Source organism: Typopeltis vanoorti, chromosome 6 (assembly GCF_054136105.1).
Source record: "Typopeltis vanoorti isolate ZY-2024b chromosome 6, IOZ_Tvanoo_1.0, whole genome shotgun sequence".
Lineage (NCBI taxonomy): Eukaryota > Metazoa > Arthropoda > Arachnida > Uropygi > Thelyphonidae > Typopeltis > Typopeltis vanoorti.
The window spans coordinates 110,578,130-110,834,175 of NC_143554.1; the positions used below are offsets into that span (position 1 = coordinate 110,578,130).

Sequence of the window (256,046 nt, forward strand, 5' to 3'; positions counted from 1 at the left end):
TCTAGTTGCTGACCAGCGGAACTTTTTCTAATTCTTAGAGAGGTTCTCGAAATTCTCAATTAGTCGATCCTTTTATTCTCCCTCTGGAGAATAAAATAAAAAGTTTTTTTCCTGTTTCTCTTTCGTAAATATCTTTATGTTTTATTATATAACCGATTTCTACTAAATTTCGAATATGGCTACTTCGTTGTTGATTAAAGTCCCCTGAGAATTTCCGCCCACTCGAACTAAAAGAAAAGTGAAGGTTAACAGAAGGAATCGCTTCTGCTATGCACACCTTCACAGCAGACCAGATTAATGTCATTATTTCTTACGTTACTTAGGTTTACTGATAATGTCGGTGCAACCCGACTAAAATTTAAAGGCGGGGGTTTAAAATTCTGGAGACAGATCTTATCGTTCAACCAATTTTATTCGTTGACTGTTTTTCCTAATTTCATTTTAAAAAATGAGTATATCTAAAAAAAATCTCATATGTAAAAATGTGAATCAGGTAGCTGTGTAGTATAGAACCGGATTTCCGGTGATATTTTTTATTCCACAGTCCTCCGATAGAAAAATGAAACCGAAGATTTGTGTACAAAAATGGCTGAGTCACCGGTCAGTAGTAGACCATCAAACTAGAGTATGCGAAGTCCAAGAAATTAGTCAAGATGATTCTTGGGAGCTTTTATAAGAAACGTTACCTCTCAAAATTCCCCTGTATATAGGTTTAAAAATGTACTAATCTTTTTTTAAAAAAAAAGTTAGTACATTTTTGAATTTGAATTACTATTTGAATTTCCTTTATCAATAGGTAGTAGAAGACAATAATAAGAGGCAAATTTCACAACGTTACGTATTTTTACCATTACATATTTAAAATTGTTATATATTATTATTCTATAAAATCTATTCGTATTTTTTACGAATATATGTCCACAGTGAAAAGGTGGGGAGAGGGGTGAGCAGGTAATTAAGGTAAATAAAACCTCCCAAGGCTAAGGAACTTTTTTTTTTCAAGTAACATTATCGCTGAAGCCAACCTAATGAAAAGCAGAAGGTTGGCAGAAACTTAAGAGCGGTTACTTTAACTTAAAAGCTGCCGGACATTATGTTTTCATTTTTAAAAGTGTAAATTCTCTTTTGAAATTCGAGCAATATAATAATAACCAAACATCCGCTAATGAAAGCGCAATTAAAAATAATGCTAATCAAGTAACTTATTCTAAGATGCAGCCATTTTCCTGCTTTTTCGGTAGTTGAGCATTTTTTTTTTTCTTTTTTCATATAATATCATTTTTAGATCTTACAGACAATGTAACACCACTTTGCGACAATGCACTGGGATCGTAGCTATAATTGCTCCAGACGAGACATGCCCTTCGGTTAGGATATCCTGGGTTTGTACCGTCTAGGAACGCGAGAGATCTTTTCAAAGATTTTTCAATTAACAGTCATAATACACTGACCTCATGGCCTTAATTGCCTCTTCCGTAATTCCAAGCAGTATCAATGTCTCCAATCAGGTCAACGTGCTGAAATTGTGAGCCAGAACTATTCTACCAACACCGCCGATTACTACACTGACTCGATTAAACCACTGACTGAGTACTTCATGCATCCTATTGAAAATACTAGCAGCACCCTGCTGCTGGGTGCTGCTTTATAAATGCACGTTACAGCTCCAGTTTGCGATTTTCTAATTGGCATAACACGAATTGATTGTGAGTAGTGCCAGACTAGAATAAATGAATTCGTGAGGCTTCTTCAAACTAACACGAGGCACTCATATTTTCAGTCGGAGATCCGGAACTGATGTTTCCAAGTTGATTATTGTTTCTTAGTAGAGAATTTGTTCCTTCAAACTCCAATGCCAAGAAATAACGAGAGAGAAATTAACAGAAGTAGCTGAAGTATACATTTTTTTAGAAGAATGAAACTTTAACTGCAGAAAGCACAACAAGAATATAAAAAAAAAACCACATGAATTATATTCTGAAGTAATAGCATTCCTGTGTTGCAAATTTATCAATATGATTAATTACAAGTTACAAGATCAGTTACAAGCTTGGCAACTGTTACATATTCAGAGATGCTGCTTTTAATTTTTCACAAAGGGTGATTTTTTTGATGACAACAGTATTTCTGACAAGCAGTCATGTTAAAACCTAACATATCGTCAGTCCGCGACTTACAAGGTTCCGTTGCGACGTAAGTCGAAAAGGTCGTAAGTCGGAAATCACTAAAGGCTAATTCTATATTTAAATTAACTAATAAAAAAAAGAGTCTGTGCATATTGCTAACCTAGTAATAGAATGAAAATGACCCTCTATAGTGAAAAACATTTGTCTAAGAACTGACGGGATTGCCGTCGTAAGTGGAGGATTGACTGTACTTGTATTAATTAATTCCTTTAACAATATGCAAGATGATTATTTAGAAATTTTGCTGTCGACGCTGAAAACTTTTAAAAATGAATTTTACGAAATGTTTAAAGTTGAGAGTAAATTATGTTACTTTACAGCATTGGAAAATATCGAAATAAAAATTCAATGCCTAAGTCATAGATATTATTATTTGACTTGTTTGTATGCGACCCAAGCTTGTTCTCCTGTGAAATAGTCGTAATAGAATCCGTAGTGGTGATGGCTAAAAAGGTGAGATGCTTCGGGTAGTCTAGAAAATGACTGGTAATTGATTTCATTTTATTACCTTGGATAACAAGCTACACAAGCTGCGTAGATCCGGGCTAATTTCCAAACTACAAGGTAAATATTGTGAAATAAGAATAGAGATCATTAAAATAAGATATCAAAAATAGAGATTAATTGAAGGAACCAGAATTTATTTGCAATATTTTATTAAAAATAAATAAATAAATCACCAAGAAGTCAGAAACCTGACATATTTCATATTTTGACCATTATATTAGTTTTGTACAGAAACTTATTTCTGTGGAGCCTGTGTAGCTCAGATGGATGTGGCGTTTGCACACCACGGCGCTTGGCCGCATGAAGGAAGACTTGGTTTCGAGTCTAGTCGCCGACTAGAGGAAATTTTTCTAAGCCTTTTTTCGACCGGTTTCCGAGTTAGTCGATCTTTGGCATGGGCAAGCGGGTTTTTCCTCCCAGAAACTCGGGTTTTTCGTCCCGTAAACTCAAGAAAATCGACCGTAGAACCCACATTATTTCAGACATTAAATATATTGTGTGAGAGTTAGGGGCCATGAGATGGCGGCACATTTGAGCCGTCTCTCTTCACTGTGTACTGCTTAATTAGTGATAGCCTTGGGCCATCTATCTCTGATTGGGTACCAGTGGAGATTGAACTGCCCACTCAGTCTCCAAAAGTTAGATAGGGATAAATGGCCTCGCCTACTTCCCGTGTACGGGAATAAAAAGGCGTTAGCTGATTTTTGACTTATTTCTGTGATCCCTAGGAAATAACAAATTTTAAAAAATTTTTAAAAATCAGCTAACGCTTTTTATCCCCGTATAGGCAGTAGGCGAGGCCGGTTTTTAGCCCTATCTAACTTTTGGAGACTGAGTGAGCAGTTCATTCTCCACTGGTACCCAATCAGAGATAGCTGGCCCAAGGCTATCACAATTTAAGCGGCTTGCAGTGAAGAGAATGGCTCAACAAGTGCCGCCATCTCGTGGTCCCTAACCCTAAGACTAGTATTTAATGTCTGAAATAATGTGGGTTCTACGGTCGATTTTCTTGAGTTTACGGGACGAAAAACCCGAGTTTCCGGGAGAAAAAACCCGCTTGCTCGTGCCAAAAAGCGACTAACTTGGGAACCTGTCGAAAAAAGGCTTGGAAAAATTTCCTGTAGTCGCCTACTAGACTGGAAACCAAGTCTTCCTTCATGCGGCCAAGCGCCGTGGTGTGCAAACGCCACATCCACTGAGTTACACAGGCTCCAAGAAAAAGAAAGCAAGAAAAAAAAAATGAATACGCTAACGTGTTTATAAAAGATGCTGTTTAGTCCTATCTACCTTTTAAAGACTGGGGGAATTCAAAACCTTTAAATTAACTGTTAAAATTATCAATGGAAACGGTGATTAAGCATAGCAAACAATTGATAGATTGATAGATTGATAGATTGATAGTGTTAGCAGTTTATGAACTGAAAGGAACAGCAGCATTTGTCATTCGGAAAACTGAATACATTTTCATGTTAGAAGTTTAATGGAATATTAACAGCACTGAGAAAGGATTAAAACTAATTTTAATACTTCTAATATTTCGTATCCGTCATAGAGACATCTTCGGGGATTACAAAAAATCTCTGATAATTAAACTTTAATTATCAGAGATCCCTCTTTACATCCCAGGCCACCTGCAAATGCCCATAGAGGGCGCACCACCTAGATAGGACTTTAGTTTCACTTTGTATTGTATTTTTGTGTGTGTTGTTACAAAAAGTTTTGTAATAATAATAAAATAGAGGGCGTTCCATTAAGATCATAATGTATCCATAAGAACAGCAATTAGCAATAATAATGACCATTTACGATACAAAACGAATGCTAAAATGAGATTCTGAAAGAATGAGAAACCAAATTACTTAATTTCTTCTGTAGTAAACAAGGCAGTTTAGTTTTATTTTTCAGAAGAGTATGATTTGTGTTCCGTATATAAAGTTTGAATTCAATGGAACTGGTTAAAATAGGGAAGTAAGTCTGTTAAGTACTGCCATCTATAAACAACAGCTATGAAAGAAAATTCTGAAGTGGCACCATAATAAATTTTATAGGTGACTATTTCTTTCACAACTTTCTGAATATTTCTTCCTGCTGTCTTCTCTGACAAACGACCTATATTTTCTTCCTACATAGTGGAATTAGAAATGAGTAAAAACGATTTTGCAAGTACTTAATGGACTGCTATATTACGGGCTAATATTCTTGGCAACGTAAACTACCCCGTAATATAATGAAATATGTATTATTGTACTAATAATATAATTAATTAATATTTCTTGTTTTTGGAATTTAGAACAAGTTGGCGTGTTATATTTTTAGTACGCAATTAGCAAGAGATGAGTGCAGAGTGATTTGATTGAATCATTATGTCTACTATATATTTGATCACAAAAGAAACGAAGAAATTATGAAAGAATTAAATCAAGAATCAGTCATTTAAAAAAAATTACCAAAAACAAGCCTTAAAGTGCAAGCCATTAGGAAAAAGAAAACCAGGGCGTCCTCTTAAAAGATTCAACGATGACTTCTAAGCCGGAACAGGCCACACTAGGCCTAAATCCTTGATATGCATGATGATGATGATTATGTCTATATTTTCGCAGTGATTTGATGGCAATGTTTACAGAAGATTTGAAATCTGCGAATTGTCCTTAAGCATTGTCATCCAATGATTAAAAATAAAATACAAATTCCCCGTCCCTCTATCCATTTGCGCCGATCTCCCAGGGCTTTCATTATTCTCGTTGGATCTTAATATTAAGATACGCTATTTAACGACTTACAAATATTTAAAAACATTGTTCAAAAAACCTAGGGAAGAGCAGGGAATAATGTGACTTTTAAGATTATTAGAAAAGTACATTTTTTATACCTAAGCAAGCATTCAAATTTTTCGATACACTATATATTACCGACAAAGATCACATCTACAGAATGAAAGTGTTTTCTAATAAATTTTGACTAGGATTTAACATGCGTCAATAGAAATGAGCATAGCTTTAATGAACATTCACAGAAATATTGATATTAATTTGCAATGTCATTAATAAACTTGGACAGTTGAAAAACAGAAAGCTGAAATTCATTATTGAAATTCAAATATCAAATGAATATTTTATTTTAGTAAATCAAACCCCCACCCACCGAATTTGTTGTGACTGTCTCATTTTTAAGATGTTGAAGATTTGTAATTATAAATAAATATTTTATTGTATTTGAAATTATAACAAATATTCTTTATAATTCACCATTATGATGAATACTTTCGCACTTTTTTTTTTTATTCTATTCTCTTTCTAGTCCCGTTAACTTCTTTCCAAGCAGTGTATACAAGTAGTACATGTGTGTGTGTACTATTTTGTTCATTTCTACTCTAGCACGATTTCCACACTCCGAGCCAGAGAACTGATCTCTCGTTTATGCATCCACAACAGGTAATAATAAGAGAACAAAAAAGTGTTTGTTACATTTTTCTCATATGGTGGTGGGTTAATTTTCGAATAATTAAGTGTTATTAGGTATTTAAATGCCACAGTCCGAAACCTTGAAATGTAATTAGTACAGTCCACGTGAAAATAAAATAAGTGATGTATACGAGGTAATTTTTTTTAGCTATCATGAAGGGTAAATGCCAACGTAAAGCAGCACCAGAAGGTGTACCGCTTTACATTAGCATTGCATTTTACATCTCATTTCCTGAAATTACAAGCGACTGGTGCAGGCTTCTTTGAAATATCTGCTTGCTAATTTTATAATGCTATTTTCGAATGCATTTGTTAATGAGAGAGAATTATAATTTAATAATTATAATACTTAGCATCATAGGTATTTTGTTAAGTATTATAATTATTAAATTATAATTATCTATCATTAACAAACAGGTGTTCGATGAGGGTTGCAATCAGGACTCTGTTCAAACCACTCAAGTTCTTCAACGCTCATCTCATTAAACTATTCCTGCATAGATCTTGCTTTGTGGACGGGTGCATTGTTGTGTTGATACAGGAAAGGGCCTTCATTGAACTATTGCCATAAAATTGAAAGGACAGAACTGTACTTTCAACTTGACTTTATGACCTACCAGGTAGCGATTGTACCTTTGTTGCTCCTAGGCTTTTCACTTCGCAGTAACCACCTTTGATCGGGGAAACTGCAGCAGGGTAGAAATATTTCGAACTGAGTTGTTACAAAGGTCCTATAATAGTGTCACGTCGAAAGCTTTTCATGTACGGCTCATTTTACTCTTCATGTTTGTCTACGGAGATTGCAAAACCGTATGCGTCCTTTTATATCTGTGTGAGCCATGGATGTGATGTATAGGGACATATCTGCCACGAAGGGATGTCCGAAAATTTTTGATCGGATAGTGTAGCTCTCTTTGCACATGTCGACGGCTGAAATTCATCTCCGAACAATTTCAGTTGTATCGTAAGCAATTATAACAGTCTGGTTTCGCGGTGTATATTTGTTCTTATACTTATACTAGCAGTGCAAGGATTAGTCATAGACGCATGGCTAATTGATGAATAGTTTCATTCTCTTCGGTCTTAGCTAAGTTCGTAACAAGTCGATGAATGGTGCTTTTATTGCCATAACGATTCAAAATTATAATAATAATAATTATTCTCCCTTCTGGCTGGATGGAAAATGAAATCTGTGATGTTTTAATGATGTACGTTAGAACTGTCGCGAATAGCTAAGACTCTATCTGTGAATGGATACCCCACCAACATTTTAAACAAATTTCTATTCAAAGACAACCTCCAACAACGTGTAACTGATTCCCAATATGTGTTCGAAGCAGTGATTCCATATATTAGTTCATTATCCACAAAATTACCGAGAATGTTAAAAGCTCATAACATCAGAGTGGTTTTTAAACCAACTACTACGATCAGACAGGTCTTAAGATCACCTAAAGATGAAGTCCCATTCTTCAAACATCCTGGAGTATATAATTCCGTGCACGTATGGCCTATCTTACATTGGACAGACCTCTCGAAGTCTTGAAATAAGACAGAAAGAACATGTGGGAGACGTAAATCACAACAGAATTATCACATCAGGTTTAGCTCACCATTTTGCGACATTCAATCACGTTATAGACTGGAAAAACAGTTCGATGCCTTACATCGAGGATGACTACTGACACAGAACTTTCAAAGAATCAGCAGTGGTGCTATGCATAGGCAGCAATTCAAATAGAAATCAGAGTGTTACTCTTAAAGACATACGGAAAAATCTCATCAACTCTCTCAGCTTAACAGAACTACAATTCGCGAAAAACCACACAACACGTGGTCATGTGCCGGATTCTGACTAATGCATGTGCACTTCCAAACGCGAATTATCAAATGTAACGGCCTAACAGGTACTAACACTTCTGTATTCATGTAACTTGGTGCATTTGTATTACACCAGTACAGCCTTGATAATGCTAGACAGTAGCTAGTGAAACTAGTTGGCAATTTGTATTCTATTCATTAAATCGCATGGGCTCTTATTAATACATTAGACCAAATATGAACAATTTAACTTCACAGATGAAACATAAAGTACGGTGCTATGAAAAGGACAAATAAAAAAGCTAAGTTACTAAATCATCTTACATTTCTGAAGAGATGCAGAGATTTTGCTATCATCCCGAATTTCTTAGTAATTAAAGGACATATCAAATCTGCAACGGCCAAAAGAATTTACTACAAGACTTCGTTGGCACTTATCAGAGAAAGGATACAACACATCTGGGATGTTTATTAAAAATTTATGGAGATATTTCAATTTTGACTATTTCTTGGCCATTTGGACCATTTCTTGAGGGGAAAATTAGGCTAAACAGAATTCTGTCTACATTATAATTGCGATAACAAAGTGTCACTCTATAGGAAGGCGATTAGGAAACACTGTCTTAAGATTGTCTAGTATAATTTCCTTTGTTCGTTTATGACGTCTTCACTTATTTTCTTACTTGTAGGCATATGTTTGCTTTCCTAAGTTTATCATGAAAATGGTCCAATTCAAATCAAAATTGAATACACTCGGCAAATTTTAGTGAAGATCCTAAATATCAAATTTCACTAAATTCCATTGTCAGGGTGAAACTGTTAATATCAATTCGAATCGTTTAGTGAAATTTTGTCAATAAGACATTCGATTATAATAACTCAAATTAAACACGGACATACTTGTAGATCTTAAATCCCAAATTTTATTAAATTATGTTAACGAAATATAGAATTTCAAAATATTTTGTCATTATTTCCCTGTAAATGATCAGACTATATAACGCGTTTTTGTGCTAATTCCATATAATGCATTTCAATAAAATCCGTTCAGCTGAAGGTCTAGAATAACTCGCATAAGGGATAAAGGAATTCAATAGGTTCTTATGTATTTTCCCGAATGGCTGCTAAAATAAATAAATAAATAAAAATAAATATGACATCCTGATATCCTAGTATAATCTATCAAGACGATGTTATCTTAGCAGTTAGAAGAACTAACACTTGCCCTTTGGTTAGAAGACTTGGTTCGAATACCGTCTAAGATGCAAGAAACTTCGTGAAGGCTTTTCAACTGAGTAAGCTGGTTTTATATGGAGGTGGTTTGGTTTTTCATACCATTCAAACAGGTAGACTGGATGGAGAACGCAAGCAATTGACACTATAAGTTGCACAGTAATATTAGCGTCCAGACTGTCTCGACATTCTTTAAATTTAAACCGCTTGAAAAAACAGCAAGTCTGGAATACTTTTCCGATGTAAATACCATCGGCTATTTCCCAAAGTTTAATACAGAATTTTAATTGTGCATATTCTTTTCAAGGCTAGAGAAAACAGAATACAGTAAAAAGTATAGTCAAAGGTTCTTTATTATTATTACGTGACACCCTCCAAGTACTCATCGTGAGAAGGCACCCCCCCCCCCCGACACACACACAATCTTACCGTCTCCCTTATTACTTCATCGAGCCATATAGCAATTAACAGCATATAATTATAACCGGTATGCTGTCAATAATAAGTGATTAAATTTTGGTACGATTTGATTTCAGATACTGAATCGTATTTCCAAATTCAGAAGCTAGCTTTGGTTATAATTAACTCTTTACATTCTAGTAATATTCTTATTGCTAAAACCTACATTTATTAAAATAATAAAAGAAAAACTTAGGCCTAAAAAAAGCCTCCAACTGCAGTTGTTTGAAGATTACGAGTACCTTGACGTTACCATGTTAACTGCAGAGAGTTTTGAGCATCAGATTTTCTTCGGTCATGGAGTATTCCGTAATTGATAATTTTCTGAAGGGGCACGCCTTTATATTTGACCAACGGCCAACAAATCATCGCATAATAGTCTCAGTTGTCGGTAAAGGCATAACGCTTATAAGTAAGGATGACGAATACGCCCATCTCGTGTTATGATTATATATTTTACGGCTCCTGTTTTCTGATCTGTGCCAACTCTAATACACACTGTGATTATACACGAAAACCATCACCTTCATGTGTCTGCGACTTCCGTGCGGTTCATCATAAGATGACAGCTTTTGAGATGCAGTTGGCAACAGCAATTTGTTTTGGTAAAGTTTGCAGCTTTCTGTGCTACACCTGTGAGGCAGTACCAGAATACGAAATGATATAGACCAGGGCGTGGGTATCATGCTAAAAGGATTAGACTTGTTTATTATCAAGTTTCAGTGAATGCTTCAAGGGAATTTTCTTAGTTTTGTGGTCTTGTTCAAAGAAATTGCACTTCGAGCATACATTGTACGAGCAATCATATTGGGATACTAGAAATAAGCGCAGAATTGGACTTCAAATATTATTTTTTAACCCTTCCACCATTTTTTTTTGCAACATTTAGATCCCCTCTCTCTCTCTTTCTCTCTATCACATCACATAAAAGATGATACCGTATATAAACTTAAAAAAAAAAAAAAATGCTTTTATAATTTTCAGAAACTTGAAAATTATAAAAGCATTGACGAATGCTGACTGGTCCAATAGTGCACTCAGGATTTAATTTTTTTTTTTGAGGGGGGGAGGAGTTCAGTAGACGATTTGAGAATGCACACTACGCGTCGCGATACGATCTATGACAGCATCTGCAATGATCGTTAATTCATAAGTAGTATAGAAATAGAACACACGACGACACAACATAAATAAAAAAATGAATTTTAATTAGGAAAAGAATTTTGGAAAATTTTCTTTCTTTCCTTTTTCTTGGGGGGGGGGGGGCAGGGTACTTCTTGGCCCTCCCTCTGGGTGCGCCACTGAACTGATCAACCTATAGACAGTCAGCAAAGGTTGGTCGAGCCTCTGCTACTAATGGCTCAGCAAAAAGTTAAGCAAGTTCGATGCTGTTGGCACACTCTCCCTCAACGAGTGTTGAGGGAGAGTGTGATGCCGAAAATGGTGAGTGTTTTTTGAGTATATCAGTGATGAGGTGATGAATGCAACATCATTTTCTAATTGTCCCCCAAAATATTCAAATTGTCCCACGTTGAGAAACACTGCCTTGCAGTTTGCTACATTAAATTGGCATCCATTTTCCCTAGCCCTGTCCTCCAAACTATCGAAATCATCCTGCAAAATTTTGACATCATGTGCATTCACAATTGCTCTACCCAACTTTGCATCATCAGCAAATAAATGAACTTCCTCTCAGACCCTTTCCTATATCATTAATGAACAAATTAAATAGCAGTGGTTCAAGAACAGAACCCTGCTGTACACCACTAGTAACAGGCCTTCTTTTGGACACCACTCCTGAATAAACTACTCTCTGATATCTCTCCATCAACTACCCTCCTATCAATCTCACAAACCCTATATCCATCCCTATGTGCTGAAGTTTACTGATTAGAATTCCATGTGGTATCCTGTCAAAGGCCTTAGCAAAGTCCAGCAGTATCATTGTAAAACCCTTATCCAGTTCAGCCGTCACTGTATTATAAAACGTGAGCAAGTTACTGAGGCATGATCTACCCTTCACAAAACCAGCTGTCCTCCATACAGTATCCAATTTTCATCTATCCATTTCTGTATTTTGCTCTTGACTAATATATCCAAAACCTTGACAACGATTCCTGATACTGATCGGTCGGTTCCTGATATGTTGCAGTCTTGGAGATTCCAAGACTGCAACAGCAGTCTTGGAATTCCCTTTATGCGATGTAACTATCTTTCCCTCTTTCTGAAAATAAAAAAATGTATAATTGATTTTAGCATATTATGAAAGTTATATTTCAATAATTAATAGTAATAACATTACTATTAATTATTGAAAAATATGAGTTAATCAAATACTCATATTTGGATAACTGTATCTCAAATGTGAGAGATTAATACGGGATCATTCTTGTTCAGATTTGGCTGGTGCATAAAGTCTTCATAAGATTATTTGAATTACCTAAATTTATTCAAAGTTCACTGAATAAATTTAAAGGAACTGCGGTGAAAAAGAACCATTTAATATGAGGATCAGCAGCTACCATGATCACCTCACATTCCACGTGTTTGAAAAAGGATGTTTTCCATCTATTGTTCACATCTCATTTTAGCAGATCGACTAGTTTGATGAGCAAGAAATTTAGTATATACTAATAAGAGACCAGGGATGCATTCTATCATTCATAAGGGAAAGGAGGATTCGAGTTCAGTACATGAGAGGAAAGCAGTGGCGAATTCTCCATGCTTGCTGCGCAAGCTCATTAATTGAGAAAGAATTAATATTTATTTGTTAATAAATGCATGCATTTATAAGCATTCCATTTAGGCTTTTATTTTTGTAGACAGAAGACGTCTCAAGCTTGCGCGGCAATAATTGAACTTTGTGTTGCGTATCGAAGGCCGACGCTAGTCAAGCTACCTTGGCTTGCTCGGTTGTGGGAGCATCCAGGTCCTCGCTTCAGCACTGTGATTTCATGCGCGTGCATAGCCATTTCCGCTCCCTTCACGTCATCTCACCCTGTTGCTTAAACACGGGCCATATGCAGTAAAAGTAGCTCTAGTCAGTGAGCTTCAGCCAGCCTTTACAAGTGTTTGTGTTGCTTGTGAAAATTAAGTTACAACCAACTTTTTAAGACGATGTTATTGACCAGTTCATAAAGAAGAACCGCAGGGTAGAATTTGTATTCAAGTAGCTAAATTGAAAAAGATAGAATATCATTTGTAAAATAAATGTTGTATTTGTATAATTAAATGTACATAAATTTCTAAATTCAGATAACCCTCGTATAACGCGGTACTTATACAACGCAGTTCCTATATAACGCGGTCTAAAATTGTAAGTAACCCTTTATCTTTTCATGTTTTTCACCGCGCGACTTAAAAATCAAATTTTATCTTCGTTAAATTTGTGTCTGCCTGTACCCTGCATGTAATTATAAGTAACGAATTTATATTAAGGGAAATACCCTTTAGCACGCATGTACCTCAATTGTTTACCGTATAAAACGTTTATTGTTGAAAATTGTCCTCGTTTTTGCCAGGAAAGTGCATTAAAAACCAAGCTGAGCACTTTATTTTCTGGTGAGTTACATACAATATGTAATGTTTGCTTTTTTGTGTAAAAAATTATTTTTATAGTAATGGCCACAAACTGCAACGAAAGGGAAAAACCAACATTGAAAATAAAATTAATTTCTCTCGAAAAAAAATATTCAAATTCTTGGATCGGTTGAAAAATGGAGAAAAACAAGGAGTTTTTGCAGGGACTTTGAATTTAAATGAATCAACAATTCGAACAATCAAACAAAATTAACATAAAATCCGAGAAAGTGTTGATTGCTAGGTTAACGATAAGCGCGAAGCGCGTTGCTCGTGTACGCGATATTCTAATGGAAAAATGGAGATATCTCTAATGATTTCGATAGAAGATTGCACCTCAAAAGAAAATTCCAATGGATGGAAATCTTATTAAACAAAAAACTCTCAAAGTTTATAAACATATATAGTGCAGACCAGGTGTTCAATGCTGATGAATCCGGGTTATATCGGAAAAAAGTGCAAAAACGCAGCTATATTTCGAAAAAATGAAAGATCAGCTCCTGGATTCAAAGTTTCCAAAGATAGAATTACTCTACTGCTTTGTAGTAATGCATCAGGTGATTACACGACAAAACCAGTGTTTATTAACCAATCCTCAAATCCTCGTGCTACGAAAGATTAAAATATGCACTATTTTATTTTTCCTAAACCATTTATGCATTATGTGCAATGAAGTTCAAGTACAATTTGTAATTTTTATACTATGTATTTGTTTCATAGTTTATATGTTTTCTTAACTTACATGAATTACCTGAATTAAATAAAAAAATATTTTTGTTGGATATGTTGTTTATATAATCTTAAAAAAAAAAAAACGATTTCGGAACCTAACCCTACTTTTTTTTTCTATGTGATCTTACTCGCATAGCGCGCTTTATATAACGCGGCATTTCTGCGGAACCTAACATTCGCGTTATACGAGGGTTACCTGTACATAGTTTTAAATGGTCAGTAATTCATTATTCCGCTAATCAGACTTCAATCAAATTCTCATTATCTGAATAAGAAGGAAAGGCTGAAAGTTCATTAGATATAATCAATTCAGAAACACTTTTGACATATTATTATTATTATTTCTGACACCTCTAAGGAGTCCGAAGACTCTTCGCGGGAGGGCACCTACAACTGTCTCATATGGAATAGTTATTGGACTATGGCTTTTTTAATTTTATTTAATCTAAATAAGACTTATTATATATCGATCTGCTGCTTTTGTATTGATATAGCTATCGGACGATAAACATTTATTTGTTATAAGAAAATGACTTTCAACGTGCGTTAAATCAATCTTTTTTTTTTCTCAAGAGAAATTACTTTGCATTACCAGCCTAATTAACTTACTGATTTAATGCTTATTAATGGTTTCCATGCCACTGCATTAGTTCTGATGATGGCGTTGCACGAGAGAAGTATTAGCTATTAAATCTTTAATAAATCCGAAGGATTTTTTTTTTATTATTATTAAACAATGTTTCCATCCAGGCAGGTATTCAGGCAATGACAATCAAGGAAAAGAAGGAGTAGCCATAGTATTCAACACAAAATACGAGGCTAATCTTCTTGAATGGCAGTCAGTCTCAAGTAGAGTAATGTGGGCAAATATGAGAATGGGGAACTGGACAATGAGACTTATTTGTGCCTATGTCTCACAGAAGGTCCTACTAAGGTAGAAGTGGAGGAATTTTTTGACGCTTTAGAAAAAGCAACTGACACAATGAAAAAGGAAAAGTTGGTCCTTGTTGGGGATCTAAATAGCAGAGTAGTAAATGATTGTGAGACATACAAAAATATTTTGGGAAAATTTGGAGAAAAGAGCAAAGCTAATAATAATAGCAAATATCTGTTGGATTTCTGCTCAGGACATGGACTGGTTATTACTAACACCATGTTCCAACATAAAAATGTGCACAAATTCACATGGAGAGAAGAGGCTAGGAATAAGAAAAGTGTCATTGACTATGTTATTGTTGATAGTGATGTTTTCTCCCTGGTGCAGGACACCAGAGTCTACAGAGGATTTGAAACTGGAAGTGATCACTATTTAGTCTTGAGCAGGATAAAATTGAATTTCATATTGAAAAGAATAACATGTAAGAAAGTTTTAAAGCGAATAAAAGTTGAGCAGCTCTCAGATGCGAACTGTAGATAGACTAAAATACAGAAAGATTATTGAAAAGAAAATGAAAGAGTTTGAGAACAGGAATCAAACCTTGGAGATTCAGTGGCAAACTCTGAAGGAAACATTGATTGATTCTGCCAGAGAGTCATGCGGTGAGGTTGTGTGCAAGGATAAAAAAATCAGAACTCCCTGGTGGACACAGGAAGTTAAAGAGGCAGTGAAGGAAAAGAAGAAAGCATATCAAAAGTTCCTGGCAAATAAGTCAGCTTTTACTCTTACAGAATACAGAGACAAATGTAAGAAAGCTAAACAGTGTGTAAAACTAGCTAAACAAAAGTCATGGGAGGACTTTGGCAAGAATATAGAAAATAAATATCAAGAAGGTGGCAAAATATTCTGGAGATTGTTGAAGAAGCTTAGGAATGGAGGAAAGAGTGCTGTAAAAGGAGTTAGAGATGATAAAGGTGAAATGAAAACAGGAGAAAAAGATATCCTTGAAGTATGGAGTAATTACTTTGAAAAACTGCTAAATGAAACAAGCAGTGATGACAGCACAGTGATAAAAAACACTGACCAGGCATGCAATCAGGAATACATATCCATACTTGAAGTAGAAAAAGCCATCAAAGGCTTGAAATGTGGAAAGGCAGCAGGAGTAGATGATATTCGACCAAAAATGTTGAAGTATGGTGGTATAAGAGTCTTACAGTGGCTGCACTGCATAGTTCAGAAAGCCTGGACAGAGGGACGAATTCCCGATGATTGGAGTAGAACTCTCATAGTACCCATATATATAAAGGGAAATAAAACTGAATGTGAGAATTACAGAGGTATTTCCCTACTGAGTGTTCCTGGCAAGATCTATGCAAGTATACTTGAGAAACGGTTAAGAAGAATTGAGGAAGAAAAGCTTAGTGAAGAACAAGCTGGATTCAGATCAAATAGAGGCTGTCAGGATCAGATCTTCACTTTACGACAAATAGTCGAGAAAGCATGGGAATATAACAAAGTTCTGTATTTAAGGTTTGTAGATTTGGAAAAGGCATATGACAAGGTGCCAAGAGAGAAGCTATTCAATACGCTGCAGTTATATGGTGTCAATGGGGCATTATATCAAGCAATACTTAGCCTTTATTTGAGTTGTAAGTCAGCAGTTAGAATTGAAGGAAGTACAGGAAGATGGTTTAATGTTAAATCTGGTGTGAGACAAGGATGTACATTATCCATTATCTATATGGATCACATTATGAAGGAAAGTGGTATTAAACCTGACATCAAAATTGGAGATGTTAATGTCAGCTCTTTGCTTTATGAAGATGATGTTATACTTCTAAATAAATCCGCTACAAGTCTGCAAGATTCTCTGACTAAATTGAATAGCTGTTGTAATAGATATGAAGATGATGTTATACTTCTAAATAAATCCGCTACAAGTCTGCAAGATTCTCTGACTAAATTGAATAGCTGTTGTAATAGATATGTTATGAAGGTCAGCAATAAAAAGGCAAAGACAATGAAAATAGGCAGAATCATTGAAAATGTCAACTGTGTTGTGAATGGAGAACCTGTGGAACAAGTAAAACATTTCAGCTACTTAGGCACAATTTTTACTGAAGATGGTAAATTAAATATAGAAATAGACAACAGAATCAGCAAAGCTGGTATGGTGGGAAGTCAACTGAATAAATTCGTATGGAATAAGAGAGAAATTAGTCAGAACACTAAATTAGCTGTATACAAGATAGTGTTCAAACCAGTTTTAACTTATGGATCTGAGAGCTGGGTCAGAAGTAAAATACTTGACCAAAGACTAGAGACCGCAGATATGAGAGTCCTGAGAAAGATTAGAGGCGTGAACAGATGGCATCAATGGCAATATCATATTAAAAATGAGGATATTAGGAAAGAACTTGACATTGTCAGCATCCAGGAATGCATTAGCAGAGCTAATCTCAGGTGGTATGGTCACTTAAATAGAATGGGAGAGGAAAGATTAGCAAAACAAGTGTTCTCTGCCAGGTTGGCAGGAAAACGACCCAGAGGAAGACCAAGATATAGGTGGATTGATATGGTACAAAGTGCCTTAGATGATATAAATATAAGATGTGATAATGTTGGAGTCTTGACAAGTAACAGACTGATTTGGAGGAAAATTGTAGATAGGAAGTTAGTAATGATGTAATTTTTTCATGTAGTACTGTCATATCCTGTACACCCTTTGAGGGTACATAGCAGGAATTTGATGATGATGATGATGTTTCCATCCATTTTATTTCATTAAAATAATGTTATAACATGTATGTTTAAAATAAAGTGTAATGTCTTGTGTTGGATGTTTCTGGAAGCTTATGATATTGAACAATGAATCGCACTAAACCCTTTGTTTGATTAGATAGAGAAGTGGGGGGGGGGATGAGGTTTGCAAAATACCCCATGTCCATCATCCTCACTGTGAAATTTAGCAACAGGAGCGCAATGATCTAAAGCTGCTTCTCCTGGTAATGATTTGGACGATTTGAGGCCCAAATCCATATCTAAAAGAATGAACACCAATGGATATGCATTGGGACTGTTTTACAGAATAGACCTGTGTCTCTCAACACAACAATATACTATGCCACACTGCAGGTGTGATATAATTTGAGGAAAATTATGAAAATCTTGATTGATCTGCAGAGAATCAGAGTTTTCATCCATTTGAGCATCTTTGGGATAAACTGGTACAGTAGGTCAGACTGATACAGTGGACTGGAGGTCATGTTGGAGGAATGATGGTTCAGAATACTTTATTCATATTATCACTAACTGATAGAGAGAACAGTGCATACCTAGGATGAAAATTATGATCAGTTTAAAGTTCTCTGAAACATAGAGCTGTCCAATATTTGATTTAATATTGTGTGTGCATATTAAAAATGTATATACAGGGTGTTCGGGATAAATTTGACAGTTTCGTAAGGAAAAAGAAAATCTTCTTTGTATCTATTAAATTTAATGAATTGACAAAAAAACATTACAGGCAGAGTTAATTACAATACTATCAACAAGATTTACTCAAAATAACCACCATCAGCATCGATCACAGCTTCAATTCTGCTTCGGAACCTCGAACAAGCTGATGCTACAGTCTCCCTGGGAAGGGCCGCAAAAACTGTTTTAATTTTATCCATTAACTGGGCTTTTGTATTACTGGAAGTGCGATTGGTGTCTTTTTCAACTGCGCCCCATACAAAATAATCCATGGAGTTAAGGTCTGGGGAGTTTGGAGGCCAAACATTTGGACTGGTGAAGTCGTAGAAATTTTCAGACAACCATTTTTGACTTTTCCCAGAGGTGTGGCAAGGGGCCGAATCCTGCTGCCATACATACGGCCTACCATTGTTATCCAGGGCTTGACTACAGTTAGCAACTCCACGAACAAAGCCCGAATTCCAATGCCAGGGTTCTTCAACACCTGTTCCTGCAGATTTGCGAGGAATTCTGCTGTACGAACGCAATCAGATCGTCTGCTAGGGATCTTTCTTCTTGCTACATCCTCGTAGTCACCATTGCAAGTCTCTAGTTCATGCCTGATTGTTTTTACTGTATTCAGGGAGCATTGGGCAGCAGTCGTAATATCCTTATTTTGATGGCGGGCACGAATCATCATGATACAAGTTATTCTCTTCCATGATTCAGGTGGGTTCCAGCTATCCATCCTTTCTGACATCTTGTATATGAATGAAGAAGGGTCCAAACTTTTAAATGAAGAGAAGTGTGTGTTAATACATGTAACTTACGGAAAAATATAATTAATTATAAATATGTCAAATTTATCCCGAACACCCTGTATATATATTTTTTATTTAATGTTAAGTTGTATTTCTAATCTGAAGTTCTATATTTTTGAAGAAAATGATTATGCTTGGGAGCATGACATCATTTCAGACATATCAATCCAACAGACTTCAAATATTGATAGTTGCATCTGTAGTGTTTCCCCCCTCCCCACATATGCACCTTCAATGCTAAATGATTGAATAATCATTTTAGCATAATCAGTCAAGGCAAATTCTTTTCTTTTCTTTGACAGCTTGTTAATTGTGAATATGCATGTGAGATCAAAACACCAAAATTCTAGAAGGGGGGGGGGGAACCATACACAATTCATCCTTAGTCAAAAAAGTGTGTTATAAATTACTTATAAAAACCTCACAAAATGAGGGCAATCAAAGTGCATCACTGCTATCATTAATACATTGCCTGTTCTTGCAGTGCATTCATTAACTTTGTAGATTACATTAATGTCTATTGCATAACATTTCTTTACTATATGTAGGAAAATTTGCCTGGAGCAGGATAAGAACAGCTTGAAAATGTGGGTAACTACTATTGTGCTGTAACTGGTTGACTGAATTAGCATCCATCATGTTTTATCTGTCAATTGCATATGTATTCAAGGCCAGTCTGCTAGTTATACATGAAGAAACAAAAATTTCTCTTGAAGAAACAATCCAGCCATCTTCATTTGAGAATAAATCCAGCTTCAGGTGAAAAACCCTGAGTAAAAAAGTTTTACCTTTAATGGAATTCAAACTCAAATCTTTCCAACTATGGAGATGCACATTCTTCCACCTGCACTATGGAGTACTCAAAAAACTTTCTTTGAGAAAAGCATATTTGTCAAAGATTACTTTTTTCCATATGTTACAAAGCCTATTACAGTAAATTTTAAAAATGTGCTAATTACAGTAACCATGTATATTTTATAAGTATGCATAAGTTGAATCTGAAATGTTGAAGAATCTTAGACTGGCTAATAAATAGCTGTATGCATCTCATAGAGCAGTGTTTCCCAGCTTTTTCCTACAATGGAACACTTCACAAATCCTGAAATTTTCATGGAATACCTTGGTTATTTTGTAATGTATTAATATTTAATTATGCCATAATCATAAAGAGTATTAGGACACTTATGTATACAGTGTGACATGTTGACAAATATAAAATTACATTTAAATCAGTTATCAATCACTGGACTAATGAAATCTTGTAGCATATTGTAGTTTCCTCAGGCCAACATCATTAAATTAAAAATAAATAAATTAATGTGCTGATTTTCATTGACATATCCCATTCTGATCACCAAAAATGTATAATATTATTATAAGTACTTACGAGTGAATGCAGACTTTTTCTCCTGTGTGCTGGTAGTTTTCCCCTACTTTTGTACATCCTGGAGATCACTTTGTAGGCTGGAGGTGGATGAATTACCATCACCAATATCTTCAATAAGAGATTTCTTAACACCAAAATTAAACAAAGTCCCTTGTCTCTAATTCACATTAAAAGTTAAATCTGTAGGCCTATTACTTTTAAAAAATCATGGCACTACGGTTTCGAAACAAGCACTTTCATCCTACAATACGAACTTGTGAAGAAAGTATTTAGTGTTACTTTCAATATTTAGTATTATCTTCAATTTCAGTGGAAAAATTTTCTTTATACTTCCTTGCTGATTGGTCACTAACATTTGCAACCCAGATGTTATTTCATTCCGTTTTGAGAACAGAGGATATGTCGCCCATTGTTGTAATCGGCTTGCAGGCAATTTTTATGACAGATCATAAACAGCAGTATTCCCTTTCCTGAATTACTTCCATGTTTAAAAATACACAGCTTGGTAATTGACATCATGAACACTTATTCACTTTCCGCAGAACACAATTTGGGAAACCCTATCACAGAGAATGCTAATACAGTATGTTAGGGTTCAAAATTTGCAGCATTTGGAGGAGAAGGAGAAGAGAGTACCTAAAATGATTGTGTGTAATTGCCATTGTGCATTAGCAGATTCTTTAAAACAAGAGTTCAGGTACTAGAAAATTATGCACTGAATTTCAGTCTCGGTAAATATGGCCTCGGCCTTAGTTACTTTGGCCATAATTGAAAACAACCCAACCATGGACATCCAAATGGATCTACTGTGTATAGTTCAGAGTTCACCATGACTGCACAGCAGACTACTGGAGAGCTGTAGTATGGAGTGATGAATCATGATACATGCTACTGAAACTAGATGAATATGGTGGGGTATGGCAACTGCCCATCTGTGAAGTGTAATTCTTTTGGACATATAATTGGGTATAAAGTTACATGTGTATGTGTTTGTTTAAGAATATTTAGTAAAAAGTATACAGAAGTGGCATCTTTAGGCTTGGCTAAAGGTAAGACAATGGTGTAATTGGGTGTTCATAAAAATGGAGTTTCTGAAATACTATTTCTCTGGTATCATTTTTTCAACAGTGTGTGTGTGTGCATATATACAGGGTGTTCGGGATAAATTTGACAGTTTCGTAAGGAAAAAGAAAATCTTCTTTGTATCTATTAAATTTAATGAATTGACAAAAAACATTACAGGCAGAGTTAATTACAATACTATCAACAAGATTTACTCAAAATAACCACCATTAGCATCGATCACAGCTTCAATTCTGCTTCGGAACCTCGAACAAGCTGATGCTACAGTCTCCCTAGGAAGGGCAGCAAAAACTGTTTTAATTTTATCCATTAACTGGGCTTTTGTATTACTGGAAGTGCGATTGGTGTCTTTTTCAACTGCGCCCCATACAAAATAATCCATGGGGTTAAGGTCTGGGGAGTTTGGAGGCCAAACATTTGGACTGGTGAAGTCGTAGAAATTTTCAGACAACCATTTTTGACTTTTCCCAGAGGTGTGGCAAGGGGCCGAATCCTGCTGCCATACATACGGCCTACCATTGCCTACCCTTGTTATCCAGGGCTTGACTACAGTTAGCAACTCCACGAACAAAGCCCGAATTCCAATGCCAGGGTTCTTCAACACCTGTTCCTGCAGATTTGCGAGGAATTCTGCTGAACGAACGCAATCAGATCGTCTGCTAGGGATCTTTCTTCTTGCTACATCCTCGTAGTCACCATTGCAAGTCTCTAGTTCATGCCTGATTGTTTTTACTGTATTCAGGGAGCATTGGGCAGCAGTCGTAATATCCTTATTTTGATGGCGGGCACGAATCATCATGATACAAGTTATTCTCTTCCATGATTCAGGTGGGTTCCAGCTATCCATCCTTTCTGACATCTTGTATATGAATGAAGAAGGGTCCAAACTTTTAAATGAAGAGAAGTGTGTGTTAATACATGTAACTTACGGAAAAATATAATTAATTATAAATATGTCAAATTTATCCCGAACACCCTGTATATATATAACATTTTATTAGCAGGTGATAATCAGTACTTGGCTCAATATTCTATGAGAATATTAAGCCAAGAATATTCTCATAAAAAAAGAGTTGCCTCATTTAAGTATATTTTTTTTAAAGGCACTGCACTGCCCATGCACTGCTGATATCCTTCTCATCTAGCAAACAACATCATGTGACTAAACCTAGCATATTCCTCAACTGGTCAGAATTTCTGCTTTTGTAGAAATTTTGACCAATGTGCTAATTTTCACAAATTTTCAGCATGTAACCTTTTCTGAATGGAACATATATAAACTTATTCACTTCCTAAGCATGTACAGCATGATCACTGTTACCAACCAGAGGCTGAATAGTACGTTTTTAACACTTTCATTGCCAAGCTGAAAATTGGAATTTCGTGTGGTAGCCAATTTTTTTAATTTTTTTTATTTAGTTAGCGACGTCCACGCGATAATGCATGATCGGCCATTTGGTGGGAACTCGCATCGCGCGATTGGCAATGAACATGTTAACTAAAATTCCATATGACACTATAATCATATATATATATATATATATAAACACTCTTTGACCTTGAGTTAATTCACATGCTGATTGAGGATGTTGTCTTGTAAGAGCTCAATAAATTTGGTTTCATTCTTCTCGTGAAATTTAACCACTACCCATCAATGTTTGGATAATTAAAGTCACCCACGACGATTAGTCATTTTGCACCTATCATGTTTATTTAATAATGTATTTCACTGTCACTAGCAACTGATACTCTATCTCATAGATGGCGAACCGATGGCATGCATGCCAGAGGTGGCATGTCCAAGAATTTTGCTGGCACGTCAACGATTTACAGGCAATATTCCTTTATACACTTATAGATTATTAAACCTTTTTTTTTTAATTGTTACAAGTTAAATTTTGTTTTACACTAGAGAGCAGCTATGAAGACGAGCATATGACTGATGCAGTATTAACAAAATATCGCATGACCCAAAGACAAAGGCAACCTACAATTATTGAGTTGAAATGCTAATTCTCTTCAACCGAATTCCATAACATTTGAAACTGTCGTAACAACATTCACTATATATTTCTTAGTTTTAACACATTCACGATAGGGTGTCATTTATCATTCTGACGGAACTTCTCATTACCAACGAGCTCAACTCACACAAAGTTTCTACCCTTAGTTGAATTTTATTGATGCTTGTTTGCGTTTGAGCTGGCATGGGAACTCACACATGTATTATATGGCATATTTCAATTCGTAGTAGAATTTTATTTGAAGTTAGCCTTTATGATCTGTCATAATGACATCAAGAATGTCAAATGCAATAAAACAAACACTTACTTCATGTAATTGAAAAATTGGACAAGAGTTTTTAGTTGGATACTGCGTTTCCGGTGCAACATATGGTTTTGCTTAAGTCTATACAGCATACTTTCTGTGAGAGTGGACATGTGATTCATTAGTTAGTGCTGTTTTTAATTCCAGCTGTCTGTAATTGCACTATTTGTTGAAAAATATATTACACAGATTGTAATACATTTTTCGTGTGCGAGGTATATGGAATGGAGGAAGTGTATTTTTAAGGACATATTGCAGTCAAGTTTGTGATACAGAGACAAGTCCTCAACCAGTTCCTAGTAGTTTTCTGCCTTGACATTTCTGAGGAAGTTAGTTGATACCAAACGAAACACGTCCCAAGCTTTTTTTCTCATCACCCTTTAGCAGGTTGTCAAACATTTCGTCAATGAAAAGCTCTTGGATCTGAGGAAGCACAGAAGTTGCTTCTTCCAAATTCTTTCATATCTTCTCTCATGCTGTATTTATTATAAGATAAACCATTTGTTCCTACAAAAACTATAATCTCTTTTACTAGACATTTTATAGAAACGTCTGTGTGTGTGTGTGTGTGTGGTAGACATAATAATATTTTTCAATTGCATTCATTAAATTTTTCATTTTAGCATCCAGAAAACTATAAGTAATCAAATGATCATCAATCGCATGTTTTAGGATTGAATCTCCATACTATATTATCATAAAAAAATCTGAATTTCAGTTAACAGATATGAAAATTTCTTTAATCGCTAAATAAAAATAAGTGAATGACGACGAAATTATACTGTACATTTTTATTTACATAAACTTTCATTTATTTACAATGAAAATATACAAAATTTACATTTGCAAAAATTCTGCTAACTCTTTTTGTTCATCTTCTTCATTTGCTTTTCTTTTTTTTATATTTCCAGCTTGTAAGATATAATCGAGAGTATATCTATTATGATCGCATCTAAATAAAATAAAACTATTACTGATTACTGCAATTTGATATTAATCTGAATAACTAAAAAAAATATTAAATATAATGATAACAATCAGTGGTAAAAAAAGTTTGCTTATAACCAATGTTTCCTCTAATTTTTTGCTGTGAGTGTGCGCAGAAATTTGCGTGTGTGCAAAATTTGCCTTCTTTTGAAAAGTATGTGCACACCCATACGAGTCACCATACTGATCATTTAAGCAAAAAAGTTAAAAGATTTTAGTTCACTCTTTACCTTCTGGTGTCAATGGGATGTCAGTCAGGTCACCCCAACTCCCCACTGTGTTCTCACACAAGGCAGTAGCCTCAACAGTAAACAGTCAGAAATCACGATTCACAAGCCTTGGGCAGGACTCGATCTGGGGACTTCGCGCATGCAAGGCCAACACGATATCGACTGTACTAGATAGGATTCTAAGTGTGTGTATTATTACCATCACCAAGTAAGTTGTGTGACATCAATCACAGAACTAACATAAATATTTTATATGTATTTAATATTGATCTGATTAGAAGTAAGAAATAAAGTAAAAAAAAAAGATAACACTAGTGACTGATTGCCTTTAATTAAATTTTCTAACTTTGCAAATAACTCTAAACATACATAATAAAATATTCCCATTACTAATTCTCACCTTGTTAAACATTCATAATAAGTCCATTACTAATTCTTATCTTGTTTAGTTCTAGCTTCTATCTCTTTATTTTTTCTCTCTTCTGTCTTTGGCATTCACCCACTCTTTATACACACTATCTAAATTAATTGAATTTCCATATAATTGGTAACTTTTCACTCTCATTAGCATATCCAAATGACATTCTCCTAAACGGTTTCTAAGTTGGTTTTTTATTTGATTCATTAGACTAAAACCTCACTCACAGTCTGCACTAGATGCAAGGAAGGTTCCTCCAATATCCATCAACTTTGCCAAATCACAAAACTGCTCATTTTGAAGAGCAAATACAACCATTTGTGTAAATTTGATATCATTTTGCATTTAATTTTTTCTTGTACAGAAAATTTGAAATCATTAAACTGACTAATTATTTCTGTAGTATCATCCAGAAAATCATGATATTTAAGACAAAGGGCATTAACATGTTCGTTAGCAAATGAGAAATCACAATGTGAAGTAGAGGAGATATCAAACAGTGACCATTTTTGTATCTCATTCTCAGGGAATCTGTTCTCTAAATATGCACATAAACAATTTATAAAATTTAACAGGGGCCTAGTATCTACTGGTTCGGTCTTTTCTTGTTTAAGTAAAGCATTTACTATTATTATTATTCATTATTATTATTATTCGTGACACCTCCAAGGAGTCCGAAGACTCATCGCGGGAGGACACCTACAACTGTCTCAACCACTACACCGAACCTCTACTACGAATCATCTCCATCAACGCCATCTACCGCCCCCCTCCTCCACTACCATAACTAGTATTTTTGTCTGTAAATTGCGTGTGTTCTGAAGGGCCGATTTGTCTGTATGCGGGATGAAAAACCCGAGTTTCCGGGAGGAAAAAACCCTGCTACCTCCGTATGAGGTCGACTAACTCACCTTCGATTGAAATCGTCCAGATAAAGATTCCTCCCGTCGCGACGAGAATCGAACTTAGGCCTATTCCAATCGAAGGGCGCAATGTGCCGTTGTTCTTCCAATTGCGCTACGGAGGCGCTAAATTTTGTTAATCCTGATTTTGTTAATCTTCCCTCTGGCAAAATGATGACTGTCTAGTGGTGTAAGGTTACTCCTTTGTAAGATTTTGCACAGGGAAGCCATTTCTTCAAAAACATCACTTAAAACATTAACAGATACTTTGAATGTCACGTTAGTTAATTTATTGTGACAATAATTAACCACAGGATCATTTGATTTGTCTTTTTCAAAATATGTGATCAGTCTCTCATGGTTTCTTATTATTGCCTGTAATGCAAAATGTCTGGATAGCCATCACACTTCATTGAGTGGTCTGAAGGCAATAGCTTCATTTTCAGACTTCTCGACAATTTCTTTAAATTCATGTCTTTTCAGTGTGGAACGAGAAAAGAGTGTGTACACTGTTCACATTAATGTATCAATATCTCTGATTAGTTTAATTTCCTGCCACGTATCACAGATCCCCAGATCCTCACGGTGAGCTATACAGTGTTGCTGGACAAGATGTGGAACCTCTAATTTAAGTTTTGCAGCGACACCATTAACTTTGCCCAGCATCACTGCGGCTCCATCAGAGGTAAACATCACCATTTTTTGGAGATCAAGTTTCTTTTCTTGATAAAACTGTTTAATAGCTAACACAATGGAGGAGGCATCACATGCCTGCAACTGAATTATTCCGCCTAAATATGTTTTATATTCATTACAATCTTTAGGTCTAAACTTAAAATAAAGAATGAGACATTTGTAAACAGTTATATCAGTGCTTTCATCAATAGTTAACGTGTGGAAAATTGCAGATGCAATTTGCTCAAACATGTCATTTTCAACAATTAAATTGAATGTTTCCAGCAATTCAAATGCATAATTTTTGCTTCGCCAGCTGTCTGGGAGTTGAAAATACTTTTCCATATGTTCATTAATATGTTGAACTGAAAGTAAAGAGTTATTCATCTTAACAACTAATAAGACACTGTCAAAAAGAACTTTAATCTGCTCTGGGTTTGATCGTTTTCTCTCTCGGTCATCTGAACTTTCACATAGCATACGCAGTACTTCTGTAGCTGGCAATGAACAATTTTGTTGCCTAAGTTTGTGTACACCATCCAGATGTATTTTACTTGTCAAATGGCATTTCAAAAAGTTCAACTTCCAAGTGACATCAAACTTCTTCCCATTAGCAAAATCCCCAGCAACCTTTGCATCACAACAATAAATACAAACAACACCAATTGTAGCATCATACATAAATATTTCACGCAGCTGAATGTTTATCAACTCATGAGCTTTTGGTGTAGCAATTTTCACTATTTCATCCAGCCATTCACTTTTAAAGCAGCTAGCAGTTCGTTTTCACTTAACACCTTTTGCATCCTTTGAATTTGACATGGTGCATCAGTTTATTTGCAATTTTGTTATTTGAAGAATGTTTTTTTATTGTTTTTTTAAATTTACAAATGTACACTATTCACTGAATAACTTGGCAAAGCAAAAGCTGAACCAACACTAAAAATTGCCGAGGGCAACACAAGAGCTAAGAGATATGCCTAGAGGCTAGATTTAATTAACTTGGTTGTATCTCAATGCATGTACACGAATGTTATTATTCAGTCTACTATTTTAAAATTCCTTTTAAAAATTAAAGAATTTTGAAATGCTAAAATATTTTTAATTGTACTCTAATTTAAGTTTTTAAAAGTATTTAATTATTTTTATTAAAATTATGAAACCATTGTTTTAATTCGTCATGATCTTGAACTAATTTGATCAGCCAATCACATTTGGGAATTTTCCACGAGTCAGGCCTGAGATGTAAACAAACCGTGCGCCATTCTATATGCTACTTAAAAATTACACATTTAAGCTACATCTCTTTCACTTTGGCATCAAATCACTAGCCTCAGTTAATAATTTATTAGTTTTGTGCAACTTTGAGAATGTATTAAAAAATGCGAGGTTATAGGCTTGAGCGTTGCCAGGTTACTGTATTTTTTAAAGAATTTATAGGTTAATGTTTAGGTGGAACATCTTTAATTAATAAATTTTAATTTTATCTTGAAAATCTAGTGTGTGCATATTTTTTGCTTTGTGTGCTAGTTGTAAAACGTGTGCATGCGCACATCTTACAGGGAACATTGCTTATAACATATATTTTTCAATGTGGAAGCATGATACAGTCCTGGATATTCAAACAAGACCTTAGTAATAACTCAGAATTCTAAAAACAAGACATTTTATAAAACTGATGCACTGAGAACAATGCTGTCTAACCTGTAAATTAATTAAGAATTAAATCCCTAAAATGACTGCTTTATCTTCCTGATTTTTCATTTGGAAACAGCAGACTGAAAACTTTGCTAATAAACCATGCTACCAGCCAAGACGTCAAGGTTATCATAGATGTGAAGTTGTGAAGTGCATATTAAAATTGTAATACCATTGATATTACATTAAAATATATGATGGATACGAAGCGTATGAGGATGTGTATTTGATCCATAATGGCTGGTAAGGTGGTTAAGATACAAAATGTTTTTTATTTTCAAAAGGTTTTACCACGAAATTAGTGTTAATCAACTTTTTTTAATATTAGAGTTTAAGGATCAAAGTTGTATAACTGAGAGGAAACCTCCACATAGCCTTTAAAGGAATGCGGAAAACCGACCACGGATTCTGACCTAATGTCCAATCCTCACCTTCTCGTGGTGCACCCTGTTGTTATCTACTTGGATACTGAACGAACGAGGATGGGCTGGCAATTTGGGATTTAGCCGACCAAATTGTATTCTTATTGGTTAAACCAAAATACAAAATGATGGTACAACAAGACAAAATTTCATGATGGCTGGGGCATTACCCGGTTAAACAAGACTCCCGTTGTTTTCGAGAGAGAGGCATGTGGTGAGGTTGTCTGCAAGGATAGAAAAATCAAAACTCCATGGTGGACATGGGAAGTTAAAAAGACAGTGAAGGGAAAAGAAGAAAGCATATCAAAAGTTCCTGGTAAATAAGTCAGCTTATTTGCCAGGAACTTTTGAGATATTCTGGAGGTTGTTGAAGAAGCTTAGAAATGGAGGAAAGAGTGCTGTAAAAGGAGTTAGAGATGATAAAGGTTACATGAAAACAGGAGAAAAAGATATCCTTGAAGTATTGAGTAATTACTTCGAAAAATTGCTAAATGAAACAAGCAGTGATAGCACAGTGGTAAAAAACACTCAACAGGCATACTGTCAGGAATACATATCCATACTTGAAGTAGAAAAAGCCATCAAAGGCTTAAAATGTGGAAAGGCAACAGGAGTAGATGGTGTTCGACCAGAAATGCTGTAGTATGGTGGTACAAAATTTTTACAGTGGCAGTACTGTATAGTTCAGAAAGCCTGGACAGAGAGACAAATTCCTGATGATTGGAGTAGAGCTCTAATAGTACCCATATATAAAAAAAGAAATGAAACCGAATGTGAGAATTACAGAGGTATTTCCATACTGAGTGTTCCTGGCAAGATCTCTGCAAATATACTTGAGAAACAGTTGAGAAGAATTGTGGAAGAATCCAGCTTGTTCTTCACCAAGCTTTTCTTCCACAATTCTTCTCAACCGTTTCTCAAGTATATGCATAAATCTTACCAGGAACACTTAGTAGGGAAATACCTCTGTAATTCTCACATTCAGTTTTATTTCCCTTTTTATATATGGGTACTATGAGAGCTCTACTTCAATCATCGGGAATTCGTCCCTCTGTCCATGCCTTCTGAACTATGCAGTGCAGCCACTGAAAAACTTTTATACCTCCATACTTGAGCATTTCTGGTTGAATATCATCTACTCCTGCTGCCTTTCCACATTTCAAGCCTTTGATGGCTTTTTCTACTTCAAGTATGGATATGTATTCCTGACTGCATGCCTGGTCAGTGTTTTTTACCACTGTGCTGTCATCACTGCTTGTTTCATTTAGCAGTTTTTCAAAGTAATTACTCCATACTTCAAGGATATCTTTTTCTCCTGTTTTCATGTCGCCTTTATCATCTCTAACTCCTTTTACAGCACTCTTTCCTCCATTTTTAAGCTTCTTCAACAACCTCCAGAATATCTTACCACATTCTTTCCTAATATCATCATTTTTAATATGATATTGCCATTGATGCCATCTGTTCATGCTTCTAATCTTTCTCAGGACTCTCATATCTGTTGTCTCTAGTCTTTAGTCAAGTGTTTTATTTCTAATCCAGCTCTCAGATCCGTAAGCTAAAATTGGTTTGAAAATTGTCTTGTATACAGCTAATTTAGTATTTTGACAAATTTCTCTCTTATTCCATATAAATGTATTCAGCTGACTTCATACCATACCAGCTTTGTTGATTCTGTTGTCTATTTCCATATTTAATTTACCATCTTAACTAAAAATTGTGAAGTAGCTGAAATGTTTTACTTGTTCTATATGTTCTCCATTCGTGATGCAGCTGTTATTTTCAATGTTTCTGCCTATTTTCATTATCTTTCTCTTGTTATTGCTGATTTTCATACCAAATTTATTACAACATTTATTCAGTTTGGTCAGGGAATCTTGCAAATGTGTACTGGATTTATTTATTTTTATAACATCATCTGCATAAAGTAAAGAGCTGAGATTAATATCTCCAATTTTGATATCAGGTTTGATACTGCTTTCATTCATAATGTGATGCATATAGATATATATAATGAATAACAGAGGGGATAATGTACATCCCTGTCTGACACCAAATTCAACATTAAACGGTCTTCCTGTACTTTGTTCAATTCCAACTGCTGACTGACAACTCAAAGACTAAGCACTGCTTGATATAATGTCCCACTAACACCATATAACTGTAGCATTTTGAACAGCTTTTCTCTTAGCACCTTGTCCTATGCCTTTTGCAGGTCTACACAACTTTAATACAGATCTTTGTTATATTCCCATGTTTTCTAAACTATTTGTAAACTGAAAATCTGATCCTTACAGTCTCTATCTGGCCTGAATCCAGCTTGTTTTTCACCAAGTTTCTCTTCCGCAATCCTCTCAACCGTTTTTTCAAGTACACTTGCATAAATCTTACAAGGAACACTCAGTAGGGTAAGACCTCTGTATTTCTCACATTCAGTATTATTTCCCTTTATATATATGGGTACTATGAGAGCTCTACTCCAATCATCTGGAATTCGTCCCTCTGTCCAGTCTTTCTGAACTATGCAGTGCAGCCACTGAAAAACTTTTATATCTCCATACTTGAGCATTTCTGGTTGAATATCATCTACTCTTACTGACTTTCCACATTTCAGGCTTTGGTTGGCTTTTTCTACTTAAAGTATGGATATCTATTCCTAATTGCATGCCTATTGAGTGTTTTTTACCACTGTGCTGTCACCACTTGTTTCATTTAGCAATTTTTCGAAGTAATTAGTTCATACATCAAGGATATCTATTTCTCCAGTTTTCATGTCACCTTTGTCATCTCTAATTCATTTAACAGCATTCTTTCCTCCATTTCTGAGCTTTTACAACAGCCTCCAGAATATTTTGTCATCACCTTCCTGATATTTATTTTCTATGTTCTTAACTAAATCTTCCCATGACTTGTTTAGCTAGTTTAACACACAACTTTCTTACATTTGTGTCTGTATTCTCTAAAAGCACAAGCTGACTTACTTGCCAGGAACTTTTGATATGCTTTCTTCTTCTCCTTCACTGCCTGTTTAACTTCCTGTGTCCACCATGAAGTTCTGATTTTTCTATTCTTGCAGACAACCTCACTACATGTTTCTCTGGCTGAATCAATCAATGTTTTCTTACAGGCTTGCCACTGAATCTCCAAGGTCTGGTTCCTGTTCTCAAACTCTTTCATTTTTTCTTGAATAATGTTTGTATATTTTAGTCTACAGTTCACATCTGAGAGCTGTTTAACTTTTATTCACTTTAAAACTTTCTTACATGTTCTTCTTTCCTATATGAAATTCATTTTTATCTTCCTCAAGACTAAAAATGGTGATCACTTCCAATTTCAAATCCTCTGGACACTCTAGTGTCCTGCACCTGGGAGAAAACATCACTATCAACAATGAAATAGTCAATGAGACTTTTCTTATTCCTTGCCTCTTTTCTCCATGTGAATTTATGCACATTTTTATGTTGGAACATGGTTGTTAGTAATAACCAGTCCATGCTCTCAGCAGAAATCCAACAGGTATTTGCCATTATTATTAGCTTTGCTCTTTTCTCCAAATTTTCCCAAAATATTTCTATATATCTGATAATCATTTCCTACTCTGATATTTAGGTCTCCAACAATCATCAACTTTTCCTTTTTCATTGTTTCAGATTCTTTCTCTAAAGTCTCAAAAATTCCTCCACTTCTACTGCACAAATAATCTCATTGTCCAGTTACCTATTCTGATATTTGCCCACATTGCTCTACTTCATATTGCCTACCATTCAAGAAAATTATCCTTGTATTTAGTATTGAATACTATAGCTGCTAATACTATATTAAAAAGAATGGGCGAGGAAAGATTGACAAAACAAGTGTTCTCTGCGAGGTTGACAGGAAAACGACCCAGAGGAAGACCAAGATATAGGTGGATTGATATGGTACAAAGTGCCTTACACGATAGAAATATAAGATCTGATAACTTGACAAGTAACAGACTGATTTCAAGGAAAATTGTAGATAGGAAGTTAGTAATGATGTAAATTTTTCATGTAGTACTATATCCTGTCCCCCCCCCCCTTGAGGGTACATGGCAAGAATATGATGATGATGATACTATAGCTGCTCCTTCTTTTCTCTGTTATTGTCTGAATATAACATTTTGTATTTCTTGCTTAGAAAGATCTCACTAGTTTTTGTCTTTTTTTTTTTTTTTTGTTTCAGTCACCTCTATTATGTCGATCTGATATTTATCCAATTCTACTAGTTCCACTTCTTTGCCCATTCAGGCTTCTTAGTACCGATCTTGAACTCTTGTGGTTTTAAGTTGGGATGTGTTTCAGGATTTTTTCCAGTAGCTGACTTTTTGCTGTTCGCCCTGGTTCCCTGGTGAAAACAACAGTGGCCTTGTTTAACTGGGCAATGCCCTAGCAGGCATGAAATTCTGTCATGTTGTACCATCATTTTACATAGTGGTTTAAGCCAATAACAATACAATTTGGTTGGCTATATCCCAAATTGTCAGTCCCTCTTTATTCATTCAGTATTCAGGTAGATATCTAACAGGGTACACCACACGAAAGTGAGGATTGGATGGACATTACGTCAAAAGCCCTGGTCATTCTCTGCATTCCTTTGAAGGCTATGTGGAGGTATCTTTGATCCTTAAGCATCCCATTAATATGTTATAATCAATATCAGACATTGGTTTTTATTGCATCAGTTCAGATATTTTATCATCTCGCTTGCCTCCTTAAATTTACATACATAATTGTTAAATTCTATGTACTGAATTTTAGTGAGTTGCCAATTGACTTTATAGATTTCACTGGTTTTGTTAAAAGATAGTTTAGATTTATGTGCTTGTTTTTTTTCTCCACATCTCTGATATGTTCTTTTTTGACGGATTTCTCCAAACAATCCATTTGATCATGAAAAATGCTGCAATTACAAGAGATTTTTATATCCTGATCTCTCCATAGGTGGATGAGGTTGTTTTGACGATGTTAACATCATGGATACTTTTGTAATGGTTGGAAGGCAACTTTTAAGTTATATTATTTCAGGATTTTTGCTATTTTGTCTATAACGTTTTTCATGCAATGAAAGAAAATGACACCTTTGTAGTCATTTGGTTGTTGTCTTGAAGTATGAGATGGTTCATTTAAGATGCTGTTGATAGTTTGATGTTTTCTAACTATTTTTAAGGAGAATGTCCTTAATATAAGTTACATTTTTTATAATCATCCCTGGATATAATAACAGCTCTTTCCATGAGGGTTTTGATGATGCCTCTCTCCTCATTGTCAGGTGGTGGGAACTAGCATGTAGATACTGGCCTGCGTATTAAACTTCTTTCTTCAAAAGTAAGACTGCTATATCTATTTTCTTCCTAGATATTCTCATTTCAGTTGAGAATATCTAGGAAGAAAATAGATATCCTTTTCTACTTGTGATGTGAACTGGATTTTTTGGTTTAAACTGTTATGGAAGTCAATGAAGTTATTATGCAGAGTTTCTTCTGAGCTTGGCCAAATGATGAAAACATCATCTACATATCTTAAGCATAATCTTGGTTTATCTCTCAATGGTTTTCAAATCTTTCCACATATAAATTAACTAAGTATGGAGAAATTGCTAAGCTCATGCTATTCAAGCTGTCCAAAGTAGAGGTCCCGAAATTTGAAGAAACTGCTCTCTAGACAGTGTTTGAAAAGTTTAACAGCATAAGGTGGAATGATGTCTTCCACGTTTGTCTCTTCCCTTTTTTTTTTTTTTTAATTTTGTTGATGAAATCATTGGAGTTTTTTTATATACAATGATGTTTTTTTCCTACATGTAGAGTTAGTAGAGTGGACAGATATTTACAAAGATAACATGTTGGAAAATAGTTGACATCTCACTATAAGTCTAAGTGGAAAGTCTTCCCTGTGAATTTTAGGTGTGCGCATGTGTGCATGCACATATGGAATAACCAGATGTTTTAATATAATTTTATTTCTTTGTTTTCTTTAGGCTTGTTACAGAGATCTCTTATTATATCATTGGTCTTATTATGAATACACCAAGTTGGATTATTATCTGTCTGTAACTGTTGACATCATTAAGAAGTTCATTCATTCATCTTGTTTATAATCATTCAAATCAAAAATTACAGCATATCCTTTGTTAATTTTTAACATTAGAATGTTTTAATTTCTTCTATGGTCTTTCAATGCACTGTTATTCAGCAGTGGTATTGAATAAAGTAGAACTGCTGTTATACAAATGATGTCAGCTAAATCTCTTGGAATTTGGTATAGGATTTTTTCAATATTTGGCATAATATACACTTTGAGAACGTGTTTGGGGGATATTGCAAAGTTGAATCCTTTGACTAATATACTCTGCTCTGTTTGGGAAAGGGCATGTAATGAAAAATTAATCACTATTTTTTCTGCTGACAAATATTGTTTGTTGGTTAACTTTACTCTTCAAGAGATTAGTTGTTGTTGTTTTTTACCATGAACTTTTGTTTATCAGCCGAGTTTTCTGTTTTAATTAAAGTTAGTCTGCCAATAAATCTGTTATCTGCTATATATTCTCAAAAAGTTGAAGTATGAAACTGTGTCAGCTGGACACATGCAAATGTTTACAAAGGAATAATAATGAATATCAAGCATGTAGGGGAAAAAAAAAGACTGGGCTACTGTAAGAAGATTATGTAGTTTCAAAAAGCTTGATTTCTATTTACCACATCAGTGATTTGTCAATTGTTTGTGTGCTACTGTAAACTGTTTAAAAAATGTCAGACATGCATGGATGTCATTACCTATTACCTACTGCTGTTGAACTCTGGAACAACTGAAGTAAATCCTATGGGCTGGTTTAGAATTATGACTGAAGCAAAGACGATGTGAGGCAAGTGTATTATGTTTATTTATTGCACATGTTCTCTAGCAGGTATGTCTGCTTTGTAGAATGACAAGCCTGAGTTTTGGGAAGAAAATGCCACCTCTCTATGGCTAATTTGCCTTCACTTGAAAAGCATTAGTCAAAAATTCACCAATTCACCACAGGATCACCAATTGTACTAAAATTGGTGATCCTGTGGACCACCAATTTTAGTACAATATTCAGGTTAGAGTAAGAGTTCAGTGTTATGAGAAGGTACCATGGAACAAGACTTCATGGTATTTTAACTGACATTCTGAACAAATACTGACACTTAGGTATTTCTATGGAGCTGATACCTTAGTTTTCAGGATTATCAGCTAGGATTTTGAAATGGCTAGTTTCCAAACTGGCACAGCCTGGCTTGGCTGTCCCACAGACAACTTTTGGAATGAGCTGAAATGATGAATTAGGCCAAAGACAGTGTATGCCTCACTTTGAGTGCCAGAAATTCAAACTTCTTGTATACTCATGAATGAGGTAAAAGTTTATAATTTTGAGCAATATAATCCTACTGATGTGTCATGCTGTTCTGATATAACACCTCTGCTGTTCTAATTTGAAATATCTTTTATTTTTTTTATTTAAAGAATCTCTAATGAATGTAGCATATTATGTTTGGAAAAAGTTTGGCAACTTACTTGTAAATGTTACATTTATGCACATCATTTAAAAATTCCCTATTAAAATGAAATTTGATTGTTTCACAACTTACATTTTTCCTAAGGCCTCATAATGTCGAGTGAGATTTTTTTGTAGAGTTATTAGTGTTGGCATTACTACTGATGACCTGTCCTTTAACTTAGGTCCATGGTTAGTAAACAAGTGCTGGATCCATGTAAGGTAGAATTCTATATGGCGAGTTTTTTCTAGCTGTGAACCTAGAAATCCAAGCAGTTTCTCCACATAAAGCTGAGGTAAGAGAGTGGACAGAAGCTCCACTAAAAAAAAATTAAAAATAAATATAAATAAATAATGTAATATGTTCTTTCTTCTCTAAATTATACATAAGACAGAATATGCTACTTTACCAAGGTAGTGAAGGTGATGGAAAAATAGGATGCTTTAGCATGTTCATGTCAGGCTATGTTTTGCACGTGTCTCACACCTGGCAGGAGCTCGCTTGACTGTAACATGTCCCTTCCACTTTGGGTAGGCAGGCACATTTTTACACATTCAGCAATATATATATATATATATATATATATATATATATATATATATATATATATATATATATATGGCAAGCCAATTTCAAGTTTTATGGTAGAATTTTGGTGTAAAACTAATATTTGTCTTTATAGTATACCTATACCTTTAGAAATTTAAAAATACAAACAATTATAGAATTTCTCTTAATTATCAGTGATTATAGAGCTGAAAAGCAATTCCCTTCTAATGTAACTTGTTGTTTCTTTGAAAGCACACATAACAACAAATCATTGCATGTCCAACATATGACAAACTGGAAGTAGAAGGTGATTTGTGTCATCCTACTCCATGAGCAAGTACCGAACAATACAATTTGAATCATGCCTGACGTGAACATGTAGATCTTGAAGATGATAGAAAAAAATCTCATGTTTAATATTAAGCATTCCTGACTTATCTGTGTATTGTAGCTGAATGATCATAGTTTAGGTTAATACATATCACTGCATTATGTTGCATATCTCATATTCAATAAAATATTGACTTACATGATGAATACAAACAGATAAACAAACAAAAACATAGAACACTGGGTTTTTATGCTCTAATGCCAGTAAAGAAAAATTCAGATATTATAATATCTTTCACTATAAACTACATAGCCTTTAGTAAGCTTAGCATTTCTTCATTAATTTCCTTCTACATGACTGGAGAAATGTAAGATAGTGGTAAACAAGACAAATTAGAAAATAAAGCAAACGAAACTGAAACAAACGGGTGCTGAAAGAGTAGAAGTTGATAAGATGAATTTTGAAGAATCATATGTGAACATTAAGATTTAATGTCATCATTGAACTGTGCTTTGAGATGTATGTTGCATAAACTGACCTATTTATTATAAGATTTAACTTGAAAATAACTCTCAAAAGGAGACTGAATTATACCAATGATGCATGATTATACATCACTTAAAGTTACATTTTAATGGGTAACTCAGCATAACTGTCTACATGCTGGAGTAAAGAAAAGTTGTACCAATTAAGACAACTGTATTACAGTTTAAAATGGGATAAGGTAAAACTGGTCCTTAATTTCTTCATAGAAATGACAACTGCATAGAGCTTCTGTAAACCAGATATACATGCTTCTGGTTTTCAGCTTGAATTGAAACTGAATAAATAACATTCTCCATAGTAGATTCACTAAAAGCAAATCTACTGGACTACTAGATTCACTTTTATGAGGTATTACAAAAGAAAGGTTGTCCGTGTGGTTAGCCTAGTGGCTTTGCACTTCGGAACCATATGCTTGTGGAAAGGTGTCCTGGGGTCGATGACAATGTGAGGAGCTTAAGGATCTTCCTCAGCCATAGCCAAGTTAGCTGGTCTTGGGCATAGACAGCAGGGTTTTTCTGCCAGCTTATCTGGGGTTTTTCATCCTGCAAACAGGCAAACTAGTCCAGTGAACCCACATGGATTACAGTCAGGAATACTGACCCAGTCATAGGCCTGATTCGTCAGCTATGCCAGTTCCAGAGCCCAGATAAAATTTGGGAAGAATGAGATGATGTTATATAAATAATACATTCCTGTAAAGGGAACTCACGGCAGCTGTATCATTATTAAATTAAAGCAACGTTATCAATATTAATTAAAGCAACGTTATCCAACGAAAAGGTTTGTAATCACACTACATGAAAGAGAATTACATGAAAAATTTGAAGTGTTAAATGCAAATACAGACACTCATAATTTAATAGATTAAATTATTTAAGGAATTTACAAAGTATACAGGAATATTAATTAAAAGAAACTTTAATAAATACCTCCTATATTTTGGCAATGTCATATTGCCATCTTCATGGGAACATACAACTATGACACACAGGAACTACAAAAAGCAAATGAGGCAGAAGAGAGAAAACTACTGTTGTTCCTATGGTCCTAAAGGTGACCCCTAGTGGGCTATATTGGGTTGTCTTGGCTGTTGGACTGAATTTCTCAAGATGTAAGCTTCCCAAATTTGGGGCAATCTCATGCACTCAAGGATGTGGTTTAGTTCAGTGTTTAGGCATTGTCATCTGAACAGATTAATTTTGCTCTGTTATATAGTGTTTTTATAACCCCATATTGTTGTGAAAATAAATTTTCTAATAATTTTTTTTTTGGGGGGGGGGATTGCTGTAGAATGTATCTGCCTGTATGGGTGGGTTTTCTGTAAACAGAGAAAACCAAGGATCCATCAGGCGAGTGATTAGAGTGTCTAGGAAAGGGAGACTGTTGTTTTCCTCTTTTTCCAAGGTGAACTGGATTCTGTTCATTGGTTGTTTAAGTGTGTTAAGAAGGAGTGGAATGTATCTGAGCCATATGGCCAAATAGCAAACATATCATAAATGTGGCGAAGTCAAACAGTGGGTTTTTGTGGGGCCTAGTTTAAGACTTTCTCTTCAAAAGTCTCCATAAAGAAGTTGGGGAGAGTGGTTTCACCAGTACAGCCACTCTGGGCTTGCAGACCATATGAAAGATTGTTCATGTTTGAAAAGACTGTTTCTTTAGCTTTCACGAGATATAACCCTGAAGACCTTTCGCGTACCCCCGGGGGTACGCGAAAGGTCTTCAGGGGTACGTGACAATTTTCGGCTATGCATCACTAACGCATGGAATCAATACATTTCTCAACAAATAGTGCAATTAGAGACAACTGGGATAAAAATGGCACTAACTAATGAATCACATCTTCCCCCCAACAGAAACTGCTGTATAGACTCGAACAAAACCATATGTTGCCATGCAACATATAGTGAATGTGTTTCAGATATTATGGAATTCCATGAACAATCTTTCATTAAATTTGCTGCAGTGTATTAACCTCCCTACCGGCTGAGGTGGATGAAAAATCCAGCCCACCATTGCATTCTGATTGGATCAAAACTTCATCGGCATTGTACCTTTCATCATGCCATTACTTCCCTCCGCCGTTAATCCCTTTACGGCTATTTAAAGCCATTCGTGGATTAACTGTTAATGCCTGACTAACAGTTTGTGTCACCTGTCTTTACATACACTGTTTTACTTGGAATTTTCTTTACTGTCCTAAAATATTTGACTTTTTTGCCTCTAAAATGATTTATTGTGTTTCTTCCCAAAAATTGAAACGAATTTCACATGTGCGAAAATAATCAATCTTGAAATGACCATCGATCAGCCTTTGCAATGAATCTATTTAGTAGTAGCAAATTTTTCTGTATTATAAATTTATTCTTCAAATCACTGCAATGGAACAGTTGCACTGGTTGTTCCAATATAGAAACAACTTTTTTCGCGAATTTTCAGATGTTTGCATTGAACATATTATGTCACATATTTATATTTTTAAATAGTATTTATTGAAATAAATATGACTGTTTGCTTTCTTTCCTAGCAAAATACCGTATGGATTATCACATTTCAGTTCTAGAAACAAATTTTTTTTTTTTTGTTTTATGAACAACAAACGATGTTATACTGCATAACTCAATTTCTGATTGTGAATCTTTTTAGTATCGAAAATTTATATCCAATGATGTACATTTTTTTTTTTTTGTAGGATGCACATTTCTATAATATCCAGTGCGTTACCACCGTAGATATGTTGAAAATATAATATGAAGGCTATCATATACAGAATAATTCAAAATTCATGCTCATTTTGAAGATTTGCTAATGCTTACCGCCCCCCCCCATCCTTATCCTCTCCTGGAATTCAATTACATAACCACAAGTGGAGGAATTTTTTGATGCTTTAGAAAAAGCAACTGACACAATGAAAAAGGAAAAGTTGGTCCTTGTTGGGGATCTAAATAGCAGAGTATGAAATGCTTGTCATACATACAAAAATATTTTGGGAAAATTTGAAGAAAAGAGCAAAGCTAATAATAATGGCAAATACCTGTTGGATTCCTGCTCAGGACATGGACTGGTTATTACTAACAACCATGTTCCAACATAAAAATGTGCACAAATTCACATGGAGAGAAGAGGCAAGGAATAAGAAAAGTCTCATTGACTATGTTATTATTGATAGCGATGTTTTCTCCCTGGTGCAGGACACCAGAGTGTACAGAGGATTTGAAATTGGAGGCGATCACTATTTAGTCTTGAGCAGGATAAAATTGAATTTCATATTGAAAAGAATAACATGTAAGAAAGTTTTAAAGCGAATAAAAGTTGAGCAGCTCTCAGATGTGAACTGTAGACTAAAATACACAAAGATTATTGAAAAAAAAATGAAAGAGTTTGAGAACAGAAATCAAACCTTGGAGATTCAGTGGAAGCCTTGAAGAAAACCCTGCTTGATTCAGATAGTGAGGCATGTGGTGAGATTGTCTGCAAGGATAGAAAACTCAGAACTCCATGATGGACACAGGAAGTTAAAGATGTAGTGAAGGAAAAGAAGAAAGCATATCAAAAGTTCCTGTCAAATAAGTCAGCTTGTGCTCTTAGAGAAAACAGAGACAAATGCAAGAATGCTAAACACTGTGTAAAACTAGCTAAAGAAAAGTCATGGGAGGACTATGGCAAGAATATAGAAAATAAATATCAAGAAGGTGGCAAAATATTCTGGAGGTTGTTGAAGAAGCTTAAAAATGGAGGAAAGAGTGCTGTAAAAGGAGTTAGAGATGATAAAGGTGACATGAAAACTGGAGAAAAAGATATCCTTGAAGTATGGAGTAATTATTTTGAAAAACTGTTAAATGAAACAAGCAGTGATGACAGCACAGTGGTAAAAAACATTGACCAGGCATGCAGTCAGGAATACATATCCATACTTGAAGTAGAAAAAGCCATCAAAGGCTTGAAATGTGGAAAGGCAGCAGGAGTAGATGATATTCGACCAGAAATGCTGAAGTATGGTGGTATAAAAGTCTTACAGTGGCTGCACTGCATAGTTCAGAAAGCCTGGACAGAGAGACGAATTCCCGATGATTGGAGTAGAGCTCTCATAGTACCCATATATAAAAAGGGAAATAAAACTGAATGTGAGAATTACAGAGGTATTTCCCTACTGAGTGTTCCTGGGAAGATCTATGCAAGTATACATGAGAAATGGTTGAGAAGAATTGTGGAAGAAAAGCTTGGTGAAGAACAAGCTGGATTCAGGCCAAATAGAGGCTGTCAGGATCAGATCTTCACTTTACGACAAATAGTCGAGAAAACATGGGAATATAACAGAGATCTGTATTTAAGTTTCGTCGATTTAGAAAAGGCATATGACAAGGTGCCAAGAGAGAAGCTATTCAATACGTTACAGTTATATGGTGTCAATGGGGCATTATATCAAGCAATACTTAGTCTTTATTTGAGTGTAAGTCAGCATTTAGAATTGAAGGAAATACAGGAAGATGGTTTAATGTTAAATCTGGTGTGAGACAAGGATGTACATTATCCCCTCTGTTATTCATTATCTATATGGATCACATTATGAAGGAAAGTGGTATTAAACATGATATCAAAATTGGAGATGTTAATGTCAGCTCTTTGCTTTATGCGGATGATGTTATACTTCTAAATAAATCCGCTACAAGTCTGCAAGATTCTCTGACTAAATTGAATAGCTGTTGTAATAGATATGGTATGAAGGTCAGCAATAAAAAGACAAAGACAATGAAAATAGGCAGAATCATTGAAAATGTCAACTGTGTTGTGAATGGAGAACCTGTGGAACAAGCGAAACATTTCAGCCACTTAGGCATGATTTTTACTGAAGATGGTAAATTAAATATAGAAATAGACAACAGAATCAGCAAAGCTGGTATGTTAGGAAGTCAACTGAATAAATTCATTTGGAATAAGAGAGAAATTAGTCGGAACACTAAATTAGCTGTATACAAGACAGTGTTCAAACCAGTTTTAACTTATGGATCTGAGAGCTGGGTCAGAAGTAAAACACTTGACCAAAGACTAGAGACTGCAGATATGAGAGTCCTGAGAAAGATTAGAGGCATGAACAGATGGCATCAATGGCAATATCATATTAAAAACGAGGATATTAGGAAAGAACTTGACATTGTCAGCATCCAGGAATGCGTTAGCAGAGCTAATCTCAGGTGGTATGGTCACTTAAACAGAATGGGCGAAGAAAGATTAGCAAAAGAAGTGTTCTCTGCCAGGTTGACAGGAAAACGACCCAGAGGAAGACCAAGATATAGGTGGATTGATACAGTACAATGTGCCTTAGACGAGAGAAATATAAGATCTGATAATGTTGGAGTCTTGACAAGTAACAGACTGATTTGGAGGAAAATTGTAGATAGGAAGTTAGTAATGATGTAATTTTTTTCATGTAGTACTGTCATATCCTGTACACCCCTTGAGGGTACATGGCAGGAATTTGATGATGATGATGAACCACTCTACCAGTCTAAATTTCTTCAGTTTCGAAAACATTTCCAGGCAGTATTCAAAATCTATTACTTCATTTTACCATTTTGACAAAAGAAATAAGACAATAATATTGTTGTACCCTGAAGCTTCTAATTCTGTACTATTTCTTTGCAATCTAAAACCAGCTGTTCTACTGTCTGCTGAAATGATTTGAAATTTTAGAAATACTATGCTATATTTTCACCACATAAAATTGTTTATATGCATGCCACACACAAAAAAAAGTTCATTAGTATTATTTTAGTTTCTTTATCTTAAAATAATCTAAATATTTTTACTTCTACTTATGCTTCTGGTTGCTATTTCTGAAGTAATCTATGTCTTACAAATACTTGTAGTAATCCTCTTAGCTGGAGGGAAAGGTAAAGGCTTAGATTACTCTCAGTGCTATTGAGGAAGAAAATTGAAAACGCTTAGCTAGAAAGGACACTAAAGTGCCTCAAGGTATAGTGCGAGATACATCAAGAATGTCGTGTTTCATTTTCAATTGTTGATTAGCAGACATCCTAACATAGAAAAAAATACAGACATTTTTTTCAGGCTGATACAGTATTTATGCTGAAATAAGTTCTTAATTTATAATGATCAGTTTCATTTTTATTATCGAAAAAATATAAATTATTTCATATAATTATCTTGAAAAAGAGGACTTGAATTATTTTTAAAGAAAAGGAGCATATACTTCACATAATCTTATTTTTTGGGGAGGGAAGGAAGGTTATATTGAAGACTTATTCAATTTGCAGATATTTCAGAGAATTTATTTTATTCGCAAGACAACTGTTATGAATGTAAATCACTTGGGGAACATGTCCATTCATTTTAGTGTAAATAGTAGCAAAGGTTTAGCTACTTCAATAATGCCACGTATCTAAACTAGAAGAAAATGTCGTTATATCTGCTGATGTTAGAAGTCTTACATAAATAATTTTTCTGGCATGAATTCTCTATCAGTATAATGTAATCAATCTACAGATTTTTGCCCTCTTGTATTCTACCATCTTATGTGCAGTGATTTCTTTGGGAAGGTCAAAGCCAGATAACAGGAATTAGACTTCCATATTGCCTTTAAGGAATGTGAGACAGGACTAGGGGCTTCTGACCCATCCTCACCTTTACATGGTGTAGCTCATCAGTAGGTATTAATTGGGTAGTGAATAAATGACTATGAGCTGGCAATTCTTTCTGGACATCATTCTAATTTAAATTGGAATGATGTAACAGGGCATCTGAGCTCTCTCACTAAAGAAGCATTCATATTTAAAACTACTTCTTTGAACTAGGCATGTGATCCCTTCAAAAGAAGGTAACGTTCAGTTTTGAAACCACATTGTGTGAGCACTGACTTGTGAGATTTACAGTAATATATATAATAATTGTGACAATCCACGTCAATTAGTTTGCTGCTGCAAGTATAGAAAGGTCATACTGCACCAAACCAAAGGTAGCAGCAGATAATAATAAACTCAAGATAATAATAAACAGTAATAAAGAGATAAATTAGTAAATAACCTGTTATGTAAAATACAAAAAGCAAATTAAAAAAAATTACATCATTACTAACTTCCTATCTATAATTTTTCCCCAAATCAGTCTGTTACCTGTTAAGACTCCAATATTATTAGATCTTATATTTCTGTCTTCTAAGACACTTTTTACTATATCAATCCAAGTATATCTTGGTCTTCCTCTGGATTTTTTTTCCTGCCAACCTGGCAGAGAACACTTGTTTTGCTAATCTTTCTTCTCCCATTCTGTTTAAGTGACCATACCACCTGAGATTAGCTCTGCTAATGCATTCCTGGATGCTGACAACATCAAGTTCTTTCCTAATATCCTCATTTTTAATATGATATTGCCATTGATGCCATCTGTTCATGCCCCTAATCTTTCTCAGGACTCTCATATCTGCAGTCTCAAGTCTTTGGTCAAGTGTTTTACTTCTAACCCAACTCTCAGATCCATAAGTTAAAATTGATTTGAACACTGTCTTGTATACAGCTAATTTAGCGATTTGGTTAATTTCTATCTTATTCCATATAAATTTATTCAGTTGACTTCCTACCATACTGGCTTTGTCAACAAAGCTAGTATGGTTAGGAAGCCAGTATTGATATTTTCAATGTTTCTGCCTATTTTCATTGTCTTTGTCTTTTTAATGCTGACCTTCATACCATATCTATTACAACAGTTATTCAATTTAGTCAGGGAATCTTGCAGACTTGTAGTGGATTTATTTAGAAGTATAACATCATCTGCATAAAGCAAAGAACTGACATTAACATCTCCAATTTTGATATCAGGTTTAATACCACTTTCCTTCATAATGTGATCCATATAGATAAAGAATAACTGAGGGGATAATGTACATCCTTGTCTGACATCAAATTTAACATTAAACCACCTTCCTGCACTTCTCTCAATTCTAACTGCTGACTTACAACTCAAATAAAGACTAAGTATTGCTTGATATAATGCCCCATTGACACCATATAGCTGTAGCGTTTTGAATAGATTCTCTCTTGGCACCTTGTCATATGCCTTTTCCAGATCTACAAAACTTAAATACAGATCAATATCAGCACGGGGGCAATTAGCACCCATGCTGATAACCGATCAGTCCCTATTGCTGAATTCTTATTCAGTTTGTGCACTCTAATACCTCCTCTGCATACACCTGAGTTTCTTCAAAGAGATAGTATTGAACTCAATGTTGCATATACCAGGTTGATAGCTTTTAGCAAAATGAGCACAAATTAGTTGAACAACCTTTTCTGTATCTGTCATCCTCACACCATCTGCATTCAGAAGAGTTATTCTTTCATATTCATTCTTTTTTTTTTTTTTTTACTTGCAGAATATCAATAGAATGCTTGTGGGTTGTGCAGAGCCAATTTCTTTTCATACTTAGACTTAGCTTTTGTGATTCTTCTGGTCTGCACTCATTTCTGTTCATTTCAATGTCAGGGGTTGATGACCAGTAATCCAGCATAGCTGAATATTAAAATTAAGGACCTTTAATTAGTACAACAGTTGTAAAACCTCACAAAGCACAGGATGTGAATTGTGCACAGAAGATACTCTCTTTGACATCCCATGAGCAGTGGAAAAATAGGAGGGAAGCAGATTGTGATATCTACTGCAGAACACGAGCAGGTAGGTATGTGGAAGAAGGTATTGAGTCTATTATTAAGAGGGGGGGGGGTCATTACTGTGAAGAATTCACTCAATTCAAGTGCCAATACAACCTTGTCAATCGTATTGGCACTATCTCACAGAGTGCTGTGTTGTCCATTAAAGTCACTCATGAGAAGTATTGGGCTGAGGCAGTTGAAATACAAGATTATCAAATTCATCTGATTTAACTCATAACTTAATTACCAGTGATAAATAAGTTATGAGTTAAATACTAGTATAGCTACTACTCCATGAGCAGGACTACCTCCAGTTCTGTCCTTATGAATAACAGTGAAGTTCTTTAAGGTGGAGAGGGGGGCCCCCCTCACAAGGTTTTAAATATGTTTCCTGCAGGCAGAAATAGAATGAAATGGGCCACATCTTCTCTAGGTGGTTCTTTCACCACAATAAGGGAACCCTGCATGTAAGGATTGGGGATGGTGGGTAACATGAAATGGAGGACTGTAAGAGTTAAATACACACTGGATTTGATGATAGTTATAACCATTTAACTGAATTACAGATTTGATTGAAAGGTTCTTGTTGTAAACAGAACAGGGACAAACAATCAGAGATCTGTTAAGTAAAGTTTTAATGACTCTCGTCTTCTGAGAGGATGAGCTGAACTAAGTTGTATATATTCACTGTAAAAAGTGAGTTTATGGTACACCCTGCAGGACAAAGGTGAGCTAGATGTTTAAGGAAGAGCAAATTTTAACAATACAGCAATCCCTCGATTAGTGACACTAATGCGTTCCTTAAAACAGGCACATTAATTGAAAACATTAATCGAATTACAGATTTGATTGAAAGGTTCTTGTTGTAAACAGAACAGGGACAAACAATCAGAGATCTGTTAAGTAAAGTTTTAATGACTCTCGTCTTCTGAGAGGATGAGCTGAACTAAGTTGTATATATTCACTGTAAAAAGTGAGTTTATGGTACACCCTGCAGGACAAAGGTGAGCTAGATGTTTAAGGAAGAGCAAATTTTAACAATACAGCAATCCCTCGATTAGTGACACTAATGCGTTCCTTAAAACAGGCACATTAATCAAAAACAAACTAATAGCATTTAATCACCTATGGGAAAAAGTATAATTCATTCCTCAAATTTCTTTTTTGAACCTTAATTTTTTTTATAAAAGAATTAAGGTATGTCTCAGGGCCTAGTTAAAGGAAAACCATGAAGCTGAAAGACAATAAAACATATTCAGAATATAAATTTTATTATTCTACTTCTTAACAAAGAATTCAGCTAACATAGTTTGGTGGGCATTTTGTTTGTTTCTTTTTTTCATATGACCGACGGTATGGCCCTATTGCCTCCTCTACTCTTCTGCAAATTTTACTGCTTCTCTCTTCATCAGGGTCAGCCTTTAAGCATTGCTGCTAAAAACTTCGATTGTATGAAAAATATTTTCAAATTGTTTCTGTGACATCTCTTTTGGCTGACTATCAGTGGTTAAATTTTCTTCATATTCTTCGAGATCTTCCCGCTGTGCATCTAAATTTAGCAGGTCGGAATCACTCAATTCTTCAGAATGAGATTTAATTAACTCTTGGACGTTATCATTGAAGGGGAGAAAGAAATGAAGGATGTACGAATTGGTCGCCAACATGCGAAATCAGGAGCTTTATAGATAAAATTTCCCAACTGTTATACCAGCAAAATAGTTACCACTTTAAAAACTACAATGATTATAAAAGAGAAGTTAATTTTCCGATGTGTATAATAAACAACTCAACCCAGAAGATGGATTGATTACCCTATTATCAGAATGGATTCTCCTTTTTATGACATGTGCAGAAGTGTCGAAGGGTCTCGAATCTGTGAGTGTACTATAGCAGACGACATAATTTTGGCGGTAAAAATTTGGAACATAGTATACATAGTGTACATTGAAGTAGTGTAGTATGCCATTAAAAATAACTTTGTAAAATGTTTTAAATCGGTAACTAAATTATTTCATTCTGGTGAGTGATTTTTTAAAATAGTTAGCCATAAAAATGTAAAGATAGAAAATTTTTAAAATCTGTAAAATTTATTTTTAAGATGTATATAGGCGCACTAATCGAATTTGGGTATCGAAAAAAAATGACGCACTAATCGGGAGTGCATTAAACTGTACACTCCTTTCCCATAATGAATTCAGTCCATGGGTGAAAAGTCTTAATATGTTGTAAAGTGATGAATTTCTTTTCAGGATGAAGCCAGAGAGAAAAATCATCATTCACATAGCGTATCCATTCATCCTCAATCCTCCTTCTCAGTTTAGCATTTCAGATTAAACATCATTTACTCCAACTGCTAGGTTTTTTAATGATGACTTTTGTTACCTAAAATCTAATGATATGCATTCTGACGTTTATGTCATATAAAGTTCTGGTTTTAAGTGAAATATAAATAAACTATTTTTCATTAACAGTAATAATTAATTACTACACTGGATACAAAAACATTAGAAAATACACAGCAAATAGTGTTAAATAATGCTTAAACGAAATAATATATGAGGTGTAATCAAAAAATTTAATATAGCCAAAGCGCTCGATCTATCACAGGGAGAGTGAAGCTGAGAGGAATGGTATGATCTCATTGCCATCTGTCGGTCACGTGATGAGTTTCAAATTTATCAGTTTGATCACTTAGTTGTAAATACAATTTCTGACCTGTGTTTTGCATCATTGTTGCAAAAAATGGAAAACAGTCATCATGATCAAGTGAATAAACATAAAATTTTGTTTCAAACTGGTAAGAGTGCATAAAAAATCATGAAATGTTAGTAGCAGTTTATAAAGATGGTGCTGTCACATGCAAGAATATTTACAAATGGTTTGAATGATTTTGTAGCAGTTCTGAATTGATTGACAACAAAGAAAGACTGGAATGCCCTTTGACTTCAAGCACAAATGAAAATGTTACTATTATTACTATTACTATTATTACGGGCAACTCCAGGGAATCATTAGACTCATCGAGGGAGGTCCCAAATCATATTCATCACAACTATTCGACATTCATACAGTATCTATCATACCTCGCCTTAAACTCATTCACTGTCACAGCATCCACCACAGACTCAGGGAGCGCATTCCACTCATTCACTACTCTAAAAGTAAAGAACCCAGCTCTAACACCTTTACTAACCACACTTTTGCCCAGTTTCCATGGATGTCCCCTAGTCCTCCCACAATCAGCCCTGTTCTCAAAAATATCTTCTGAATTAATTTTATAGAAACCCTTCAGTAATTTGAATGTCTCAATCATATCTCCCATCCTCCACCTATCAACCAATTTTTGCAACCCACAAATCCTCAACCTGTTCTCATACAGTTCATTCCACAGACCTGCTATCATCTTGGTCACTCGCCTCTGGTTCCTCTCCACCTCCTCCCCATCAAGAAGAAACCTAGGTGACCAAATCTGAGCACAGTAGTCGAGATGGGGTCTTATCAAGGCTCGATACAGAGGAACAATAACCTGCTTGTCTCTGCTTGTCAACATATTCTTCAGCAACCAAGTGATTTGATGAGCTGATTTGGCCACTTTTGCAATGTGTCCCCTAAATTTCAATTCCTTATCCACCAACACTCCTAAATCTCGTGCCTCATCAATTTCCTGGAGCACGGTTCCACCAATGCAGTAAACTGCCGCCAATCTTTTCACCCCAAAATGCATAACCTTACATTTTGCCACATTAAATTGACATCCATTCTCCTTAGCCCAGACCTCCAATCTATCCAAATCATCCTGCAAAATTTTGACGTCATCTCCATTCACTATTGCTCTACCCAACTTCGCATCATCCGCAAACAAATGAACTGTTCCTCTAAGATCCTTTCCTACATCATTTATGAACAAATTAAACAGCAGTGGTCCAAGAACAGATCCTTGTGGCACACCACTAGTCTCAGGCCATCTTGTGGACTCTACTCCTGAGTAAACCACTCTCTGATATCTCTCCGTCAACCACCCTCCTATCCATCTCACCAACCCTATGTCCATTCCAAATGCTGCAATTTACTGATTAGAATTCCATGTGGTATCCTGTCAAAGGCCTTAGCAAGGTCCAGTAGAATCACTGTAAACGCATTACCCTTATTCAGTTCAGCCGTCACTGTGTTATAATACGTGAGCAAGTTACTGAGGCATGACCTACCCTTCACAAAACCATGCTGTCCCCGATACAGTATCCCATTTTCTTCTATCCAATCTTGTATTTTCCTCTTGACTATTTTCTCTAAGACCTTGATAATGATTCCTGTTATGCTGATTGGCCGGTAATTTTCAACAGCAGCCTTGGAACCACCTTTGTGCAGTGGAACTATTTTACAAAAATGTTACAAAAGTAGATGAAATGGTTCAATCAAACAGGAAATTAATCATTCAAGAAATTGCTGATGATCACACCTCATTTGGCTCAGTCCAACATTTTGACAAAAGTTTTCAATATGAAATAAGTGAGCACAAAATTTGTTCTATGCATTTTGATGGACAATCAAAAGGAGCAGTTTTTCAGTGATTTTGTTATAATTGCACAGTTGTGTGACTTCAGATCCAAACTTTGTTCAAAACATCATAACAGATCTTGGGTGTACAGTTATTATCCTGAGACCAAGATTTAAAGTTCACAATGGAAAGCACCAACCTCAAATGAAGAAGGTGTGTGTCTAGAAAGAGTTTGTACCTAGAGGCACTACATCAACTTTGAATATTATAAAAGAGTACTGGAATGCTTACAGAAAAACATGTATCAACAAAAGAGCAGAAGTGGGCAAATGGTTTTATGCATGACGATAATGCTCCATGCCACACATCTCTTCTTATTTGACAGTTCTTATCAGACAAAAAAATTATCATGTGTCTGCATCTGTCTGATTTAGCTCAGCAACTTCAGGCTTTTTCCAAAGTTGAAATTGCCAATGAAGGAAAAACATTTATCACCAATACAATGCACCTAAAAGAACTAAAGAAAGAGGACTTCCACAACTGTTTCGTAAAGTGGCTGAAATGTTGGGACAAGAGTATAGCAAGCCAAGGAGACTACTGTGAAATTGGGACTACTTTATATTCATATTTAGAATAATAAACTTTCTTGAATTGTAACATTCACTATAATTTTTGATCCCCTTCATACATAGTTTTGTATTCAAATTAGTTTTTCGAAGTTTAAAGAGTGTGGTGAAAGCAGCTATTCTTGACATGCATGTGCACTATGAAGGATGAACAATTTACATGTACAACACAAACAAAAAACATTTTCTTAAGAATATATCAGCCCAGCAATATATATACTTGTTAATGATCAACAAAAATAAAAGCATAAGAACCATTTGATGCATGCATAACAACATAAATCCATGTTCCAAAAAATTTTGCAAAAGAATCTAAATAAAAGATAAGTGAGTAAACTATGTAGAATAGCAAACTTCTGCAAAACTCTCTAATTTAAAACTGACTACACTGTGTAAATTAGTAAGAGAAAGCAAAACTGAATGCCAAGAACTAATAGTAAGAGGAAAGTTTCACAAAATGTGAACAGTATATCTGCATTATGAAGAAAAAGTACTCTGTATATATAAACATATACACTTATCTTAGATGGTGAATTACGAAAAGTTTAAAGAACATGAATTCTTAAAAGAAATAAATAACTCATGAGTTATATTTAACATCATTTTTGATCTGAAAAGAGTATTCACACATACCATGAGATACAGGAATGCTTTCTATTACTTCTGTAATAAGGGCCAGCTCATTAAGTCGAAAAGCCATCATAAGTGCTTGAGAGTATTCCTTTTCTTTTAATTTACAGCGTATACTATTAGGATTGATGCTTTCATCTAAATCAAAGGGATCAAACACTAATGCATGATCTAGAGAATAGATCAAAAGTCCTTCTGTAGTGGTTGCTGACCATGCTCTACCTTTAAAATAAAAAAAAATAATTATAATAATTAGGCAACAGTCTGTTATTGTATGTATACTGAAGAAAGTTTATGCATATATATATACAGGGTGTTCGGGATAAATTTGACAGTTTCGTAAGGAAAAAGAAAATCTTCTTTGTATCTATTAAATTTAATGAATTGACAAAAAAACATTACAGGCAGAGTTAATTACAATACTATCAACAAGATTTACTCAAAATAACCACCATTAGCATTGATCACAGCTTCAATTCTGCTTCGGAACCTCGAACAAGCTGATGCTACAGTCTCCCTGGGAAGGGCCACAAAAACTGTTTTAATTTTATCCATTAACTGGGCTTTTGTATTACTGGAAGTGCGATTGGTGTCTTTTTCAACTGCGCCCCATACAAAATAATCCATGGGGTTAAGGTCTGGGGAGTTTGGAGGCCAAACATTTGGACTGGTGAAGTCGTAGAAATTTTCAGACAACCATTTTTGACTTTTCCCAGAGGTGTGGCAAGGGGCCGAATCCTGCTGCCATACATACGGCCTACCATTGCCTACCCTTGTTATCCAGGGCTTGACTACAGTTAGCAACTCCACGAACAAAGCCCGAATTCCAATGCCAGGGTTCTTCAACACCTGTTCCTGCAGATTTGCGAGGAATTCTGCTGTACGAACGCAATCAGATCGTCTGCTAGGGATCTTTCTTCTTGCTACATCCTCGTAGTCACCATTGCAAGTCTCTAGTTCATGCCTGATTGTTTTTACTGTATTCAGGGAGCATTGGGCAGCAGTCGTAATATCCTTATTTTGATGGCGGGCACGAATCATCATGATACAAGTTATTCTCTTCCATGATTCAGGTGGGTTCCAGCTATCCATCCTTTCTGACATCTTGTATGTGAATGAAGAAGGGTCCAAACTTCTAAATGAAGAGAAGTGTGTGTTAATACATGTAACTTACGGAAAAATATAATTAATTATAAATATGTCAAATTTATCCCGAACACCCTGTATATATATATATATGTGTGTGTGTGTGTGTGTGTGTGTGTATCAGATAACTTGAAAATGACTGAATGGATACAATCCATATTTATTCAAATTATGAAATAATTTACCTTAAAGAATCTGTGCTCTTAGAATTTCTTGCAGTAGTTTTCTCTATTATTACTTTATTTATTTTTTTTTGTTTATCAGTTTGATTTGCAAGTGGTTCCTCATCTTATGGAGATAGAACAATGTATAATTTTTAATCCATGACACATTGGTCTAAATTATTTTTGATAGAGAAGTAATTTAACAACTTTTCCATTTGGGCCATTAATGGAGTGGTGACAAGCAATATAAACTCTCCCAGTTGTGCCAACTTCTCCAACCCATAGCATAACCTGTTTTCACAAATGGGGCTCTGAAGATCTGGATGAGTATTTTTGCCTTAAATGCATTATCTTCCCTACTTGGAGGAAATACTAATTAGACCACAAGGCAGTAGAGCACTTTCATTGTCTAATTAAACACCACTGTGGTCTGAAGTGGCTGTTGCTATGTTTGGTTCCCTGAGCAAGATTTCCAGTTTCTGCCAAATGATCTTATGTAGCTGGCAACAGCTTCATGGATAAGCCAATTCTGTAGAGGACCCCCCCAAACTTCCCCTATTAAAGGATATAGTAGTAAAACACTTCTACAAGCCCATCATTAGATAGTATATGGGAACGAACCTGATGGCACCTTATCAGGAGCTTCCTGATCAGCTAGAGTTCAGGAATAGTAATAAGCAGGAGAAACTGTCAAGGTCACAAAAGTCAACACAAAAAAATCGATAGCACCACAGATAAAAAAAAAAAACTTCCTCAAAAACAACACCAAAAAATAAACAACAAAAAATAAGAAAAACTAATTTAAAAAAAAACAAAAAAAACATCTAATTCAACAATATTTGTGGTTTTAACAGCAATAAAATCTATGAGCACCACCACTACTTACAGACATCAAAATCAGATGTTATTTTTAAATAGAACCTCAACTGGCATTCTCAACCATAACTATCCATTTCAACTTTCAAAACTACACTCTGAATGACATGTGTTGAATACTACAGCTACTTCCTCTTTTCCTAGATTGTCATTGCCTGAATATAACATTTTGTATTTACTGCTCAGAAAGATCTCACTAGTTTTTGCCTTTTTTGTTTCACAGTTATCCCTATTATGTCGATCTGGTACTTATCTAGTTCTTCAGCTCGTTCCATTTCTATAACAAAAGCGAAACTTACACATCTGTTAAATCTGATATCCCATATCAAAAAATGAAAAATCTTGAATTTTCTCTTTATGATCTGCTTGCTGGCTCAATTTTCTTGCCTCACTCAGTTATATTCATTTGTTTCTCTACTGCTCTCTAAATTCTGATAACCCTCTGAATATTCTTATTAGAGTGAAGGCCTTTACCCTCAAATCCACTAAAAGCTAAGACCACTATCAAACCTCAGTTTCTTCCCAAACAAGTATACCAGGGTCACCCAAGAAAAGAATTCAGCATACTTGCTAGTGGCTAAAAACTAAAACTCCAGCATGCAATTCAGCCTACAAGGCAGCAAGCAACAAATGAAAAAAGACCAACAAATCCAAATCAAAAGCTGAAAGGGCAGAAAATTTGCTTCCTGCTCAAATAGCAGTTCCAATCCATCATTAAAGTTACTGGACACAACTTCTGTCTATCCAATGCTTCCACTTCTCTCTCCTCTCATAATCTATTGCAACATCAGACAAGACTACCCTCCTGGCATCATTCTTCTTCATTATTGGTGATCAAGGCAAAGTACCCACTATTGCCAAGAACTACAATGCGTGCTTGCTCTAGTCTTTCATCAGAAACACATCAAAAGAATCCTGAATAGCTTAGATACCAACAGGTCTTCTGGTTCTGAAGGTATTCCCCACCCCCACTGTACTTAAAACTTGCATTCCAGATTTAACACCATTCTCATCCTGCATCATCCCATCAAAGCTATCAACAAATCTAAATCACACTTTGAAAGGGCCAAATGATGCAAACTCACCTCTTGTTCAAATGGCAGTCATGCCTTTTGGTCACTTGCCAAGGACACTAGGTGCAACTTTTGTACACCCATGTTTCCTCTGCTCTCACATCCAGATGGTACCATAGCACCTCACCTAAACACAAGGCCAACTTACTGGCCTCACCCTTCTGTTTGAATTCCTGCACTCGTGAGCAGGGCAAAGTGCCTCCCACCTTACCGAGAAATGTCCATGTCACCAATACAGACTTCCACCAGAAAGAAATTTGAAGAATCCTTAATAGCCTGAACACAAACAAGGCATCTGATCCAAATAGTATCTGGCCTATTGTGTTAAAAACCTGTGCTCCAGAGCTAACACCTACCCTGTATTGCCTCTTCAATCTAACCTATTCAACTGGCACCTACCCAATCCCATTGTCTTCTGCCAGGAAGAAATCTGAAGAATCCTTAATAGCCTGAACACAAAAAAGGCATGGTTCAATTGGTATCTAGCCTATTTTGTTAAAGTGCTCCAGAGCTACCACCTATCCTGTATCATCTCTTCAATTTAATCTATTCAACTGGCATCTACCCTACAGCAAGGAAACAGGCCCACATTAAGCCCTTTCCAAACAAAGAGGATAAAATTCAGCAAACAAACTGCTGTCCAACTGTTCTCACTTCTGTTCCTCTCTAAAACTATGGGGGGGGGGTAATAAACAGCTACCTTCTGCACCATCTGGAGACTCCTCCAACTAATCAGCGACCAGCAATATGGATTTCATCACTCTCGATCCACAGCCAGTCTTCTAGCCTTCACCACTCACATCTGGACTCAATCCATGGAAAAATTCAGAGAAACTCATGCAGTTGATTTTAACATCTCAAAAGTATTTGATCAGGTTTGGTACAAGGGCCTACTTAGCAAACTGCCATACTATGGTCTGCCTTCCACCTTTGTAACTGGATTGCAAACTTTTTCACTGGTTGCTCACTACAAGTCATGGTTTCCTCTCCTCAGATTTCCCCACCAATGCTGGAGTGCTTCAGGATTCTGTACTTTCATGCCCATTCTTTTCTTCCCGTATATAAATGACCTACTCTTACACACCCACACTTCAGATCTTATCCATGGCTTTTTAGATGATAGCACCTGCATTCCTCCTTTTCATTTGACAAACCTTGTAGTACCCAATCATTAGAATCCTCAAGACCCAACATGATCAATATCCTGAACTCTGATCTCAAGTTATATCTCAATGGGGGCAAGGACAAGCTTGTAGACTTCAGTGCCACCAAATCTAATCCTGTCTTGCAAGAAAGAGCTCACATCCCTTACCCATAACCTTCAATAATAGCCTGAGATTTAAACATGATTCCCTTCTTGGATTGACCTACACCACCTCCACACCTTTCCTGGCACAAATGCATCTCAACCATAGCTTCTGCAGCTGCCAAGAAACTTGGTGTGTGTGTGTGTGTGTGTGTGTGTGTGTGTTCTTCCACTCAAGACTGCTTCATGCCTTTACAGCTGCTAACTCTATATAAATCCTAAATCCACCCCTATCCATAGAATATTGCTCACATATATGGGGGGTGGTGGACCACAATCCTCTCTAAGATTGCTTGATGCTATTCAAAAGAGGGCAATCTGGTTAATTAATGATCACCCCCCCCCCCCCCCCAATAGACATTCAGTGCTGCTGCCTGTTATACAGATTCAATGCTCCATTGGACTGGCCACTATCATTCCTCTACTTTCCTTCAAAATCATAAAAACAAGAGTTACTGCTAACCAACATCCATTTACAGTCTAACTCGAAACTTGCAAAAAAAACTTTTCAGCCTCTACTTTCAGTCCATCTACTTCTGTTCTTTCTCAAAAGAATACAACCTTCAGCAGCTCAAAAAAAAATGTGAAGAGATTCCTACTCCTTTCTTCCTACCTATACACATGGCACTGATATGCTATAGGTCTAGCAACCTTTGGTGTGTGGATAAGATATATACATAAATAAAAAAAACACCTGACTTGCAGTATTGGTAGGTGGCACTGCTTGGCTAGCACTGTCATTGTATGGGGAGTGTTTCCTGCTACACATCAGGTCCCCTGATACAAAGACTAATGCCACAGTCTTCATAAACACTGTTGTTGACCAGATGCATTGCTTCATGCTAGGTATCATGCATAATGTGACATAATGCATCACATCATAAGTCACAGAATCATTCAGGACTAGTTTCAGGAGCATGAAAACTTGACCATATTTATTGATTTGCTCAGTCATTTGATCTTAACCTAATTAAGAATTACAGTATGTGGTGAAATGTTTGTAACAGAATGTGTTAGATTCCAATCTGCAGCAGCTGCAGGATGTAAATGATCTGCATGAGAAAATTTCTGTTATATATTTATGTATTAATTTTATATATTTATTTTATATTAAGTTTTATGAAGATTATCCGTGTAATCAAAAACATCATTATCTTATATTGGCCAAACAAAGTTAAATAGCTGCAGTGCTTTGTAAAATTAATGAGAGCACAATCAAATGAATGTGATAGTCTGACAGAACAATTTTTCCTCATTTAGTATATTTAATAAAGAAATTTATTAAATCTACTAAAGAAAGGATCACTATAAAGTTTCTTTTCACAGAATGTGATATAAAAGAACATTATTTAGAAACAGCAACTTTCTATTTTTCTTGTTTGTATAGTACACTATACAAACAAGAAAAACAGAAAGTTTACTGTGGCAAACTTGGAGGTATTACAGCAACATTTTGCTATAATGGATAGTTTGCTGTAATGAATTTCTTTTTTGCATAGCGTTGGCCAGAAGTTTTCTGCAGTTTGCTAAAGTTAGTGAGTTTGTAATATTTAAAGTTGCTATAGTGAGAATTAGCTGAATAAATGATCTCCTGATTGTGGGAGGCTGTCAAATACCTTCAACTAAAACTAATGAAAATATGACCATTACATGCCTGTTGGAGAAAACTGTACACAAGAAACACGCACTTCTGGCTTGAATGCTCTTGATGCCATGTCACCTTTTTTCACGCCAGGTAAACTGATTACAGCTGTCGAATCTTCACGCTTTTCAATAAGAGCTTTGTTTCCAAACTCGGTCATTTTTCGCCGATTGATAAAATCCTTCAAGCAAAAAATAAATAGGAAAATTTATCTACTTTGAAAAGCAATTAATTTTTTCTTTAGATTAAATACCAGAAATACTCAATTATTGCAAATGAATAAGAAAATCAATTAAGAAATAAAATTTATAAAACATTCTTTATATCATTCTATTATCCAATCAACAGTAATAGTTACAGTGAAACTGAATTAATAGACTCTAATTTCATGAAAATATCATCAAATAACATTTTTTCTTTAGATTAAATACCAGAAATACTCAATTATTGCAAATGAATAAGAAAATCAATTAAGAAATAAAATTTATAAAACATTCTTTATATCATTCTATTATCCAATCAACAGTAATAGCTACAGTGAAACTGAATTAATAGACTCTAATTTCATGAAAATATCATCATTCAAAGTGACAAAAAGATGCTCAGTTCATAAAATATTACGATTAATTCCCAAGTGACTTGTTTCTATATCACTCAGTATTGTATTATCTGAAGATTAACGTTTCTCTTAGGTTTTATTTGCATAAAATGCATTTTTTTTTTCATTATGTAAAGAAATTAAGTGTGAAACAATATCAGAGTTATGACTGTGCCCTCTTCCTATCCCCCCCCCCCCCTGCAAGAAGCTTTCAATGGGTCCATGAAACACTTTCATTGAGACTCCTCTTTACACTCTCATTTCACAACATTTAGAATTTTGGGGGGGATGGAGAGACAGTAGTTTTACCACTTGCACAAAGTATATTTACAACCAATTTATGTTTTCATTATTTAATATATAGATATTAATATTTAATATATAAATGTGGAAACAATTTCATAGTCCAAAATGAACTATGGACTATATTCCATATGGACTATATTCCTATTTTATTATTTATTATTTTATTACTTGTAAAATCACTGGTTTATTGTCACTTATGGTTGTTCTGTACTGAATTGAGTATTTCTGGGAGCTCTTAGGAGCACCATTCTAAATATGAGAACAATATTCAGTGGTTAGTGCAATCTGTGATTTCCACAGAATTAACTATGCTTTAGAAACAAATGTAAGATATGTAAGAGCTAAAAGAATAAAAAAAATCTCGGATAACTAATAAGATGATTTCTCTAATGGAAGAAAGAAGAAAATGGAAAAATAAAGACACCCCAGAAGGGAAAATACAATACAGAACCTTGAATGACAGATTGAGAAGGGAAGCAGAAAGAAGTAGAGAAGATTGGTTTAAAAAACAATGTGAAGAAATGGAAAATTATGAGAGAGTGAGAAGATATGATCTTTTATATGAAAAAGTAAGAGGCATGGATCACAAGAGAAATGGAATTCGAGCTACAGGCATAGAAAATAAGAATGGAGAAATCATAACTGAAGAAGATAAAATCCTAATGAGATGGAAGAAATACATGAAGATCTATGTGACAAGGAAAATAGACCAAATGAGTTGCCATTAGAAGATATAAAGAAGGTAAACGAAGATGATCTAGGCCCAGAGATTTTGAAGACAGAAGTAGAAATGGCCATTAAGGAACTAAAATGTGGAAAGGCAGAAGGAATAGATGAAGTACCTGCAGAATTCCTGAAACAACGTCAGAAGAAAGGACCTAAAGAAATAACCAAAATCATAAATTTAATTTATAACAAAGAGAACTGCCAAAAGATTTTATGACCTTAATATTTATACCTATACCAAAGAAAAGTAATGCAGTGAACTGCAAGGATTTTAGAACAATAAACCTCATTTCCCATACATCAAAAATACTTAAGAGAATCTTAACACGAAGAATTGCATCTAAAGTGGAAGAATTTTTTGGAGAAGATCAGTTTGGTTTCAGGAAGGGTAGAGGAACAAGAGATGTGATTGGACTGTTAAGAATAGTAAGTGAAAGAAGTCTGGAAGTGAATAAAGAAGTTAATATCTGTTATATACATTATGAAAAAGCTTTTGACTTTGTAAATGTGATAAAATGGTGGAAGTAATGGAAAAAATTGGTATAGATTGGAAAGACAGAAGGTTAATTATTTTACTATATATGGGACAAATTGCCATGGTAAGAGACATATATGGTACAACAGAACCAGGTATCATTGGACGAGGAGCAATGGTGTAGCTAGAGCTTTTGCCGGCAGGGGCGGTCCCTGAGTTTGCCACCCCTCTCAATACACACCAAAAATACTACAAAGAGTCAAAATGACGTAGAGGGAAATAAATTAAAACTATATGTTTATTTTTGAAGTAAAACTTTAATTTCAACATTCTAAACTGTTATTTTTCTTGCTTTTCTGTTAGCAAAATCGTCAATGACATTAGCAAAGTCTATTTCATAGTAATGTAATTCTTAATCAATTTTATTTATAAAAACTCCTCTCATAATAACAACACTTACAGCAATTGTGAGGAAAATTCGCAATAGTATTACAATATTTGGAAATGAGTTATCGAGAGTGTTTTTTAGAATTAACTGCACAAGTTCAAAAAGGTTCAAAGTGCCGCCCAGGGCAGACCGTCCCCTCTGCCCTCCCCTAGCTACGCCTCTAATGAGGAGTAAGACAAGGCTGTTCTCTGTCACTAATTTTCTTTAACATGTATTCTGAAGCAATGTTAAAAGGGGCAATGGAGAATTGGAAGAAGAAATAAAGATTGGAGGTAGACAGATATTTGCAATAAGATATGCAGATGACAAGGCATTGCTATCAAATACTGAAACAGGACTACAACATCTGTTGAACAGATTACTGGAATCCTGTATCAATCATGGAATGAAAATTAACATCAGAAAAACAAAGGTAATGAAAATAGCAAGGAAAGAGACAAATATGGATATCAGAATAAATGGGGAAAAATTGAATCAAGCAAAGACATTTAAATATCTAGGAAGTGTTATTAGTTGTGATGGAAGATGTAAAAGTGACAAAAAACGCAAGAATAGCGATGGGAAGACACGTCTTTAATAGAAAATGGAATTTATTCAGAAGTAAAATGGATAGAAAGCTAAAGAAAAGACTAATAAAATGTTGTGTGTGGAGTGTTGCCCTCTATGCAGCTGAAACCTGGACATTGAAGAAAGAAGAAATTAAGATTTTGGAAAGCTTTGAAATGTGGATTTAGAGAAGGATGGAAAAAATCAAAAAGACAGATAAAATAACTAATGAAGAGTTCTTAAAAAGAGTAGAAGAAGAAAGAAGTCTGTTAAGGAGGATAAAAAGAAGCAAGCAAAACTGGATTGGACATATTCTGAGAGGGAATGGAATCATCAGAGATGCCATAGAAGGAAAAAGACCTACAGGAGGAGTAAGGAAAACAATGCTAGATGACATGCTGAATGGAGACAGGTACACAACCTTGAAAGAGAAGGCTCAGAACAGAAGAGAGCGGAAGGAAAGTTTCTGCTACTAAAAGAAAAACATGCTGAATAGCAGAATACTCAAGAAGAAGAAGGAGAGAAGAAACAAATGCCTACAATGAAAGAGAAAACCTAATTATTTGGATGCTATCATCATCAAATTCCTCCCATATACCCTCAAGGGGGGGGTGTACAGGATATGATAGATAATACCACTTTTCTTCATAATGTGATCCATATAGATAAGAATAACAGAGGGGATAATGTAGCTCACACCAGATTTAACATTAAACCATCTTCCTGTACTTCCTTCAATTCTAACTGCTGACTTCAATGAAAAATTAACATCATTACTAACTTCCAATATTCTACAATTTTCCTCCAAATCAATCTGTTACTTGTCAAAACTCCAACATTATCACATCTTATATTTCTATCGTCTAAGGCACTTTGTAGCGAATCAATCCACCTATATCTTGGTCTTCCTCTGGGTCGTTTTCCTGCCGACCTGGCAGAGAACACTTGTTTTACTAATCTTTCCTCTCCCATTCTGTTCAAGTGACCATACCATCTGAGATTAGCTCTGCTAACGCATTCCTGGATGCTGACAATATCAAGTTCTTTCTTAATATCCTCGTTTTTAATATGATATTGCCATTGATGCCATCTGTTCATGCCCTAATCTTTCTCAGGACTCTCATATCTGCAGTCTCAAGTCTTTGGTCAAGTGTTTTACTTCTTACCCAACTCTCAGATCCATAAGTTAAAATAACACTGTCTTGTATACAGCTAATTTAGTGTTCCGACTAATTTCTCTCTTATTCCATATGAATTTATTCAATTCACTTCCTAACATACCAGCTTTGCTGATTCTGTTGTCTATTTCTATATTTAATTTACCATCTTCAGTAAAAATCATGCCTAAGTGGCTGAAATGTTTCGCTTGTTCCACAGGTTCTCCATTCACAACACAGTTGACATTTTCAATGATTCTGCCTATTTTCAATGTCTTGTTCTTTTTATTGCTGACCTTCATACCATACCTATTACAACAGCTATTCAATTTAGTCAGAGAATCTTGCAGACTTGTAGCGGATTTATTTAGAAGTATAACATCATCCGCATAAAGCAAAGAGCTGACATTAACATCTCCAATTTTGATATCATGTTTAATACCACTTTCCTTCATAATGTGATCCATATAGATAATGAATAACAGAGGGGATAATGTACATCCTTGTCTCACACCAGATTTAACATTAAACCATCTTCCTGTACTTCCTTCAATTCTAACTGCTGACTTACACTCAAATAAAGACTAAGTATTGCTTGATATAATGCCCCATTGACACCATATAACTGTAACGTATTGAATAGCTTCTCTCTTGGCACCTTGTCATATGCCTTTTCTAAATCGACGAAACTTAAATGCAGATCTTTGTTATATTCCCATGTTTTCTCGACTATTTGTCGTAAAGTGAAGATCTGATCCTGACAGCCTCTATTTGGCCTGAATCCAGCTTGTTCTTCACCAAGCTTTTCTTCCACAATTCTTCTCAACCGTTTCTCAAGTATAATGGCATAAATCTTACCAGGAATACTCAGTAGGGAAATACCTCTGTAATTCTCACATTCAGTTCTATTTCCCTTTTTATATATGGGTACTATGAGAGCTCTAATCTAATCATCAGGAATTCGTCCCTTTGTCCAGGCTTTCTGAACTATGCAGTGCAGCCACTGTAAGACTCTTATACCACCATACTTCAACCACATTTCAAGCCTTTGATGGCTTTTTCTACTTCAAGTATGGATATGTAATCCTGACTGTATGCCTGGTCAGTGTTTTTTACCACTGTGCTGTCATCACTGCTTGTTTCATTTAGCAGTTTTTCAAAGTAATTACTCCATACTTCAAGGATATCTTTTTCTCCTGTTTTCATGTCACCTTTATCATCTTTAACTCCTTTTACTGCACTCTTTCCTCGATTCCTATGCTTCTTCAACAACCTCCAGAATATTTTGCAACTATTTTGATATTTATTTTCTGTGTTCTTGTCAAAAGTCCTCCCATGACTTTTGTTTAGCTAGTTTTACAAAGTGTTTAGCTTTCTTATATTTGTCTCTGTATTCTCTAAGAACACAAGCTGATTTATTTGCCAGGAACTTTTGATATACTTTCTTATTTATTTTCCTTCACCGCCTCTTAAACTTCCTGTGTCCATCATGCAGTTCTGATTTTTCTATCCTTGCAAACAACCTCACCACATGCCTCTCTGGCTGAATCAACCAGGATTTTCTTCAAGGTTTGTGACTGAATCTCCAAGGTTTGGTTCCTGTTCTCAAACTCTTTCATTTTTAATTCAATCTATGTTTGTGTATTTTAGTCTGCAGTTCACATCTGAGAGCTGCTCACTTTTATTCGCTTTAAAACTTTCTTACATGTCATTCTTTTCAATATGAAATTCAATTTTATCCTGCTCAAGACTAAATAGTGATCACTTTCAATTTCAAATCCTCTGTGCAGTCTGGTGTCCTTCACCAGGGAGAAAACATCACCATCAATAATAACATAATCAATGAGACTTTTCTTATTCCTTGCCTCTTCTCTCAATGTGAATTTGTGCATATTTTTTGTTGGAACATGGTGTTAATAATAACCAGGCCATGTCCTGAGCAGAAATCCAACAGGTGTTTGCCATTAGTATTAGCTTTGCTCTTTTCTCCAAATTTTCCCAAAACATTTTTGTATGTCTGACAATCACTTCCTACTCTGCTATTTAGATCCCCAACAAGGACCAACTTTTCCGTTTTCATTGTTTCAGTTACTTTCTCTAAAGCATCAAAAAATTCCTCTACTTCTACCTTAGTAGAACCTTCTGTGGGACCATAGGCACAAATAAGTCTCATTGTCCAGTTCCCCATTCTGATATTTGCCCACATCACTCTTCTTGAATTGCCTGCCATTCAAGAAGATTAGCCTGGTATTTAGTGTTGCATACTATAGCTACTCCTTCTTTTCCCTGATTGTTATTGCCTGAATATAAAATTTTGTATTTATTGCTCAGAAAGATCTCACCAGTTTTTGTCTTTTTTGTTTCATTCACCCCTATTATGTCAATCTGGTACTTATCTAATTCCTCAGCTAGCTCCATTTCTTTGCTGTTCAGACTTCTTATGTTGATAGTACCGATCTTTAACTCTGGTGATGTTGAGTTGGGGTGTGTTTTCAAATTTGTTCCAGTAACTGACTTTTCGCTGTTTGCCCTGGTTCCCTGGCAAAAACAATGGGGGCCTTGTTTAACTGGGCGACGAACCAGCCGTAATGAAATTTTGTCATGTTGTACCATCATTTTGTATTTTGGTTTAAGCCAATAAGAATACAATTTGGTCAGTTAAATCCCAAATTGCCAGCCCATCCTCGTTCGTTCAGTATCCAGTATAGATACCCAACAGGGTGCACCACAAGAAGGTGAGGAATTGGACATTAGGTCAGAAGCCCTGGTCGGTTCTCTGCATTCCTTTAAAGTCTATGTGGAGGTCTCCTCTCAGTTATATAACTTTGACCTGCTAAGGAAACAATATTTGTGACATGTTTATGTCAAGAGAGAGATTCGAGAGTAGGGTGGTCTTAAGAAGGAAATCTCATCTTGTTTAGAGATTCAGGTGTTGTCAAAAGTAAGATTTTTTTTTTTTTTTTGCAAAAAATAAATAGGGTTGAATTTTACTGAAATTGTAATTAACAAAGCTATCAGAGTCTCAGTGTAGAATGGTTTGGACATCAGAATTTAGGATTGTGTTCTGGACAATTCATGTAGTGCAAGACTTCTCAAAGGAATTGTGCAATGAATTTGTAGTCAACTAGAAAAAATGAGTGGAATAGTGGAATATCAGCATTAGTTATAATGTTAGTTACAAATAAGATGATAAGGACCAATATGCATCACACATAATGTCCATCCAGGCAACAAACTACCAACCCATTGTGCCAGAAGAATGGAGTTATCAATAGTCAACTTCTTCACTACCTAGAGATCCACCAATTAATCAACAACTACTGGTATGGATTATGCCACTCTAGATCCATGGCACATCTCGCCTGCTTCATTCCCCTTCCTCTGGCATATACCATAGAAAGATATGGAGAAACTTATGCTGCTGCTCTTGACAGATCCAGAGCATTTGACTGAGTATGGGATTGAAACCTGCTCAATGCACTATATTCCTTTGGTTTCCTTCCATGGTCTGTAATTAGACAATCAGTTCTCACTGTTCAATCGCTATGCATTATGATAAGTGGCTTCCTCTCTTCACACTTCTCCATCAATATAAAACATCACAAGACTGTTTTATCATCTATACATACCCTGTCTCCTATACTTCAATGGCATTTCACTGAATCCATAGTTTTGCTGTTGATAACATATTCCATAACTCCTACTCATCATGTAATGCTCAAACATCCCAGGTGTTGAGAACTCGTATAACCAGTGTCTTATAAACAGACTTTCACACTTTTTTTTTGTCATACAAAAAAAATCTCAATTCACCTTCTCTTACCATAATAATACACAAATCACACATCCTTTTTAGAGATGAATATCAGACCCACTGAATCTTGTTCTCTTCGTTTTCTCTGAACCAGCCTTCCTCATAAATATATACATATCAATATATACATAAATTCCTCCATACAGTACCAGTGCACTATGTTCTGCAAATTCTCATGTAAGATATTATTTATATGTATATGTATAAAATCAATTCTAAAAGACACTCACTATAGCAGTTCTTTCACTTCATAACATACTTCTTCCTTCTAAATTTGCTATAGTGAGTGGAGGCATGTTCAAAGTGTTTTCCTATTAAATGACTAATCAACACAATATAAGCAGTTTGTTTTGTAATAAATAATCAGTCTCCATAGCTCACTTGTTAACAATGTTCTTTGAGTGGAAAGATCTGAATTGGTTTGAATCCCATCTAGAATGTGGAGAACTTTTATAAGAGCTTTTCAAGTGAGGTGAGTTAGCCAGTTTCATATAAATGTGATAGTTTTTTTTTTTCTACCTGAAAACTTGGGTTTAAAATCTTGCAAGACACCAATCAGCCAGATAATACTCACAATCAACAAAAATATAAACTTTGCAAATAGGATTAGCCACTCTATTATGGTATAATTAAATTTCTATGAAGCCAAGTTACTTGGCCATGCTAGGTCACAGAGCTTAATACAACGAAGAAACATGAGATGATGAGGAGATAATTAATGATATAACTATGATTTCTTTCCCACCCTCACTTCCCTCTTGCAATGTGAAGTTTTAGCATGACAGTTATAGAGATATTTCATTTTGTCTTTCCTTGAACAAAATGCACAGAATTAAACTTGTTTAGTGGTTGGCACAGCTAACAAAATTGCATCATACATTAAAGACAGCCAGTATAAATAAAGAATTAAATAGCATGCCACTATCTGATTTATATTAAATAAAAACTTGTCACAGATAAGTTTACCAGTACTTAGTAAAATTTCATAAATCACTGATGAAAATTAGAAAGTATTTGGCATCAGTAACAGTTTATAGCGTATTTATTTTATCTGATAATTTTGTTCTGATTTCCATCTAACTTCGTTCTTCATCCTCACCTATTTTCTACTTTATTTGATTTTAATACTTATATAAAAATAGAAATTATCTGAAATAACAAAATAAAACTAGCACAACTAATTAACTAACCTTTCCTCCACGTTCTAATATACTTTCATGCTATATTTCATTTTAATTATAAAGCCATACACATTATGCATAATTTTTGATAAAAAACAAATTGAGCATTACAATATTTGTGTCGATTTTACCACTCATATAAGTAAAGAACAAACATATAAATAATTAATTCACGTAATAAATAATGCTATATGCTATAAAAATTGTAAAATTATAATATTTGCATCAGTCTTACCATTTATAGAGTTTAATAAGAAATATAAGAAATAAGTTATTCAGATATATAATTAATGCATATGAATCTGCTATCAACATCACAGCTATTAATTATAGCATTGCATCAAGGGCACAATGGGAAATTTGGGGAAATGCCATCAGTGACCAAAGACCCATAATAACAACACTAAACTTTAAGATTGATCAAGAACAGCAAATCAGGAGTACATGGAACTTTAGAAAAGCCGACTGGACAAGGTTTCCTCAAATCTTGGAGAACCTTTGTGAAGATGAACCTATCTCTGGAAACCTTGATAGAAAATTACAAATCCCCTACTCCACACATCTTGGGTTTGTTGCCAAAGCAACAATCCCAAGAGGCAAATGGAAAAATACCTGGATTCAATAATTACAGAAAGAGACAATATCAACAAAAAAAAAATTTAGAATTAATAAAACTGATGGCCAATAACATAACACACAAAATAGAACAGGAAATTTGGAAGTACAAGCAAGAGAAATGGGTAGAGTTTTGCAGTAACCTGGATCCAAGAAAAGACAGCCAACAATGGAACATTATTAGAATCCTAGACAATAACATCAAAGAAGAGAACCAACAGAAAACAAATTTCATAAATGCTGGGAAAAAAGCTATTAGATCAAGAAATGGCAAACATAGTGCAAAAAAACTATTCAAACAACTCCAAACTTCAGTATAACAGAAAAGACAAGAGTCTCAATAAACTCACAAGTAAGATACCAAAACAAGCAAGAACATACCAATCTAATGATATCCTCTCTGAAGACCTTATGCTAAGTTAACTAAATTCATCACTCAAGAGAACCGCACCTAATAAATCCTGTGGTAGTGTTCTTATCATATGGTCAAACGCCAAAGAACAACTTCTGGACATTCTTAATGCTTCTTGGCAAACATGCAAACTGCCAAAAGAGTGGAAAAAATCAGTTATTGTACCCATCCTAAAACCTGACAGAAATGCCACAGAATGTCAAAGCTATAGACCTATCGCATTAACTAGCATACTCTGTAAAATTACTGAAAGAATCACACACTCCACTCATGCACTGGCTCATCAAAAAATAAGAAAATTAACTACTACCAAACTGCCTATAGAGCCCGTCATTCGATGACAGATCAATTATTCTACTTCTACCAAACAATACTACTCATTTCAGGAAAAACCAACAAAAAAGACAACTGCCATATCCCTTGATATGACTGCTGCTTTTCATCGTGTTTAGATCAAAAAAATAATACAAATAGTACATGATATAAAAAATTAAAGAATCGGAAGAGATTCTAAACAAATCTATGAGAGGATTAGAAAAATGGTCAGATGAACTTAAATTCAAAATCAACCCAGATAAAACAAAACTAAGCACCTTTAGTACAGACAAGAAAAGCAGACATTCCTACAATCTCAAAGTCATGATCAACAAAGTAATACCCTTGATCAAGAATTACATTTTTGCACAACACATCTCTGACACTTCCAACAGGACTCTCTCAAAAAACTAAATATATTGAAAAGGCTTTGCAGAACAAACTAAGGGCACAAAGCCAAAAATTCTCAAAACTACTTACACTACACTAATAAGGCCAATAACGGAATATGCAGCACCTGGTCACCTTCGGCATCATAGGTAAAGGAAAAATTAGACAAAGTACAAGCATCCAAGATTATCATTGGTGCAGTCTCATCCACTAACAACATCAGAGCCCAACAGGAATGTGGGCCTGACCTGCCAGAGAACAGACGGAAATTTGCCACCATAAAATTCATTAATAATATCAGAAGCCACCAAAGCGATCATATCTCCCTAAAAACTTATGAACATTGGAATCAGAAATGCACAGATCATCAACTTTACAATATGATGACACTATCAAGAAGGAAATAGGTCTTGATCATCTAAATGCCCACATAAGCAAAAAACCTCTATTTTCCAGTGCTTTACCTTCAAATACCTCCATAAATCTAAACTTTACCAAACTCTGCACAAAAAAAAAAAAAAAAGGAATCAAAAGAAATGCTCAAAGAAAAATGCCTAAATACTATCATTCATCCTCCAAACAACTTATTTGTTGCAATGATGATTGTCAGACAGCAATATGATTAATGAAGGCACTGGTGCTCTCCTTCTGCTCCCGAAAAGTGAAAAACTTTCAATAAAAGTTGGATCTGGGAGAATTGCTTCGAATTTTATTAGTGAACTTTATGCAATAAATAAAGCACTCAAAGCCTGCTTAAAATTATCATCATCTCTCAACAATCAGAGAGAATTATAATTTACAGTGACTCAAGATCAGCTATGGAGGCAATGAAAAATGGCAATACCAAGCTCACACAAAACATCCATAAACTCTTAAAACCAACTAAAGTGTTTGAGAAAAAGTTGCATTTTACAATGGATTCCTGCTCATGTAGACATGGATTATAATCAAGTAGTTGATAAATTAGCAAAAGAATTCAACCAGAGAATTCAACCAAGAAACTGACATGATAACTCTTGCTGATGCTAACAAACTAGCAAAATCTAAACTAATTCCACTAAAATCAGGGATACAACACCAAATTCCCAAAATCAATGTTGACAGAAAGACCTCCACCACAATAGCAGGACTCCAAACGATTTAGAGGAATGAAGATCAATATGGATGATGGATGATATGAGAACATATAGAAACAGCAATAACTGCCCTAATACTGAACTGATACCCACTCACATTTTTACCTGTTCAGCAATTACAACAGCCTTGCAAGCAATAGACCCTAATCCTGAACAACAGCTCTATACGAACAAAATCATTGACATAGCCAAAGCAGTTCAAGGACATGGAAATATCTAAGATTCTTCAAGGGACAAGACGACAACAACAACATGTATATGGACTTCAACTTGAAAGAAAATTATTAAAAAGAAAGGATAAGAAATATTCATCTTTATCCCATGCCAAACAATGTTTTGAATTTTAAACATAAAAATTTTTAGTATGCACTGTCTTTGATATTGGTTGATTTGTATGTGGAGGATATTGTCCTATGTATACAACTCAGGTTCCCAATTCAAGGTTCACTTGCCAGGCACCTTCCTATTTAGGATACTGATATTTCTGATAGGATTCATCCTCTCACAGGCCAGTCTGTCTTAACTCACTTAAGTTGAAAAGTTCTTTTATTTCAGAAAAATGTTCTGCATGTCAGCAATGAGAAACAAACCAGAATACTAAAAAAAGACACTCAAAACATAAATCATGCCTGTGGCATAAAGGATAGAAAATCTTATCCTTTTTGCCAGATTCCATATAAATGTCTTTTTATTAATGCTTTTGATTAAGGTTCACAACTGACAAGTGGTTCAAACTCTTGGTTCTCCATTTGAGAACCAACACTTATGCTAGATTTATATATATATATATATATATATATATATATTTTTTTTTTTTTTTTTTTTCCCAAAGCAAACTCTTGATTAGCTGCTTTGAACTGTAGGTTCAAAACAGCTATCAGACTGGTAAAAGCCTTAATCAAAAAATAAAAGATGCCCATGAGTGAATAATGACTATATCCACACTTGGAATTTAAACAGAGTAATATCAAAGGTAATTTATAATTAGCAAGTTTGAATATTTTTTCAAAATTTTCAAATGCTGGTAATTAAATCATCATTATTCCACAATCCTTTTTTTTTTAAAATAAGATGTATTATCAAACTAATTCGAATGAGTACTCACATTTATGCCATCAAAAGAAAGATTACATGTAATTTCAAATTTCTTTAAGAGAATACTCTCAGCAATATGATATATGCAGACATATTTTGATCTTCCTGCAGCAAGAAGGCACTCTCCATCAGCTGTATAGCACAGTGTTGTAAAAGCTCTACAGAAAAAAAAAAAAAAAAAAAAAAAGAGAGTAGAAAACTGTATAAGCAATTCTAGAGATATAAAAAATCACAAAAACACATATAAACTAGGTTGAACTGGTCGGAGGTTTTTTTATTTTAAAGTAATAGCCTACCAGTTTCACTGACTTGACTGTTGAGTTCGTCTTGGCATACAAGGTGATAAAACAGCTTAACAAAGATCAAAAACAAATAAGGATAGGAGTTTAAAATATAAATGAATGTAACATGAGTACGGGGTGACATGAGTAACATGGGGTGCTTAAAGGTCAAAGCAGTATAACCGAGAGGGACCTCCACATAGCCATTAAAGGAATGCAGAGAACTGACCAAGGCTTCTGACCTAATGTCCAATCCACACCTTCTTGTGGTCCACCCTGTTGGGTATTTACCTAGATACTGAACGAATGAGGATGGGCTGGCAATTTGGGATTTAGTCGACCAAATTGTATTCTTATTGGCTTAAACCAAAATACAAAACGATACGACAAACTTTCATTCCGGCTGGGGCATTGCCCGGTTAAACAAGCCCCCCCCCCCCCCCGTTGTTTTTGCTAGGGAACCAGGGTGAACAGCGAAAAGTCAGCTACAGTACTGATAGTACTGTAGCTGACTTTTGGTACTATCAACATAAGAAGCCTAAATGGCAAAGAAATGGAGCTAACTGAGGAATTAGATAAGTACCAGATCGACATAATAGGGGTGACTGAAACAAAAAAGACAAAAACGGGTGAGATCTTTCTGAGCAATAAATACAAAATGTTATATTAAGGCAATGACAATCAAGGAAAAGAAGGAGTAGCCATAGTATTCAACACAAAATATGAGGCTAATCTTCTTGAATGGCAGGCAGTCTCAAGAAGAGTGATATGGGCAAATATCAGAATGGGGAACTGGACAATGAAACTTATTTGTGCCTATGGTGCCACAGAAGGCTCCACTAAGGTAGAAGTGGAAGAATTTTTTTGAGGCTCTAGAGAAAGATATTGACACAGTGTCCTTAGGTGGTCTTAACAAGTTGCGGATTCTCTTTATTGGTTTGAAAGCCACGCGGATCTCATAAGGTTTGAGCATTTTAGCAATTTTCTGTGAAACAGACCCAGCAAAAGGAATGGAAATCGACGATCTGTAGTGGGTATCTTGAGTTTGTTGTTGGAAGGGGTTGGAGAAAAGAATCTTATTTATGACACTTTTTGGATAGCCATTGTTTTTTAGAGTTTCGAAGATGAGGTCTGATTCATCTTTAAAAGTTTTGTCATCTCTTGTAATGCAAGATGCTCTCTTTTTTAACATATGTAAAATACTCAATTTTTATAAAATGTGATGTGATGAAGAAAAATGCAGGTAACGGCAATTGGAACAGTTTGCGGTAAACCTTTAAGTCAATATTACCATACCATTGTTTTGTGATTAAGACGTCTAAAAATGGTAATTTTCTTTCTCTTTTGAGTTCTAAGGTAAACTTGATATTTTGATGAAACGAGTTTATTTTAGTTAGGAATTCAAGCAGTTCTGCTTCTGTATGCTTCCATATGATGAAAATATCATCCACATATCTCCACCATACTGATAGTTTTGGATCTAATTGTGACAAGATGTCTTTTTCAAACTTCTCGATAAACAAATCACCATATGCAGGAGATGGAGGACTACCCATCACAACTATTGGGTCTTGCTTGAATCTGTTTCACAGAAAATTGCTAAAATGCTCAAACCTTATGAGATCCGAGTGGCTTTCAAATCAATATAGAGAATCTGCAACTTGTTAAAATACCTAAAGACAAAAATGCTTTCTATAAACATCCTAGAGTTTACAACATTCCATGCTCTTGTAGTTTAAATTATACAGGACAAACATCTAGAAGTCTAGAGATAAGAAAAAAAGAACACATTGGATGTTAATAATAGAAAAGAAATTCTGGCTTAGCTCTCCATTTCTCTAATAAAAACCATAACATCGAATGGGATAAAAGTATTATGCAGTACTTGGAAGATTTTCGTTCTCGCAACATCAAAGAAGCTGCAGTAGTTATCCTTTCAAGAAGTAGCCTGAACAGAAACCAAGGGATGATCCTTGGTGACATATGGAAAAGTCTCATAAGATCGGTCAACACATCAGATTTCAATTTTGATGCCAATTATACATAGTACACGTATAACAATGACTGATAACATACTGGCTCCATGCATTTGATGTAGCGTTTTATTTGATTTTCAATACTATTTAAAACATAAACGAATGTTACATTCGTAATCATCATCAAATTACTGCCATGTACCCTTAAGGAGTGCACAGGATATGATAGTACTATACATGAAAATTTTACATCATTACTAACTTCCTAACTACAATTTTCCTCCAAATCAGTCTGTTACTTGTCAAGACTCCAACATTATCAGCTCTTATATTTCTATCGTCTAAGGCACATTGTACCATATCAATCCACTGATATCTTGGTCTTCCTCTGGGTCGTTTGGTGCCAACCTGGCAGAGAACACCTGTATTGCTAATCTTTCCTCGCCCATTCTGTTAAAGTGACATACCACCTGAGATTAGCTTTGCTAACGCATTCCCGGATGCTGACAATGTCAAGTTCTTTCCTAATATCCTCATTTTTAATATGATATTGTCATTGATGCCATCTGTTCATGCCTCTAATCTTTCTCAGAACTCTCATATCTGAAGTCTCTTCTGACCTAATGTCAAATCCTCACCTTCTCGTGGTGCACCCTCTTGGGAATCTACCTGGATACTGAACGAATGAGGATGGGCTGGCAATTTGGGAATTAGTCGACCAAATTGTATTCTTATTCGCTTAAACCAAAATACAAAACGATGGTACAACATGAAAAAATTTCATGCCAGCTGGGGCGTTGCCCAGTTAAACAAGGGGGGGGGGCCCTGTTGTTTTTGACATGGAATCAGGGTGAGCAGCAAAAAGTCAGCTACTGGAACAAACCCTAAAACACACCCCAACTCAATATCACCAGAGTTGAAGATCAGTACTATCAACATAAGAAGCCTGAATGGCAAAGAAATGGAGCTAGCTGAGGAATTAGATAAGTATCAGATTGACATAATAGGGGTGCATGAAACAAAAAAGAAAAAAAGATCTCAAAAACTGGTGAGATCTTTCTGAGCAATAAATGCAAAATGTTATATTCAGGCAATCACAATCAAGGCTAATCTTCTTGAATGGCAGGCAGTCTCAAGTAGAGTGATATGGGCAAATATCAGAATGGGAAAACAGCCTATGAGACTTATTTATGCCAAAGGCCTCACAGAAGGCTCTACTAAGGCAGAAGTGGAAGAATTTTTTTGAGGCTCTAGAGAAAGCAACTGACACAATGAAAAAGAAAAAGTTGGTCCCTGTTGGGATTCTAAATAGCAGAGTAGAAAGAGATTTAAGACATACAAAAATATTTTGGGAAAATTTGGAGAAAAGAGCTAATAATAATGGCAAATACCTGTTGGATTTCTGCTCAGAACATGGACTGGTTATTACTAACACCATGTTCCAACATAAAAATGTGCACAAATTCACATGGAGAGAAGAGGCAAGGAATAAGAAAAGTCTCATTGACTATGTTATTGTTGATAGTGATGTTTTCTCCCTGGTGCAGGACACCAGAGTGTACAGAGGATTTGAAATTGGAAGTGATCACTATTTAGTCTTGAGCAGGATAAAATTGAATTTCATATTGAAAAGAATAACATGTAAGAAAGTTTTAAAGCGAATAAAAGTTGAGCAGCTCTCAGATGTGAACTGTAGACTAAAATACACAAAGATTATTGAAGAAAAAATGAAAGAGTCTGAGAACAGGAACCAAACTTTGCAGATTCAGTGGCAAATTTTGAAGAAAATCCTGATTGATTCAGCCAGAGAGGCATGTGGTGAGGTTGTCTGCAAGGATAGAAAAATCAGAACTCCATAGTGCACACAGGAAGTTAAAGAGGCAGTGAAGGAAAAGAAGAAAGCATATCAAAAGTTCCTGGCAAATAAGCCACCTTATGGTCTTAGAGAATACAGACACAAATGCAAGAAAGATAAAAGCTATGTAAAACTAGCTAAACAAAAGTCATGGGAGGACTTTGGCAAGAACATAGAAAATAAATATGAAGAAGTGGTAAGATATTCTGGAGGTTGTTGAAGAAGCTCAGAAATGGAGGAAAGAGTGCAGTAAAAGGAATTAGAGATGATAAAGGTGACATGAAAACAGGAGAAAAAGATATCCTTGAAATATGGAGTAATTATTTTGAAAAATTGCTAAATGAAATAAACAGTGATAGCACAGTGGTAAAAAACACTCAACAGGCATACAGTCAGGAATACATATCCATACTTGAAGTAGAAAAAGCCATCAAAGGCTTGAAATGTGGAAAGGCAGCAAGAGTAGATGATATTCAACCAGAAATGCTCAAGTATGGAGGTATAAAAGTTTTTCAGTGGCTGCACTGCATAGTTCAGAAAGCCTGGACAGAGGGATGAATTCCCGATGATTGGAGTAGAGCTATCATAGTGCCCATATATAAAAAGGGAAATAAAACTGAATGTGAGAATTACAGAGGTATTTCCCTACCGAGTGTTCCTGGTAAGATTTATGCATATACTTGAGAAACGGCTGAGAAGAATTGTGGAAGAAAAGCTTGGTGAAGAACAAGCTGGATTCAGGCCAAATAGAGGCTGTAAGGATTAGATCTTCACTTTACGATAAATAGTAGAGAAATCATGGGAATATAACAAAGATCTGTATTTAAGTTTTGTTGATCTTGAAAAGGCATATGACAAGGTGCCAAGAGAGAAGCTATTCAATACGATACAGTTATATGGTGTCAATGGGGCATTATATCAAGTATTACTTAGTCTTTATTTGAGTTGTAAATCAGCAGTTAGGATTGAAGGAAGTACAGGAAGATGGTTTAATGTTAAATCTGGTGTGAGACAAAGGATATACATTATACCCTCTGTTCAAAGCTGTATAACTGAGAGGAGACCTCCACATAGCCTTTAAAGGAATGCGGAGAACCGACCAGGGCTTCTGACCTAATGTCCAATCCTCACCTTCTCGTGGTGCACCCTGTTGGGTATCTGCTTTGATACTGAACGAACGAGGATGGGCTGGCAATTTGGGATTTAGCCGACCAAATTGTATTCTTATTGGTTAAACCAAAATAAAAATGATGATACAACATGACAAAATTTCATGCCGGCTGGGGCGTCGCCCGGTTAAACAAGGCCCCCGTTGTTTTTGCCAGGGAACCAGGGCGAACAGCGAAAAGTCAGCTACTGGAACAAATCTGAAAACAAACCCCAACTCAACATCACCAGAGTTAAAGATCGGTACTATCAACGTAAGAAGCCTGAATGGCAAAGAAATGGAGCTAGCTGAGGAATTAGATAAGTACCAGATCGACATAATAGGGGTGACTGAAACAAAAAAAGACCAAAACTGGTGAGATCTTTCTGAGCAATAAATACAAAATGTTATATTCAGGCAATGACAATCAAGGAAAAGAAGGAGTAGCCATAGTATTCAACACAAAATACGAGGCTAATCTTCTTGAATGGCAGTCAGTCTCAAGTAGAGTAATGTGGGCAAATATGAGAATGGGGAACTGGACAATGAGACTTATTTGTGCCTATGGTCCCACAGAAGGTTCTACTAAGGTAGAAGTGGAGGAATTTTTTGAGGCTTTAGAAAAAGCAACTGACACAATGAAAAAGGAAAAGTTGGTCCTTGTTGGGGATCTAAATAGTAGAGTAGGAAATGATTGTGAGACATACAAAAATATTTTGGGAAAATTTGGAGAAAAGAGCAAAGCTAATAATAATGGCAAATATCTGTTGGATTTCTGCTCAGGACATGGACTGGTTATTACTAACACCATGTTCCAACATAAAAATGTGCACAAATTCACATGGAGAGAAGAGGCTAGGAATAAGAAAAGTCTCATTGACTATGTTATTGTTGATAGTGATGTTTTCTCCCTGGTGCAGGACACCAGAGTGTACAGAGGATTTGAAATTGGAAGTGATCACTATTTAGTCGTGAGCAGGATAAAATTGAATTCCATATTGAAAAGAATAACATGTAAGAAAGTTTTAAAGCGAATAAAAGTTGAGCAGCTCTCAGATGTGAACTGTAGACTAAAATACAGAAATATTATTGAAAAGAAAATGAAAGAGTTTGAGAACAGGAATCAAACCTTGGAGATTCAGTGGCAAACTCTGAAGGAAACATTGATTGATTCTGCCAGAGAGGCATGGGGTGAGGTTGTGTGCAAAGATAAAAAAATCAGAACTCCCTGGTGGACACAGGAAGTTAAAGAGGCAGTGAAGGAAAAGAAGAAAGCATATCAAAAGTTCCTGGCAAATAAGTCAGCTTTTACTCTTACAGAATACAGAGACAAATGTAAGAAAGCTAAACAGTGTGTAAAACTAGCTAAACAAAAGTCATGGGAGGACTTTGGCAAGAATATAGAAAATAAATATCAAGAAGGTGGCAAAATATTCTGGAGGTTGTTGAAGAAGCTTAGGAATGGAGGAAAGAGTGCTGTAAAAGGAATTAGAGATGATAAAGGTGAAATGAAAACAGGAGAAAAAGATATCCTTGAAGTATAGAGTAATTACTTTGAAAAACTGCTAAATGAAACAAACAGTGATGACAGCACAGTGATAAAAAACACTGACCAGGCATGCAGTCAGGAATACATATCCATACTTGAAGTAGAAAAAGCCATCAAAGGCTTGAAATGTGGAAAGGCAGCAGGAGTAGATGATATTCGACCAGAAATGCTGAAGTATGGTGGTATAAGAGTCTTACAGTGGCTGCACTGCATAGTTCAGAAAGCCTGGACAGAGGGACGAATTCCCGATGATTGGAGTAGAGCTCTCATAGTACCCATATATAAAAAGGGAAATAAAACCGAATGTGAGAATTACAGAGGTATTTCCCTACTGAGTGTTCCTGGCAAGATCTATGCAAGTATACTTGAGAAACGGTTGAGAAGAATTGTGGAGGAAAAGCTTGGTGAAGAACAAGCTGGATTCAGGCCAAATAGAGGCTGTCAGGATCAGATCTTCACTTTACGACAAATAGTCGAGAAAGCATGGGAATATAACAAAGATCTGTATTTAAGTTTTGTCGATTTGGAAAAGGCATATGACAGGGTGCCAAGAGAGAAGCTATTCAATACGCTGCAGTTATATGGTGTCAATGGGGCATTATATCAAGCAATACTTAGTCTTTATTTGAGTTGTGAGTCAGCAGTTAGAATTGAAGGAAGTACAGGAAGATGGTTTAATGTTAAATCTGGTGTGAGACAAGGATGTACATTATCCCCTCTGTTATTCATTATCTATATGGATCACATTATGAAGGAATGTGGTATTAAACCTGATATCAAAATTGGAGATGTTAATGTCAGCTCTTTGCTTTATGCGGATGATGTTATACTTCTAAATAAATCTGCTACAAGTCTGCAAGATTCTCTGACTAAATTGAATAGCTGTTGTAATAGATATGGTATGAAGGTCAGCAATAAAAAGACAAAGACAATGAAAATAGGCAGAATCATTGAAAATGTCAACTGTGTTGTGAATGGAGAACCTGTGGAACAAGTAAAACATTTCAGCTACTTAGGCACAATTTTTACTGAAGATGGTAAACTAAATATAGAAATAGACAACAGAATCAGCAAAGCTGGTATGGTGGGAAGTCAGTTGAATAAATTCATATGGAATAAGAAAGAAATTAGTCGGAACACTAAATTAGCTGTATACAAGACTGTGTTCAAACCAATTTTAACTTATGGATCTGAGAGCTGGGTCAGAAGTAAAACACTTGACCAAAGACTAGAGACCGCAGATATGAGAGTCCTAAGAAAGATTAGAGGCGTGAACAGATGGCATCAATGGCAATATCATATTAAAAATGAGGATATTAGGAAAGAACTTGACATTGTCAGCATCCAGGAATGCGTTAGCAGAGCTAATCTCAGATGGTATGGTCACTTAAATAGAATGGGAGAGGAAAGATTAGCAAAACAAGTGTTCTCTGCCAGGTTGGCAGGAAAATGACCCAGAGGAAGACCAAGATATAGGTGGATTGATACAGTACAAAGTGCCTTAGACGATAGAAATATAAGATCTGATAATGTTGGAGTCTTGACAAGTAACAGACTGATTTGGAGGAAAATTGTAGATAGGAAGTTAGTAATATTGTAATTTTTTCATGTAGTACTGTCATATCCTGTACACCCCTTGAGGGTACATGGCAGGAATTTGATGATGATGATGATGATGATATATATATATATGGATCATATTATGAAGGAAAGTGGTATTAAACCTGATATCAAAATTAAAGATGGTAATGTCAGCTCTTTGCTTTATGCAGCCGATGTTATACTTCTAAATAAATCTGCTACAAGTCTGCAAGATTCCCTGACTAAATTGAACAACTGTTGTAATAGATATGGTATGAAGGTAAGCAATAAAAAGACAAAGACAATGAAAATAGACAGAATCGTTTAAAACATCAACTGCATTGTGAATGGAGAACCTGTGGAACAAGTAAAACATTTCAGCTACTTAGGCAAGATTTTTAGTGAAGATGATAAATTAAATATGGAAATAGACAGCAGAATTAACAAAGCTGGTATGGTAGGAAGTCAATTGAATAAATTCATATGGAATAAGAGAGAAATTAGCCAAATCGCTAAATTAACTGTGTATAAGACAGTGTTCAAATCAATTTTCACTTATGGATCTGAGAGTTGGGTTAGAAGTAAAACATTTGACCAAAGACTTGAGACTGCAGATATGAGAGTCCTGAGAAAGAAGAGAGGCATGAACAGATGGCATCAATGACAATATCGTATTAAAAACAAGGATATTAGGAAAGAACTTGACATTATCAGCATCCAGGAATGCGTTAGCAGAGCTAATCTCAGGTAGTATGTCATTTAAATGGAATGTGCGAGGAAAGATTAGCGAAACAAGTGTTCTCCGCCAGGTTGACAGGAAAACGACCCAGAGGAAGACCAAGATATAGATGGATTGATACAGTACAAAGTGCCTTAGATGACAGAAAAATAAGATCTGATAATGTTGGAGTCTTGACAAGTAACAAGCTGATTTGGAGGAAAATTGTAGATAGGAAGTTAGTAATGACATAAATTTTTCATGTAGTACTATCATATCCTGTACACCCCTTGAGGGTACATGGCAGGAATTTGATGATGATGATGACAAAGAATGTAACTTTTGTTTATGTTTTAAATAGTATCGAAATTCAAATAAAACACTACATCAAATGCATGGAGCTGGTATGTTATCAGTCATTGTTATACATGTACTATGTATAATTGGCATCAACACATCAAATTGGCATCTGATGTGTTGACCGATCTTATGAGACTTTTCCATATGTGACCAAGGATCATCCCTTGGTTTCTGTTCAGGCTACTTCTTGAAAGGATAACTACTGCAGCTTCTTTGATGTTGCAAGAACGAAAATCTTCCAAGTACTGCATAATACTTTTATCCCATTCGATGTTATTAGAGAAATGAAGAGCTAAGCCAGAATTTCTTCTCTGTTATTAACACCCAAAATTTCTTTTTTTCTTATCTCTAGATTTCTAGAGATTTGTCCTATATTATGTCGTCAACTCTAGGATGTTTATAGAAAGCATTTTTGTCTTTAGGTAATCTTAACAAGTTGCAGATTCTCTATATTGATTTGAAAGCCACTCTGATCTCATAAGGTTTGAGCATTTTAGTAATTTTCTGCGGAACAGATCCAAGCAAGATTCAATAGATGTCTTGTGATGGGTAGTCCTCCATCTCCCCCATGTGCTGATTTGTTTATGGAGAAGCTTGAAAAAGACATCTTGTCACAATTAGATCCGAAAACATCAGTATGGTGGAGATATGTGGATGATATTTTCATCATATGGAAGCATACAGAAGCAGAACTACTTGAATTCCTAACTAAAATAAACTCGTTTCATCAAAATATCAAGTTTACCTTAGAACTTCGAAAGAGAAAGAAAATTACCATTTTTAGACGTCTTAATCACAAAACAAAGTGATGGTAATATTGATCTAAAGGTTTACCACAAACTGACCCACTGGCAGTTACCGGCATTTTTCTTCATCACATCACATTTCACAAAAATTGAGTATTTTACGTATGTTGAAAAAGAAAGCATCTTGCATCACAAGAGATGACAAAACTTTTAAAGATGAATTAGACTTCATCTTCGAAACTAAAAAACAATGGCTAACCAAAAAATGTCATAAATAAAATTCTTTTCTCCAACCCCTCCCAACAACAAACTCAAGATACCCACTACAGATCTTCAATTTCCATTCCTTTTGCTGGGTCTGTTTCACAGAAAATTGATAAAATGCTCATGCCTTATGATAAAGAGAATCCGTAACTTGTTAAGACCACTAAGGACAAAAATGCTTTCTATAAACATCCTAGAGTTTACAACATTCCCTGCTCTTGTGGTTTAAATTATATAGGACAAACGTCTAGAAGTCTAGACATCAGAAAATAAGAACATATTGGGGATGTTAATAACAACAGAGAAGATATTTTTAGCTTGGCGTTCCATTTTTCTAATACCAATCATAACATCGAATGGGATAAAAGTACTATGCAGTACTTGGAAGATTTTTGTTCCCACAACATCAAAGAAGCTGCATTAGTTATCCATTCATGAAGTGGCCTGAACAGAAATCAAGGGATGATCCTTGGTGACAAATGAAAAAGGTCTCATAAGATTGCTCAATACATCGGAGTTCAATTTTGCTGCCGATTATAAATCGTATATGTACAACAATGCAATGATTGATAAAATACATGCTCCATGCATTTGATGTAGCATTTTATTTGAATTTAGATAATATTTAACATTTGTTTATGTTTCAAACTAATATCCTTAGCTTGTTTTTGATATTTTTTAAGCTCTTTTGTCACCTTGTATGCCCAGACAAAGCCAACAGTCAAGTCGGCGAAACTAGTAGGCTATTACTTTAAAATAAAAAAACCTCTGACCAATTAAACTCAATTTATATGTGTTTTTGTATATAATCAGTGGTCAAAAAGAACATTATCAAAAATCAGTTGCAAATAAAAATTTCCTACAGAGAAATAAAATCCTTGGAATATGCACTACATCATAATAACTTACAAAAGCAAAGAATAGCATCCATACTACGAGCAGGAGTCGTTACTCTCCACACTTAACCATGTGTAATTGTCTGTGAAGCATTGTGTTCTTAAGACAAGTTTGTCTGCTTTGCTGAGGGAAAAACATCATATAAACTGGGGAGAAAAACCCTGCAGTCCATGCCCAAGACCAGCTAACTTGGCTATGTCTGAGAAAGATCCTTAGCTCCTCACATCAGCGATGAGAATTGAACGCAGGACACTCCTTTTCCTTTTCCAAGCATATGGTTGTGTAGCTGCATAACTACTCGGCTAACCATGCAGACAGTTACTTATGATTGGAAAATCAAAAAACCCAAGACCATTTAAGAACTGCTGCCTTCTGGTTTTGTACCATAGTCAACGTAAAGAATGGATGAATGTCGAACTTTTTTTCAAACTGGTTTCACAACGATTTTGTACCATCTGTCAAAACTTTATGTTGTAAATTCTGTGATTTTAAATCCCAGAATTTAGAACAGAAAGCACTTTTATTATTGGATAACTGTCCTGGACATCCTCCGGTAGATGAATTGATTAGTGAGGAAGGAAATTTTACGGCTATGTTTTTGCTTCCAAACAATACTCCAGTATTGCAACCAATGGATCAGAACATAATACAATCCATTAAATTAAAATATCGTAAAGACCTGCTTTTAAATGTCATTTCCCAAAATTATGACATTACCTCATCAATAAAAAATATAAATTTGAAGGATGTAGCATTCTCAGTTGTTGCTGTTTGGGAAGCCGTTGAACCTGAAGCAATTCAAGCGTCATGGAAAAAACTATGGCCTTCTAGAATTTACCAAGATAACTACAGTGATACACAAAAAGAGGAAATTCAAAATGTGCATAATTTGATTAAAAATATAAATCCAGATGGTGAAATTTCATAAACAGATGTTACGAAATGGATTATGGATAGAACTGAAAGTGAATTCGAAATCAAATCAGATGCTGAAATTATAAATATGATGCTACAGAATGAATCAGAAGACGATGATGACAATAAAGAACTCGAAGAAAAAAAGGTAAAACACGAAGAGGCAGTTGATGGTTTTAATATGTGTATAGAATGGGCTAAGCAGAATGATATGCCATTCCACAAAATTTTATTGCTAATGCAGCTCTGAGAAGAAGCATTCGAAAAAAGTTTAGCTTCCAAGAAGCAAAAGAAAATCAGTGGCTTTTTTTACAAAGAAATAAAAAAAACTTTTTTGTGGTATTTTGCAAAACTTTTTTTGTGTTGTGTACAAAAAGTGATATTTTTGTATCTTTTATTAAATACTATGCAATTTTATTAAATCAGAATCCTCAACAATACAGGTAACATATAAACTAAATTTTTTACTAAAACAAACTTGTGTACTGTATTATTTTTTAAGTTTTACATTACAGTACAGTAGCTTTTTTCTATCAGTTACTTCATTTATTTACAGAATTAAATTGATGTACCAATAGAATCTGATTATTTTTGTCTTAAACGCTAGTTATTGTTGTCTCTTGGAGGAAAATTCACTAATCTGAATGAGCACGGTTTTTATTAGTTCGTATTAGCAAGTACCACTGTACATAAAAAATTTTAAAAATAAATTAAGAAATACAGTTTTTAATGGCAGTTTCATGAGACTGAGATTTGGATAAAAAAGAACTTCAGCACTTTGCTTTTTAAAAAAAAAAAGATGTTTGAATTTGTAGGCTCTTCTATTTAAAATCTTAGCATCAACCAAAAAGATCTTGTAATTAGTGTTATTAATTTCATGTTCTGGAAGGCTGGAGTGATGAGTGTTTGAAGAGTTGTGGCATGACATAGAAACAAACCACATATCAGTTTAAATTCCACTTTAGTTTTCAATGTAATGTCCTCTTAGACTAATACACTTGACCCAATGGTACTGTAGATGAAATTAAATTAAAGATGAAAGAAATTACATTCTTGTTTAATCCTTTATCTAGTAAGCAAACAAAGTTTACATGTGGAGTATCTTCTCGACTAGGCTACTTGTATATAGAGGCTAGTGTCTTCACATTAATTGCCTCAGTATCCCATAATGCAAAGCACACATCCTTTCAGGTGTGTGTGTGTGAGCGTAATGATATGCATTGTGATAAGGGCCACTATCCAGACCAGTTTCTACTTTTACCGAGGTCTCATCTCATCAGTGGGAGCCAACCATAATGCACAGCATTATATACACCCAAAAGAATGTGTGCTTTGCATTATATGGGATTATAAGACAATTAATGTGACGTCACTAGCCTCTATAAACAAGTAGCCTAGTCATGGAAGATACTTCAAGTGTAAACTTTGTTTGCTTCCACTTGGATAAAGGATTAAACAAGAATATAATTTTAAGAAAATAATCAACAAGAAAATAATTTAATTTATAACCAAGTGAAAAAACTTTCAACTACTGCAGAAGCCCTTATATACCATCATTATAAACTGATTTTTTTGAGATCTACAGAAAAAAAAAAGAGAGTCTTCTGCTCTACCATAACTTCTTTGTCTGATGAAAATTTCTTCAGCTGAGATGTCTATAGCCTCACCAATCCCACACACTTTAATTCAGCAGTCTTTTAACATCACAGTGTAGATTGCACGAAGGATTTCAAAACAGAGCCTTCTGACCAGTTGGGAAATGAACATCATCATCATCATCTTGTTCACCAATGTACCTCAAACAGAAACCACAGTACCAAAACTGTTTGCACTAGATTCTGTGGCATTATTTGAACACTGAATCAATGACAGCATGTTTCTCCAATTCCCAATACAAATTCTACAGACGGGAAGAAGGCCAAGCAATTGGCTTGCCACTATATCAGCTTTTAGCAGACCTGGCACTAGGGGATTATGAATTCAGACATAAACTGACTATGCTATGTAGATGATATATTTTTCATATGGCCTGGTTTAGCAAAATAAGAGTGTCAGTCATCTTAACAACATTCATTCCTCACATAAAGTTCAGTAAAAGAAAACTAAAACAGGCCAGACCATTTCTTAATAATAGTTATTCATTAATCAATGAATAAGCAAGCCATGATGTAGCTATGCCACATGATGCCAGTCCTAATAAGTCACTCATAGGTGAGGGTTGAGCGAAGGGCTAGCAACCAATCTTCGTAAAAAAGTGCTTTGCTATGGAAACCAGGATCACAGAAATATCTGACCAAAATCTAATACTAAATGAAGACAAACTGTTGAGAATGGCATCCCTTGGCAAAAGCATTTATGGAGAATACAACAGAAAATTCAGACAAGACACAAAAGCCAAAAGAAATATATAAACTTTCGGAGTCAAAAAACAACACGAATTGGATGTTGGAATGTGAGGAGTATGTATGAAACATCAAAAGCAGCCAATATAGCCAAAGAAATGAAAGACTACAAAATTGATATAATGGGAATAAGCGAGACAAGATGAAATAGACAGGGACTGATCCAGTTGAGTTCAGGAGAAACAATAATATATGCTGGAAACAAAGATGAGGATAGCACACAAAAAAAAAGGAAGTAAAGCAAGAGCTGCAATGATAGAATGGGTACCAATTACAGAAAGATGCATAAGAGTAAGATTTAACTCAAGATTCTATAAAGTGTCAATTATAAATGTATATACACCAATGAATAATGTAGATGAAAAAGAAAAATGTGAATTTTATGATATATTACAAAAAACAATAGATGACACAAATCCTAGAGATATAATTTAGTAATGGGGGATCAAAATGCTAAAATAAGAAATGACTGTACCTGTAGAAAAATGATAATGGGAAAAGAACGCATAGGAAATATAAATTGAAATGGAGAGATGTTATTGGATTTCTTCATGGTGAATAAATTAGTAAGAGGAGGATCCATCTTCAAGCCCAGAAACATACATAAATGTAACAATGAAGAACACCAGATGGAAATATGCATAACCAAATTGACCATATAATGATATAAAGAAAAGGGAGAGAATCTCTTTTGAACATGAGATCAATAAGAGGAGCATATGCTTATACAAACTATTTTTTAGTAATAGGAGCAATTAAAATAAGATTAATGAAGACAAAGAAAATAATAGGCAAAAATAGAATGTATAACATAAACAAACTAAAAAATATGGAAACTAAAAGAAAATATGCAGTAGAGGTTAAAAATAGATATGAAATTCTTACTCAGACCAGACAGAATGAACATGAATAATTCAGAAACATAGGAGAAATATGGACAGGTATTAAAAACACATAGCATGAAGCCACAGAAAAAATACTAAGAGCACATAGAAGAAGAAAAGACAAAGAATGGATATCTTCATACACAAAAATCAAAATTGAAGAAAGAAAAGAAATTAAGAAAAAAAATACAAGGTAAGATAACATCAGCTTACAAGAGAAATATAAAGAAATACAAAAAGCGATTAAGAAAAATAAAAGAAATGCAAGTGGGAAGAAGGCCCAGCAATGGGCTTGTCACTATATCAGCTTCTAGCAGACCTGGCACCAGGGGATTATGAATTAAGACCTAAACTGACTCTGCTATGTGGATGATATATTTTTCATATGGCCTGGTTTAGTAAAATAAGACATTATCAGTCATCTTAACAACATTCATTCCTCACATAATCACTGTCTAATTAGATGGTAAAAGATCTCTGGAGGCCTCTGAACAAATTAAACTTAGCTACGCTGTCTACACAGAAAACCGATGGACTTGGGAAGATACCTTCATGCAAAGTCATACAACCATCCATCGCAAAACATTGTTATTATAAAAACTCTATGAGATAGGCATATAACATTTTCAGTAGCACAGAGAAAGGAAGCCAAGTACTTGAATATGTCAGCTTTGCCTCTCCAACAAAATGGGTATAAAAAAAAAACTAAATAAGTCTCCACTAGACAAGTAAATGGACAAAAAAAAATTATGTATATTATTTCTGGGAAAACTCCCATGTTACTCCTCTTTATAAACTATTATAATTACAGCTATTTTGCCTGCTTCAGTTTAGGAGTACCCCTGTTTAAATGTCATTGGCTATTTACTCATGGATTCTTAGGGCATTATGAGCGTAGATGTACTAAAAAGTATATGTAGCCTAAGGGATAGAAAATTGCACATACCTTTTTCTGGGTGTTGTGGCTTTTCCTCAGTCTGCGATGTCGAAAACTGCAGAGTGTGTGTGTGGGGGGGGGGGGGGTAGGCAGTTTGGTAGAATAAGTTAGAAAAACCTGCAGTTTTCGACATCGCAGACTGAGGAAAAGCCACAACACCCAGAAAAAGGTATGTGCAATTTTCTATTCCTTAGGCTACATATACTTTTTAGTACATCTACGCTCATAATGCCCTAAGAATCCATGAGTAAATAGCCAATGACATTTAAACAGGGGTACTCCTAAACTGAAGCAGGCAAAATAGCTGTAATTATAATAATAAAAAAAAAAAAAATTCCTTGTGGCCTTCTCCTCAGGAAACAGGATCTCAAGTCATTTTTGTCTTCCAAACCTAACTATTCAAAAACTCCAAACAAGATCTGTACACATGGAAATGGCTATGTGAGACAAACAAGCTAATAGGGAGAGAATAGGCTCGTCAGAAAACACACACACACACACACACACACACACACACACACACACACACACACACACACACACACACACACACACACACACACACACACAAATAAAATAAATCAGGACTAGCAGAATATACAACATAAAAAAAACTTCAACAAACAGTCTCCACATTGAAGACATAATAATTATATCTAATCTTAAACCATATACAAATGTATCTGTATGCATGGAAATTTTAAAAAACTTTTTTTGTGTCTAAGTCTCAAATTTTAGTGAACTTAAAATTCCTTCAGTTATGTACTGAGTATAGGATATGTGATTTTGTGATGTATCTTGTGCAAGGTATATTACTTTATTAAAATTAAGCTAATAAACCTTATGATATGTGGGTCTTAAGGTTCATTAGCTGTGCTGGTATGATATATTTTTAGTCAATGGCTATTCAGCAATGCTTATATGCGAGATATTGTCAGTATATATTGGGTAGCAATATCTGTGACTTACCACAAATACATTCCAGTTATCTAGTACACAAGCAATACAATTTTTCTTTGGGATTACACTCTAGGTTTCCAGCATTTCATACGTGGCAGTCCCAGAAAAAAATAAAAGTTTTATATTTATTTACATTTGCATAATGTCCAAATATTTCCTTTCAAGAGAAGGAAAGACTGCAAGAGGCTAAAAAAATAAAAAGAAGAATGTCCAAATCACACACTTCAAGATTCCTTTCACCACAAGGATAATGACACATGTGACATTGTGAGATCTGACACTGCTTGCCAGAGAATAGCTAATTTAAATTTCCTGCCTTTAACCTCCTCTGGCTCACAGTGCTTTTGCACCATTTAGTAACATTCATCTGCTGTATCCACTGGATGACCAACTCCAATAACCACTATGTCTTCACCTTCCTCTCCATGAAGCTCAACCATCTGCAATCTAGCTATCCAAATAATGAAGTCATCTTCTTAGGTGACCTTAAAGCTCAAAACTCCAACTGGCTTCCCTGTTTCCATAGCTAAGTGAATGCAAGCATATACCCAACACCACCTATTGACCAAGAGGCATAATCACAAGGTGAAGCTAGAAAAAGAATGTTAATCCTATTTACAGAGTTCAGCCACATGTCAAATTCCACCTAGTGAGTGATTAGAATAAAATAAGATTACAATTATAGCCAAAATTTAAATTAAGTGATTTGAATTAAAATTAAATTTATTTAAATAAAGAAATGACAATCATTATATTTAAAAAAAAAATTAGAATGGGAAGAATGCACTGCTTGCAATTTATGGCAAGCAGTGCATTTGGGAGAGTGACTCTCCCAAATCTTGATCATGAATAGACAGTCATTCCGATTTAAGTTTGGGCAGTGTAAAAGGACTGTATTTAAAAAACACGCCATGTTTTTAAATAAAACATATTTAAGAAATCATTTTATTATTATTATTTAATTGCCACAAGTACAATTAAAAATTAATAAAGGCAATCTACTGAACTGTTAGCATTCATAATAACATATGGTATCCCTATTTTAGAAAAAGTTAAAAAATTATGCATGTAATCAAAAACAATTACATGAAGCTGTCTCACACTGACATCATTTCAAAATTATCATTTTAAAACAACATACTGTCCTTGAAGAAGTTTCTTAGCTGTTACTAGGTCTGTATCTCTTCGTCCACTGCCAAGGTCATTACGTCCTTCGATGCACCCTGTCTGTACAGTGGTTAAGACATTAAAAAATGATATCTGTCCATCAAGTGTAGCAACAGCAAACTCCATACCGTCAGGTCGAAATTCCACTGCTAGTGCTACAATTATTATAAGAAAGTATTATTTCCAAATTATAAAATTCATTTAGGCTTTCTAAATGTTACAAAGTGTGCATATTTTTCTTAATAAAATACAGCATATTCTCATTATACATATTATGTATAATGAGAATATGCTGCATTTTCATTATTTATGAAATAAACTTGAAAAGTAGTGGAAGTGAATTAGCTAACCTTAGCCCACCTGTGATATTAAAATATATGATAGGTACATAAACAGAAACACAAACTACCATACTATATCCCAGAATGATGCATTATAGAATTACCTATTAAACTAACTTTAAATCCCAGTGTGACTTCTGATATATATATAAATAAAATACATTGCTTGGAAAAAAGTCATTGGACACCACAGTGTGAGGAACAAACAGCCATGGCACCCACCTTAATAAGATATAGGACCTCCTTTCACTATGATGACTGCAGCAATCATATGGGACAATCAACTGGAATTTTGGCCCATTTTTTGTGTAGGCATGTGAGGTCTTGGGCTTTTATGGAGCAAATGTCCCTTGACCTTACCTGATGCTCCAGTTCATCCCACAAATGATCTATCAATAGGATTGAGATAATTTATTAATAGGAATAGGACGGAGGCCAGTCAAGTGTGGTGATGTTCATGTTTACAAACCACACACTAACAGCAGCAGCCATATGACACAGTGCATTGTCTTTCTGAGAGAGACAACATTCAGTTTGTAGAAATGCCACAAAGGGAAGACTGCATTGTCTAGAATGTTCATGAGCTCTAGGAGTTCCATGTTCATGACACCACAAACAGAAGTCCAAGGCCAAACCAAGAAAAAACAGATAATATCACTGCACCGCCATCTCTGAATTTCATAGTTGGGATTATGTGTGCTGGTAAGAGGCATTCTCTGGGCATGCCATGCCCACATCCATTCATCTGCTCGATAGAGGAATTTGTCACTCCATAACACAGCTTTCCAAGCTTCGACATCCCACTGTACACACTCTTTGCACCAACTGAAGATGACGCTGCATGTTAGTTGGGGGTAATGTGGGGGGCTTGCATATTGCAGTCCTACCATGGAAACCCATGTTGTGAGTCTCAGATATGAATGCTTTTGTGTAGATTGGTGTTCCAGTCGATTCCCAGAACTCTGCATTCAACACGTCAGCTGATGAATGGTAGTTTTCACATATTATCCTTCATAGCAACCAATGGTTGTGTTCAGTGAATGTGGTGGGTCATCTTTTGCAGGTAGCACTTGCAGTTGACTCCCTGTACTTTCATTTCAGTATGGTATCGCTGATAGGCCTGCAACATCACATCCTATTACAACGCCTCTTTCAAACTCCTCTAGCTCCCTTCTCACAGCTGTTTCACCCAGACACAGTTGCACCGACTTGGGTACATCATGTTCCTTCAATTTATATTGGCTACAAACATGTGACCCATTACATGGCACAATGCACCTTGTCCATGGGTGTGTCTGTTGATGTTTTTCCAAGAAAGAGAGAGAGAGAGAGAGAGAGATTACTTTTTTTTTTAAAATGTAATTTTAGTAATGCTGGAATGGTTAATTCTTTCTCCAGAGTATGCTGTGTTGTCAGTGCACATATTCTCCAGCTAATTTGTTTTGTAGGAGGAAGAACTGAAGAAATTATCTCAGACCTCCAGGGAGTCAAGGACTCATTGAGGGAGGCCATAAATCACCCAAGCCAGCTATCATACCTTCCCTTAAATTCATTCACATTAGATGCACTCACTACCCCTAAGGACAAATTATTCCACTCACTCACTGCTCTCTGGGAGAAAAACCTAGCTCTTACCCCCCCCTTTCTTGACTGCAAATAAATTTAACTTCCATGGATACCCCCATGTTCTTTCTCTCTCCACCTTCCATATAACAAAAAATTTCATCAGTTGATATCCTATAACACCCATTCAAAAGTGTATAGACCTCTATCATATCACCCCTCTTTGTCCTGTTAACTAGAGACTGCAATCCACATACTCACAATTTGTCCTTATAATCTAAATCCCATAATCCAGATATAATCTTTGTAACTCTTCTTTGCACCCTTTCCACAGCTACTTTATCTCCTTGGAACCAAGGAGACCAAATCTGCACACAATAATCCAGGTGTGGTCTTATCAAAGCGTTATAAAGAGGCAAAATGACTTCCTTATCCTTACGTATCAAGGTTTGCTTCAACATCGCAGCTATCCTCTGAGTTGTATTTGCAACTTTTGCTATGTAACCTTTGAACTTAAATTCCTATCCACCAATATGCCAAGATTCCTTGCCTCTTCCGATTCTTGCCTCACCAGGTCAACAATCATCCCTCCCCCCCCCATGAAAAGACTTATGAGATTTATGCATTAAGAAGTGTACAAATTAAAATTTTCATTTACAAGTGTGTAATTTACTTTCTGTCAGAAAGCTGTCTAGGGCTATTAGCTTTGAAAGTAACCTTTCTCCTCCTTATATAAAGAATAAGCAACAGACCCAGATGGTGGGCTCTGCATTAAACTCTCTTTAGACTGTCCTAAATAATAGTTGCACATCTGTATTTAAGAAATTGCAAACAGGTACTTCTGCCAATGAATCATCATCACAGCTACACAACAACATGCTCACTCTGGTGTTCAGGGCAGGAGTGTCCCATTTCCACAAATGCATTAGAAACTGTTGTTCTTATGTACAAGCTTTGTCCTGCAAATCATTCAGTTTTTTTTCTTTTTCTTTGTAAGAAATATGTTGCAATGTAAAGAGCATCTGGAATATGCACAGCCATATAAAAGCAAGCAAAATATTCATGATAGCAAATATTAATAATAATCGATAAATCTAATAGACAATTAAGTATTAGACATTATTCATAACTTATTGTAATGGTATTAAAACACCAAATGAACTAAATTACAAAAAAAAAAAAAAAAAAAAAAAAGATGTTTATAAACTCTAACAGCATCTTCAGAGCACAAAACAATGTGTTACAGTTTATACATGACAATGAGTAATTGAAACAATTCAAACTGTAATGAACAAAATATCTAAAAAGGTCAATAACTTTCTGCCTCCATTCGGCTAGAAGAACACCAATCTTATATTGAATACTTTAAACCTGAAAAGTCTGGACTTGCAGAACATGCCATCTTCACTAGACACAGAGTTCACTGGAGAAAGACAAGAGTTCTTCACAAAAGTCAGTTTCTCATGGAACGCCTTTATAAAGAAGCATGTGAAACTCTACTTCATTCTCCTAACTTAAACAGATCCGACGGCTTGCGTCTATCCCCTTTATGGGAGATAGTACTTTACAAATCAGCTAATCTTTCCTAACTTTTTATTGTATTATTATTTTTTTTTTTTAAAGGAAAGTTATTGACCTTTTTAGTTATCTTACGCCAGCTACTTAGGTGGCGCTTTTTGGAATTGTCAGTTAGTGTTTAATTTTGTGCCTAATTGTACTGAAGATGCCTGTGACACACAGGCGAAAATTATACTATTAAATAATATTTCTACGTGAGTTTTTCCATTATTTATTATGTATAGTTATGTCTACTCAGGGTTTACCTCTTTTAAAACTTAAAAATATCTAAAGTTCTAATTTGGTGTCCTCTAATACCGTAAAAAAAAAAAAAAAATAAATAAATAAAAAAAAAATTAAAAAAAAGGGCATAGTATAGCTGTATAGGAGTTGATCTTAAGCTAACAGTCACCCAAATCTCTGACAAATTAATGCAACCATACTTGTTTAGGTTAGGAGAAAGTTTCATTCCCATTGCTGATGTTACACCGTGATAACTTAAGAATGTGAAAATTTCAGTTATCATGATGTAACAAGAGAAGAAATAAAAACCCTGTATAGATAACTAAGTAAGTAAGCTTGTTCCTAAGCAGATATCATTAAGAGCCTTTGAAAGTAACGAATACAAAAAATAAAAAGAAAGAATAACATGCTTGCATCCAAGTGAAAAATATAGCTGAAATTGTTTGTTGAACTAAAAAAGGAATTTTAATACAGTTGTGATATGATAAAATAAGGTTAAGTAAAGCAAAGAAGATTAGTCATAGGATTTTGTATGTGAGAGGATAGTTTTTACACTTGAAATAAGAGATTAAAGATTCGAGTTAATTCTTAAAAAATTTTGGAAAGGGGATTAATTTAGTATAGATGACATAGAGGTTAGCTTAAACAAAAACCAAAGATCAAGGTCATAATTCCCGAATTAAGACTTCGTCACATGTCAGTCGCATGCACATGGACCGCATGATGTTTTGGCAGAAAAACGCCACTCTAATTGGTCAGTGAAATAGACTCCAGTAAGGGAGGGAAGAAAAGAAATTGAAGAAGGTGCCGGTAGGAGTCATCGTATAAAAGGTTAGGAATCCCCCCCCCCCCCCCCCAAGGAGGCTTTTTTCAGAGAGTTTTCTTTTCACGAGTCTTCATATAGGTCTTACGTGGTTTTCCTGAGTGACGGGTCAGGAGATTTCTCTGTCCGACACAATAAGGAAACAAAGTGTGCGGGATTTCGATTCAGTGTTTCTATTGTAAGAAATGAGGGATGCCGTTTAGTTAAAAAGAGAGAAGATAATGTCAGTGTGCTTCATCATCCAGTGATCGTAACGAGAGAAAGAAAATTCTATAAAGGAGTCAGTGCCTATGTGTTGAATTTCACAGCCATAGAATAGATGATCCTATGTATGTCCTTGATTGAAGAATATAAGGTAAAGATTGTGAAAGCCCATCCTAGTGCCAAAAGAACTTAGGAGTGATAAGTTACAGAAGAGTTCGTCCTAGGAAGGTAAAATATCGGAAAAAGGTAGAGACCAGTGTAGAAGACCCAAGTCAAAAGGTACCGTGAAATCTGGTGTCAATTCAAATCATATGTAACTATAGTCATTGTTCAATTACTGAACAGTTGAAAGGATTCATGAGAATTATACTAGGACTTTAGTAAGGTCAAACTAGAATAAAAACGAGCTTGTTATTATTAATTAATATGTAATTCATGTGCCTAGAGATTTATGCATGTACATTGTATTTTAATTAAGAGAGTCTCAAAGGTCAAAGGTGTGTACTAGCTCAGTGAAAGGATAAAATTTAATCCATATTGTCTTAGTGAGAAAATTAGAGTAACTGATTATATATGTCCTAGAAAACACAGAATTATAGCGTGATCAAACCAGTAAGGGGTTAGACAAAGGATCAACTAGTTCTAGAATTATACATGTTTATATGTATAGAATCTTTATGGTGATATGATCACAATTCTCATGTTGGATCTTAACCTAATAATTGTGTTCAGCTAGTGAAAAATTGTATTATATATTCTTAGTATTGAATTGAGTTTTATTTGATAAAGAATGAATTGTACCATGTTTAAGAGTTCGATAAACTTTTTGTTCATTGATAATACAGTTGTCTGAGATTGCCGCTCAATGCACCACTTGTAACAACGTACGAACCTAATCACGTGGGGGGGATTTGTTAAGTTACGAGATAAAGGTCACGACTGCATATAAGTTTCACACTCAGACATATTTTAGTAATTGCTCCTTGTTTTTGAATCTTATATCATAAACTAAATGTCCTGAAAGGCACAGTATAAAATAAATATTTAGGGACACTAAGGGAAGAAGAAGCTTGAATATTAGTATTTGGGTGATATCTCGTATATAAATAAGATTTGGACAAAGACAAGTAGGGTTTCACATGTAAGGATAGTTGAAAGCCTAATAATCGTAAATTGGGATGCAACACTGACTCTAAAAATAATCTTTCTGACCCGCAACAACTTTTATATAGCACACTGGTTTAACTTCCATCTAATCCTGTTTATCCTATTTTTAGAAAGTCATCACACAAACACAGGAATATATCTACATAAACAAAGGAGCGATTATTCATCCATGGAATGGCAATATCACCAATATATTTTTGCATTTACTCCCATTAAAGACTCCCCTAATTGTTTCCAGACTGTTGATTCCTAAAAATAAACGCAATACACTAATGCTTCATGAAGAAGGCACTTTTTGACATAAACATTGTATCACATTCGCGTTAATAGCCTGGGTGTGCATTCAAAATATATACACCTTTGAGCCTTTTGAAAAGATTTACAGATGGCACAGTGTGTCAAATTCTTAGCATTCTATAGTTTTAAACCACTCAGAAGGCAAGGCAGGGGGGGGGGGGGAGCTCTGAGATAACAGCACCTAGAGGCTGTGAATGGTTATTGTGTCAACCAATCCAATCCAATGTTGTCATTTGTCACAAGTTACTGTTTTTGTTTTCTGAGTAACATCTGTTTTTGCACTACATGAAGTGTGAACTGAAGAGGCAGGCAAGTTTTTATATATAATATAGACAAGTTTTTAATATATAATTTTCGATAAATTATAACTTTTTTGCCCATATTTACAATAGGAAACAGTACTGTAGTCAGAGGAGGTAAGCCTCGTCCTCCTCTTCCACAATTTACACCTTTGAGTAATTCAAATACACCAACCAAATATAGCATTCACTTCATTATTGTTTTCTAATATACAGTATCTTAAAACAACCAATTGTCCCCTACTCGGCACTGATTTGGTTACAATTAATTGATAAACTCAAGTATTCAAAAGATTGATTCAGTCAGAGAGGCATGTGGTGAGGGTTGTCTGCAAGGATAGAAAAATCAGAATTCCATGGTGGACACAAGAAGTTAAAGAGGCAGCGAAGGAAAAGAAGAAAGCACATTGAAAGATGCTGGCAAATAAGTGAGATTGTGCTCTTAGAGAATACGGGGGGGGCTTAAGAGTCAAAACTGACTGCATAACTGAGAGGAGATCTCCACATAGTCTTTAAAGAAATACTGAGAACTGACCAGGGCTTCTCACCTAACGTCCAATCCTCACCTTCTCGTGGTGCACCCTGTTAGGTATCTACCTGGATACACAACTCAACTCAACATCATCAGAGTTCAAGATCAGTATTATCAACAAAGGAAGCCTGAATGTCAAAGAAATAGAGCTGGCAGAGGAATTGGATAAGTACCAGATCACATAATAGGGGTGACTGAAACAATAAAGACAAAAGTTGGTGAGATCTTTCTGAGCAATAAATACAAAATGTTATATTCAGGCAATAACAATCAGGGAAAAGGAGTAGCTATAGTATGCAACACTAAATACGGGGCTAATCTTCTTGAATGGCAGGCAATTTCAAGAAGAGTGATGTGGGCAAATATCAGAATGGGGAACTGGACAATGAGACTTTTGTGCCTATGGTCCCAAAGAAGGTTCTACTAAGGTAGAAGTGGAAGAAGAATTTTTGAGGCTTTAGAGAAAGCAACTGACACAATGAAAAAGGAAAAGTTAGTCCATGTTGGGGATCTAAATAGCAGAGTAGAAAATGATTGTCAGACATCCAAAAATATTTTGTGAAAATTTGAAGAAAAGAGCAAAGCTAATAATAATAGCAAATACCTGTTGGATTTCTGCTCAGGAGATGGAATGGTTATTACTAACACAACATTCCAACATAAAAATGTGCACAAATTCACATGAAGAGAAGAGGCAAGGAATAAGAAAAGTCTCATTGACTATGTTATTGTTGATAGAGTGAACAGAGGATTTGAAATTGGAAGTGATTGCCATTTAGTCTTGAGCAGGTTAAAATTGAATTTCATATTGAAAAGAAAAACATGTAAGAAAGTTTTAAAGTGAAGAAAAGTTGAACACTTCTCAGTTTTTATTTATTTATTTATTATGGCAAAAGGACTACAAAACATCTACAGGTCAATGTCCAATCTGGAAAGCCAATCCAGGGCCTCATCAGAACTGCCATGGTTAGTTCTGATCCTGTTGATAGATGACCAAACCTTCCTAGGAAGAGTAAAAATAGGCTGCAGAGCACAAGGATCTTCTACCAGGAAGCTATTTGTTGGATGACATGTGGAGAGAATACTCGTCAACAATCTTCCTGGTAGAAGAGAGTTTGTCCATGGACCAGAAAGGCTTTCTAGAATTTAGGCAAAGACTAGGTGGATTTATGAGAGTCTGGTGCAGGAGGCAGGAGTGGATTGCTCATCACTTTATTAAATTCTTTAATTGACACTTGTCTTCTCCATATGTTTGGTGGAGCAATGTTAGACAGGATAGGCAGTTATCCTGTCACAAAGAAGTATGTGCACTTCTTTCCCAGACAGGAGCACGGTATTCTACTGCAGAGAATGTGAGAGCTAGTGCAGATGACCTTAGGACTTCTGCACCACAATCCCAGGTTGTTCCAGCAAGCCTGGAAATGATATTGTTTCTCATTTTAATTTTGTTAGACAGGTTGGTGATGTGCCTTTTATAGGTTAGGCTTCTGTCCAGCTTATGTTAAGGTATTTTGGGAGAGGCTTGTGTTCTACCATTTTTCCACAGAAAGAAAGGTTGAGGTGTCAATTTGCCTCTGCAATGTTCAGGTGAAATACCATGGACACAGCATTTGTTGGATTTGGCTTCAAGTACCACTGCTTGAAGTACTTTTCCAGGTTGTTCGGGTCTGTGTTTAAGGTTGATTACAGGTTGGCAAAGGAGGTAGATTGATGTAAGATTACTAGGTCATCGGCATACATATACTTGCTTGAGCTGGTATGTGGTAAGTCATACACGTAGATGTTAAAGAGTAAAGAGGCTAACACAGAGCTCTGTGGGACAGCGTTGTGAAGGAATCTGGGCATACTCTTTTTTCCACCAATATGGACAAGGATCTTTCTGTTGGAGAGAATGGATTCAAAATGCTGGAAAGTTTTTTTGTACCTTATAATATTTCCTAACTTTAGGAGGAGGCCCCTGATCCAGACTATGTCATAGGCTGATGTTAGGTCAATGAAAGTGGCTCGGATTTAAGATGTGAACTGCAGACTAAAATACACAAACATTACTCAAGAAAAAATGAGTTTCAAAACAGGAACCAAAACTTGGAGATTCATTGGCAAATCGTGAAAAAAATATTGATTGATTCAACAAATAAGTCAGCTTGTGCTCTTAGAGAATACAGAGACAAATGTAAGAAAGTGAAACACTGTGCAAAATTAGCTAAACAAAGTCATGGGAAGACTTTGGTAAGAACATAGAAAATAAATATCAAGAAGGCGGCAAAACATTTCCGAGTCTGTTGAAAAAGCTCAGAAATAGAGGAAAGAGTGATGTAAAAGGAATTAGAGATCATAATAGTGACATGAGAACTGGAGGAAAAGATATCCTTGAATACATGGAGTAATTATTTTGAAAAATTGCTAAATGAAAGCATCAGTGACAGCACAGTGGTAAAAAACGCTCAACAGGCATGCAACAAGGGATCCATGTGAAGTAGAAAAAGCCATCAAAAGCCTGACATGTGGAAAGGTAGCTGGAGTAGATGGTATTCTTCCAGAATGCTCAAGTATGGAGGTATAAAAGTCTTACAGTGGCTGCACTGCATAGTTCAGATGGCCTGGACAGAAGAACAAATTTCACATGATTGGAGTAGAGCTCTCATAGTACCCATATATAAAAAGAGAAATAAAACTGAATGGGGTGCTTAACAAGGTCAAAGCTGTATAACTGAGAGGAGACCTCCACATAGCCTTTAAAGGAATGAGGAGAACCGACCAGGGCTTCTGACCTAATGTCCAATCCTCACCTTCTCATGGTGCACCCTGTTGGATATCTACCAGGATACTGAACAAACAAGGATGGGCTGGCAATTTGGGATTCAGCTGACCAAATTGCATTTTTATTGACTTAAACCAATACCAAATGATGGTACAACATGACAAAATTTAATGCCGGCTGGGGCGTCGCCCGGTTAAATAAGGCCCCCGTTGTTTTCGCCAGGGAACCAGCATGAACAGCGAAAAGCAGCTACTGGAACAAATCTGAAAGCACACCCCAACTCAATATCACCAGAGTTAAAGATCAGTACTATCAACATAAGAAGCCTGAATGGCAAAGAAATGGAGCCAGGCTGAGGAATTAGTTAATTACCAGATCGACATAATACGGGTGACTGAAACAAAAAAAGACAAAAACTGGTGAGATCTATTTGAGCAATGAATACAAGATGTTATCCTTTCTTTTAGGATTGCACAGTGATCTGAATGCATTTTTGAAAATTATGGAGACAACTACCGTATTTGAATAAAAACTTTAGTTTAATATAACTAAAATCTACAATTCGACGTTTCGACCTTTATGTCAAGGTCATCTTCTGGAGCGTACAAATATACACAAAAAAACAAGCTATACTACAATCAAACTAGTTCGTTAAAGACACTGACCAACCGCTACCACAATTGTTGGCCTGACCTCTGGTGGAAAAAAATAAAAATAAAAATAAAAAAATTAAAAATAAAATAAAAAATAAAAAATTATACATAAACGCTAGAGTCCTATTATTTGTGTTGTCTACTATATTTTTCCACCAGAGGTCAGGCCAACAATTGTGGTAGCGGGTTGGTCAGTGTCTTTAACGAACCAGTTTGATTGTAGTATAGCTTGTTTCTTGTGTATATTTGTATATAGTAGACAACACAAATAATAAAACTCTAGCGTTGATGTATAATTTTTTATTTTTTTCCACCAGAGGGCAGGCCAACAATTGTGGTAGCAGTTGTTAGTGTCTTTAACGAACCAGTTTGATTGTAGTATAGCTTGTTTCTTGTGTATATTTGTACGCTCCAGAAGATGACCTTGACATAAAGGTCGAAAAGTTGAATTGTAGATTTTAGTTATATTAAACTAAAGTTTTTATTCAAACACAGTAGTTGTCTCCATAATTTTCAAAAATGCGACAAGATGTTATATTCAGGCAATGACAATAATGGAAAAGAAGGAGTAGCCATAGTATTCAACACAAAATACGAGGCTAATCTTCTTGAATGGCAGTCAGTCTCAAGTAGAGTGATGTGGGCAAATATCAGAATGGGAAAACAGCCTATGAGACTTATTTATGCCTATGGTCCCACAGAAGGTTCTACTAAGGTAGAAGTGTAAGAATTTTTTGATGCTTTAGAGAAAGCAACTAATACAATGAAAAAGGAAAAGCTGGTAGTTGTTGGGGATCTAAATAGCAGAGTAGGAAATGATTGTGAGACATACAAAAATATTTTGGGAAAATTTGGAGAAAAGAGCAAAGCTAATAATAACGGCAAATATTTGTTGGATTTCTGCTCAGGACATGGACTGGTTATTACTAACACCATGTTCCAACATAAAAATGTGCACAAATTCACATCGAGAGAAGAGGCAAGGAATAAGAAAAGTCTCATTGACTATGTTATTGCTGAGAGTGAAGTTTTCTCCCTGGTGCAGGACACCAGAGTGTACAGAGTATTTGAAATTGGAAGCAATCACTATTTAGTCTTGAGCAGGATAAAATTGAATTTCATATTGAAAAGAATGACATGTAAGAAAGTTTCAAAGCGAATAAAGGTTCAGCAGCTCTCAGATGTGAACTGTAGACTAAAATACACAAAGATTATTGAAGAAAAAAATGAAAGAGTTTGAGAACAGGAACCAAACTTTGGAGATTCGGTGGCAAACTTTGAAGAAAATCCTGATTGATTTAGCCAGAGAGGCATGTGGTGAGGTTGTCTGCAAGGATAGAAAAATCAGAACTCCATGGTGGACAGAGGAAGTTAAAGAGGCAGTGAAGGGAAAAGAAGAAAGCATATCAAAAGTTCCTGTCAAATAAGTCAGCTTGTGCTCTTAGAGAATACAGAGACAAATGTAAGGAAGCGAAACACTGTGTAAAACTAACTAAACAAAAGTCATGGGAGGTCTTTGCCAAGAACATGGAAAATCAATATCAAGAAGGTGGTAAGATATTCTGGAGGTTGTTGAAGAAGCTTAAAAATGGAGGTAAGAGTGCTGTAAAAGGAATTAGAGATGATAAAGGTGACATGAAAACAGGAGAAAAAGATATCCTTGAAGTATGGAGTAATTACTACAAAAAATTGCTAAATGAAACAAGCAGTGATGAAAGCACAGCATTAAAAAACACTCAACCGGCATACAGGCAGAAATACATATCCATAATTGAAGTAGAAAAAGCCATCAAAGGCTTAAAATGTGGAAAGGCAACTGGAGTAAATGATATTCGACCAGAAATGCTGAAGTATGGTGGTATAAAATTCTTACAGCGACTGTAATGTATAGTTCAGAAAGCCTGGACAGAGAGACAAATTCCTGATGATTGGAGTAGAGCTCTAATAGTGACCATATATAAAAAGGAAAATCAAACTGAATGTGAGAATTACAGAGGTATTTCCCTACTGAGCGTTCCTGGCAAGATCTATGCAAATATACTTGAGAAACGGTTGAGAACAATTGTGGAAGAAAAGCTTGGTGAAGAACAAGCTGGATTCAGGCCAAATAGAGGCTGTCAGGATCAGATCTTCACTTTACGACAAATAGTCGAGAAAGCATGGGAAAATACAAAGATCTGTATTTAAGTTTTGTTGACCTAGAAAAGGCATATGACAAGGTGCTAAGAGAGAAGTTATTCAATACGCTACAGTTATATGGTGTCAATATGGCATTATATCAAGCAATTCTTAGTCTTTATTTGAGTTGTAAATCAGCAGTTAGAATTGAAGGAAGTACAGGAAGATGTTTTAATGTTAAATCTGGTGTGAGACAAGGATGTACATTATCCCGTCTGTTATTCATTATCTATATGGATCATATTATGAAGGAAAGTGGTATTAAACATGATATCAAAATTGGAGATGTTAATGTCAGCTCTTTGCTTTATGCAGACGATGGTATACTTCTAAATAAATCCGCTACAAGTTTGCAAGATTCCCTGACTAAACTGAATAACTGTTGTAATAGGTATGGTATGAAGGTCAGCAATAAAAAGACAAAGACATTGAAAATAGGCAGAATCATTGAAAATGTCAACTGTGAGAGAAATTAGTCGGAACACTAAATTAGCTGTATACAAGACGGTGTTCAAACCAATTTTAACTTATGGATCTGAGAGCTTGGTCAGAAGTAAAACACTTGACCAAAGACTAGAGACTGCATATATGAGAGTCCTGAGAAAGATTAGAGGGGTGAACAGATGGCATCAATGGCAATATCATATTAAAAACGAGGATATTAGGAAAGAACTTGACATTGTCAGCATCCAGGAATGCGTTAGCAGATCTAATCTTAGGTGGTATGGTCACTTAAACAGAATGGGTGAGGAAAGATTAGCAATACAAGTGTTCTCCACCAGGTTGGCAGGAAAACGACTCAGAGGAAGACCAAGAAATAGGTGTGGATTGATACGGTACAAATTGCCTTAGACGATAAAAATATAAGATCTGATAATATTGGAGTCTTAACAAGCAGTAGACTGATTTGGAGGAAAATTGTAGATAGGAAGTTATTAATGATGTAAATTTTTCATGTAGTACTATCATATTCTGTACACCCCTTGAGGGTACAAATCAGAAATTTGATGATGATGATGATAAAACTGAATGTGAGAATTACAGAGGTATTTTTCCCTACTGAGTGTTCCTGGTAAGATTTATGCAAGTATACTTGAGAAATGGTTGAGAAGAATTGTGGAAGAAAAGCTTGGTGAAGAGCAAGCTGGACTCAGGCCAAACAGAGGATGTCAGGATCAGATTTTCACTTTATGAAAAATTGTTGAGAAATCATGGGAATATAATAAAGATCTGTATTTAAGTTTTGTAGATTTGGAGCCAAGAGAAAAGCTATTCAAAATGCAACAGTTATATATTGTCAGTGGGACATTATACAAGCAATTTAGTGTTTATTTGAGTTGTAAGTCAGCAGTTAGAATTAAAGGAAGTACAGAAAGATGATTTTTATGTTAAATCAAGTGTCAGACAAGGATGCACATTATCCCCTGTGTTATTCATTATCTATATGGATCACATTATGAAAGCAAGAAGTATTAAATCTGATATCAAAATTGGAGATGTTAATCTCAGTTCTTTACTTTATGCAGATAATGTTATACTTTTAAATAAATCCAGTACAAGTACAATTGAATAAATGCTGTAATAAATTTGGTATGAAAATCAGAAATAACAAGACAATGAAAATAGACAGAACTACTGAAGATATCAACTGCATCATGAATGGAGAACCTATAGAACAAGTAAAACATTTCAGCTACTTATGCACAGTTTTTAGTTAAGACAGTAAATTAAAAATGGAAATACACAACAGAATCAACAAAGCCAGTATGGTAGGAAGTCAACTGAATAAATTTATATGGAATAAGAGAGAAATTAGTCAAGACAATAAATTAGCTGTATACAAGACAGTGTTCAAATCAATTTTAACTTGTGGATCTGAGAGCAGGGGTTGAAATGAAACTTGACTAGAGACCACAGATATGAGTCCTGAGAAAGATTAGGGGCATGACCAGATGGCAATATCATATTAAAAATGAGGATATTAGGAAAGAACTTGACATTATTAGCATCCAGGAATGTGTTAGGAGAGCTTATCTCACATGGTATGGTCACTTAAACAGAAGCAAACAAGTGTTCTTTGTCAGGTTGGCAGGAAAAAGACCCACAGGTAGAACAAAATATAGGTAGACTGATACAGTAAAAAGTGCCTTAGAAGATAGAAATATAAGATCCGATAATGTTGAAATGTTAATACGTGATTTGGAGGAAAATTGTAGAAAGTCAGTAATGATGTAAGTTTTTCATATAGTACTATCATATCTGTACACCCCCTTGAGAGTATATATGTCAGCAATTTGATGACAAATTATTCAAAGTTATCCTACAATTAATTGCATTAGACCAATTAAGATGAGCACTGATGTGCTGTACACTCTTAAAACTTTCATACATCGATAAAAATGCAATCATATAGTCAAACTGAAGATGAATTTTGTAGCGAGGTTGCATAAGCCACGGCAGCACACCCAACTGAAATGGGCTTGTGACACCACTGGTAAACAATCATATCGTCATCCATAAATAGCCAAAAAGTATGACCTTTACCCCCACATATTAAATTATCAACTCTGATCCACTAAGGATAAACTCTATCCCCTAGAATATCCTGCAGTGTATGAAATTCTTCTCTGTGACTTGGCATACTATGGACAACAGGAAGATCCGTTAACATTTGCCTTGGAGAACATTAGAAATGCATTTGCTACTATTATTAAGGCAAGTCTGGACTGGCAGACAATGCTTTGGACACCCTTTCACACAGGATTAGATGGAAGAAAACCAATGTGCTACATAAAAATCATTACAGGTCAAAAAGATTATTATTTTTAGAGTCAAAAATGACTATGAAGCATTCCCCTAATCTGAATAAGTATGATTGCATTAATTTTCCAAAAATTTGGAAAACTGTTAGCTTAACATCAACTCCTATACAGCTGTCTGTAATACTTCTATTTTATAAATTTAGAGGATACCAAATTAGGACTTTAGAATGTTTGTCCATTACAATTTTAATTGTTTCACTTACTCATTGTTGCGAGTAAACTGTAGCATGTTGTTTTGTGCTCTGAACATGCTAGTTCGAAATCCAGAGAAATATAAGCCAGTTAATAAACATATTTTATAATTTAGTTCACTTGGCATTGTATTACCATTAGAATAAGTTATGTGTTAAAGGCTTAACAACACTCATTTAAGGTCAGGGTGTAATATAAACGTTTACTTATTAAGATTTATGAAAATATTTCAGAAATAAAATTTATAAGAACACATTGAATTAAAAATTATAAAACATATCTACCATCAGTGATTACTGAGATTGTCTCTCGGCAACCTTTACTTTCAAAAACATTCCAAATTCGCACAGTCTTGTCCCATGAAGCACTCACAAGAATACTTTGAGTAGGGCTAAAACTAACAGAACTTACTGGTGATTCATGTCCTGCTAATATCTGTAACAGAATATTAAATTTGCTATATACAGAATGCTGATCAGTCAAATACTGTATTGCACACAAGAAAACAAGCATTTAAAAAAAAAAAAAAAAAATTACAAATCTTTAACTAGATGTATATAATTCTGTCCCTTAATTGAGTATGATTAGATACAATATTCCAGAGTTTTACACCCCGAGGAAGAGAGAGAGAAAGAGAGAAATAATAATAAATAGAAAAATAATAATAAAAAAATGACTATCTTTACTAATAAAATATAACAATAAAGTGTATTCACTAGCGATTGTTTTTCATGCTTTAAAAAAAGTTGTACATTGAAAACTGACTGGTTTTCACCAGTTTTAATTTAAATTAAAAAAAAAAAAACCCTAAAAAGTATTTTTTAAACTTCTAATTATCGCTATAATGTGAAACTTCAAAGGAGTCCAAGAGCTCATCATACTAGGGAACTCCATACCACACAAAGTACTAAAGTTGTTATTTTTTTTTTAAAATTGATCCCATACATGAGAGGTCAAAGGACCAATAAGCAGAGTGTTGCTGCTGTGTAGAGTGCAATTAAGAATGGAGATAGATGCATATTGATGTTTTTCCTGAAGAGTTGCAGGTTGTAGTTGTTTGGCAATACTTCATGAGGAAGGCCATCCTAGAGGAAAAAGATGGATGGAAAGAAACATGAAAAGTGTCCAAGGACATAAATACACAGTGCTGTGTGGGGTGCAAATAAGAGCTGAGATAGAAGCTTATTGAATTTTCATGAAGAATTGCAGGTTGTAGTTGTCTGGGAATAAACACTCATGAGGAAGACTGTTCCAGAGGACAGTTTAAAAGGTTTTGAATAAAAATGTTTAAGAAGAATAAATGGTACAAAGTGGACTGAAAGAAAAAAGACAAGTGATAAAGTAAGGGATGAGTTGAGGTTACACTAATAACATCCTAAATAGGCATACAAAAGACAGTTATAGTGGTGTTTAGGCACATAGCAAGGATGAGGCAAGAAAGACTGCCTTATATCCTTCTTTATGGAAGTGTTTGGGGGGGGGGGGGTGCAACCAAGGCAGGTGAAGACTGAGATGATGACATGAAATCTTGAAGATCCATTCAGACTTCATTCCAACAGATGGCAAGGCTGGCAGAGGGCAGAACCTAATGGAGAAAAAGAATCGATGGAACACTCAACCCATCCTGAACAGACGAGAATAATGATTATGAGAATTCCCAAAGGCATACGACAAGCTCCCAAGAGAAAAGCTGTTCAAAACACTCTTTAATAGATCTTTACTTTATGCAGAGGATGTTATTTTCTTAAATAAATCCAGTACAGGTCTTCAAGATTCTTTAAGTAAACTGAATAACTGCCACAACTGGTTTGTCATGAAAATCTGCAATAAAAGGACAAAAACTATGAAAACAGGCAGAAAAAGTGTAAAATAACAACTGCATTGTGAATAGGGAATGGCTACTTCTTCAAATAAGAAGTAGCCTGAATTCACACAATGCACATAAGGCAAAAATCTTTTTAGATAACTTGTTTTGTAAAAGACTAAGAACTTCCTGGGTTAGAACGTTGGTGAATAGTGAGACTATGCCAAAGCTTACCATTCTGTCTGCTTCGTTAAGTTGGATGTTCTTGATCTTCGAGACAAAATCAGCTGAGTTCTTGATATATGAAAAGGATTTTCCTGTGAGATGTTTTAAGGAGGAAGCGAGATATTTCAAGAGATTGTATGTAGGAGAGCCAATGCCTTCAACTATTGGTCTAAGAGGAGTGTTTTCTTTGTGGATCTTCAGAAAGGCAATATAAATGGGGAATAAGAGGATGAAGAGAGCGGAGTGATAGGCTGATATTCCTAGGTAATTCTAAGTTGGATTTGAGAAGATTATTTGTCTGGTTATGTAGTTCTCTTGTAGGGTCAATTTTGAAGTTCAGAGTAAGTATTACAATCTAATAATTCACAAATATAGCTTCTATCCTAAGTAGGTTTGCGTCTTGTGTTAGTAGATTAGAGGCAGCCTTTTCTATTTTTGTAAGAAAAAGTTCTTTAGGATTAGGAATAGATCTAGGTGAAGCCAGCTGGCAAAGGGAATGCCACTGTCATCCTGAATAGAACCGATTATTAGATTGTAATGCTTACCCTCAAAAATTAGGAATTATTTCCACACTAGCTCATCGGGCGAGATTCTTATTGTCAGAAGAAGAACTTCAACAAGAACTTAGTTACCTCAGAAGGACTTTTTTAAATAATGGTTTACTCTCCTAAAAGTATCTATAATCATCTGGTGTGAGGCACTGTGTGTGTGAACGGCATCATGAGTAAGCCAAAACTGGCATACTCATGATGTACATAATCAATATAGTAATGAAGTGTACATAATCAATATAATAATGAAGTGTACATAATCAACATAGTAATGAAGATAACTCAAACCCAACAGCCTACATCTCCTTACCGTATATAAGTTATCTTTCTACTAAACTGGCGAAAATCCTGAAGAAATTTAATGTTAAAACATATTTCTCCACCTTTCCAAAACTCTGATCTTGCCTCTGTCAACCTAAAGTAAAACACAACCTTCTTCAGTTCCCAGGAGTATACAAAATAATTTGCAGTTGCAGCAAATCATATTATGGCCAGACAGAAAAGTCTATCTCTCTCCACCTAGAACACCAATGTGACATCTCTTATAACAGAGTCCGTGTTAGCGCCCTATCCAGCCATGTTTTATTCTCAGCTAATACCATTGTTGAAGGACGACAATGTCATACAGACTGGAACTTCAAACATCCATAAATGTCCTGATGAATTAGAAAGATGTATCTTGGACCCCAAAGAAATAGCTCTCGATCCTACCCATCTAAACAGCAATCTCAGTTACATTCTACCCGATTAACAGAGTGCTGTAATCCAGTTTTGGCGTACTCATGATGTCATTCACATGCACAGTGCTTCACACCAGAACTTATGCTGGGACTCAATTTCAAACACAACTACTACTTGTTCTAAACTCTGTGTTTATCTGAAGTACATTCTCGTGGAAAGGCTTAGATGTTGGTTATGCATTTTCACTATATAATTTAAGGAAATTACAATGTACTAGGATATACATTAAAATAAATTTTAACATATTTCTATATTTCGGCAACGTCATGTTGCCATTTTCAAGAACTTAAGTACAAGACACGTGCACACAGGCACAACAAAACAGTAAGTGAGGAAGAAGTAGGAATGAAGTAGAAATAAATCCACAAATTAGAAAACTCCACAGGCTCCTTAAGAAGGTCACCTCTTGGCCTGTGGAAATCACTAACAAATTAAAACCATATAACTCCATCCCGTATTTATGGACTCCCAAAAATTCACAAGGAAAATGTGCCATTACATCCCATAGTGGATGGCATTTATTCCCCCACATACAAACTAGCTAAACATTTGGCCAAAGCTCTCTCACACTATACTGGCAACACACCTTCATACATAAAAAAACTCAGCCCACTTCAAAGCCAGCATAGAAAACCTTACACTCAAACACATTGACATAATGGTCAGTTTTGATGTCTCCTCCTTATTTACAAATGTCCCACTCAAAGAATCCTTAGAGCTAATCCAAGCTAAATTTCCTCCCGATATCACACCCTATTTCAGTTCACAATGAACTCAGGCTATTTTGTTTGGCAAGGAAAATTCTACAAACAAATAGAGGGGACAGCCATGGTTCTCCACTCTCCCCACCCTTGGCCAACTTTTATATGGAGACTTTTGAAGAGGAAGCCTTAAACTCTGCCCCACAAAAACCAACCATTTGGCTTTGCTATGTAGATGATGTATTCGCTATTTGGCCACATGGCTCTGATGCACTCCTCTCCTTCTTAACACACTTAAACAACCAACACCCAGAATCAAATTCACCCTGGAAGAGGAAAAAAACAACTGCATTCCTTTCTTAGACACACTAGTCACCTGCCAGCCTGATGGAACCTTGGTTTTCTCAGTATATAGAAAACCCACCCATACAGGCAGATACAGTCACCAACAATCCCCCCCCCCAACAATATGGAGTCATTAAGACACTACACAACAGGGCTAAACTTATCTACTTGAATGACAATGCCCTAACCACAGAACTAAACCACATTCTCAACACTTTCTCATCCAATGGCTACCCCCCCCCAAAAAAAAAATCCAAAAAATATTGGAACCAGTAAACCACAACCTCCTCCTCCCTCCCCCCCTCACAACAAGGATTATTCTAAATCCATCACCATATCCTACATCCGAGGCACCTCGGAAAAAATCACAAAAATCTTAAAAAAACATAACTTAACTTCTTGTTACAGACCATATAAAAAATTGGCATCCCTTATCCGCTCTACTAAAGACCAACCTCCCCCCCCCCCCTAGACCTACCTGGTGTATACCAGGTCCCTTGCAGCTGTAAGCTGTCTTACTTTGGCCAAACAGGCAGGACAGCAAATATCAGAATTTCAGAACACAAGGACTATATCCGTTTTCACCAATACAGCCATTCTGGTCTTGCTGACCATGCACTGGATACCTGCCATAGAATACGGTGGAAGAAAGGCAGGATAATACACCGTAGCAAATACAGATATGAAAGGCTTTTCATGGAATCAGCTTCAGCCCTAAGAAACAATCCAAACCTCAACAAATTTGGCTGCATGAGACTTCCTCAAATTTGGGAAACCTACATTAGAAGACCTACAGCCCAATTGCCCAAGAATACGAACATTGCCTGCTAGAGGGCACCATCAGGATTTTAGGAGAAATAATAGCTTCCTACTTCTTCCTCACTTACTGTTTTGTTGTACCTGCATGCACGTGTCTTGTACTTAAGTTCTTGAAAATGGCAACGTGATGTTGCCGAAATATATTAAAATTTATTTTAATGTATATCCTAGTATGTTGTAATTTCCTTAAATTATATAGTAAAAACATCTAAAGTACAATATATTTTTAAGATGTTGTTTTCTCCATGGTACTGTACTTACCTGACGAAGTCAGCATTTCCGATGAAACTAGTGGTGAAACCTTATTAAATCTCTTATATTTTTTCTCGGTGTTTAAGTCAGTTAATAATTATAAACATATATATATATATATTCCTGATAATGACCTTGAAGTAAAGGTCAAACATTGAGTGTTATTTTATCTCAGTTTAAGTAAAGTAAGAGTTCTAACATGGTACTTGTCTCCATAATCCTACACAGTAAACAGGATTTAATTTTATAGCATATAAAAATTTTTGCAAGTGCAACAAAAGTTTACTTACATCTAACAGATGTCCAGTTTTCATGGACCACACAAAAATTTCAAAAGAATCCTGTGATCCAGCACAAACAATTTCACCACTGGGATCCACACTGAGGCAGAAAAACTGTACAGGGCGTGGAGACGTGAAAGTTCGGAAGTTTCTATACCTATTTATCATAAATATATTATAAAATTAATTATATTAAACAATACAGCAGTCAAAAAACATCTCTGATTACCACTGCCTTCAATGATTTATTAGATGGCTCTTTTAGTAGAAAACACAGTCTTTATCATTATTATCTAAAAAGAAAAGAACACGAGGAGCACAATGCTGTAATAGAACCATAAAAAATAATAAAAGCATATCATTCAAATTTAAAAAATAACTAAATAACAAAAATTATTATAATTTGAATGCAAGCCTTCCTCCCTCATTCCACCCAAAATTCTCAACAAATATTCAAGTCTCAGCTCTCCAACAAGTGTTCCAAGGCAGTTCATGAAAAAAATTCAACATATTAAAAATTACTTGAGATCAAAATTCACCATTGCACTTAGCATATATCACAGTTTGTAACAACTGCAAAAAACCATCAGTAAATCAAAATTCAATTTCGAAAGCATCAAATGCCTCGAACTTTTCTCCTGTTCTAATGGCAATCGAGCCTTCTGGTCAGTAGCCAAAATCACTGATGTAACATTTGGCCACCCATGATTCTACAGTGCTAACAACTAGATGGTACTATTGTGACATCATCCAAAGACAAGGTTGACTTACTGGCATCATACTTCTCTTCCAATTTCTGAATTGATGATCATGACAAAGTACTTGCTGTCCCCCCCCCCTTACATGCACTACCAGAACTACTCACGCCATGCTGCCTCTAATTTGTGACCAGAAAGAAATCAGAAAAACTCTGAATAACTTGGATGTCTGGTCCTGACAGCACATCGCCTATTGTGCTGAAAACTTGTTCTTCAAAATCACCTATTCTGTATTGCATCTTTAATCTTCCCTACTTGACTAGCATCTATTCTACAACACGGAAAAAAACCTGCATTCAGTCCTTTTCAAAGGGTGATAAAAGTCAGCCAATAAATTACATCAAATTTTTCTCACTTCTATTCTTTAAAAAACTATAGAGAAGGTCATCAACAGCCAACTTCTACACTATCTGGAGGTCACTTAATTAGTTAATTAACTAATTAGTGACCAACAATATGGATTCTGCCACTTTCAATCCACAGATGATCTCCTAGCATTTATCGCCCACCCCTGAACTTAAGCCATGGATAGGTTTGTAGAAACTCACATGGTCACACATTTCTAAAGTATTTCAACAGGTTTCGAATGGAGGTCTGCTCAGCAAACTACCATCCTATTGTATGCTTTCAACCTATTGCAGATGGTTCATCAGATTCCTCTCTGGTTATTTATTGTGCATCAAGTTAGATATTTCCTCTTCAAGTATCTCAGGGCTCTTTATTCTCCTCCTTCTCCACTTCTGCTTGCATTCTATCTACACCTGCACATAAATGACCTGCTTTCACTGACTTCAAATCCTATCCATGGCTATGGTGGTGACAGTACACTCCACTCTTCCTTCTCATTCAACAGACCTTGTCCTGTCCAATCATAGCCTCAAGATCCTCCATAATAAATGCTGATCTCCTCACTATTCTTCAATAGAGTGAATATAACCTTATGACCTTCAACACTATTAAACCATAATCCTGTATAATTTCCTGTAAGAAAGATCTCATGTCACTTCCCTTTATTTTTGATAACACTCAGATATCAAAACCTAATCAGATTTTGCTTCTTGGCTGATCTGCATTCTATCTGATATGCACTTCCAGCCTTTCCTGGCACAAGTATATCTTAGCTATAACGTCTGCAGATGCCAAAAATATTTTGTATACTTTTCTGTGCAAGGCATTACTTTTCACCTAAACAACTACCACACTGTATAAACCACAAATATACCCAAACATGGAATTCTGCTCACACATTTGGGGTGGTGCACCCACACCTTAAGTTTTGCTAGTATTGCCTGATGATATTCAGAAGAGTACAATCAGATTACTTGATAACCCTTCTCTCATGAAGTGTCATTCCAGTCCCCCTCTCTCACAGCCATTCAGTCTCTGCCTTATGCTTCTTCTTCTATAGGTATTTTCATGGTCAATGCTTTGTTGAATTTGCTACTATCATTTCTCCCCTTTCTTAAACAATTGGAAGAACAAGAGTAGCTGCTAGTCAACATCCATTTACCATCTCATCCACCTTTAAACTTATCAATCCAACTTCTTCTCCTCTTCCTCCATTCCATCTACCTCTGTCCTCTGGAACACCTTCTTTCACTCAGTCTTCCCCAAAGACTGACTGAATGTCCTTCAGCTATTCAAAAAGATGCCAAACAAATTTCTTTTTATTCTCTTATCGACATTCAGAAATGATGTGCTATAGGTTTTGTAACCTTTCATTTGTGGGTCAGATCTAAAAAAGAAAGAAAGAAAGAAAAGAAAATAGCATGAAAAGAAAACTGAATCACTTATTTTAACTATTAATTATAACCATAAAATTTAACCATTCACCTTTCTCAAATAAGACTTTCATTAATATGTACACATACATACATAACCAAAATCAAACCTGAGAAACTTGTCATACTTTTTTCAGTAAGTTATTTGTGACCAGGGTCACTTAAGAGTCTGAGCCAAATAAATGGAAGAAAACCTCTAAGCGGCCTATAGAGAATTGACTGAGAAGATTTCAGATCGATTGTCCAATCCTCATATTCCTAGTGCACCTTGTTAGTAGGTAAATCCACTTGGATACTGAACGAACAAGAATAATACCAATTTGAGACTTGACTGATCAAATTTTTGTAATGACTGAAACTACTAATTTATATAAATTATGATATAGCATAATCAGCTATTATACCACTGAGGCATGATAGCTGATTATGCATTACAAGATCTTCCCAGACATTTTCATCAGAATGAATGAACAAGTTCTGATGAACTTGTTCCATATACTGGAACGACCTCGACAGAAATGAAGATATGCACCATCAATTAAAAAGCATCAATGGAAGAGTAAAAGCTAACAGAGGAACTGCAGAAATACCATGATGACATAATTGGTCTACTGCAGTAAAAGAAAACTAAAACAAGTCAGACCTTTTTTTAATAATAGTCATTCATTAATTAATGAATAAGCCAGTCATGATGTGGATATGCCACATGATGCCTGGGTAAATAGGTGAGGGTTGAGTGAAGGGCTAGTAACCCATCCTCGTAAAAAAGTGCTTTGCTATGGAAACCAGGATCGCAGAAATATCTGACCAAAATATAATATTAAATGAAGAAAAACTATTTGGAGCCAAAAAAAAACACAAATTGCATGTTGGAATTGAACAGTATGTATGATAAATCAAAAGCAGCCAATATAGCCAAAGAAATGAAAGACTACAAAATTGATATAGTGGGAATAAGCGAGACAAGATGAAATGGACAGGGACTGATCCAGTTGAGTTCAGGAGAAACAATAATATATGCTGGAAACAAAGATGAGGATAGCACACAAAAAAAAAGGAAGTAAAGCAAGAGCTGCAATGATAGAATGGGTACCAATTACAGAAAGATGCATAAGAGTAAGATTTAACTCAAGATTCTATAAAGTGTCAATTATAAATGTATATGCACCAAAGAATAATGCAGATGAAAAAGAAAAATGTGAATTTTATGATATATTACAAAAAACAATAGATGACACAAATCCTAGAGATATAATTTAGTAATGGGGGGTCAAAATGCTAAAATAGGAAATGACTGTACCTGTAGAAAAATGATAATGGGAAAAGAACATATAGGAAATATAAATGAAAATGGAGAGATGTTATTGGATTTCTTCATGGTGAATGAATTAGTAAGAGGAGGATCCATCTTCAAGCACAGAAATATACATAAAGTAACATGGAGAACACCAGATGGAAATATGTATAACCAAATTGACCTTATAATGATACAAAGAAAATGGAGAGGTTCTCTTTTGAACATGAGAATCTGCAAGGAAAGAGCAAGAGAGGTAAATCAGAGTAAGCTGGTGGAGAGGAGTAGAAGATTACTTTGGGAAGAGCTGGACACAGATAGAGAGAAGCACAAAACAGTCAGATGGAACTCTGAGGTCGAGGCCCTATGATTCCAATGGAGTGAAGAAGAAGAAGAAGTAAGTAATCAATGAATCAAAGAAAGGAGGGAGTAGCTAGCATATTAGGTGCTGCTAAACATGAAGATCAAGTTCTTGAATGGTAGGCAGTCCAGTAAAGTGATAGGAGCAAATTTCAAAATGAGAACTGCAGATATTTTAGTATGGTCCCATTGCAGCTACCAGTAAAGGAATTTTTTGAATCATTCATCATAAATAGCAGTTGACATAATGAAAAAATACAAGTTGATTTATCTTGGAAACCAAACAGCACAGCACAGTAGGAAATAAATCTAAGGCATACAGAATTCTGTAATCTGGAAAAACTGGGAAAAGAGTAGGGCTAATAATAAGTAGCTACTGGGTTTCTGCTATGGACTAATTATTACAAGCATCGTGTTCCACCATAAAAATGCACAAAAATTTGATATGGAGGGAACACCTGCAAAAAAAAAAGAAAAGTATTTTTGATTAGACTGTCATTGAAAATGATACATTTAGATTCTGATGAGCAGGATAAAAAATATATATATACATTGCACTGCAAAGGAAAAGGTGCATCTGCTAAAGTTCTAAAAAAATCAAAGTTGAACAACTTCCAAATGTGAACTATAGACTGAAATATAATAATATTATGGGGGGGGGGGTTTGAAGCAGAAAGTTTAAAAACAAAAATCAACTCACAGTAACTAAATAATAAAATCTAAAGAAAGCAATACTTCGGTGAATTTGAGCAGCTTGTCTGCAAAGACTGAAAAATCAGCATTTTACAATGGGTATAGGAAGTTTTAAAAAGAGGTCTATTAAAAGAAGAAGAAATAATAAGGAAAGTGCTAACTAGCAAATCAGCTTGTGCTCTTAGAGATAGATATAGAAAAAAAAATGTAGGAGAGCTAATTTATGTGTAAAAGTAGTTAAACAAAAGTCATATGAAAATCTTGGAAAGAATATAAAAGATAAATATAATAAAAGTGACAAAATGTTTTTTCTATCAACAATTTTCTTCCAAACTGGTTTATTATTATGTGTCAGCTTTCTGATTTGATTAGTTCTTGTTTTTTAATCTTCAAAAGCAGTCCTAGTTTTTGGTACTATTTGAATCTTATTCCTGAAAGACTGAAGGTCTACTACGTCTACTACCCTGCCATTTTTGCTTCAAACATTTGTCTTGCTAATCCTTCATCTCCTATTCTGTTTAATTAGTAATACTATCTTAGATTTAGCTTTGATTACCCAAAGATTAATAATTCTGATAAAATTGTATTGGTCAGCATTATATGAATAAGTGATAGAAGTGATAGATGCTTTTCATCCACTGGTAGACAAAAACTATCATCTATCATTTAGCATCCTGCTTATTGGAGGTAAGAAGGAACTTAAAGGTACCATGTTTAGTAGCACTTTCATGAAACATTATTTAAGAAATAATGAAACAACCTTCTTGACTAAGAAACACTGTTGAAGTGACACATCGTTTTATCCAAAGAGAACACCAAAACCATGCCAATGCTAGATTTTTACTTAACAAATAGCTAGTTGCAGGGGTATAATAAGAACTTGTTATATTCCTATGATTATTAAATAAGCTTTGTTGATATTAACACCTCAACCAGCCATGATGTCTATAGATGTCCAGCAAAATCTGGATACGATTCTGTAACACCTATTGAATAACATGGACAAGAAGTGCAATTTGGTCTCACTATTTCATCCACCATGGCCGGTAGCGAGGTTAAAGCATATATACCAAAGGTAATATTTATTTGATCAGAAGGCCATATATTTCTTTATCTGCATATCTTCATCAATTTTTTTTAAACTTGCTATTAAAACCACAAATGGTATTTTATGAAGTCATAAGAATTATTATAATTTTTTTATTATTTTTATTTATTTATTTTTTAGTTGCAGTTTTTTATAGTTACAAATATCCTTTTCCTCGGTTATAAGATAATGTTACTGGAAATATAACATGGCAAAGCTTATTCTATTACAAACAAATCCAATCTTTGCATTCTACCTTGTAATCAATTGTCATTACCATGGAAGATGGTCTGTAAGTTTGAGACTGAAATATATGGCCTTCTAATCAAATAAATATTACCTCTGCCTTGTGTTTTTGCATAAATATTTCATATAACTATGTGATAAATTTCTCTAAAAGAAAGAATACCAAAGGAAAAACTGTTCAAAACACTACATCTGTATAGTAAATGGAACTGTATTGAATGATATAAAGCTCATAAGCTGAAAATTACCAGTCAGAATTCAAGGTAGAGAGAGAGAGAGAGAGAGAGAGAGAGATGGTCTGAAGTTAAATCACATGTAAATCAAGAACTCTATACAGTTTATAATATATCTATATGGATTACACACAGTCTTTAGCTCAATTGATAATGCTCTTTGGAAAGAGCTAAGTAGAATCCCCTTACAAGTACTTTTCAGTTGAAGGGTGAGCTAGCCAGTCAGTCTCATTTGGAGGTGATGTCAGGTTTTTCTTCTCTTCCTGGAAATTCAGGTTTTTCATCCCATAAGACAGACAACCTAGCCTGAGAACAGAATCAACCTCCTTGTCACAGCCAGGTTATAATAGGCCTATCCAGAGATGAGACAAAACAAGATGATATGAGGTGGACTACATTAAAGCAATATTCTCATAGAATATTGAATATATTCTATGAGTTGAATATATTTAAGTTACATGGGAGAAATCAGCCAAAATATCAAGTAGCAGTACAAGACAATGTTCAAATAAATTTCAACATATACAACTGAGAATTGAATTGGAAATAAAACAGCTGATCAAAGACAGTTGTCCACAGATAATGAGTCCTGAGGAAAATTAATGGGCAGCTACTACAATGACAAAACCATATTCAAGATGAAGATATTAGAAATAAAGCAATATTAAATCTGATGTCAACATACGAGTTAAGTGCTCAGTTTTTTTTTACTTTGCATAGACGATATTAACCAAAACCGGCTGCAAGTTTTCAAGTCTTAAGCCAAATTAAATTTATTACAGAAGTTCTCTAATGAAAATCAGCACAGATTTTCATTAGAGAACTGCTGTAACAAATTTCAATGCTATGGACATGACAAAAGATATGAAAACAGGCAGGAAGACACTAAATTAAATTTGTTACAGAAGTTCTCTAATGCAAATCATCACTAATTTTCATTAGAAAACTGCTGTAACAAATTTCAATGTTATAGACATCACAAAAGATATGAAAACAAGCAGGAAGACACTAGTTAACTGCATTCATAACAGTGAATATATGGAAAAAAGTAAAACATTTGAGATATTGGATAGCATTTTTAATGGAGATGTTAAATTAAACATGCAAAATAGAAAAGAAAATAAATAAGACTAGTTTTGTAAGGAGCCAGTTGAATATATTTAAGTTACGTTGGAGAAATCAGCCAAAATATCAAGTAGCAGTATAAGATAATGCAGTTGTATATGTTCAAATAAATTTCAACATATACAACTGAGAATTGAATTTAAAATAAAACAGCTGAACAAAGACAGTTGTCCACAGATAATGAGAGTCCTGAGGAAAATTAATGAGCAGCTACTACAATGACAAAACCATATTCAAAATGAAGATATTAGAAATAACTTGCCATTATTAATATTCAGAAATGTGTAACCAAAGCTATTTGAAGATGGTTAAGGCTATGAGGCCATTATGCCTGTTAATTGCATTTGTTTTCTTCTGGCCTGTTTTTTAGGAAAAAAAAAAAGAACTCTAATTTTTCAGGGAATTGAAGAGGGCATTGTCACTTAAAGAATATGATTTCTTGTCAACTATAATATACTTTCAAACCCAAAAGACATACCGCTGCAATCTCATATCTTGAGTATAGTTGACCATTTTGCTATTTATATGTGGGAAAATGACACTGAGATTTCTAACATAGAAACAACTCTCAGTATCTCCACTTGTCTGGCTCCTACCAATAAGACCTCAATAAAGGTTGAATCCTGTTTATGTCTAGCAATGATTCTTATCATCATGTATTGTATTATACATGTCCTTTAAAAGAAGTGTGCTGCTCAATATGAGATATGAAAGAAAATCTGATATGAATTAAACTGCTCTCCATATATAAATAGCTTTGTCATGAAGATATATCATGTGCAAACTTTTATTTGTTTATGCTAAAGTAAAAATATAGATGAAATTGAAAGTTTGCATCCATATTTTATTCTATTCTTGAATGAATATGCCATTATATTCTTGTGAATATAATTTCTAGTCAGATATAAGATAGTTACAATCATACACAACTTGCACTTACCTGTTTAAATCAAAGGCTCTCACAGTACCATCCAATGATGAAGATAACATAACTTTGCCATTCTTGGTAAAGACAACTCCTGTGATACCAGATATATGTTCAACAAATGTAACAAAACAGAACCCTGAACTTGTGCTCCAAACCTTCACCTAAAAAAAAAAAAATCTTCATTTAACTATTGATAGCACCACACATTACAGTTAACAGATTACTGCTATAAAACTTTGTTTGAGAATGGGAAATGTAAGTGAACTGTGATGTATGAGATAAAATAAGATGGATACTTACATAAAATAATTAACTATTTATTAGCATATAAAATTTTCACCAATGTTTCATAAGCATTCTCAGTAAGAAAAATCCTAAAAATCTTACTCCAGTCATCAAACTTCTCTTATAAAATGAATGAAGTGAGGTAACTGGAGGTACTTTTTTAGAATTTTACTAGGATCAACCTTAAAGAAAGTTCCCTGGTCATAAGAAATAGTAGAGATCTCATTTAGAAGAAAACTCAAATTTTCAAACTGTAAAATAAACTGATTTTTTGAACAAACACATGTAACTTACAGAGGCTCCAAATTCTGTTTATGTTTATTTTGTAAAACTCATGTAATTTACAAGCACTCTGTAGCACAGTTGGTAATGGAAATGTCCTTTGAATGGAAAGAAAAATCTAAATTTGAATTCCATCTAGGCACGAGTAATTTTTATAAGAACTTTTCAGCTGAAGATGAGTTAGTCAATGTCTCATATGGAAATAGGATATTTCCTCTGGAAACTCAACTTTTTTCATCTTATAAGACAGATGAAACTGTCCAGAGAATACATACAGTTGACAGACAGTACTTCAATAGAACATGAAGGCATTGCTCTATCACTATTACTTAGGTTTCTATGAAGTCAAATTCCTTGGCTGTACTAAGCCATTGGGCTTAACATGTTATGTGTGAGATGAAATGTAATTTATAGAAATAATGCAAAAGGTACACTCCAGGCCAAACTGTCTTTTTGTTAATTTGAAGAAATTAACCCTACAAGCTTGCAGTATTGGAAAATCAGACTCCATGCACATATGAGGCAGGTTCCAAGTTTCCAGCCTGACAAACAAAATTTGCGCTGTGAGTGACAGATAGTACCATTTATGGGAACCTTAGTGTACCAGTTTGAACTCTCTATCTGCATCATTCAGTTGGAGGTACTCGTTTGACTAATACTTGGCATGCTAAGTGGCTGTAATGTTAAAAATTGTGTACTCTGCTGTGATAAAGTTTTTTGCCATAGAAGAGCTTTCTCCAAGTGCTATCAAACAGCAATTGGATGATGTTTATGGGGAAACATTTCCTTCATATTCTATATTCTTCATATACTGTGAAGGAATGGGCTAAACAGTTTCACCTAGGAAGAGAGAGAGAGAGCATTGAAGATGATCCTCATGATGGTCGGCCTGTGGAAGTGATGACTGAGGAAAATGTCTCTCTTGGTGAGGAGGAACTGCTCAATGACAGATGGCTGAAGCTCCAAGAAATCTAAGCAAAGGTTGAGACTTTCTACAGCTGTTTTTCGCATCATTCATGAGAACCTTCAATTGACAAAGGTCAGTGCAAAGTGAGTGCTCCAACTTCTCTCTTCGATTCAGAAGGAGCATCATGTGACCTGTTCCTGAAAGTTTTTAGACTTCGCCAAGGGAATCAGAGAGAAGTGCTGGAATTGCCACTATTATCACTGGGGATGAAACCATAAGCCAAGGTCACTCAGTCCACCAAGAAGATTATGGCAACCATCTTTTGGGACTGCTAGGGAATTCTCTTGATCGACTTTAAGGAAAAGAATACCATTGTTAATGCAGAATATTATGTTTCAGTCCTGCACAAACTGTGTGACAACCATAAAGGAGAATAGACAAGGAATGCTGAGTCATGGTGTTTGCCTGCCTTCACGACAATGCTCCAGTCCATATGGCTATTGTTGCGAAGGCTGCAATGAAGGACTGTGGCTTCCAGGAGATTTAACACCCACCCTGCAGCCCAGATCTAGCATCCAGTGACTACTACCTCTTTTCGAAACTGAAGAAAGACCTTCAAAGAAGAAAATCTGCAGATAACAATGAAGTGAAGGATGCAATTTTAGGCCATTTTGCAGACAAAAGTACAGACTATTTTTTCAAGGGCATAGAAATGTGAATTCAAAAATGTGAAAAGTGTGTTGAAGTAAGGGGAGATTATGTTGAAAAGTGACACAGTTGTTTTCTTTCTATCACCTCTAAAAGTTATTCAGACCAGAAACTTATGGAACCACTTTCGTACTGCACTTCAACTGATGTAATCTGCCAATAAAAGTGGGATTAGAGGAGATAACTAGAGGGGGAGAAAAGTAGAAATTAAGATTTTGTGTCGGCATAATTCATCATAGTGTCACATTACTCATTTCTCATTATGATTTGAAGTATAAAAGTAATTTGTGAGCACTGTGATTCTGGTAATAATATATTTTATGATGAATTCTTCCTCTTAAATCTGGATTTTTAAAAAAATATACAAATTATCTTGTGACAATTTCCATGGTATTCACTTTAAAACATGCACACACCCATATATTTATTCATTCATTTAAAACTGAAACCATTTAATGATATGATACAAAAGTATTATACCTTAGTTAACCAATCATTGAATGAGTTTGCATGTCAAAAGACTTGTGGAAACAGCTGTGTAAACTTGCAGTCAGTTAGCCATACCTTGTTAGAATAAGTGGATAGGATCAGAAAATTATGTAGTTCTTTTATGACCATGCTTCCAAATAATGAAAATATCTTTATCAAAGAAATTTAAGAAAGTTTACTTTGACAGCAAACTGATTTTGCATTGTGACCAAATCATCTATTTCATAAACTAATAAGAACAGAATCACAGTTTCCCCACATAGCCACCAAATTCACCAAATTAGTAGCTCATAGTGTAAGTGATCCCATCTAATAGTTTGTAAATGCACATCCCTGAGTGTCAAAATAACACTGTTCTAATTAATCAGAAAAAGTTAACAGAAATGTTGAATTCATGTTTTTGGGCTTGATGAATTCAACGTTCCTGTTATTGGGAAAAAGAAATTCAAGCAAGAATATAAACAGCTTCTATCTACCTGAGTGACATAGCATGGCAGCATGAAATAAATTGTTGGCATGAAATAAATATGTTAGAGAAGAAAGGGAGTAATGGCAAAAAACAAAAAGTCAAAAGAAAGGGATTTATGTGCCAACTAAGAAAGTTTCCTTATGCAGAATACATGGAAAGTTTCTGCCCGGTCTCTGACATGAAACAACAATTTGAAACAGTCTGTCACACAGTGAAACCTTAATCAGAAGTGATAACAAAAGGTTAACATATAAACTCAAGAAAGGGTCTGTTGTCTTTGAACTATTATAATACAAAGGCAACTCTGATGCTGAAGTTGTATTCTCACAAGCTTGCTGGTTCCCTGAAAACACTCCTCAAATATACATATCAGAACTAATCTTTAAAGGTATGGCATAACTATAAAACAACAAAATTACATAATAACCACAGTAATAAATTTTAATGAAAGTACAGATATTGTGTTTAATACAAAATATCTGTACTTTCCAAATATCAGTATAAAATATCTGTAATTTTGTTGTTTTACATATCAGAACTAATGATGATATACAAGGATGGTCTGAAAAGTTCTCAGCCTCAACCATAGATAGCAACACTATTGGCAAGATTTTTTTTTTCTAAGTTGGTACATCTGTCATAAACATCCATGTGAAATTGCAGGTCATACCATCAAGTATAGGTAATCCTCATATAATGCGGATGTTAGGTTGCCATGTTATATAAACCGCGTTATGCGAGATTCAGATCACATAGAAAAAGTAGGGCTATGTTCCGAAATCCTTTTTTTTTTAATTATATAAACAATAATGGCATATCCAACAAAAATATTTTTTATTTAATTCAGGTAATTCATGCAAGTTACGAAAACATATAAACTATTAAACAAATACATAGTATAAACTTATAAAAATTACAAATTTTACGTAAACTTCATTGCGCATAATGCATAAATGTTTCAGGCAAAATAAAATAAAGTGCATATTTTAATCGTTATCGCTATCTTCAGAAATAACATTTCATAGATGTTCTTTATTTATGAGTGACCAGACGTCATCATCACTTGAAATCTCTTGGATATCATTTGTATAATTCTCATTGCATACTTCAGCTGGTTTAGTTTTCAAGAAGTCAGTAATAAGACCTTGCTTACCACTATGCTGCAATTTTTTATTAAGTTCATAATATGGAGCTAAACAAATATCCAATTGTCTTGTGAATTTTCGAAGTGCTCCATTGAATGATCATTATCTGTAAAATAACTTCCTAACTTTCTTGCCAAGTAAAATCCTTCTGCTAATTTCTTTAAACTGAATTCTTTAATGGATTCATCACAATCAGAATCTTCAGCAGAACTTTCTCTGCTATTTGGTTCGACATCATCTATTAATTGTACCAGTTCTTCCTCATTTAAATCTATTTCCCCATCAATTAATTCACTAATTTCATTGTCAACAATCGCAAAAGCCTACTAAGTAGCCATTACTATAAAAATAATTTTTTTACATAAAAAACATTACATATTGTACATAACTCACCAGAAAATAAAGATCAGCTTAAGATTAACACACTGATGATTTTTAATGTGCTTTACTGGCAGAAAACTAAGACAATTTTCAATAATGAACACTTTATATGGCAAACAACTGACGTACATTAGCTAAAGGGTATTTCCCCTAATACAAATTTGCAAATTTAATGAAGATGAAATTTTATTTTTAAGTCATGTGGTGAAAAATATATGAAAGATAAAGGGTTATTACAATTTGTAGAATGCATTATATCGAAACCGTTTTGTATAAGTACCATGTTATACGAGGGTTACCTATAGTTTGTTTTATACAGTTGTCTGAAGCAAAAGTGTTGTCTGTATCCAGTGAAATTAATAAAATCAAGTATCGTGTGGTTATAAAATTCTTTGTAAAAGAAGGTTTAACACCAAAAGAAATTCATTTAAAGTTCATAAAAGTTTATGGGCACTCTTCTCCTTCGTTTTCGACAATTAAGAAATGGGCTGCTGAGTTTAAATATGGCCGTACCAGCCTTGAAGGTGATCCACGTGAAGAACGTCCAAAAAGTGTAACACCACCAGAAATCATTGATCAAGTGCACGATATGGTATTGGATGACCAAACAAACCTATAGTTTGTTTTATACAGCTGTCTGAAGCAAAAGTGTTGTCTGTATCCAGTGAAATTAATAAAATCAAGTATCGTGTGGTTATAAAATTCTTTGTAAAAGAAGGTTTAACACCAAAAGAAATTCATTTAAAGTTCATAAAAGTTTATGGGCACTCTTCTCCTTCGTTTTCGACAATTAAGAAATGGGCTGCTGAGTTTAAATGTGGCCGTACCAGCCTTGAAGGTGATCCACGTGAAGAACGTCCAAAAAGTGTAACACCACCAGAAATCATTGATCAAGTGCACGATATGGTATTGGATGACCGGCGAGTAAAAGTGTGTAAAACTGCTGAGACTATACGCATTTCAAAAAAATGTGTAGGATATATTTTGCATGAAGAATTGCAAATGAAAAAACTTTGCGCAAGATGGATGCTGCACTTGCTCACAGAAGATCAAAAACGCATAGATGAGACTTGGATTCACCATTACATACTACAATCCAAACAGCAGTCAAAACAGTGGACAGAAGCCAGTTGTCCAGCACCAAAGAAGACAAAGTCGGTTCCATCAGCAGGAAAGGTGTTTTGGGATGCTAAAGGCATTTTGTTTATTAATTATCTTGAAAAGGGTAAAACAATAACTGGGGAATATTATTCCGATCTTTTAACCTGGTTTGCAGAAGAAAAAAAATCATCTTTCATCAGGACAATGCACCTGCCCACAAAGGTGTTTTGGCAATGGGAAAATTAAGAGATCTGCATTATGAATTGTTGGAACATCCACCCTATTCCCCAGATTTGGCTCCCTCTGACTTCTAACTCTTCCTTGCTGGTCAATGTTTTTTCTTCGAATCAAGAGGTGATTGCAGCTGTAGAGGAGTATTTTGCAGATCTTACTGAGAACCACTACAGGGACAGGATAATGGCACTGGAGCATCGCTGGAATAAATGTATTAGTCTTAAGGGAGATTATGTTGAAAAATAAAAATAATTTTGAAATTATAAATTCGTTTTTTCATTGTTAGGCTGAGAACTTTTCAGACACCCTCGTACATATATGTTTATGATGGTTACAAACCTTACTATCATCTCCACCAGTAGCTAGATACTGGCCATCTGGAGAATATGCCACACAATTCAGGTTATTAAAATGACCCTGCTGCTTCATTACAAAAGACTCACTCTGCCATTCCCAGACAATCAGCTGGCCCAATCCTGAACTTCCTAAGGCTATCCAGTCACCAGTAGCATTGAATGCTACAGATGAGATCTCTTGCTCAGCAATCCTAATAAAAGAGGAATAAAACTGTTTAATGTTTATAAAATAATTATGCAATGCAAAATTGTCCATGGTTTCTTAATTAATAGTTACTGGACCTAAAGTGATTATTTTATCTGTAATTAGCATCCAAAAGAACTAATGCTTATTAGCTAATTTGCCCTAACTTAATCTCCTTTCTCTAGCAAAACAAGAAAAATTAAATTTTTATGCAATGGCAATTTGTTTTCTAAAAAATAACGTTCTTGAAGATTAATTCACATTAAGCTCATCCCTACTTTTCTCTGAAGAGCAACCTCAGCAACCCATATTCAGCACTGATGTGCTGTTGATTTTTGTAACATTTTATGTGTGAAATTGATATTAAAAAGTGTCACTCCTGAAGAAATGAATTTTTACTTTTAAAGGCTTTTGAATTCCTGCTGTACAGTTGTAACAATAAACTTATTGTCATGTCCTTTTAGTTAAAATAAAAACAAGGTAAACTATTCAACTCAAGAATTTGTTCATGACTATAATCATACTATTATTATTATGCTAACCGGGTGTCTTCAGTTGTTTCAATTTCACATCTTTCCTAAGGTCAGCACTGCATATGTACATATATGTATATATTTTATATTGATTCCATACATGAGAGGAGGTTAAGAGACCTACAAGCACATCAGTGGCATGTATACAGTGCAGATGAGGACCATGATAGAAGTTTATTGATTTTTTTTTCTTTAATAAAGAACTGCAGGTCGTAGTTGTTTGGGAACAAACACTACATGAGGAAGGATGTTCCAGAAGACGGGGGGATAAAAGAGGAAGATGAGAAGTGGGTTTGGTCTGTTTGTAGTTACACAGTAAAGGGATGAGGGGCAGCAGCTACTTTTGCATTAGCAGATGTAACAGAAAGTGGAGGAATGAAGGTTGCCAATTCACTGGAGCAGTGACCATGTAGAATAGACACAGTGCTGAAACACTGCATCTGTGAGATAGAGACTGAAGTTAATCTGTAAGAGAGGGATCATCAATGAGCCTAAGGGAAGTTTTAGGTGCACCACCCCCAAACATATGAGCAGTATTCTACGCATGGGCAGATTTGGGATTTGTATATAACTAAAAGTTAGTTTAGATGTAAAATAGCTCTTGAATGAAAGAGAATGCCTAGTTTTTTTCATAGTGAGGAGGCCAGCGATGTGATGTGATGTGTTAATGTCAGGAGAGACAGGAGGTAAATGTTAGTACAAGTGAGAGTTCTGATCTTGTCTGGTGATTTATGTATTACTCGGGATAAGGATAAGTGAGTTGAAATCTCTTTTGTAAGAGAAAAGACAAGACTGTGTTTTGATAACACCGAACATAACAAGGTTGTACTTGTTCCTTGAAGGATAGTATGTAGATCAATGTTTAAGGCACTGGTTGTAGATGATCTTGTAGTCTGAGATATCAGAGTGCTGCATGGCTTGTCAAATGAGTACGATGAATGGAGAGTACCATCGTCTGCAAAGCTGTAGATAGAATTAGTAGTGATTGTGAGTAGGTCATTTATGAACAGGAGTAAGAGAGTAGGCTGAATTCAAGGCTCAAGGCTAATAGGATAGAGCCTTGAGGCACTTGAGACTGATTTTTGAAGCTTGAAGAGAAGGAGCCATCAACCATGACTCACAGAAAATGACCAGAGAGAAAGATGGCTACCCAATTACAGAAGGTGGCAAGAAGACCAAAGGATGGCATTTGTCAAGCAAGCCATGATGCCAAACATGATCAAAATCTTTGGAGATGTCGAAGATGACAGCAAATTTCAGTTTATGACTGTTTATTCAATTAAATAACAATTTATGCTAAATAATGAGCTTAATGATCAGCTAATCTCAAAATATGGATATAACTATCCTTAATTTATAATCAATGATTCAGAAGGAAGATCATCAATCAATAGTGTACTTACTGATTAACAAAAGAAATATAATGTAGTTACTATTTTACAAGAAAGATGAAATATCCATTTCTGAACAAGGGTAAAACTTGCTAGTCTGGTTGACTGAGCAGATATATTGCAGGATTGCAATATATCTGCTCAGTCAACCAGAGTCAGTCAATATTGCAGGATTGCAGGCATGAATGATGGTAAATGTCTTTAAATGGTAGACAATTTTTGATGCTTGGTGTGAGATCATTACCACATTTAATGGGGGGCCTGAAGTAGCTTGAAAAAATACCATATTTTGTCTCACGGTACTGAAATGAATGATAAATTTACAAACTTTCATGATTTGTATTAAAAATACTGATATCTGTAAAGAAACCTCTGAAGAAGTGAAGTTTCAAAAGTGATGGTGCAGTCATGACTGAAGGAGCCTACACGACTTAAGGTAGCCTTTTTGGAGATTATGTCTTTTAAACATACAAGATTCCAAAGATTGCTCATGGCAAAGATGGTGTAAACAACTGCTAAGCTCTGTTTGCTTCTTCAGAAGTTTCTTACTATAAACATCAGTTTGTCTTGGTGAGACAAATTGTATTCAATTCAACAACCATCCAAATTCCGATTTTATGCTCCAACTACCATACACAGAGAGGAGTTTGCATCGTTCCACATATTAGAGTGCATAGGTTCAGTCCTGATACTCTGAATTTTTTACTGTAAATAAGAGGAACAGAAATCAACATCACTTTTGATATATGCTTTGAAATCAATGTAATAATATACTAGAAGATTTCTTTAAGAGCTGTAGCATAATAAAAAAAAAAAAAAAACTACTCGATTGCTAGCAAGTATTTAATATAAGAAGAAATATAGAAGGTGTATACAGAATCTCAAATTCAGCTGAAGATAATCATACGATTAATTACTTGAAACAGGAAGTACTCTATATGCTATCATAATATCTAAAAAGTTTTCAAATGACAGCTAAAAATACTAACTTGATAAATGAATTGGTTACATATACTTACGAGAGTGAATGAATAAGATTATAATCTGGCATTTCATGCAATAAAAAGGCACCACAAGAAAATCCAGTAACAAGTATTTTAGATTTTTTATGATAATCAGCTGATGTGAGAGTAACATAACTACTTGCTTTTACCAGATCTTTCAAAAAATGTCTGGAAAAAAATAAATAAATAAAAATATATAATTATAATAAAAATATTCCATTTTTGTTTAAATTTATTACAAAACTCAAAAGTGATAAATAAACCCATTAACCTCATCATTAACTGAACTGCTGCACTGCATTCACTTATTGAGATAAGATGTGGCTACAATGTCCCAAACTTTGGTAGGACTACATGGGCATGTGAAAAATGTAAAAAAGCTTATATGGCTATAATAAAGTGCATCAAAGACAACACAATGTAAATAACAATCACTCAGGTGGAACTCAGAAATGTGATGAAAAAAATCAGGTCTCTCTCTCTCTGCCCAAACTCTGAAAAATCTTATAAAGTCAGCTGGGACAGAGCCAATATACTCTTCTAGTGTAAAATATAAATATCAGCCCTTAGAAACAGTTCTAATGAAAAGCTACAAACTGCCTAAATGATGTCTGAATGAGATGTCCATTTGAGACATAGTGTGTAAAGAATATGATTTCACAATCAATATATGGCTATAATGCAGTGCATCAAAGACAACACAATGTAAATGACAATCACTCAGGTGGAACTTAGAAATTGTCAGGTTAAACTTAGCCTAGTGGCTATGCGCTTCACAACCATATGCCTGGGAAAGGAGTGTCCTGGGTTCGATTCCCGTCATCAATGTGAGGAGCTTAAGGATCTTTCTGTCATCACAGCCAAGTTAGCTGGTTTGGGGTGGACAGCAGGGTTTTTCTCCCCAGTTTATCTGGGGTTTTTCCTCCCGCAAGCAGGCAAACCAGACCCGGGAACACACGCAACTACAGCCATAGAATATACTGGGAGACATAGGGCTAGTCACCTTATCCTCGGGATGGATATGACTTAGAAGGACTTAAGATAGTTCTGTAACAGACCAGTAGGCCTAACACGTAGAAGAGAGAAGATTAGGGATTACTTATTCATTAAAGTATAGTATGCAATTTTATGAGTGAAGTTGATACATTAAAAATGTATCTATGTGTGGTGTGGAAGCTGTTTTGCTAGTATTTAAACTCATGGAGTTAATTTGTTAAAAGTCAGAAAATACAAGTAGGTGCTACCAAAGAAGTTAAAACATAAAAATTCTATCATTTTAGTGTTAAGATGTGGAGAAAATTATGTCAATCTTATTTTGCAAAGTATCTTTACAAAAAAAAAAAAAAAAAAAAAAAAAAAAAAAAAAAAAAGTGTGAGTATAAAGTAGTATTATTTACAATGCATTTCATTATCTCTCTCTCTTTTAAAAGAAAGAAATCCATTTATCTGCCATATTCAGCTGCATTAACAAGAAGCTATCAGAATCACATATCCATCTAGTTAATATAAGATATATACACTATCTACCAATAATTGTCCAGACACTTGAGTAATTTACAAATGATATCAGCAGGCAAAACCTAGTATCAGGTATGTCCACATCTTTGGCTTTGATCACCTCCTGCACCCTTTGAGGGAAGCTTTCTGCCAATGTGCAACAGATATCAGGTGGAATTTGTCTCCATTCCTCCATCAAAGCAGCACTGAGTTTGACGACAAATCGAGGACATGTTGCTCTGGACCTCAATCGCCATTCCAATTCGTCCCACAGGTGTTCGATGGTGTTGAGGTCTGGACTCTGTGCAAACTAGGGCAGTTGTTTAACACCCATTTTTTCATACCATTCCATAAAGCTGCAGCTTTGTGGCATGGGGCATTGTCATCTTGATAGTAACATGGATCATTCCATAAAAACTCCACAGTGTAGGCAGCACCTGATTATCCAGAATACCAGGATACTGAGTTGCTGTCATGGAATCACAAACAACAACCAGTGGTCCCACTCCAAACCAGCTGAATGCACCCCACACCATTACTCCCCCACCACCAAACTTTACTGTGGGTACAACACATTGTAGTGACAAGCATTCACCAGGCTGCCTCCACACCCAAACCCTGCTATCAGAATGGAAACAGGTGAACCTTGATTCTTTGCTCCAGAGTACCTTTTTCCACTGGTCAATTGGCCGGTTCATTCGCTCTTTGCACCAGGCAGATGAACAGCCTTGTTCGTTGCTGTGATGTTCGGCTTGTGCACAGCTGCTCTTCCTTGGAAACATAGTAAATGGAGTTCTTTTCATACAGTATTAATGCCCACCATGGTGTTATTGGCATTCTGGAACTTATCACGAATGGTCTGTGCCAACTGTCACCAGTTTTTGTGTACCATCCATTTTAACACCCTCCTATCCTTGTCGGTCATTTTCAGTGGCCACACTGGACGTTTCCCTGCACTAATGATGCCTCCATTTGTTGATCACATCACCAACTGTTGATTTTTGGATGCACCAGTTGAGCAGCAACAGCACATATGGACATGCCACCAATGTGACAGCCAGTGATGAAACCTCTCTCTCGAAGTCGCTGAGTTCATGTCATGTTGCCATACCACCTGTATTCAACTGTTACAATGAAATACTGCTTGCTAGTATCTATCTATCTATCTATATCTACAGGGTGTTCGGGATAAATTTGACATATTTATAATTAATTATATTTTTCCGTAAGTTACATGTATTAACACACACTTCTCTTCATTTAAAAGTTTGGACCCTTCTTCATTCACATACAAGATGTCAGAAAGGATGGATAGCTGGAACCCACCTGAATCATGGAAGAGAATAACTTGTATCATGATGATTCGTGCCCGCCATCAAAATAAGGATATTACGACTGCTGCCCAATGCTCCCTGAATACAGTAAAAACAATCAGGCATGAACTAGAGACTTGCAATGGTGACTACGAGGATGTAGCAAGAAGAAAGATCCCTAGCAGACGATCTGATTGCGTTCGTACAGCAGAATTCCTCGCAAATCTGCAGGAACAGGTGTTGAAGAACCCTGGCATTGGAATTCGGGCTTTGTTCGTGGAGTTGCTAACTGTAGTCAAGCCCTGGATAACAAGGGTAGCCAATGGTAGGCCGTATGTATGGCAGCAGGATTCGGCCCCTTGCCACACCTCTGGGAAAAGTCAAAAATGGTTGTCTGAAAATTTCTACGACTTCACCAGTCCAAATGTTTGGCCTCCAAACTCCCCAGACCTTAACTCCATGGATTATTTTGTATGGGGCGCAGTTGAAAAAGACACCAATCGCACTTCCAGTAATACAAAAGCCCAGTTAATGGATAAAATTAAAACAGTTTTTGCGGCCCTTCCCAGGGAGACTGTAGCATCAGCTTGTTCGAGGTTCCGAAGCAGAATTGAAGCTGTGATCGATGCTAATGGTGGTTATTTTGAGTAAATCTTGTTGATAGTATTGTAATTAACTCTGCCTGTAATGTTTTTTTGTCAATTCATTAAATTTAATAGATACAAAGAAGATTTTCTTTTTCCTTACGAAACTGTCAAATTTATCCCGAACACCCTGTATATAAATTGTGACACTAATGACACAGCAGCAATTCATTTCAATTGAAACATCTCTGCTGTGAAATACAGAGGTATAAGACAGGGTGACACAATATTTCCAAAATTATTCAAAGCGTACCTAGAAGAAATATTCAAACTTCTCAATTGGGAAGGGAAAGGTCTGAAGATAAATGGAAGATATTTAAGCCATTTATGCTTTGCAGATGGCATACTTATCTTTACTTCAACTGCACATGAATTACAGACTTGCATCCATGAACTCCAAATGGCTAGCAAAACAGCTGGCCTAAAGATAAACCTAAAGAAGACCCAAGTTATGTTCAATAGCCATGTCCAACCAAAAATAATAAAAATCCATAATGATGAAATTAAACAATAGATCATTACATATACTTAGGACAACAGATATCAATGGATCAAAATATCATGGATGAAATTAAAAGATGCACGATGCTTGGTTGGAAAGCATTTGGAAAATTACATTCAATATTCAAAAGCCAACTATCATTATGCCTGAAGAGAAAAGTTTTTAACCAATGTATTCTTCTTATATTGACATATAGCTGTGAAACATGGACACTAAATGCAAAGAAAATTCAATAATTAAGAACATAATTTAGTATGGAAAGAAGTATACTTGGTATCACAAAACTGGATCGCAAAAGGAATACCTGGATAAGAAATCAAACCAAAGTCTCTGACATCACAGGAAGAGTGAAACATCTGAAGTGGCAATGGACTGGGCATGTTGCTCGAAGACAAGATCAACGATGAACAAAAGAAGTACTGGATTGGATTCCACGAGAGGCAAGACGACCATGACACTGACCTAAATCACAGTGGATCGATGATATCATTAGATTTGAAGGAGTGACATGGGAAAGGAGAGCCATGAACAGACAGTTTTGGAGTAATCTTGGAAAGGCCTTCATCCAGCAGTGGATCAACAATGGCTGATGATGATAAGAAGTAGGGCAGTATAAACGTAGGAGTAAGTCTGACTCTATAGTCATTTGACTTGTACAATGTGGGTCTTAGTTTGCCTGTACATGCCTTGCTTGTAAAGTGCTTCTATAGAAATTGAGAAAATGCTGTACATATGCTAAAAGCTTTTGTAAAAGGTCCAATGACACCAAATGCAGTACAATGGATTGATATGAAGAGACAGACTGAAATTCTGCAAATGACTGAAGATGCAGCAACTGAAGCTGCTGAGAAGTCAAATGAGAATGCTCTAGGTTTACATGCCATCTACCATACACAATGGTATGGAGAACTTTGCATAAAGTATTGCAATGCTACCCATATAAAATCATTCACAGTCAAGAATTGCAAACAAACGGGAGATGACAATGTCTGAGAAGCATTTGCGTTGCCACTTCCGACACACATGGAGGTAGACAAGGATTGGTCTGGGAACATCCTATTGTTTTAATGCCAATCCTCTGAGTGATGAAGTGCATTTACATGTTTGTGGAAGTAAACATTCAAAACTGCAGCATGTCAACTACAGAGAATTCCTGTGCATTTCAACAAGCTCCCTTACATCTGCTAAAGGTCACAATACGAATGAGATGTATGGTCAAATTTGTTATTGGGACGTTTTTCTTCAAAGAAATCAATCAGGTCACAGGTCCAAAAAAAAAAAAAAAAAAATTGAACAGAGTAACATTAACATTTTGCAGAGGACAGAGTAATGAGACATTTTCTATGACGTAACCACTGCATTCACCAAACCTTAACCCCCTGTGGATTTTAGCTTTGGGGATTACCTCAAAAGCATGGTGTATTGGGGCAAAATTTTTCACCTAGAAGATTTAAAAGACAAAATTGCACATCATGAAAAACCTTTCAACAGTATGGCAGTATCAGCTATTGGTTCTTTACAAAGGCCAGCACACTGAACATCGCCTCTATTGATCATCCATATCTCTTTGACAGCTTCTTATAGTATGTTAGTTCTATATGATATGTTCTTTTTTGTATCACATTATTTTATGAAATGAGCAAAATAAGTATTCGAATAACTTCATTTATCCTCGACTCTGAATCACTTCACAATCACATACCATCTGGTTCATATTAATGTAATTTTCTTTTTTCTTCCACTCACAGCACTATATTTCCCCTATTGGAAATTTTTGAACTAATTTTTTTTAATTGTCAAAATCTCTTCCCCATGATCTGGTTACTAGACAAAATACCTAAATGAAGTACCCTCAAGTTTGAAATATATTTTGTTCTAGTTTAATTTGAAACATATTGTATTTTTAAAGCCTATGAAATAATTATATTTTTTCATATTGAATATTATATTTAATTAGCACAATTTCATATATTGCATGTTTTCTCTGGATACGTTAACTGTGTTAATCAAGGGATTATATATATATATATATTTATTTTTTTAAAAAAAGAATCGAATAACTAGAACCGAGATTTAAGTAAAAAGGTTTTAATATAAAAACACGACTAGTTTCGGCTTGTAACAGCCTTCATCAGGTGATATTATAAAAGAAAGAAAAAACACTGAAGCTTAAATAAACTATGTACATCATAGAGAGTCTCTATACATAACTGACATTAAATCGTTGTGGTTGTATTTAAAGCTGTTCTTTCGTTTGTTGTATTGTTGGGAAAGTACATGCTAGTAGCATCTTGTGAACGCCAGTACATGATTACAGCTGAATGACTATCTGGGAGGTTGTAGCTAAAGTTATTATTTATATGAAAAGGATTGAAGATGATTTCCCCTGATTCCACAATTTTTCTCTCTAGTTCATCATTGCAACGGAAGATGTTAGTAGATTTTTCCCAGCAGACTCTGTGACTCTGGCTTTCATCATTAGGATTAGCTGAGAAAAGGATATGACTTGATAATGCACTGGCTCGCTGTCTCTTGTAAGTAATGTCCCTCGTGTTCTTCCATACGCAATTCAACAGATTGGTCTGTCTTCCCAAAATAAGGAATATCACAATCACACAATATTTTATATATACCAAGGTATTTGAGATGATGATGACGAGGTTTTGGGTGGCTTATTAAGAAACAGATCTTTGGAAGTGAAGTGAACAAGGTTCTGATTATTGTATTTTCTTAGAACTTTTGCTAATTTATGTGAGACTGTACTTATGTAACGAATAGATATATTGCCTTTGAATCTATTTGTTTCTTCTGAACGATGTCTAGGAGGATTAAGAAGGAATCTTTCAACGATTCTCTTGGAATATCCATTAACTTTGAAAGAAGTTTTGAGATGGTTTATTTCTGTAAGAAGTTCATTTGGGTCATCCAGAAGAGAATGGGCTCTATGTCCCAAGGTGGAAATCATTCCAAGCTTACGAGGAGGGAAGCGATGGAACTGACTATGCAGATATTTGTTGGTATGTGTGGACTTTCTATATATCGATATTTTGAGTTTACCAGAAGAGTGGGTCAGTTTGATATCAAGAAAAGGCAGGGAATTATCCGTTTCAAGCTTGGCAGTAAACTTAATACTATAATGTCGGCTATTGAGATGTTCGAGGAAAACCATAAGGGAATCATGTCCATGGCTCTAAATAATGAAGACATCATCTACATAGTGTTTCCAAACTTTAGGTGTTAAAATAAAGGAAGAGATAGCCTTGGTTTCAAAATCCTCTAAGTAGATATTTGCAAGTACAGTGTTTTTATATTAAAACCTTTTTACTTAAATCTCGGTTCTAATCATTGAATTCTTTTTTAAAAAATATGTATGTTAACTGAGTGGCAAGAACATAGAAAATAAATATCAAGAAGGTGGTAAGATATTCTGGAGGTTGTTGAAGAAGCTTAGAAATGGAGGAAAGAGAACTGTAAAAGGAGTTAGAAATGATAAAGGTCACATGAAAACAGGAGAAAAAGATATCCTTGAGGTATGGAGTAATTACTTTGAAAAATTGCTAAATGAAACAAGCAGTGACAGTACAGTGGTAAAAAACACTCAACAGGCATACAGTCAGGAATACATATCCATACTTGAAGTAGAAAAAGCCATCAAAGGCTTGAAATGTGCAAAGGCAGCAGGAGTAGATGATATTCAACCAGAAATGCTCAAGTATGAGCATTTCTGGTTGAATATCATCTACTCAGTGGCTGCACTGCATAGTTCAGAAGGCATGGACAGAGGGACGAATTCCTGATAATTGGAGTAGAGCTCTCATAGTACTCATATATAAAAAGGGAAATAAAACTGAATGTGAGAATTACAGAGGTATTTCTCTACTGAGTGTTCCTGGCAAGATCTATGCAAGTATACTTGAGAAACGGTTGAGAAGAATTAGTGAAGATGGTAAATTAAATATGGAAATAGACAACAGAATCAACAAAGCTGGTATGGTAGGAAGTCAATTGAATAAATTCATATGGAATAAGAGAGAAATTAGTCGGAACACTAAATTAGCTGTATACAAGACAGTGTTCAAACCAGTTTTAACTTATGGATCTGAGAGCTGGGTCAGAAGTAAAACACTTGACCAAAGACTAGAGACCGCAGATATGAGAGTCCTGAGAAAGATTAGAGGTGTGAACAGATGGCATCAATGGCAATATCATATTAAAAACGAGGATATTAGGAAAGAACTTGACATTGTCGGCATCCAGGAATGCATTAACAGAGCTAATCTCAGGTGGTATGGTCACTTAAACAGAATGGGCGAGGAAAGATTAGCAAAACAAGTGTTCTCTGCTATGTTGGCAGGAAAATGACCCAGAGGAAGACCAAGATATTGGTGGATTGATACGGTACAATGTGCCTTAGACGATAGAAATATAAGATCTGATAATGATAATATTGGAGTCTTGACAAGTAATAGACTGATTTGAAGAAAAATTGTAGATAGGAAGTTAGTAATGGTGTAAATTTTTCATGTAGCACTATCACATCCTGTACACCCCTTGAGGGTACATGTCAGGAATTTGATGATGATATATATATATATATATATATATATATATATGAATCACCTCATACAGGAGGAAGAGGACCCCAATATTTCTTAGAGGAGATACAAAACTTCTAGAACATCTGCACTGTGTGTGTGAACAAGTAGTTAAAGAGTAAGAAGAAACCTGATATGTTTTTTTGGGCAGGACTCAAAAAACTCAGTTCTTGAGTTTACTCCCAAGAACTGAGACAAATGAAATAAGAGATGAAAAGGTGTTATAAAAGTTAATCATGCTCTAGATGGGAATCAAACATAGGACTTTCCAACCAAAGGATATCATATACTAATGAATGCACTACAGAAGTACTGAAAGTTTGCCAGATATTTTTCTTTTTTAACAACTGAACACTTATAGTTAACTATCACATTTTTACAATAAATGTGTTTTACAGTTAAAAGTATTATTCCAAAAATAAAAATAAAAAAAAATAAAAACTGATGCATATATTTTGTTCTTTTTTATTTAAAATAAATGTAAGGAAACAAACCTCATTAAACATTAAATGTTTGTCTCAAGATGTTTAGGTAATCTATAAATTACTTTTACATCTTATTTTTTAATTTTCATAAATGAGCTTTCAAAAACTAAGCTTCTGCTTTATAATCTTTTTTTATTATATATATATATATATTAATCCAACAAACAAGAGATTGTAAAACCTACAGCCCATCAGTACCATGTGTGCTGGCAACTAGTTAAGACAAAAGAAGGAACCTATTGATTTGTTTCTTAAACAGAGAGAGAGAGGAGAGGTTGTGGTACTTGGAGAAAATAATGTGAGGAGGAAGCCTGTTCAGGAGGATAGAAATGAGCGGAATGAAAGAATGACAAGAAGTTCGTTTTGTAAGTCTGAAGGTGAACTGTGAATGGATGTTGACCAGCAATTGCATGTTCATAGAAAAGAAGAAAACAATGATTAGATATAAATAAATGAGATAACAGGATTCAACTCTTATATGTTTAATCAGAATAAAGAAAATTACAATGACTTGTTTCATTGACTAATGTCAGACATCTTCAAGAATTTTTAACTAGAGGAAACTAAATGACAAAAGCTCTGAAGATTCACAAAGACAATTTAAACATGACAATACAGTTACACATGTGAAACATTTAGCATATCTGCTGGTTGCAATTGTAGATGATTACTGGTGTGGAAAAGGTCTTATATGCTACATGAGCAAATGAGAAACTTGCAGATGTCATGCAAGATAAGGCAATGGTTCCTATTTAGAGCCATGTGAGCATATACCTCACTAGATTCTTTGAAAATGTATGAAAGAAGGTTACTATCAAGATATGGCACTAAAGCTAAAAGTCCATAGCATGACATCCTATAAAGATATGGGAGGTAAGGCTTGTTTATTCTTGAATTAGTGGAGCTTCCAAGGTGTCGATTCTTCCAAAGCAGAGAGAGAGAGAGAGAGAGAGAGAGAGAGAGAGAGAGAGAGAGAGAGAGAGAGAGCTTATAGAGACACCAAGATATTTTAAGAAAGGAACACTATCTTTCGGGGATTATAAAAACCTTTGAAAGAGGTCCTCATATTTACATATAATATAGATTGTGCATTAAAAAAGTAGATGTCAGGACCTCCTCCAAACTAGTGCAGATGCTTCAAAGTTTTTATGATTCCTGATATGATGTTCCTTTCCAGAAATATCCTAGTGTCAATAAGACATTCCTGCAGCAAGATTTATAAAGACTGGAATAAGTCTTGAAATCTAGGAGAATGAATACTTTAGCAACATCACCAAGCACAAGGATAAATCATGTTTTACTTCTCATATCTTTCTAGAATGCTATAATGTAGACTAGTTATCAGTTTCAATGTCTTATGTTTCATCAATGGATGAAAAGACATTTATCATGATTTTCAAATAATCTAACAAGTGTATATGCTTGCATGGCATTCTAAACAGGAAGAAGGGTCTTATTTTATATGACATCTAGAAGTCCCTCATTTTAACAAATAGATATCTGACCTTTATCAAAAAGATCTGGTCTGATATCTATTTGTTTAGATGAGAGACTTCCAGATGCCATGTAACATAAGGACCTGATTCCTGTTTCTAGTTTTAAATTATTTCTGGCATCAAGCCAGCAACAATTTAAAACCATATTTGCTGTAGCTGTAAGCAGCAAAATATGCTAGGCATCTCCTGTAGTTAAATGGACTGTCATCTTGGAATTGTTTTAAAAAATAAATATCTTTGCAAGTCTTTACACCCTCTGTCCAAAAAGAAACCGAACTTCTGATAGAAAATAAAACACATGCCAATTATAATTATTCAAATCATTTATTTCAATTAATATACTCTCCCTCAGCTTCAATACAGCATTTGGCAAGGTCAATTAATTCATTAAATAAATATTTTTATATCGGTTTTTGGGATACTGTTGAGGGTCATGGTTACTGCCGCTTGAATGTTTTCAATGGTGTCGTATCGCTTTCCTTTCATTGGCAAATGAAGTCAGGGGAAGAGAAAGAAGTCACAGAGTGCTAAATCAGGTGAATACGGCGAGTGATCCAACACAAATTTGGTTTTTGCTCAAAAACTGTCTCACAATGTTCGAACGATAAGATGGTGCATTATCGTGCAAAAATGACCAGCTGCCTGCATCACGATATTCATGCCATACGCGACGAATTCTTGCTATCAATCGCTTCAAAACTTCGAGATAAAACTAACCAATGACTGTTTAGCCAGGCAGAACGAATTCTTTGTGGATAATGCCCTTTGAATTGTAGAATCAGCACTGTCTTTACTTTTGACTTCTCCAAGCGACTTTTTTTTTTTAAGATGTCCCTCTTCTGGTGGTCTCCATTCAGCACTAGCACTTTGTGTTGGGCTCATACTCAAAACACCATGTTTTGTCACCAGTAACGATTTGAAAAGTTTCAAGGAAATTTGAGTCCTTACAAGTGATTTAATGAGGTCCTTGCAGTGTTCAATTCGATACATTTTTTGGTTGTCGGTCAACTTGTGGGGAACAAATCGAGAATTCAATTTATGAATTCCAGTTTTTGGAAGGCCCGGCTTTTCGTTGTCCTCAAGCGTCTCATGACCACTTTGAAATCACTTAAACCACTCATAGACTTGAGTACGGAATAAGCATTCATCACGTATGCTTTTTGAAGCATTTCATGCATTTCAGTAAAACTTTTACCAAGTTTAACACAAAAGACAATCGCAGCTCTCTGTTTAAAACTCATTTTCCGACTGTTCGTCAAAACACACTATCACTCTTGGCACTATAACTCAGATTCTAATGAAACAAATGTCATAAACAGTTGACACAGCACTAATGAAGGTTGCCGCTTTCAACAACAAAAAGATACAACAGGTTCACGCCACTAGTTTCTTCTTTTTTCAAAAAGTTCGGTTTCTTTTTGGACAGAGGACATAGAGCTTTCTATGTTTTCTCTAGTTAAAACATCCTTAAGATGTTAGACATTAGGAAATGAAACATGTCACTATAATTTTCTTTATTCTTTTTATATCTAATCCTTATGCCTCCTCTTTTTTGATAAACATGAAGTTGCTATCAACATCCAGTCACAGTTTTCAGCTTCTTACTTCCTCTTTCACTGTGATTTTCTTTATTCTTATTAAAGAGAGAGAGAGACTAATCCCATTATCATGCTTATTTGGAAGTGAGCTCAGCAAAAGAGTACCCATGAAAATACCTACAACAACAACAACAACAAAAAGTATAATACATAAAAATCAGAGCATCTATGAAAAAGGGACTGGTAACAAGTAAAAGCTATTTTATCAAATGCAATAATGTAACATATACAGATTTATTAAAATAATTTGAAAAGTTTACTTGGAAAGTCTTCTATAAGACAGTTTATTGACTTCCTTTTCTGAAGTAGTATCTATAAATAAAGGAAATACAGTATTTAAAAAAAATTTTGGATGAGACAAAAAATAAACACAATCATACAAATACTGCATATATTAATTAGAGATATCTATTTTTAAGTTAATAGCTAAAATCAATTTATAAATGCTACATTTTATGATTTGTATGGTATGGTGTGGATCTTATATGAGTCCACATTGTTCACCTGAAGTTAAATCCGACAGAACAGATAGCTATTCCTATAGTCTGTTGTATCTGTCTACAGTGTAATGGACCAAGTTGCTGTTTTGCAGGAGTTTTTCTTTCTTCCAACTCAATAACAGAGACCAAACTGCTACATAACATAATAAGACATATCTACACATCTTCACTCAGAGTAAATATGTTTAAACTAAGCTAAACATATTTTTAGTTGAAAATTTGACAACTTAAGTAGAACCCACATGATCATCATACATCATTTTATGCTTTAATTATACTTTTTTTTTTTTTTTGTATGCAGTTTTGTGTTGCTTCTGCATTGGAAGATGTTGAACTGAATGCAAATATAAAATTTTGTGATAAATTTGGGTTGGATAATTATTAATAGAATGTCATGAAATGGTAAAAATGGCATACAGGTTCTAACCCATGCAACTGTTTTCAAGTCATTCAAATTCTGAAATAAATGAGGATATAAATCTGATCTATGATATCAAGATGGAATAGACCAGAATATTCCAGGTTAGTGAATCAAACCATGTGACAAAATTTGAGAGATGATGCATGCTGTTAGACAGACATCTCTGAAATATAACTCTGTTGAAAGTTTCATAAGGAATTCATCAATGTTCACCAACAACCTGAGCATGCATTATGTCTGTGGATATTTCACATCAACCTCCAACCTGAGAGAAGGAAAGAAACACAAAAAATGGATATATAGCTGAGTAAATCTGTCAAAGAGAAAAATTTATTCTTAAAAAAAAAAAAAAAAAAAAAAAACAGTACAAGGAGATAAACCATGCTTAATCCAAAAAACAAATCAAAAGAACTCTGTTTGGATATCCACTTCTTCTTCTATATACAGTAAAACCCAGTTTTTATGTTCCCACAATTTACGTTTTCCTGCCATTTACGTCATTTTCCGTTGGTCCCGTCTTAAGGCCTATTCTCACGATGTATTGTTTTCCCACCATTAACAACTTGATGTGGACGTTATTTCCTGTGATTTGCGATTTTTTTCTCAGGTGGCAATACTGATTTTCAAATCGATTTCTGCGGAAATCTTTGCACTTCTCTTCCTAGGTGATGTTGCTTTCGGCTGTAGTTTCGTTTCCGCCATCACAGTGGCTCACACGCTTGCAGCAGTGATGAGGATTACCGTGATTTTTCAATCACAGTACAAATTGATATTGCAGAATTTCTGGTAAGTAATTTAGCATATGATAGTTGCTTTCAAGTTGCAGTGGTGGATGATCCAAGTTAGTAACATGGAAAAAAAAAACAGAAAATGTATTTCGGTAGAAGAAAAGATGGCAATTCTGCGACATGTAGATTGGCAAGCTGGAACATGCGTTCAATTAGCTAAAGATTTTGGTCTCTTCGTGTCCACTTTGAACACGATAGTAAAAAACAGGTCAAGCATTGAACTCGATGCAAAGCAATCTGGTGCTATGTCAAAAAAATGAAAATATATCAGGACATCGACATACGATGAATTGGATAACTTGTGGTGGAGTGGTTTGTTTCTACGAGAGCGTCGGGTATTCCAGTCGATGGTACTATACTCTGAGCGAAAGCCCTTAAATTTGCTGCGAGGTTGGGGATTAATGGTTTTACTGCGTCAAATGGATTGATTGATCGTTTCAAGACTCATCACAAAATTTTGTATAATCAAGTGTGTGGAGAAAGTAATAGTGTTACAGGGGAAACTGTAAACCAGTGGAAACATGAACTAAAGACTATTATTCAGGACTACAAACTGAAAATATTTTCAATGTTGATGAAACTGAGTACTTTTATAACATTCTGCCAAGTAAAACATTGTGTTTTAAAGAGAGAAGTGTCACAGTGGAAAAATTAGCAAGCAGAAGGTAACTGTTTTGCTCATGGTCAAAGCTGATGGATCAGAAAAATCACCTCCACTGGTAATTGGTAATTTTAAAAAGCCAAGGTGTTTTAAGAACATGAAAAATCTGCCTATTAAGTATGATGCCAACAGCACAGCATGGATGACCAGCAGCATCTTCACATCCACCATGCATGCTCTGGATGCTAAAATGGGGACAAATCACTGCAAAATACTACTGCTGCTAGACAAATGTCCTGAACTCTGAAAATCTGCAGCTCAGAAACATTAGATTAGCATTTTCCCCCCCTAATTGTACAAGTGAGCTTCAGCCATTAGATCTAGATCATCCATTAGATCATTAGTGCATTTCAATGGAAATATAGAAAAATGCTTGTTGAAAAAGCTGTGTTTATGCATGATAATGGTATGGACCCAAAACAAATGACCATACCAATCAATCCTTGATGCCATCCATTATGTGGCCAAAGCATGGTTGCATGTTACTCCTGAAACCATATCCAACTGTTTCCGGAAGGCAGGAGTTACATTTGCAGAAGAGGAGGAACAACTACAGGAGGAAGAAGATATGTCAAAACCCAACAACTGCTATGTGATGGATGAGTCTTCCTCATTTCAAGACTATGTTGATGCTGGTGTGATCACATCAATGGTACCAAGTGTAGAGGACATCCTTTCCAAATACCCTGGTAAAGAAGAGGTTGAAGAAGACTGATCAAGAACCTACCATTCCTACTAGTAAAGAAGCAATCGAAGCTATCTCTGTTTTGAGGCGATATATTGCAAGTGCATCAGGAGACGATGGGGCATTTAATGCCTTATATACTGCGGCAGGTGGAACTTATAAGAGTGCAGAAAAAGCAAAAACAATCAACAATTAAAGATTTTTTTAAATAGATAAATGTAAGTAATTGTAAATTCATTTATTTTCAGTTATAAAATTTTGTAATCTAGTATGTAGACTCACATACTAGCAGTAAGTCATCTTTTAGCCTTTTTTTTTAATGATTTTTTACATTTCTTGCTATTTACACTTTTTCCCATTAGTCCCCAAAAAGTGTAAAAAAAGGGGTTTAACTGTGTATGTATATATATATATATATATATATATATATAAAAAATTCGGTTGCACAGAGTTGAGTCACATTACTAGGGGAAAGGAGTATGGTAACTGAAATATGGTACAAAGCTATGTTGGAATATCTAATTCATCCAACAGAAGAGAGCAGTATTATAGGTTTGAGGCTCACTGAAGCACAAATACTCCAACAAACAATTACTTATATTGTCATACTTAACCAAATTCAACTTAATACACCTTAATTTTCTCTTATTAGAATAACATTTTTATTAATCATCAACATATTATTATCTGAATCACATGCTAATTCTAAGAGGCAAAATGTGAGATGGGGAGTATTACTAATCAGATGATGTGTGTCCAGTCAGGGTACAAACTCATGAAAGTAATAATAATGTCCCATGCAGCAGTGAGTATGAGGCTAATAGGATAAAATACAATATATGGTGGGTTTTTACTATAGTTCAACTGCTGGGGGACAATGAAATGCAACACCAAATTACCCTTATGGGTACTAAGCGAGTAATCATTATGGGCAACCTTAAATTATCCAAACATTGCTTGGGTAGAAGAGAAATCGATGATAAGAATGAAAGAGAATTTATTGAGCTGTTGTGAAACAGCTCAAGAAGCATGTCAAAGAGAGTTAGATTTAACCATAGCATCAGAAGAAGACGAAGTCTCTGTTAAGAACGTGAATGTTTTTCAGCTGGTGACTGTGATCATGCATACTGTCTCTGGAAGTACTAACTATATGGATGTTCCAATTAAGACAGTTTACATGATGAACTATAAAGCTGGAAATTATGACAAACTCGGTATCCAATGGCATCTGTTACTGAATGGATGGGATATCAGCAATGCATGGCAGTTTTGAAAAGGAGTTTATACAAGGCAGGATTTAAATGTGTTCCTAGAGTGAAATGAATGTATAATCTTTTTAAGCAAGAGATCCATAAAAAGATGATGTGGAAGGAATATTGTGCACAGGCTAAAAAGTTTATAAGTATTGCTGAGAAAGATGAATTAGCATATGAAAAGACATTCACTATAGAGGTTAAAAGCAACCCAAAAGAATTTTATTACTATAAAACATATAAAAGAAAAAATAAAAATTTATTTCATAGCAATAAATATGTTCTCTGACAAGAAGAAAAAAAAAAAAAGATACTGCAAATCCACTTTGAAAATGAAAGATCCTTTTTTTTTCCACTTACAGCAAACCTATTTTCTTTAGATTTAGATTTCATTTTTCTATATTCAAGTATAAAAAACAATAAACAATATAAACAACAAAAATTTTAGTAAAATAATTCACGAGTCTCATGGAAGCTCCACTGTGAACTGTGTATTATGGGAGTGACACTTTCTGTAATGTACAAAATGTATAAAACTGAAAGTTTCAAAAACTGAAGTTAACTGGTACACCGCTGACTGAAGGTGACCAGATGTGCAACTTTCTGTATTCATTACAGAAACTTTTATATTAAAAAAATTTTATTACATCAGTCAATTTAAAAGCAGGAGTGCACAAATTACAAATTGGAGGAGGAGTGAGGTAGGTGGGATATTAGAACATGTGCTAAAGGAATGTTCAGTCGAACTGGCTAGGTCTTTGACATATTTGTATATTTGAGTCTCAGATCAGGAAAGATCTCACAGGAATAGAAAGAATGTGTTATGTCATCCCTTCTTTCTTTATTATGTTATTGTGTGTCTTGTATCTCTCTCACTGATATATCGGGACAACTCATTAAATATTAGCCTTTTTTTTAAAGTCGCAATATCAAGTTCTATCACACGTGTCTCTACGTTAAGTAGGTTGCATCATTGTTATGCGATCCACATTAATAATAAGCTAAGCCTTACATCTCGTTTCTCTTATGCTCCTTCTTACGTAGCTTAACCTTTAAGGGCCACCAGAAGTTTACCCGTTCCCTGAATTCTATATATTATCCTGATCACTCAGGCAAATTTATTTTTTTACTGCGCCAGCCTAAGCCTTAAAGTTAGAGATAGACACTGCCTTTAGGTTAAATATAGAATATCAGGTGCTACTAACAATATAAATTAAATTCCTAGAAATCTGAGCTCTCTGGCATAATTTTACTCTTATTTGCAGTCATGCCCTCACTTTCAATTGGAGTATTCCCGCACACACACACACATTCTTAGGTTTGAAGTTTTATGAAGGGTCAGGGTCAGTCATCATGATCAGAAACACATATAATTAAAGAATCAAAACATTTATTAAATTCAATTAGTAATGCCATACAAGTTAAATTGATCATCAAATCTAATATTAAACCTCTACCTTTCATTCTCTCTCTCAGTCTTAAATCATTTTAGTATTCTACTTCAAAGTATCAGCAAATTCAATATCTCAATAACTCAATACATATTACATTTATGATTATAATTCATTTTTGACATTAAGGTACTTTAACACATTTTTATAACCTCTCTCAGAATAAACATGACAGAATCTCTATCTGGTTGAAAGTCCTTAAAGTTCGCTTCAAGAAAACATAGTCATTCACACGGGTCTAAAAATCTTCACTCTTTCCTTTAATACAAATTTCAGATTGGTTTTCTCTTAAATGTTAGTCAATTCTCAAAAAGGGGCTAGAACAAGTGAGAGTATTTATCTACTCTTTTTCTTCGGTTTCCATTCATTCTTTGTTTCGAATCTGGTTGTCTCGACTTTAATGCCACGTGGGTTGCATGCACTCGCTTGGGCTGGACGCTATACTTCTGTTTAGATTTTTATGTCGATGATCTTCTCACCACGGCCTGCGGTTAATCTTGCCGAAACTCTACAGCGGTGTCATACCGAACTCTATCGTAAGTCAGCCCTCAAAAATGAGAGCTGAACCAAAAGAACTCTTGGAGCACACAGAGAGAAAACTCAGGAAAAAGAAAAAACGGGGGTCGTTTACTTCCATGTCGCAGGTTTTATTCACTCTCCTAGAGCGCCACCTTTCCGAGTTTGAAATATCTTATCGTCTCACCCATTGGTCTCCGTTTGGGTGATTTCACCGATTAACATACGGGACTTCTTGTTTCGGGGAACATATGCGTCATGGTGCCTTCTAAGATGTAATGCCCACGGGTGTTTACCCTGATCTTACAGTATTTAGGGTGATCTTTGCCCTATGTTGTTGAATAGTACGCATTCTTTCACCTACAATATTTCATTAATAATTCCTCTCTTATTTTGCCCCTTTTTCTGACTTACATTCATGCTAGACACTTAGATATAAAACTTTAAAATTCACAGATTATCACATAGGAAGTTGTTATAAACAAAAAACATATTTATACTACGCTAAAAGATAAGTATGCAAGTATGTTTTGTGTTAATTGATAGATTCTGGAATGGTGACATCAAGTCGCCTATTTCAGATCTAACAAATGCATGATAATCTCATTGCACAAGAATGGTACAAAGACTAATGTGCCTATCATCAGCCAATCAGCTCTGGAGTAATGGTAAAGATTTTAGAGAAATTGATAAGAAGAACTTGCATAAAGAAATGAGTGGACAAACAAGAATACTTTGCAAGGAATTGCATGGGTTTAGTAAAGGGAGGCCATGTCCGAGCAATTTGCTCGTGCTTTACAATAATGCTACAGATGAGCTGGATAAAGGGAATGGATACACTGTGATACTGTTGGACTTTGCTAAGGCATTTGATAGGATACCACATAAAAGGCTGTTGCATAAACTAGAGAATATAGGATTGGAATATAAACTAGGATTGGATAAGTGGGTGGCTGACAAACAGGTATCAGAAAGTGGTATATGTGGGATTTAAGGTGACCCCCAGGGATTGGTCCTCGGACAATTATTGTTTAGTCTATACATTAATGACATTTGGAAGGATCTAACAGGAGATGTTCAATTGTTTGCTGATGATGCAAAGATAGGCGAGGCAATCGGAGATGCTGATATATATATTTATAGGGTGATTTGAATAGGCTGGAAGTGTACAATGGCTTATACACACTGGCATGATGCAATATCCAATAGCATATTATACTGGTGGGATTATGCTTGGATTAACTGACAAGCATAGACATCTTGGGGTTATGGACAGTAGGCTGAAGTTCAAAGGTCACATAAAAATTTGAATATTGATATGCAAGGATATGGAAATCATTTTGCCTCAATACAACTGCACCTGGACTACTGTGTGCAGATTTGGTCTCCTGGGTTCCAAAACGATGAAGCTGATGAAAGGCTGCAAAGAACAGTCACAAAGATAATACTGGAATTATGGAATGTAGATTACAAGGATGAGAGGATGTGGACTGAAGAAAGAGAGATGATATGATAGAGATCTGTAAACATTTGAGAGGGCATTATAGGATATCAGCTGATAAAATTTTTCATTATATGGAAGACAGAGAGAAAATAATGGGAGCATCCATGGAAGTTAAGTTTGTATGAAGTTAAAAAAGGGGTCTAAATTTTTCTCTCATAGAACAATGAGTAAGTGGAACAGTTTAAATAGTGAATACAGCTAATGTGAATGAGTAAAAGAAACTTTGACAGCTGGTATGGGTGATGTATGGTTTTCCTCGATAAGGCCTTGACTCCCTGGAGGTCTAATAATAAATTTTATTATAGCTGCCAGTTTAAAAGCTGAAGTGCATGAATTACAAAAAAAAAAAAAAAAAAAGAGAGAGGAGGGATTTAATCTAGTGTACCCAGCAAAACACAAAAAACTGAACTGACAAAAACTAATTGAACCGCAATCACTAAAAAATTATAGTTGCTGTTTGTAGTGATCACTAGGCAAAAATGCTGTTTGGCAAGTTTGATCCACTCATCTTTGATTCGGATAACTAAAGGTCTAAAAAAATTTAGAAATTTTTTAAACCAAAAACGTATGCCATAGTAAAAAAATTAATATTTATTAAACACAAATATTTTGTTTATTGTGCTGCAAAGCATTCAATGTGAGATGAAGAACAATAACAGAAATCTGAATACAAATGAACAATATTCTTGCATACAGTCTTGTAGTAGTTAGGATAAAACTATTGAGAAATATATATATATATATATATACAAACATGCACACACGGGCACACACACACACACACAAAATTTAATGAATAATGATTTTTCCCAAAATTTTTGAAGTGAAAGATAGTCAGTGCATTAAATAATTTTTTAATATATACGCGTGTGTGCACACACACACATTTTTTTAAATTCTTGTGTATTCAAATTTCTATTACTGTTCTCCAGCTCAAACTGATTATGTTTTTCAATATGTAACACAAAATATTTCTGTTTAATAAATATTAATTGTTTTACTTTACCATATGGTAGCTAATAAATTAATCCGAACAATCACATTTTAAATAAAAACATTTAATTTCTCAAGAAACAAAGTACAAAAATTAAACTCCAACTTTACCTAATAATTTATGTACTCCTCTGTTCCAAATAAGTTCATTAATTCACTTAGGCATGGACTCTACAATGTAGAACATATTTTCTTATTTCTGCATCTCAAAACCATACTTTTATAATGGATTGTATTAGGTTAGCCTTTGTATCACAATTTAATTTTCCAAGTCTCTTTTTCACTATGCCCATGAATATTCTATTGGGTTAATATAGATATTATTTCTGGAAAATTTTCCATATTACTCATTTATGGCTATTTTGCCTATTTTTGTTTAGCAGTATCCCTTTTATGATGTCATTGGCTTTTTGCTCAATTTTTAGGACATTGCTAATGTTTTAAAGATATAGATATATGAAGAATATAAGGAAGGAATAATTTTGGACATACCATTGTAGGATGTTCCTGGTTGTTTTCTTATTGAGCGGCATCCAGCATATGGAGATATTACTGAAGTATGCCTGAAAGGAAGGGGGCTGGGTTGTAAACGTGGAGATAGAGACATGTGGGAGAATTGCTGATAAGACAAGAAATGTGAAATTTAACTCAGGTTAAGGGTGGGGTGTGAATTCTTTGGGAAGAAGGTGAAAGAAATATTTTGGGAAAGGAGGATAGAATATGATGAAACAAGATTTGGGGTAGGAGTAACAGAATGTGAGCCATTTCGACTGTGTGTTGTCTTTGTAGCTCATGGGAAAAGTGTAGGCTATATCATTTGGTGTTTTTGTCATGGATGTATATGTGTTGTTTTGTACTGGTTGAAGTCGTGACCTAATTTTTTTATGTTTTGGAGCATCCAACACTCGGAGATTATATAGGACAGTAAACTTTTATTGAGTTTTTGTTACATTTTATGGCTATTGTTTCTGATATTCTAAGCACTGTTTTGTTTTGTTTTAAAGCTTTGTCGATTTGCAGAGTATGCTTCTGTTCAAGAACATGGACTGCTATTTGTGTTTTTCCTGTATTTTGTATTCTTTTTTCTTTTGGCTATTACGTTTCTTATTACTTAGATGTTCTGGAATTGGTATGTTGCAGTTACAGAAGTGTTCCTGTAGTCTTGCCCATAAAGATCGGATCGTGGAAACTATTATGTAGGTGATGTCACAGTCTCGTTGGCAAGGAAATTTGTATACCACATTGTGGTATTCTAGTATTTCTTTGTATGTGTGAGATTTTGTAGGTTATAGAGGTCTTGCCGATTTTTGGTTCATGGTGAACACTAATTATAATTAGTGTGTTTAAAAATATATATGTAGGCTTTGTATGTGTTCTGGATGTATGGCAGTTTAATGATTTTTTTTTTTTTTTTTTTTGTGTTAGGAAGTTTGTTTTGGTTATTGGATTGTTTTGACTGTTTTCACTCTTTTGTTGGCATAATTTATTAGCTGTGTTGGATAATTTTGGTTTTTAAAAATCTGTGTTAAATTCTTTATTTCCATGTTGAGATAGTTATGTGTAGTCAAAAATTTGTATGCATTTATAAGCTGTGCTAGAATGACTGATTTTTTTGATAAAAAAGGATGATATGAGTTAAAGTGGAGGAAATTTCTGATATGTGTGGGTTTGTGGAATATTTTTGTAGCTATTTTGTTGTTTGTTCTAATTAATGTGAGGTTTAGGAAATTTATGGATTTTTCATGCTCTATTTCTATAGTGAACTTTAGTCTGTTGTTCAAGTCGAAGGGAGATGCTTGTAAAGTGATGATGCATGTTGGCTCTCCAATGAATAAAATATCGTCCACATATCGACTGTAAAAGATGATTCTTGGGGGGGGGGGGGTTGATTGAGTAGATGTGATTCTATATGTGATAGGAACAATTCAGTTAATTGTCTGCTAATATTTTGGCCCAGGGAGTCAAAAAAAATTTTAAGATAGATGATGATGTTGTTAAATTTAAAAAAGTTTGTTGAGATTATTAGTTTTATCAGGTTTACGATGTCGCTGGGTGTTAATTTTGGTCATGATCCTAGGGTGTAGTCTTCTGTGAGTAATTTATGTAAGATGTCTACCCGTGATGAGGCCATCATCATGGGATAGAGTTAGTTTTGTTATTTTTTGAAATAGGTTGTCTGTGTTTTTTATAATTGATTTTGACTTGGTTAGTAATGGTTTAAGTAGTTTTATAAAGAATTTTGATAATGGTGATGTGGTATTTTTTTTGTATGAGACTATTGGGAATACTGGGTAATCATCTTTATGGGTTTTAATTTGTCCGAATATATGTGGAGTATGTGTGGTGTGGGGGTGTTGTGTTTTTCATTGTTATTTTACCTATCTTGTTTTGGTTTTTTTTTAAACATGTAGTGTGTTGTTAATTTATTTTATGAGGTTGGGGGTAGGATCATTTAGGACTTTTTAGTATGCATTTTGATAATTTACAATAGCTATTATTTTGTTGTGGTAATCTGTTTTGTTTATGATGACTACTGTGTCATCTTTGTCTGCTTTTGCGATCGATATATCTGGGTTCTTTTTCAATGATATCAGAGCATTTTGTAGGTTTGGGGTAACATTGGTTGTATTTTTATTTCGCTATTTAAGATGTTGTTTATTTTATGAAATATTACTTCTTTGTTTGGGTCTGTTTCTAGTTTGGCTTGATTTTCAATAATAATGTCTTTGTTTGGACATATTTTGAGCATATTGGGAAGTTTAGACCCTTGTTTAGGATGGTAGTTTCATCAGGTTTGAGGTTATAATTTGATAGATTTATAATTGAATTGTTTGGCATAGGTTGTATGGTGGTGTTATCTGAAGTGTTGGAAACTGCACATTTGTTGTTATGATGGTCTGTTAGGGCATTCAATATTTTTGCATGACAAGCTTCAATTAAATTTAGTCGTTGATATGTGAACTGGATATTTTAAGAAAAAAGTGTCCATTCATTGGGGCTTAATAATATTTTTAGTCTGCTTTTTTGTTTGGCGAATTTTTTTTGTATGTCTATTTTTCCTTTTGAAATCTCTGATTCAGGGCCTGTTTTATAAGTGCTCAGGATGCATGATAACAAATTATTTTATATCTGGGAATTGTTTTGTTGCCACATACTATTATGAATTATGGGGTGATGTTATGATCTAGACAATTTTTAAGGAATTTAACGTGTAATTTTTGAGAAATGTATTTTAGTATGGTTTTTTTTTTTGTATACTTATTTCATGAAGTTGATCCAATCGTTGAATGCATGCTGTGAGATCATGACATTAGACTTGTGCTATGTCATGATCCCACGACAGAGTGCTATGTGAATATTATTTAAATGTGTTATATGAGTGGGAGAAGGGAGGTGGTTTGAGGGGGTTGAGTAGAGAGCCAATGGTTGAGGGATTGTTGGATTACAAAACACCAGTTATTATAGATATTATTTCTGGAAAATTTTCCATGTTACTCCTCTATATAAATATTAATTTTTATGGCTATTTTGCCTATTTTGTTTAAGAGTACCCCTTTTATGATGTCATTAGCTTACTGATGTTTTAAAGATATAGATATATGAAGAATATAAAGAAGGAATAATTTTGGACATACCTTTGTAGGATGTTCGTGGTTGTCTTCTTATTGAGTGGCATCCATCATATGGCAACATTACTGAAGTATGATTGAAAGGAAAAAAAAAAGGGGGGGGTGGAAATGTGGAGATAGAGACATGTTGGAAAATTGCAGGTAAGACAAGGCATGTGAAATTTAAAACCTGGATTTTAAGGATATGCTGTGAATTCTTGGGGAAGAAGATGAAAGACAGAAATTTTTTGGGAAAGAAGAAGGATAGAATATGATGAAACAAGATTAGGGGTGGGGGTAATGGGATGGGAACCATTTTGACTGTGTCGTCTTCGTAGCTCGTGGAAAAGTGGAGGCTATGTCATGTTGGCTTGTGTTTTTATCTTAGGTGTATCTGTTGTCAATTTTTGTTACCAATAATTGACAATACTTCTAAAACCTACAAAATCTCACACATACAAAGAAGTACTAGAACACCACAATGTGGTACACAAATTTCCCTGTCAACAAGACTGTGACGTCACCTACACAGGTTCCATGAACAGATCTTTATGGGCAAGACTACAGGAACACTTCCATAACTAATATATCAATTCCAGAACATCTAAACAATAAGAAACGTAATAAGCAAAAGAAAAACAGAATACAAAATACAGGAAAAAACAGAAATAGCAGTCCATGCTTTTGAACAGAAGCATACCCTACAAATCGACAAAGCCTTAATAGTAGACATACAGGAAAACAAAACAGTGCTTAGAATATCGGAAACAACAGCCACAAAATGTGACAAAAACTCAATAAAAGTTCATTGCTCTATATAATCTCTGAGTGTTGATGCTCAAAAACATAAAAATTAAGTCACAACTTCAACCAATACAAAACAACACAGATACGCCCAAGACAAAAAATACCAAATAACAGAGCCTCCACTTTTCCCACAAGCTCCAAAGATGACGCACAGTCAAAACGGCTCACACCCTGTTACTCCCACCCCTAATCTTGTTTCATCATATTCTATCCTCCTTTCCCAAAATATTTCTTTCACCTTCTTCCCAAAGAATTCACACCCCACCCTCAACCCGAGTTAAATTTCACATTCCATGTCTTATCAGCAATTCTCCCATGTCTCTATCTCCACATTCACAACCCCCCCCCCTTCCTTGTAATACTTCAGTAATATCACCATAAGCCAGATGCCACTCAATAAGAAGACAACCAGGAACATCCTTCAAAGGTATGTCCAAAATTATTCCTTCCTTATATTCTTCATATATCATCATCATCATCAAATTCCTGCCATGTACCCTCAAGGGGTGTACAGGATATGACAGTACTACATGAAAAAATTACATCATTACTAACTTCCTATGTACAATTTTCCTCCAAATCAGTTTGTTACTTATCAAGACTCCAACATTATCAGATCTTATATTTCTATCGTATAAGGCACTTTGTACCGTATCAATCCACCTATATCTTGGTCTTCCTCTGGGTCGTTTTCCTGCCAACCTGGCAGAGAACACTTGTTTTGCTAATCTTTCCTCTCCCATTCTATTTAAGTGACCATACCATCTGAGATTAGCTCTGCTAACGCATTCCTGGATGCTGACAATGTCAAGTTCTTTCCTAATATCCTCATTTTTAATATGATATTGCCATTGATGCCATCTGTTCACGCCTCTAATCTTTCTCAGGACTCTCATATCTGCAGTCTCTAGTCTTTGGTCAAGTGTTTTACTTCTGACCCAGCTCTCAGATCCATAAGTTAAAATTGGTTTGAACACAGTCTTGTATACAGCTAATTTAGTGTTCTGACTAATTTCTTTCTTATTCCATATGAATTTATTCAATTGACTTCCCACGATACCAGCTTTGCTGATTCTGTTGTCTATTTCTATATTTAGTTTACCATCTTCAGTAAAAATTATGCCTAAGTAGCTGAAATGTTTTACTTGTTCCACAGGTTCTCCATTCACAACACAGTTGACATTTTCAATGATTCTGCCTATTTTCATTGTCTTTGTCTTTTTATTGCTGACCTTCATACCATATCTATTACAACAGCTATTCAATTTAGTCAGAGAATCTTGCAGACTTGTAGCGGATTTATTTAGAAGCATAACATCATCCGCATAAAGCAAAAAGCTGACATTAACATCTCCAATTTTGATATCAGGTTTAATACCACATTCCTTCATAATGTGATCCATATAGATAATGAATAACAGAGGGGATAATGTACATCCTTGTCTCACACCAGATTTAACATTAAACCATCTTCCTGTACTTCCTTCAATTCTAACTGCTGACTCACAACTCAAATAAAGACTAAGTATTGCTTGACATAATGCCCCATTGACACCATATAACTGCAGCGTATTGAATAGCTTCTCTCTTGGCACCTTGTCATATGCCTTTTCCAAATCGACAAAACTTAAATACAGATCTTTGTTATATTCCCATGCTTTCTCGACTATTTGTCGTAAAGTGAAGATCTGATTCTGACAGCCTCTATTTGGCCTGAATCCAGCTTGTTCTTCACCAAGCTTTTCTTCCACAATTCTTCTCAACCGTTTCTCAAGTATACTTGCATAGATCTTGCCAGGAACACTCAGTAGGGAAATACCTCTGTAATTCTCACATTCAGTTTTATTTCCCTTTTTATATATGGGTACTATGAGAGCTCTACTCCAATCATCGGGAATTCGTCCCTCTGTCCAGGCTTTCTGAACTATGCAGTGCAGCCACTGCAAGACTCTTATACCACCATACTTCAGCACATTTCTGGTCGAATATCATCTACTCCTGCTGCCTTTCCACATTTCAAGCCTTTGATGGCTTTTTCTACTTCAAGTATGGATATGTATTCCTGACTGCATGCCTGGTCAGTGTTTTTTATCACTGTGCTGTCATCACTGCTTGTTTCATTTAGCAGTTTTTCAAAGTAATTCCTCCATACTTCAAGGATATCTTTTTCTCCTGTTTTCATTTCACCTTTATCATCTCTAATTCCTTTTACAGCACTCTTTCCTCCATTCCTAAGCTTCTTCAACAACCTCCAGAATATTTTGCCACCTTCTTGATATTTATTTTCTATATTCTTGCCAAAGTCCTCCCATGACTTTTGTTTAGCTAGTTTTACACACAGTTTAGCTTTCTTACATTTGTCTCTGTATTCTGTAAGAGTAAAAGCTGACTTATTTGCCAGGAACTTTTGATATGCTTTCTTCTTTTCCTTCACTGCTTCTTTAACTTCCTGTGTCCACCAGGGAGTTCTGATTTTTTTATCTTTGCACACAACCTCACCACATGCCTCTCTGGCAGAATCAATCAATGTTTCCTTCAGAGTTTGCCACTGAATCTCCAAGGTTTGGTTCCTGTTCTCAAACTCTTTCATTTTCTTTTCAATAATATTTCTGTATTTTAGTCTACAGTTTACATCTGAGAGCTGCTCAACTTTTATTCGCTTTAAAACTTTCTTACATGTTATTCTTTTCAATATAAAATTCAATTTTATCCTGCTCAAGACTAAATAGTGATCACTTCCAATTTCAAATCCTCTGTACACTCTGGTGTCCTGCACCAGGGAGAAAACATCACTATCAACAATAACATAGTCAATGAGACTTTTCTTATTCCTAGCCTCTTCTCTCCATGTGAATTTGTGCACATTTTTATGTTGGAACACGGTGCTAGTAATAACCAGTCCATGTCCTGAGCAGAAATCCAACAGATATTTGCCATTATTATTAGCTTTGCTCTTTTCTCCAAATTTTCCCAAAATATTTTTGTATGTCTCACAATCATTTCCTACTCTACTATTTAGATCCCCAACAAGGACCAACTTTTCCTTTTTCATTGTGTCAGTTGCTTTTTCTAAAGCCTCAAAAAATTCCTCCACTTCTACCTTAGTAGAACCTTCTGTGGGACCATAGGCACAAATAAGTCTCATTGTCCAGTTCCCCATTCTCATATTTGCCCACATTACTTGAGACTGACTGCCATTCAAGAAGATTAGCCTCATATTTTGTGTTGAATACTATGGCTACTCCTTCTTTTCCTTGATTGTTATTGCCTGAATATAACATTTTGTATTTATTGCTCAGAAAGATCTCACCAGTTTTGGTCTTTTTTGTTTCAGTCACCCCTATTATGTCGATCTGGTACTTATCGAATTCCTCAGCTAGCTCCATTTCTTTGCCATTCAGGCTTCTTACGTTGATAGTACCGATCTTTAACTCTGGTGATGTTGAGTTGGGGTTTGTTTTCAGATTTGTTCCAGTAGCTGACTTTTCGCTGTTCGCCCTGGTTCCCTGGCGAAAACAACGGGGGCCTTGTTTAACCGGGCGACGCCCCAGCCGGCATGAAATTTTGTCATGTTGTACCATCATTTTTTATTTTGGTTTAACCAATAAGAATACAATTTGGTCGGCTAAATCCCAAATTGCCAGCCCATCCTCGTTCGTTCAGTATCAAAGTAGATAACCAACAGGGTGCACCATGAGAAGGTGAGGATTGGACATTAGGTCAGAAGCCCTGGTCGGTTCTCCGCATTCCTTTAAAGGCTATGTGGAGGTCTCCTCTCAGTTATACAGCTTTGACTCTTAAGCACCCCCTTCTTCATATATCTATATCTTTAAAACATCAGTAATGCCCTAAAAATTGAGCAAAAAGCTAATGACATCATTAAAGGGATACTTCTAAACAAAAATAGGCAAAAATAGCCATAAAAATTAATACTAGTGGATTAATGTCAGGCCACTGGAGCAATTGGATGTTGTGATTTTTGAGGAACTCAGTCACTTTTTTGAAATGTGACATGGAGTAAGATCCTGTTGGAAAATGAGTTCTTTGTCTTTCTGGATCTGTGGGACCAAGCTTTTCTCCAATATTTTTATGCATTGGTCACTTTTCATCATAGAGTCTACAGGCACAAGTGATCCTGGACCATCATTTGTAAAACAATCCCAGATCATCTTCTTTTTAGCTCGATGCTTATTCTTATGTTTGCAAATCAAAGGAATTTGACCTTGGACAAATTCTATTTCTTTGTCCAAGGTCATCTGAGAATATGACCTCCCATTTCTCAACAGCCCAATCTCTATTTAAATCTACAGCAGACAATCTTGGATTAATTTTGCTTTTCCTAAATAGTAAATGATCTTGAGTAAGTGCAGTTTTCCTTTTATGCCCAAATTTTCCTTTTCTGCCAGGAGAACAGGTGCCTGTCTCCCTAAACATCTTTAAAATTGCATTAACAGTACCCAAAACAACACCACACTCATTGGCAATTTGTCTTTGATTCACAGATGTGTGCTGAGAAAGAGTACATTTTTTTGAACATTTTCTTGGAGATGTATCCATTTTATAGCTACACAGAATGAATAAAACACTACAAATGTCAACTTGTTTACACTATTAAAAATGCACTATTAATAAACATCATAGAGACATTTAAAACATGCAACACTCAACCAAAATAGTGAACTAAAACCAAAACCCCCCAAAAAAGATATAAATCAATATATATATATACCTGTAACTTGTCTCTGCAAATCTTTGTGAACATCTTCTTCTTCATCATTATCGTCATCATCACTGTTTTTGAGTGTTCCTTTTACTTTATCCCAAGGAATCAAATCCTCTACATCAATAGTGCATTCCCATACAAAGAGTTGACCATTTTTGCTCAATGTATATATCTTAACAAAAATAAGAATTTTTCATAACTTGTGGAATGATAATTTTTATAGCATTATTTTCATATAACAGTAACATAACACCAGCTTGGATATGAGATCCTATTCTTGATAAATAATGAAAAGTCAGTTACTGGAGCAAATGGCAACTTAAAATCAACAGAACTCAAGATAGGCACCATCAACATAAAAAGTATTAACAGTAAAGAAGTGAAACAACAGAATTACAGAAGTAATATTTCAACAACGAGGTGGGGGGGGGTCTGGAAAGTTCTGATAAATACCTAGAACAAAAATGATATTAAAATGATATAACCACATGAAAGAACATATTAAGATATAAGAACATAAGAACACAATACCTTCATAACTCTGCTACTAGTATGTTCTTTATTGTGGTTATATCAGTTGCTTTAATATCATTTTTGTTCCAGGTGTTTATCAGAACTTTCTAGATCCCATTCATAATATTACTGAAACAAGGAGGACAAAAACAGGTGAAGTTTTTTTTACATGACATGATAAGATGTTATATTCAGGCATCAATGATCAGAAAAATGGAAATGATAGTTACAGTATTCAATGCTAAACATGAAAATGATCTTCTTGAATGGTTAATATCATTTGACTTTATGGAAATATCAAGTAGAGTAGAGTAATGTGGGTACACATCAAAATGAGTAATTGAAGATAGACTTTTATCTGCAAGTCTGTCTTCATTTTACTAAGGAGGAATTTTTTTGTTATCAAAGAATGCAGCTGATATAAACAGGAAAAATGGTCCTTGTTGGTGATCTAAACAGCAGAGCAGGAAATAAATACCAGCTATAGAGAAATGCCTTTAGGAAAATTTGGATAAAAGAGTCAAGCTAATAATAATGGTAAGTACCATCATTATTAGTTTTATATTTGATTAATGTTCAGGACATGAATTAGTCATTACTAAGATCATTCCAACATAAAGATGCACACAAATTTAAACAGAAAGAAAACAAAAGAAATGAGAATCTCATTGACTATATTACTGTAGATCAAGATATTATTTTGGTTTAAGAACACAAGAATATATAGAGAATTTGAAATAAGCAGTGATCACTATTAGTTTCAAGCAAGATGAAATTGAATATCATATAGAAAAGAAAAGTATGCAAAAAAGTCTTAAAAAGAATCAAAGTCAAGCAGCTTTCAGAGGTGAACATAGACTCAAATATACAAAGATTCAAGAAAAAAATGAAACAGTCTAAAGATGAGAACCAAACCTTGGAGACTCACTGACAGACTCTGAAGAAAACATTAACTGAGTCAGTCAGAGAGGTTAGCGATGAAGCTGTCGGTGAGGACAGAAAAATCAGAACCACATGATGGCTTCAGAAAGTTAAAGAGGCAGTCAAGGAAAAGGCAAATAAGTCAGAACATTCTCTCAGAGAATACAGAGAAAAATTTAAGAAAGCTAAGCAATGTATAAAAGTAGCTAAACAAAATCGGGAAAACTTTGGAAAAAGGCAAAATGTTCTGGTGGACTACTGAAAAGCTTAAAATCAGATGAAAACATTCTATAAAAGTGATATGAAAATTTGAAGAAAATTTTTAAAGGCTGTTAAATGAATCAAGCAGTGACAGAAGTCTTCTTCTCCCATCAGCCTATTGGTTGGTGGGTAGCATGGACTGTTAATAGTGGTTTTCTGTTTTGTGCTGTTAGTTTAACAGTTTGGTAGCTTCGTTCAGGTCTTCCCTCCATCAAATTTGTAGTCCAGTCTGAGTGTCTTAATAGGTGTCCTATAATGATATTTCTCTTTTTTTCTAATGTGTGTGGTGTCTCTTTTTTACAGAATAGTAGAAAATATTCAAGAGGAATGCTATTCGAAGTTCATATCACTACTTGAGCATGAAAAAAGTCATCAACAACCTGAAATGTGGAAAGGCAGCAGACGTAGACAACATTCAAGTAATACTCAAATATGGAGGTAAAAAAGTTTACTGTGGCTGCATTGTATAATTCAAAAGACTTGGTCAGAAGGTCAAATTTCAGATGAGTGGAGTGGTTCTCATAATACCCATCTATAAAAAAGGGAAACAAAACTGAATGTGAAAACGACAGAGGAATATCCTTACTAAGTGTTCCAGGTAAGATTTATGCTAGTATTCTTGAGAAGAGGTTAACAAAAATTGTGGAAAGGAAACTTGGAGAAGAACAAGCTAGCTTCAGACCAAATGGAGGTTGTTAATATCATATTTTGACTTTAAGACAATCACGGGAATATAACAAAGATCTGTTTTTTTTTTTTTTTAAGTTTTGTTGATTTGGAAAATGCATATAAGAAGTTTCAAGAGAAAAATGCTACAACTATTTCTAGGGTAAATAGGATACTATATCTTCTTCTTTTCAGCCATTTTCTGTCCACTGCTGGATGAAGGCCTCCTCCAGTTCTTTCCACCTTTCTCTGTTCTTGGCAATGGTTGACCAATTTTTTTCCCCAACAAATTTTGACAGTTCATCACTCCACCTTCTTTTAGGACGTCCTCAGCCTCGTTTCCCTTCTTTTGGAATCCAGTTCATTACTATAGTGGTCCATCGTGCATCTTCTCTCCTGGATAGATGTCCAGCCCATTTCCATTTTAGTCGCTTATGGAGAAGAATGATGTCAGTGATGCGAGTCTGGCTTCTTATCCAGGTGTTTCGCTTCTTATCTTTTAATGTGATGCCTTGCATCAACCTCTCCATTTTTCTTTGAGTTGTTGTTAGTTTATTTGCCAGTGCTTTTGTTAGCGACCAAGTTTCACAACCATATGTGATGACTGAAAGTATACACTGGTTAAATGTCTTCCTTTTTAAACAGAGTGGGACATCATTGTTTTGAAAAATGCTTTTCAATTTTCTGAATGCACCCCAGGCAAGTTGAACTCTCCTATTTATTTCCTTTTGGAGTCCACAGTTTAGATCAATGAGATGACCTAAGTATGTATATGAAGGACTGTTTCCAAGAAATTGTTTTCTATTATTAGGTTTTTTGGTGTTACAAAATGACTAAACATGATTTTAATTATTTCTCTGTTTATTTTTAGACTGACTTTTCTGCTTTCATGATATAGAATTCCTATCATTCTATTAAGATCTTCTGGAGTGTTTGCAAAAATTATGATGTCATCTGCATATCTTAGGTGTGTTAAGTTTCTGTTATTAATTTTTATACCAAGGTTTGTCCAGTTTATATTATTAAATATTTCTTGAAGGACTGCTGTAAAGATTTTGGGTGATAGAGAGTCTCCTTGTCGAATACCTTTTTCAATTGATATTTTATTGCTACTTGTGTGAAGTTGGATTGTTGCAGTGTGGTATATTTCCTGGAGGAGGTCCATATATTCTCCAAGAACTCCCTGATTCTGGAGTGCTTTGATTATTGCATTAGTTTTGATGGAATCAAATGCTTTTTCATAATCAATAAATTCTGCTTTTTCTATTATTTGTTTTACTGCATGAATATGATCAATGATGTTAAAGCCTTTACAGAATCTTGCTTGTTCATGTTGAGGTTACTATATATAGGATATATATTGGAGGATATATATTAGAGGTTGAGGATACGTTGAAGATCATGGTTCTCAAAGGAAAAACAAACAGAGAAGCTCTTGAGAAACAAGTGTATCTTAATGGAGAAAGAATTGAGGAAGTCAGCAAGTTTGAGTACCTGGGATCTATTATTAATGTGAAGAATTGCTGTTCAGAAGATGTCAGAAAAAGGTTAGGAATGGCTAAAACAACAGTCAGAGACCTGTCTAAAATCTGGAAGGATGGATCTATCTCCATGGGAACAAAGTTGAGGATTTTAGATGCAGTTGTTTTTCCAACAGCGACTTATGGATGCAAGACTTGGAACCTAAAGAAGTCAGATAAGAAACGGATATCTGCTTTTGAGATGTGGTGTTACAGAAGGTTGTTGAGGATATCATATACTGAAAGGCGTACAAATGAATGGGTGTTAGAAAAGATTAGTAGAACTTTAAGGCTCCTTAAGGATATTGACAGAAGAAAGTTAAAATATTTTGCATAGAAAGGATGGAAGGAGGACTTCTCAGAACAGTAATAGAAGGTAAAGTTCCTGGAAAAAGAGGCAGGGGTAGACCATCAATGAGATGGATGGATGGCATGTGTGGAGTGACTGATCTTCAGAGAGTTGAGGCTGCCAGAAAAGCAAACAACAGGACTACGTGGCGAGGCCTGGTGTGGAACATCATCGAGCATCGGAGTGACCATACGGCATCTGTAGATGCCCAGTGGTCATAGAGAGAGAGAGAGGATACTATATATAAACATATAATTAAAAAAATGAAAATATATTAAATAAAAAAAACAGATAGAATAAACAAAACTAATGTGGTGGGAAACCTAGTTGAGTGAATCTGTAAAACATTACACTAGCAATACACAAGACAGTGCTCAAACATATTTTAACTTATGGATTTGAGAGAAGGATTGGAAATAAACCAGCTGAACAATGACTAGAGACTACAGACATGAGAGTTCCAAGAAAAATAGAAGGTGGAAATATTGCATAAGTGACAGAATCATATATAGAATGAAGAAATTAGAAAAGAACTTTACAACTTATCTTAGATAGAGTTGTGGTACAGAGGCCCCAAAAAAACAGGTTAGCAGTTTTCATAAAGCAATCAGTTGGGTTGGACTGGTTGGTATTTACAGCTGAAACAACTAAAGTATCGATACAAGTGTACTGTGTCTCAATTGTCTATGTTCTCTTTTTTCATTGCACAACAAACAAGCTTGTTTGTTGTGCAATGAAAAACCCACAAGAGGAAAAAAATATTCCACCTCCACATGAAACCAGATAACTCATCTGAAAAGTCCCATTAAAGGTTCTTCAGGTCCTAGACGAGCTTTGAATCAAGGTCTTTTCAACTAAAGGAGAAACCAATGAAAAACCTCTACCACCTAAAGACATTCACAAACATCTACATAACAATGCAATTCAAATCCAAGACCTGCTGGGTGCAGAGCAGAGATACTATCTACTCAGCTAAAATGAAACTTAGTTATAATGTTAAAATGTCTGTTACTATGAGGTCACATTATAGTGAAATTATATACACCAGAGCTCTACCCTCCCTGTTAACTGTCTGAAAAGGGAATAACGGTGGGCTTTCAGGAATTCTGCCTCTATTCTCTCTTTTACTTGTTGAATAAATTAATGCACAAAGTGACCGACTGACAGAGCTGATTGCTCTATATAATGAGATGAAATAAAGGAGAATAATGTCCTTTTAAACTTTTTTTTTTGCTTTGTATGTTCTTTCTGTGAAAACACTTTTATTTTATATCAATCCTACAAGTGGGAAGTCACAATACTCATAACACAGTACCATGTGTGTGAAAAAAGGAATCTATTTATATGTCTTTTGAGCAACTAGGGGCTGTAGTTCATTATGAGGAAAGGGCATGGGAAAGACTGTTCCAAAGAGAGAGAGAAATGTAGAATGTAAAAGAAGGCAGAGAAAGAAGCTGAACTGTGCATGGAATCTCGACAGCAGCTACTTGTTTCCACAGGTCTAGAAAAAAAAGTAGAGTAATAACAGTGTCCAATGCAGTAGTAAACACCTAAAGAAAGGCACAACACAAAAGGAAACAAACAGGTGTCTATGAGAAAATATACTGAAGAGAATTTGTGTCAGAGGGGATCATCCATTAAATGAGGACCCTTCTTCAAGGTAACATCAAGTATTCCTTGAGAGGATTCTGGTGCACACACCAAATGTAAGAATGGTATTCTGAAGTTGGGCTATTTGGGATTTACATAATGTTGGGAATTATATAGATGAGACATATCAAATTATAAATCAATCAGCATTAAAAAAATAAAAAAGAAAAGGTATAATAAGAGACACCACTAATTTGTAGTACTCAGTGCTATCACTACTGTTTCTATTGCATTGGCAATGATTCAAAAATTAGCAGCTGGCAAATGCTATTGGCAGTATTCATTTTATTCTAGAGTCAAATTCTGAGTGCAATAAGAGTTTTCAGTATTCTTCTTCTTGATCTGCAGGCATATTTTAAATATAAGGTTTTTTTTCTAAATGGCTTGTCTATTTTATTCTTTGTATTTCCTTTGATATACTTTGAAAGATGTCATTCTTGAAATCTTTCATTTCATTAATTTGCTCTTCTGTAAATTAAGTGTAATTTATGAAAAGTACTCAACCCAACATTAAAATATTGAGAAATATAATAAGTAATGCTTAAGTAAGTAAAATCAGGATTAAATATTACAGATGTGTGACATACAATCATGTAATTCAGTGATTCTTAATGGCTGGGCTGCGGTTATTTTTTAGTTTCTATTAAAGTTTTTAAAATTTTGAAATCTCTTAAAATAATTTACTGAGATAAAGAGCCAATAGGCTTCACTTCAGCAAAATAAATTTATTCAAATTAAGTGGATATTGAATCCAACATTATTTTTTAGCCGAATAAGAAACTCAAATATAGAAAATCTATCTAAGAGTTTCATGCCAAATATAGAAAACTATAAAAGTTCGGAGAGTCCAAGCGTAAGCCAACAGGTGGTATATGCTGGGTCAACCCGTAGGCAACTCTTAAAATAATTTTTTTTTTGCTCTTTATTTTACTTTGTTTCAAATTTGCATCATTTTGGATTAGTAATCTGAATTATGCAGTTTAATGAAGTAGTTTCTTTTATGGTGGCACCACAAGTCAACTTTTTGCTGCTGGCAACACTGCAAGTCATGACATCTGCCTTCAGGACATGTGAACGTCTGATAGAAGTGATTCTCTGAAGTTTTCAACAATACTAGTACGAATGCATAGAACTTAATGTTGCTAAGTGCTACTTGAGTACAATTACTTTTCGAAACTTTTGGTGCTGTAATACTTATTTGTTATTTCTTAAAATTTACTCCCTCATAAAATGAGCAAACAGAACATTATTTGATTTTCTAAATCAAATAAATTTCCTAAAGTTTTTACATTAATATTTAAGTAAAGTTGATTTCTGTTTTCTGATTTTTTTTTGTCATTATAATCAATAAAGTAAAACCAGTGTTTTTTTTTTAAAGTTTAATCATTATTACGTTACTACAAACCAGGGGGTCGCAACTATAAAAGGTTTATAGTTGCGACTATAAGAACCACTGATGTAATTAATGCATATTTAACTACATCAAAGAAAGGAATAAAAATTTACACCTTATTAGAATGGTCCTGGTAATTAGAATATTAGAATTGGAAGCTATTAGAATATTTCTTGACTCGACAACTATTGATGGCAAAGCAAAATGCTATTCGGGAGGAAAACCAAACACAGAAACATAAACATAATCATGAGAATAATATCACTGTTTCTTTAATTATGCATGCATTATGATGTACACTGAGAAAAAATGCTGCTTCCCAATTGCAGTCATTTGCTGTCTATCAATGTTGCATATAGCAGACAACAAATGTACATGCACAGCCTGAAATAAGTCCTCTTCTTTATTTTGTATACCATCCAAGATGGAAATTGTAAAACCTCATCTACAATAATACTGTGAGTAGTTTTTTTAAACCTACAATACATTAATACTGGCAGGATAAGGATTTTTTTATTATTTTTTTTAATTTTATCTATTTTATTTTATTTTGATTTTTTGCATAATCTGATAAATCTGCTCTAGAGACCAAATATGGAACTTTTCAAAGCCACTAATGACCTCCAAAAAGTAGGGTGGTGATGGCAGGATGTGAACCCACAGCATACTGATTGAAGAGTGGGTAAGCTTACCATGCCACTCAGCCGACATACTGCACCTTTGAAATTAATTTCAATTAATTTATTAAGTATAGCACATGTTAAAATGCCATCCTTAGTTTAAGGATAGTGTTGCAAATACTGAATTTTGGTTATTTCCAAAAATTCTCTAATCAATCTCTAAACTGTACTTTAAATTTGTAAATAATGGATACTTCTCCAAACATACATAAAATTTTTACATGTTTTACTATCATATAGAAGAGCTCTTTCATCAGGTGAATACTTTGTTAGCAAGTAATTAACCATGCAACCATTCATGACAAATGAAGTATAACAATCACCTTGTACTTTAAAAATCCATGTTTTTCACTACTGTCATCATCACTTGGGTCAGTGTCTACATACATCATGGTCAGGAAGGTGGCAGCAGTTGAAATTCTACTGTATTTCTTCACACCAAAACTACGGATTTTTTATTATTTTATCTATTTTATTTTATTTTTATTTTTTTTGCATAATCTGATAAATCTGCTCTAGAGACTAAATATGGAACTATGGATAATTGCATAACCTAAATACATAGAATTTCTGAAGCTTCATGCTTCAGTTTCATTCAGAAGTATTCTTTACAAAAATGCATCTCCAACATGAGAACATTATATACAAAATAGACAATGATACACAGATTATTTGCACACATTTGAGTCAGTGACTAATACATACAAATTATGAATTTGGGACCACTGAAGCAGTAAGCATCTGCATCATGAAAATGTTCACAATGAAAAAGGATTAAAGATATATGAAATTATTTGTATTAGGAATAACGAAATGGTTTATTATTATTATTATTATTATTATGTGACACCTCCAGGGAGTCCAAAGACTAATCGAGTTATAGTGGATATTCGGCTATGGTGAATTTCCTTTAGCAGCAATTTGCCAATAGGATTTCAAGCAGAATTTTTCTAGCAGTTTTTTAATAGTTTTGTGATTTTGTTATAATGGTTCGTGTTATGGTGAAATTCAACTGTAAAAAATCTTTAATTAAAACCTAAAAAAAAAAAAGAAAAAATGCAATTTTGGACTTATAAATATGTTAATATCAGTGTTTTAAATAAAAGGATACATCTAGTGAATCTTCAACAAAGAAACATGCCACAATAGTATCGCTATGACCAGTTAATGTGTAAACAGAGAGATTAGCAAATCTGTGTACACCATATATCTTGACAGCCATATCGTCAGCTCCAACAGCAAGTACTCTAAATAAAAATAATTTTTATTTTTATTAATATTACTGTTTTTAGATTTTTGAAGACTTTTAACAAATCTGTACTTTTTAATTTATTAAAAAGAACATAACATAATATATTGATTTAAATTAAGGGGATATTAAATCCCACATTGTTTTAAAACCGAATAAGAAACTCAAAGATTGGAATCAGAGAGTTTCATGCCGAATATAGTAACTATAAAAGTATCGGCGATTACTAGCGTGAGCTAATGCAAGTAGTCCTAGTATGTAGTACAATCTCGCAACTCGCAGCAAAGGTGGTAAAGTTCTGATCGCTATTCTTGGTATTTCTGATTCCAATCTTTGAGTTTCTTATTCGGTTTTAAAACAATGTGGGATTTAATATCCCCTTAATTTAAATAATGTTTATATCACCGAAATGAAGCCTATTGGCTCTTTATATTTAAATAATATATTGAATTAAAGAACATAATATATTGAATTAAAGAATACTTTATTGTGTTTAAATGAGTTCAGCAGAACTTTGAACCTTTGTTTTCAAAAAAGCAAACCATATTGGTAATTTCTGAAAGTATTATTATACTCATAAGTCTAAATGTATATCTAATGAGTAATACATTCACTAATTTGATCTGTTACAATTATAGGAAATTATTATTTTCTTTTCTGAGTTAAAACATCTTTTTCCTTTCAATGGAAATTTCCAGGATTTTCAAGAAAGATATTTTCATGCTATTACAAATATTTATTATTAATAAAAATAAATAAAGTAAACATTTCTGAATCAATAAGTGTAAATAGAAACTGAGAGAAAGACCAAATATTATAGCAGGGAGAGAAAGCATTATATATATAAAATTATCACTAAAAGAAACTAATAACAACCATTCTAAAAATAGAATCCAGGTAGCTGGTCTATCACAGTGCATCGGAGAGTCCCCTCGGTGGTGGATGAGGGGGATGGTTGGTGGCACTACCTGTAGTGCCACCCCCACACAAAAACACACCCGCTAGGCCCAAGGGACCTGCTAATCAAAGACAGCTGCAGTTCTCCATTCATATTAGGGGTTGGATGGTTCTGGCATCCAATTCCATTAAAACTAATGGAAATAAAACTGCTGCTATATAAAGCATCATGTCTCAACAGAAGAGAAATAAAGAAGCCCGGGTGTCTCAATATGCCCTGCTACATCACCCTGAACAGTGGCGTCAGGGTGATGTAGCAGACCTTGTGGCATCATTAGTCAGTGACTGCTATAAAGAAACTCAACGCAGAAATTGCTTGAAGATTGCTACTTGGAATGTAACAGGTTTGAATAAACCTGGGAAATTGGCTAATGTGATGAGAGAAATGGAGAGACTGAATATTGGTATATTAGGAATAAGTAAAACCTATTGGAAGGTTCATCGGACTTTGAGTCAAAACTTCCAAATGATGAGACATAAATTATATTCTTCAGGTGAAAAAATATCAAGAAGAGGTGTAGTGTTCATCGTGGAGAAGAAAATTAATAACAAAATTACTCTGTAATTAAAAAATCAGATAGAATAGATATAATATCATATTTTATATAATTATTATATAATATCATATTCAATAAAAATAGAATCAGATAGATAAAAAATCACAATTTCAAAAAGTCAAAAGGCATTTAAATGAACAGAGAGAGAGAGAAAGAAAAATAAACAGGAAAATAAGAAACAACAAAGCAAGGAAACAGGTAAGTCAGGAAATAACAGAAATCAGGTATGGTGACTCTATAATAAAACATGCTATAGATAAGCAAGTTATAACATCGAGTTTTCCTGGAGCAAAATTAAAAATATAAAGGAAGCAATTCAAAAACAGAAAGAACAAGTAAATGAAATCATAGCTGTAGTAGTAAAAATGATTTAACTGGTGATAAATTCAGTATGAGAGAGGACATGAAAGGATTGTTGGAAGAGGTGAGAGTGAAGAGTGAGAAAGTGAAAATCGTCAGTATTTTACCTTGCTATGATAAAAATGAATTAAGAAGGGGCTATGATGGCAAACGGATCGATTCGTAGGCTGTGTAGAAGGAAATGATGCGAGTTTTTGGATGTGTGGAGTGAGTTTCAGAGAAAATTGGATTTGTATAAAAGGGATGGCCTGCACCTGAATGCGTTTGATCTCAGGAGTCTAGAAATACTAATAACTGGTATGAGACTTAACACACAGAGAGTCAGGGAAACTAAATTTTAAAGGGAGGAACGGTGTGAATGAATGCGAGCGTAAGAGCGACAATGTTATGTAACTGTGTTAATGAAGGGAATTTGCTTTGTCATGGAAATGTTGACGAGGAGAGCATGATTTTAGGTTTGTGTTTGTCCAGTTCGGATCCATCAAACGTATGCAAAGATGTCTACATGTGTAAGGCATTAGAGAAGAATAGAGATCTGCAAGTTGTCCAACTGTGTGAGATAGACAAGACAATACGAAAGAACAAACAGGTAGATTATTATGTCTGTACATGAATACTAGGAATATCAGAAACAAAGGTATCAAGTCAACAAGATCAATTACATAGTAGGGTGTTGTTACAAACCTGGTGGATCATTGCTAGTGATAGTATTTAGTGATGAAATGCATCACCAAATAGAAAAGATGAGCACAAAAACAGTAATCATAATGGGAGAATTTAATTATCCAAACATTGATTGGGTAGCAGCAGAATTTCATGAGAAGAATGAAAATGTATTTATTGAGCTGTTGAGGGACAACTTCCTCAAACAGCATGTGACAGAAAGAACGCGAGGGCAAAGAGCGTGAGATTTGATTATAGTGTCAGAGGGCATTTCAGTTAAAGATGTAACTATTCTGCCTCCGGTTGGTGACAGCGATCATGCAGTACTCACTTGGGAAGTGACTAAGTTTATGAATGTTCCATTCAGAAAAAGGTTAAATGCTGAATTACAAAGCAGGAAATTATGACCAACTGAGGAGTATACTGAGTTCAGTGTAATGAGATTGGTTGCTGGATGGAAAGATAACGACAGTGCATGGGAAGCATTTAAACAATGCTTCAATGATGCGATATTAGAATGTGTCCCGAGAGTTCGAAGAATAAATAGAGTAGGAGTCAAATGGATGCGTAATCATATTAAGCAAGATATTCTTAAGAAAAGGATGATGTAGAAGGAATACTGTGTGCACAAGGATGATGCGTATTATGAAAATTATAAGCAGCAGGCTAGAATAGTCACAACTGTTGTATGGAAAGCAAAGTCTGAGTATGAAAAGAAACTGGCTCTGCGTGCTAAAGACAACCCACAAGAATTCTATTGATATGCTGCAAGTAAAAGAAACAGTGAATATGAAAGAATAACTCTTCTAAATGCAGATGGCGTGAAGGTTAGAGATGCAGAAGAGGTTGTTCAACTAATGAGTGCCCATTCTGTTAAACGCTATCAACCTGAAATACACAACATTAAGCTCACTGTTACCTCTCCACTAGATGAAGAAACACAGGTGTATGAGGATGAGGTATTAGAGCTGTTGCACAAATTGAATAAAAATTCAGCAATAGAAACTGATGGGATATCAGCACATGTGCTAAAAGAGTGTTCAGCTGAACTGGCCATTCCTTTGACCAGACTGTTTAATACGAGTCTCAGAACAGGGAAGATTCCACAGGAATGGAAGGAATGTATGGTAATTCCATTGCACAAGAGTGGTGCAAAGACCGATGTATCCAACTATCGACCAATTATTGATAGTACCTCAGGAGTGGTGGTGAAGATTCTGGAAAAATTGGGCTCACATTCAGAAATGGATTGACAGTGAATCTCTGCTTTGCAATGAACAACATGGGTTTACTAGGGGAAGGCCATGTTTTAGCAACTTGCTCACATTCTATAACAATGTTACTATTGAACTAGACAAGGGGAATGGATACACTATGATACTTTTGGATTTTGCTAAGACTTTTGACAGAATACAATATGGTAGACTGTTGCATAAATTAAAGAAAATGGGTTTGGGTTATAGAATTTTAGCATGGATAAGAGGATGGCTGACTGATAGATATCAAAAAAGTGGAATACAGGGTATGTGAGTGTACAAGATTTAAGGTAACAAGTGGTGTACCACAAGGATCAGTGCTTGGTCCACTGTTATTCAATCTGTACATTAATGATTTTGGGAAGAATTTGACAAATGACATATAGCTATTTGCTGATGATGCAAAGATAGGTAGGGTAATCAGGAATGCCTGATATGCAAGTCTTGCAGAATGATCTGAATAAGCTGGAATTGTGGGAATGGGAAAATGGGTGTCAGTAAATGTAGAGTCATTCACTTTGTCGTGATTAGATATCCAATGTCGTATTATATTGGTGGGATTAGGCTAGAAGAAACTGATGAGGCTAAAGATCTTGCAGTGTTAATAAATAGGAAGTTGAAGTTCAGGGGGACCATCTGGAAAAAAATTGCAAATACAACTCAAAAGATGCTGAAACAAATGTTCACATGTAAAGATAAGAATGTTATTTTGCCTCTTTACAAGGCTTTGATAAGACTCACCTGGACTATTGTGTGCAGGTCTGGTCTCCTGGTTTCTGTTGTGATTCTAATTATATTGGAGAGAATGCAAAGGAAAGTGTTAAAAATGATATCAGGATTGTGGAATACTGATTGAAAGAATTTGTAGACTGCAGACACTAGCCAACTGGAGAAAGAGAGGTGATATTACTGAGACATAAACTTCTGAAAGGGTCATACAGGATTTCAATTGATTTAATTTTTCAGTTTATGGAGGGTGGGGAAAGGACGAGAGGGCATCCTTGGAAGCTGAGAATGAAGGCTGCTAAGAAGGGGGGTCAGGGCTAGGTTTTTCTCTCAGAGGGTGGTGCATGATTGAAATGGATTGCCATTGGATGTTGTGAGTGCAAGCAGTGTGAATGAATTCAAGAATAAGTATGATAGCTGGTGTGTGTGTGTGTGTAGTATGTGGCCTCCCTCGATGAGTCTCTGACTCCCTGGAGATCTTTCTTAATAATAATAATAATAATAAAATCAGACAGAGTAATCACAATTCTAGTAAATGACAAGCTCAGAGATATGCTTATCATTCAGATATATGCTCCTACAGAACAAAATGAAGAAGTAGATGCTGATAACATGTAATGAAATAGAGTGGTGTATAAAGGTAGCTGGAGGCAAGAAAAATTGAGTTATCTGTGTTATGGGTGACTGGAATGCAAAAGTTAGATCAGAGAGAACATCTACATATGTGGGACCATTTGGACTTGGAATGCAGAATGAGAGGACAAAAATTATTCAACTCCTGCAACAAACACAGTCTCATCATAACTAACACCTATTCTGAACAAAAACCAACAGCAAGATACACCTGTGAGTCCTGATGGAAAATAGAAAAATCAGTTACACTATATTGTGATCAATAAGCGTTACTAAAGAAATAGGAATATTTCAGAACTGCTGTCTGCACAGTTGCAAAACGAAAATGAACCCTCTAAATGGAATAGACCTACAAGCAGCTATCATAACATCTGCTAAAAACCACATCAATAAACACGAAGAAAGAAAGAAAAAACCATGGATAACTCAAGAGGTAATCAACCTTATTGATGAAAGAAGAACATGGAAAAGAAGAGCAAATGAAGAAGAAAGGTTAAGATATAAAAATTTGGATAAAAGAACAAACAGTTATGGAAAAGATTGAAAGAAAACTGGATAAATAGGCAGTGCACTGAGATAGAAGAATTACAAAATAGGAACAAAACCAGAAGCATTCCTGAAAGTGAAAGTACTTAATGGAAAAACAAAATGCACGTAGTCTAATAACATCAAGGACAAAGATGGAAACATACTCATTGATAAGGAAAAGTTAAATGGAAGATGGGTGGAGTACTTATCAGATCTCTAAGATGATGATAATGGTAACATGTTGGATGATTCACGACACCTTAAATTAAACATAACAACAGATATCACTCTACCCAGAAGAAAGGAGGTAGAACATATATTAAAAATCTTCCTAATAATAAATCCCCTGGGTGTGATAATATTCCGGCTGAGCTGCTGAAAGCTTTGACTGGCAATAATAACACCTATTTAGTGGAATCCATTCAGGACATTTATAAAACAATACAATTACCTGAAATTTTTACAACATCTATCTGTATACTAATTCCAAAGAAACATAATGCACAAAATTGTGAGGATTACAGAACTGTGAGCCTAATATCCCATGCATCTAAAATTATTTTAACCTTCATTAACAAACAAATTGAAAGAGTCATAAGCAGTGAATTGAGTGAACAATAGAAAGGCTTCAGAAGAGGAATGGGAACCATTAATGCTATCCTGGAACTAAAAAATACTAATAGAAAGATCACTTGAAAGAAATAGGAACATTTACATGTGCTTCAGAGACTTTCAGAAGGCTTTTGACTGGGTAAAAACATAATAAAATGTTCAATATATTAGATAAATTAGACATAGAAGATCGCATACTTAAGATTAAAAAAAATTATTTACACCAAACAGAAAATGCAGCTGTTTAACTCTGAGACTTCTGAAGTGAAAATAAAAAGAGGAGTTAGACAAGGTTGTATCCTTTCACCACATCTATTTAATATCTATAGTGAGACAGTGATGAAAAAGATTGAAAAACAAAAAACATATGCTGATGATACCATTCTAATAGTAGAAAACAGAAACAAATTAATCAAATTACTGCAGCTATTAATTGAGGATGGTAATGAATCATCTTTACCATCTTCAATGGATTAGATATTAATGGAAAAAAAAACAACCAAATTTACGAAAATCTCAAAAGAAAGCAGATCTGGGTCAGAAATATTCATAAACAATATGAAAATTGAACATACAACAGAATACAAATATTTAGGCACCTACTTTACTGCAGAGGAAAGCAAAATAAAGAAATAAAAATAAGAACAGCCATAGCTAAAGATGCATTTTGGAAAAATAAAGATCTGCTCAGAAGTTCTGTGAGTATTGAGACAAAGAAAAGAATGATAAGAACATTAGTGTGGCCAATTTTCACATATGGAAGTGAGACCTGGATATTCAAGAAGAGAGTAAAGCAACAGATAATGGCCTTTGAAATGTGCTGCTATAGGAGAGCTCTGAAAATCCCATGGACAGAACATGTGACAAATACAGATGGCCTACAGAGAATGAGAACACAGAGATTTTTATTACAGAAAATGATCAAGAGAAAGATGAGATTGGCAGGACATGTACTGAAAGGTTCAGCAGGACAGAGGATATTAACAGTTTTAGAAGGAAAAATTATGGGGAAAGGATCAAGAGGCAAAAAACAAAGGACATGGCTTGAAGATATAAGATCATGGACAGGATCACATGGCTATGCAGAAACAAAAAGGAAAGCCACCAACAGAGAGAACTGGAAGGACATGGTGCTGCACCCTCTCACTGAGGAAACTACATGAAGAAAAAAAGAAGCATTACTTCAATGGAGTACAGAACTTAAAGGTCATGCCCAGTGCTGACTGTGGATCTGATCATAGATTAGTTCTAATGATGATAAATAATCGTCTCAAAGCAATAAAAATTAAAAGGAAACAAACCCATAAATGGGATTTACAGATGCTACAAAATGCAACAGTAAATTTAATGAAAAATTTTCAGAACTACTGGTTGCACAGTTACAAAATGAAAGCGTACCTTCCCAATGAACAAACTACACGCAGGTATCATAACTTCTGCTAAGAACCACATCAGTAAACATGAAGAAAGAAAGAAAAAACCATGGATAACACAAGAAGCAATCGATCTTACTGACAAAAGAAGAGCAAATGAAGAGTAAAGATTAAGATAAAACAATGGATAAGAGAATCAAACAATTATGCAGGAGATTGAAAGAATGGATAAATAATCAATGCATCAAGATAGAAGTGTTACAAAAAAAAAAGGAAGAAAACCAGAGAAGCATTCCTGAAAGTGAAAGAACTTCATGGAAAAGTAAAACAAACACAATCTAACAACATCAAGGACAAAGAAGGAAACATAATCATTGATAATGAAAAGATAAACGAGAGATAGGTGGAATATTTATCAAATCTCTATGATGATGATAACATATGCAACGATTTACGACACCTTAGGTAATGTGCAGCAACAGATACCACTCTATCTACAAGAAATGAGATACAACACATAATCAAGAATCTTCCTAATAATAAATCCTCTGGGTGTGATAAAATCCCTGTGGAACTGCTGAAGGCTTTAACTGGTTACAATAACATCTACTTAGTGGACTCCATTCAACACATCTATAAAACAACAGAATTACCTGAATCTTTTACATCGCTCTGCATACCAATTCCAAAGAAAAATAATGCCCAAAATTGTGAGGATTATAGAACTGTGAGCCTAATTTCTCATGCATTTAAAATCATTTTAACCACTTTTAACAAAGAAACAGAACTAAAAATATTACCGGAAAGATCATTTGAAAGGAACAGGAACACATACATATGCTTCATAGACTTTCAGAAAGCCAGTGATCAAGTAAAGCACAATAAACTATTTAATATTCTAGAAAAATTAGACTTAGAAGATCATGTACATAAACTTATAAAAATGATTTACTCCAAGCAGAAAATGCAGCTGTTTAATTCTGAGACTTCTGAAGTGAAAATAAAAAGAGGAGTTAGACAGGGCTGCCTCCTTTCACCAAATCAATTTAATATTTACGGTGATGAAAAAGACTGATAAACAAAATATGGAATCAGTATCAATGGTATAAAATACAGCAATCTTATATATGCTGATGATACCATTCTAATTGCAGAAAACAGAAATAAATTAATCAAATTACTACACCTACTAAGTGAAGAAGGTAAAGATTTTGGCCTACATTTAAATACAAAAAAGACCAAATTTATGAGAATCTCAAAAGAAAATAAATCCAAGCCAGAAATATTCATAAACAATATAAAAAATTGAGCATACAACAGAATACAAATATTTAAGTACCTACTTTACAGCAGATGGAAAACAGATAAAGAAATGAAAATAAGAACTGCCATAGCTAAAGATGCTTTCTGGAAAAATAAAAATCTGCTCAGAAGTTCTGTGGGTATAAAGACAAAGAAGAAATAAGGACATTAGTTTGGCCAGTTTTCACATATGGAGCTGAGACCTGGGTATTCAAGAAGAGAATAAGACAACAGATAGTGGCCTTTGAAATGTGGTGCTACAGAAGAGCCCTGAAAATCTCATGGACAGTATGACAAATGCAGAGGTACTACAAAGAATGAAAACACAGAAATCTTTATTGCAGGAAATGATCCAGAGAAAGATGAGACTGGCAGGACATATATTGAGAGGATCAGCAGGACAGAGGACACTAACAGCTTTAGAAGGAAAGATTATGAGAAGAGGATCAAGAGGTAAAGAAAGAAGGACATGGTTTGATGATATAAGATCATGGATAGGATCATGTGATTATGCTGAAACAAAAGAAGAGCTGCCAACAGAGAGAAGTGGAAGGACATAGTGCCGTACCCAATGAGGAAGCTACACAAAGAAGCAGAAGAAATTAGAATCTGATTAATATGTCCTAATGAATGCAATTCATTAGGAGATATTTAGATATAATTTCAACATCACCAGGATGATAGCAACATGTATATGAAAGTTTCTGTGATTTTAGTAGTTCTGTAGATAGCTTCTCGTATCGAGACCACATGTTTTAAAATAAATGACAAATTTAATAAAACTAAACAAATATAATTCCACAAGTTTTGTAAGTTGTCATAAGGGAGACATTGAAAAAAAAAAAAAAAAAAAGATGACAGCACAAATCAGGTTTGGCATCTCATACAACAACTACTACTACTACTACAGGCCATCAAGTGGTTTGGCAACAAACAAAAGTGCCTTATATTGATCATAATTGTTTTATACGAAAGTTCAAGAAAGCCTTGCAAATGTTGCAGATCCCCCAAACAATGTAACAAAAATCAAGGCCTAATCCTAACCAAGTTTGGTCTGCTTTCATTAAAAATCTAACTGCCACGGACCTAGGATACGACATGCATGCATGATATTACAGAATGTGAAAGCAGCAATTGCAACTAGCATTGTTCCAATGTGTATACAGTAATTAATTTAATGTTCTTTTTTTCCCCTGGTTACTTATTTATACATACCAAGTGTGAAGCTTTGATAACATCAAATATGTGTAATTAATTATTTCTAGTCTTTTTATACAACTTTTGCTTATACCCATGATATTGCAAGTCACATGACTTACAAAACTTGTAGGGTTATATTTGATTAGTTTAAATAATAAATTACATGATAACCACAGTAATTAACTTAACTTTAATGAAATAAAGGTACAGATATTTCGTACTGAAATTAACAGTACATCAGTACCTTCAAGACAGAAAAAATAAATAGTGTACCCCCAATTGATTGAGCAAAAACCAATTATAATAAGTATTATAAAGAGGAACTATCCCTTGTATCATCATATAATAATTAAAAACGCTAGATATTTTTACACATTATTTTTATTATTAACAGCTTACAAACATATTTATTACAATATTTAATGTGAACAATGGCCTTGCATTTCTTTCATAATTTCTTGAAATTCTGGTTTGATGGCTTCTGATACTGCGATACGTTGCTTCTTTAAATTATCTGCAATGATTTCTATACATCTACCAATAGTATTTGCTGATAAGGGAATACATTTTAGTTTATCTGCATATTCTTTTCCATGGATTATTTCTACCATTTTTATGGCAGTTGGGAGTACAAGTGTTTTCCCAATGGTGTGTGGCTTTTGGTCTTTTGCAATTAAGAACGCAACCTCAAGAGATGCTTCCAAATATTTATCGTTAATTTTAGTGAATTTTTTTAAGTTGTTGGATTGAGAATTACATGTCTTCAAACATTGTTCAAAGAATTGTAAAGATTTGTGTTCATGTTCAGGATGTTTAGTTTTTAAGTGTCTTACTAATAATGATAGATTCATACTTCCGTTACATAGCGTCTCATGACACAATACACATGTAAGACAACATTCATTGTTGACTATTGTCAATGTAAATCCCCATTTCAAGTAGTCCTCTTGATAATTTCGAACTTTCTTGGGCAAGGTTTTGTTAAGTTTCAGATTAATGTTTTTATCACTTAATTTGACTGATAACGAACTTGTTTGAATAGAAGAATCAATTCTATCTTTTATTTGTTGTTTGTCTGATGTAGAAGTACTATCATAATTATCTTCAATTGGCAGTTTCTTTGAAGGAAATTTTTTTAACCATTTATCCATTTTGTGAGGGTTAATTTGTAAAATTTAAATATACATTTCTTATCGATAATATCAAACACTTTTAAAAAATGTAAGCAATTTTGATAATATTAATTCACTATTTCTAGTGTAAACGTAAAAGTAAGCACAAAAAGGCGTTGGAATTGCACAGAAACAATATACATATACTAAAAAATTGTTAAATAGTCAAATAATTAATACAAATGTGGTGTCATCTGTAGATAGCAGGATAACTAAGCAATTTTCCTTCTCTAGTTGTGCTGTCAACACTAGGATGCTCTACAAACAATGGCAGTGATAAGAAGTAAGAAATTTACTCCCTAGTTTTAAAAAACATGACAGCTTTGCCACGGACGATTATGTGTGCAAAGTCGCCCAATGTGCGCTACTCGCAAATTTAAGTTTACAGGATCTTTATAATGTCATTGTTGTCTATATTAGTTATATGTTTAATTGATGAAAGAAAGTAATATTCTTTATCTTTAATTAATTACTTAATTTTTTCCTATCAATATAAAACTTTGTTTGACATACCTCTATGTATCGACTTGTGTGCCCCAGGGAATACATGTACCACACTTTGGAGACCACTGGTGTAGACAACAAGCAATGCAAAGGAATGGAATACAAAGTACATAACAGTCGGTGGATTACCAATTAAAACTGTTGCTGAATGCTAGAAATTAATATTAATAAATAATATTATTAATTTTATTCTTAAAAACTTTTTTTTTCATGGTTACATAAGATAAGAATCTCCCAAACTTTTGGGGGGGGGGGGAGAGAGAGAGAGAGAGAGAGAGAGAGAGAGAGAGAGAGAGAGATAATCGTTGCGATTCAGATTTGGTCGATGTAAAAAAGGCTTCGAAATGTTCTTTGAAAAGGCGTTTGTATTTAAACTTGCATCTATGGAGAAGGCGAGTTTTATCACACTGGATATTGTGTTTAGTGTCAATACTATGTTGTGCCAGACCAGACTTTTTTGAGGTTTCATGTATTCGATATAATATTGATGTTCATACATTCTTTTTTCCACAGAACAGCCTGTTTGTCCAAAATATGTTAGGTTACATTTATACAGTATCTAGTAAACGCCAGCCAATGATAGAGGTGCCAGTCAGGGCCGGCTCTACCGACAGTGCAAGACGTGCATTTACACGGGGTGCCAAGTTTTTTTGGGGAGGCAAAGTTGGCATAAACTACACAAAAAATAAGGGAGAAGGGGCAGCAAAATATGCTACTGCACAGGGCAACTAAATGAAAAATAGGGGAGAAGGGGTGGCAAAATTCCTAGGGGCAGCCCTGGTGCCAGTCTGTCTTTCATAGATGGCAACAGGTGAGAAATTTTGTTGATCGAAAAATATGTTGGAATAAGATGATACTTCTTCAAAATTCTACCAATCGGTTCCGAGATGCCAGAAATATAAAGAATTGGAACCCTGCGGTCTCCTGAGGTGTTGGAACATAGGAGTCAATTATCAGCTGGATTTGATTAGGGTTGTAACCAGTGGTGAGCTATAAGGGGTCGTGAGAGCCATTTGTTAAATTTTTCTCAAATTTGCGAGCCCCTTGTTCTTCTTGTTTAATAATTTTGTAGAACTAGAAAATACCACCGTGGAATGTATACATGCTACTATAATTGCTACTTTAAATTGATACGGATTTTCTGATAACTATATAAAAAATCATTTCATTGCATTTTGTTCTGATGGAGCTAGTGTAATGTTAGGAAACAAATCAGATGTTGCAATCAAACTTCTACAAAAATTTCCCAATGTTGTGAGTTGGCATTGTGCTCATCGTTTGCACTTAGCATTAGATGATTCGATAAAAAACATTAATGAAATGAATCATTTTGAAATATTTATGGATAAATTATATGCTTTTTAACATCAATCACCAAAAAATCAACGAGAATTAAATACGGTTGCAAAAGACCTTGGTATCGGAATTTTAAAGATCGGCCATGTGTATGGACCACGATGGGCAGCTTGCAGTTTACAAACAGCTCTTGCTTTGTGGAGAAATTACCCAGCTTTATGCATCGTTTGATGCAAAATGCTTGTTTAAAGGCATTATCATATCTGTCAGAAGCTCTACAAAGTCGCAATATAAGTACAGGGCTAAAAAAATGCCTAAGTTAGGCCTTTTTTTTTTTCTCGACGATGCAAGCCCTTTGTTAAAATTTCCACAGCTCACCACTAGTTGTAAGCTTGAGGGAGAGGAGCACACTTTATGTGCTCTATTAATTAAAGACTTGATAACACCAATTTTTTTGAGAAGTGTGAATGTATGTATCTGCCAGTAAATGTGGGTTTTCAATAAACACTGGTTGATAAATATCTGTACCTTTATTTCATTAAAGTTTAAGTTAATTACTGTGGTTATTGTGTAATTTATTATTTATAGTTATGCCACAGGTACCTTTAAAGATTATAATTATATTGATTAAACTCATCATTTATCTGAAAACATGGTCTCGATACAGGAAGTTGTCTACAGAAGAGGAACATGCATCCATTTAATGTCACTCTTATTTTTAAGCAAGCTTTTTCTCAGTGATAAAAATTATGTCAAAACATAAATGACATCACTTTCTTTATTGATAAAAAATATTTAACAAAGTCATGAAGTCATTTTCATAATTATTCATATAACCATTCATGCCAAAGTGGTTAATTTTTCAATGTACCAATAAATAAATTAAAAATTACAAAAGTCTGGTTTTGAAATGTTATTAATATTAGTATAAGACCAAAATATTTATCATTATATTTTAAGATATAGCTTTTTGGGGAACTTCTTGTAACAGCAAGAAATGGAATATGCCATTAGAAGTAAAAATGTTGTTTATTCATAAACAACAAAATAAATATAATTCATAAATAACAAAATCATAAAACAACATAATTTTCCATCTAATATGTTATCTTATATAATAAAAGTAACAGAACACAACTTGTAGCTCACTGTGTTTGCTGTTTAATAAACTTTTCTTTAAAATATATTAAAAAATAGAAGTTAAAAATGAAATACTTCCCTCATAGCTACTTAATAAAGCATTACCTTGAATCTGAAGACCAGTTAAGGCATGTAGTATCACCATGAGAGGAGTGGAAAACTCTTTCCATTGCAAAAGGATTATACTCTTTAGTATATGGTCCAGGTGCTCGAAAGAGAAATACGGCATTCTCCTTAGTAACAGCAAAGTATCTATTATGCAGAGGGAGAAAAATGGATTTAGATCCTACTCTCACTGTGTTTAAAAGTTATCTATCTGAAACCAGCAAATGGAATCAGTATAGTTGGTCATAGAGGAAAAACAAAATACTAAGAAAGACAGAAAGTACCAATCCTTACAGCCAATCATGCAGTACTAAAGGCTAAATAATTGAGAATTTTGTGTAAGACTATTACCTACTCATTGGAGTCCTGAAGTGACTTGAAAATTTTCCATGTTTAGTCTCTAGAGCAGTGAAGCCCATTCATAGTATAATAATAGATAAGTTTACAGACTTTCATGGATGGTAATTGCATTAAAAAAAAAAAATTCTTCATCTAAAGTAAAACAATATCATATAATAAATTTAATTTAATCCAAGTGTGAGCAAACAAAGTTTGCATCTGAAAATATCTTCAGGACTGGGGTAAGGTAGTACAACACCGGACAACTCGTAGCAAAGGTGGAGCAAGTTAACATCACTCTCCTATCTCAGTATCTCCCATAATGCAAAACGCATCTCCTTATGGATATGTATAATGTTATGCATTAAGGGAAGGGCCACTACCCAGACTAGTTTCGACCTTTATTGAGGTCTCTTCAGTGGGAGCCAGGCCCAGAAGTGTGATAAAAAAATTCTTTGTAAAAGAAGGTTTAACGGCAAAAGAAATTCATTCGAAGTTCATAAAAGTTTATGGGCACTCTTCAGCTTCATTTTCGACAATTAAGAAATGGGCTGCTGAGTTTGAACATGGCCATACCAGCCTTGGAGTTGATCCACATGAAGGACGTCCAAAAAGTGTAACAACACCAGAAATCATTGATCAAGTGCCTGATATGGTATTGGATAACCGGTGAATTAAAGTGCGTGAAATTGCTGAGACTATAGGCATTTCAAAAGAATGTGTAGGATATATTTTGCACGAAGAATTGCAAATGAAAAAGCTTTGAGCAAGATGGGTGCCGTGCTTGCTCACAGCAGATCAAAAACACACTTGCATGAAAATCTCTGAACAGTGCTTGGAGCATTTTAAAAGGAATAAAACTGATTTTGTGCATCAATTTATTACTATGAAACTTGGATTCACCATTACACACCAGAATCCAAACAGCAGTGAAAACAGTGGACAGAAGTCAGTTGTTCAGCACCAAAGAAGAGAAAGTCTGTTCCATCAGCAGGAAAGGTCATGGCATTGGTGCTTTAGGATGCTAAAGGCATTTTGTCTATTATGTATCTTGAAAAGGGTAAAACAATAACCAGGGAATATTATTTCGATCTTTTAACCAGACTAGACGAAAAAATTCGTGAGAAAATACCCAGTCTGCAGAGGGGAAAAAATCATCTTTCATCAGGACAATGCACTTGCCCACAAAGGTGTTTTGCCAATGGGAAAATTAAGGGATCTACACAATGAATTTTGGAACATCCACCCTATTCCCCAGATTTGGCTCCCTCTGACTTCTATCTCTTCCCTAAACTAAAACTCTTCCTCAGTGGTCAGCGTTTTTCTTCAAATCAAGAGGGAATTACAGCTTTAGAGGGGTATTTTGCAAATCTTACTAAGAACCACTACAGGGATGGGATAATGGTGCTGGAGCATTGCTGGAATAAATGTATTAGCTTTAAGGGAGATTATGTTGAAAAATAAAAATAATTTTGAAATTATAAATTCGTTTTTTCATTGTGAGGCTGAGAACTTTTCAGACCACCCTCAATTTAGAGAAATTAGTCAAGAAAAAAATACAGGATTGGATAGATGAAAATGGGATATTGTATGAGGGACAACATGGTTATGTGAAGGGTAGATCATGCCTCAGTAACTTGCTCACATTTTATAACACAGTGACGGCTGAACTGGATAGGGGTAATGGGTTTACAGTGATACTACTGGACCTTGCCAGGGCCTTTGACAGGATACCCCATGGAACCCTAATCAGTAAACTGGAGCAGATGGGGATAGATATAGGGTTGGTGAGATGGATAGGAGGGTGGTTGAAGGAGAGATACCAGAGAGTAGTTTATGCAGGAGTGGAGTCTAAAAGACGGCTTGTGACTAGTGGTGTGCCGCAGGGCTCTGTTCTTGGGCCACTGCTTTTCAATTTGTTCATCAATGATATAGGAAAGGATTTGAGAGGAAGTGTTCACTTGTTTGCTGATGATGCAAAGTTGGGTAGAGCAATTGTGAGTGCACAGGATGTCAAAATGTTACAGGATGATTTGGATAGTTTGGAGGACTGGGTCGATTTAATGTGGCGAAGTGTAAGGTTATGCACTTTGGGGTGAAAAGAATAGCAGCAGTATATCGCATTGGTGGAACCGTACTCCAGGAGATTGATGAGGCCAGGGATTTGGGAGTGTTGGTGGATAGGGAATTGAAGTTTAGGGGGCACATTGCAAAAGTGACTAAATCAGCTCATCAAATCACTTGGCTTCTGAAAAATACTTTAACATGCAGAGACAAACAAGTTGTTGTTCCTCTGTATCGAGCCTTGATAAGACCCCATCTGGACTACTGTGCCCAGTTATGGGCACCAGGGTTTCTTCGTGATGGGGAGGAAGTGGAGAGGATCCAGAGACAAGTGACCAAGATGATAGAAGGTCTGTGGAATGAACCTTATGAGAATAGGTTGAAGATTTGTGGGTTGTAGAGATTGGACGATAGGCAAAGGAGGGGTGATATGATTGAGACATTCAAATTACTGAAGGGTTGCTACAAGATTGATCCAGAAGATATTTTTGAAAATATGACTGGTGGTGGGAGGACTAGGGGCCATGCATGGAAGCTGGGCAAGAGCGTGGTTGACAAGGGTGTTAGAGCTAGGTTTTTTACTTGGATAGTGGTGAATGAGTGGAATAAGCTTCCAGAGTCTGTTGTGGGTGCTACGACAGTGAATGAGTTCAAGGCAAGGTATGATAGATGCTGTGTCAATGTCGAATAGTTGTTCTTGACATGATGTTAGGGCCTCCTTCGATGAGTCTGTCGACTCCTTGGAGTTGCCCGGAACAATAATAATAATAATAATAATACACTTTTGACAGCAAAACTTATAGGTCTGTAATTTTCTATCTTTTTCTTATTACACTTTTTGAACAAGAGTATTGTGATAGCAGTGTTCCATTTGTTTGATATATCTTTTTCTTTTAGGTATTTATTAAATGGATTTTTTGATTCTTCTGTTAATATTTCTCCTGCTGATTCCAACATTTCTATTGTAATTTTATTTCTCCTGGCATTTTATTATTTTTCATAACACCACAAGCACTGTTTTCAATAGTGCTTGTTTTTGAAAAATACTGTCTGGCCATTTGTATTATCTTTTATCCATTTTCACCTTGTAGTATTATTATTATTTTTTTTTTTCCTTGTATAGTATTTTCATATTTCTGTTGTTATCTGTTGTTTCTGGTATTATCATTTTATCTTCTGCTTTCTTTTTATCTTTGTTAATATTTTTCCTGATCATTTTATTTATTTCTTTAAGATCTACTGTATTTATTTCCTTATAAAAGAAGACAACAATTAGTTGTCTTCTTTTTCTTCCAACAGATTTTTTGTTTTCTGTGAGAGGTTTTTATTTTTAACTTTTTTATCTTTTTGTAATATATTGTGCACTTTATATAATGATTAGATAAAAATTTTCCTGTATATTATTTATTTGTAGATTTCTGTTTTCATTCATGTTTTTAATTGTATAATTTTTTTCCAACTTTTTCTTAATATAATGGTATAATTTTTTGTTGGCTACTAATGTATCATTACTTATCTTCAAATATTTTGTTTTATTCTGTCTCATCCTGTAATTTGTTTTCTTTTATTGTTATTTTCCCTCCAACTGTTCTGTGATCACTTCCTATGCCTATTTGATTGATGAATGAAACATCTTTAAATATTCTTACATCAGATGATAAAATATAATCTGCTTCATTTTTAGTTTGTCTATATGGACTAACCCATATCCATATTTGGTTTGGTCTTTTCTTGTAAAATGTGTTCATAACATTCAGTTGGTTCTTTATAAATTTGACATCATATTTCCTCTTTCATTTCATTTTTATATGCCATGTTTTCCTAGCTATCTATATATTATTATTATGATTATGTAACACCTCCAAGGAATCCAGACTCATCATGGGAAGGTACCCATTCCACAACCACCACCATCTAATGTCCACCACCACCACTAGTATTTTCACAGACAATCACATCTAATTGAATCCATATCCATTTTTGGCTTGGTCTTTTCTTGTAAAATGTGTTCATTTGCATTCAACTGGTTCTTTATCATAAAGTTTAGCATCATATTTCCTCTTTCATTTCATTCTCTTTTTTTTTTCTCTTTCAAGTTCATTTTTATTTTTGCATAGTGGTGCATTAAAAGTCTCCCAACACATTGCATAGGTTGCCAAAGATCCTATTACACTATACTAGACACTGTGGCAGAATTCTGATACTTCTCCATCTTCATAACTGCTAGCTGGTGCATATATTTGAATTATTTTAATGGTTTTCTCTTCTAATGTTTGTACTATGGCATATGCTATGCAATATGGTATTCCTGCATATTTAATAATATGGTTTATTATACTTTTATTTATAAGGAAGCCTATCCACTCTGCCTGACATCATCTGGTCCTTTCCAGCAAAGTACATTTCCCAATTTTAGTGGTAACACATTATTCTGATTTTCTTTTCACTTCACTTAGTCCTATTATATACCATTTAATTTTGCTTATTTCATATTCTACCTCCTCTTCATCATCTGCTAATGTTCTTACATTGCATGTAGCAATTACTTCCTTTTATTATTTTGTTTGGGAGTAGCATGTCAAGTCTGATAATTCCGTTTATCTACTGAACTAGGTTCGTCAGGGATTATAAGGCAGCAATGAGAGATAGTGTGGGCTCATTCTTGTATGTGGTATACCCATGGTTTTAATTGGGAGGGTCGTGCTTTCTCCTGTGATGATGAATCAACTTAGAAGAGGATTGTCAGTCACCTGTCTCCACCCTAAAGGATAGCAGATGCTGCTGGGAAGCTGCTCATCTGGAGTGCCATTGGGCCTATGCAGAATCCCTTAGTCCGATTCCTCGGTATCAACCTGTGTGGCTTGGGAAGCCCTGCTGATAGAATACACTATTGCCAACATATCTCAATACACTTTTGAAACATGCAAACTCCTTCATCACATCAAGGTGAGGATTCTAGCAAAGGAAAATATTTTTAATCATTCCTTTTTAAATGAAGAAATTCAATACCAAATTCATACTAAACAAAAAATGATATAAATGAAAAATCATGCTGAAAAGTCAACGATAAATTAAAAATAAAAAAAAAAGAAACAATATTGTTGATTATGATAAAGAGAAGGTTTCAATGATGTGTGTGCGTGCATGCACAATTTTGGGCAACCAACAATAAAAAGACAAAAACTGTAAAAAATAAGCAGGAGAACAGAAAACTTCAGCTGCATTCTGGAGATCCTATAGAACAAGTAAAATATTTCAGTTATTTAGGCATAATTTTTAGTGAAGATGGCAAGTTAAATCTGGAATAGACAACAGAATAAGCAAAGTGGGTATTGTGGGTAGCCAGCTGAATAAATTTGTATGGAATAAGAGAGAAATTAGCCAAAACACAAAACTAGCAGTATAGAGGACAGTGTTTAAGCCTGTTTCAAGTTATGGATCTGAGAGTTACATTAGAAATAAAGCATTTGATCAAAGACTACAGACTACAGATATGAGGGTTCTGAGAAAACTTAAGGGAGTGAACCAATGGCATCAATTGCAAAATCATATTAAAAATGAAGATATTAGAAAGGAACTTGACATTATCAGCATTCAAGATGTGTCAGCAAAGCTAACTAATCTAAGGTGGTATGGCCACTTAAATAGAATGGGCAAAGAAAGATTAACAAAACAGGTATCTGATGGCAGGAAAGAGACCCACAGGAAGACCAAGGTCTAGATATGACAAGATCTAACATTTCTAGACCAAGATCTAGAAATGTTAGATATGACAATATTGGAGTGCTCACAAGTAATAGATTGATTTGGAGGAAAACTTAATCAAGGAATGCTATCACAGTAACCTGAATACCCCCCTTTTGGGGGGGGTACATATCAGGAAATTAATGATAATGAAATCCTTGCCCACCATGAATCTACCTCCATCCCAAATTCTTCCTCCACAACTCATAAGCTGCAAAATCTCACTTGTGTCTATACTGTAGTAAGATTCCCTTACTAATTTCTATGTCACTATATCACCTCTCTTCTGTCTATTTCTCAAACTATGAAGATCACATTCCTTTAATCTATCCTCATGTGTACAATTAAATAGACCAGTTATTATCTTTGTTACTCTGAATCTTTTCAATCATCTTCCCATATTCTTAGAACTCAGGCGATGATATTTACACAGTAATTAAGATGTGATCTTATCTCACCCTTGTAAACTGGGAGAATAACATCCTTATTCCTACAAGTTAATGTTCTATTTATCAATGCCATTACCTGATACAATGACTTAACCACCTTAGCAATGTGACTCTAAAAATTTACTAAGGTGGCAAAATTGCACTGACATTCACTGTCATTTGTCAATATAATCAATTTGTTCAAATCAGCCTGCAGAGATTCTACTACATTCCATATTCACTCTCTAACCTAGCATCATCAGCATTATCTGAATATCATGCTCTAGATCCTCCCCAATATTATTAATATACATGCTAAACAACAACAATGGACCAATTAGATCCTGTTATACATTGCTTATTATTCATCTTTATGATATTTTCTTCAAGAATTGTACTTTTACTATGACACAACAGTCTTTTAATGTGCAGAAGACATATATAATGACTGTTGCATGTTGGTCAATGTAACACTAATATGAGTCTACTGTGAGTGTATGATACATTACAGAAGCTAATAACATGCCAACAAACCAAAATCTTACTTGGAGAAGTGATCACTCTTCATTATTACTTTACACAAGAAAGCAAAGACCACTTTGCAGCATTATACCAACTTCGTGATTTTTTGAAAATAGTTTTAAGTATCAAATTATAAAAAATATAATCAATTTTTCTGTATACTTATGGTAATAAGGCCACAAAAAAAAAAGTATTACTTACTTGCTATTTGGACTAAATTTAACTTCTTTGATGGGTCTTTTAAAATGATATCTATGAAGTACAGTTCGGCTAAGAAGACTGCAAAATAATGCTTCGCCAGCTAAATCAAAACATAAACACTTCGTAATTCATTATGAAATTCTAAAACAGAGTAATGTGACTAATGATTATGAGGCAGCACACTACTAATAAACATAACTATGTTTATGTTTGTTTGTTTCTTTATATGGAATCGAATGCAATAGTTGAATTGAAAAATAATAAACTTAATGTTCTTAGCTTATATAAGTGCCAACAGGGCTCCACATATATGCTCACTCACTTGCTTGTGGTGAATAGTTTGCAAGCTGACAAGTAGCTGCAACTGAGCAAATAATAATAATTAAAAAACTTCCACAACCATGGTAGAATACTATTAATCATTTTATGGAACTCCAACTGCCTTATTCTGACATATATTAAAATTATATGTCAGATGACCTAGCGATCTTACACCAATCTACCTCCTTTGCCAACCTGGAATCAATCTTGAACACAGACCTGAACATGCTGGAAGAGTACTTCAAGCAGTGGTACCTAAAGTCAAATTCAGCAAAAACTGTGTCCACTGTATTCAATCTGAACAATGCAGAGGCAAATCGACACCTCATCCTCTCTTTCTGTGGAAAAATGGTAGAACATGAGCCTCACCCGAAATACCTTGGAGTGAGTGGGACAGAAGCCTAACCTATAAAAGCACATCACCAACCTGTCCAACAAAATTAAAACAAGGAATAATATCATTTCAAGGCTTGCTGGAACAACCTAGGGTTGTGGTGCAGAAGTCTTAAGGTCATCTGCACTAGCCCTCACATTCTCTGCAGCAGAATATTGTGTCCTCATCTGGGAAAGAAGTGCACACACTAACATTATAGACATCGGGCTAAACTCTGCAATTGCACAATTAGTGGGACACTGAGAAGCATCCCTCTCCCCTGGCTGCCTGTTCTATCTAATGTTGCTCCACCAAATATACGAAAAAGACAAGCCTCGATTAAAGAATTTAATAAAGTAATGAGCAACCCACTCCTGCCCCTATACCAGACTCTCATAAATCCACCTAGTCTTTGCCTAAAAATCAAGAAACACTTTCTGGTCCATGGACAAACTCTCTTCAGATGCCTTATCATCAACACCTGACATGTGGAGAGAACACTGGTCCAACAATCATCCAATAAATAGCTTCCTGGTTGAAGATCCCTGTGCTCCACAGCCTGGTTTTGCTCTTCATAGGAAGATTTGGTCATCTATCAACAGAATCAGAATTAACCAGGGCAGATGTGGCTACCTACAACATAAATGGAGACTGTCTGACCACCCTTACTGTGATTGTTCCCCCATGGCCCAGACAATTACTCATATGGTGAATGACTGCCCAAGGCACAAATTTCATGGTGGTGACACTCCAGAACATTCACGAGATGATGGATGACGCCCTACATTGGCTTTCTAGACTGGACATTGACCTGCAGCTGCTTTTGTATTCCTTTTGCCATAAGAATAAATAAAAATAAATAAATTAAAAAATGGGGGATCTTGAATGAGTAAATTTTTTGTTTGGCAAGTAGAGTTTTGAATTTGTTGCGTCCTGAATGGCAATACACATTTTAGTAATTAGAGGTATCTCTATTTTTTTTTCCAAAGGAGGATGAATTCCCTCCCTTTCCCATAGCTGAATCCTTACGGGAATAGTATTTTGGTTTGGGCATTTGCTTCTATCTAACACTAAGCATTTCTTCTGCAAAGAAATGATTCATATTATTTATAGCATTATAGCAGCAGCATGTACAGTTCAAAAAGTCTAACTACAGTTAATAGGAAATTTATCTCGTATTAATTTTTATTTTTTGTTCTAATCTTTTGTGGTATGTTTCCTGTGGCTTATTACTGAAATAATCAAAAGAATCCAGAATACAATGAAAGTATGTGGTATATATGAGCTACGCTACACTGATTCTTATGTTAAGAACTCAACATTTCATTAACAAATGCAAAGAAATATGGAAATACTCCTTTGGATGAGAACGACAAGGAAGATTTTACATTGTTCTATCCACTAGAAACTACTATTCATCCTATATATATCATCATCATCATCATCAAATTCCTGACATGTACCCTCAAGGGGTGTACAGGATATGACAGTACTACATGAAAAAATTACATCATTCTAACTTCCTATCTACAATTTTCCTCCAAATCAGTCTGTTACTTGTCAAGACTCCAACATTATCAGATCTTATATTTCTATCGTCTAAGGCACTTTGTACCGTATCAATCCACCTATATCTTGGTCTTCCTCTGGGTCGTTTTCCTGCCAACCTGGCAGAGAACACTTGTTTTGCTAATCTTTCCTCTCCCATTCTATTTAAGTGACCATACCATCTGAGATTAGCTCTGCTAACGCATTCCTGGATGCTGACAATGTCAAGTTCTTTCCTAATATCCTCATTTTTAATATGATATTGCCATTGATGCCATCTGTTCACGCCTCTAATCTTTCTCAGGACTCTCATATCTGTGGTCTCTAGTCTTTGGTCAAGTGTTTTACTTCTGACCCAGCTCTCAGATCCATAAGTTAAAATTGGTTTGAACACAGTCTTGTATACAGCTAATTTAGTGTTCCGACTAATTTCTTTCTTATTCCATATGAATTTATTCAATTGACTTCCCACGATACCATCTTTGCTGATTCTGTTGTCTATTTCTATATTTAGTTTACCATCTTCAGTAAAAATTGTGCCTAAGTAGCTGAAATGTTTTACTTGTTCCACAGGTTCTCCATTCACAACACAGTTGACATTTTCAATGATTCTGCCTATTTTCATTGTCTTTGTCTTTTTATTGCTGACCTTCATACCATATCTATTACAACAGCTATTCAATTTAGTCAGAGAATCTTGCAGACTTGCAGCGGATTTATTTAGAAGTATAACATCATCCGCATAAAGCAAAGACCTGACATTAACATCTCCAATTTTGATATCAGGTTTAAAACCACATTCCTTCATAATGTGATCCATATAGATAATGAATAACAGAGGGGATAATGTACATCCTTGTCTCACACCAGATTTAACATTAAACCATCTTCCTGTACTTCCTTCAATTCTAACTGCTGACTCACAACTCAAATAAAGACTAAGTATTGCTTGATATAATGCCCCATTGACACCATATAACTGCAGCGTATTGAATAGCTTCTCTCTTGGCACCTTGTCATATGCCTTTTCCAAATCGACAAAACTTAAATACAGATCTTTGTTATATTCCCATGCTTTCTCGACTATTTGTCGTAAAGTGAAGATCTGATCCTGACAGCCTCTATTTGGCCTGAATCCAGCTTGTTCTTCACCAAGCTTTTCTTCCACAATTCTTCTCAACCGTTTCTCAAGTATACTTGCATAGATCTTGCCAGGAACACTCAGTAGGGAAATACCTCTGTAATTCTCACATTCAGTTTTATTTCCCTTTTTATATATGGGTACTATGAGAGCTCTACTCCAATCATCAGGAATTCGTCCCTCTGTCCAGGCTTTCTGAACTATGCAGTGCAGCCACTTTAAGACTCTTATACCACCATACTTCAGCATTTCTGGTCGAATATCATCTACTCCTGCTGCCTTTCCACATTTCAAGCCTTTGATGGCTTTTTCTACTTCAAGTATGGATATGTATTCCTGACTGCATGCCTGGTCAGTGTTTTTTATCACTGTGCTGTCATCACTGCTTGTTTCATTTAGCAGTTTTTCAAAGTAATTACTCCATACTTCAAGGATATCTTTTTCTCCAGTTTTCATGTCACCTTTATCATCTCTAACTCCTTTTACAGCACTCTTTCCTCCATTTTTAAGCTTCTTCAACAACCTCCAGAATATTTTGCCACCTTCTTGATATTTATTTTCTATATTCTTGCCAAAGTCCTCCCATGACTTTTGTTTAGCTAGTTTTACACACTGTTTAGCTTTCTTACATTTGTCTCTGTATTCTGTAAGAGTAAAAGCTGACTTATTTGCCAGGAACTTTTGATATGCTTTCTTCTTTTCCTTCACTGCCTCTTTAACTTCCTGTGTCCACCAGGGAGTTCTGATTTTTTTATCTTTGCACACAACCTCACCACATGCCTCTCTGGCAGAATCAATCAATGCTTCCTTCAGAGTTTGCCACTGAATCTCCAAGGTTTGATTCCTGTTCTCAAACTCTTTCATTTTCTTTTCAATAATATTTCTGTATTTTAATCTACAGTTTACATCTGAGAGCTGCTCAACTTTTATTCGCTTTAAAACTTTCTTACATGTTATTCTTTTCAATATGAAATTCAATTTTATCCTGCTCAAGACTAAATAGTGATCACTTCCAATTTCAAATCCTCTGTATACACTCTGGTGTCCTGCACCAGGGAGAAAACATCACTATCAACAATAACATAGTCAATGAGACTTTTCTTATTCCTAGCCTCTTCTCTCCATGTGAATTTGTGCACATTTTTATGTTGGAACATGGTGTTAGTAATAACCAGTCCATGTCCTGAGCAGAAATCCAACAGATATTTGCCATTATTATTAGCTTTGCTCTTTTCTCCAAATTTTCCCAAAATATTTTTGTATGTCTCACAATCATTTCCTACTCTACTATTTAGATCCCCAACAAGGACCAACTTTTCCTTTTTCATTGTGTCAGTTGCTTTTTCTAAAGCCTCAAAAAATTCCTCCACTTCTACCTTAGTAGAACCTTCTGTGGGACCATAGGCACAAATAAGTCTCATTGTCCAGTTCCCCATTCTCATATTTGCCCACATTACTCTACTTGAGACTGACTGCCATTCAAGAAGATTAGCCTCGTATTTTGTGTTGAATACTATGGCTACTCCTTCTTTTCCTTGATTGTTATTGCCTGAATATAACATTTTGTATTTATTGCTCAGAAAGACCTCACCAGTTTTGGTCTTTTTTGTTTCAGTCACCCCTATTATGTCGATCTGGTACTTATCTAATTCCTCAGCTAGCTCCATTTCTTTGCCATTCAGGCTTCTTACGTTGATAGTACCGATCTTTAACTCTGGTGATGTTGAGTTGGGGTTTGTTTTCAGATTTGTTCCAGTAGCTGACTTTTCGCTGTTCGCCCTGGTTCCCTGGCGAAAACAACGGGGGCCTTGTTTAACCGGGCGACGCCCCAGCCGGCATGAAATTTTGTCATGTTGTACCATCATTTTTTATTTTGGTTTAACCAATAAGAATACAATTTGGTCGGCTAAATCCCAAATTGCCAGCCCATCCTCGTTCGTTCAGTATCAAAGTAGATACCCAACAGGGTGCACCACGAGAAGGTGAGGATTGGACATTAGGTCAGAAGCCCTGGTCGGTTCTCCGCATTCCTTTAAAGGCTATGTGGAGGTCTCCTCTCAGTTATACAGCTTTGACCCTTAAGCACATATATATATATTTTTTTTTTTTTCGGAATTCATTTTTACTCGGTTGGAATATTATGAAAAAGCTTTAATGACTGATACCGAGAGATAAAAAATGACATGTATATTTGAAAAGATACTACTAGTTTACTAGTTTCTTTGAATTGATCAACATCTTCAGGTATCACAATCAAGGAAATATAAAAAGAATTACAGAGACTTAAAATTGTAATAACAGAACAAGTACAAAAAGACAGTAGCATGTTTGAAAACAAAATGCGAGCTTGAGTTCCAAACAAACGTATACTATGCGGTGTCGCGAGCGCGCCAATACTGAACAGAGGCAACGTGTGCATCAGAGAAATTGAAACTTAGGCTGTTGTTGATATGGGAAGAATCTAGAGAAATTTCTCTAGAATCGACAATCTTTCTCTCAAGTTCATCATAGCACACATGGATGTTAGAAGTTTGAGTCCAGTTCACAATGTGTTGGTGGCCTTCGTCTGAGTTAACTGAAAAGAGAACATAGCTAGAGAGAGCGCTGGCTCTAGTCCTGTTACAGGAGATATCTCTATGGTGTTCTTTCAAACGTAGAAGGATGGATTTGGCAGTCTGGCCATAGTATGGCTTTCCACAATCACATAAAATCTTGTACATGCCTGGAAACTGAGTTGGAAGATGTTTCTCTTTAGGTTTACTAAGTATTGAACGAAGTTTTGGGAGTGTAGTGAAGCAAGTTCTGAAGTTAAACTTCTTGAGAATTTTTGCCAGTTTTGGTGAAAGAGAGCTGATGTAAGGCAAAGAGATGAAGGGTCTCCAGGAAGAGGGATCTTCAGAAGTAGTTGAGTGACTGGGGGAAAGAAATTTGTCAATTTTCTTAGGAGAGAAACCATTATTAATAAAAGTTTTTTTTAAGAAAAAGGAGTTCATTTTCAATTTCTGCTTCTTCTTCTGTAAGTAAAGATTTGGCTCAGTGAGCTAAGGTGGAAATAATACCAAATTTTTGTGGGGGATAGTGATGGGAGGAAGCATGAAGGTATCTATCAGCATGAGTAGGCTTTCTAAAAATTGAGATTTTAATATTCTCAGCACATCTGGTAAGTTTCAGGTCTAAAAAGGGGGAGGCAGTCATCGGATTCCAGTTCGAAGGTAAAAGAGATTTTTTCATGACACTTGTTTAGGTGGTCTAAAAATAAATTGAGGTTGTTGACACCATCTTCCCAGATGAGGAAAATATCATCAATATAGCGATACCAGAATTTTGGTTTAAGGTGGAAGGAGTTAATAGCTTTTTCTTCAAAATCGTTGAGAAATATATCTGCAAGAATCGGAGAGAGCGGGCTGCCCATGGCCAGACCTGAGTTTCGTAAGTAGATCTTATTGTCATATTTGAAGTATCCTGACTTTATGCAATGGGAGAGTAGAGCAAAGAGTTTTTTTGATAATTTGTTCTTGAGAAGATCAAGGACTTCTTGAGCAGGTACATTTGTAAAGAGAGAAACAATATCGAAACTGGCCATTAAATCTGTTTTTTTAAGTTTGATATCCTTGATTTTAGAAACAAAATCTGCAGAGTTTTTAATGTGTGAAGAGGAAATTCCAGAAAGATTTCTTAGAAAACTCGCGAGATATTTGGAAAGGTTATAGGTAGGAGAGTGTATGCCCTCAACTATAGGTCTGAGTGGGCAGTTTTGTTTTGTGAATCTTGGGGAGACCATACAGTCGAGGGATCAAGGGATGAAGTGACCTAAGATAAAGATGAATGTTTCTTTATAACTCCAAGGTGGTTTTTAATAAATTATTAGTTCTATTGTGTAGTTCAATCATAGGGTCACTATTAATTTCTGAGTAAGTATCACTGTTTAAAAGTTCCAAGATTTTATTATGGTAATCAGGCTTGTCTAAGATGACAGTCGCATTCCCTTTGTCAGCCAGAAGAATAACAATGTTATTATTATCTTTTAAAGACTTAATAGCCGCTCATTTAGAGTAAGAAATGTTGTCTGGTGGAGGTCTAGCTGAAAGAGCAGCTATTAAGTCTTTAAAAGATTTCGTTTTCAAACACGCTGCTGTCTTTTTGTACTTGTTCTGTTATTACAATTTTAAGTCTCTGTAATTCTTTAAATATATTTCTTTGATTGTGATACCTGAAGATGTTGATCAATTCAACGAAACTAGTAAACTAGTAGTATTTTTTCAAATATACCATGTCATCTTTTTATCTCTCGATATCAGTCATTAAAGCTTTTTCCTATATATATATATATTTATGTTGGGCCCCATATACGAGAGGTTGGCTAGGCAACCTATAGTACTGTATATGGGGGGTGGGTTGGAAAAGGAGAAATTTGTTTACATTTGCTTTAAAAGCCTGTATATTGTATTCCTTGGAAAATATGTCAGGGGAAGACCACAGTACCGCAGTAGCAGGGATGAATGAGGAGGAAAAGAAACTCGTTCTGTGGGTTTCAAGGTGTGTGAAAGGATGTTGGGCAGCAAATGAACCTGTTCCAATGGGCTTAGTACAGAGTGGGGGAATTATTAATGCTGTTTCAGATGAACATTTCCCATGGAAATATTTATAGAATATAGAATATAAAAATTGCAGAGACCAAGCATCTATGTTAAAGTGTTAAAGTGTGTGTGTGGGGGGCAAGTTGGTGAGGGATGGGTCATTTATCAGTATGATTGCTCTCCTCTGTACTGAGTCAAGCATTTTGAAAGAGCTTCAAGGGGCCCCCCACTTCAAATGTGAGAGCAGTATTTGATAGCTGGGTGGATTTGTGATTTGTATGATGTTAACAGCTGTTTAGAGGTGAAGTAGCATCTTGAGCGAAAGAGAAAACCTAGCTTTTTAGAAGCGGAGGATGCAATGGTTGTGATGTGTTTATGCCAGGAGAGGCTTGATGTCAAGGTAATTCCGAGAAGAGAAATCTCATCTTGTCTGGGAATTTGAGTGTTATCAAAAACAATGCTGGGGGAAAATGGTTCTTTTTTTTTTTTTTCAGAAATAAGACAGAACTGGGTTTGACTGGCATTGAAGTTGACAAGGTTATCGGAGCCCATTGGAAGATGGTTTGGAGGTCGGAATTAAGGGCAGTGGTGGTTGATAATTAAAATTATAATAACAGAATTAACTCACGTAAAATATTATTTATTAGTAGAATTTTCGCCTGAGTATCGCAGGCATCTTCAGTACATGCATAAAGCTAAATAAACAATAACTGACAATTCCAAAAGGTGCCACCTAAGTAAGTAATGTAAGATAACTAAAAAAGGTCAATAAATTTCCTAACAAATTAAAAAAAAAAAAGAAAAGAAAAAAAAAGAGGAAATATATATATATATATATATATAAATTAAAAAAGATTAGAAAAGATTAGCTGATTTATGAAGTACTATTTCCCACAAAGGGGACAGACGTAAATCATCAGATCTGTTTAAGTTAGAAGAGAGTGAAGTAGAGTCTCACATGTTTCTTTATAAAGCAGTTTCATGAGGAAATGCCTTTTGTGAAGGACTATTGTGTTCCAATGAATTCTATGTCTAGTGTTGAACAGTCTGAACTTGCAGAACATGCAAGTTCAGACTGTTCAAGTTCAAAGTATTGAATATAAGACTTGTGTTCTCCTAGCTGAATAAAGGCAGATCTTCCTGTTTGTCCGAAATAAGATAAACCACAAGAGCAAGGAATCTGGTAGACACCTGAATAACTTAGATGTAGAAGCTTGTCCTTCGGAGAAGTGAGAAAGGTGGAGATTTTTCTGACAGGTCGAAAGGCAACAAAAATATTTAGTGGTTTTAAAACTTTTGCTATGCGTTCGCTAATGCCTTGCACAATAAGGGATAGGAATATGCATTATTTCTTCTGTATTTGAAGAGGAAGACATATCAAAAGTACTCAAAGCTCTTTTAATGAAGGAATTATTATATCCATTAGATAAAAATGAGGAATAATGTATTGCAATTCTTCCTGTAATAGATCGTCTTAAGAACAAAAGGAGTGGGCCTGATGAACAAGTGTAGTGTTTTTAATAGTTCCTGCCTTTTGACTGGAATGGTGATGAGATTCAGGATGGATATAATGGCCTGTATGAATCTTCTTCTTATAGACTGAGAAATGTAGGTTACCATCTGATTGGCGAAGAATCATCATCATCAAATTCCTGACATGTACCCTCAAGGGGTGTACAGGATATGACAGTACTACATGAAAAATTTACATCATTACTAACTTCCTATTTATAATTTTCCTCCAAATCAGTCTGTTACTTGTCAAGACTCCAACATTATCAGATCTTATATTTCTATCGTCTAAGGCACTTTGTACCGTATCAATCCACCTATATCTTGGTCTTCCTCTGGGTCGTTTTCCTGCCAACCTGGCAGAGAATACTTGTTTTGCTAATCTTTCCTTGCCCATTCTGTTTAAGTGACCATACCACCTGAGATTAGCTCTGCTAACGCATTCCTGCATGCTGACAATATCAAGTTCTTTCCTAATATCTTCATTTTTAATACGATATTGCCATTGATGTCATCTGTTCACGTCTCTAATCTTTCTCAGGACTCTGAAATCTGCAATCTCTAGTCTTTGGTCAAGTGTTTTACTTCTGACCCAGCTCTCGGATCCATAAGTTAAAACTGGTTTGAACACTGTCTTGTATATAGCTAATTTAGTGTTCTGACTAATTTCTTTCTTTCTTTCCATATGAATTTATTCAATTGACTTCCTACCATACCAGCTTTGTTGATTCTGTTGTCTATTTCTATATTGAATTTACCATCTTTACTAAAAATTGTGCCTAAGTGGCTGAAATGTTTTACTTGTTCCACAGGTTCTCCATTCACAATGCAGTTGACATTTTCAACAATTCTACCTATTTTCATTATCTTTGTCTTTTTAATGCTGACCTTCATACCATATCTATTACAACAGTTATTCAGTTCAGTCAGGGAATCTTGCAAACTTGTAGCAGATTTATTTAGAAGTATAACATCATCCATATAAAGCAAAGAGCTGACATTAACATCTCCAATTTTGATATCATGTTTAATACCACTTTCCTTCATAATGTGATCCATATAGATAATGAATAAAAGAGGGGATAACGTACATCCTTGTCTCACACCAGATTTAACATTAAACCATCTTCCTGTATTCCTTCAATTCTAACTGCTGACTTACAACTCGATTTAAAGACTAAGAATTGCTTGATATAATGCCCCATTGACACCATATAACTGTAGCATACTGAATAGCTTTTAATCTTGTCATATGCCTTTTACAGATCGACAAAACTTAAATACAGATCTTTGTTATATTCCCATGCTTTCTCAACTAGTTGTCGTAAAGTGAAGATCTGATCCTGACAGCTTCTATTTGGCCTGAATCCAGCTTGTTCTTCACCAAACTTTTCTTCCACAATTCTTCTCAACCATTTCTCAAGTATACTTGCATAGATCTTGCCAGGAACACTCAGTAGGGAAATACCTCTGTAATTCTCACATTCAGTTTTATTTCCCATTTTATATATGGGTACTATGCGAGCTCTACTCCAATCATTGGGAATTTGTCCCTCTGTCCAGGCCTTCTGAACTATGCAGTGCAGCCACTGTAAGACTTTTATACCACTATACTTCCGCATTTCTGATCGAATATCATCTACTCCTGCTGCCTTTCAACATTTCAAGTATGGATATGTATTCCTGACTGAATGCCTGTTGAGTGTTTTTTTACCACTGCGCTATCACTGCTTGTTTCATTTAGCAATTTTTCGAAGTAATTACTCCATACTTCAAGGATATCTTTTTCTCCTGTTTTCATGTCATCTTTATCATCTCTAAATCCTTTTACAGCACTCTTTCCTCCATTTCTAAGCTTCTTTAACAACCTCAAGAATATCTTACCACCTTCTTGATATTTATTTTCTACGTTCTTGCCAAAGTCCTCCCATGACTTTTGTTTAGCTAGTTTTACACAGTGTTTCACTTCCTTACATTTATCTCTATATTCTCTAAGAGGACAAGCTGATTTATTTGCCAGGAACTTTTGATATGCTTTCTTCTTTTCCCTTCACTGCCTCTTTAACTTCCTCTGTCCACCATGGAGTTCTAATTTTTCTATCCTTGCAGACAACCTCACCACATGCCTCTCTGGCTGAATCAATCAGGGTTTTCTTCAAGGTTTGTGAATGAATTTCCAAGGTTTGGTTCCCGTTCTAACTCTTTCATTTTTTCTTCAATCTACGTTGTGTATTTTAGTCTACAGTTCACATCTGAGATCCGCTCAACCTTTATTCGATTTAAAAGTTTCTTACACGTTATTCTTTTCAATATGAAATTCAATTTTATCCTGTTCAAGACTAAATAGTGATTGCTTCCAATTTCAAATACTCTGTACACTCTGGTGTCCTGCACTAGGGAGAAAACATCACTATCAACAATAACATAGTCAAGGAATAAGAAATGAGACTTTTCTTATTTCTAGCCTCTTCTCTCCATATGAATTTGTGCACATTTTTATGTTGGAACATGGTGTTAATAATAACCAGTCCATGTCCTGAGCAGAAATCCAACAGGTATTTGCCATTATTATTAGCTTTGCTCTTTTCTCCATATTTTCCCAAAACATTTTTGTATGTCTGACAATCATTTCCTACTCTGCTATTGAGATTCCCAACAAAGACCAACTTTTCCTTTTTCATTGTCAGTAGTTTCCTCTAGAGCCTCAAAAAATTCCTCCACTTCTACCTTAGTAGAGCCTTTTGTGGGACCATAGGCACAAATAAGTCTTGTTGTCCAGTTCCCCATTCTGATATTTGCCCACATCACTCTACTTGAGACTGCCTGCCATTCAAGAAGATTAGCCTCGTATTTAGTGTTGAATACTATTGTTGAATACTACCCCTTCTTTTCCTTGATTGTCATTGCCTGAATATAACATTTTGTATTTATTGCTCAGAAAGATCATACCAGTTTTTGTCTTTTTTGTTTCAGTCACCAGATTGGTGAAGAATTAAAAGATCTAAAACGGCTAATTGCTCATTTAATTCTACTTCTAGGGTGAACTGGATCCTTGGATGAAGTGCATTTAATTTTGAGAGAAACTGCTGTAGTTCATCAGAAGAACCATTCCAGATAGTAAAAATGTCATCTACATATCTGAACTGAACTGAACCAATCAGTAGGTCTAGGAGAAATGTCAAAATACATTGTTCAAAGTGCTCCATCAAGAAGTTGGGTGATAGCAGGAGAAAGAGGACTGCCCATTGCTGTTCCTTTAATTTGTTGATATAACTTGTTTTTAAAGGAAAAATAACCAGAATGTATTCTGGTTTTATTCTTGTTGCAGTAATTCAACATATTTGATATGTCTTCTTCTTCAAATACAGAAGAAATAACACTTATTCCTATCCATTATGTGCAAGGCATTAGCGAATACATAGCAAAAGTTTTAAAACCACTAAATATTTTTGTTGCCTTTCAACCAGTCAGAAAAATCTCCACTTTTCTCACTTCTACAAAGGACAAGCCTCCACATCTAGTTATCCAGGTATCTACCAGATTCCTTGTTCTTGTGGATTATCTAATTTCGGGCAAACAGGAAGATCTGCCTTTATTCGTCTTATATTCAATACCTTGAACCTGAACAGTCTGGATTTGCAGAACATATCATCAACACTAGACATAGAGTTCATTGGAACAAGACAAGAATCCTTCACAAAAGTCGTTTCCTCATGGAACGGCTTTATAAAGAAACATGTGAAACTCTACTTCACTCTCCTAACTTAAACAGATCCGATGGTTTACGTCTATCCCCTTTGTGGAAGATAGTACTTTATAAATCAGTTAATCTTTCCTTATCTTTTTTAATTGTATATATATATTTCCTCTTTTTTTTTTTTAAATAAATTAGGAAATTTAATGACATTTTTTAGTTATCTTACATTAGCTACTTAGGTGGTGCCTTTTGGAATTGTCAGTTATTGTTTAATTAGCTTTATGTATGTACTGAAGATGCCTGTGATACTGAGGCAAAAATTCTACTAATAAATAATATTTTACGAGTTAATTCCGTTATTATAATTTTAATTATTATGTCTACTCATGGTATTTCCTTACTGAAACATAGTGGGGGTTTATGTTCTGCGGGTTGAAGTGAGTTATGTAGAGTAAGGTTTGTCAAATGAAAGGGAGGAGTATAATGTGCTATCCTCTCACCATCCAACTAATGCTGGGGTTCCACAAGGTTCAGTTCGCTCACCGACCCTTTTCCTTCTACATATCAATGACCTACTTCAGTTGACCTCTAACCCAATACACAGTTTTGCAGATGGCAGCACATGACATAGCCGTCTCGGAGACTGTCCCATTTGGCACTGTTATAATGCCAAACTACTTGTGTGGAAGTGACTGTATAAATGTTTTGCATGGGGGAGGAGATGAACACTAGGTTGTGGTCAGAATTACCCAGGGGCTCACTACATTCACTGCATATTTGGAGGAGTCATTAGTAAGGAAGAGATCTAGGGCATTTGGGGAGTGGTTCGGGTTATCTGGTATTTTGGTCAGTTTTTGAACAATTTGTGTAAGGTTGTTAGTGATGGCTATCCTACAGCAGAGATGTTTCAGCATCTCTGCTGTAGGATTTGTATAAGTGGAAGAGGAAAACCAATAGGTGTTATGGACGTTAAAATCATCCAGAATGATTTTGCAGTTAGGAGAGTGGTACCAGAGAAAATCAACTTTTAAGGAGAGGAAATGAAGAGCTCAGAGTGATTGGTGATATTAGAAGAGCGACAGAGACAACAGATGAATTTGACTGAGTGGGAGAGGGATATCTTCAGCCAAAGAAGGTCGAAGTTGGGCGATTCTAGGTTAGGTGCTCTCTGGCAGGGTATGTCAGAGCGGATATAAGCACAGATGATACCCCTGAGTCGAAAGGAGTTAAATAGTGTATAGTTAGGAAGGTTGAGATTAATAGTGCTAGAGGAAGGTGAGATTTGAGTTTCTGTTAAAAAGAGTAGGTGGGGTTTGATGGACTGCAGAAGGCAGTGGATGCTATTAAGGTTAGATTGAGGCCATGGATGTTGGTGAAGTGAATATGCAAGGTTCTGTGAGGCATGGATTTGACTGCAAGGGTCTTGCACATTTCCTATGCAGTGCCTACATACTGGAGTCCTTGGTGGCATCACTTGGTTTTTGCACTAGTTTGATTTGTTTGTAGTCTATCATCCAACTGTTGTCTCCATTTTGGCGTTTTTCTTCTAGTTGTCTTCAGAGTTGGCGTCTTTGTTCTCTCTGGGCAAAGATTAAATCAAGTCGAGCACGTAAGCATGACTGGGGCAAGTGTCCTTTAGCTTGTTGTTTATCGCTGTTATAAATTTGGATGCGTCTGTTGGTGTGTCACAGGTCACTTTCATGAGATGTGGAAAGTTCATTCCATCCTTTATTTTGTTTATGGGTCCGAAACGATGATATTCGACACTATTTCTGGGATCAAAATTGCATTCTCCTGCTAGTTTGCCGACGTCTTGTTTTAAGGATTTATGTTTTCCATTGGAAAGTTCAGGATAATGGCGTTGAGTCTCCTATTTTCGGCCTCACACGAATATGCGATTAGTTCGCGAAGTTCGTTAGCAGGCACAGGTGCACTTGCAATTGAGCACTGGTCGTCGAGTATCTCAAGCTTAGTTTCCAACGTTCCGATTTTGGAGGAGAAAGTATTGATCATAGTACTAAGCTGTTGTTCGAGGTTTTCAACTCTTTTGCCTAGGTTTAGTAGCTATTTTACGGAAGGGAGGCACGTCGTACAAAAGTAAGGCTGATTAAGATCGGTAAAAAGCTTGTGCGCCGATTCATTTATTTTCATGCAAGGAGTATGTAGCCAGTTGCAACAGAAATCACAAAATATACTTTTTTCCCTTTCTTTAACTTCGGTTTCATGACTGCGGCACTTTGTAATGTCATTCGGTTTGTTGGCAATCAGCGACGCTATGCTGATAGAACTCGAGGTAATCTTCCATTGTTGGCCTTTGTTGCCACCATCTTTACTTTGCATGGTAAGAATAGCGCTTTCACGTGGCTGTTTTTTAATTATAAAAAACAGATGATTTAATGGACTATGGGTACTCACGTGTTGTGCTGAAGTAATCAGCTCCTTAGTACCCTCTGTAAGTTTTCCCGTTTATTGCTTATTTTATAAAAAACATTTGCAATTATGATAAAAACAAGTTTAACATAACTTATTCACAGGTGCCACCTATCAGTGTTAATGATATATGTTAATAATTTTGTAAATCTCTGGAGTGAGATCTTCAGTTGTTTGAACATAATGTAAGGCTGGAAAGAATGATGTTGATGCAATCACCTTTCTAGAGGATTTGAATAGATACAAAAAACCAAAGAGATATCTGCAAGAAATATCTCATCAACAAATAGATATAAATCACCCAAAGAATTTCACTCTTTGTCAGAAATACTTTATAAAAGAAACCTATCAAATGAAATTTTTCTGAAACTTCTGAGCCTCCAGGTGGTGGAGTTTGACGATGAACTTGTTCATTATTTAAAAGAGGACTGAGGTGAGGGGAATGAATTGGTAGTATGATGGAAAACTTGCAACTGCCTTTTTTTTCTTCTTTTTTCTTCTTCTTTTTTTGGAATGAGCTGAATATAAGCTTGCTTCAATGCTGTGGGATAGATGCAGTTAAATATAAAAATATAGAGATGATGAAGGATAAGTGTCAGTTCCAGAGTCCAACTTTTAATTCTGTGGGAAAGACTACAGGAGGTATGTTGTGCACTTTTCTGGTTTGGTAAGAGGTGAATTTTCTTTGGTCATCTATGCAGAAGAAAAATCATGGTATCTTAGAGCATTATGGAGTATCATATGGATTAGAGAGAGAAAGAAAAGTGAGAGCACAGAAGAACAGAAGTTAGCTGATAGTTGTTTTACATCTGTTGTATGGTGTAAGCTGAGAAAGAAGCTATGGTTTTGTCTCAAACCACTTGGAGTATGTAAAATTTTTATTTTCTTGGACTATCTTGGCATACCTGTTAAACCATGACTTTGCAAAATTGTGAATGGAGTGGAGAAAGAAGATCTTTATTTCTGTGAGAAGAATTTTTATAGCTCAATCAGAGTAGGATCAAGTGTTCATATTAGGAGAGTAGAAGCAGTATTCTGACCATAAATAGTAAAAGCCAAAGTCCTAGAGGTCATATTTGTGGATGTGGAACAGGTATTCTGTAAGAGAAAAATCTTGCATAATATGATGCATATATTATGGTATGAATTACCAAACAGTGAGCACTCCACTATACCTGTGGAAGGAGAACTGGTTATTAAAAGACAAAAAATCTATTGAGAGAGGTGAGCATTATCTGTATTCTTGATAGATGGATGCTTTACATTAGATCACTGTTAATAGGAAATGCCTCTTTATCTCACCCAGCTGGGTCAGCGAAACTGGAAAAGGGAAACCAGTTGGAGTTATTCTAATCTAACTGATAAGCTTAGGCGTTGCTGGTTATTCATGACTTATTTTTTCACGGTATTAACAACACCACAAACACTTTTATTAACAAGGATGTTTTATTAACGCTAATATTTCGCTGATTTTCAAATCAGCATCATCAGAGCACAACACACATGTAAACGCGACAGTGAGTGAAACAATATAATTGCAGAAAGACAAAAGATCTAAAGTCCTATTTTTGGCGCCCTCTAACGAAAAAAAAAAAAAAAAAGCAGCAGTTATCCAGGAGTTTTTCTTAGGATAACCGTCTCCCAAATTTTTGGCAAATTAATGCACCCATATTTGTTAAGGTTGGGAGAATTCTTCAAAGCCATTGCTGACTCAAAAAATAGTCTTTCAGATCTATAACGACTCCTAAATAGCACATTCGTTTTTCTCCATCTAATCCTGTGTGAAGGAGTGTCCAAAGCGTGGTCTGCCAGTCCCAACTTGCCATAGTAATAGTAGCGAATGTATCTTTCGTGTTCTTCCAGGCGGATGTTCACTGATCTTCCTGTTTGCCCATAATAGGCCAAGTCACAGTCACATGGAACTTCATACACTCCTGGGTGTGCTAAAGGGTGAAGTTTATCCTTTGGTGAGTGGATCAGAGTTGCCAGCTTGACATGAAGCTTGAAGGTGGTGTGAAGGCCATGTTTCACCAATACTTTGGCTATCTTTTCCGATGTACCTCTGATATAGGGAATAGAAATGGTCATGTTGTATTCTTGTGTATTAGGGGGGGGGGGGCAAAGTAATCAGTTGGAGTTATGAACATTAAGTCACTTAGGCTTGATTGTGGATAATCCAGTTTCAGGGATAAGAAATCAAAGGTAAAAACAGCAGATAAATGTAATCATATAGGAAAAAGAAACCTTAAGATGACCAAAAGATTCTAGACATAATGCCAAATCTAAAAATGTCAAACATCTGACATGGAATATAAGATCACATAAATGTACAAGTGCCACAGATGGAGTCATACAGAGTGTAGTTTAGATAGTCAAGATGTACAGTGGTTGTGGTATCTGATATTTGACATTTAAAGACATCACTAGAATAAACATAAATGCAATAATATTAATTCTGTTTATGTGAAGAAAGATTTAGATTAATTGCATATCATGATCAAAGAGAGATTAATCACAAACAAAACCTCATTTTCTAGCATCTAATAAGGGAGATAATAGCAATAGCTCTTTAATTTATTATAATTACTTTATAAGTCAGTAGCCTAACTTGACGCAATTTATTATCCTAAACAAGATTCATTACCATCATTTTGTGTATCTGCTCAAGAGGCACACATAAATCCACTACAATATAATCAACTGTTACTATTAAATTTTTTTTTAATCAACAATTCTCTTCTAAATCATTTTATAACTATTTAGTCTCAAATATGACTGGCTCTCATTCTTCTGTTTTCCAAAGGATCAATTCATCCATATTTTTTCTTACAGGTTCTCAAATCCACCAATATATCTTTTCTTGGTCCTTTCTTCTCTCACTTTTGTTCTGAATAACTCTTCTACTTATCTTGACTATACCACTTCCGATAAATTCTGTTTAATTTCTGAACATTAATAATGCTAAGGCCCTTCTAACATTTTTTTTCAATATAATTCTGCCAATATTCTTCTGATGCCTTTTATTCTTCAAAGAGTGTAGATGGATCTACTTTATTAACTAACTTTTGGAAATCAGTGGGAATCAGATCTCCACCCCTAGCCAATCAGTGAAAACTGTGTTCATAGCCATTAATGATTTTGAAGGTATTAGGGTGAGGGTATAGTAAAAAACTGCTACCATCTCATGATCTCTAAATCTTAATTTATATTAGTGTCTTTAATAGAGTGAGTTCTATGGTTGATTTTTCTGCCAGAATAAAAACCAAAACCAGAGTTAATGGGAGGGAAAACCTTAACATATACAGGCACTAATGATATTGGTTAATTTATCTAATTTCCTTATAACTTTAATATCAATACTGCTGAAATAGGACTAATAATGGAAATGAAATGGAGTAGCTAATAATGTAATTAAAGGAAGTAATTTTATAAAAATGTAATTAAACCAGTAAGTCGGTAATTTTTATGCTGTAATTAACACCATGTGAATGATTCAATAAACTACAGACTGAGGATTTTCAGTGGATAATGCATTTTATTTTGGTTTTGCATAGTCATCTACATTTGAAATATCAGAACAAATAAGAACTAAAGAACAATGCAAAAACATGGACTGTTTTGCTGGAGAAACTGCAGGAATGTTCAGATAACTACATTTCTGCCAAGTAAACAGATTGTGTCTTATTGCTTCTGTAGCATGTAGGCCCATGAAATTTGATTTTTCTTACATTATGTGAAATAAATCTGGTCAAAACCTAAACCATGTAACTTATTTAAAAGACTCCACAGCTCTGCTTTTCACTGATTTAGCTTAATGAACTAACTTGGTAAGATGCAGCGACTACATATAAGAAGTTATCAATACTGATGTGCCAAATGGTGTCTGATACTGTTTTCATCATCTTTTTCCCCATTACTTTCTATTCACTGCTAGGAGGCTCTACTCTTGCAAACTCTAAATGTTACTCCTTTACATCACAACCCACTCTCTTCTGGGTAATTCCTTTCTGTTTATGGTATCATTACCAAACATCAAGGTTTTGATCTTTTTGCTGATGTCCAACCCGCAGATATATCTGAAAAGGTTGAGTTTTCTTTTTTACATTACATTCTGTATAATTCTTCATGTATTACCATTTACATCTATGAAATTCAAAGCATTGCTGTAATACATTCTTTTAAGTACCAAGTACTTTACAGTCACTGACCATTACCCACATCTTGCATCCACAGAGTGCTTGTTGAATATGCATATTTCCAGTACTCTCAGTTTTGTTTCAAGGTTCAATGTTTTACTTTTCCATATCTTAACCACTGCCCGTAGGCTTATTTTCACTTTTTTTTTTTTATCTAAATCATACATCAAGCTGTTTCTTGAGCATATTGGAGGTCTGAAGTGGCTTTAAAAAGTTCCATGTTTAGTCACTATATCAAGGTTTCCAGATTATACAAATAATAAATTGAAAACTACAAATATATAGATAAAATTGATTTGAAAAAATATAAAAAATTCTTAGCCCACCTATGGTACAAAATGTAATATATGTTTCCAAATAACCTTTTGTGGGTGAACAATATATATAAAAAAAAAATAAATAAATAATGAAGCTCCTAATCTCTTCTATTCCTTCTTGAAAATAAATTCATTGAAATTTTAATGCTTACTGTTTAAGAATGATGCCACCACTCCATTTCAAGACTCTAAATTAACTGAAAGAATGTCCAATATTTCATGAAAAGGATTCATTTCTATAAAATTATGGAGACTATAACTGTGTTAAGAATAATTACTTTAATTTCTCGACATTTCAACCTTCATATTAAGGTCATCATCTGGAGTACACACACACACACATATATATATATATATATATATATACAGACAAGCTATGTTACATTTCAAACAGTATCCAAAGCTGCAATAATTTGATCCACCATTATTCTACTGGCCTGACCTCTAGTGAAAAAAAAAATCGACATCAAATATATAATCTATTTATAATAGTAAGAGAGAGAGAGAGACCAAATTCATATGAATAATTTTAATATGGCAACAGTGGTGGTCTAATCAATAATTTAACATCAGTGTTAAAGCTAAGATCTTGGATTAATAGTCCTAGTTATAATTTAGAATGAACTCTTAAAATAAAAGATTATGTGGGTAGAATATAGACCATCCATATTCTTGGGATTTTTAAACCATCATTATTGTTAAGATTAAGATGGTTGATAAGAATTTCACATGCCTCTTTAAATTTGCGTTCATACCACATTTTGGTGTGATGTAATGAACAAGTGTCTTTCCAATTCTGTGTAGAGTATTCAAGGCATGATCAGAAATACCAGATTTGGCATAGTCATTAAATTTAATGTGCTGTTTATGTTCCTTTTTTCCTGATAGGAATAGTGCATCATTTTCACCTATATAAGACAAATTTCAGGTATACAATATGGTATACTCCAGAGTAGGCCAGTACAGGAAGCGGATCCTTTAATTGGTAGGATATTTAAAGGTGGCATTAAGGTTTGATTTCTCCGTGCGGTTAGCCTAGTGGCTTTGCGCTTCGCAACCATATGCCTGGGGAAGGAGTGTCCCAGGTTCGATTCCCGTCGTAGACGTGAGGAATTTGAGGATCTTCCTCAGGCATAGCCAAGTTAGTTGGTCTTGGGCATGGGCAGTAGGGTTTTTTCCGCCAGTTTATCTGGCATTTTTCATCCCGCAAGCAGGCAAACCAGCCCCGTGAACATATGCCTCTACAGTCAAAAATATATCCCCCCAGCGGCAGACCAGGCGACAGGTCGGTTGGGAGTAGTACTAACAAGAAGTCGCATCTTAGTAACACGCGGACCCTGCATAGGAAGCGGGAATAACGTGCAGTGAAAGAAGATTAAGGTTTGATTTCTGTAGAATTCTGTTTATTTTATTTGATATCTCTTTAATGTATGTTTTATTGTAATGAAGCTTATTTTTATTATTAGGTGCAGTCTTTGTGAAGAATTTTGTTGATAATATTTTTGCTGTAGCAAAAATTTTTAATTTTTATTTTGATAATTTTTAATTTATGCTTAAGTGCTTGCTCATTGGAGCAAATGTTTAAAGCCCTGTTTAAATGTGTTAATGACACTTAGTTTTTGTGTTAGGTGGTGACAAGAGTTTATGTATATATATTGGGCAGTACAGTAAACAATGAAGGAAAGACTGCCAGAGAGAAGACGTGTATCAAGAAAAAGAAATATGTTCTGACTTTCAATTTCAATTGTGAATTGCATGCAACTGTGTTGTTTATTTAGGTAGCTGAAGAAAGTGTCTAATGTCTGGCAACTATGGGGCCAGATAACGAAAACATCATCAACATACCTAAGCAAGATTTTGGGTTTTAAAGAAAAGGAATCTAGAGCACAATGCTCAAAAATTTCCATATAAAAGTTAGCAATGGAGGGGGGGGGGTATAACAGCAAGAAGAACCTGTGCCTTATTTTTCATGTTTATCATTTGTTGCTACTTTTATGCAAAATGCATGTGCTTCTTATTTTGACTAGTCAAAATACATTAACTACCACCTTTCATCTATATAATAATAGCACTGCAATTTGAAATTTTAAAAATCTCAAATGAAAGCACAGATATGCAGAAAATATTGAACCTTGGAATTTGGAAACAAGATCTTTACAGGAAAAACTTTTTTTTTTTTAAGTTTAGAAAGGGTAGATCAAGAAGAACCTATTGTGAGAATGCTCACAGACTAGCTAGAAAATGCAAATGGAAGTAGGCTTGCAGACCAGTTGATTTCCATGCCTTCATTTCTTATCCATGACATCATTTGTGTTCCAAGTGTGATCTGCAGGACTGCAGATTTATTATATTCTTCAAAAGGTCTAATTTTTGGTATGATATAAAAGTTTTTGCATGGAATCAGCTAATTTTAATATTTAGCCTAGTATAGCTATCATCAAGAAACTTATTTAATTTCAAAATCCATTACTATTGCATTTTATAAAAAAAATATTAAAAATATTACAATCAAAGCTAAATGGAATTCATCTTTAATTTTTTCACAATATATTTTGATCAATAAATAATAAGATCATTAAAATCCTTATCAGTAAAAATGTAAGACTATCACCATATAAAACTATAATGAAATGATATAAAAATACCTACGCTCATTAACAGCTAGTAATGTGCAACCATTTGGAGAAAGAGCGAGTGCAGTAAAATTATATCTGCTTTCAACAGGAAGTGTTTCTGACTTGTTGCTGGAGGGGAAAAAAATTTCATTTATTTATATCACTTATACCTGTTTATGTTGCTTATTACAAAAGTTATAGATTCCTTCCACTAATGTTAATAAATTAATAGATAAACCAGCAAACTATAGAGCAGTGACATCATGGTGAAGCTTTTCTGAGAAGTGTCCACCAATATGAAATACAGTTTGAATCTGCTTGCTCTGACTGAGACCAAAAAACATCTCAGTAAGGAATTTCATGATCAACAGACAATCGGCACCAGTTATTTTAACCTCCATAAAAATTATTAGTCACTTTATGTTGCTGTTTTAATGATATATATAGATAACAGTAATATAAAGCAAGAATATTGAAGTATTTTTTATGAAAAATTTATATATATACACACACACATGCTCGGGTCTCTTTTTATGCATATCTTTTTTATGTGGATTTGAAATTATGCAGTGCATAGCTTCAAAACTTATGTACCGTTGTATATAATGAACAGCGAGTTGCAGCACATTCTGGCATAACGTGAGTAACGTGTAAGTAGTGAGTGTCCGTGAAGTTTAATTTTGCATGTGAGTAGGTGTTTGTCTTTTCATTATCGAAATTTTAAATTTCGATAATGAAATTTAAAAATTTTTTTTAATTTTAAAAGCAATTTCTTTGGAAATGAAAATTGCAATTTTAGATCGCTTATTTAGATCCAGACTCACGTCCATATTTAGATCCAGACTCATGTGTCATATGAGTCTGGAAGCTGAAATAGTTTAAGATTGTCCACAATTTTTGAAACCTCTTCAACACTATTTCTGGGCTTGTGGAAGGTCCAACTGAGATCACAGAACTATTTCAGGAATATGGTGATAGCAAGGCAACCACAGCAGGTTTTTGTCCATCTTTTGTTCGAAATGGATGCAGGCTCTATTTATCAACCCAGTGTTGGTGGAGGTGGTATCAAAGCACATAGATTTAATCTAGTCATGGATACCCCATTCAAATGCTGCGTTAAAAACTGCTTGTGTTATTTGTCCAGTAAAACAGGCAAACATTTGTCCAATAAGTCATATTGGACATTGTCTTCCAGGTAGCAATGCTACTCACGGACGTGCCTTCCATTTTTATATAATAACTGAAGGCTTTTAACAATGCTCTGTTATGATTAAGCAAATATGAATAGCAAAAGGTAACTTGAAAATTTTTGAAAAGAGTAGACCTATTAAAACATGTTTGGGTTTGAATATGCAAACTTTGACATGCTGTCATGACCCCTAAGCATTTAATAAATTTGTTAAAATTTTTACTGAATTTTTTACTTATTACAAAATGAAGGTGTGCCTCAGAGAAAAAACTAACTTTCGAAAATACAGCGCATCGTAATATTTATATGTAGGTTTTATATGAAAGCACTATCATTATAGTGCTTTCATATAAAATATGTAAAAAAAAAAAAAATGCATTCACAACTTTTCCTTTTTCAAGAATATTAAAATAAACACAACTGTATATTGTGTTTTAATAAGAGCAATAAAAACTTGAAAAACGCAATAAATTTAAATGATTTTTGGGAAACTGCTCAAAGAACAAAATAATGAACACATATCAAACACATTATCCAATGCATTTAATTTTTTTTTTAAAAAAGAAAATTATAATAATAAATGTAAATGAAAAAATATTATGCTTAGAGTGCAAAGCAGCCACATGGTCACTACTTACAGCTTGTTCAATGATGGAAAGTTCCATATTCAAATTTTAGATGCAGTTTTTATTTTTGTTTGAAATAGGTTCACTAATATTATTTTTCCATTTTTGTGGCTGCATCATAATTAAGAATTCTCCAATTCATAAAATTAATTATAGCGAATCACTAAAAGTTTGCTTTTAATAATAAAAGTTGCATTCAAATTTTCCCAAATTCCAAACATGCATGTCTGAAACCTCTCAGTGAATGAACAATAGAATACTTCCAGGCATTTCTTTTTAACTATGATGTAACCTAAATAAAATATCTTTGCTATATGGCATAAGATGAGATGTAAAACTGAAGAATGTTTTCTTTTCTTTGAGTAACTGAAAACAAAAACAAATTTAACTAATAAAAAATACTAAAAAAAAAGTGGATAAAAAATTTAAGGGCTTGAAAAAAAATACACTGAGTCTATATTCTATTTGATATCCATCTATTTTATGGCATGATATCTTGCAAGTTCAGTCCTACCAAGTACATACTTGTCACTAATAGAAAGTATCAAATTTCACTTATTTCAATTTGAACTGGGGCAAAAAATAAATTAATTCATTCATTTTGCATATATCAGAAAATCATGCGAGAAGCAAATCTGACCAAGATTTTTTGATGCATAACAAAATAAAAATTACAATAATGTAAAGGTCATGGTATGGACACTCACTGTATTAATAATTAAAATAGCTAATAATTGAAATCACTGTAATTCTAAAGATACCACAAAAGACTCCCACAAACTGAAAATATTTTAGAAAAAAACATAATTTATATTTACCAAACCTTACTTCACATAATATACATCTGTTATATTATCTGTAGACTGGTCTCTCCTCTTTTTTCTCTATATTTTTCTTTTTTCTTGCTCTTTCCTCCTCAATGCTATTAGAGTATTCGAGGGCATAGCCCTCGAATATGCCAATAGCATTGGGGAGGAAAGACAGGTATGGACATTTACTAATAAATTCAGCAAGACGGGAAAGATACATATGTATCTTTCCTATCTTGCTGAACTTTCTTCTTCAGCACTGTGTCTGCCTTCTCTCCAAGGTATTTGCCTTACTTAAGTAGGCTGCTCTTCCACGAAGCCTGGTCAGCAAGGAAGGATTACACCAACCCCAGTTGCAGTTGGTGGATTGAGTGGTGGAGATAGAGTTGTAGAGTAGGTGCCCTCCCTCAATGAGGCTTTGGACTTCCTGAAGATGTCACGTAATAATAATAATAATAATAATAATAATATATCCAGACTTTTTCGTTTGCATATGAAAATACACAGGAATAGTCAAAACATTAACTACATCCTGAATGGAGAATCTCTAGAACAAGTGAAACATTCCAGATATTTAAAAATTTTAGTGAAGATGACAAACTAAATATGAAAATAGATAACAGTCAGCAAAGCTAGTATGGCAGAGAGTCAGTCAATTGAATAATTTAATATGGAATAAGAAATAAATTTGTCAAAATACTAAACTAGCTGTGTACAACACAGTGGTCAAACCAACTTTAATTTATGACATGTGTTGATGTGTAGTGGAAGAAACACATATCTAATGATAATAATTAAGTTAATAATAATTTGGTTAGCTAGACTATTATGCCTTGGTCACCACATATCCTAGGATCAAACAAGAGTGCTATGCCCACTTATTACATCTGTGGAGAACTTCACAGTTCTATCCTTTTGCATGTATGGTGCTGTGCAAACTATGCCTCATATTACTGATGACTATCCCACACACACTCCTTCTCTAGAAGATTCAGGAACTTGCATTTATTTCCAGATCAGTCTATATATAGTTTTGCTCATTAATTTCTTGTATTTCTCCCCATATGATAAATAAATAAATAAACCAGGCACGTTCATGAGCAAAAAAAAAGAAATATACTAAGCATGTGCATGGAGGCACACCAGCAGGAAGAAAACACAGACTGATTACAAAAAGTAGAATTCTACAGTCCTTACTGGCATCCTCTATCAATGCAGCGATCAAAACTTATTGAAGGTCTCAAAATGGTCTACCAGAAGATTTTTGACAATGTGATGCAGCCGAATTTGTTTAGGTTTGGAGAGTACTGTAGTGCTGTGGAGGATTCCAGAAACAGTCTCTTTGATTTTATATCTGTTTCTATATAAGAGGAAGGTTTGTCCCATAAGATCTGGTGATCTGTATCCATGGCATGATCTGCCACCACAGAATGGCTGTAGTGCAGATGATGGACATAATTTCTGTGTTCTTCTAAATGGTGTTCTTTAGATGTGTCTGTGATTTCTCCACTAAACATCAACATAAGCGATAACTGATGTCTAAGCATCCACACCAGATTTATGGATCTGAAAAGTGGATTAGAAATTAAACACTTAATCAAAGACTGGAGATCATAAATATGAGTTCTGAGAAAAATTAGGAGTGAACAGATGGACAGAATCATATTAAAAATAAAAATATTAGGAAAAAAAACTTGATGCTGTTAGCAGAGCTAATCTAAGATAGTATTCACTTAAACAGAATGATAGATAAAATGTTAGCAAAGCAATTTTTTTTTTTTTTTTTTTTTTTTTTTTTCGCAGATTGGCAGGAAAAATACCCAGAGGCAGACTAAGATCTAGGTAAATTGCTAGAGTAAAGTGCCTTAGAAGACCAAAATATAAGATCTGGTGATATTGGATTCCTCACAGCTAATAGATTAATTTGAAGGAAAACTGTCAATAAGACATTGGTAATGATGTGAACTTTTCATGTAGTACTATCATAATATCCTGTAACACCCCCTAAATGTTTTTTTTTTTTTTTTTAACTCTTACCAGAAACAGAGACTCTAACACCAGTTTAATTAAGGCACAAAGCTAAACTGTCTAAACTGGAGTCATTAAATAAAGTTTAATTTTCATTGCCAGTGCTATCTTTCCATTAAACTGTAAAATGAGCTTCAACTAGGCACTTAAATGTAAAGGTCTTTAATTGAGGGATGAATTTCACCACCCAATGTGAGACCACTAGCACTACCCTGCTCAGTGGGTCTCCAGCAGGGGTTGAAATAAATATCCAAAAAATGAATCCCTTTTGATCCTCAGGCAATTATTCTACAGTGGAACATTATATTTTTTTGTAAATATATTTCTATCCTACTGAAAAACTGATGTTTAGGTTGTTCTAGAATATCTATATTTGAGGATTTAATCCAGAGGAGCAATTTTTTTTTTTTTTTTTTTTTGCTCTGGTAAATCATTCCAGTTCAGAGCAAACCTTTATTTACATTCATGTTTTGGTATGATATAAGCATCAGATATGCTAATCAATTCTGTGAAAGTATCAAAGTCATAATCAGAAATGCCTAATTTCCCATATTTATTAATGATGTGTCACGGGTTCTTATTTTCATATTGAGAGAGTACACAGTATCAATTAAGGATATGAATAACATTTTTGTGTGGGGAAGAAGAGACAATAGAAACATTAAGATTATATTTGGGAAACATTCTATTTAATCTTTCAGGTATCTCTTTATGAATGGAATGACAATTTTGTTGTATTTTTTAATGTATATTCTTACTGAGAATTTTGTTGACTGTGTTTTTTTATAATTCTTATTTATAAATGTACTGATTATTAACATTTCATTTTTTCAGAGCTTGCTCATTAGAGCAAATTTTTACTGCCCTTTCTTCAAAGGACACAAATGACAGATAGTTTTTCTGTTGGATGATGACAATAATATGATGGAGAGTAAAGGACACACAGCGAGAAGAAAGGCTCAACAAGCGTATTAAGAAATGGAATTCTAGTTTTCTATTGCAACAGTAAATATTTGTATTGTTTGTTTTGCTCTGTTACAGGCCTTGATATGATTACGTCAATAATTACATGGATGTGAAGTGTCCATTGAAATTGAAATAATATTTGGATACTGTTGAAATAACCTGGATACAAAGCTTAAATCAATGGCCATTTGAATGGTTAATTGTAGAGAAATATGTTTGATGTTTGACAGCCATCATGCTAAATAACAAATATATCATCACCATCATTATTATTATTATTATTATTATTATTATTTGAAACCTCTAGGGGTGCTTAAGGGTCAAAGCTGTATAACTGATAGGAGACCTCCACATAGCCTTTAAAGGAATGCAGAGAACCGACCAGAGCTTCTGACCTAATGTCCAATCCTCACCTTCTCGTGGTGTACCCTGTTGGGTATCTACTTTGATACTGAATGAATGAGGATGGGCTGGCAATTTGGGATTTAGCCAACCAAATTGTATTCTTATTGGTTAAACCAAAATAAAAAATGATGGTACAACATGACAAAATTTCATGCCGGCTGGGGCTTCGCCCGGTTAAACAAGGCCCCCATTGTTTTCGCCAGGGAACCACGGTGAACAGCGAAAAGTCAGCTACTGGAACAAATCTGAAAACAAACCCCAACTCAACATCACAAGAGTTAAAGATCGGTACTATCAACATAAGAAGCCTGAATGGCAAAGAAATGGAGCTAGCTGAGGAATTAGATAAGTACCAGATCAACATAATAGGGGTGACTGAAACAAAAAAAGACAAAAACTGGTGAGATCTTTCTGAGCAATAAATACAAAATGTTAGATTCAGGGAATGACAATCAAGGAAAAGAAGGAGTAGCCATAGTATTCAACACAAAATACGAGGCTAATCTTCTTGAATGGCATGCAGTCTCGAGTAGAGTAATGTAGGCAAATATGAGAATGGAGAACTGGACAATGAGACTAATTTGTGCCTATGGTCCCATAGAAGGTTCTACTAAGGTAGAAGTGGAGGAATTTTTTGATGCTTTAGAAAAAGCAACTGACACAATGAAAAAGGAAAAGTCGGTCCTTGTTGGGGATCTAAATAGCAGAGTAGGAAATTGTTGGATTTCTGCTCAGGACATGGACTGGTTATTACTAACACCATGTTCCAACATAAAAATGTGCACAAATTCACTTGGAGAGAAGAGGCAAGGAATAAGAAAAGTCTCATTGACTATGTTATTGTTGATAGTGATGTTTTCTGCCTGGTGCAGGACACCAGAGTGTACAGAGGATTTAAAATTGGAAGCAATCACTATTTAGTCTTGAGCAGGATAAAATTGAATTTCATATTGAAAAGAATAACATGTAAGAAAGTTTTAAAGCGAATAAAAGTTGAGCAGCTCTCAGATGTGAACTGTAGACTAAAATACACAAAGATTATTGAAGAAAAAATGAAAGAGTTTGAGAACAGGAATCAAACCTTGGAGATTCAGTGGCAAACTCTGAAGAAAACGTTGATTGATTCTCCCAGAGAGGCATGCGGTGAGGTTGTCTGCAAGGATAAAAAAATCAGAACTCCCTGGTGGACACAGGAAGTTAAAGAGGCAGTGAAGGAAAAGAAGAAAGCATATCAAAAGTTCCTGGCAAATAAGTCAGCTTGTGCTCTTAGAGAATACAGAGACAAATGCAAGAATGCTAAACACTGTGTAAAACTAGCTAAACAAAAGTCATGGGAGGACTTTGGCAAGAATATAGAAAACAGATATCAAGAATGTGGCAAAATATTCTGGAGGTTGTTGAAGAACCTTAGGAATGGTGGAAAGAGTACTGTAAAAGGAGTCAGAGATGATAAAGGTGACATGAAAACGGGAGAAAAAGATATCCTTGAAGTATGGAGTAATTACTTTGAAAATTTGCTAAATGAAATAAGCAGTGATGACAGCACAGTGGTAAAAAACACTGACCTGGCAAGCAGTCAGGAATACATATCCATACTTGAAGTGGAAAAAGCCATCAAAGGCTTGAAATGTGGAAAGGCAGCAGGAGTAAATGATATTCGACCAGAAATGCTGAAGTATGGTGGTATAAGAGTCTTACAGTGGCTGCACTGCATAGTTCAGAAAGCCTGGACAAAGGGACGAATTCCCAATGATTGGACTAGAGCTCTCATAGTACCCATATATAAAAAGGGAAATAAAACTGAATGTGAGAATTACAGAGGTATTTCCCTACTAGGTGTTCCTGGATGGTATATTTGAGAAACGATTGAGAAGAATTATGGAAGAAAAACTGGGTGAAGAACAAGCTGGATTCAGGCCAAATGGAGGCTGTCAGGATCAGATCTTCACTTTACAACAAATAGTTGAGAAAGCATGGGAAAATAGAAAGATCTGTATTTAAGTTTTGTCAATTTGGAAAAGGCATATGAAAAGGTGCCAAGAGAGAAGCTATTCAATACGCTACAGTTACATGGTGTCATTATATCAAGCAATACTTAGTCTTTATTTGAGTTGCAAGTCAGCAGTTAGAATTGAAGGAAGTACAGGAAGATGGTTTAATGTTAAATCTGGTGTGAGACAAGGATGTACATTATCCCGTCTATTATTCATTATCTATATGGATCACATTATGAAGGAAAGTGGTATTAAACATGATATCAAAATTGGAGATGTTAATGTCAGCTCTTTGCTTTATGCAGATGATGTTATACTTGTTAATAAATCTGCTAAAAGTCTGCAAGATTTTCCGACTAAATTGAATAACTGTTGTAATAGATATGGTATGAAGGTCAGCAATAAAAAGACAAAGACAATGAAAATAGGCAGAATCATTGAAAACATCAACTGTGTTGTGAATGGAGAACCTGTGGAACAAGTAAAACATTTCAGCCACTTAGTCACGATTTTTAGTGAAGATGGTAAATTCAGTATAGAAATAGACAACAGAATCAGCAAAGCAGGTATGGTGGGAAGTCAATTGAATAAATTCATATGGAATAAGAGAGAAATTAGTCAGAACACTAAATTAGCTGTATACAAGACAGTGTTCAAACCAGTTTTAACTTATGGATCTGAGAGCTGGGTCAGAAGTAAAACACTTGACCAAAGACTAGAGACCGCAGATATGAGAGTCCTGAGAAAGGTTAGAGGCGTGAACAGATGGCATCAATGGTAATATCATATTAAAAATGAGGATATTAGGAAAGAACCTGACATTGTCAGCATTCAGGAATGCGTTAGCAGAGCTAATCTCAGGTGGTATGGTCACTTAAATAGAATGGGAGAGAAAAGATTAGCAAAACAAGTGTTCTCTGCCAGGTTGGCAGGAAAACGACCCAGAGGAAGACCAAGATGTAGGTGGATTGATACGGTACAAAGTGCCTTAGACGATAGAAATATAAGATCTGATAATGTTTAAGTCTTGACAAGTAACAGACTGATTTGGAGGAAAATTGTAGATAGGAAGTTAGTAATGATGTAATTTTTTCATGTTGTACTATCATATCCTGTACACCCCTTGAGGGTACATGGCAGGAATTTGATGATGATGATGAAACCTCTAGGGAGTCCAAAGACTCATCGAGGGAGAGTGTACCAACAGCATGGAACGATTGATCTCCTTTCAACTACTAACTGTGCTCAAACTTGCTTAACTTTTTGCATGAGCCATTTGTAGCAGAGGCTCTACCAATCGACCAACCTTTGCTGGCAACAGCATATGTGAACCAAACTTTGGGTTTTAGAGTTTTGGAAGCTGAAGCAAAGTGCTGAAAAATTTCCACATGAAAGCTAGCACTATAGGAGATAATAGGGAACCCATTCCTTAGGGAATAAGTTTTCTCTTTCTTTTCAAGTTTTTTCTACCCAGCCATGGTACTAATGTACTACAGGTTATCCAACTTTTCACATATGAGAGAATCATAGAGAAAAGAAAAATTCTCAAATTAAAATTATTATTCCAACATCATAATTATTTCCATAATCAACATACTGGAAGTGAATGTTTATCAGTAATTAAGGATATATGGGTTACTCATTTTAGAATCCTTTCTTTTAGTGTTGCATGGTGATCAGCATTTATTTTAGAAAAAAGAAAGGAGACACATGGGTTAAGTTACAGGAAAAGTTACACTCTTTTAGATTTATCTTATGACCTGAAAGACAATTAAAAAAGATTTTTTTTTTCTAATTCGTGTTCACCATTATTTGAATAATCACTACCATTTTTTAAAATATTTAAAAATAACAGGTGTAATTAACTCTATATTTAAACCAAAACTAGTACAAAAACAAACCAGACTAAAAGTATACAATACATTAGCCCTACAGTCCTATTGTATGAAAGTGAAATCTGGACAATAAAACAAAAAGACAAACAAAGATTAATAATAGCTGAAATGAAATTTATGAGAAAAATTGCAAAGTATACTCTATTTGATCACAAAAGAAATGAAGAAATTATGAAAGAATTAAACCAGGAATCAGTAATAGAAAAAATGAAAAAATATAAACATAAACGGATGGAACATGTTGAAAGAATGAAAACAGAAAATTACCAAAACAAGCCTTAAATTACAAACCAATAGGAAAAAGAAAACCAGGATGTCCTCTTAAGAGATTCAATGATGACCTCTAAGGCCAGAAAAGGAAACTCTAGGCCTAAATCCTTGACAAGCATGATGATGATGATGATGATGATGACTACCATTTTTATTTCTGTCAGAATGTGTTATTAGTTGAAACCCAAGGACGAACACTATCTCTAATTATTATAACTGCAAATTCAGACAAATCAGCTTGTGACAATTTGCATAACTGATGATTCTGAGCAGAAAGTGGAGTGAAGGCAACCTCTTAGCATGAAAACAGATTTTTGGTTATAACAGCAAAACGTAATCAATGCACCACAGAGGGCAGCTTACAAGTCAGCTCCATTCAAACACAGTTATGCAATATCTCAACAAACTATAGCAAGACATCTATGACAAGGCCTATATGGCCAAACACCTGTAATCTGCATCTCTCTATCGAAAGCTCCATAGAGCACATTTTCAGTGGTGTTGTATTCATAAAAATTAGACAAGACACCAACAAGCTAATGTGCTCTTTACAGATGAGAGTCATTTTAGTCGTTCCTCCAGTTTTAGATCTGGCACTGCTTACCATTGCGAGAATGTTCTTCAAAGGGGTAGACCTGGCGGTGATAAGATCTGAGCTGTGGTGTTTTGGAGCTGCAAGTGCTGGAAAAGGGCACTGTGACTAGTGAACGATATTACAATGAAGTTCTTCAATATCATTGAAGTTCGATTGTTCCGTAGTGCTGCAGGCAAAGAATTCGTTTTTATGGATAACAATGCCACACCATTTCATACATGAACATTGGAGATACTTCTGAAGACCAAGCATATTAATCAAAACAAGTGGCCAGCACGCTCCCCAGATCTCAATACCACAGAACACGTTTGGGACACAATAGAGAGAGAGAGATGCATTGCTGCTCGAAATTCCCCCTCCAGAAAACAAACAAGGCCCTTTATCCTTGCTCTGAAAATATTACAATTTGTATGAAAGTTATAACACATTTTTTTGTGTAATATAAAATTTATTTGTATGCTTGCAATAAATTTATGTCCATATTTGGCTGTAGTCATGAAAATTTTTTCATATGCAGGTAAAAATGTAGTTTGTCCTTAGCTTTTGGACAACAGTATACATGCATTTGCCCCTAGTTGTTATGTGAAACATTTGTTTTTTGTTTCTTCATACCTTACAAATGTTTATTAAAACACCACAATCAGGTTTAGTCTCTAAGTCCAATTAATGCTTATTAGCATTGGAGACATCTAAATGTCTCCCACATCAATATACTTCAACTAAATCTCAAACAAAATCAATATGAAATCCTAGGAGTCACAAAGAGTTTTAATTTTTGAATATCTTTGCTAGTTACGACATCAAGTGTAACCATACTATATATTGATCAAAAGAGTGAATTTATGTTTCAAACGTATAACAAATTTAATTAGGGACAATTTAAATACTCAAAATCAATTTTAATAAAACATAACAAATGGAAAATTTTGAAAAACATAAATAAAACTTTTCAACTTTAATCTTCACAAGACGTTTATGATTAATGTGGTTAACATGTAAATTTGTCACTCAAAGTTAATTAGTGTAAAATACTTTCTTGTTGCAAAGGGCTATATGTCCTTGATACAGTTATAATGTATAGTAAATAGACAGTCAAAAGTTTAGAGTAGAGGCTAGTTAATAAATATACATTAAAAAAACTTACTTTTTAAGATCAAAAAATGTAATTCTATTACCAACAGGACTAATAATAGTATTGCCATCACGTGTAAAATAAACATTTCCTTTACAATATACAGATCCCAGGAGATTCGAAAACTGAAAAGTATATAAACAGATATAGATATTAAAAAATGAAAATACTTTTTAAAAAAAGGTTATTTTTAAAAGCATACATATTTTATTTCTGAATATATAAACCATATGCAATAAAAAAATGATTTTTTTTTGTTTGTTTTCTGTGATATGCTTTCTGTATAAGGGAGCATTTTTTTTTTGTAATTTTTTTCATATCATACAGAATAGGCAGCACATTTTCATAAAATGTTTAATATCTTTATTCCCTATCTGAAATATTTCAATATTAAAAGATATTCAAATAATCTGTCACACTTAAACATAGCAATCAGTAAATCAATAATAAGGCAAGCTGCTTATATCTTTTTGCACAAACTAGTCATATTTATTCCTGTTCAAATAGTACATGGTAATTTTGCCTAAAACCTGTTGAATGCTACTTTATTAAAATATTAAATAATAAACCACTAAATACTTGGGGTTTGTTAACTTATATTCTGAAATCAGTATAATCTTTGCTTCCTCATACTCTTCCTAAAACCTACTGCACACTACTTTATTATTTAATATTTTAATAGTGTTCAACAGGTTTTTAGGTCAAATTACCATGTACTATTTGAACAGAAATAAATATGACCATGTTTGTGCAGACTGTATCTCATTTCTAATGGCAAATAACAAATTCACCAAAATATATTGCATTAATTAAATTAATGCAATATGCTAGATCAAGTTAGTGATTCCTGGTTATTTCTGTTTTAGTTCTAATTTTAATCAATTATTAGGTTTAACACAATCCAATCCAACAATTCCAATCATTTTTTTCCCCAAGATTCTTTGCTATTATAATTCTAACCATGGTGTGCTTTTAATGATGTTCTGAATGACTTAACATTATTGTATACCAATAACTTTCATTCAGAATTCCTCAACCATGCAAATAAGGACTTGTCTATCTGTATTGCACTTGTAAGTCTTTTCAACTAGCCTCTTTTTTGAGTGGAAATATGGAGTTGAAGTCACTTGGAACACATTTATAATACTTTCTGCTAAGTGAATTAGGTAATATCATAAAGGTGTGGAAGTGATTTTTGTTATGTAAATGAAATCCTGCCAGAGAATACATGTAGTTATCAGATGAGATAAACTCAGTCTTAATTACGTTAGCATATTCATGAACAAGAACCTTGAAGTTTTCATGGGGTTGGCAGCATGAGATGGTACCTATTCCATAAAAAACTACAAATAAGAACTTAGGTGATTTTTAACAGTGGCAACTACCTATTGCTAGTATAATAGCTATACTTGTTAAATTAGATATATTGAATCAACTGTATATATACTTGTTAAATTAGATATATTGAATCAACTGTATATAAATATAATATACAAGTGTATTAAACATTGTAAGTGAGGTTTGTGCTTCACAGCAGGTTCAAAAATAGTAGCTATTATATTTCCATCACATAATACCTTGCTCCGATGGAATGAGGTACTATGTGATTAAGTGCAAGGAAGCATAGCTTATGCAACATACCGATTTCAGAACATAAGTTAACAAACCTCAGGTATTTAGTAGTTTATTATTTAATATTTTAATAAAGTAGTGTTCAACAGGTTTTAGGTGAAAGTACCATGTACTATTTGAATAAATATGACCATGTTTGTGCAAAAAGATAAGCAGACTGTATATTATTTCTAATGATGAATAACAAATTCATCAACATGCTAATACTGTTCAACTAGCCCAATATATATTGCGTTAATTAAATTAATGCAATATGCTACATCAAGTTAGTGTTTCCTGGTTATTAGGTTATCAATTATTAGATTTAAAGCAATTGAATCCAACAATTCTAATCTTCCCCTCCCCTTTTTTTTCAAGTATTGTTATAATTCGAATCATATGCGCTTTTAATTGATGTTCTGAAAACGACTTAACGTTATTGTATACCAATTTGATATTTCAGAATTTCTTTCATAAAATATTGTGGTCTTGCGAATTAAGTGCCTTTTTGTTACTCCTATTTTGGAGTAACTCACTATCACCTTCTATTAGAAGGCGATGGGAGAGAAACAGACCAAATGATTTCATGAATGAACAGTTTCATTATTACGAAAAAATCTTGAAAGTTTACTACTAAAGTTTAATGGTAAGGGGGGGGGTTGAATTGTAATTACACCACTCTTCATATAAACATTTAATTTCAAAAATTCTACACGAACCTTATAAGCAAACTTCATTGATACGTCTGTAATAATTTTTATAGCTGGATATTTAAAATTTATTGGTAGTAACACCCATATACCACGTGGAATTTGTTTATTTCAATTATTGTCAGTCCTACCGCCGGTATGTGGCCCTCTATAGCAGCTAATTAACATGATACAGGAAATAATCTGAAACGAAATATTCAGGTGTTTGCTGATGATGCAAAATTAGTAAATAGCCAAACCAAGCCCAAAACGAAATGACAAAGTTTTCAATCAAAAGCTGTGTTTTTGAAATTGTAATCAAATGATATTATTATTATTATTATTATTATTATTATTGTTGTTGTTATTATTATTTATTCACATAATTGATACACAGTCAAAACAAGATTTAAACACATTATTAAATCAGCTAACGCCTTTTTATTCCCGTATACGGGGAGTAGGCGAGGCCATTTAGCCATATCTAACTTTTGGAGACTGAGTGGGCAGTTCAATCTCCACTGGTACCAATCAGAGATAGATGGCCCAAGGCTATCACTAATTAAGCGGTACTCAGTGAAGAGAGACGCCATCTTGTGGTCCCTAACCCTAACACAATATATTTAATGTCTGAAAATAATGTGGGTTCTACGGTCAATTTTCTTGAGTTTACAGGACGAAAAACCTACTTGCCCATGCTAGAGATCGACTAACTCGGGAACCGGTCGAAAAAAGTCTTAGAAAAATTTCCTCTAGTCGCCGACTAGACTCGAAACCAAGTCTTCCTTCGTGCGGACAAGCGCCATGGTTGGCAAGCGCCACATCCACTGAGCTACACAGGCTCCTCAAACATTATTTAAACAACTAATATTATTTAAACAACAATTTGACTGGCGATACAGAACAATTCGGATTCTATCCAAGAATCTAAGAATAGTCTGTCAGGGCGTCGTAAAATATGGACTGATCCAAGTAATGCTGGTTTTTTTTTTTTTTTTTTTTTTTTTTTTTTTTTTTTTTTTTTTTTTTGGTAGATGATATGGGGTCACGCAAAAGAAGAATATATGAGGTCACTTCGTTGATGTTTAATTGCTGTAAATAGTTGGATAGCTTCTTTCAAATTGCACCAAATGCCGATAACTATTCCAATAACTTTAGTGTGTTTAAGCCACAGCTTGCCAACGCCGATTGCAGATCTCGATATTTAGTAATTTTTTCCTGTTGTTTGTTGTTAATGATGTTATCACTGGATATTTCGATATCGATAATCCAAACCTGTTGATGTTCAATAATTGTTATGTCAGATCTCTTGTGTTCCAAATGCCGATCAGTTTGTATTCGAAAGTCCCGGAGAATGTTTGCTGTTTCGTTTTCCAGTACTGTCTCTCTTTTATGCTGCCACCAGTTATCAGATTTAGGAAAGCAATATATTTTGCATACATGCCAATGAATTAATTTGGCCACTTGATCATGGAGGTATTTATAGTCAGTTTGAGCTATCTTGTGCATGCACTGATAAGATGTTCTACAGTCTCATCTTTCTGATCGCGTAATCGGCATTTGCTTTATTATCGATGTTCAAAATTTTTGCTTTCATTGCATTAGTTTGTAATGCCTGTTCATGAGCTGCTAGAATAAATTCTGCTGTTCCTTTTTATTTATTTTTTATTAATATATAATTTATATATTTATTTATTTTATTTATTAATTATTATTATTATTTTAACGGTGTCTCCATGGAGTCAAAAGACTCATCGCGGGAGACCCGACATTGACACACTAATTACATGGTTAGTTAATCCATTTATTATTATTATTATTATTAATCAGTTAACAGGGTTCACAGTAAAAGAGTAACAAGAATGCAGCAATGCAGAATCAAGCGAATGTTATTGCCTTACAAGAGAACTTGAATGTATTGCATAAAAGGGCAGGTAGACAGAACTGTCGGTTCAATGTTGAAAAGTGTAAGGATTTTTTGAGATTCGCAAGCAACGATGGTATGCAAAGTATACGCTTGGTGGGGAAACTTTAAAGGAAGTATAGGAGATGAGAGATCTAGGAGTGATGGTGAACAAGGATCGGAATTTCAGGGGCCAAATTGCAGAAGTTGGGAAGACGTCACATCGGATAATAGCAATGATGCAGAGGACCCTGACATGCACAAATAGAGTAGTGCTGATGCCATTTCATAAGGCCTTAATCAAGCCTCATATGGATTATTATTATGCAGACATTTCGTCGACTGGTTTTCATGGTGACGTGGATATGTGGGAAAGGGTCCAGAGAAGATTCAAAAAGCTGGTCAGTGGTCTTTGGAATGTGCAGTGCAAGGAAAGATTGAAGGAATGTAAGTTGCAGAGCCTCGTGAATAGGAGGGATATCATTTAGACGTATAAGATAGGCAGGGTTGTTCTTCCATGTCTTTCATGGAAGAGATTTTTCATGGAATGGGAGAGGGGTAGAACAAGAGGCCATCGCTTGAAACTGTGAGCAGAGGAATGTAGAGTAGGTTCTTTGCATGGAGAATACTTGGTGAGGGGAATGCATTGCCCGAGTGTGTTGTGAATGTGGACATATTAAATCATTATAAAGTTTGGCTGGAGAAGCATTGTGTACAATAGTGTATCTCCCACGATCAGTCGCTGAATCCATGGAGATCAGATGTTAATAATAATAATAGTAATAATAAGCAGAAAAAACATGAAACAGATAATGAAATCATTGACTGGCAAATTAGTAAAATTCGGGACATATCAAAAAGCATGGGAATAGATATTGTCAAAAAATGTGAGATATTCCTGAAAGTACCGTTTGCTTGATTTGAGATCATGGTACATCTGGGGGTGCAACTTTTCCAGGAGAAATTTTCTTGGTATTGTTTCTAACTCTCTTATTAAAATTGAAACTGTTGTTGATTTCTTTCATCAAACCCGTTGAATTTCAAACTCTTGATATCTGTATTTCGTCAGTTTATCGGAAAGGAGCAATTGGTATTATTCGTATAACTGAAACACGGGAGATAACAATGAATGGTGATACAGGGCATTTCAGCTTCTATTTAAGAATCTAAGAATGTTTGTCAAGCAGCGTCGTAAAATAAGGCCTGTTCCAAGTAATGCCGTTTTTGTAGATCATATGTTGTCACTTCTTTCAAGTTTAATTTCTTAAATCGTTGCGCAGCTTTTATGAAATTGCACCCTACTATACCAATAACTATTGTCAAGAGTTTGGTGTGTTTAAGCCAAAATGGACAACTTCGATTGCCAGAACTTTTCCCAATATCTTGTTCATGTTATCAGTGGCTATTGCGATGTCAGAAATTCAAACATGTCCATGCAATAATTGTGATGTCAGGTCTGTTGTGTTCCAAATGCCGATCAGTTTGTATTCTAAAGTCCCAGAGAATTTTTGATATTTTGTTTTTCATTACTATCTCTATTTTATGCGGCCAAGTAGTTATCAGAAGTAGGAAAACCATATTTTTTGCATACAATGTTTTCCCTTAGCTCACCATGACCAGCCTTCAAATCTTGATGAGCTGAGGAATAAAATTATACGATATGACCAGCAGGTGTCCCAGCCCTTGTTCTTCGAGATGACATGCTACGAAACCTGACATGAAAGACAAGATGCTCACTTCGAGCATGTAATCTACCGTCGTTAATAATTTATTCGACCAAGATTCCACCGATAGTTGTGGATCTACATATCATCATGTGCAAACATATATTTTTTTCTTTAATAAATATTTACTTCATAACATATATCGTTGTGGTAATTCAGTATTGTTCTTTGGGAAATACCGTATACAGAGTGAGTTTATAAAATATTCAAATTTTTATTCACACAGAAAATCAGAAATTAATAATCGTTCCCAGTTGGATAATGCCTTTATTTTGCAACTCAAAAGTTAAAAACGTTAGACGTACCCTATTTCTTGAATAACGACTTCGCACATATAAGAGAAACCTAAATATAATGTGTTACTGCTATATCGCACATTATGTTGGAGGTATCAGGAATAATAATAATAATAATAATGTTATGAGATTCTTTCAGGGAGGAGAAAAAAAAACCTGGTTATTCACATCAAAAGTATGAATACAAGAACTAGTGATATAGCATGGGTATGATATAACCTGTGTCGCTCACAGCTGCTAGTCGAAGAAAATATTATTAGAGTTTAGAGACGTGGAAATATATGTATATAGGTAATTAATTTTTTTTTTTTTTGAAAATCAGCTAAAGTCTTTTATTTCTGTATAGGGAATAGGCCTTGGCCCGTTTTAGCCCTGTTCAAAAATAGGCAATCGGATTTGAACATACTAGGATTAAGCCTGTGTAGCTCAGTGGATGTGGCGTTTGCATACCACGGCGCTTGGCCGCACGAAGGAAGACTTGGTTTCGAGTCTAGTCGGCGACTAGAGGATATTTTTCTAAGCCTTTTATCGACCGGTTCCCGAGTTAGTCGATCTCTGGCACGGGCAAGCGGGTTTTTCCTCCCGGAAACTCGGGTTTTTCGTCCTGTAAACTCAAGAAAATCGACCGTAGAACCCACATTATTTTCAGACATTAAATATATTGTGTTAGGATTAGGGACCACGAGATGGCGGCACATTTGAGCCGTCTCTCTTCACTGTGTACCGCTTAATTTGTGAGAGCCTTGGGCCATCTATCTCTGATTGGTACCAGTGGAGATTGAACTGCCCACTCAGTCTCCAAAAGTTAGATAGGGCTAAATGGCCTCGCCTACTCCCCATATACGGGAATAAAAAGGCGTTAGCTGATTTTTTTTTAATTTTTTAGGATTAGGCTTTGATTTTCGTTGTATTGTGCTAGGATCTCAAGCATTTCATAAGCTTCCATGAACTTTTTTGTAGAACAGTTATGATCATCATAAGGCATTTTTGTTTGTTGTCACACTACTTGATCGCCTGTGTTAGTTGTATGCGATACTAAACCTGATATATGTAGTCTTCTTATTTCGACGTCTCTTATTTGGTCAGAAATGCGAAACTCCCCCGACCTTCCCGTATGGCTTACACAGCAGATGACACTAGAATAATGAAAATCATAAACCTGATTCTTTCGTAGGATGATGTGGAAATTTTGGTGATATAAGAATCTGGATATTTTATGCAAAGGCAAAAATGCCACCTTATTTTTGTATTTATGGAGCAACTTGCTCACCTTGTCTGTAACATTCTAGATGAAAAGTTATTCCATTCCTGTTGATTGTCCTCTTGGGTTCATAGCCAATGAACAAAGTTATGCCTCAGGTAACGCAGTTCTTTATTTCTGTTAATTGACGTGCTGGATTTATTGTATGCTCTTTTTCATAATGTTTTAATCATGCATAATGGATTAAGGTTTGAAATGGAATATGAAATTCTTTAAGTTGGGGTAGGTTTTATGTATACTGAAAAAGGCAATCTTCTGCGTTCTTTGTTTATTTCGACAAGTATTTAAAGAATGGTAATTTTTTATTTTTTTGATCTTCAGGGAGCAGATGCTTTGAATGGAATTGAGTTGTACCACCTAGTGTTACAGTCACTAGGGTTGTAACCCTAATGACATTAACAGCTACAGACCAATAACTTTTGACTAGCACTCTCTCTGTAAACCAAACGAAAGAATAATACATACCAGACTTATGAATTGGCTCTTAGAAAATAACAAGATCAATTTATACCAAACTGCATACAGGCCTCAACACAGTACTGAATATCAATTGTTTTATTTTGCCAATCAGTCATAAATGGCTTTCAAGATAAACCACCAAAATAGACAACAGCAATATTCTTGGATCTCACAGCTGCCAACGATCGCGTCTGAAGACAAAGGTTAATACATACATACATACATACATACATAGCTCATGGCAATAACATGATGTTAAAAAAGAGAATCATGATTTCATTATATATTAGCAGAATTGAAGAATTTAAAATATTTTAAGTTAAAACTTTGAAGAAAAACACATCTAATCCAAGAAGTTGGAAAATTAAAATATCAGTTAAAAATAAAAGTCTTAATATATTATAATAAGGAAAAGAAACATATATATATATCATTATAAATTCAGATCTAAGTTCGTAATCCAGGTCACAGCTTCAGTAGCCGCTGGTAAGAAGTCACTCCAGTCATTCTGATAAGCACGGAAGATGCATTCTGTTACAATATGTTGCATAGTCTGTCGTGGTGCACCATATTTTGTCTGTTCCATTTATAGAGAGTATCTCCACATAGGCCATGATTTGTCCGAATTCTATTTAGTACCGTCCACGTTTTGCGAGGTAGATCTGATGCTGTGATGATTTGATCACCTTTAAAGATGCTATACAAATGTTCTTTCCCCCGGGTTTTCCCCCCGTGTATTTTCCTTCCATGTTTCTTCCCAATTTGATAAAGGATTAAAATTATTTAGCACTAGTTCTTCTGCTGCTCGTAGTGATGGATGGCGAGATTTCAATCTATTGACGTTAAGAGTAGGAAGATTCTGATGAATAGGTAGGTTCCAATTACCAGCAATTTTTTGGAATTCACGGACTAAATAATTCCATCTACGTAGTTCTGTAGGAATAATGCCTGCTAAAAGAGGTAACCAATATATTGGGGTCGATCTAATAGAGCCTGTAATTAATCTTAAGGTATTGTTCAATTGAGAATTGATAATCCTTGTGTGAGGGCTATTTAGTCACACAGGAGCACAATATTCAGCACTTGAGAATACCAAAGCAAGGGCTGTTGTCCGAAGAGAAGAGGCTCTAGAACCCAAGGTAGTGCCACAGAGTCTCTGTAGGCTATTTTAACGTGTCCTTAGTTTATACGCCAAGTTTGAAAGATGTTGCCGAAAAGTGAGAGAACGGTCAAATGTGACTCCCAAGTATTTAGGGAATGTATTATATGGAAGTATAGTGTTGTTCAATTCAATTTTTAGTTTCACATCTGCCAAGTTATTATTTAGATGAAAACAAGATATTACCGTTTTGCTCCTATTTAAACAGAGTCTCCATCTTTTGAAATATTCATCCGGAATAGTTAAGTCAGCTTTCAGAATTTCTTCTGTACGATTTATGCTGTGTAGTTATTGCTATATCGTCGGCATAACAAAATTTCCTTGACGTAGTGAAGGGAAGATCAGATATATACAGATTGAATAATAACGGAGATAAAGCAGATCCCTGTGGCAGTCCATTATTTAACTTCCTTTTGTTGCTAGTTTTATTACCTATAATCACTATAAATCTTCTATCTTTTAGCATATTGTTAATAATATGGACTATTGTTTTACATGGGATGATTTTATATAATGTATATAGAAGGACTTGTCTCCAAACGATGTCGAAGGCTGTTGACAAATCAATAAATGCTGAGAAACTATGTTTTTAAACCTTTTTGAACACCAGCTTCTATGTGAGTTACGAAAGAGAGAACATGGTCACAACACCCACGATTTGATCTGAAGCCAGTTTGTTCTACTGGGACATTTTTAAAAATTATGGAGTTTATTCTATGATAAATAAAACTTTCAGAGAGTTTATAACAACAACAGAGGAGAGTAATAGGTCGGTAACTTTCCGGTTTTTGATTAGGCTTACCAGGCTATAATATTGAAAGTACTTTTGCTTTTTTAAAAATAGTGGGAAGTTTACCAGTTGTAAGAATGTCGGTATAGAACTTTGTTAACCATAATCTTGCATTTCTTCCCAGATTAATAAAAAAATTCTGGATGAATGTTATCAAACCAGGAGCCTTACCACGCTCTAATTTCTTTAAGGCTGCTTCAACTTCTGGCTGCATAAAAGGGTGTGCAAAATTTGAAGTTATAGGTGAAGACTTGCTAAATACTTTTAATTTTCTCTTTATATATCTTGTATGCTTTTTATTGATTGGGATACATCATATTATATTAACAATATGTATAGCTAGTTGATCTGGGGTGATTCTTGGTTGTTCTTTAATCAAAGGAGCACTACCACCTAGTTTCCTAAGAAGGCTCCAAGCTTTACGGCTGGAATGACTAAAGTCTATACCTTCAACTGTATTTACCCATTTTTTCCCTTTGGGATATATCCAAGTTTTCTAGGAGTTCGTCTGCTGTTTTGGGGTCATGGTTTATCTGATATTCATTATAAAGTAATTCACATTCTTCGTTCCAACCATGTATATAGTTATGTCTAATACCTCTAGGAATAGTTTTCTGGGCAGCAAGCAGGACTACACCTATAAATTGATGAAAATTACTACTTATTGGAGATATCCAACGAATACATTTGTCAAGTTCATTTGTGTATTTATTCCAGTCAGCCTTTTTAAAATTTCAGCGTGGGATAGGCTTTGATCTTACAAATGAATGGAAATGCCAATGTCAATTAATACATTGGAGGGCTACACGGTCGGTTGTGTTTTCAGAGAGCTTCCAAAAGCTAAGTATAATTTTGAATAAATATTAGAATATAGGTTAAAATCATAACGTAATATGTCTAATTTTGGTAGCTTGTTGTATTTGTGTGATTTTGGTGTGAATTCCGTTATTTAATTTAGTATTTAACGATACGTTTCATAGATTTGGATATTGCGCCAATGCGACGTAAGATAATGGAGTCCAAAAATACGAGGCCATTGTTCAAAAACTATAATGTGAGAGAGTATGTCCAATGTGATGTGTGTGGGATGTATGCATTCCCGAATGAGGCTGGAGTTTGGATTGAAAGTGATAGTGGTGGAAAAAGTGCAGAAAGTCTAAGCAAAGCGAAGAGTTGAAGTATGTGTCAGGTTGTGAGACAGTTATGGTTGAAGAATGCCAAAATGTGAGTGAAAATAGTGGCTTGATAGGGAATTGCGATGTTCAAGACGCAATGAGAGCGGTGATCAAAGAATGAGTGAAAGCAACTATACAGAGAGAGAAAATGGTTTAAATGATAAAAAAATGAGGAATTGTTTGTAGGAAGTGAGATCGCTAGGTTGCGCAGCGGCAATTAGAGCACTTGCAAAACTCTTTCCAGAGTGATTCGGCTAATGTAAATAAACAGCGTAACAGTCGGAGAGTTTCTGAAATGAAGGAAAGATTGTTGTATGGTGACTCGTTATTAAGAGGAGTGATAGACGGGAGTTTAACTAAATCGTACTTACCGGGTGCAAAATTTAAGGATGTAAGTGAGAATATTAGAGTGTAAAAACAGAGGGTGAAAGAGTTGACAGTTGTGGCGGGTACGAATGAATTGAAAGGAGATAAATTTTTTATGAGAGAGGACTTGAAAGTATTGTTAAAGGTAGCGAAAGAAAAGAGTAACAGGGTTAGAATGGTGTCTGTTGCCGCGGTATGACAGAGAGGAGTTTAGAAGGAGGGCCATAATCGAGAATGACATTATGCGCAGGTTATGCAGACGGTGTCGTGTGGAAATCGTGGACATGTGGAATGAGTTTGATGGGCGAAAGGATTTATACAAGATGGATGGCCTGCATTTGAATGGACTTGGTGTGCAGAGACTGGAAAAAGTGTTGCTGAATGAAGTGCAAATGGAGATGTGCAGAACCAGGGAAACTAGAACTACCAAGGAGGGGAGGGGAGAGTGGGTATGCAGACATTGTTGAGACAGTTGAGTGTAATAATGTATATAATGTACCCGAGCCAGTACTAAGGACAAAAAATGGGAATGGGACATTTAGAATAACGCATAGGAGTGCGACAAAGGGATCACTGCATTTCATGTATACTAATGCCAGGAGCATTAGTAACAAGAAGGAAGAATTTTTGGCCTTGATTGGCTCTTCCTGGCCACAGGTTATTGGCATTAGTGAAACATGGCTGACGGAAGATTATATAGTTAGTGAGATATAATATGTAGGTTATAGTCTGTTTAGGAGGGACAGAGAGAATAAAATGGGGGGAGGGGTGTTATTGATGATAGCTGATGAACTGCAGCCAATTAGAATTGAAGTTGTATCGCAGGATAGTGAAAGGGGCCAATTTGAGGCTATTTGGTGTAAGATTGAGACCGGCAGAATAAAATATACAGTTGGGTACTGCTATAGACCAGGTGATGGAATATATGGTGGAGATAGTATGCATAAACAAATAGAAGAAATGAGTGGAAGGAGGGTAATTATTATGGGAGATTTCAACTATGGTATCATTGATTGGAAGGAGGAGAGGACACATGGTAGGAAGGAATCGGATTTTATGCGGTTATTAAGGGATAACTATGTGCGACAGCATGGAATGGAAAATACTAGGGGTCACTGAGTGTTTGACCTGGTAATTGCATTTGAGAATTTGACTGTAACGAATGTGACCACGTTGCCACCAATTGCTGAGAGTGATCATATGGTCTTGACTTGGGAGGTGGGGACAGGTGTGGATTTTACAATTAAGACGGGGTACATGTGGAATTATCGGGCTGGTAAGTATGACAAGCTTATGAGATTGATTGGTTCAGTGCCATGGCATGTACAACTGCAAGGGCTACTAAGTGGATAGTGCATGGAAGGCGGTAAAGGAGTGTTTGCATGAAGCAATGGCTGATTGTATACCTAGAGTCCGAATAATAAATCAAGGAGGGGTTAAATGGATGAATAACACCATTAAGCTTGAGCTGCAAAAAAAGAAACAACTGTGGAGGGGATTTAAAGAAAGGGGTCACCGGCAGGCACACGAACGGTATAAAGTGCAGGCCAAATGGGTAACGAGTGTGGTAAAAAAAGCAAAAGCAGATTATAAAAGGAAACTAGCTATGCAAGCTAAAGAGAATCCCAAATAGTTCTTTCAAAATGCTGCTAGCAAGAAAAAACTGCACACGGCGAAATGATTTTAAGGAATGACGATGGTAAGGAGGCCACTGAATCAGTCGATATAGTGGAGTTACTGAGCGAGCTGCAAAAGTATATCATCCAGGTGGTGACATTGAAAAAATGAAGGAACCATTAGTTTATACAGGAATTGTGATGCATGAAATGGAGGTGAATAGTCTATTACAGAACCTTAATGTGAATACATCTGTGGGAGTGCATGGTATATAGGCAGGTCTTGCGTGAAGTGGCTAAGGAATTATCAGTACCCTTGACCATGTTGTTTAATCTGAGTCTCGAATCTGGTTTACTCCCGAAGGTGTGGAAAGAGGGGAAAATAGTTTCACTGCATAAAGGAGGATCCAAGACTACGGTTGCAAATTACAGACCGATCAGCATATCAGGAGTCGTTGTCAAGGTCTTGGAGAAAGTAGTCAAGGGAAAAATACAAGAATGGATTGATGAAAATGAGATACGGTATACAGGGGATAGCATGGCTTTGTTAATGGTAGATTATGCCTCAGTAACTTGCTGAAGTTTTATAACAAGGTGACGGCTGAACTGCATAAGGGAAATGGGTTTACAGTGATACTTCTGGACCTGGCGATGGCCTCTGACAGGATACCACATGGAATTCTATTCCGTAAACTACAACATATGGAAATGGATATAGGGTTGGTGAGATGGATAGGTGAGTGGTTGATGGAGAGATATCAAAGAATAGTTTATTCAGGAGTTGAGTCCAAAAGACGGCCTGTGACTAGTGGCCGCAGGGTTCTGTTCTTTGACCACTGCTGTTTCTAAGTGGAACAGTTCATTTGTTCGCTGATGATGCAAAGTTGGGTAGGGCGATAGTGAATGCAGAAGATGTCAAAATCTTGCAGGATGACTTGGATAGATTGGAGTTCTGGGCTAAGGGGAATGGATGTCAATTTAATGTGACAAAATGTAAGGTTATGCATTTTGGAATGAAAATATTAGCAGCAGTATACCACATTGGTGGAACTGTACTCTAGGAGATTGATGAGGCCAGGGACGTGGGAGTGTTGGTAGATAGGGTGATGAAGTTAGGGAGTACATTGCAAAAGTAGCTAAATCAGCTCATCAACTCACTTGGTTGTTGAAAAATACCTTGATGAGCAGAGACAAGCAAGTTATTGTACCTCTCTACCGAGCATCTCAACTACTGTGCCCAGATTTGGTCACCTAGGTTACTTCTTGATGGGGAGGAGGTTGTGAAGATCCAGATGCGAGTGACTAAGATGATAGCAGGTCTATGGAATGAACCATATGAGAACAGTTTGAAGATTTTTGGGTTGCAGAAACTGGTTGATAGGAGGAAAAGGGGAGATATGATTGAGAGATTCAAATTGCTAAAGGGTTTCTATAGCGTTAATTCAGAGGATATTTTTGAGATCAGGACTGGTGGTGGGAGAATTAGGGGACACCTATGGAAGCTGGGAAAGAATGTGTGGTTAGCAGGGGTGTTAGAGCTAGGTTCTTTACTTTTAGAGTGGTAAATGAGTGGAATAAGCTGCCAGAGTCTGTTGTGGGTGCTATGACGGTGAGCGAGTTCAAGGCAAGGTATAATAGATACTTGAGAATGTCGTATAGTTGTGTGGACATGATGTTTAGGGCCTCCCTCGATGAGTCTAAGGACTCCCTGGGGTCACCCGTAGTAATAATAATAATAATAATAATAATAATAATAATAATAATAATAATAATAATAATAATAATAATAATAATAATAATAATAATAATAATGTCAGTCTATGTTGACTATGAGGAAAGTCAGTTAAGACCCTTTTCAGATTTTACATCGAGTGACCTGAATTATTTTTGCTCACAAGGCATAAATCAGGGTTTTAGACTCTTCTCCATGCCGCAGATCTGAAAGTGCCTTTGTCTTTGGCATCAAAGACTAAGTGAATATTATTTAATTCGATCCAATCAACAAGGTTTTCGCCACATTCGTTGTTTCGAGCATAATTCACTGTTCGTGACTATTAAAGTACCCAATATAAATTGCGGGATGTTCAGCAATAGGAATAATTTTTTTCCTGCCAAGGTGATCCAGGTGGCTTGTAAATATTTGTGATTGTAATATATTGAACTTTTATCACTACTGTATGTATGTTTTCTACAATATTTTGAGATAGAAGAAAAACTTCTTTAAGACGATTTCGCACATACGTTGCTATTCCATATACTTCATGATAAGTTGCATCAATAACAGTGTAACCTGGAATGCGACCTCTTTTAAGAAGCTGTTCAGGATCAGCAGCACGTGTTTCCTGGACAGCAATCACATCAACATTGTTGGTTAACAATAATTTCTAAAAATAAGCCCATTTGTCTTTGCTAATAGATTCAATATTTAATTGACAAATACGTAGTGTAGGGTCAATGTTTATACATTCTGGTTTCTGCAAGTCACTATATTCAATAAATTCAGTAGACATCATGAAATTGGCCAGGAGATCCTTAGTATGGACTTAGGATGGAACTTTTATTAACAAAAGTTAATAAAAATTCCATACTATACTGGAATAATGGGAAATGTATTAATTTCGATTTCAGATTTCATGAAAGGAAGAAAAATAAAAGTAAAAGTTAATGGAATTTATTCCAACATGGATCGAACTTGGGGTGGAGTCCAACAAGGTTCTGCTTTAAGCCCACTCATATTTTTCATCTATATGAACAATATCCATCCTCACATAATAAATAACACAAAAATAGCATCCAATGCAGATATTGCAATCTGACACACAAGCAGTAATCCTGAACAATCTGAAAAAGTCCTAAATAATTCAATAAAAGGCTTAGAAAGATGGGAAATGGAACGTAACTACAGATAAACCCAGAAAAAACAAAACTGAGAATCTTCTCCACTGATAGAAAAAAAATAGACAAAATTACAACCCTCAGATCAAAATATATAATACGAAAATAAAAACAAAACTAAACAGAGTCTCGAAAATACACAAGCTTAACCGTAGACACTGAACTCAGATTTACAACTCATATCTAATAAAGCTCTTAAAAATCTTAATATCATCAAAAGGCTTTGTGGAACAAATATGTAGTTTTGAGTGTCTTCGGTTTTGCACCACGTTGTTCCACGTGGTGCAAAACCGAAGACACTCAAAACTACATATACGGCATTCATACGATCCACTATGGAACATGTCTCATCAATCCGGGCTTCACCTTCGACTTGCTCAAAAGAAAAACTCGACAGAGTACAATCAAGAGCAGCAAAAATTATCATAGTTGCAGTCTTGTCCACAAATAATTTAAAAGCTCAACAACAGTGTGGGCTTCACATACTAGAAGACAGAAGAAAACTCTCCACAGTTAAATTCACTTACAGAATCAGGAGCCACCAACAGGATCACATCTAACTCAGGACTTCCAGTGCCTGGACAAGAAAATCTAGACTAAAGAGATCATCTACGTTACAATATGATCAAGAAATTAGAAAACAGATTGTCTTATAGCACCTAATTGAAATAAGCAGAGATATTTTTATCACTATTCTACCAAAAAACACAATGATAAACTTAAATCTCCTCGAACCTTGTTCAAAAACGGATTCACAGCAAGAAAATAAAAGAAAAGGACTTGGCACTATACATCATTTAAATAATCCAAACGATTTCATTTCCTACACTGATGGATCATCTGATGAAGCACTCAGCAAAGGAGATTCAGAGGTTTTTCTAACTCTACCTGGAGGCGAAGAAATGCAAATTAAAACCAGAGCTGGCAAATTAGCTTCAAACTTCACTTGTGAATTAACAGCCATACAAACAGCTCTCAAATTCTATCTCTCAAATCCAGTAATTAGCATTACAGAAGGATTACCATCTACAGCGACTCAAAATCTGCACTTGAGGCATTAGAAATGGAAAAACAAAACTCACAGAAGAAATTTATGACCTACTAACTGCCTTATATTTGAAAAATAAGAATTACACACTGTATTGGATGCCAATCCATGTAAATATTAAAGGCCATGAAAGAGCAGACAGACTAGCCAAAGAACCAAGATACTTACATCAAAAATTACACCCACTATCACTAACTGATGCTGACTCTGTCGCCAAAATAAGATTGGTAAAAGAAACTATGAAGAAGAAGAAGAATGAAATCAGTGAAATTAATGAAAATAGAGAACTATCGTCAATCATCACCAGACTAAGGATGGAACATTTTAAAGGCATTAAAATTCAGCCATACGATAGTAGAAGCTATGTAATATGCAAAACTGTCCAGGAGTTGAACTAACACACCTGCTCATATTTATTCTTGTCCAGCAATTTCTGTTGCTCTATAGAAAATTGACAATAACCCCTAGAGAAGAGCTTTACTCTACCAAAGTTCAACAGATTGCCAAAGCAGTTCTACAGATCGACGGTCATATCTAGAAGCTTTTCAATGGACTCGGAAACAACAACAACATTATCAGGGTAACGTAACCAAGTTTCTGGTTACGACCATGTCTTTCCTATATGTGTGTGTAACTACCAGGATCGACAGATACCTTGTGAAGCTTGAGGATGAACAATCTCTCCCTTCTACAAATTCCCATAGCAGGATATCTTTTATGTGTATTATTGTTCCTTCATAAATTATTGGAGTAATGGGTTCTTCGATGATATATAATAATACACACAAAAGACACCACGTTGCATTAATTGTAGATGGCAGAGATTCTCCATCCTCAAACTTGGCAAGGTATCTGTCAAGCCTGGTTGTTCAACATGTAGGAAGGACAGAATCATATGTAAAGAATAGCCTATGTGTTATTGACAACGTAAAAGACAAATATAGAGTCTTTTCACTAATGTATATAGAGTTAGTGTTATCACCTATGTACCTATGGATGACATTGTATCTACTTATATACCTTTCTATCAAACATATTAAGACTAATTATAAAAATGAAGGTCCAGAAAGCTTTCGTACGGCGATGCTAATTACATAAGCAAAGTGGATATTAAATACAGCATTATTTTAAAGCCGAATGCAGAAACTATGAAAGTTTCGTAAGTTGACCAGCTTGCAGGAATACATCCTAGTGTTGCATTTGTGTAAACTACTTAAAGGATATAGGAGCTGCCCAAGCGTCTATATATTCGCCTTTTTTTAGTACATATTGATAAGGTTTCACTGGCCTAACAGCTGATTCGAATGGTTGGTTCTCTTCAGAGACCAGGCAGACACCTTAAGAAAGAAAAAACTCTCATGCAGTAGTAAGAAAATTGGAATGTTAGAAAAATGTATTTTTCGTAAGTGAACTCTAGGTCGGGGTGTAAAAGTTATTATTCAAATAAAGATCCAGAAGGCTTTAGTTCGGATGCAAAATAACCGCACTCAAGCCAGCATGAGAATGAACAAAGTAGGTGTCGGATGGGATGGTCAAAAATCGCACCTCTATCAGTGATTCCGATGGAGTCTGGGTTTGACTAATGCCAAGAGAATGTTACTTGCCAGAATGTGTTGAGCTAATTGTGACTAGAAGAGGTAAATGATCTGCGATGTTTTTCAGTGTTTGGGTCAGGGAACCTTAAGATTATGTCCTCGAGAGTGATATTCTAGTCTGTTATGCACTCCCAAGTTTATTATGGCAACAATTCGTGAAGGCCCTTTCGTATATTAATACGACAATACTCCCATTGACAAAGGGAGGTCTCTGTAGGGATGGTGTGATGAAATAAAAGTTGAAGAACTTGAATCTTCTGATCTCAACCTCATCATCCACCTGTGGTATGAATTGGAAAGCTGATTGAAAGACAGGCCGAATTACTCCACATCAGTGACCACAATCATCAATACACTACGGAAGAATGATTTCCGCAGCAAGCAGCAACCCCAAAAAATACAGTAGGAAAACTAATTAGAAGAAGCTCTTATAGTAGCAATGGGTATACCAAATCGATATTTTTAGTTTCTGGATAATTTCTTTCATATTAGATAACCCATATTTTATTTTATATTAGATAATCAATAGTTTCTTTCATATTAGAGTTAGAATCGGGATTTGTAGATGTCCGGATATTTTTGATCAGATAGAGTAGTAAATGAAGTAGAATATTTTAAGTAACTTAATGGGGCACCTTTTTCACAACTCGTATAGCAGAGTATATAAGATCTTTTCGTTATACCCTTTGGTATTAATTTCGTCTAACTACTCACTGACGAAGCCTCAATAAAGGCTGAAACCGGTCTGGGTAGTGACCTCCCACCACAATGTAATAACAGCATACATTTCCTAGGAAATGTGTTTTTACATTATTGAAAATACCAAGAATAGCGATCAGAACTTTACCACCACCTTTGCTGCGAGTGGCCTGAGATTGTACTACGTACTAGGACTACTTGCATTAGCTCACGCTAGTAATCGCCGATACTTTTATAGTTTACTATATTCGGCATGAAACTCTCTGATTCCGATCTTTGAGTTTCTTATTCGGTTTTAAAACAATGTGGGATTTAATATTTATAGTTTTAACTTTTATAGTTTATTATATTATTATTATTTTTTTTCCTGACACCTCCAAGGAGTCCGAAGACTCATCGCGGGAGGACACCTACAGCTGTCTCAACCACTACACTGGACCTCTACTACGAATCATCTCCATCAACGTCATCTACCGGCCATCACAACTATTATTTTTTGTCTGTAAATTGCGTGTGTTCTGAAGTTATACTATATTTGGTATGAAACTCTCTGATTCCGGTCTTTGAGTTTCTTATTCGGTTTTAAAACAATGTGGGATTTAATATCCCCTTAATTTAAATAATGTTTATATCGCCGAAATGAAGCCTATTGGCTCTTTATATTTTAAGTGAATTAGAAGTATTTGTGCTGCACTGTGGCTGCAGGGAAACCTTCACCATTTCTATAAATCTTCCAGAACATCCTTTATATATTTGCATCATAGAAATAAATAAATAATCATGGAATAAATAAATCCCTTATTGCCATTTAATTGCATTCCTTAATGCAATTTAATTGCAGAAGAAATTTATCACTAATAAATGATAGCATAATGTCACCAATAACATTGACTACACTTACACACATAACCATAACCACAGTATTAAGATTTTTTAATAAGTAAATATTTCGTTCGAAGTATCATAGGACATCTTCAGCACAGTTAATTCAAACAATACTAGGAATCAGATAAACTTAGGGCGCATGCTTATGATGGAATCCCTCTATGCATGCAGTAGCGTGTTATAGAATTAAGTTAAAATATATCAGGAAAAAAAAAGATTACATTAAAATGAGATAACATATATAAAAATTATTTTACACAATTTAGGATGACAATTTCCCAGACTTTAGGGATAGTAAGAACGTCATTACAGTTCAAATTAGGTCTGCGAAGTAGGGCTTCAGCACTTTCTTTATATAAATGTCCATATTTACATAAAGATCTATGTAATAATTTGGTCTTTTTCCAATGGATCCTATGGTTTGGGTTTTTAATTCCGTGTTGTGCAAGGCCAGATTTCTGTGGTTTTACTCAAAAACCAACTCAAAAAATCATCAGGCACTTCTCCATACATCAACCTAGACAAGAACAAGTCCGTAGGATTCCCATACCTTATGTCAAAGGCACGAAGAAAAATAAATTGGCTGCTATATACAAACCAATCAACCAGATCTACAATAAGTTACCTTCTACTGAAGATAAACTCCCACCTCTGATGCTACGTGGTGTGTATGTGGTCCCATGTTCCTGTAAATTGGTCTATGGACAGACAGGTAGATCCATTAACAAACGCATTTCGAAACATCAAGACCATATCCATCTTACAAAACAATAAATATAACAATGTTTGATAGTGGAAAGTTCTTTCTGTAATTTCTGCTCAACTCCCCATGAATTATAGAATGAACTTTACACTATCAACCGTTACATGAAATTAAATGGCTTCTCCGGAAAGACTACACATCATCTGTTCGATTCCTAATCCAAATCCAGAACAACAAAGAATCAATACGTCGAGTTCCAATTCCATATATTTCAGGAATTTCAGAACCAATTTCAAGAAATCTGAAGAAATATGATTTAATAGCCATTTACATCCCTATTATTAAAATATCCATTTACTTCCTCTCTTCTAAAGATAAATGCTCAACTATGTTGCTGCCTGGTATATATATCAAGTTCCTTGTGACTGCAATCTGTCGTACTTTGGACAACCGAACGCTCTATAGAGAAAAGAACACAAGAACATCAATCGTACGTTCTTCACCACAAATCCGATAAGTCTGGATTGGCGCAACACGGGATAGAGACAAGCCACAACATTCTCTGGTCCAGGACTTGCCTTCTACACAGATGTCACTATAAATTCGAACGCCTATTCAAATAGAGTGCTGAGGCCTTACTTCAACGCCCTAACTTGAAATGAAATGATTGCCTATCCTTGTCATATTATGGGAAAGTTTAATCCGGATAACTCGCTAAGTTTCTTTTTTTTTTATTATTGAGACCTTCTAATTCTTACATTAGTCTAATGTTATCTTTAATTGGATTTATAAATTAAGATAGTTATATAAAATTGTGAATTAGTACCTATAATTTAGTCATCACTCTCATGAAATTTACCTCTCTTTAATGCTTAGCAATATAACATCATATGGCTCGTTCTACATTTGAATGATCAAGTGTTTGTATTCTACCTTGTAAAAACTGTTCCTATCAAGCCACTAATGAGGAATCTTTATCATGACGATTTTCAATCGAAGGTGAGTTAACCGATTTCATATGGAGGTAGCAGGGTTTTTTCTCCCGGAAACTCGGGTTTTTCAACCCGCATACAGAAAAATCGGCCATTCAGAACACACGCAATTTACAGACATAGAATACCAGTTGTGGTGGAGGTGGGCGGTAGATGGCGTTGATGGAGATGATTTGTAGTGGAGGTTGGGTATAGTGGTTGAGACAGTTGTAGGTGTCCTCCCGCGATGAGTCTTCGCACTCCTTGGAGGTGTCAGGAATAATAATAATAATGATAATGATAGTCTGTTAATTTCAGGCTGAAATATTTGGAAAATATTAAAATATTCTTGTGCTAACGTGTTGATAATTCTTAATTTCAGTCACAAGTATCTCTCAAGAATAGACATCTTTCACCCGTTTATAAACTTGCCGAATGTCTGGTCAGTAGACATGAAATCAACTACTAGTGACGTCTGACACTGGAGTGTGCTAACTACCAGTTTCCAAAGCTAACCCTAAATGTGTTCAGCGTACTTAATTTGGAATGAAAAGAGTTATGAAAACTTTCTTATTTATTTATTTTATATAACATAGCAATAATTTGTTACATGATAAAAATAGATAAATAATCAGCTATTGCCTTTTAGTCCCTACACTAGGCATGCCAGGCCGTTTTACTCTATCAAATTCTGAGAAAGCGACCAAAGCGCAAAAAAAAAATATTTTAGACACATAGTAATGACAGCAGATGGCACTATTCCTCAGTTTACTTAAATTTCTTTAGGTAATGACAATACAGTTTAATTAAGGAAATTTTTAAATCGAAGCAATGTATAAATGAAGATAAATTAAATTTAGTGTTACTTGTTAATCGATTGGTAGTAATGTGGAACAGTAGGTCAATAGAAAATAATGTAAAGAAAAATGTCTCTAACAACATTGCGAGCTAACACTGCCATTGGGTTAGATGGCATATCGGCCCATGGGTTACGAGAATGTGCAAGAGAATTAGCAACTCCTCTAACCAGGATATTTAATTTAAGCCTCAGTTTTGGTAAAGTGCCAATAGAGTGGAAAGAGGGGAAAATAGTTCCATTGCACAAGGGAGGCTCTAAGACTGAGGTTGCAAATTATAGACCAATCGATATATCTGGAGTGGTGGTTAAGATTTTAGAGAAATTGGTTAAAATTAGAATTCAGGACTGGGTGGACAGCAATATGATACTTTATAAGGGGCAACATGGTTTTGTGAAGGGTAGGTCTTGCCTAAGTAATTTGCTTACTTTCTATAATAAAGTAACAGTGGATTTCTCAAAAAAAAAAAAAAAAATCAGCTAACGCCTTTTTATTCCCGTATACCGGAGTAGGCGAGGCCATTTAGCCCTATCTAACTTTTGGAGACTGAGTGGGTAGCTCAATCTCCACTGGTACCAATCAGAGATAGATGGCCCAAGGCTATCACTTATGAAGCGGTACACAGTGAAGAGAGACGGCTCAAATGTGCCGCCATCTCGTGGTCCCTAACCGTAACACAATATATTTAATGTATGAAATAATGTGGGGTCTACGGTCGATTTTCTTGAGTTTACAGGACGAAAAACCCGAGTTTCCGGGAGGAAAAACCCGCTTGCCCGCGCCAGAGATCGACTAATTCGGGAACCGATCGAAAAAAGGCTTAGAAAAATTTCCTCTAGTCGCCGACTAGACTCTAAACCAAATCTTCCTTCGTGCGGCCAAGCGCCGTGGTATGCAAACGCCACATCCACTGAGCTACACAGGCTCAACAGTGGAGTTGGATAAAGGAAATCCTTACTCAGTGATACTGCTCGACTTTGCAAAGGCTTTTGACAAGATTTTACATGGAACTCTGTTACATAAATTAGAGCAAATGAGTATGGATTTGAAGATGGTGATATGGATTAAAGGATGGCTGGTGGACAGATATCAAAGAGTGGTTTACGGAGGAGCTGAGTCCAGGAAAAGGCAAGTGACTAGTGGTGTACCTAAGGGCTCAGTGCTTGGTCCTCTATTGTTTAATTTGTACATCAATGATATTAGAAATAACTTTAATGGAAATATCCACTTGTTTGCTGATGATGCAAAATTGGGAAGAGCGATAATCAATTCAAATGATGTAAATATTTTACAGGATGACTTAAATAGGCTGACGGTATGGACTGAGGTAAATGGCTGTCAGTTCAACATGGCTAAATGTAAGGTGATGCACTTCGGGAGGATGACATCGCATGCTGTTTACTATATTAACGGAACTGAACTGCAGGAAGTTGTTGAGACAAGAGACTTGGGAGTTATTGTGGACAAAGAACTTAAGTTTAAAGGGCATATTGCAAAGATTGCCAAAACATCACATCAAATTATATGGTTGTTGAGGAACACACTAACAAGTAGGGTTAAGGAAGTTATTGTTCCACTCTATAAGGCATTAATACGGCCGCATTTGGACTATTGTGCACAGATCTGGTCGTCAGGATTTCTCGGTGATACGGAAGTGGTGGAGAGGATTCAGAAGCGGTTTACAAAGATTGTTGCAGGTTTCTGGGATGTTCCATATGAGGATAGATTGATGAGCTGTGGGCTCCAAAAACTAGCTGATAGACATAGGAGAGGAGATATGATAGCGGTATTTAAATTGTTAAAGGGATTTTACAGGATTGATACTAATGATATTTTTAAGACCAGTGCAGGATGTGAGAGAACGAGGGGCCATTCCTGGAGATTGTGTAAGAGTGTGGTTAACAAGGGTGTTAGGACTAGATTTTTTACTTGGAGGCTTGTGAATGGGTGGAATGCTTTGCCAGAGGTGGTTGTGAATGCTTCAATTGTGAATGAATTTAAGGAGCGGTATGACAGGTATTGTGTAAATAATGGTTAGTGTGTCAATGTCCGGTCCGGTCTACCACGATTAATTTTTTTGACTCCATGGAGACACCGTTAAAATAATAATAATAATAACATATTGAAAATCAGTATCTCTCAGTTTCACTAAAAGATTATGAAAGTACTTAAATTTTCATTCTTTAAAGCTTCGTGTCCAAAAAAAGGTTCTTGATTATTCGACTTTCATTGATTCTGAAAATCTCATTATGGGAAATTCATTTGAAATTTTCAATGCGTAGTATGCCTTTAAAAAAAAAAAATGGATATGGATGTGGGAAAGTCTTTCATCTCTTTAGATCAGTGTTTCTCTAAGGAACAATATTGCCATCAGCTGTGTGAAAATTAGTTTTTACTGCGAAAAAAATTAGGCATTATTCCAGCCAACAAGTTAACGTTCCCATATGAAAGGTAATGGACATAAGAAATTAAGAAATATATACTTCATTTTTAAAATAATGAATAAATTATAGAATATCTCTTTGAGACATGCTCTATAAAGTATGATTTATAGGCAATATATTTATTACTTAAACATATACTACTTCTTTATCACTATGTTTCATATTTTCATATGTTAGGAAACAGAATAGCACCCGCTTCGCGCCGTCCTCTTTAATACAGGGTGTCCACAAATGGTTACTCTGATTTCAATTGGCTCTAATATTTTAACACTGAAACTAACTGAAGCTCAGTGGATGTGATGTTTGCATACCACGGCGCTTGGCCGCACGAAGGAAGATTTGGTTTAGAGTCTAGTCTGCGACTTGAGGAAATTTTTCTAAGACTTTTTTCGACAGGTTCCCGAGTTAGTCGATCTCTGGCACGGGCAAGCGGGTTTTTCCTCCCGGAAACTCGGGTTTTTCGTCCTGTAAACTCAAGAAAATCGACCGTAGAACCCACATTATTTTCAGACATTAAATATATTGTGTTAGGGTTAGGGACCACGAGATGGCGGCACATTTGAGCCGTCTCTCTTCACTGTGTATCGCTTAATTAGTGATAGCCTTGGGCCATCTATCTCTGATTGGTACCAGTGGAGATTGAACTTCCCACTCAATCTCCAAAACTTAGATAGGGTTAAAATGGCCTCGCCTACTCCCCGTATACAGGAATAAAAAGGCGTTAGCTGAGAACTAACTGAATAAATTTTGTTGCAGGTAAACTTGGGCACTCAAAGTTTCCATACTGCTATCTTCTGTATCAGGGGCTCCTTGTGCATAGGCACCCCAAATTTTTCTGGATATATAAATATATTTATTAATATATTTATTAATTTATTTATATTTGCTTGTAATATTTACTTTTATCATCAGCAATCGTATACAATTCTCTTATTTTGTATAAAAAATAATAAAAATTCATTTTGTAGCACTAAGGACGGTGATGGACGCTAGCAGCACTGTTTAACACATTGTCATATTGTTAGTATTTGCTACGCGAGCAAGCATATGCACGTCATAATGAGATGCGAGCTATTAGCGTAATAATGCGGCACTGTCCGTCGCGCAGTTCCACTGTTGTTTATATGCAGTTTGCGCGAGTAGTAGGCCGTTGGTAATGATTATCGTGTTTTCTCAGTCTCTTTAAATATTTGGACATTACTATTAAAGCCATAAGATATGTTATAATTTTTATTTTAGAACATTATCTTTATCTTTATCTTTATCATTATCTTTATCTGGTCGATTTCAATCGAAGGTGAGTTAGCCGATCTCATACGGAGGTAGCAGGGTTTTTTCTCCCGGAAACTCGGGTTTTTCATCCCGCATACATACAAATCGGCCCTTCAGAACACACGCAATTTACAGACAAAAATTACTAGTTGTGGTAGTGTTGGAGGTGGGCGGTAGATGGCGTTGATGGAGATGATTCGTAGTAGAGGTTAGGTGTAGAGACAGTTGTAGGTGTCCTCCCGTGATGAGTCTTCGGACTCCTTGGAGGTATCAGGAATAATAATAATAATAATAATAATAATAATAATAATTATTGGAGCTGTGATAATAGATTTAATTTTTAAGTAATTTTGAATTATACTAAACTGTACATTTTTTATTGATAATAAACAATATTTTTTCATGTTTGATTTTTTTTTTAATTTTTACCATAATTTTATATTTTATCCAAACATGTATACACTTTACTTACAGTGGCAGCCCCCCCACCACGATTTCAAGCCATGAGTCGCCACTGTTTAGTATACTGCTTTTGCCACTAGGAGCGCTGCTGCTGATTTTCTTTAAAATGTCTTCAGTACAGAAAAAAGTCCAATGTGTTCTGTTGCTAGCAAAAACAAAATTTCCAGTTACAGTGCCAGTCTATCACACTTTGTGGTACGCAAAAGTTTGAAATTGTTTGCGTACAAAGTCCAAATTGTCCAGCAGATAAAGCCAGATCATCGTTCAAGGCGTGAAGAATTTGCTAACCTCATTTCGAACCGCATCGATGAGGATAATGATTTTTTGCAGCGTGTTTGTTTCTCTGGTGAGGCAGCATTTCACGTGAGTGGAGTAGTCAACAGACACAATGTAAGGATCTGGGATCTGAAATCCACATGCCATAAGAGAACACATTCGAGCTAGTCCAAAACTCAATGTGTGGTGTGGACTAATGGATGATCGAGTGATTGGCCCTTTCTTCTTTCTTGAAAAATAAATTAATGGAAATGTGTACTTTGACATGCTCAATAATTATGCCACCCCCCCCCCAGTTACAGGAGATGCAACCAAATGTTATCTTTCAACAGGATAGAGCTCCCCACCCTCATTGGTCTTGTGATGTTCGCAATCGTCTTAATCGAGAATTCCTGAATCGCTGGATTGGCTGAGATGGTCCAATCCCATGTCCCCGGACATTACACCCCCTAGACGTGTTACCGGCGATGCACATTTTGAAGTTGTTCATTGACTTTTTCTCTATATGTTATGCATTAACTTTGTGTTTTCAAGTATCCACTGAAGAGTTATATTATAACCAGGGTAAACATTTGTGGACACCCTGTATACCGATTTCCTCGTCCCTATTTGACAGTTTTTCATCATATTTCACAATTAAAGTTTGGTGAAAAAGCGCAGCAAACCCTTATGATAATAATACATTGGTATAGGAAATTATACGAGATGATTATTAAAAATTATCGGGTCTAGAAAATAAGGGGATAAACATCCTTTGTTGTTTTATAGCCAGTAAGCGAAACTAAAGATCGATAACTACGATCTATAAGTTAAATGCCGAAAAACTATCGGCGAAGGCAATTCGAAGTAAAGGTGGAGCAAGCTCCCTCACTATTCTTGATATTTTCTCATAATGCAAAACACAGCTCCTAGGAGATGTAATCCTATCATTACATTATGAGGAGAGGTCGCTACCCAGACCGGTTTCAAACTTTTTTGAGGTCTCATCAGTGAGTACTTTTTTGCATTAATATTATTATTATTATTCTGCAAAAAAACATTCGCCGATAGTTTTTCGGCATGAAACTTATAGATCGTAGTTATCGATCTTTAGTTTCGCTTACTGGCTATAAAACAACAAAGGATGTTTATCCCCTTATTTTCTATATTAAGGTGTCATAAAACTAGCCATTTGGCTTTTTATCTTAACTAAAATTATCGGGACTATAAGAAAAAAATTGATTCAGAAAATCCCTTTGGTGGCGATTACAAAAGAAATATTGATAAAGAAACACTATTCTATATGACGAACTAGCATAATAACATATTATCAGATATAATTTATTGGTCTTTATTGAATTTTATTTAATTAGATAGTAATTCTATTTAAATCGCATCAAGAGCTATTCTTAAATGCTGTTGATAAAATCAATACCCGTTCAGGAAAAAATGTTGGTCGATTTGTAGAGCCTCTTCTACTTAAAAAGAAAAAAAAAGAAAAAATCAGCCAAAGCCTTTTTGTTCCCATATAGGGAGTAGGCGAGGCCGTTTTTAAGGCCTATCTAACTTTAGGAGACTAAGTGGGCAGTTTAATCTCCACTGGTAGCCAATCAGAGATAGCTGGCCCAAGGCTATCACTAATTAATCGGCACGCAGTGAAGAAGGTGGCTAGTAAATGACGCCATTTGGTGTCCCTAACTGAGTGTGGGTTCGGCTGCCGATTTTCTTGAGTTTACGGGACGAAAACCCTAGTTTCTGGGAGGAAAAATCCGCTAGTCCGTGTCAGAGATCGACTACTCTGGAACCGGTCGAAAAAAGGCCTAGAAAAAGTTCCTCTAGTCGGCAACTAGATTCGAACGCCTTTTGTCGTGTGGTCCAGCGTTGTAGAGTGCAAGCGCCACTTCTACTGAGCTATACAGGCACCTCCTCTGCTACTAATGATCATGCAAGTTTGGGAGCGGTTAGTAGTTGCAAGGGGTTCAATCGTTCGACGCTGTTGGCACACTCTCCCTCGATGAGTCTTTGGAATCCCTGGAGGTGTCACATAATAATAATAATAATAATAATAATAATAATAATAATAATAATAATAATAATAATAATAATAATTTTAGACAATTTCTTGCTTTCATATTTCAGATGGAATCAGGGCCATCACCAGATTAGACTGCGCCCTGATTGAAACCATTAAATATCGCCCCTGATGGATTATAAGACAAAAATGTTTTTATTACAAGAGAAACATGAATGTTAACAATTACATAATAATATTAATTAAAAGTTTGCTTTACTGGAATATCGTACAATAAAACTGTTTATAAGCTCTTCTAAATTTAAATTATAAACTATGTCCATCTCTATCGGTATAGTTTGTAGACCAACCAATGTTTCTTGGGTCATTGCTGTTCGCAAATAATTTGTAATCAGTTTAAGCTTAGAAAAACTTCTTTTGGCACTTGCTACATAGCGACTGCACCTAACGCAAAATGGTTCAAGGAGCGCTCTTCTTAAGCCACACTGCCTCTATGCTACACTCTGTCAACAGTAGTGGATGGAATGTACAAGAAATAACTGAAAATAAATTGAATAACCTAGCAAGGTATGAAAATTCAAAAGCAGTTTTTCATATTATAATTAATATAAAGTATCATGAATGTGCAGATGCATATATAAATTATATGCAGATGCATATAATTTATATATGCATCTGCACATTCAGAAAATATACTTCTCCTTTCTATTATAAAATGCAAGTAAAGTGCGGAAATCTATGCCCATATAATAACAATAGTGTGTTGAGTTTAGCGCCCCTTAAATATCCAAGTACCGAAAATAGTTCAAGTCTTGTCGCCGACCGGAGGAACTTTGCTAAGCTTTTCTTCGACCGGTTCCCGCGTTAGCCAATCTTTGATATGGGCAAGAGGCTTTTTCCATCCTGGAAACTTGGATTTTTAGCCCTGTAAACTCAAGAAAATCAACCGTAGAACAGACACTATTTTAGACAATAACATATCCTAAATTATACATGTTTTGGTCATAAAGTATTACAAAATGAAGATTTATTGTTACATAGACCATATATTTACAACGTACTTAAGCTCTTACAAATTGCCTACCGGTTTCGCTAGTAACTGACCAGCTTTCTCAAGGCTTGCATAGTACAAAAAAGAGGTAAATGCAAAAAAGGTTTCAAAATACAAAGAACCGTTAGTACCTGTTAGGTAGCTAGGGTGACACGTTCGCGTGACATAACTACTCAGCATCATGAACACGCGTTACATGCAAACGCGTAATATGGTTATTTGCGTACTGTAGCTCTGTTGAACTGAG

The 256,046-nt window shown here is 35.1% G+C and overlaps 1 protein-coding gene across 1 annotated transcript; it reads right to left on the reverse strand.

Annotated features, from left to right (window-relative positions):
* Window positions 1-24,729: 24,729 nt before the first annotated feature.
* LOC150105806 (periodic tryptophan protein 2 homolog) lies at window positions 24,730-228,042 on the reverse strand. Its single transcript, XM_090393595.1, has 19 exons — window positions 227,912-228,042; window positions 225,594-225,706; window positions 213,707-213,801; window positions 190,946-191,045; window positions 183,648-183,794; window positions 169,126-169,261; window positions 160,068-160,233; window positions 142,412-142,463; window positions 130,037-130,189; window positions 126,893-127,100; window positions 120,565-120,713; window positions 112,057-112,204; window positions 106,613-106,763; window positions 90,671-90,851; window positions 72,068-72,215; window positions 58,856-59,024; window positions 52,640-52,858; window positions 36,893-37,118; window positions 24,730-24,885 (listed from the first exon to the last, which is right to left on the reverse strand). The coding sequence occupies exons 1-19, from the start codon at window positions 227,927-227,929 to the stop codon at window positions 24,771-24,773; spliced, it is 2,694 nt and encodes an 897-aa protein (XP_090249721.1). The 5' UTR covers window positions 227,930-228,042; the 3' UTR covers window positions 24,730-24,770.
* Window positions 228,043-256,046: the final 28,004 nt, after the last annotated feature.

Bases quoted from the DNA above. Each gene is read 5' to 3' on its own strand.
- LOC150105806 (XM_090393595.1), bottom strand. The intron at 160,234-169,125 runs GTATCCTTTTAT...ATTTTTGTTAAG, and splicing joins TTGTTGAAGATTCACTAGAT to ATATATACATTGAGCAAAAA. The intron at 59,025-72,067 runs GTGAGTACTCAT...TTTTGCTTGAAG, and splicing joins TTTCTTTTGATGGCATAAAT to GATTTTATCAATCGGCGAAA.